Here is a 270,623-nt window from a genome sequence, read left to right on the forward strand (position 1 = left end):
AAACCTACAGATGCCTTTTCTGTTTATTACAGTAGTCATTATTTTAGGATAGGAGGTGTAATGCATAAGGAGAGCATTAAGAAAGGAAAAGACGGCTGAATAACTGAATTTTTAAACTTTTTTTTTTACCTTTGAAATATGATCCCAGTTACTGCACAGAATGGTGCACTGTCTCCTTTCTGTTACTCCATCTGGACTTCATTATTCTAAACAGGGTTGTAGAGTGTTGGTATTCACTATCTATGAAGTTACTACTGCAAGTGTCCTGCATCTTAAGATGACTTGAGAAATGTACTTGAGCTGTAAATACTTGAGCTGTAAGAAGAGGAAAAGACTTACAACTAAAACAAAGCGTTTGTGCGTTAAAGTGTTTGTGTCATAATAAAAGAAAGTGTCTGGATAACGTTTTTTTGTTGTGTTTTTATCTAGGGCAACATTCATACTAATAAGGTAATGGACGTGCTCTGTCTTACTGTTCATGGATTTCTCAGATTTTAGTTTCTTGTCCAGTGTGTGCTAGGTCGTTGCAAAATATGCATAATAAAAGTCACATAAGCTAATAAATCAGCTGAGCTGTGGATTGCTGGAAGTATCTATCAGGGAAGGACAGTTCTCTACATGACTAATTTCAAATACTCGGTAGCAGATAGTAATGAAAAACTGTTGGAAACTAGGTACTGGGCCAAATACAGTTTTACTGTGACTCAGTATAGAATTTCTAATGTATCAACAAACTCAATTCCAGATGACACATGCCCTAGCTTTGTAAGACCTCTACAGAAGAAATACTGCAGTTTTTGCTTACCATATTATATGGATAAGATTTCTCGATTTACCTCTACTATTAAAGATGTTACCACCTGTCTTTGGATAACTGGGCTGCTTTTTCCAGCAAATGACTCACCCCTGGTGAAACCCACTGAGTACACTGGAGTCAGAGGAGAAATTTGAATAGAATTGGAAAGGTATAACCACTGGTTAACTTATTTTTGGCCTGCATCAAAAATGAGAACATTCTGGGAGCATTACTAAGAAAGAGATGTGATCAAACATCATACTCAGCACTTGTCAAACTGTGTTTGTCACCACAATTTAAGAAAGACAGGGACAGACTGGAGTCTCATGGAGATGACAAGGGAGGCAATAGGTACAAGTTGCACTGGGAAAGGTTGCATCTTGACACAAGTTTTTTACCTAGGGAAGAACAGTCAGTCATGATCTCCTCAGTGATGTCTTGGAGTTTCCATCACAGGAGGTTTTCAAGACACAGGTAGACAGGGTACTATGAAGCTGCATCTGGGCTCTCTTTCCCATGAAAGGTGGGACCAGATGATATTTTGAGGTCTCTTCCCACCTGAGGGAGGCCTACAAGAGAGCTGTAGAGGGACTTTTTCTTTTTTTTTTTAGGGCTTGTAATGATAGGACTAGTGGTAGAGTCTTTATTTTGGAAGAGGGTAGATTTATATTAGCTACTGGGAAGAAATTCTTGACTGTGGGTGAGACACTAGAACTGGTTGCCCAGGGAAGTTGTGGATGCCTTATCCCTGGAAGTGGTTAAGGCTAGGCTGGATGGAGCTTTGAGCCACCTATCTCATGAGATATTTCTCTGCCCATTACAGGAGGACGATTGTGGTGTATCGATACACAGACTCAGTTACTTTTCCAAACTGAGACAAAAGTTTATTAAACTGAGGGTCCTATTTATAATCTAGACCTTTCCGGTGTCCTCCCCTCACCCCGCACTCCCCCATCTCTCTGTGTTTTTTCAGTGATTTTCCATTCTCTTTGTTAAGCAAATGGCTTCATTTGCACATTCGTTTCTTATCACTCGCATCTCTTTGCCAATTCCCACACTAATGATCCTAAAGTCTGTTCCAAACCACTCTATTATTCATCTCCCACATAACAAGATAAAGAAATGGCTGTTAAGTGGCTGTAATGAAATTGGCTTCACTGAGGGAAAATCCTCCCACATTAGCACAGTGGTTTTTAATGATAGTAACTGCATCAGTGGACAAGGGACAACTTATGGATGTGATTGATCTCGACTTCCACAAGGCCTTTAACATAATCCTCCTACTAAGATCCCTACTCACCAAGTTGGAGAAATACAGATTTGAGAGGTGGACTGTTCAGTGGATAAGGAACTGGCTAGATAGTCGTGTCCAGAGAATAGTGGCCAATGGCTCCAAATCCTGATGGAGATCAAGTGACAAGTGATACCACCCTGGGGGACCAAACAGCAGAATATAGGTATATAGACAGTGGGATCAAGGGCACCATCAGCAGAGCTGTGTTACTGTTGGATGGCAGGCAAGGGATGTACAGAAGGTTGCTTTCATTTTGAGGCTAAATATGAAGGCACAAATTAATTTGATATATTTGATATATAGATTCTGATTCCAGGCAAAGTGTGATGACTAAGTTAAGTCTTGTTCCAGTGCTCATCTCTGGCTTGGTACATAATGCTGGCAAATGCTGTGCAGTTTGCAGTACATGCATATTTGAGGTTGGAAGCTGTAGAAACATAATGACTCAAGTACCAATGACTGCCTCTAAGCACAGAAGGCCAACTTTTGCCATTTTAGTAACATTTTGCCATTAAGTGTGGGTATGATATGACAGCTGCAGGATCAGAAATACTTACTTAAGTTACAGGCTGATAAAAGGAAACATTTTCTGAATGTTATGAGAAAAAGACAGCAAGATAGTGATGTTTTTTTACAAAGGTGGGGTTTGGTACTATTTAAGGGCCCCTCAATCTGAACATAAAACATAAAGTTTAATTTAGTTAGGAGATTAGTGCTGGTTAAAAGAAGCAAGATGTTAAGAATGCAAAGTCCTGCAGTGGAGAAAATGGATAGCATCAATCCTACCTTTCATTAGTAATGATAGTAGGTTACAGGAGTTAATTTTCACCAGCATTGTTGCTCACCCGTTGTTGGTCCACCCAAGCCAAGGAAGTAATGATGCACATTGGAGAACAGTGAGTTTTGTTCTGAGTACTGGAAGTTGTTGCATATCAGAAAGTGTCTTGCAAAAAAGAAAGAATTGTAGTAACTCACCTAGCAGCAAAATTAGATGCAACTGCAAATCATGTAGAAACTGGCAAATGAGTAAAGTTTACATATACTCCTTGAAAGCTTGAGTGGAGTTGTGTGGTAACAAGGGAATTTATTATGTATGCACACAACCTTCTGTAAATGCATCTGATATGTTGGGCTAAGGAAAGAGTTGAAAACAGACAAGTGTGAAAAAACACAAACCTTTAAATGATTTTAAGCAGGGCTAAGAGATGATATCAAATAGCAAGGTTTGAACAAGTTTTGGCTACTTCAGCCCTTAAAATAGATTTAAACAATGCTGTGGTTACATTCTCTGCATTCAGTAAGGCCAAAGAAAGGCTTAGTAAGCTAACTCAGGTGACAGAGTTCTTGTTGTCACAGATGGAACAATGGTAGTATTTGCCTTTGGGGTGGTTAACTGCAGAACCATTAATGGTGCAGGAAGTGCAATCAAATTGCAATGCAGGAGGTCAATCAAATGGTTAATCTGCTTAGCATTTGAGTATCTTATTTGGTGACTGAAGGGACTGATACCGCCCTTCTGGAAAACTGGAGTAGCCTCAGAAGAGTCTTAGGCTGCTAATACACAGCTTTGGTTTGGTTTGGGTTTTCTTGTTTTGTTTTGGTTTGGGTTTTTTTGGTATTTTTTTTTTTTTCTTTTAAATTGTCTTTTAAGGTAGTATTGGTGGATTTGATGAAACAACTAGAGAAAGAGCATCTTGCTATGGAAGCAGACTCTGTTCTAGCTCCTTTATCTCCATTCAATAGAACATAGCGCAAAAGGCCACTGATTAGTCCTGATTTCTTACTCTTTACAAATCTCACAGTGTTGCTTTTGCCAGGCATTAATGGCAAAGGAAGAAGTTTTAGACTTGTGTGTTACACATGACATGAGAACGGCAACTTCTAGATCAATGGATAAATTAAAGTGTTCCTGTGTTTACCCAAAGAACGTGGAAGTGAAAGGGTGCTAATTTCAAGGTTTTCCTCGAAGGTCTGGGTTTGGGTCTTGTCTTCTCATTATCACTTTTCCTGTGAAATTATCCACTGCCTTAACATTATAAAATAATCTCTGTTTCTCAGATAGCACAGGAGCATCATGCCGTGTTTCACAACAATCTTAGCATGTATAACCTCCTTCTTACTTGCAGTTCTCTGTCTGTGTATTTTTGTAGTGTTTTCAAGTTGGATTTTTTCTGAGAACCACGTGAAACTATGGCAGAAATAATCAAGGTGTGATTATATTTTGTTGTTGTCAGCTAAAATGACACATTTTGATAAATTCTGCATCTCCCTGAAATGTCTCAACTTTTCAGAGGTTACTGGAATGGAAATATATGTTACATTTGTGTGGTGTTCGTTATCTTTCACATAGTACTGGTGATTAGGAAAAGTGCTCCACAACAGAGAGAATGTTTCCTGTCTTAAAGAAAAATATTTCACTGCTTCTGGTAAGCAAGAATAAATAGAAATGCATATATTTTGTGTAAATGTGAGAGAACATACACATACACCTTTCACTTGTAACTCAACTTTTTCTTATTCCATTGAACGCATACAATATGAATGACCCCTTATGCAAAAACATGTTAGCATTTTAGAAAGTGCAATTTAAACTTCACCTGCCATTAATAAGCAATTGCTTTCTGAAGACATAGGTATGTATATTCATGTAGATGTGGTGCTTAGCAACACTGTTTGGTGGTCAGTTTCACAGTGCTAGATTAACAGCTGGACTTGATAATCAAAAAGGTCTGCTCCAACCAATTGATTCTATGATTTTATGATTCTATATTATCAAGAGCTGAAACTTCTGATTTTGAAGCTCAGCCTCAGGCATGCAGGTTTTCCAGAAAAGTCTCCAAATGATTGCAGAGATGTTGATTCAGTCATACAGGTAATGAGGTCACATGTTGTTCTCCTCATATATATGCTAACTTAAAATTATAGAGTTTGTGTTTAAACTTTGAAAATAAACTAGTCTAGTTAACATTATTTCCCTTAAAATGTACTTTAAAGTCCTAATAAATACCAAGTTTTTCATTAGCATGAGAGAATCCTTAAAACACAATGTAAGGGAGCATTTTGATGTTCTGAAAGACTTATTGTTCTATTATGTACAAGCACATGCAATGAAATAATGGAAAGCATTTGACTCAGGTCACTGAACAGCTGTTTCTGTCTGACAAAGGAGTGCTGCTATAATTTGCTTGTGGTTTTTTTATTAGACAAACATGTTCCAAATTTTAGTCAGGTAAGCATTTTCCGTAAGTACTACAGGGAGCACTTAAATCATGAGGTATTACACTCAAGTGTGGTACACCATGTAATGATAATACCAAGGGTAAGTAGATTCCCTGTATCATGGAAGTGAGAATATTGCTTTCCACTGAAGTCATGGTTTCACTAACTTTGTGCATTCATTGCTGCTAATAATCACCCATAAGGGAAGGAAACTGTTGACATCATGTACATAAATTATTTTATTTGTTCTGTCTGTACACCCTCTCAGTAAAGTCAAACAAAATAAACTTAAATGGCAAAACTAATACTGCATTCTTGATCAAAAAATAACAAAAATAAACTTAAGCAGCACTGAGGAAAAGGATTTGGGGATGGTAGTAGATGAGAAGCTCTACATGAGCCACCAGTGTGCACTCACAGCCCAGAAAGGTCAACTACATCCTGGGGTGCATCAAAACAAGTATGGGCAGCTACCCAGGGTGAGGGAAGTGTTCCTGCCTTTCTACTCTGCTCCTGTAAGACTGCATCTGGAATATTGCCTACAGCTCTGGAGCCCCCAGCACAGCAAGGATATAGAACTATTGGAGAGGGCCCAAAGAAGGGCCACAAAGATGCTCCAAGGGCTGGAGCACCACTGCTATGAAGACAGAGTGAGAGAGCTGTGGCTATTCAGCCTGGAGAAGTGAAGGCTCTGGGAAGACCTTATAGTGACCTTCCAGTACATGAAGAGGACCCAAAAGAAAGCTTGGGAGGGGCTTTTCACCAGAGAGGGTAGTGACAGGATAAAGTGTAATGGTTTTAAACTGAAGCAGGGTAGAGTTAGGTTAAATGCCAGGAATAAATTCTTCACCATGAGGGTAGCAAGACAATGGAATAGGTTGCCTAGAGTGGTTTTGATGCCCCCGCCCTGGAAGTGTTTAGGTCCAGGCTGGATGAGGCATTGTGCAACCTGGTCGAGTGGGAGGTGTCCCTACCTATGCAGAGGGGTTGGATCTTGATGATCTTTAAGGTCTGTTCCAACCCTAACCATTCTATGATTCTAATAATGTATGATTAGAGTATTTTTGTTCTGATTTTAGTCCAGGCATTGTCACTAAGACAAACTGTTGGGTATTAATGCTGCTTTTTAGCATCAGAATGCAAGTGTGTCAAATTCTGATTGAGATCTTTGAGCCATCTGGACCAACTGACCAGTGCTGAATCTCTAAAGGTCTACCCTATGTACTTACTTTCTTTTCCTTGGGTTTTGGCCTATTGCAGTTTTTTAATCATAGAATCACATAACAGTTTGATTTGGAAGGCACCTTAAAGATCATCTACTTCCAACACCTCTGCTATGGCCAAGGACACCTACCACTAGACGAGGTTGCTCAAAGCCCCATCCAATCTGGCCTTGAATGCTTCCAGGGAGGGGACAGCCACAACTCTCCTGGGAAACCTGTTCTGCCATCTCATCGCACTCACACTAAAGAATTTCTTCCAAATATCCAATCTAAATCTACTGCCATCCATTTTAAAGCTGTTACCCCTTATCCTTTTGCTACATGCCTTTATAAATAGTCCATCTCCAACTTTAATGTAGGCCCCCTTCAGGTACTAGAAGGCTGCTGTAAGGTCTCTTCAGAGCCTCCTTTTCTCCAGGCTGAAAAACCCCAACCCTCTCCACCTATTTTCATAGGAGAGGTGCTCCACAATAGGATCACCTCTGTGGCCCTTCTCTGTGGCCCCATTCCAATAGCTTCATGGTCTTCTTATGCTGGGGACCCAGAACCCTGGAGACACTACTCCAGGTAGGGTCTCACGAGAGTGGATTAGAGGGGGGGCATAACCTCCCCTGACCTGTTGGTCATGCTTCTTTTGGTGCAGCCCAGTATACAGTTGTCTTTCTAGGACTCGAGTGCACAATGAATAGCTCATGTTGAGCTTTTCATCAAACAATACCCCCAAGTCCCTTGCTCAAGTAATCAAAACTAGACTTAACTTTTATGAGGCTCATAAAAAATTACTGAGAATCTTAAGGGATATGAGCAAATTGGTATCAAATACTTTGTTGAATCCTGTTGGTAATAACCACTGCACTGGCTGGTTTGAGAACTGTAGTATGGGAGGCAAATGTAATATAACAGCTAGATCAAGAAAGCAAAACTTGTGCCCTCAGGCAGGTGGTTGTGTTTTTGACCCAATGTAGCTTCTTTAATCATTTAGCTACACAACAGATCTGAGAACAGTCCAGATGGAGGCTGAACCTACAGCCCCCTGACATACAAACGTCTATGATACCAATTACACCATCTGTTGGTCATAAAACCACATTCTCTATCTTTTCTTGGCTCTTGTGTTATACAAAAGCAGAAGGGTGATACTTGGAGCTGTTCTAGTTTATCCATGCAATTTAATGCAGAACACATTTTCACAGTGAGGGAGAACAAAGCATGATAGTACCAAAGTTCAATTTACATTCACAGTCAGTGAAAACAAAAATTAAAATAAAAACCAGTTGTCCGAGTCATTATTTATATCCAAACTATGGCTTCAGTTTTAGTTTTTTCCTTCACTGCTTAAAAATCCTGGAGAAAAACTTACACCGCCACAACTCCAGCTTCTGAGGGCTCTGAACTGAAAGAAAATCTGTAATGGTAAAAATGAAATTATGGAAGCATTGAAGATACACAGATCACATTAGCAGACAATATGTGTCTAACACAAATTTTTACACTTCTTTAGGGATTTGTATTTGGTGGTGTTTGGGAATGTAGAGTACCTATCTGAGTGTATGCTATTGTTAGGCTGGAGATTCAACCAGTCTGCTCAGAATAGGTCTCTCCCTGCACAGGCTCATTAAATTGGCATTCTGAAATACTTCAAAGACTTTCAAATTGGTTCTCAGTTTTTTTCCTCCTGAGGTACAATAGTTATTCCTAGATGATGCTGTGGTCATCAGAAATGACAATGGAATGCTGAGGTCTAACATATAAGGAATGATGCAATGAAATATGTGATGTCGTTTTAGGGATAAAAGTGGTGGCATAGGTCCATCAAAGTAAGGAACTCAGAGAACATGTGTTACCTGTGTGGAATGGATAACTGAAATAAGGTATGTTTCACCTCTTTTAGGAATGTTCTGTTCATGTAATAATTTTTGGGGTTTTTTTTTTAGTATTTGACAGGACTGTAGTTCTAGCTAGGAATAGCTGCTTAGGGAGGCTAAGTCATTAAGTTCTCTTATAGCAAAAACGTATTGGACACCTTTCTTGCCTTATGGTGGTGGGTTGATTAGTAGTCATGAAGACAAGCAAGCTACTCCCAGAAACACAAGTGACCTGTTAATTCTGGTACCATGTCTGATGGATGGTTCTGTGCTTTGTGACCTCTAAGTCCCTACAGCACAGGCTTTTAAGAAACTTTGTGTTCTAGTACCACTATTTATCTGTCTAACACAAAAATAAATACCTGCTATACAACATAAGGAGTCTAGATATAAGCTAGGTGGAAATATTTCTTAGGAGAAGGTCCAATATCCTTACATCTCGATAGTTCTTTTGTGCTTTGGAAGCTGGCTTCCTAAGCTGAGAATGAAGCACAGAATCGAGAACTGTTGGGTTTGCCATTAATACATTGTTGTTTTCTTATTGTTGCTCTGTTGTTACTTTTTAATAAACCATCTTTTTTTCTTTCTTAAAAACAATAAATAATTCATTAAAATTAAGGGAAATAGTTGAAAACTGAAATTGCAAGGTTTCTGAAGAATCTTTGTCACTGGTTAAACTGAGTTTTCTATTTTAACATTTTCCTTTTGTTTGCTGTTTGTACTTATCCAGAGGGATATACCACAGGCTTGGCAAGTATATATGGCTAGGCTCAAGCCAAAAAGAAGGAATAAGTAGTACATGCCAATCAGTAGGACTGATAAAGCGACAAAAGCACAATTCAGATACATTTTTCTTCTGCCAGCAGAACAATTGAGTATACTGTAGCCAGAACCTTTATGCTTGGTTAATACTAACATCTACCTTAAAAAAAGTTATTTTCATAATTTATGATAGAATCTATGCTCTGAAAAATAATACTATAAGTTATAACAGAAAAAAAAAAAAAAAAAAAAGCATTTTCTAAGTCTTCAGTCATAACCTTTTTTATTCATCTTCATAAACAAATTTGGATGCGCCAGTTTATTCATGCCTGTGAACTTGTCTGTCATGGCAAAATTTACCATCCCATTGTGGTCACAGTTGTGGGTTTTTTTAATACTCCACGTGTTAAGCAGAATACTCATCTTGCTGGTTTTTTTTTTAAGAAAAATTATCATGTAAAGGATCTTGAAAGGCTCTGTAATCTGTTTTGAAGCAGAATCAAGTACAAATCAGGAGTCTGTGGTAGAGTCTCGTCTTGTTAATACTAGAAAACTTCCACTGAATACAGTTTATCAAAGACTAACCATACAGGATCAAGGTCTTTATGCTCAGAAACTTGTTATCAGATTGCTGTCTACAGAAGTCTTAGAGGACACCTGTAAGAAAGATGGCTTTACCTCAGTGGAGAATATCCTTTATGTTTTTAAAGATCTTGATGATCTTAGTGATGAAAAATAACTCAACACCAGACAACTTTATTAGTCAAATATTAAACTGCTAGTCTCATTTCTGTGACTTCATGTCATTACAAATAATGTAAACAATATATTTTACTATCTGAAATATCCTTCCTGCAGTTCTTACAATGTTGTGAGAACTTTGAAAATGTTGTAAATTAAAATGTTCTTTTTTGCTTCCACTTTACATTTTAGTGTTCAAGATATAAGAAGTAATGAAAGTAATGTTTTGCAGAGATGAATGCACTTCTTGAAGGATTAGTAGACAAGGCAGATTAAGTCCAGAGCCACAAACTGAAAGTCAAAGTGATATGAGTTTTTGTATCCTGGTCTGAGATGCAGATTTTATTCCTCATACTGCCAAAATTTCTATAAAATTTTGGTTTATTGACCCATAGTTTTATTTTTTGACATCTAAAAAGTTATTACATAGCTTCTTGAACTTTGCGTTGCATATATTCATGTTTCTATATGACTTTAAAAATCTCTGAACTGGTAAGTTGTGTAGTAGAATTCATGATGAGGCAAATTTGTCTTCAAGTCTCCTGTCTTCTGCTTCAATGCTGTGTAACTTACAGTGGATTTCCAGTGAATTTCTCTTTAGCAAACAACTGTTTCATCTGAACTCCTTTATAACTTCCGACAGGCCTATCTAAATGCCAAATTATAGCAGCATTAATAGTAAAACTTAAAAATAGTTTAAATATGGCAGGTTGTAACGATTATGGTTATCAGTGTTTGTACTTCAGACAGAGATCTCTCTCCTAGAATTTAATAAGACCAAGTGAAGCTGGAAGCACATTGTATAAATGTTAATGTAAATGTATGGTCTTTAGAGTGGAAAATAGTTACAGATGACCTCATAAATAACTATGTATTGGATATTATTTTGCTAATTGGCTACACATTTTTTCTAAGCTTAATGCCATTAGATTGCACAAAGTATTCCTATATATGGTAGTCCTAAAAATTATTAACTGGGATGTTTAATCCCTTTGTTGGAAGGTTTGCATGTTTTCTTTATGTAGAAGTTTGTTACATTACTTTTGTTAAGCATATCTGATTAAAATTTGCCAAGAACGTTATAGAATAGATCCCATGTGGAAACTTCCCTTTTATAACATTTCAAATTTTATTTTTTCCACCAGTGTTCAACTTAATTCAACTCTTTGTTTCAAGTCTTCCCAAAAAATTTACTTATGATTGTTCAAATCTTCTTTCTAATATATTGCATCTGATTTTAAAGTAAATGCTGACAGAAGTAGTATTACATGCTGGATACCAAGCAGATACCACATGGTTTGAATAACAGACGCCCCTGTTGAATGTGGATCAAATCAAAATACTTGCATAGGCATGTAAAATGCACTGATAGAAATCTGTCTTTAAATCTACTTTTTGATTTGAAAATGGATTCTTTTAAAGTTTTTCGTACTACTGATACATGTTTATGATTCCCACTAATGCTAATGAAAACTGAAAATCTATTGCTTCAAGTAGTGTTACAAGTCTCAACTTTTATACCACTAAATAAAATAAAACAAAACAAAACGTATCCTGTGGAGTTTACTGTGGATAGTAGGAAGGCTATGTTTAAGGTATTAAACATCATAGTCACCTGGCATTACTAGCGATACTAAAGACAATTTTTCTTTTTTTTTTTTATTAGGCTTTGGCCTGGAATTTATAGCAACAGTTACTTCTTTTCTTTTACTTAAAATGTTGAAGATGTAAACTAGTTGTTAACAGCAGAAGTTAAATTTCCAAGGATAGCATGTTGTATATGATTAATATGTGTATGTTTTTGGTGGAATTTTATTGCCTGATAATATAGTAACATAGTTTTCTGAAATTTCTAATTGAAACAGAAACTGAAAATAGAATTTATATATGTAGAACTCTGGTTTAAGTTATATTATCCTTATTGCACTGTAAATTCTTTCTTCTTCAGGTATAGAGAAAGTGGTCTGAAGTTGCAGCAGGGGAGGTTTACATGAGATTAGTAAGAATTTCTTTACTGAGAGAGTGGTCAGACACTGGAACAGCCTGTCCAGGCAGGTGGTTGAGTCACCATCCCTACAGTTATTTAAGAAACATATAGATGTGGCACTTCAGGGCATGCTCTAGTGACCAAGATTGTAGGGGTTTTGTTTCTGTTTGTTATGTGTATGGTTGAATTCTATCATCTCAGAGGTCCTTTCCAACCATGGCTATTCTGTGATTCAGTGATTCTGTAATTCTTTATTTTACTTTCATGGCATTTTTTCCAAAGAATTAAAAAAAAAAGGCAAAAAAAATATTGAGTTTGGGGTATTAGTAGTTTGCTGCGGAAGAAAATTTTGTAAGGTTCTTTATTTCAATAATATATACACGTCAGAATAAAACCATGAGTGTGGTACATCATTAATAAAATACAAATATATCTAGTATACAATCTCCATGTTCTAGGAACTCAGGCTCTTGTTCTCAAAGAAACTTCTTCAGTGAGCTTAGTATCCATGGAAAGATTTCACATGCAGCCCCATTGGCAACAGTTCTGCTAAGAAGTATTACAGTTTTTTCCCCCCATTTTACAGTGGAGAAAAAGGATTTCTCATGGTTCCTTCCAACCAGATGTATTTATTTATTTGTTATTTCTAGTGCCTTGTGTGGCTCAGAAGCAGTCTGCTCCACTCAGGTTAATTTCAGTGCAAGACCTGTACACTGTAAGTCATTATATAACAAAAGTTTCCAAATTCCTTTCCTACCCTTTTTAAAGTAAAATTATCTAGGCCATCTTTCCACTCTTCCTGTTAAACTAAAAGCTATGCAAGTGTAGAAATGCAAAGTTTAAATAGATCTCTTTCATATGTTTTCTGTTACAGACTAAACATCAGCTTTTCTGCCAGATCAGTCTATGCCTTCTTGTCTGACCTAACTGCTATTTAATATTGAGTACTTCAGAACTAGCCACACAGAGAAAATATATTATATTATATGATATAATGTTATATGATATGATATGATATATTTATTTTATTTGTTTATTGCATGTATTATATTTCATTGTCTTTGCTTTCCAAAGCTTACAGGCAAGAGAAGAAGTGCTGTTCCAATTTTTCACATTTGTCCTTGATGTTCCTAGAGGGCTTTAGCTTGGAGTTGGAAACAAGCTGTCCTGTTTTTCCACTTCCTACTTTTCTTAGCTGGGTTGATTCCCATGCTGCTGAGTAGTTTCTGAGAACCTGATAGAGTCCAGTTGTGCTTGGGGTCCGAGTTTCACTTGGCCAGCACTGCATAACATCAGCTGTTGCACAAGGCAATATCTAGCATATGTTGGTGCCTTTTAGATTAATTCCTCTACACACAAATAACACCAGTGTCTTAGAGATATCAGGAAGCCTCTGTAATAGCTCAGAGTATCTGAGTATAATTTCACTGCTATTTCATTTTATCAAGAGTTGTTTTAAGAAGTTGACTGCTGTTGCTAAGGTTGGTTGAGCAAGAAAGATACCAAGAGGTGTTAATTTAGGAGGGTTTAATGTAAGGCAGGTAGACACTTGTGTACAGCAGCAGACAATGTTATGTGAGGCAAACCTCCATCAAAACTTGCATCTCAGCAATTTCTGAGCAACATAGGAACAAAAATTAATTTTCTGTCCTGTTTGTGGCCAAATCACATCTGCTGGAGGGACAACAGCAGTGACTGATCTGATAATCCATCCTTGCCTTTTTTCTTCCAAGTGGGGAAATTATTCCAGATGAGGAGTACTGATCTCTCTATGCAAAACCTTTTATTATGCAGAAATTCTATTGCATAAGTGGGACTCAAAGCAGGAATAGTATTCTCATGTTTCCTGAAGTGAAACAGGGCATGACACTGTCTAAGTCCCATCTAAGTTACTCCTAAGGGCTTTTGGGAAAAGAGCTTCCTGTTTGTGGCCCTGAATCATTGAATCACTGTGTTGATGTTAGAGATTGCCTGCTCTTTAGCTAAGGTTAGCTGTAAAAAACAAAACAACAAAAAACCCATTGAAAAACACAGAAAAAAAGGAGTCCAAAACAAATCAAAAGACTGACCTCCTCAGCAGCCTTAGGGACCTGGAGCTCCTGAGGACATCCTCCAGCAGTGTACACAGAGGCAAAGAAGGTGTTTAGCAATTCTGCCTTCTTTGTATCCTCCGTCACCAGGGCACCCACCTCATTCAGCAGTGGGACTACATTGCCTCCAGTGTTAGTTTTATCTGCTGTATCTATCCTTTTTTGAGTTTGAAATCCATCAAATGTCTAAACGTAGCTTGACAGCTAGGACTTCTTTTTGAGTTTACGAAACTTAAATAGTTACAATTCTAATTGTTCACATGTTATTTACAAAACTGTAGTATTCCAGTGCCATGGTCGTGGCTGACATAATCAAGCAAAAAAAAATTATCATAGTACAAAGATAAATATATGTATTTTTGTACAAGTGGTGTTCCTCAAGGCTTGGTACATGGACCAGTGTTATTTAACATCTTTGCTGTTGACATGGACAGTGGAGGGAAAGGTTGCCATCCAGAAAAACCTTGTCAGACTTTAGAAGTGGGATGGTAAAAACTATGTGAAATTCAACAAGGCCAACTGCAAGGTTCTGCATCTGGGCTGAGACAATCCCATCCACAAATACAGGCTGGGAGGAGAAAAGATTATCTACAGCCCTGAGCAGAAGGACTTGAGGGTGATGGTGGACCAGAAGCTTATATGTATGCTTGCAGACCAAAAATCCAACCAGGTTTTAGGCTGCATCAAAAGAAGCATAGACAGCCAGTCAAGGGAGATGGTTCTCCCCCTCTATTCTTCTATTGTGAGACCCCACCTGGTGTCCAGTTCTGTAGTCCCCAGCAGAAGGACATAGAGCTCCTGGAGCATGTCCAGAGGAGAGCCCCTAAAATAGTCAGAGGGCTGGAGCACCTCTCCTATGAACACAGACTAAAGAATTTGGAGTTGTTCAGCCTGGAGAAGAGGAAGCTCCAAGGCTGACCTTATAGCAACCTTGCAAAATATGAAGGAGGCCTACAAGAAAGCTGGGGTAGGGCTTTTTACATAGGTGTGTAGAGAGAGGACAAGGGGCAATGTTTTAAAACTTGAAGAGGGGAGATTCAGGGTAGACATCAGAAAGAAATGCTTTAATTTGAGGGTGATGAGATGCTGAACAGGTTGCCCAAGGAATTTTTGGCTGCTCTCTCCCTGGAAGTGTTCAAGGCCAGGTTGGATGGGGCCTTGAGCAACCTGGTCTAGCGGAAGGTGTCCCTGACCATGCAGGGGTGTTGGAACTGGATGATCTTTAATGTCCCTTCCAGCCCTAGCCATTCTATAGTTCTATGATTCTATGATATTAATGTCACAAATCATAGAATGCCAGATTGGAAAGAACCACAAGGAACATCAAATCCAACTTTTCTAAGTAAAAATATAGTTTAAATGAGGTGTCCCAGCACCCTATCAAGCTGAGGTATATTTATGTCATGTATATTTAAAGCAGAATCAATAATAGCCTGAAAGTGTGAATCCTGATACTATTTTGCCTCTGGCAGAAAGAAGAGTTTTCTGATGAGTGTTTTTGTATAGACTTCCTACAACTTGCTCAGTGACTAGGACACATAGCTGGGCTTCCCCTTGTGCCTCCTCTCTTTAAATCCAAGACTCTCATGCATGTTTGCATAAAATGGCACAGCTTCAGTAAGTGGGGCAGACTGTGTTCCATTCTTCTTTGTATCATCTTTTGGCAAGACACTCCTTGAGGGTCTAAATGCTGAGAAAGGTTAGGGGTTCAGGTCTTCATAGGTTAGGCTGGCATTTGCCTGACCTGTCCATAACATTTAGTACCATCATCAGAATTTACTTCCAAGCCATGCTTTTCAGAAGACAGCAATTATAACTGGTTTGATGGTCAAAATCAGGCACTGGTTGTCAAGAACCTCAAGATTTGTGTCAGGAAAGTTTCTGGGCCTCAACAGAACTGGGCATTTTGTTGGTATGGCTGGGTCAGTTCTGGAGTTGTGTAAATGTCCAGGTGTGCAAGCAATGCTTACACCAAGCAAGAGGCAGCTACTGAGATGTTCAATATTAAGCAGGTACAGTTTAGGGCTACTAATTTAAACCTGTGTGTCTGATTCCTGTCTGAATACTATTTTAGATGCCTAAACTGTTTTATCAGCTTTGACCCATATCAGAATTCTGTGGATCATACTTAACTCTTGAAGAAGAAAGCCCAAGAGTTGATCCTGCAAATGTGAAGCATATAGATAGTGTGTTTGCAATAATGTTTTCTGCTCTGCTTTTATCACAGGAGTATAAAGATCAGGTGTGGGATGGATTTTTTAAATAAAGATAGCAATATAGGCAATTAAAACTTACCTAATCTTGTAGAAAGAGTATAAGGACGCTAAGACCTTGAAGTTTGAACTACATCTGATCTTATATTTTCTTTAAAGTTACTTTTATTATATCTGCTATGAAAGCAGACACACATGGCAAAGGGAATCCATCCAAATTCTGTCAGGGATTTCCAAGCAAGTTCAGGCTGCATTCCAGCTTTGTCCATTACAGCTCCAATCAGGCACGTACCATATGGTCATGCAAATAAATACATGCACAGCTTTTTCTTCGTCAAACAATGACAAAACATTCTGGGACCATATGCTACAGAACACAAGCTAGCACTCTTAACAGCTTACATGTGTAGGGTGGACCAATACAGAAGAAACGTGCAGTTGTCCATGCTTCTTTGCTTGCTGTACCTATTTTTCTAAAATACAGAACAAGAATTTGTTCTGTGGTTTCTTCACTGTAGCAAATTCACCTCAGTTCTGCCAAGTGATTCTCCCTGCAAATGCAAAGTATGAAATGGCTGATTCTGTGGTCAGTGACAGTCATTTGTGTTTATAAAGGAGACTTTAATTCTCAATAGCTAACTTTTTCTAGTAATTTAGTGTTCATAACTTACCAGGTTTCCCCTCATAAGTCAGAAGAATAACTTACAATTGAAGTTTCTATCAAATGCTAATTTATTCACAAATGAGAAAATTACTGGGATCCATTTCCTGCTTATTTAGAGAGATTATTTTAGAGCATCAGCGAAAAAAAAATAAAAAGGAACAAAACAAAATATTGTTTCTGGGGAAGATTATGCAAAATGTAGCTTATGCAATCATTAGCTCCAAATGAAAACTGACTCAGAGTTTGTACCACTACAGGTTTTAACCATTTAATCGTTGTTGTGATAGTCACAGCATTGTTTTTGCTTTAGCTTCTTAGGCAAGCTTCTTGGCACTCAGTTAATCCATTGCCCTGCACTGGAAAATTAATCCTGTCACCTACTAAGGTGTGCTTTTCATTACGAGTAAACAGCAGATATTTTCAGAATTATGAAATAAAATAAAATTGGAGAAAATTGAAGGAATAAAATCAACTGCTGGCCTTGTTATGCTTTTTCCTTTCCTTTCTCCCCCTCTCCTGTGCAATCTGCGGAAGGGGCTGCACTATTGTATAACTGGGAAGTAATAAGTCCACTATCTACTTATTGGTAGTGTCAAATAAGTTTTATTTTGGAGTAGAAGAGTATATTGTGTTTTGTTAATCTCAGCTCACAGGCTACATGTCCTTTCTGTATCACATTATGTGGCTTTGTGGCCTTGCTCATTTCCTCAGAGATAAAGGTTTTGTTCAGCTCTGTAGATGATATTTATGAAGAGAGAAAAAAGTCATCCAGGTACCTACAGATGTATTAGTTTGGCATCAGGAATTTACAACTCTATGGAACAGTTTGGAAGAAATAAAAAGTACTTCACGGAAATTAATAGAATAAAACTGATTTACCGAAGAGATATTATGCCAGCTGGGCTTAATAACTTCCTTTCAGTATTTTTCAAAACAAAGGACACACTGGATCTCATTCATCTCGGCTCAAATGATAATTTGATATACCTCTATCTGGGAAGTTATGGGTTAAGAGAGCATTTACAGGGATTCCTTGGTACCCTGGAAGGAAGACGATGAGCTGGCAGAAGAGAGGAAAATTACATGTTTTGAATTGCAAACTATTAGGTAGAAGAATGCTCTTTGCTATTGATCTCTGATATTTAATATAGATTTATTATATTTTTAAAAGCCTTAGGACATACTATCAATGTGCAGCCAAAATTAGATGCCAAAGAAAGGGGAACAAGGAAGCTATTTATATGAAAGGACAATATTGACACAAGGGATAAGGAGTTTAAACTGGTCATGAATACATATGGGCTGAAAATTAGAAGTAGTTTTCTAACCATCAGAGGCAACATCTGGAGCAACCTTTAACTGAAAAAATGGAGCTTATAAAAAAGATTCTCACTACTTTTACATTAGATTTCCTATGTTTATGAAAGGGATTATAAAATGTGTTGTTGTGATGGCAAGGGACTGAATTCAGTCAGTCCTACATTCCTGCCGAAAAGGGATCACAACCTTCCACAAATCATCCGTAGGTGGCAGAAGAATTTTCAACATGGAGCTGAACACCTGAGAAGACAGAAACAGGGTAAAAAAGGAGGAAGAAAGAATATGTTGGTGCTTTTGCTTTTCTTTCCAAGAAGAAGTAAATTTAATGGAAAATGTCACTGAAAAAAAAAAAAAAGTTAATTTAAGGCTTTATTCGGGGAAGAACTAAAGGGATGTTTTTTAAATTCAGCAGTACTCAGCATCAACTCTTTAGAAATTACAATAGGACTGTTGCATTTATAGAGAAGACACTAAATTTGCTGATACATAATAGCTTTAAAAATATGGCAAATATTCAGATGTTGCTCTGTTGCTTAACATATGTCTGTTCACAATTCTGCATTATCTTAAGCGTACTATTTTACTGCACTGAAAAAAATATTTTGAAAAGCATATTTAAATTGTGCTCAGAATGTCCTTATTTCTGGTAGCACATAACTTTGAAATGTTTTGAAGCTGTACTGGAAGCAGAGTAATTTTCTGTCTGTTGAAGGCATTAAGTAAAACTTGGTTTTGAAGCCCTAACAGAAGAGAACGGGTAGGGTGTGCAGAGAAGACTGCAGCCCGAGTAGTCCTTCCTCCTTGCAGAACGTCGTGCGGGGCTGACGCCCCTGGGCGTTTTTGGGGCAGGAGTGACGATTTCCAGTCAACGTTTTGTGGTTGCAAAAAGATGTCAATTGTGCGGCGAGAAGGAAGGAGGCAAAGGACAGAAGAAACAATAGTTTTGGGCTATGTCGTGGTCTTCCTCTCCCCTCCCCAGCTTTATGTTTATGGGGGATTTTTCTAAGGAATCACGAAGGCTCCTGAGGTTTCTGAGGGCAGGAATCGCCCTTCAGAAGGGCCTCAAACCCTTCAGACTGCTGGAGGTCGTCAGCCCACCCCGCCCCTGCGAGTGGGGAAAGGAGGGTACGGGCTCCCTCGCAGCTGGGTCGGAAGAAGGGGGTCTCCCTCCGGCAGAGGGTGCCGGCGTGCAGGGACTGTCCCTGTCCTGTCCACCCCTCCGCTCCTTTACCCTCCCCTGTGCCGGATTTGTGCCGGGTGACGTTGGGATGCTGGGGAAGGCGGAGGAGAAGGAGGGGAAAGGAGCACGGCTGCCTCCGCCCCCAGTCCGCTAGCGGACAGTCCGCTAGCGGGAGCGCAGGGCAAGGCGGTGGTGCCGAGAAGTGCGAGGCAGCACCGAGCGTCCGCGGCACCGGACCCTGCTCCGCCCGCAGGAGCTGCTGCGTCGTGGGCTCTGTGGCGGGTGGGCAGCATGGGCTCCGCGGCGGCGGCCGAGCGGCGAGGGACTGCGGGACGCTTTCTGGCCCTGCTGGTGTCCGCTTCCCTCCTCCGCCTGCGCGCAGCAGGTAAGAAGCAGGACACCCTGCTGGGGGGAAAGATGGTACTGCTTTCCCGAAAGGAGGATGCGGGGCGAGGGGAGGCAGGGAAAGCTGCTCGTGGTTCTAGGGAAGTTGAGCGTATGCGTTTGGGACCGGCGGAGCCGCCAGCATCCCGTTGATGTTGGCTACTTTTCGTTTCTTATTTCTGCTTTTGTTTGTTCGGTTGGTTGGTTTTTAATATATACTTTTTTTTTCTTTATTTCTTTTTAACACTTTTTCTTATTTGTTCCTCCTGACAAAATGGAAACCTGATGTTGCATTTTTTTACGAGGGGGCGGGTGTTGGCAGCAGACGAGGGTAGCGGTGGCAGCGTTGAGCAGGGCTCGCCGAAACTTTTTTTCCCAACCTCATCCTGGCGCCCACGTCTCGGTCGGACGACGGGTTTTTCGTGCCTATCCTTGTCCAGATCAGTGCACCGAAGCTGGTTGGTGGCGACTGGAGGGAGAGGGAAACATGAGGAAGACAAAGGAAAAGTTAGGGGTTCTGTTGTTGCCGAGGGTGTATAGCAATGAGTGGAGCCTCCTCCATTTCGCCCTCCCTCCATCCCTCTCCTCGGAGTGGTTATAGTGTGCTTTTATTTGGGATGTAGAATGTTGCGAGAATCTCAGCAGGAATGAAGAGGAAAGATAGGGGATTAAATTGAGTGAGTGAGGGGAAGTCACCACGGTTGCAGCTGATGGAGGCTCGGCGAAGTTTCTTTCTGTGTGTTTTTGAGCTTAGAGGGTCCCATTTCCTCTGAGTACTTGGCCGACCCTCAGGGGCTGAGGTCAGCCTTTGGGCTCAGGAAACACTAAGACTCGGTTCAGCGAGTTCTGCGATTACTTTCAGGGCTGAATAAACTGCCCTTATTAACATCTGACCTTGTGCCGTGGCAGCGGCAGGCGGCTGCTGAATAGTTGCCAGTTTGTCCGTCATCTCCGAGGGTAGCGCAGCCTTAGGGAGCATGTGGAGTTGGAGAGCCACGATGGTGTTAAGAGTTACAGTTCCTGTAAAAGAAGCCGCAGAAACTTCTCTCAGGTTTTTTTGTGGGTTTTTTTTTTTTTTTTTTTTTTTCGTTTTTCCCTCCACACACGCCTAAGATACGTGGTGTTTTCTGAGCACAAAGAGGGAGGTTTAACATTTTCATTCTCCCTGAGATGTGAAATGCACTGGGGAGGTAGGAGCTGACGGGTTCTCTTTGATCTTTCGTGAAACCATTCTCTGGAAAATTGCCCTTTCGCCCTTTGCAGTAGATAAACCTTGCCGGGGCGTTTTACCCAGGGACAGAGGGGAGAGATGGCAGGCAGCACCATTTCCATGCTGGGCTTGTAACCCTTCCCGTGCACTCCCCGCCGGGAGGTTCGGGAGCTCGGCGGGTAAGCAGAGCCTTTCTCCCTGAGCCTTTCCTCCTTTAATTTAATCGCACCGACATGCAGGAGACCGATGATGTCTTTAAGGAAAACTGTGATGCTGCAGATTAGAGGGGATTTGTTAATCAGTTGAACGTTTGAAAGGGCTTTTATTCCCTTTGTTGCTTTGGCTAATCCATTTACCTCTCCCCGGGAGGTGACAGATGCCTCTATTTCCTGTTATTCAGCTCCGGGGTCCTGGGTCTTGCCATTTGTTGTATTACCGTGAAGGGAAAGGGTCAGTAGAAAGCTAGAGGAGGTTTTCCGGGGGGAGAGCGAGAGGCGAGCGTGTTACAGCTCGCGGATTTCGGGTCAGTTCCCGTAGCGTTTATTTTTCCTAGAGCCTTTATTGCTCCCTTTGAAGGGGGTCCGCTAACAAATTGCGCTGCCTCCGACGCCGACCTCCTCCTCCTGCGGGGTCCCGGACTCCGGGGGTCTCTCGGCCCGCTGGGGCGGGACGGGGCAGACGGGGGCTGCTGTAGTCGAAGGCAAGTGTCTCCTCCTCCTGGAGCCGCATGGTGGAGGCGAGTCGTCCTCTAGAAATGTAGAGGGAGATGCCGGGATTTCTGGCCCTGTCCCTACTTACTTTCTTTCGTACCGAACAGCTGAATCTGGGTTTTTTGCGGATTCACCGGGACTATCGGCACCGCCCGGCCAAGCACGGAGCTGCCTACGGGGGCTGCTTAGCGGGAGAGGGGCAAAACTGGCCAAAAAATGTTCGGGCTGCGAGTGTGAGTGTGGCAATGTAACTCCCTCTCTTTTTTTTGTGGGCACTGGTTCCTCTCTCTCTGCTTGCATATTTCATAATTTCAAATTTGGAGGGATATTTAATCAGGAGATATTGCAAGTTTGGTGAGAGAGTTTCAGACTTCTCGTAAAAAGTATAAAATCACAAACTACCTATCAAAGCGCATTTTTAAAAGGAGATTTAAAAAAGTTATTATTTTTACTTTCTTTTTTTAATGCTACTCCATAAATGAGTTTGTGATAATCGTCTCAGCCACCTGTGGAAAAAGTGGATTCGCCATATTTCAATTGGCATGGAGTTCGAGGCTCCATTTTCTTCACAGCACAGTGGCTGAGAGCCCATCACCACAGCATCAAATACTTGCCTTGTTCTGTTGTTAAGCAGTATTTTTCTGCTTAATTAGATTTGCTGAATGGTAGAAAGTATTTTTCTAATCTACATTTCATTTAAATGTTTATTTTTGAAAATGTCTTTTCAACCTTTTCACTGTTCACTTTTCAATATGAGAGGCAATACTAGGATGGCCATTTGTTGAAACCTGTGATGCCGCATGTACATGGCTGACAGGCTTTTGCTCCCTTACCATTAAATAGGAAAGAATATTTAATGAATCCAAAATTAATACTCTCATGACCTGAGAAGTATGTGGAACATTGTGTTCAGAAAAAATTCTGTTAATGGAATGTCTGGGAATTAAAACATAATGGTAACTTGCTATGATTTTGCAAGCCTTGAAATTTGTAATAAAGTAAAAAACCCTCCTAATTTCGCAGAGTACAATGTTCGTGGAGAAAGTAATACAAGTACAAATGACTTCTGCGTGCCTTTAAGTGCCTAAATACATAAAGTTGTAAAATACTCCTTTAAAGTTGCATGAGACTTAGCTATAGCTCCCTCATGACTTTTATAAGTGAGATTCAGCTCTGGAAATTGTACACAGGTCACCTGGTAAAAGTCGATACAACTTTGAATACAATAGGTCTTCACATAGGTTTTAATAAATGACATGACTACATTAACTATTTTTAGGTCTAACCTTAATAAACCTTTTCTAGTGTTAATTAAATCGTTAGATGAAGTTTATCCTTGGCTCAAGGGCTGCCACTGAATGTTGGTTTTTTTTTCTTTTTCAGTGTCTGGATTATGTTAGGCATTTATAATGGAATTGCAGTTTTCTCCTTAATCTCTTTTCTGTTCTAAACAGCATAGAAATGCAAGATGCAGGAAGAAAAGAACTAGTTGACAGATGAAGTAAGTGAATCCTGTTTAGTGAGCTTCCAGCTGTTTGCAGGAAAGCTGATACTATTTTTGTAAACTCACTGTACTTTGTGTAAGGTGTGATTAGCTTTCAGAAATGTCACTGGTATTGAAATATATTTTCCCACTAATTTGAAAACTGACAGTCATGGCCTACTAGCCAATGAGAATGAAATGGAATAGGAAAAAACGGTAATAAATACTGAGTTCTGTTTTGAGCATTGCAGGAAAAGAAAAATTATTAAGCAAACTTCCTTTGTTTTTTTATACATGAATCTTCCTATAGATACTCTGTGTTGTGTTGTGCAGTTGCTCAGAGGGAAGAAATGCTACATACAGTATTTCATCTAATTTATAGCATCTGTCACTGTGTTCTCTGTGCAAAGGATGGCTTGCTATTTAAGTTTGTTTATTCAGTGTGAGGCTGCTGCTTTGTAAAGGAAGTTGTTAGACTCAGCATGTCTGGAAAGTATTCAAGTCTTCAAGTCCTCTAATCCAGAGACTACAGAGTAGTTGAAGCTTCAAAGAAAAGAAACAGCATTTTGCCAGTACTGAAAAAAGATGAGTTGTTAATACTTCTTTTAATTGTTACTCATACTGAAGATGCATTTCTAGTAACCATTTGGAAGAAACAACAATTTAACTTAAATTATTTTTCATTTTGGTTTTGTCTAAAAGTGTAAGTAGTTTGAAGTGAAATGTTCTTTGCCAAGTGTTTTAACTTTTTGAAGCCTTTGCCATGCACCAGTATTCATTTGCAAACATCCTTCTGGTTATTTCTTCTGATGTTCTACGCAGACTTAACTCACAACAACCAAAACCGGAATCCTCTTTGGGAAAGCTTTTTATTTTATTTTATTTTTCCAAGTGATGTCCACCGGTGATCTTTTTTGAAACTAGAAGCTCTGACTTTTCTGGTGGCAATGAGATACCTTTCAAAAAGAGTGGTATCTTAGCTATAGAGTATGACTTTGTCTTTTAACTACCAGTGGACAAAAGCTTTCATTTAAGAACACGAAGAAATTGCACTGTAATTTCAGTGAAAACAAATCATAAGAGTAATACATTTCACTAATGGTACACAGTTATTGTGATGGCAGTAATATTCCATCTACATTAGCTAGGTAGTCTTTGCTTAGGTATCTCTCAGGGTGGTAGCTCTGGTCTTGAGCAGTTTGCAAAGCCTGTTGAAGAAGTGTGGCTATCTTACAGACCTGTGCTTCTGAGCTCCTTTAAAATTAGTTTGTGTATGTCTGCATGAGTTCTTGTGCACATGTATTGTATCAACAGCGTGCCTTGCTTCATGAAACGAAGTACCTATACTGCTCTAATTGAATTATTCTTCATTTATATTGATGTTTTCCAATGCAGCCCTGTCTGTGATGGTGAAAAAGGGTGGCATACAATAGCTGATAGAAGAGAAAGAATATAACAATATTAGTTATTCAGCAGAAGGTATTTGAAAAATGAGCATGGTCTTATGTAACTGTTTCCTCTGAGTCCAGAGCAAAGCTGACTGGTATCTCCTGAAGATTATGCATTTGTAAGGATGCAGTTTCATGGGAACCTGAAGGTCTGTATTTTTTAAGTTAAATTGGCAAGTGTGCTGGAAAGTAATGATAGGGCAAAAGAATTCTGCAGGACTGAAAGACAACATGGGCATAGGTGAACACAGAATTAGCATGATGAAAAGAGGTAAGACCTTTTCTTTTTCTACTGTATTGGTTTTGCTGGAGCAACAGGAGTGTGTTTTGTGAGGGTACTGCTTGCAGAAGCAGCAAAGTGAAATCTATCCAGAACAGTTCTGGACCCCAGTTTGGGTAGCAGCTTCTAGTTCTAAAGTGTGTGAGTGGTTCAGTCAGGAAATTAGATTGAGTCCCTGTTAGGTATTTTGTCACTGAGCTCTCCATTGATTTCACATGGGAGACATGCATCTAAGTATATTTTACATTTGATACTTCTTTCACTTCAGGTGATGTGAACTTGTAAAGAGAAGCAACACACACATATCCTGTATTCTTTCTTGAAAGAAAAATTACCATGTGTATACTGTCACATCTATGAAGCCTCTAATGAACTTACTTCTGTCTTCTGATTGCTCTGTTTGGACACTTTCTTTTATATGAGCAGAATCTCTGTAACTCCAGGTTTATTGCCCTTTGTCCTCAACAACACTGTTCTAGGTTGTTCACTTAATATTATCTTAAGATTAAATGGCTTCTATAAGTGATTTTCATTACTTTTGGTAGTTTAATGCTTTAACATTTATCTAAGTAGAATGACTTGGCTAGTTGTATAAAGAGAGGATAAATTCTGTTAAGAGTTCTCCTAAAATTGTCTTACTTTTCAAAACAATGTACACAATGGTCTAATTGAATCAGAAACCAAACTATCAAAGGAACAATTTTTAATCATGGTAGTAATGCAGTTACATATCCAATTATTGTGTAAATAGAGGACAGATAACAGCAGAGGCAGAAAAAAATTTATGTAGTGTAACGAGGCAACCAGGTGCCACTAATTGCCAGGGAGTGAGCATGAGCTTGTGTCAAGCCCACCTGTGCCCAATTAGGGTGGGCCCCCACTGCGCATGAGCAGGACCAGGGGGCCAATAAAAGGTGAGTCCTGAGACACAGGCTCAGCTCAGTTCTGAGCACACTTTGCAGTGAGGTCAGTTGCACTCAGAGCACTGTATTACCTTCATTGCACCACTATTGCTCATCGACTACAGGGTGAGGCTCTGGTGGTGCAGCTGGCTAAGACCCAGTCCTGGAATGCCAAGGCCCCGGGTTCAGGACTCCTCAGAGCCTCACCCTGTGGGCGATGAGCGCTAGTGGCACAATGAAGGTAATACAGTGCTCCAAGAGCAACTGACCTCTCTGCGGGCGTGCTCAGAACTGAGCTGAGCCTGTGTCTCAGGACTCACCTTTTATTGGCCCCCTGGTCCTGCTCATGCGCAGTGGGGGCCCACCCTAATTGGGCACAGGTGGGCTTAACACAAGATCATGCTCACTCCCTGGCAATTGGTGGCACCTGGTTGCATCGTTACACTACAAATTTATCCTTGTTTCTTTGAGAAAAGTATAAAAACTGTCATTGTAAATAATAAATTTCAATTCTACTCAGCAGAAACACTCTCTTCTATATCATAAGAATGATAAACATAAATAAATTCATTGTATGTAAGTCTCAACAAGAGAACACTTACAGAACTCTTCCCAATGCAAACTAGTGAGATTGCATAGTCCTCCTGCACAAATGGAGGAGCTGTCACTCCTCCCTGCTTACAATAGAGTAAATAAATCTCATACCTCTAGCTTGGATTTAAAGGAGACACAAACTAATTTTTTTGGAATAAATACCAGGGTCAAAGATAACAAGCCAGAAAAATCGTAGGAGCAGATTAAGTCAGAGCACAGGTTTTTGAGCTGTGTTTCACAGCAAGATCTTATTTATGTACCGTTCCATTCGTAAGACATTAATCTTTAACTTCTAAGGCCTTTAACAATTTGCAACTGTTGTATTTTTTTTCTTGCACGTGGCAAGGCACCATCCCTATCTTAAGTACTGTTAAATGCAGTTACCTCCTTCCCCCTCCCACAGCTCTTCAATATTTCCATCCTGTGTGATATTGCCATGTTCCAACTTGTTTGTCAGGGCAGTGGGGGAACATTCAGCAATCTGTTTCAGCCAACATCAGCAAAATCCTGAAGTTCACTTGGTCTGAACTAGCTCAGTTGATTTTGAGCTCGATGGATAACAGGTCTTCTCACATGAGCTACTCTGCTTAGTAACTTCTACAGTGCTGTTAACAAGCTGAGATTTATCAGGGAGTCACCAGCTCACCAGCTTATTTAGAACTGAAGGAGGCCTTTGGAAAAGAGTTCGCTTTGAGCAGGTAGTAAGAGGATAGGAACAGCAGCAGTAGCAACATCTTCTAACAGCAGATTTAATGAAATGTCACATACTTTTTTGTCTCTGTCACGCACTTTTCCTACTTCATTCCTTCATGCATCATAGGATCTCCCCATAAATATCTGCAAAACTAATTATTATCCTTTGCTGTTGTGATGTCTTCTGCAAAACTCATATGGAAGTTTACAGAATGTGGAAAAAGGGATCTGCCACTTAGGAGAAATACAGGAATGTTAACAAACTTTGCAGCAATGCAACAGGGAAGACTAAGGTCCACTTGGAATTAAATCAGGCAAGGGCTGTCAAGTACAACAAGAAGGGTTTCTTTAAGTACATCAGTATCAAAAGGAAGAATAAAGAAAATGTGGACCCACAGCCGAATTAAGCAGGTGACCTGGTGATGGATGTTACAGAGAAGGTGGAGTTACTGAATGCCTTGTTTGCTTCAGTCTTTATGGCTGTTGTGGTTTGAGCCTGGCTGGTAACAAAGGACCATGTGGCCACTCACCCCTTCCCCCCTGCCCCCATTATGGGATGGCAAGGAGGAAATTCACCCAGAACCTTGTGGGTCAAGACAAGGTTTTCACTCACCAGTTATGCTCACATGCAAAACAGACTCAATTTGGGGAAAAAAAGTCAATTTGCTTTATCATTAATCAAATTAAAACAGGGCAAAGAGAAAACACAAACCAGAGCTTAAATACTTCACCCTGCCCCTCCCTTCTTCCTGAGTCCAACGCACTTTGTTATAGATATTTCTACCTTCCTCCCCCCGGTGGCACAGGGATGGGGTTTACAGTCCTGACATCACAGGCTGTTCTCCTTCCTCTTCAGGCAGAAGGATTCCTCATTGTCTTTCTCTACTCCAATGTGGGGTCCCTCCCATGTGAGAAAGTCCTTCATGAACCCTTCCAACATGAGTCCCTCCTGCCAGGCACAGTTCCACAGGAGCAAGTTGCTCCAGCACTGGCAGCACACAGAGCTATGGACTTCTTGGGGAACAGTCCCCTCCGTGGCTGCAGGTCCACAACATGAGCTCCGTGGTCCTCCCCAGGCTGCAGGTTTGCAGCTGCTCCACTGGGGTTCCACACGGGGTGCAGGTCAACAATACCTGCTCCACCGTGCTTCTCCATGGATGCAGGGGCCACGCTGCCATCTCACCACAGATGTAGAAAAAAATCTCTTCAGGCCCCTTCTCCCTCTCCATCCTCATTGGTCTTTGTCTCTCTGCTCCGGCCTTGTTCTCTCTCCTCTGGTGCTGTTCTCTCTTTTGTTGTTGTTCTCTCTCTCTAGTGCTGCTTTCTCTCACCCCCCCCTTGACTCTGCCCTGCTCTTAACTACCATGTATCCCTCCTTCTTGAATATATTAATCACAGAGGTGAAAATCTTTTTTGTTCAGTGATGGCCTAAGGCAGGGCCAGGCATCTTGGAGCAGGGAGAGCTATCTTAGCTACTCACATGAGCCATCCTTGGGGGATGGAACGCCTTCCCTGCTACCAGAAATGGCACCATATCAACACAGAACAACAGCTAAAGGCAGCTCTCAGGAATCCCAGACCTTGGAGGTAAGAAGGAAAGCCTGGAGAAATAAAGACTCCCCCTTGATCGAAGAGTGTTGTTAGAAATCATTCAAGCAAACTGAATACACACAGACCCATGGGTTGCAATAGGATGCACCCATAAGTGACGAGGGAGCTGGCGGATGTTGTAGCCGAGTTACTATCCATCATCTTTCAAAGGGCACAGAAAACAAGAGGCTCTGCCTTAAGTCTTCTGTCTTCAAAAAGAGTAAGAAGGAAGACCCAGGAAACTACAGGCCAGTCAGCCTCACCTCTGTCCTTGGAAGATGATGGAACAGCTCATTCTGAATGCCATCTCTTAGCATGTGTCCCAATATAATTTATTTACCTGTTGTGAGAAGTCCAGTCCACATGCCAAGACGAGTTCCCAGGTTTATTACAATGTTGTGCAAGTTTAAGCAGGTTATTGCCAAAAAACTAACACATTTTCCTTGTAATACAGTGCTCCTTTTATGTGTCAAAAATGCAGTTTTATCTTCTCTCTTGAGTACATTAATATTATAATCTAAATACTTGTTCCATGAGTTCTTTTGCCAAAATTGGGTTGTTCCCTAGTAAGTTTAACTGCTCATTGTGCTCAGGGTGCCTGTGACACTCAGCTCCTATGGCTACAGACAGGACTCTGAAGGTATTCCTGCTAAGCTTAACTGCTCAGTTGTTCTCACTGCCGATGGTACCTATCTCTTGTGGCTATACATACTCACAGCAAGCAGCCCCTCCTTCCCAAGCCTTGATGGCCTGTCCTTTCCATCATAATGTGGAGGAAAAGAAGGCTACCAGGAGTAGTCAGCATGGATTCACCAAGTGGAAATCATACATGACCAATCTGATAGCCTTCTCTGATGACATGACTGGTGGGGTAGCTGAGGGGAGAGCCATGGATGCTGCCTCTCTAGGCTTCAGCAAAACTTTTAGCACTGTTTCCCATCTTCCTGGGTAAGTGTAGGAAGTGGGGCTTAGATGGGTGAACAGTGTGGTGGATTGAGAACTGGCTGAATGACAGAGCTCAGAGGGTTGTGACCAGCAACCTGGTTGGAGGTCTGTGGTTAGTGGTGGTCCCCAGTGGTCAGTACTAGGTCCAGTATTGTTCAGCATTCATTGATGACCTGAATGAAAGGACAGAATGTAACCCTCAGCAAAGTTTGCTGGTGATACAAAAATAGGAGGAGGACCTGACACACCAGGAGGCTGTGCTGCCATTCATCATGACCGGGACAGGCTGGAGAGTTGGGCAGAGAGGAACCTAATGAAGTTCAGCAAAGGCAAGTGTAGGATCCTGAATCTAGGTAGATATCACTCCCTGCACCAGGACTGGTTACAGGTTGGAAATTGTCTTCAGAGAAGGACCTGGGGTTTCTGGTGGACAACAAGTTAACCATGAGCCAGTAATTGTGCCCTTGTAGCCAAGAAGGCCAATGGCTTCCTGGTGTGCATTAAGAACAGTGTGGCCAGCGGGTCAAAAGAGGTTTTCCTCCTCATCTACTTTGCCCTGGTGAGGCCACACTGGGAGTACTGTGTCCAGGTCTAAGCTCCCTGTTCAAGAAGGAACTTCTTGTAAAGAATTCAGCAGAGGGCTACGAGAATGATTAAGGGACTGCTACATCTTGTTTATAAGGGAAGTCTGACAGATCACAGGAACAAGCTGTCCAGAGAGGTTGTGAAGTATCATTTTCTGGAGACATTGAGAGTCCTCCTGGAAACGATGCTGTGCCACCTTCTCTGGGATGGTTGCACTAGATCATCTTCAGAAAGTCCTTTATGACCCCTACCATTCAGTGATTATATGATCGCTAGAAATCTCTCATTTGAAGGTTAGGCTGACTGGTATCATGCTGGTCACTGTTGTGTTTCTCTGTATACTCTGTCTTAAATTTGTCTCATATTGCAAGGTTTCTAGTACAGTTTAATACATCATTGACTAACCCTGGTGTATGCCTGGATTTCTGGTAAGGTACAGGTATATAAGAAATAATAATCTGTTACTTGTATAGTAATCCCATGTGAGAGCGCTATGATAATATGGGATCATGGGATATCCCAAAATCCCTATAATTATGGGATCACCAGTGCTGGCAAAATGGGCTGCATAATGAGGGAGAGGAGATCTGAGTCACAGCAGTGACACCTTAGATCAGATGGAGGTGTTGGAGGGCCTCACTGGTTCTTTCTTTCAGATGTAGATGTAGAACAAACAAAAGTTTAATAGCAGAAAGATAAGGCATCTCTGAAAGACAAAAAGCTAAGAAGGACAATTCTGGAAACACTGGTCATATTTGGGTTTGCATCAAAAATTACTTTTAATGCATGCATCAGAAGTTCTGCTGAATAGAGAACAATGAGAAAATGAAAGAAAAAAAAAACCAACAGAGAGAAAGAAAGAAAGAAAGAAAGAAAGAAAGAAAGAAAGAAAGAAAGAAAGAAAGAAAGAAAGAAAGAAAGAAAGAAAGAAAGAAAGAAAGAAAGAAAGAAAGAAAGAAAGAAAGAAAGAAAGAAAGAAAGAAAGAAAGAAAGAAAGAAAAGAAAGGAAGAAAGAAAGGAAGAAAGAAAGGAAGAAAGAAAGGAAGAAAGAAAGGAAGAAAGAAAGGAAGAAAGAAAGGAAGAAAGAAAGAAAGGAAGAAAGAAAGAAAGGAAGAAAGAAAGAAAGGAAGAAAGGAAGAAAGGAAGAAAGGAAGAAAGGAAGAAAGGAAGAAAGGAAGAAAGGAAGAAAGGAAGAAGGAAGAAAGGAAGAAAGAAAGGAAGAAAGAAAGGAAGAAAGAAAGGAAGAAAGAAAGGAAGAAAGAAAGGAAGAAAGGAAGAAAGGAAGAAAGGAAGAAAGGAAGAAAGGAAGAAAGGAAGAAAGGAAGAAAGGAAGAAAGGAAGAAAGGAAGAAAGGAAGAAAGAAAGGAAGAAAGGAAGAAAGGAAGAAAGAAAGAAAGAAAGAAAGAAAGAAAGAAAGAAAGAAAGAAAGAAAGAAAGAAAGAAAGAAAGAAGAAGAAAGAAAGAAAGAAAGAAAGAAAGAAAGAAAGAAAGAAGAAAGAAAGAAAGAAAGAAAGAAAGAAAGAAAGAAAGAAGAAAGAAAGAAAGAAAGAAAGAAGAAAGAAAGGAAGAAAGAAAGAAAGAAAGAAAGAAAGAAAGAAAGAAAGAAAGAAAGAAAGAAGAAAGAAAGAAAGAAAGAAAGAAAGAAAGAAAGAAAGAAAGAAAGAAAGAAAGAAAGAAAGAAAGAAAGAAAGAAAGAAAGAAAAGAAAGAAAGAAAAGAAAGAAAGAAAGAAAGAAAGAAAGAAAGAAAGAAAGAAAGAAAGAAAGAAAGAAAGAAAGAAAGAAGAAAGAAAGAAGAAAGAAAGAAAGAAAGAAAGAAAGAAAGAAAGAAAGAAGAAAGAAAGAAAGAAAGAAAAGAAAGAAAGAAAGAAAGAAAGAAAGAAAGAAAGAAAGAAAGAAAGAAAGAAAGAAAGAAAGAATAAATGTTGCTTGGCAGCCCAGGACAATAACAGCTGAATTACTTTAAAACAGGTTATGTGAATCTCTTGTATGAATCATTAATAAACAAAACTTTATTGAAAGCTTAAGAGGCCCAAGATTTCTTAGTGTTTGAGAGACTGTGTATTCTGGGAGATAAGTCAACATCTGGTTTTACTGTGGTTGTTCCTAGTTTAGAAAAGTGACATGGCAGATTTCTTTATAGGAAAAAACCCCTCAATATTACAGCTAACAATATGCTGGCAATGTTTCTGTATATAGCAAACTTTATCTCTTTTTAAAAAAACAAAAGCATAAAAAGGCAAATGAAGATTTTTAGCTAGATAAGCCAAATATAAGACTGTATGCTTATTTAAGTCTGTAACAAATCTGTTGTGATTCTGAATACATTTTGGTTTTCACATTTTGCTGATAAATTAGAGAAGCATTTTAATTTTTAAAAAGTCGTCTGAGGGATGCCTCCCCCCAGGGGTAATTGCCACAAGTAGTGCAAAACTACTCAAACTGTTCATCTGAGCGCTGACTGGACAAAAACTAAGCCTGCAAAATCCAACCCGTTTGTGCCTGGGCTGCCTGAATTATCTGACTTCCTGTCCCCAGGAGCTCCAGGGCTGCCCTGGGGAAGAGGTTTGAGTGCAGGGAGAGGGAACATGAGGCAGCCGGGGCACAGAGCATCTTACCCTGCCCCAGCACTGTGCCCACAGATTGCCCTGCAAAAATATTAACCCCATGGTGTGGGCTAGATATGTCAGTGTCCATTTCACGATACTGTTTTAGCTGATGACTGGCTAAGGTTTGTGTCCTACAGAGCTGGGAAGCTGTGCAGTTTAAATAAGAGAAATCTTGAAAGTCTGGTCTGCAAACAAGTGTTTAAGTAGAGTTCAGGTAGTTATTGTCACCACAAATAATCTGTGTTATTTCTCTCTGGTTTTGGGCAATTGTAGCAGTTGTTGCTAAGATGAATCTTAGTATTCTAGTAAGTTTTGTATTGTATTGCTAGGTGAGAATGAATGATCTTTTGAAATGAAATATGCTACTAAAACAAAGGAGATTTTTTTTTGGAGAGATTGTACAAAAAACAGGAAATGGACAAATGGAGTTTTGTTGATGGTCCTAAAAATCTACTGAGCTTTCAGTGAGCTATTTAAATATTTTAAGTAAAAAATAACTAGAATCTTGTTGCATCTAGCCATAATTACTCTTTTACATCTTACAACTTTATGCTGATATTTACTTATATGCTTCTTTAGAACAAACATGAAACATTTCTTTGCATAAAGCTGAAAAGAAAATAAGGGAGGATGTCTATGACAGACAAACAAGAAAATTTTGTTCATGTAAGAAATTACTGGGGAATGGGAAATAAAAATCATTATGGTATCTTAGGAATTCAATGGCTGAGGGGTGAGCTTAAACATTAAAATCTATTTTAAAAGTTGTAGTTATAGTCATGGTTAATGATTACATCTTTCATGATAGATCAGAATGCCTTACCAGGGGGAAAAGTGGTATAATTACAAGCTCCAGCAGGATCTGATCCAAACCTACATGAAAAAAATATATGTGCTGTTGTTTTTAATTTTTAAAATAACTGTGCTTCCTAGCTCTGCCTGGAAGCAATTTAATGCAGCAAATTGATGTAGGGGGTTTTTTTGTTGTTTTTTGTGTGTGTGTGCGTGTGTGCGTGTTGTTGTTTTGGGTTTTTTTTTATGGTTTTTGGTTGGTTGGTTTAATTTTTTTCTTTTTCTTTGTTGTTGTTGCTATTGTTTGGCTTTTTTTCGTATTTTCAGCTACATTGGAAGCAGTAGATAATAAATAATTTGAGAGGCTGCGTCTGTTTTTTATGCTTAGTTTTGCAAACTCAGTCGATGTGGTTATTATTATCAGAACTGTAGATAGTAATTCAATCTGTTTTTCTAAAGTTGATTTCACATTTATCTTGTTCTGTGTCAATACAGAAACAGGATTCAGAAATGTGCCCTAACAAGGGGTAATAGAGCACCAGCTACAGAGGTCATGGTACTATTGTTTTCAAAGCAGTAAGGACATAAACCACCACAACATTTATTTCAAATTTTATGTCTAGAGATATTTTGGATAATGTTCTCTTGGGAAAAATACTCATGTTTTTGTTAATGTATTAAGAACACCCCAGGTGTAGAAAATGCTTCAAAGATCAAGCCGGTGAAAGAGACAACATCATGAAGACTTAGGAAAGACAGATTTCAGAAGTTATAATTTTGTAATCCAAAGGCCAAATTTAAATCTAGGAGCAGTTTTGGTTCTGGAACTTGGTGAGGGTAGGTTTATACAGGGACAGCAAAAAGCAAAGGCGACAATTTACAGTGCATTTTCAAAATAAAGAAAAGTAGAAAATGTTACTTTGCATGTACTGAATTGTGCCCACAGAGGTGGCTATTAGAAAGTATTAGTTCAGTGTGAAACCACAGAGTAAATTAAAGTAGGAGCATCTCCCTGCAGACAAGTCTCTAGCAATACTTGAAATACAAAAAATACTTGAAATGTCACCTTTATTTGTGCTGGCCATCGGCACAGGTTTTATTGTTTCTAGAAATAAACAGACAAAAATCAAACCTCAGTACTGTGGAGTTAGACTGTAGAAAGTCTTCAAGTGTCTTTACATCTGTTATATTTTCTAGGAAGCTCAAGATTTTCTGTAACCTTAGTGTGATTGGGGAAAAAAGGATGGGACAGGACCTTGAGAGGGTGGATTATCTGTTCTGTACTGCAGAATCAACTGTAGCTGGCATATCTCTTCTCAGGAAGCAACAGCAACACTGGTTTAGTGACTTCACAGGCAAGCAAGCAGGCTTAGTGCTTGCTTATGCTGGAATGTAATTAAAGTGGATTATTTCCCTAAAGAGTTCGAACTTCTAGCCTTTGTAGTTGTACTTTGTGTGTGTGTGTGTGTGATATCTGAAACAGTTCCTCAAATCTGACACTTTTCAAAAGTTACCTTGTTTCCTTGTAGCTGTTTCTCTTCTGATATCACCCTGCCTCACCTGTTTTCTTAGTCTTCCCTCTTACACCATTTTTTCTGTTCCTCGGGATTGTGCTGATTCCTCCCCACTGGAGTTGCTCCAAAGTATCTTTCGTGAAGTGAACTAAGCAAACCCGATGTATTCCAGCTCAGGCTACAGCAGAACCAGCAAAAGGAAGACAATTATTTCCTCTATTTAACAGATGAAGTTGTTTTTATTTCCTGAAGTGATATCTGACAGCTTTGTGGAAGGATGATACTGCTGAAATTCTAATTTACTCCAGATTTTTCACACAGAATTGTAGCTAAGTCTCCATTTGATATCAGTGAAATAATTTAAGAACATAACCTTCTGCCTGTCTTCACTCAGTTGTGCGTATTTATTCTCACCTGTTTCATACCGATTTTTTTACTAACATTTTTTTCACTTATCAAGGCCTAAAGTATTGCCAACACTTCACATGTTGGTGTTTCCTGTGGAATTCAGTAAGGGAAGTATCCATAGCACTGAAACTTGTGAAGTTCAGTTAGTACCCATTAATTACTGAAAGTTAATTCTTCCTTTGTTTTCCCAATGAGCAGGGATTTGCCTTTGTGGTTTCTTTGTATTTCACCTATGAGAATGTTATGTGGAATAGTTTTCACACCAAAGATAATTATCATCTCTATTTCCTGCTGATGCCTCAACTTCATACCATAATTCAATACAGGATACGAGCTGTCATGCTGCATTCCTTGGGAGCTAAAATGTCCTCAGCAGAAACTCCTATGACCTATCAAAGTCTTCTGTGTTTTCTTTTGAGAACTACTTGCTTTTCTGTAACTTAACTGGTAAGGTATTTTGTCATATTGTACCAGAGAGTGATATTATCAATTTGAAAGATAGAGTCCAAACTTTTTGTTTGTTTGTTTTTCCAGAGGTCTTTTTTTTTTGTTGTTGTTGTTTTTGACTATTTTTATTTTTTCCCCTAATTGTTTTGCCCATTACCTACCACTTCAGATCACAAATATTCTGTGGTTTCCTACTTGTTGTAGGAATTACTTCAAATTGATCTGTTTATACTGATCTACAGAGGATATTTCTAGCTGTCTGGGGAAAAAATAGCTGAGCAGCATGTATGAAAAATGCCTCCAAATGGATAGTTTTCTGTGATCAAATGAGCTATTAGCATGCTCCTTCATAATTTATGTTGCCTGAGAAACTGCTGGTATCAGCAGCTGTACTTTTTTTGCATGAGATGAGAGAGTAAAGCCAGGAAATCTCAAATGAGGTGGCAGTGGGCTGGGGTGGATGGGCTTGACTGAACAGAGGATCTCAAATATGTATAGGGTGTGGAAAGGGGCTTAAGGTTGTGGGAATGTGTAATAGCGAGTGTAGGGGAAGCTAACATGCTTGTGAGCATGGACTGGCAGAGACTTAGAAACTTGTTCAAGTACTGTACAAAGCACCACTCTGTGCTTGGGAAAGTCCTGCCTGATACAGTGGTTACTTTTTTCTTTTTCAGGCAGTACTATGTGTAACACTTCAGGCCCAGCAGGTACCAACCAGGCCTCTGCCTGCTCACCCTCTGCCCGCCCACCCCCACTGTGGGACAGGGAGGGGGAAATCGACCTAAGGGCTCATTAACTGAGACAAGGATTGGAAGCTTTTCATTCCCAGTTCTAGTAATGGGCGAAAAACGGGCAGGTTCAACTTGGGAAGGAAGGAAAAAAAAAACCAAGAGAAAACACGGCCAGATCTTAATACCTTCCCCACCCCTCCCTTCTTCCCAGGCCCAGATTACTTCACTGCCGCCTCCTCAAAGGCACTGGGGATGAGGAGTGGGGGTTTAGAGTCAGTTCCCCACACGGTGTTTCTGCCCCTCTTTCCTCCTCAGGGGAGGACTCCTCACATTCTACCACCTCACCAATTCACGGTCCTTCTCATGGCAGAGAGTCCTTCAGGAACCCCTCTGACATGAGTCCCTCCCATAGGTGCAGTCCCTCAGGCACAGACTGCTCCAGCCCGGGCTGCTCATGGATTCATGGTCTCCTTTGGGAACAGTCACCTCCTCTGGCATGGGGTCCTCTGCAGATGCAGACCCACATCTGCCCATCTCCATGATTCCTAACAGGCTGTGGCTTCTCATCTGCCCACCTGTGACTCTTCAGGGGCTACAAATCCACATTTACCCCACTGTGGTTCTTCACAGACATCTTCACCATGCTCATGCAGGGGCACAGCTGCCGTCTCACCATGGGCTGCCATGGGAAAATCTCTGCTCTGGCTCCTTTCCTCCTCCTTCTTCAATGACCTTTTCTCTGGCATTGGTCCTCTCCTCTGCTCTGCAGGTCTTTTGTTGTATTTTTTCAGATTTTTTTTCCCTTTCTTGAATATCTTATTCAGAGTGGCACATCCAGCTTCCCACATCTGCTCAGCCTTGGTCAGAGGTGGGGCAGGGATTAGGCCTCTGGGAGCTTCCAGCAGCTTCTCACAGGAGCCACCCCTGTGTCCCCCCCACATACAAAACAGCACTGAATTAACACAAGACATAATGTAAGCAATGGCCTTGTCTTCCACCATGTGTCAAACGGCAAGGTTTAATAAAGAAAAAGCAGTAAGGCAAAGTTGAGTCTGATGCAGAGGTCGGGTATTTCAAATATCTTCTCCAATCTGAAACACTCAGAGTGGATAGAGAGACATGAAGGAAGTAATTGCGGATTTGCCATCTACAGGTCCTGTCACTTTGAGAGACATAATAATGTAGAACAGAAGTGGGCAATAGTTATTTTTGAAAATATATATGCTCATTTTTTTTTGTCAGGCCAAAACTAAAATTATGAAATTACTACTTCCTTATCTTTGTGTTTCTCTGATGTATGCAACCCTTTTGTGGGGTTAATTTGTTTTTTCTGTGCTTTTTTCTGGTGTGTTTGTTGTTGGTGTTTATTTTATTTTAAATTTCTTTCCTTGTTTTTTGTTTTTTTTACTTGGGTTTGCTTTTGCCTTTTCCCCCCTTTGAACAGATTAAACAACTATCGTTGATTATTCTGAGTCAGTTAGGTCAGTCCTGGACTTTTCTGTTCAGAGCTGCAAAGTTTTTCTAAAATACAGGTTTTTTAGTGATTAGAATGGATTTTCAAATAGAACCAACACTTGAGACCTCCAAATTTGGAAAGGATCCATCCTGAGTCACAAGAGAAAAAATGCCAACACATTTGTGTCTATTATTAGTCATCCTTCTCTCTACTATCAGGGTTCCCCTCCTTTCTGAAAAGGCTACAGTTTGTTTTGCTGCTTTAACAAAACCAAGTTTGGTTGATTTAATGTTCTGTTTTGTGATGAAGTGTCTTTCCTATGTCATAGTTTAGCTGGTAACAAGACATTTATGAAGTGGTAAGAATTCTCTGCTCTGTGGTGAATTTAATCTCTAGAGTGGAGCAAAATTCTATTTAATTAGCAAATAAAGTAGTTCAGCTGCAAATTATGTCAAAGTTAAATGTAAAAATTTCAATCTTCTGGTAACCTTCTAAATAATTAAGAGTATCTGCAACTGCTCAAACATATGTAATTTGACCTCTAGTACAGGAAAAGCATTTCACATAGATTACAATTACAAATAGCTATTAAAGGGAGGAAACTTCTGGGTTTAGAAACCAAGTAAAATTCATACTTTTGTTTTTAGACTGAAAATCTATTCCTGAGGTAATTTTTTTCATTAAGACTCATTGGACTGAATTATCAAATACTGTGCTAAATCTTTGTCAATGTTTGAAGTTGGTATTTGTGATTTTCACTTGGGAGTGTTTTGTCTGTCATGTAACAACAATATTATCAAACATTTCCCTCATATTTGCATAGTTTTTACTAGATCTCAACATGATGACAGACATAGTAGTTCAGATCCAAGCAGTGGAAACCTTCATTATATAGGTGTTCCCCAGACACGCAATAGAAATGCAGTTAGTTTGAAAGGAAATTCTGTATGAACCTCTGCTTCACCATTGAAAGTTCTGAAAATAGCATTGTTTGGGATATCAGTTGCATCTGTGAAGCACTAGTGGTTTGTCTGTGTGTCACACATATGTGCTAAAAAAATTTTACTGTAGCACTTTCTCTCCCCAGCTGTATGTCAGCAGACTTTAGCAGGCATAATTTTTGATGCATTGAATTTTGTGGTAGGTAGTAGACTAGCACTTACATGATTAGTAAGTAATTAGTGAACAATGTCACTAATTAATTTGCCATGCTTAATTAGCTCTAGAGTGCCAGATCAGCTTCACAGAACTAATTATTAATAGATTCTCAGAGGCTTTGTTTTACTTTAGGTTCAGTTACTTGAATACGCAGTGCTGTGAAGTCTATTTCTGTCTTAGTTTAGTCAGGCAGACCTTTGTGTAGTGTAGGTTTGTCCTCCATTCTTATTTTATGTTTTTCGCTGTGTTATTATAGTTGTGACTGAAAATAAATCTTCAGGAAGATTTTGATTCCTGGCTTCTATGTGCGTTTTTGCATTGAGATGGCGTCTTGACCGCTGTAGGTATTATTGATTTGGCAAACAATATGGGTGAACCCTAACCATCTAAAACCAAGCTTGCCTGTGTCTCTGTGAGACTGGACAATGTAGGAGGCAAACGAACCATGAGTTGTTCAGAATCAAGACCCTAAAAAACTATTTTTGTTAAAACTGTTCTATTTCTACCCTCGCAGTCATCTGCTGAAATGCACTTCAGAAGACCTGGTTTCATAAAAACATTCTGCATTCATAAAAACATTCTTTATTTTATTTTTCTTGTAAACAAGTTATCATATATGATTTACGGTCTCCTAAATGTACCTCTCATAATTAGTGCCACAAATAAAACTGTGTGCCAAAGACTTCCAAAGTTCATGCACACATACAAATTGTATGTGTGCATAAATTAGAGACCTCACTCTCTATAGGAGTCTAGCAATCAATAAAGCAATTCTGTTTGAGACCAGAATAGGTTAGGACAGACATTCATCTGTCGGTCTTGTAATGGCATTCTAAATTGCATGAGGAGCCATGGTGTTCTGGAGGCAGTCTGTACCTTTTGTGTAAGATAGACAGTAACATTTTAGTAAATAATTTAGTATTTATACCTCTTTGATGAATGTAATAATGAGGTTTTAATTTTGCAAGAAGTCAGCTTCTCTCAGTGAACATGGAATATTTTTTTACTTGAATAAAAGTTGTCCTAAGAAGAAAAAGAAGTCAGACCTATGTGATTATGGTATAACTTCATAAACTGGAACTGAAAGGCATTTCTCTTGCCAGATATGTGTGCCAGTCACTTATCCCATTTCTGTTGGCACTCTTCCTGTTGAAGGGAAGCAGTATCGGTACCAGGAGTTTAGAGAAGTAGTTTACATATATGTGTAGTGTGACTGTGAAGATACTGTCTTGCCTTGGAGGAACAGCTTACTCACAGTAATTACTACAAGAAGTGTAATGCCTGTCTAGCTGTTTTGAGTTGCCATGATTCCATTGTAGTCAATATACTCACACTGAGGTTGTTAATAAACAGTGAATCAAAGATTAAATTTAGGGTCTCTTAGACTTGACAGAGGATGTTTCTAGTTCCTGAAGACATTTTAGGTTAGAAGATCCGAGTTCAACATAACTGGCCTCCCCTGGAAGCAATGTAGATGTTGCAAATAACAACTTTAGTCTGACCACAGATCAAGATACAATAACCAATTTAATATTCATCTTTTGTACATCTTTGCATTGTTTATTATTTTATCCCAATAGACTTATTTTTTTTCCTTCATTAAAGTGGGTAAGAAGTGCCTGAATATTATTGTTTGGATTACTTGATTACAAGTAACCTTTATTATAACCTTTCATTGTTAGCTTTATTTCTTTCCTAAGTGTAAATCAGGAAGGTGGGGTATTTTAGATTACTAACAGCATAGAGATTCTTTGTGACACAAAAGGCAAATTTGTTAAAATTAAAGATGTTAAAAATTTGGCTTTGTGACTGATTTGTGCTATTCTGGTAGATACGCTAACAAATATATAGATGTTCAACACAGAATGATGAGCAGGCTGTTTTGAAATTTGAGAGTTTTCATTTGCCTAAGCAGCTGTTTTTCTGGTTTAGTTTAATACTGTAATGTCCTATACCTCATGCTTATCAGTATGAGGCTTGTGGAGACAGAATTTAAAGCAAAATTCTGGGACCTCATGGGATTCACACACGGTTCCTGAAAGAACTGTCCTGAACGTGGCTTTTGCAACTGTTCCTGTTGCAAACCCACTGTCCGTCATATATGAAAAGTCATGGTAAAACATAAGTCTGTGAAGTTCCTGCTGGCTGAAAAAGGGGAAACATCATCTCCATTTTCAGACATGAAAAAAGAGAACACTCAGGGAACTACAGGCCAGTCAGTCTCACCTCTGTGCCTAGCAAGAACACAGAACCTTCCTTAAGGTTTTGCTAAGGCATGTGGGTAACTAAGGGTTAACTGGTGACAGCCATTGGTGATGGATGGCTTTGCTAAAGGAAAGTTGTGCCTGACTAATTTAGGCCTTTCATGATGGGGTCACATCCTTGGTGGACAAAGACAGAGAAGCAGACATCATCTGTCTGGACCCATGCAAAGTATTCAACAGTGTTCTGCACGACATTCTAATCTCTAAACTGGAACAATATGGATTTGATAGATATCCAAATTGTTGGGTAAGAAACTGACTGGGTGGTCGCACCCAAGGAGTTATGATCAATGGCTCAGTGTCCAAATGGAGACGTGATGAGTGGTGTTCCTCAAGGGCTGGTAGCTGGACCAGCGCTGTTTAGCATCTTTGTCAGTGACATGGACAGTGGAATTGAATGCACCTTCAGCAAGTTTGCTGATGACACCAAACTGTGTGGTGAATTCAACACACTGGAGGGAAGGGATGCCATCCAGAGGGAACTTGACAGGCTTGAAAAGTGGGCTTGTGTAAACTGCATGAAGTTCAACACAGCCAAATGCAGGGTTCTGCACCTGGGCCAAGGCAATTTCATTCACCAGTACAAGCTGCGAGGAGAAGTGATTGAGGCAGCCCTAGGGAGAAGGAGTTGGGGGTGGTGCTGAACCAGAAGCTTCACGTAAGCTGTCAGTTTGCACTTGCAGCCCAGAAAGCCAGCTGTGTCCTGGGCTGCATCCAAAGCAAAGACAGTCAGTTGAGGAAGGTGATTCTCCTCTTCTGCTCTGCTCTTGTAAGACCCACTCTGGAGTACTGTGTCCAGTTCTGGAGTCCCCAACACAGGAAGGACACAGAGCTCCTGGAACATGTCCAGAGGAGAGCCATTAAAATAATCAGCAGGTTGGAGCATCTCCTCATATGAAGACAGGCTGAGGAAGTTTGGATCGTTCAGGCTGGAGGAGGCTCCAAGGTGACCTTATAACAACCTTGCAATATCTGTAAGGGGCCTATAGGAAAGCTGGGGTTGGGCTTTTTACACTGATGTGTAGTGAGAGGGCAAGGGGCAATGGTTTAAACCTTGAAGAGGACACTAGGATAAAGTTCTTCCCTGTGAAGGTGGTGAGACACTGGAGCAGGTTGCCCAGGGAAGTTGTGGCTGCCCCTGCCCTGGAAATGTTCAAGGCCAGGTTGGAAGGGGCCTTGAGCAGCCTGGTTCTAGTGGTAGCTGTCCATGGCCATGGCAGAGGGGTTGGATCTAGTTGATTTTTAAGGTCCCTTCCAACCCTAGCCATTTTATTATTCTATGATTCTAAGTCTTGTTTTTTTCTTTTGATCTTAGTGGAGCAAGCACACAGGAATTTTCCGTTTGAGTCTGTGGTAATTTACAGCAGATTGCATATATTCAGGTTTCTCTCTTTTTTACTGAAGAAAATCTTTCTGAGCATACTGGAGCACTCAAATGCAAAGCTTGGCCAGTGGCCATGTGTGGTGTGGCTTTTATTGGTCTGGTTTTACAGTGGTGGTAATACTGAAGAGGCAAATGTTCAATTACAAGATGAATTGATGACCAAATCTAATAGTGAAAGGAATGTTAGAAAGCTAAAGCAACTGTTAAAAATAAAACATTAGTTAGGTGAGGCACTGAACTGTCAAATGAAGTGGAAATATGTTCAATCTGGGGTAATTAGTGTTGTAAGGAACCGCCATCCCTCACAAGGTTTTGGTCCCTTTCAGAGCAGAGCTAACAATATTAAATATTTTTTTCATGCCTTATTTTAGAGATATCATTTCCTAGAAACCCTTTCTTACCAAGAAGTCCTGCACAATTATGACTGACAGTAGAAATTATTTCTGACTTTTGGAGGCTTAAAGAAAGAGAAAATTCTAAGATTTTCTCTTAAACTTGCCTTCCCCCACAGATTTTTGGATTGTCAGAATAACTGAAATGCTGAAAATACTCATCGTTTTTCACTTGTCTTTTGTTTACTGGGACCTGGTATTGCATCTTTCCTTTCAGCCTTGGAGACCTTCCTGTGACTACTCTGCTAAACACTCAAAGAAAAAATAGATTTCACTAAAGCATTTTTTAAATTATTTTGGAAGTTCTGCTTTACAGTATTTTTAATCCTTCAAAAAAGAAGGAAATTTCTGATTTGTTGTACTTCTGCCTAATAGTGCTTGGTTTCATGTGAGCTGACTTGACAGCCTGTGGTTGCCAACAATACTTTATTTCTCCCTGTGCATGATAGGAACAATACTCTTGTGTCAGTGGGGACTTGAATATTCTCTTTGTTTAATTCTTTGTAGATGAGGTGTAGTTACTGATAATACCCAACCTAATCCCTTTTTCTTTAACAAGGTAATTATTTCTTAATAATTTTATTTTATTTGCTCTGTATACTTTAACTGTGTCTTAGAAACAGCTGTCGAAGTGTTGCCCAGCCTTAAGAACTCGTTTCTTTAAACTGGTCTTCTTACTAATTGCCCTTGAGCTTCAGGAACTGAGCTGCCATTACATTTGACTAATATAATTTAGGTGGATGTGCTTCCTAGCCCATCTGTTTCTTTGTAATGCTGGCAAGTTTGATAATGTTTTCAGGTATATTAGACTAATCCTCAATGCTTTGTAAGAGACTTTTCTTCTCTTTTTCTGTTGTCAGAGGGTAGTGTTCAATGTTGCACAGTTCAGAGTATAAGAACAAAAGAAAACCTAATTCTTTGCATTCCAGTAAATCTGAGCTTTTTTAATTAATGCCTTATTTTGCAGATTTCGGAAACATTTATGCCTGTATGCTGTGTAGTTTGATCAGAATTTTCTAACTTGGATGTAAAAAAATTGCTTGTTAATTTTAGGTGTCACTATTTTCAGAATCAATGAGTATCTGCATTTTTTACTGGAAAAAAAACAGTGCTTTTGAAATTTTAAAGTATTCTTTATTAATCTTTCTTTTATTGTGGCACATCATGTAGAAGAAGACATGGTTGAGGAGTCTACTCTGTGTTCATACTCTTCCATTAAAAGATGCCTCAGTTCTAATATACTTTCTAACTATGGCAACTGAATAAATTTTGTTTGTTTGTTTGTTTTCCCCAGTATGTTTACAGTGTTACTCTTAATATTAATTTTGCAGCCCTTTTTATGCCCAGAATCTTAAATATTCGGGCTTGTTTGGATGTGATTCTTGGCCACTTAAGAGTTCCAAGTAGAAGCAATTTAATAACACTCGTGAAGTTTTGTTTTTTCTCCCACACCATCTGGTCTGTATTCCTCTCCTGTCTTCCTTTTTCTTTTTCATTTCTTTTTTCCTTTTTTTTTTCTTTTTCCTGAGGGATAGTATTTATTAAATAATTTAAACTTTCGAGCATGTAATCCGAAAATGTAGGTTGCTCTGAAATTTCCCTGTGCAATGTGTCATTCAAGAAAGAAGGCTTTCTCTATGCAGAGGAGAAAGAACATGAACAGGAACCTGTGGACGGGCTGGAATGGCAGGAATGTAGTGCACAAGAAAGATGTCTGTTTCTTCACAGTGAAATGTTATTTAAGCACATTAAAAAAGTAAAATTATTTAATGGCTCTAGGGTCTCCTGGATGGCTCTCTGTGTTTCTCTGCCTTCACAACACATTCTGTTGTTGGAGAGTGGCAGGAGATGTTTTAGAAGTCCAAAATTGCTCAGTCTTTGCAGAGATGGATGTTAAGTGCTGCGATGAAGCCTGTGGTCCATTGTTTTAAAATCTGGAGAACTGTTTGCCTGCATAACCTGAATACTTGTCCCTTAGTCTTTCTGTATGTTTTAAATACTTTGTTTTAGCTGGCATTCAGGTTATTTCTGGTTTATGCCTGTTTTTTTGCTAAACTGAAGTTTATGTTATGTAAACTAGAATGTTTGAAGAGGTAGGTCATGAGATGATCTTTCTGTGCATAATGCTGTGGGTGTTGCCCAGGGGAAGAATTGTGTGGATTACACCTATTGTAGCAATAGGTGACCCTTAGCAAGCTCTTATATGAAGAGAGGAGGGAGATCGGAAGGTGCCTATCCCAGTTTGGGCTGTATTTGATTTGATGTCCTCACAGCTATTCCTTGACACTTTCAGTCCAAATTGTACCCTTCCTTAAGAAGGTGACGACATTTTCTGGCTCCTGTGTAGTGCAGGCTGTGGGTGGTACGCACAGTCCCATTGCTGACTGTGCCTTCTTGTACTGCCTATATAGCAGCTAATTCCTCTGGTTGGGGAAGTGCTGGTGCAGGTAGCCTCTGAGGCACCGGCTCCTGCTGTCTCAAGATTGTAACCATCCTGTTGGCCTGGTCATCCCAGCAGATGCCTTCTGGACTCCTCTTTATCTTACCTTCAAGTCTGTGTTTCAACACCATGGCACAAACTCTTCTTTTGTGCTTGCAAGCATTGCTCCTCTTCAAGGAGGAGTTAGCTTCCCCTTTTCAGACATGATATTCATGAGCTAAATTTTCAAGCATGGCTTAGTATTTTCTTCCATGGTAACAATTCTTGTTGATGTACATCTTTTGGTTTTAGATAGGAAGTTGTATTTCCTTGCCTCACTGCTGTCCCTGTGATGACAGATAAGGGAAATTAATGTAGAAAGTCACTGTATATGTACTGTCTCCCTTCTGCCTAGCAGAGCTGGCCAGTCTGGTGACATTTTGATTAAAACTGTCTAATTTCCCTCTATCCTTCTTCTCCAGCAGCCTGGTTTCCCTCATCAAAACCCAACTTTTAAGTTTGCCAGACTAGAGCTGGTGTCTCGTCAATCAGTTTGTGCAGGATAAAGGCTTGTCTTTCTCTTCTTTTTCAGTGAAGCCAGTTTATTCCAAAACAGATCTGCAGATGCCAAAATCTACATCTTTAGCATGTGCCATTACTGTAAATTTCACTGGGACCTAGTACAAGTTATTTTGTCCTTTGAATTTTATTTAGTTTTTTGTGTAAGTCATGAGGTTTTGGCAAGTCAGTAAAATTAAAAAGAATTAACCATACATGTGTTCACATACATATCCTGTAATTTTCTGGGTTCCATTTTATGTGCTGTCCCTAGTAGTTAACATGCTTTTATCCAAAAGCAAAAAATACCCCAACATAACTAATGGAATTTTTAAAACGGCAGTTGTACTACACAGTATTTCCTATCATTTTTCTGCTGTACTGAGGGCGATAATTTCAGGTTGGTTGCAAAAAAAATTCCTGGTAAATCTTTCCAAAGAGAGGTTTTAAAGTTGATTAGTCCTGACAGAATTCAACAGCCAGTCATTCTCTAAGATTATTAGTAGATTTACATTTTGAAATCAGTTGGAAAGCAGTTTGAAATTCATTTGTTCTGTCTAATTTTGAAAACCAAGTGAGGATCTTGCTCTGTTCTCTTTTTTTCTTATGGTGATTTTTACATTGCTTTTCAGAACAGTGGTGTGATTGGCCTTTATTCCAAATATGTGATCTTTGTAAAGAACCTGAGAGATTAATTTCCCCTAGTTATATTAGTGTTTTGTTTCAAGTATCTAGTAAATGTTTAGCTTGAAATATATGGCACAATGTGCCTCTGTAAAATGGACTTTAGGGGAATCTCTATTCCAAAAAGCCTCACCTTGAATTAAATTTGACACCCCAGTTTCTGTAATGGACCACAATCTAGTTAAAGTTATCTGAATTTTCATCTGTGTCAGATACTTTGATGCATTTTTCCTTTGTATGGATATTTTGATGATGCCCTTCTGGAGACAGATGCATTTCAGGACCTGGTGTAGCAGGAGGATCTGCTCCAGTGGGCCTGTCTCCGTTTCCCTTTTGTGATTCAGTTGCTCTTTGTCTCTCAGCTTCACCATCCTTAGCCTAGATTTGGAGCATCACCATGGAAGGCAAAGGGCACAGCAAATTCTGAACTGGTAACAATCTTGAACGTACTGACAGGAGTTAGTACTGTGGTTGGTATCTGTGGTGCCAGCTGCTCTCCTGCAAAGAAAAACATGCAGCCCAGCTTGGGTCAGCTAGGACAAACAAAAACAGACAGATAAATGAAAGAATTTGCTTGAATTCTTAAGTACATGAATTCTTAAGTTTAAGATTTTAGGATCCTTTTAGAGACAGTCATTGTATTACTGTATTGTTTCTAGGTATTGTTTTAATAATTACTCTAGATCTAGTATAAGACCAGTTACTAATAAGTAAGTTGCTAGTGCTCAAACAATTAGCCTTGTGTAGCAGTGATCTGGATATTTGAATATTTGCATATTTTATTGTTAAGGTATTTTTCTTGTTATCGTAACGCTTTGTTTTGCTTCCCTAATATCCTAACATTGTGCGGGTGGTGAGATACTGGAGCAGGTTGCCCAAGGAAGCTGTTGCTGCCCCCTCCCCGGAAGTTTTCAAGGCCAGGTTGGATGGGGCCTTGAGCATCCTGGTCTACTGGAAGGTGTCCCTGACTATGGAGAAGGAACTATATGGTCTTTAATGTCCCTTCCAACCCAAACCGTTCTATGGTTCTGTGATGTCTCTGTGGTGAAGCATCTGTTGTACTCCCCAGAGTTTATCAGGCTCTCCTGTTAGTAGTGGTGGAAATGAAAGAGTGACCTTCTCTCTTATTTGGCAGGCCAAATAAGGTCTGGGGATGGAGATTTGCCAAATAGTGAGGTGGTATATCCAGTTTCTAATTTGGAGGAAATGTTGCTGACAAGTTGCTGCCCTGACAGCTTTGGCATTTCCTTGGGTTCTCGGGTTACTGTAGTACCATTTGATTTCAGTCTGAGTTTTTACTTGAACTAGTTGTATTGATTGCTCTGCCAAGACATAACCTATGATCTGGAAACTGATTTTTAAAATTTATTGCTACTGATCAATTGTTGAAATTTTGGCAACATGGTGTCCATGTGACAGCTCAATATCTTCTAGAGAAAGCCTCAGAGGAAAATAGAACTGCTTACCTTCTGGGAGGTCAGCCAGCAGGAGTCTGTCAGACTTAGCTTTTACCATTTCCCTGAATGTTATTTTGGTTTGAGCTAGATGCTAGATACTGAGCTAGATGTTTTTACAACATGAAATTCCTCCATCATCTCTTGGTTAGGCTGTTTAAGATATTGAGACAGGACATGTGCTGGTATAGCCATGATGGAATTAAATGAATTAGTCTTTCTGTAAGATTAGGTCTAAAAGAAGCCTTTATTCCCCCCCCCCCCCCCCCCAAGGATCTCTTGGAAATAGAAAAAAGAGAATTAAGATGCCCATTTGTCAAGTGAATTTCATGCATGGATGTGTCATGGGACTCTTTTAGCATCTTCTGAAAGTCTACCTAAACCTTGCTTTCAAAACCTTGGAGCACATGGGTTACTCCTGCAGTTGTGTATTGTGATGCAGCTGAGTACTGCCTTATGTACTTCTGTGCCTGAGTGTCTGAGCACAGTGTCTGTGCCCCATGAGGAGGGAAATCTCTTGCCCAAATCCCTGAGGATTTAATTTGTTACTAGATAACACTAGATCTAGTCAATGGTAACATGGCTCATGGGAACTACTGGGAAGGCACGTTCAGATTTCAGTATTCTGCAGTAGTATAAATGGGCTTAGGGCCTAAACAGAAAAACAGATTTTTCTTTTTGGTGACTAACATGTATTTGTGCAGATGATGCACTACTTGCAGTTTGTGAGCTTGCTAACCATTTCCATTTGCAAACACATCCAAATACATCTTGCTGACCTTTTAGTGATAATTTTGATGCTTTCTATTAAAAAAATTATTTTGCTTTTTTTTTTTTTTTTAAAAAAAAAACCAAACCCCACACTTTCCCACAGTGTTACTTGACAGTATTTGAAAATAATGCAATATAAATGTTTCTCCTTAAGAGGAAAAGAAGTCTTGAACCATGGAAGTTCTTTATGGCAGTGATTTCATCATTCCAACTAGAATATCTGCTGTTGTCATTAATTTAATAGGTGCATATTCATTTAAGCACATTATGAGCTTGTTTAATCTTACTTTTTATGTCAGCTTTTGATGTCTGCAAAAAAAGGAAAAACCTTGCTGTTAAAATATATAAGCAAAGTTTAATTTTAAGAGAGATACTTAGAATTGATGGCAATTCACAGTGACTGCCAGAGGGCAGACCCTCCTCCTGGGATTTAATATATTACAGGGAGGACCCACTTAGGTGCATTAACTTGCTTATTGCATTGCTTACTTAGTATAAGTGGTGTTTAACAGAACAGCAAAACTTGCTTTTACTTATTTTAGATAGCTTTCCTGTGCTATGGCAACAATCTACTACATGGTAAACTCATGTTTCTTTTATATTTTACTGTCTGATGCATCAAAAGTTTTCTTATTCTGCTTTGAGAATGTTTTAATCAGAATTTCTACTGAGTTTCATGTAGTTCAGAGCAAATATAACACAACTTTTATTCTTGCCTTCATTTACATTGTTTTCCATATAAACCATGTAACAGAAGTTAGCATAAATTTGCACCAAAAAATTACACATCTGAGTTCTTTGAGTAGCCCTGCTGATTAAAGTAAAACATCAGGCTTTGAATGTTGATGATTTATCAAGAACCATAAGGTTTACCTTGAACCTGAGTGAAAAAATATTATCTTTGACAGCAAAGGAAGCAAAAATACTGATTTTCCTAAACAAAAGTATTGAAGTTTGCATTGACCTGTTTATATAATTAAGTGGAAAAAAAGATTCCTCTTTTCTTAGGTTCCTAAGTATTTACAGTTATTTAACCATATTGAAAATGAAGTCGTTTTTGTTGACTTCTCAAGGGAAAACACACTTACCATTCTTTTCATTTTCTTAAAGGGAACACATGATGTGTCAGTTAGTGGTGGGAAGAGATTTCCATTAGGCAGCAGGCTGAAGTTTGGCTTGATAACTACCAGAGCTACTTTATCTCAGAAAATGTTATATGTAATGCCCTTTGTGAAGGATGGCGATCCTTGACTTCTATTCTTGTGCAAATCTTACTTGCTTAGAAAAACAGGCCCGAGGTAATGAGTATGTCCTAGTCTGACCAAGCTGTCTGACAGGCTGAGTCAACATTTCTTTGTTTGTTCATCTCGCTAGGGTGTCTAATGTGCAAATGAAGTCTCAGCTTTATTTATGAAGCGGGTATTGCTGCCAGCCCGTCTCCAGAATGAAGTCCTACAGGAAGGAAGCGCACAGCTGAAAAATACCAGTTTCTCGTTTCAGTCGCTGTTGCCTGGAGGGGGTTTCTGCCTCACCTGTCTACAGCTTGTGGTGTCAGTTTTACCTGACACAATTTTTTTTTTACCAGTTTTACCTGACACCATTTTTTTAACCAGTTTTACCTGGTTGTTGCGATATTCATAAGCGTGCATGCCCATTCCAGTGAATAATGCACATTACCTTTTGCTTCCGTAGCAACATACAGCCTTAAGCACATCAGCCATGTATGGCTATTTTAGAGACATCTAACATCTACAGATTTGTATCTACAAATTCTTAAAGGAATTACTAGATTTTTTTCCACAAGCAACATCTTGCAGGAAGAAAGTGGTGTGTTAGCATGGATAGAGTCTTTGATGCCACTTTTTTGGGGGGTAAACTTTAAATTACTTCTAGTAGTTTAAAATAATCTATTTCCAGGTGTATTAAGACCTTATGACTACTTCAAATATGCATATTTAAAAAATAAAATGAAAATAAATAAAATAAAAATGAAAATAAAATAAAATGAGATGCAAAAATACAAGTGTGGATACATTAGTTGTAAAAATCACAACTCTTCTGTAAATTTGACGCCCAGTATCACCATAAAGACATTCTGGTGTAGAGAAAGAGGGTCTTAATAACACTTCTTGTATTCATGTCTGGGAGCATCGTGCATTTTACAATGCTCTATAAAACTCACAAATAACCCAGCAACTGGCTCTTTTCTTCTTGCTCTGCCAGCATGTGACCTGCTGAAGGTATGGTTTGTTTCTGTGCTCTAAGCTGGAATGATTTTTTGGAATAACACACAGGATCACATTGTATTCTATTCCTATACAGGTTCATAAAGAAGTCATAAGCTTCATTCATTTGTGGTTGGTTTTCTTTGGCTGTTTTTTTTTCTTGCCACTCCTGCAAGAATTTGTCTCAGGCTGTTCTGACTTTGATCAGTTATTTTCAAAATCCCTCCCTTCAGATCTTCCTCCGAGTCTTGTAGATACTCTTATGTATGCTTACCAATATGATTGTGTCCAAACTGGGTGTGAAACAGCACAGTATGATTAAATTAGAACCAGCAGATAACATATTTCTTGCAGTGGAATAGCCTTCTAGAAAGAGAGGAGGAGATGGCTGAAAGAGACATTTCTGTTACTTATGAGAACTCTATGAAAAACAGATGTATAGTCAATATTCTGCTCAGGAAAGGAGAGCTGTAACATGAAGTTAAAGTTTCATCTTTAGGGTTTCAGCATGGTGGATGAAAAACAGAGTCTCAAAATAAAATGATTTATACTATGTTGCTAAGGCTGCTGGCAGTTCATCTAACATAAGAGGCAGAATAACTTTTTAATGGATTTTGGATCAAACCCATTGGCCTAGGAACGTTATATAAAATTTTAATTATTCTTTTTCTCTGAAATTAGTTTCTCTGGTTATTTTTTGTGGTTTGCTTGTTTATTTATTTTGTAGTGTTTTTTGTTGTTTGCTTGTCTTTTCTCTGTGGGTTTTTTTTGGTGGTTTTTGGTTTTTTGGGTTTTTTTGGGGCGGGGCATTGTTCTTTGGATTTTTCTGCATTGGTTTGGTGGTTTTTTTGGTAGCAGAAAGCTTGCTCTCTGAAAGAATGTATGTCCACACATTATTATTAGCTTTATTAGAAAAATATCTGTGTATCTTTTGCTTGGACAGTTACATGGTACTGGAAAATTATCTCTTCCCTGCCAACATACTGTTGGGCTGAGTTAATAAATGGTTAGTTTTACAGAAGTAGTATTTAGACTCAAATGTTTTACCTATTTATTTTTGTAATAATTATTTTTAAGTGTCACATAACAGTTGGTGAACCTGAACAATCATTGATCCTAGACCATTCTCTCCAGTGTCTTTTAAAAAACAAAGAAGATTTCAGGAACAGGCTATGGCAATTGATCTCAGATTAAAGCTTAGATTTGCAGCTGGTTTGGCCAAAATTCAGACTCATTGAGAGTAGTGTTCATGAACTGATCTAGAATTCTGCATGTGTGTCAATTATTCAACCTCTAATTTAACCCTTACAGAAGTTTGTAGCCTTGCTTTGTAATGGAAGGTATGTTTTGAAATGAAGTATGTTGCCCAAAGGAAAAGTTATGGAGAGAAATTATGTGTAGTAGAGCATGACTGTGTTTGCTGGGGCTGTGCCAAGTGAAAAGTAGATGCTTGTCAGGTCTGATTAAAGAATTCCATATTGTAAGAATTCAGTATTTCAGGATGATAATGGACGGATGGAAAAATCATGAAAAGAATGCAGGTTTGGACAGAATATTGTTTTGTTTTAATAAATTCTAAGTCTAAAGAAAAACAGAATTGCAGAGGGATTAAAGTAACATTTTTTTTAAAAAAACCCAAACCCCCAAACATTCATGCTTTAAAGTTAGAATAACCTAAACTCCAACTATCTTAAAATAATATGGTGTAGTATTTCTTTGCCTCTTACATGAAATTAAACATCATAGTGGAAATGACAGGGATGGGTGAGGGAAATCTGGGGACCATCTGAAAACAAGTGTTAAATTTTTTGTAATTACATGTTCTCAGTAATAATCACAGACTTTAATATTTCTGTACACAAAATGAAAGCAGCTGTCAGAAGTAAATCTCTCTATAAAAGAAGTCATGAGTAGCATTATTCAAAACATACTTTTCCTTGGAAAATTAGGAGAACTAGCACTGACCTGTGATTATAACAGTGGTGTTACCTCTGATTTGACATCTGCATTAAATTTCTTAGCCATCTTTGAGTATTTTTTCCAGAAAATTTGTCCTTTTTAATTTTTGTTCCTTAAATAGAAGTAACAGCTACCTTACAAAAATCTATAACCACAACACAAATAGTTAGAGTTTCTAGGCAAAGCCTTTATTTCTGATTAAATAAGAGTAATAATGGAAAACAGCAAAACCAAAAAAAGAAAAAAAAAAAAAAAAAAAAAAAAAGACAGTACCCTAAAATGCATAAATACATACTGACCATTATCTTGGTGGCTAAGAAGATAGCCAGTGTACTCAGTACTATTAAGTTAGTTGCTTGCAGAACTGGTCCTATGTTTGTGTCAGCCCATGTAATTTCTATTTCTATTTTTATTTACTTTGAAGACTGTTTGTTCTGTGTCTTTGCTTCTGTAGAATAGCTTAACTTGTTTGCTGAATACTGACTTTTCCTTCTGGAAAATTTCCTTCTGAATCTTTCCTTCTGGAAGTTACTTGGCAACTAAGATCCAGATACAACTATCTGCTCACAATCATTTGGAAAGCAAAGTTTTCCAAATACAACTAATTTATATTGCTTCTCCTTGCACATTTGGGCCAGCCAAATAATTCAATTTGAGAGGCTGCTGGATGCTGTACCTGGAGGAGGCCAGCTCAGTGCTCAGGTCAATAGCAAAGGTCCCTGTCGGCTCCACTGAGGATTGGGTCAGGTCCCAGTTTTCAGTCAGGAAACAAATTCTCTCTCAGAAGCCTGCAGTGAGTATTATTTCTAGGAGTTGTCTTCAAAATCTGTATACTCCAAGTACTACAGAGAGTAAAGCAATGGGAAGAGAAACAATTCCAGAAGCTTTGTCTTAATACAGCTTTATCTGTAAAATTTAAAGCTACTTGGCAGGGACTGCAACACTGTTAGCGTTGTTTCTTAGAGCCACTTGAAGAGAGCCACTCGTAGCCCGTATTTCTTCAGGAAACAATTTCACATCTCATTTTTAAATTAGTGTGTCTACTTCTGTGATTTTGGAAACCTTCAGTGAACTTTCCATCACTTACAGGCTGTGTTCTAGTTTGAAATGTGCTTCTGGAAGGATTAAAAATACAACAGGAAATGGACCTAGAAGGTGCATTCCTGGAAAACTCCATTACAGTTTGCAGGCTGTACCAGAAATTTAACTGAGGCTGGGAAAATTGATTTATAAATCTACTGCAGCTTTCATGCAAATACTGGCATCAACCAAAGTACTCTAAGGAATAGATACTGAAGTCTGATCTGAAGACTTGATAGTATACAAGTGTTTGTAATATTGTGTCTTTGTTTTAAATGCTCTCTGAGATGGAGATAAAATGTACTTATGATCTTCCATTTGTACAACATTTTAAAAGATGCTGAAAACATTTCTTCAGTCTGAGATTCTATGAACTTTCAAAAGTCATGATATAAAAATAATGTTATATTAAGATCTTTCCCAAAATAAAACTACCAACCTGGTCTTGAACACACTTCAGGAAAATCATGTGTGCTGGTGACCACACAAGAGAGACCAAAGTCTCTGCTTGCACCAAATTTTTTTCAGTGATATGAGACTAGTTAAATGTGTTGGGTTTAAGTACTTGAAAAAAGTTGATTATTTTAATGAAGTTCCAACTTTTTCATTATAAAGTATAAATTCTGCCACTGTAAAAGCTTCAGTAAGATATTTCACAGAGAATATTTACAATTTTGGAATATGTTAATTTTCCTTCATTTTTCAGGTTCTGTTTTTCAATATATCAAACTGTTCTAACCATGTGTACCTGTTATGTTTTTCCATGTGCACATGGAAGATGTTTAGATACCTTGTTTAGGCAGACATGCCACCATGATCAAAATACAGTGCAATATATGTTAAACTACTTCCAATCATACTGGATTGATTACAGAAAAATTGATTTGAAGAAAAAAGTTTCTAAAAGAGTACAAAACCAAAACAACACATGATAAAGACAGGTATTACGGTGCTTCTAGGAAAAGAAAATACACAGACAAGTGAAAAAAATTATAAAAAAACTATTGCACTATTATAGTAGAAAAGTACAATGCCATTAAAAAAAAAAGTTAAACTCCCTTAGTGTCACACCTACAGACAGAAAAACTCAGATTCTTCTGCTAGCCTTAATTCTGAGTATACACAGAGTCGTACTGACTGGTGAAGTCAGTCTCACAGCTGAAACTGGGAAGCCAAGCAGGAGCAGCACAGATGAAATCGACAGAAAAATGTTTTAGAAATAGTTGCATGCAGTTGGTTGAAGGAACAATGAGGCCCTTGTGATTCTGTTGCTTTTATGTAACACCTGGAACATACATTTAAAAGAGTTTGTTGTACCAAGCTTTTTCCTTTTTCTCCACTTCCCTATCCCTATGCCTATCCCTATCTGTATCCCTGTCCCTATTTCCCCTCCCCTTGCCTTGAAAGGGTAAGGTAAAATGGGGAGGAGCTGGAGATCCTACTCACTCCCACTCTGCAGTTTTTGTTTCTTCTGTAGTGTCTCTACTAAAACTTTTTCTACAACACCATAAAAGGCATAATCCTTTCATATGGATGCAATAGTTTCTGTAGTGGTAAGAGTGGGTAAGAGTGAGTTTTTCGTGCCTCTGCTGTGTCATTTAACAATACTTTTTTTTAGATTAGTGATTTTGCAAAGATTGTTCACTGGCATCGCCTCTAACCTAGCACTTTTGGACAGTGTGATATGACTTAAAGTACATAACATACTTTTTTTTTTTTTTTTTCTTTCTTTTTTTTTTTTTTTTTCCTTTTTTTCTTTTTTCTTTTTCTTTTTCTTTTTTTTCTTCTTCTCTTCTCTCCCTACTGACAAACTCTGAAATTGGGGAGAAATTAGAGAACAGGAGTTGTGTCTGAAAATCAGTAGTTTGGACCAGCTATGTCCTGAATACAGTGTGTTCTATTACATAATAAATGAAGAAAATGATCAAGGAATCCTGGTCAGCAGTAAAAAAACCAAAATCTGCATAATCTTGTATCTCATTATGTCAAAAATCAAGTGTGGGAACAACCACTGGTATTTCTTTTACTTATCAGATTTTACTTAATCTTCTATGATTGTGATCCAGTAACGCACATTCGATTAATGAAAATGTAAAAACCAATTTTGTTTGAAATGTGTAGCCCTGCTCTGTTTTCATCTTGAAAAACATGAATTGGGAAACATTGTCAAAAGTAATTTTAAGAAAATTCACTCAAGATCTAGTGTTCTTCATGTGGCTTAGTTTAGGCTTCTTAAAACAACTGTGGCTATATAGATAGATAAAATACTTGGACATACATTAATTTGAAATTATTTTTATGAATTTACTTGTGCTTCCACTTTTTTTTTTTTTTTTGTAAATTAGAACTGAAACTTGCAAGAAATGTGCTTGGTTATAATTTTATATTTTCATTATAGAGTGTAATTTCTGGAACTAAAGATGTGTTTCATTTAAGTGTTTAAGACTGTGAAAAGATTTTAGATAGTAAAATTATAAAGTTTTTTTATACCTAAAATTGCCTGCTCGGAAAGTAATATTCCCACTAAGATGATGTCAGAACAGATCTGCTTCTACATAAAGTTTCCACAGGATTAATAAGGATTTTTTATTTTCAACTTTTTCTTCTGCAACTATAGCGTGTTTTAGTGGACTTCTGTGATGGTTTTCACAGCACAGTAGTTTCCAGGTGGTGATTGCAATTTCCCTCTTCTGTAGCTTGGGTTACCTATGGATGTATCTCAGAATAGCAGGTCAGAGGAAGTAAAGGATGGCTTTTATCCTGAATTTGGCATAGTCCAGGCAATGTGGTCGCTGGGAGACAATTAAGTGGTGTCTCTAGTTGTCATATAAGAAGACAAAATGAAATTCAGTCTGTCATAGGTAATTTATAATCTCAGGCCTTTGAAAAAGCAGTGACTCCAGGGGCGTTGTGGCTAAAGAGCAGGGAAGCACTGATGATGTGCTGAGGATGCTTTTTGACTTGGCTGGAGGCAGCTGTGCTCCAGTGTGTAAACTGTGGTTCCATCAAAGATTTCACATTTACTCTTTTTGAGAAGGAATACCTTTAGTCAGGAAAAATATATGTTTATGTCAGTGGAAACTTCGTAGTTGCTACTCAAAATGTATAGAGCACTTATTCAATAAACTTTTCACTGATTTAGTGCCTTTCTACAATAGCAGATCCTAATTATTTTATGATTAGGAAGGTACACAAATGCATGTCGTAACAATCAGTCTTTACTAGTAGAGTTCTTTTACATAGATAGCTCTTTTAAGATATGTGGGGAAGGCTGAATGTGTTTAAAGTGTCTGTCATATTTTATTTTTTTTCCAGAAGAAAAATATACAGGAATCTATACTTGAAATTGTTCAGTTTTAGTTTCCAGTAAAACGTCTACAGTGTCTCAAGCAACATACTGCTTAGATGTTGGAGCACACTGATATGGACAGAGAGATGCTGGGACTGCATGGCAGTATAGGAAGGTATATTTATTTATATAGAATCATAGAATCATAGAATGGCTGAGGTTGGAATAGACCTTAAAGATCATCTTGTTCCAACCCCATTGCATGGGCAAGGACATCTCTCACCAGACCAGGTTGGTCAAGGCCCCATCCAACCTGGCCTTGAATATTTCCAGGGAGGGGTCAGCCAGAGCTTCCTTGAGCAACCTGATCCAGCATCTCACCAGCCTCACAGGGAAGAATTTTTTCCTAATGTCTAACCTAAATCTTCCCTCTTCAAATTTTAAACCATTGTCCCCTTGTCCTCTTACTACACGCCAATGTGTGCACTACTCCAGCTTTCCTCAGATATTGCAAGGTAGCTGTAAGGTGACCTCAGAGCCTTCTCTCCTCTAGGCTGAACAGTCCCAACTTGCTCAGCCTGTCTTCAGATGAGGAGGTGCTCCAGCCCTCTGATCATCCTTGTGGCCCTTCTCTGGACATGTTCAAAGAGCTCCATGTCCTTCTTATGTTGGTGACTCCATAAATGGACACAGTACTCCAGATAGGGTCTCACAAAAGCATAGGGGGAGAATCGCCTCTCTCGACTGACGGTATGTGTGTATTAAGTTTCCATATGAAGGGAGAATGTTGGTACTTCAAAATGTCTTCTTTCTTGATAATGCATCACATACCTTAAAAGTCCATCATTTGGATGTTGAATTACTGCAAAGCTGCTTGTTCTGTAAAGGACACTACTGTGTATGAGTAAGTCTGCACACTGCTTTTTAAAAGGGTAGGTTTATGTTAAAGATATTAAAACTCTTATGTATGTTTACATTTTAAAGTTATTAAATGCTTGATAGGGGAAAGTAATTACAAGTATGATGTATGTAAACCTAAATTGTCATTGTTAAAATCACACTGAAAATTCATACTACGGGCGTAGCTGTGTAGCGAATTTAACCATGTAATGTGAATAACCTAGGTGATAATCCAATGTATTTCTTTTTTTTTTTGTTTTATGTTCATAGATTTTAAAGATAAGAAACCAGTTGAAATACCATAAATCATCTGGTACTTTCAAAAGTTCCACCGAGAACGTGTGTCCTCAATATGGTTGGTGGCCACAGATCCGGCTGTTGTTTGAGTAAATATTTTCCCCAGGTGCTCAAGATATTATCTAGCTCAACACCAGTTTTCATTTAAATTCTATTCTGCAACTGTAGCCAGAGGCAGTTTCACACTGCCTGAAATAATGCACACTAAACTGGCCCCCAAGCCCCCAAAACAAATCCCCAAAAATCTCCAAGGGAATTCTCTTTGTTTTGATATGCATTTTCAACATTCAGCATTTTATTCAGTTAAAAGCAGTATATTTAACTTAAGCAATGAAAGAAATGTCTCCATCCCAAAGATATCTTAACTCCCTGGTCTGTCATACTGGGATCTCTCCATGTCTTTCTCATAACTTTTGCTTACTTGTCACTAATTCTCTGCTCCCTTGCATGCAAATAGGCAGGTGCATCCTCTCACTTCTCTGGGATGAGTCCATGTTGTCCCTCTTCTCTCATAATTTCCACTTTTTGAAGAGGTAAATCATTTGGGATATTGGCATATTCAGTTCCCTGAGAACATGAATGGAGGCAGGGACCTGCTTAAACATGCTTTATTGCAGAGGATTAAAATATGGGTAGCCTATTCACTGCTTAAGAAGTAACAGATGTTTGTTTCTGTGTGAATAGCAACCAGTTCTGCTGCTTAGAGCTAGGTCAAGGTGAGTTTTGGTTCCAAAAACTAAACAGTTAAAACTGCAATTTGCTGTGCCAGTTCTTAGACCAGGCAGTGAGTGAGAATACTGATTGTATTCTGCAGATGCTGATCCCAGGTTTCATCTAAGTGTTGCTTGTTTTGCATGTGTCAGCTATCCTAACTGTGAAAGTAGTATCTTTCTTTCCTGGTATCAGTCCCAATCTCTTAATTATTTCCTAGCTTACTTGGCAGATAGAGGTGCTGGTCTTTAGAGTACTGAAATAAATGGCATAAAAATGTTGTGGCCAAGAAATTGTCGTGGCTTTTTTTTTTTTTGTCCTTTGTAGGGTCTTTTTTGTTTGTTTGGGGTTTTTTTGGTTTTGTTTTATGGGAGGAGATATGCATATGAGTATGCTATTGGAATACAAGTTAAGACCATTTATTCTAGGCAAATCATGTTAGTAAAAAACATGTGTATGAGACTGTTTGATTAATTTTTCTAGTGATATTAGTGCAAATGTGAGGAATGAACAATTTTTCATTTGTCAGTGGTTTAGTGATATATTATCTAGAGTTATAATTGAGAGGTTACATGTCTAACTTTTTGCCTCCAAAGTTAACCTCTTTATTTTCTTATTTTTGCTTGAACAGGATTTATGCCTGATTAAGTTACTGTCTTTTATCATAATTAAAGAAAAATGTTGTAGGGGGAAAACTAAAAACTCTGTTCAATGAAAAACAGATTCTTGTGCCTGTAATGAAACAAAAGTCAACCTCTATAACACACAGTGCCTCCCACGCCACCCCCTCCCCCCAACCCTATTACCACCCCATCAGAATAATCAGCAGTCAGAAAAATTTATCTGCTGTCAGAATGATTCGACTGTCCTGAGCTAAGGGTCTGTGGTGGGAGGCCACATATTTTATCTTTTCAGAAAGAAAATAACGTGCTTCACATGTTGCCTGAGATCACAGGAAGGGCAGCTCCAGCAACAGTGCTTATAACCTGTATTTGTAAACTCTCTTGCCTGCTTACAGTTCATGCCAGAAATGGATTAGCAGACTTTAACACTAACTCTCTTCCATACAGCCAGGAGAATTACTGTATACTGTGATTTATAAAGGGTTGCTTTTTGTGGTGCCTTAGAGTCTCCTTTTAAATGAGTGTGCTTGGATTTTTTTTTTTTTTTAATATGTGCTTCTGGCAAAAGAAACTCCAGTGTTGCTGTCAGTTTTCACCTAGTTGAAGTTACTTTCAGGCAGTAACACATGGGATAGAAAAGCGGCTTCTAAGTATCAAATCAGAGAACTGAATAGATTACAGATTCTAAAGCCTTTGTGTGCAGCTTCCACTACATTCTATGCAATTATAGTACATGGAACTTGAAATACAAATCAATACAACTGCTGCACATTTTCTCTCCTTACAACCTTATATATTCACATACGGTGTTATAGTAACATTTTAGCCCAGGCCACAGAGTTAATCTGTTTTAGGGTTTTATCACCTTCTAATGTTGTGGTGACAATTGCATAAGGTTTCTCATCATAACATAAGCTGATTTATAATCAGGAATTACCAATTGAGTTAAAGAGCATATTGGGAATATAACCTTAAAATTATATTAAGAAATAATAAGCTGTGCTTCTATTTGTGAATGTGCCAGTCTGGATTATGATGTGGGATTTCATTTCCACGTGTTTGAAACACAAGTAGTGCAAGTCCAGTGGTGAGGATCATAAGTGTTGATGCTTTTCCCCAGTTGTTCCCTTTGTACTCAGTCACAGGTCTTTGGCATACCTATGACAGAGGGCCATTCCAGTTCATAATTCATGACCAGATCAGAAAAATCTGTCCAAAAAGCAGAAGACACATTATATAATATTTTCCTCAGCGTTTTTGAAGCTGTATCTCCTGTTTCAGAAGAAAGACTCTTGATACACCTAGACTTTTGTTCATGTAACAACAGTGTCAAATTATTACTAATTTAATTTCAAACTGTTCCTGAGAAGTTAGGTGGCTGAGTCTAGTTTGGAGGTAAGATGGACTGATCTGGCTGCACATGCAAGGATTTCACTGCTGTTGTTAAGCTGCCATCTCATCCTTCAAAAATCTAACATCAGAGATGCTTGAGGGAGAGGTATAAATGTCTTCTGCCTGTGGAAGGGGACAGTCTCACCTTCTTGTTTTTCATGGGTTAAAAAAGCTCTTTACCGTGTTTCTGCTTAGACAGAGAACTCTCTGTTTAGCTAGGTAACCAAAGAAAAAAGCTGGAAAATTGATCAGTGCTAGCATCCTGGTTTTAGACTGAGAAAAATCTGCTGGCTAATAGTAATAATAAAAAGTGATATATTTTATTTAGTATTTCTTCATGTTCTCACTAATCCAGAAGTGTTATTGGGGCAGGAAAATGGTAACTGGAAACCAGCAATTTTGTGGTTTTTTTTTTGATTAGTTGGCTCGGTTATTTGGAGTTTATACTGGTAGCCAAGAGGTGTTGCATATCAGTTTCAAAGTCATCAATCTGAAACAGTATAAAATGCAGAAATTTCAAAGGTATCAAAACCTTTTGGGTTTTTTTTTTTAGTTGTAAATGGCAGCAATGGAGATGGAAGTTTTTTTTTTTTTAATAAGCATAGTGTTTGCTATACATTTCATATTAAGAAAGAATTTATGTATCTGTACCATATACTGTGTCTGTGCCATATACCATATATTCTGTCAGGGAAGTTCGGGGAACTAAACACTTCAGTATTGCCAATCAGTTTTGTCTGAAGTCAGAAGGTTTATGATGTATTGCTAGTGAGATCACTTTGAGCAAACCTGCCCGACTCCTCTCAGTGTCCTGCAAGAGATCTGTGATCTTCCCAGTGGCTCCAGTTGAGCTATGAAATACGAGACTTAACTGGGGAGCTGCAGAGAAGAGCTGGATGGAGACAGTGATACTTCAGCTAAAGCCAAAGTATGTCTACCCCACTAAAGCATACACAGCCATGGAGATAGCACACTAAACTTGTAATTCTGTCACTCATATGAGGTGATTTTTATCTTTCTACTGGCTCATCTTTCACCTGTCTTACTGACAAGGCAGAAATGCAATCTCTGCTATGCTGATGATGACAATATGTTTTCTGAAGTCCTACATATGGCAGAATTTTGCTTTGTTTATTCCTGATTTCTCTATAAAGAGGAAGTATCTCAGCTTCATGATTGGATTCCAGGTCAAGTGTGCAGGGAGGGAATGTAAACTGAGCATAAGGCTTTGAAAAACCTTGAGGCAATAACCCTGAAATACAGTAATGCCTATTAAGAAGCCACTCAGAGTGGACCCATAATTAGCATAAGAAATGAAAAGACTTAGGGGAGCCTATTGGGTTCTAAATTTTTTTTTTTTTTTTTAATTTGGACTATTGAATTTTTTTCTCATTATCTTGCTCTTTCATGATTTACAAATCAGAAGTGAGAAGTGTAATTAGATTTTTTTTTTTTAAAGTTCTGTAATTAAAGTATACTTGGTTTTTTGCTACTGTTTTGGGGTTTTGGAATGGTTGTTTTTTCTGTTTATAAGGATGTTTTGTCTTTTTTTTTTTTTTCCTCTCAGCATATGCACAATTTAAATATCAATGTTCAAGCATCATTAGTAGAAAGTAACAAATAATAAATTAATGTCAGTTCCCAGCTGATCTGCTCTGTATTAACACAGAGTCTTTATACTGTTTTGAGATTTAGTTTGGGAGTTGCAATGAAAATATATGGACATCCCTTTGTATGTATTAATTGCAAAGCAAGGGCCATCAATGTCAAAGTTGATGGACCACTTGCTGGATAAAGAACTGGCTGGATGGTCATACCCTAAGAGTTGTGATCAATGGCTCAGTGTCCAAATGGAGCTGTGTGATGAGTGGTGTTCCTCCAGGGTCAGTACTTGGACTTGTGCTGTTTAACATCTTTGTTGGTGACGTGGACAGTGGAATAGAATGAATGCTCTGCGAACACCTTGTAACTGTGAGCACACTGACCATCCAGAGCACAGAACTTGATGTACATACTAATTTCTTGCTTGCCTGAGAGCCTAAGTATCCTTCAAAAGGAAAAAAAGTATGTAGGACCAGTGCACACACAGTCCTACCCTGACATGGAATCAAAACGCTCTGGGATGCATATGAGAAGATGAGAATGAGCAGGGCAAGATAGCAGACCAAGTGTGTATATACAGAGCAGGATTTATTGAAAATAGCAAAGGATCTTAAAAATTAGACATTAGGAAACTGTTCTTTCCTGTGAGGGTGGCGAGATAATGGAACAGGCTGCCCAAAGAAGTTGTGGCTACCCCCTTTCTGCAGGTATTCAAGGCCAGCTTAGATGGGGCCTTGAGCAACCTGATCTAGTGGAAGGTGTCCATGGTCATGGAGGGTGTTTGGAACTGGATGATCTTCAAAGTCCATTCTAACTCTGGCCTTTCTATGATTCTATGGTTCTATGAAAGGAACTCATAAACGTAGGGGGCTGCACTGTTTATATTGGGACATAATTCTTGTAGTTACTTAGCAGTGAAAGAAAATGTCCTGCTGCTGCTGTTTATTTTTACATAGTTGAATTAAGGGTTTGGGATTTATTTTTGAATGTTTTTTCTCAGCCACTGTCATGATCAGATACAATAAAATGTCAATTTGTGGAGAAAATAATCTCTTTGTGTTAAAATGGAAATATCTTAAAAAAAAAAAAGATTGAGCTATGTTTTGCATAGGAAGGTAACTGACCTCTTTCCCCTGCAATTCAGGAGTTTGTGACATAGAAATGAAGGAAAAATTAGTAATTGGGAGCACTATTTTGACTTTTCATAATATGCATGAAAAAAATTGCTATCCATTTGGCCAGAAGTGAAAGAATTTCTGGGAGGAGTGGGATAGGAAAGTAAGTCTTACTCCCTCTTTTTCTCCCCCTGTTTCCCTTGCTCACTGTCTTCTATTCCAAAGTAGACTGTTTCCCTTGTAAACAAAAGGAAAGAGTTGTGTTCTTCTGCTAGAAGTTCCACTAGGGTCTTTGGGATGTGCTTTATGTCCCATAGGCTATGGGATTACATAATTCAGCATAAACTCACTTTTCAGCTGGTCACTGACTGGAGCAGAAATCCTGTCCAAAGTCTTCTTTGCCTCTCTGGCTCTTTCCTGTAGGGAAGGTGAGATATAGATGGCTTCAGCCCCTTACCCATCTTTGGGGGGGCTATAAAACTCAAGTCAAGACAAGCCTGCATGGGTGAGGTGAGGCATAGCTTAAACACTGATGACAGTAAACAGCAGCACTACTGCCTGACAGTACTAGCAATGTGACTTTACACATTTTTAGGATTAGAGTTTGGCTGAAGGAGGTGGGTTTTAAAAGCTGGATTTCTTCTTATGTTCATGTATTGGCACAATTCTTTCATAGCATAACTAGTGTAGTTGAAAAGCTTAGTAAATTTTTCATCTTCACAACAAAAGATGAGAAAACAAAAAATGCACAAGCAGTAAATGTAGACACAGCTTTACAAAACAACCTTGTTCTGCTTTTTTTTTGCAATTCACAAGGAGTCTGCAATGTTAATTTATTAAGAAAGGCTTTACACACTGTCTAGCATGGACTCTGGTTTTGAATTGGAACTAAATGACACTATCAGCTGTAAGCAGACAAAATGATCAGGTAACTAATGAATTCACCCTCCAGGACAGAAAAGAGTGTGTCTTCATTTCAGGGTTATCCACACTGCAGAAAGTAATTTTTTTACTGTTTGTTAAATGAAATAGTTACCCACTTTTACAAATAAGGAGGGCAGAAAATTTGGGGTAAAAGCCAGTAACCTTAAAAAAAATGCATATATGCAACCCCCCTCAGGTGCCCTCCCATCAACCCCTGTGAGTAATATAATTTTTGCATTTAACTTTTTCTTCATGATAAATGAGAAGATAAATTCAGAAAAAAGGGGCTGGTAATAGGATGAGGGGAATGGACATAAACTGGAACACAGAAGCTTATTGGGGTCCATTCCAACCCCAACCATTCTATGATTCTATGACTCTATACTGAAATTTTTGTATGAGTATTGAATTTAAAGTGAAGGGTAGGTAGCTCATTATATGAAAATAATCAAAGGTATTTGGGAGGAGGGGCAAAGTTTTCTGTCCTCAGGTTCATGCAAGGTTTGCTTCAAACTGCATTTCTTAGAAATATTTTTCTATGGAGTGTTTTGAGATTGAGATCTATGCTCTCTCTAGACCTGTCAATTTTTTTCCAAAATAAAAACCAAAAGATGTGTTAGTAGCTGAGAGAAATAAATTGCATTAAAAATAGTGACTGGTAGAGATCAATTATTATGCTTGCTATTATGGCTGTCCACCTTCCATTGTTGCTGTATGTTGTAGAATATGTTATCATACAGCTGTACCACCCAGCAATCAGTTAGATGTGAAGAAAGTGTGCTGTGGAAGTACAAAAAGTGTATGGATATCTTTATGTTTGGATCACTTTGAAGAATCTTCCTATGTACAGCAGAACCTACAGTGGAGGTTTAAGTGCAATTAATAATTTTAGCTGAAAACCACTTAGATCTAGTTTCAGTGCAGAAACACTGGAATTAATTTTTTAACATACTGGGGCTTTTCTTTCCCCCTTGCAATTGGTTGTATGTCTTTTTGTGTACTATGGAAAATACGAAGCAGATACTTTTGATAGAGTAGTAGTGGCAAAAGAGCACTTCTGTTTACAAAATGATAGAACAGAATTGAAACAGACTGGGGTCTTACTTTTTTTTGGAGGATAATGCCTGTGTAATGACCACAGTATTTTTGCTATAGTTGGAGTTAATTTATTAAAGTTATTTAACATTTTCTGTAGAGGGGACCCAAACACTAGCATGATTTTAATGAATGTAAATGCATCTTAAGTATCGCTAGAAGTTAAGATTTGGCTAACTATAGAATTTAATTTTTCAAATTGATAATTGCTTATGTGAAAGAAAATAATGTTTATTACAGTTCTAGTTTTGTACTGTTACTTGCATTATGTTGGTGAATCACTTGTATTTTTTTGTGAAAAAATACTTCTGTGAAATATTAGGGACACTGATATTCCACCTTTACATTCTCTAATAAGAAGAGACATAGTGATCTTTTCACTTTTTTCCAGTGTATGCAAGCTCACAGTTTAAGACTCCATGCTTTTTCTGAAAGTTCGTTCATGTGTTTAAATGTGAATGGAAAAATCTAAGTTCAGGAGTTAACAAAACCACTTATCTCCTCTGCCTTCTCCCAGATAAAATCAGCCTCTGGACTGTGATGAAAATTTACTTACATCTTTTGCCAGTATGACTTCATGCCTGCTCTAGGCTCAGTGAGTGTCTAGAGGTGACAATTGCATATTAGATTTGCTCTTTTACATAGTAGAGGGAGTAGAAGAAACAACAAAGTATTACTTATGGGAAAAGGCACCTCTAAACAGCACCTATTTAACAACTATTACAACCAAATTCAAGCATATTGAATTAGGAAGGCCTTTAGGGGAGGTTATTGGCTTCAGACATGTGAAGGATAAATTCCAGGTTCTTCTTACTCTTTTTTATAGTGCTTCATGTCTGCTTAGGCTGCACATAAAAGCTTTTATTTATTGCTTTGCTGTGTACTTATAATGAAAGATTAATCTGTGTTAGTTCTTTCCTCCATGACTTGGGGAGTGGTATTTCAAACCTGACAGTACCACAGGAACCTTTAATTAGTAATAACTCACCCTTCCTCTGCCTGTTACTTTTGGTTTTCCTTTTCCTTTCCCATAGGATGGATATTTTGTGTACAGCAAGATTTACCTATGTCTTTCCTTATTTCTGTTCCACCAATTTCAAAGCAAATGTTGGTAGCTATTTCATTTCTACCAAGATTGTGCCTGGGAAGAGAAGGTTGGTCTAATAATTATCTAGGAATTTTCTATGAAGGAACTGTTACAATATTAAGAGCTTAAAAAGCTTCTTTTAAGCGGAAGAATATATTGGTTCCTTGTAGATATTTCAGCTGTAGGATGAATCCTGCAGTGGAGTTATTAAATATTTAGGACAGATTTTAGTTTAAAACAAACAAGAGGTGATGCTCTTAACTTGCTGAGGGTACCCTCAATGCCATCCCTTTGTTTAACAAAGATGTTAAACAGGACTGGTACAAATACTGATCCTTGAGGGACTCCATTTGTCCCTGGCCTCCACTTGGACACAGACCCACTGACAGCCAATCTTTGGGTGCAGCCATCAAGCCAGTTCTTAATCCACTGAGCAATCCATCCATCAAACCCATGTTTTACCAGCTTGGAGACCAGGATGTCATGCAGGACAGTGTCAAAGGCTTTGCTCAGGTCCAGGTAAATGATGTTGGTTGCTCTTCCCTTGTCTGTCGATGTTGTGACATTTTCATAGGATGCCACAAGGTTTGTCAGGCATGATTTGCCCTGGGTGAAGCCATGCTGAGTATACCCAGTCACCTCTTCATTATTCTGCTGCTCCAGCAGTGCCTCCAGGAGGATCTGCTCTATGATCTTACTGGGCACAGAGGTGAGATAAGAAACACCTCCCTGGTTTCTAAGACAAACTGTCTTGGCTGCAAACTAAGGTGATATCTCTTTCTTCTTCATGTACTAGAAATTAAAACAGATGCTATCTGTTTTCTTTATAACAATTTCTTATACAATGGGCACATGCTTGCCTATGTCTTTCTATGCTTAAACCTGATTGTGCAATTTTTTTTTAATTACTCGTATTTCCTATGGCTTTTGCACCTTCTATTGATCTTAGTTTTTAGTGGTGCCCAGAGCTGCACAAGGACTTTGTCACTTAATCAGTGGAATAATTATTTTCAGTGCTCATCAACATCTAGTAGAAGAAAATAATCCTCTCTGGTATCTTACTATGATAGCTCCAGTAATATTCCCAGGGGTTCTAAGTCTTAAGTATAGTCTGCTTTTTTATTGTCTGCAGCAGCCAGAAGTTTTTCTGCAGTATTGAAATCTGAGTAGGTTCTTTTTGTAATTTTGTGCTGTTGTGGTTTTTCAGTGTTACTAAATTTTGCACGTCAGATATTTTTAAAGTTCATCTTTTTTTGATGTTAGACTCTTATTTGTGTTTGTGAGTATAATTTTGGATTCTGAGTCTGTTTCTAAGGATGCTTATAGTTCCTGCATGGGAATTACTTAAAGTTTGATACTCAGACTCCAGTCTGCCATTCAGGTCACTAATGAAACTATTTTACAGAATAAAATCCAAGGCAGCAGATCTGTTGAATCCTACTGGAGCAGTGGAGAATTACTCTGCAGACAGTTTTTTGGTCAGCTGTGGGTCCTCCTAGCTGATCTTTCTGCCTGTGTCCAGTTCCCTATTTGAAGAAGTGAGAAGCTGTAGGCAGTAAAGATACTGCAAGGCTGCCATTCAGACATTCCTCCTCAGTTCTGACAGTTCCATCATCCTGCAGACACACAGCTACAGGTCATCTAATCTTGCATGCATACATGTGGTTTTGCCTCGAGGTGACATAACCATTGTATGAGGTAGGAGCTTGCAGATGCTGCACATACCTGATGTGCCTTTGAGAAGAAGTACGGTGGGAGGAATTTGATGGGACAGAGTATGACAGATCAGGTCCTGATGATGACCAGAATAACAACTCCAGTTTATATAGCACTTGCTTGTTCTACCTCTGCTCAAGCTTAAGTTCATATTCCTTTGTTAAAAAAACAAGTCACAATTGAGTATTTAAAAACAAGTTTGAGAAAACAACTTCTATCCCCTCTTTAGTTTGTTTGCTCTCCCATTTAATTTTGGACCCTAATTCTTATATTTTCTTTAAACATATATCTTATAGAGAACATGATTTTACTGTCTTCTTTATCTGTGCTGACTATACTCATTGCGTACTTTGGCCTTTGTGGTTTTACACATACTTGTTTCTTTTAATTCCTGCATACTATAACTATTCATTCATCACAGGTCTCTTACACTGCTGTTGATCCCTTACTGTGCTTCTTGTTTTTTCACTTCTTTTTAGTCAGCTTTTCATGCCTAGGCACTCTGCTTACTGGTACCCATAGCATGTTATTGTGCCCCTTTGTGAATACAGCATTCCTTACTGTACCAGGTTGTTTGGTATGTTGTTTTGTTTTGGTTTTTTTCACCTGTTAATCTGGTTTCTTTTTTTCCACAGAGTAAAGAATTTATCATTTTGTGACCATTAATTTGACTGCTGTTTCTTGAATTGCCTCTTTTTTACTTGCAGTTAAATAGAAATAAATATCACTTAAGAAATCTCAAAAATCCTGTTGGACTTTCCATATATTTCTTTTTCCCTTTTCTTCTCCTGCCCATGTCTTTCTTGGTGAGGTCCCCACTATTATCAGCTCTTTTATTCTAGATACCTCTAGTAGTTACTTAATGCAAAAGCATCAGTCATTTCTCCCTGACTGAGCAATGTATAGCACATCTGGAACAAGACATGACTGTAATCACTCTTTTCACTTTTTCTATTTGCTCAGAGATATTTAGAAGTCCGCTTCTCAACTTTCCTGAATTTCAGAGCAAGTGTATGCATTCTTGATTTGCAGTGTAAGACCTTTTTTCTTTTTTTCTCCTGCTATATTTCATCAGGAGGTTCTTTGCACCCCTCCACACCAATTCCAGCTCTGTGATTTATTCCCAGTCTTTGCGATGTAGATTCCGCAGTAATTTAGTTGAATTTAAAGACTTGAAAGTTCTTCCTGTTTGTTGTTCTTGCTTCTGTCATTTCTGTATAGCCATCTCAGATGCTTGGCATGTTGCCTTGTTATTCCCACTGTTTTCTTTCCTATGACCCTCAGAAAGAATTTTGACTGAAAAAATCTGGTTACTTGCAATACTCAGCTAGAGGCACTTCAAAGGAAGTTGCTGAGTGCTGTCTGCCAATACACAAGCCTTCTCAGAATGTGTGCCATTGATTATTCAGAAGTGGAGGTGTGCAACATCATCAGTTTTGAAATTTCCAGCTACAAATCTAGAGTGTACTCCAGTAAATTTTTTTAATGTTATCTTAGTTTCCTGCAAAACAATGACAGCAGTGTTGTTCAGTGTGAGTCAGTATGGAGGAAAAAGCTAGAGCTTGTTTATTTTGATAATTGTTAGCTTTTGAATACCTGCTGTGGTTCAGATTGAATGATTGGTATTCTATTATATGTTTTCAGTGACCACATTCTGATTATCAGCTTTCTGGTGTATGATTTTAAGTGTTCCCATCAAATTCATGTGTTGACTTGCCAGCCAAGGAGAATAGGTGAAGCCAGAGTAGGTGGAATCCCAGTGGGTGTCCTAGGTTCTCTTGTGGGCAGAAGAGGGAACATTTCTAGGGCATAAACAGTAATTCACCTGATGTTTTCTGTTGACTCAAAGCCCTGCATTGGCTTGTTTGTTACATGATATTAGGGACCAAAAGTTGTTTTCTTTCTCACTGGGCATTTTCTGTCCCCTGATGTACTCTTTGGAGAGAGGTTGCTTGGCAGTGCAAGTTAAATGTCCAGTATGTATACAAGCAGAGATGGGTGGGTGGAGGAATGGAAGCCAACAAAGTGATAGAAGTCTGAAAGTCTAACTATACAAAATAATACTTCTGACAAAAGGAGATTTTATCCTTTCTGCTTGTAATAGCTGATTCTAGGTCTTACTGATGGGAGTGGGTCTGTATGGAACCTGGAAGTAATTACATAAATGGGAACATAAAAGAAGCATATTTGTGCTATTTTTAAAGAGAAAGAAATGGAAACTTTCAAATATTTACAGTAGATCATGACAAACGGGCTTGTCAGCAACCTAAACTTCCCCTATATTAAAAAAAAAAAGGAAAAAATGTTAATATTATGAAAAGATTACAAAAATGGGGATTTAAGGATAAATCTCTATGCAACCTCTGTTTGATGGCAATAATCTCTGTTGCCTGTACATTCCTTTATGATAAATAAAAGTTTTAAGATTTTTCCTCTTGATTTTTAGAAAGCCACAGTTATTTTTCAACATGCTTTTGTTTTATACCTTACCTCATTCTTCATGTGAGTGGTTCTGTCTTTTTGTCAGATTGTATAGGGATTCTTTTTTATAGCTACTACAGCAAATGAGGATGCCTGACCTGATTTTCAAACCTCTGAGGTTTATTGAAATTTGCTTGTATATATTTTCTTGATACCTGCAAAACTTTCAAGAGGATTGTGCATACTGTATTTCTGTACTCAGAAACTGCCTTGTCTCAAACACCACTCTACACCATTTCTGGGACAAATCCTGCAGTGCAAGGTGCAGAATTGTATTTGCTGCAGGCCTTTTACAGCAATCAGTGAGACACCTCTAGTGAAAATAGGCCCGTTCTCTTCCTTGATCTCCAAGCTGGACCATTTTACTTCTTTTTAAGGAACTTTTATGAGCACTTTAAGGGATTTTATAAAGAGGAAATTGATGCAGAGTAATATAAACAATGTAATAAGAAAAAAATGTGAATGTGAAATTTTATTAAATGCACACAGATGCAACGTGAAGTGTGTGGGGTCGATTGAGACCTCAGTTTACAGAAAAGGTTCTTGGGTCTTGTGAAACAATCTGGAAAGCTTGATGTAAACACGTTGTGCTTGCTTTGAATCATTATTGGCCTTGAGGTATGTCTTTATCTTGAGAAGTATGGGTATCATCAGGATCCTGTGCAGTGAGTGGTTTCTGCAACTGTATTTAAATGTATTTTTTTACTCTACTCATGATTTAATTATAACCTTTTCCTCTGCTGAAACAGAAGGTAATCCAGTTTTCACTTCAGAGCACAGAAAGACACCTTAACTTCTCACTACCATTAGTGAAGTGCCATTGGAGAACATAGAGAAAAAGTGGCATGGTCTTATTTTTTTTATACAGTACTTTTGTTTGAGAATATCATATTTGTGAATATTTTGTTTGCAAAAACACCTTACACATACGTTTGCTGTAATTAAAATACCAAAACAGTATAGGCCACATATCCACTTAATTAATTTTCTTTTTTCTGCCTGAAAGATATTCTATTCTTGGTGTTCACATTTCCCTTTTGAAAGAAACATATGGAGTAGTATAGTTCATTGCAGGCTCAGAATATCTAAGAGATATCAAATAAAGCTGTAAGGAACCAGCTCATACCAGGTGGAAAATAACTCTTCATGCATCTGGCAACAGAGATACAGAACCAGTAGGTAAAGTATTTTTGGGATGCTGCTTGTCAAGATGTCATTTCAATGAGGTATTTGGTCCAGGTCATGCAAGAGTAATCTAGTGAAGGATGCTAAGCATACATCCACCTCAGAAACTTCCTAAGCCTGGAAAGAGTTTGAAGCAGGATGACTATTAACAGGAAGAATCAGATATGAATCTAGACTTGGCTGTTCTTAGGGCCTATATTGTACTTTGATCTTATGCAATGTGACCAGTTGTACATACTACAATGTATGTACCATTTCTTACCAATTTTCTCTCAGCGTCGTTAAGTGGGGTAAGTTTTACAACTTGTTCCAGGTTTGCACTTTAAGGGATCACTAGAACTTGCAGAAGCTGTTAAACACCGAGAAACCACCTTTTAGTTCTGGAAGCCCTTCAGCTGCAGGCAGTTAATAAGTGTGAGATTATTCTGGAGATACCATTTTAAATGCACGTTGTTTTTTTTTTTTAATAGGCTTTTCAAGACAACTGCCACACAAAATGCTATGGGAGAGCTGGTACTTGAGGAGGTAGATTGCTGGCTTGACACAGGCTAGCCTTTCATATTAGAAAGTACCTGAACAGGGTGACAGTGATTATAATTGCATGGGTTTCAGATAGTTTTGGCACTAAAAATTAGTAGTAATCCTCAGTGTAAGAATCTGTAGTTTACCTTTGTGACTTAAAAGCATATAATGTATTTTAGGTTCCACAGCAAAAATAATGTGCATGGTGCATACCAGAGAGGTGAGAAAAAAAAAAAGAATTATTCTCTACAATGTATGGTTGTAAAAAATAATGGAAGTAGTTCTTTCAGAAAGAGAATAGTTTATGTTATTGTTTAAAAAATACATGTTTATGTATAATTTGACTTTCTGATGACAAAAATCTGCATGTTTTCAATAACTACCTCCTTTCATATGAATAAAGAGGCAGCATTATCTGGTGGTATTCTTTTTGGAGTGGTGAATCTATTACTCTAATTGCAAATAATCCACCTATTAAAATGGATTAAAATCATAACTGTTCTTTCGTGAGTTGAGAGAGAAGAGCATTCTGGCAAGAATAAAGGTGTTTTTTTGTATTCTTGTTGAAATTATCACTTCTTTCCCCTCCAGCTTGGGGACCCACCTCACAAACAATGTCCAGGAAAACGGCATTTGTGAAAGGCAAAATTATGTTTGTTTGACCTTTCCTTCTTATTAATTAAGAAGGCCTGAAATGTTCTTATCTTCTACCTTTTACTCACCAAAATAGCATTACTGCTATTTCATTGCTTTGTTTCCTTGTTCTTTGTTAAACAAATACTTACGAAGGTTGAGTGCCAATGAAGAAAAATAAACTTGAGTAAGCAGCAGATCGATCATCAGATCCATGACCCTCAGTAAAAGGCAAAGTATGACATGTGAACAGTATTTATTTTGCAATACTTGCCACTGCTTCATAGTGAGAAAATCAACAGCATGGGAAGAGAAGATGGGCTTGTTAGTATTTCTTGGGTCTAGCTGGGATGCATACAAAAGAATGTCCCATTCCTGTGTCTTTGTAAGAGAGCTATTAGAACTTGTCAAGTGTGGGGGTTTCAGAGCACTGTACTTCTGGCAGAGCATGTCTTCTTGCACCTGGAGCTTTCTGAGGTAACACTATGAAGCAGTCCTAGTTGAAGTGGCTACAGATTCTCTGTGGTAAACATCTTGTCTTTGACCTTATTACTTAGCATGAACTTCCTGACAACTAACTGAAAGCTTTTAGAAGGTAGAGGCAAGAAAGGGTAAATTTTCTGTCTTGTCATAATAATTCCTTATGCTAATTTTTTAAGATGTATATAGGTTTTGATAGCTCTCAGAACTATGTAAATAGAACTAAAGTTACAGCATGGTTCCTATGCTTACCTCTTGTAGCATGCTGAGGGTCTTACATCTCTATTTTGACAAATGCGTATCCCATTTCAGATGCTATGATTTTCTTTCTGTTGAAAAATACTGTGCTGCGGAGCAGTGTTTCCTCTAATGTTATATTTATCTGTTGTTTGTTTTTGTTTGTTTGTTTGTTTCCTTGAGAACACAGAAAACCCCTTCTGCTACAAGTCCTGCTTCCTTACTTGTTCCCCTTCTGTACTGAAATACTGCAGCTTCTTCCTGAACAGGTCTTGGATGGGTGACTTTTTTTTTCAGTATGACAAGTTTAAAGACTAGAAATGAAGTTTACTTCTAGCATCCGAAGAATTAAAACGCAGATAATTCTTTTATTGTATAGAAAGCAGAATACTTACGAAAACTGCGGCTTAGTTTACTGAATTTTATAGTAAAGTCTCTGTTACATGATAGATGGCAGTCTAATAAATCAAGCCAGAAGACACAACATAATAACTGCTCAGAGGGCATTACCATTACATGGTAATGTAAAATGCTGAATTATAAAATTATACCAGTTCTATAAATCCAAGGTTAGTGCAAGATACTAAACAAGGCACCCAGGGCTATGAAGTCTCTCAAAGACATTGGCTGCACACACTTTCCTTGTGAAGTTAAAGAAATCAGTGTAAAAATAGATAATCTGCGAGTTCTAAGCCTACACGCCCATTGCTTCTCTGAATACATATTTAGTTCTCCAGATTTTGGTAAAGTTACATAGGACTGGATTGTGTTGGGTGCACGTGCACACCCACTTCTGCACTCCTGCCTACTGACAGCCTCCAGCACAAACCCACGCACATGCACCTCTATACTTTGCCACCTGCATAAACATCTTTACGCCTCTCTATGACACCCCACACCTATATACACACACAATTATAACCACACATATTCTGTGCACTGCACTACAGAACCCTAGTCAGGTAGGGAAACGCAGACCTCTACACATATGCCCCTGCATTCTCCACACACATACTCCTACATGTGTACATGCATATACTCCTTTGCACATGTGCACAACTGCACACAAAAACCATCATGTGTGCAAAGTCACATCTACTTACACATACACACCCCCCATGCATGCAACTGCACATAGAGATAAGATGTGTGTCCCTGTACCCACACATGCACACACATATCTGCCGTTGCTCATTTATATCCAAGTGCACATACCCTCCTAAAAAGAACCCCACCCTACATGAACACCTACACCCATTCAGAAAGATACAAACACAGACACAAATATACACACCCCACCATACATGGATGTGCATATGCACACACAGAAATACCTACCAGCCTGGGTTTAAATTTAAGAATAGGGACACACTTCTTACAGGTACATTTCACCTACTATTGAGAATAGGGTATTATGTTACAGCTACATCTCCATACATTTCCTTTAATGTATGACCCAGCTTTTACTTATTACCAGGTAGTCCATAAATGTTTGGTGGGCATTAAAGAACAAAAACTTCGTTGGCTGGCCTTTTGGGGATAGCTTGAGCTCAGAAAAAGGCTTTTTCTGTTCTTCATCAATGTGAGAGACAAAGCTGTGATTACATGCCTTCAAAGCACAATCTTACAAAGTGCCATACAGAAACACTCCAGGCAGCTCTGATGGCTGTGGGCAATGGAAGTATTCCAACTGCTTTCTTCCAGCACCAGCATGAGCTATGCCATTCTGTCTTGTGTGTTTCTTATACTGGTCACTGTACTTTATCGTTTTAAATGCCTGTCTTTGATCACTCTAAGAACAAAAATACTGAATTAAAATGTGTCCTGAGCTGTTGGGTGTCACGGTTTAACACTGGGTCAGCAATTAACCATATGACAGATGTTCTCTATTAATGCCTCTCCCCTCCCTGATAAGGAAAGGAGAGAGAACCAGAGATTGAGTGAGGAACTTGCTGTTAATTTCAGCATTTACAGCTACTTAGGAGAGACTCGGATGAAGGCAAAATTACAAGACAGAAAATTAGTTTTATCCTGGCCAAAACCAGGACATTCCACCACTTACTCCATACCATGTATGTCACGCTCCAATCATTACTGTTTCTTGTCCCTGAGTACACCTATGCACAAATTATTAATACCTGTCTACACAAAAAACCACTAAGCTAATTTACTCTATGACTGCAGATGTTCATCTATTGAAGCAGACTCTTAAGGCAATGATTGTCACAGTTCATGTCCATCATCCACAGGTTGCAGCTGACAGATTATCAACTTTAAGGAAGTCATTAGATGTGAGTTATGATTTAGTTCTGGTTTCGTAATCATGACATTATCCTGAAAAACACTCACAGAATGCTGTTAGTTTCTGCAATAATTCACATAATAGCAATTAACATGGATCATGAGTCCACAGCCCCCCAAATTCTATGCTGTTCCGATTGAGTTAGTCAAGCAAAAATTAGATATTCTCACCCAGTGTTAGATTCCCTTGAGGTACACATTGTACCCTCCATCATCCTCCTCCATCATCACCCAAGTATGTCCAGGCCCTTGAGCAAAAGCAAGCCCATGAATGGGTTTGCCTTTGCCTGAGGCAGGAAAAGCCAAACTTGTTTCCCTAGCAGATTCCTTCCATGCACACAGGCACTTTGTCCTCATCTACTGTGTGTAGAAGATCTGACTGAACAGGAACAGCTCAATTGCTGAAACCCCTGGTGTTAACTAACCAGATGTCTTGTGCCAAATGTTTGTCTGATTTTTTAAAGGTTCCGCCACCCGTTGCCCTTAAGGTAGTTTTTAACAGTCCATTGTACCTTACCATTTTCCCTGAGGCTGGTGCATGAATGGGGATCACAGCATCTCTGCTGACACAATGTTGTCATCGATGCACATTGGTGCTACATTGAGGTAGCAACTGGCACCTGCTGGTTTTCAGCTTTCAATAACCCCACTAAAGAATATTCAACTAAAAGGTCAAGCAAAGTATGCAGCCATTCTATATTTTCAGTCTTTACAGCTGTTATGCCAAAGGACTACTGGTACTCTTTTGGGTCCTTTAAGTCACCTCCCTTGAGGTAGTCTATGCCAAGGGTGCACGGAGTATCAGGGCCAGTCACTATAGGGTACATATGCCACCTTATGCCAGTGAAGCTCACATCAGCCTTCATGACACTTAGTTCTTTAGATCAGTCACTCCTGATATGCTGGCAGTGCTCACCAGCTGTGTCTGAGTTGTGGCCTTCCATGAGGGGGCCAGGCAGTGGCTGCAGAGGCAGAAATGACTGTGCTGTATTTACAAGGTGTACTCATTGTTGTAATTGTGGTAGTTGTCTTACTCCTCACCAATACATGAGAATATATTAGAATACGTATCAATATATGAGAAATGTTAATAATGACAGTCAGGAGAATCATAACTATCATAAGTGTAATGCTATTTTGAGTAACATGTGGTCAGCTCAAATTAAAACTGAAAATGTAATCGCCAACAAAGCTTTTTATCTGTGTATGAAACACCAATGCACCATGTACCACACTGTATATTAGTATTGCAGACCATATAATGACTACTGTTCTTAAGAAGTGCTTATTAAAGATAAATGACATATTAACACTAATCGCAGCTGCAAAGCAGCATATTTCATACCCTGAATACCAAAGATACAGTATCAGTGGTTTAATTACCTGTGAAATTTCCAAAGGAAAAGGTTTGATTCCCACTCAGTGGAGCCATCTGGGTATCCTCCCACTGGAGTTGGAATTCAAACTATTCAGGCAAATTAGTCGAAATTTGAACCTGGGCTCGAGCTAATTAGCTTAAGTGACGTAGGGCACCATAAATCTGTCACAGTTTAACGCTGGATTGGCAATTAACCACATGACAGATGCTCTCTATTAATCCCTCTTCCCTGTCTGATAAAGAAAGGAGAGACAATAAGGGAGAGAGACTTATGGGTTGGAAACTAAACTACACAGCTTTAATGAAACTGTCATGATAAAAAAGGAAAAATAATTAAATATATAAAAATATACAGAAAAATGACACCGTGTTTCCCCCCAGTAACTCTCAAGTCACCACCGAGGCTGCAGGGCAGCCCTGGGAAAGTCCAGGCTGGACTTCTGGAGTCAGCAGCAGTTGGGAGCTGGAGGCAGGAACACACAGGCTCAGTCTCGCATGGATCAGGACCATGGGCAGATGAATGGATGGAATCCTCCCAGGATGCTGAAGCAAACAGGGACAGGTGAAGAAGGGCCAAATGCAAGAGTGAAGGGTGAAGATGAAGGAGAAGTGGGTTTGACCCTCATGATCTCTCATATTTATACTGAGTATGATGCATATGGGATGGAATACTCTGTCTGGTCAGTTTTAGTCATTTGTCTTGTCCTCCCTAAAAAAGGGTTGCAGGTGTGACCCCTTTACTCCCTTTCTCTTTCCAGAGCATAAGATGTTCCTCACAACTGAGCAGAGGCCTTGTCTCTGCACACCATTCTCTAACCATAACTATAAATATCGAGTCTTATCAATCATAGAAACAGACACTGGCTGAGAAACTTGCTGTTAATTCCAGCAAGTCCAGCCACTTATGAGAGACTTATCTGCAGGCAAAATTACAAGATAGAAAATCAGCTTTATCCCAGCCCAAACCAGGACATTGGGAAAATAAAAACCAGTTTTCCTTTAAGATTTAGAGACATGCTTAAATCCTTGCTGATGACAGACTGTTTAGAGTGTTTATTACCATAAAGAAAGATACTGACAACAGTTTTACAGTTTACATTGAAAAAAAATAGACAATAAGTACAGTGAAATTATGGCAGCCAAGGGATTCCCTTTTAAAATTTTAACATTTATATTAAATAATTTAATGATCATTGTATTATAAATATATATTCCTCCTTTAATGTGGAGGACTGTGCAATTTAAAAGTTAAATGTTTATATATTGAATGCAAGTCCAAAAATGTTTCCTGCTGTTTCACAGATACAAAAGAAGGGTGGAGGGCGGTGAGATTTACCTTTTCTTGCCTTCTTTTCAGGCTAAGCAGAAGAATAAGTCCCTGTATGCTGAAGATGCTGAGTGTTGTTCCTGAAGTTCTGAGTAGTGCAGAAATCTATTTTAGGTGAGAAAGAGTAATTAGAATGTTTTAAAAGTTCTTTGTGGTGGTTTTCAGACAATAGTTGCCTCTCAAAGGAGAACAACCTGTAGTTCACTGTAGGCTGTGTGTCAAGTATGGTCTATTCCTGTGGCAGGAATGCCACAACACCTGGCAAGTCTCCTCTTCATACTGTACAGTTCTGTACCATTGCTGAACCTGTGCAAAACCTGTGAGTCACTGACTAACGACGAGAAGACAACAGCAATGAGATGGCAGCTATCCCATTCCAGTTTTAGGTATTGTGTTTGTCTACTTTAGTTAGTGAGAAGAGTTAGAATGAAGAGGTGCTTTTAAGAGTATCTTAGGTGTGGTCACATAATGAGCATCCATGAGAGGAGCATAAAGGGGATTTTCTATTAAAAATTCTACATTTTTCTTCCAGAAAATCTGTTTTGTAAAAAATAGATTGAATTCATAAGGCATCCATTGTTGAATACTTTCTGCCCTGCTATATGTGGCTTACACACTTTTGGCAGAGACCCAGGTACTTTGTTCTGGTTTTCTTGTGGTTTTAATTTTCACTTGTACAGATGGAAGTTATTAATATACAGTTATATTTAGAAGCTATTGTTATGCTTAAATGCCAATTTTATGTATGCTCTTTCTCTTTTGCTATTGTTTTTTCCTTACTACTAGGTTCTGGACACCTATATGATACAAGGTTGTAAACATGAATGTAATTAGCACTACAAAAATGTTTGGAATAACTTAGGTCCCAATCCTGCAAAAAATTGCTTTTTGTAGCATTGCATTTTGAACAGCTACTGCAGGAGAAAGGTCTCATTTTGTAGGATGCGCTGAAAGTTACAATAAGCTGTTAATAGTAAGTCAGGTTTTAAAAATTATTCTCATCTTTAGTTCCTGTCATGTTACCACAATAAAAAGCCTTATGAAATATGATGTTTTTTTCTGAAACTATAGTGCCACTGAAATTTTTATCTGAGTCCCATGTTTTTCCTTCAAAAACTATCGGTCCCCCATATTGATAGTTCTGATGTAGGAGAATAGGAAAAAGTAGCTGCATTCTTTTCCACGCCAGTTTATTTGAAACTAAGAATATAGATTTTCAAGGATTTCTTGCTAAATTTTGTGTTTGTTCTTTGGAATATTGCTATATTTATAGAACATCTGTCTTGAGGACCAGGAAACACAGGAAAACAGACACTGGGGAAAACTAAACTAAAAAAAAAAAAAAATGTTGGCCTTAGTTTCTTCCTTTGATATAATGTATCTTGAAATAGTTAAAATGTTTTTTAAAGATACATAACTTCACTGTTGTTCAAATGATTTAACAATGTTACGAATTATTCTTGCTCTTGTTCTCAGTTTTAATCTGGGAAATCATATCCTATACAGACATCTGCCCTATAGAGCGTTTTACATTTACTTCCTAGACATCAACATGCAAAAAGCTGGCATTACTGCAAAACTCTGCAGAAAGAATTCAGCTGCTGTAGTACAGACAATACTCTGAAGAAAGACATTCTACAGAGAGCTTGGTGGGATGGGTATCTGTGTCTGTCTTTTTCCTGGGCTCTTTTACATGAAGAAACTGCTCATCTGTTACCAAGATTTAAGAAATCTGGTTTGGTAAGGAAAAAAAAAAAAAGGCCATCTTTTCTTTCAGTGGTTCTTTATGGTGTATTTTCAGAACCTTAATATGTGATTCTGTCTGCTAGGAACTTGTTTTGGAGATCTTCTGGTGTCAGAGCTTAACAGTGAGACTCCATGACTGGAGAGATTACTGGGGAGGTACGACTTTGGCGTAAAGCCTTGCTGAAAGCAGTAGGCATGTGACAATACACACTAAGTGGAAGCATGAAACACATCTCTGTATCCTGCACTTCTCATACAAGTTCACTGACACAAATGCACTTCGCCCTACAAAAGAGACAACTGACATCATCAGTGCATTATATTCTCAAAAGGTGCCCAGCATCTTTGTATCTAACAGTAGTCTCACAGGTGAAGCTGCTATGAAGCATGTCAGGTGGTGTGTATGGTCCTTCCTTCCTGTTTATTCACTCTCTCCTTCCTCCTTTCTATTTCTGCTTGACTTTCTGGCATATGGTAAGATGCCATTATAAAGGAAGGTTTAATCAAAGAGATGACTCTTGCATTTAGATCTGAATAAGACATAACTGCATGATATTCTGTGACACAGAGTTTTAAGAGTATTATTTAATGTTTGATAAATGGCCTTCTGTTTTTCTGTGCTTTAAACTCTTAACTATTGAAAACATTGTAAGTCAGAAATTTAAATTAATCTTGAAATGAATAAGCAAATGCATCTCTTGCAATATGGGTTTTATGTGTTCATAACCATCCTTGTTAGTTTGTAAATGTGGTTCAGGTGTTTCAGATCCCTCGTGGATCTGTGATTTATCCTCACGTAATCAGAAATAAATAATCTGTTCTAGTAAAGAAAAAATACATTGATTTCGGGGCAGTTCCTTCACTGCAGAACAAAGGACACTTTTCATTTGCTAGCAGAAAAGGAATAGTAAATGTACCTTTGTCCTTTGTGAATTCTGTGTGTGTTTTACAGCAAGATTTAGCAAGAGCTTAATCGTTACAGGTTTGAAAAGACCCTTAAGATTATTGAGACCCACCATAAACCTAATGCTACCAACTCCACTACAAAATCATGTCTCTAAGTGTTGTGTCTGCATGTCCTTTAAGTACCTTTAAGGAACTGTGCTCAACCACTTCCCTAGGCAGCCAGTTCCAGCGCTTGGCAAGCTTTTCAGTGAAGAAATTTACCATTTCGTCCAATCTAAACTTTCCCTGGCACAACTTGAGTATGTTTGCTCCCATCCTATCACTCATTACATGGAAGAAGAGACTGACCCTTTCCTCTCTACAGCCTCCTCTCTGGTGGTTGTAGGGAGTGATAAGGCCTTCCCTGAACCTCCTTTTCTCTCAGCTAAACAATCCCTGTTCCACTGGAGTCTCGTCATAGGGCTTGTTCTCTAGACTCTTCATCAGCTTTGTGTCCAAATGTGTCCAAATGTGCCTGAGATAAGTCAAGGCCTCCAAGTATCAGTCTAAGAAGGCTGGTGTTCATTGGAGTTGAGTGTTAGACATTCATCTCCCAGTTGTCTGTTACATTGTTACCATTCATACTTCAGGAATCTAGTTTGTTTGGTTTTCTTTGTGTTTTTTTTTTTTTTTTTTTCTTTTCCTTTTTTTCTCCCTGGTGCTGTATCAGTATAAACAGGTGTTATATCAGGTTGATTCTGTAACTTGATGCAGGTTTGGCATGATGATATTCTGGTCCTTTTCTATTTAATACAGCTCTGGACTCCTTACAATCGTGTTCTCAGTTCTGGATAAAATGTTAATGATCCATGGTTTCATATGTCTTTCTGTAGCTGTATGACAGACTTGCACATCTACTTCATCTGTGAGTAGTCAAAAGTGTGACCTGAAGAGCTGTGGGGATGGAAAGATCACTTTGTTCTGTTTTCCCTGATGTAGCTATTGGAAACTGTCGAAAAGCCTGTAATTACGTTTGGGTTTTATGCTCAGATTGTGAAGGCAAGCCATCCTATTATGCAATTATTTTACCAACTAAGCCTCGGTGATAAAGTTGTTTTTTCTGGTAGCTTGGTAATAGTGACATCTCTATTGAGATGTTCACATCTTGTTTTTCTCTTCATAGTTCCATTTAATCTGTTTTCCATTTCCTCTGCCTGTCTCATTTTCACATATCCATCTAAATTTTTCACAATTGCATTGTTGATTAATATTTTTTTCATTCATGTCTGTTCTGGCAACTGTTCTAGCATTTCTTCCTGATATGATTCTGCTCTGAAAGATATGTCCATACTGTTAAAATTTTGACTCCTGTAACCTGCTGATCAAGATGTGCTTCCCAGGGGTGGGGGGTAGGAAGCTGAACAAAGGTATGTTATAGGCTATATGTAGGAAGGGGCAGCAGGGGTTTAGGACTACTCCTGGCTGGCCCTTGGGCAGGCCACACCAGAGCAGGACACCCCAAAAAGGTTCCAGCCTATAGGGAACTCAGATCAGACCAGGAACACACCTGAGTGACTGCACCCTGCAGGTAGCCCATGATGGGGCAGAAACAGGGAACAGGAGGGCAGAAATCATGTGAAGCTACAACAGACTGTTAAGCACAGAGTGTCAGACAAAATCCACTAAGTGTACACATTCATCCTCCTGTCTTGGCTGTTGCTTTGCCAGGGCCGTGTGGATGCAGTGAGCTTAACCTGTGGTGAAAATTAGGAAGCCGAGCCTAGGGAAGAAAGTGGATATTTCTTTATGTAAGTGTTTCATTAATGGTTTGTCTTTTTTTCCTGATGTTCCAATTGGTGATCAGAAGTTTGAGTTAAATGGCAATAAACTAAATGAAATCAAATTCCCCAGCTCCCAACAGTTTTGCCTGCAGCAGGATTTTACTCTGAAAAATCAATATAGTCAATATAGATGTAGAAGAATAAATGCAGTATAACTGCATAGCAGAATTCACTTTGTATTCTAGGCTGTTTGATGAATACATTAAGTTTCACTCAGTGAAGTGTGACTTTTTAACACTCTAACCTCTACTTGATTTTATTCAAAATACCCAAAGCCTGGGAAATTACCATGAATACATTTACAGTGTATAGCTTAATGTTTAGGCACTTTGGTTTTGGGTACTTTGGTTTTTGGGTAATAGGAATAGTTTAATTTTAGTTTTCACTCTCATATACCAGTGGCAAATTCCACCACAATTTCCCCTGGTGAGGGCACTGCATGGCTTCCTGCAGTAACACCTTTTAAGTAACTTGAATGTCTTTTTTTTTTTGGGGAGGAACCAGTTTCCTTCTCTTCATTAAAGGGTAGTGCTGTGGTACATTGTAATACATTTACCAACTACAGTGCTGTTTTTTCATTGTTTTGATCAGGAAGAATCTTCTTTAGTGAGGTTTTGTTCTTAAAAGAAATTTCTGAGGATACAGTGACTTTGCCAGGAGGGTATGTATTAGTGGCGACAGTGTTAACATGCTATATGAAGTTAAATAAATCATACCTGTTTGTGGCTTTATTGTTGTAGACCTGATCTTGATTTGACTGAAGATGTAGAGAGTTAAATGTAAGGGGAAGAAAAGCAGAAAATTACACAGCATGTACCGTCCTTTTTTGTTTGCTCATTGTCACAAACTAGTGTGATAGGTGTGGTGAAAGCTAGGACAAAATATTAATCCTAACACAGTTATCTGAGGCCTAAACTTAGCCTTTGAATCCTCCTTTTCCAGCCCAACCATAAACTGAGAAGTTGTTGCAGGCAGACATAAGGCAGAGCAACATTCTTGGGCTGAACTGGAAAAGCAATCATTTCCTGGCAGAGAACACACTTGGTCAAGTTATAAAGTAGTTTCAGAACAGAGCCTATGCTATCAACTTTTATTAGTGCACTGTTTATCTTGGGCCTTGTGGGACTAGAAAGAAATGGAAGTTTTAGGTAAAACCTTCTGTTGCATCTAAAGGTTCATGCCTTTATGAAGTATGGGACTGGGGAGAAATGTTTTATTTAATTTTTAATTGCTTTCTTTTCCATTCAGAAATTGCCTTTTTGTCAAAACAGTAAGTTTAAAGTAAGTGGAAAAAAAGAAGAGTAATTCCATTTCAGAAGTCCATTGTTTCTTTAGTAGATGGGCTTAAGAACTACATGATACATGTATCTGAAAAGCAAGCTCTGTGCTTTTAGAAAGAAAAAGGTGCTGTAAGCACTATTATTGCAATACTAAAAGTTATGATCTTTGTTCTCTAGAGCAGTGGTTTTATGTTGCTATGGCCTAGCTAGCAGTACTTGAGTTTCAGAATCTAGCTCTTCATCTTTAGCCTCTTCACCCCCATGTCCAAAAGTTGTCACACCCAGCCATGGATTTTAATTTTCTGGTGTGTCTTTACTGCATCTAGATCTGCACCAGGAGTGCTGAGATCAGCCAATAAACTCAGCTGAACTGAGCTGTGACTTTTCAGTGCAGTGTTTGGAACTTCCCAGATAATATTCCCTAGAGTTCCAGTAGCTGCTCTCACAGTGAATTAGGCCACACTCAACACATATTTGGATTTGATGTTGCAGTTAAGGTGATGTAACATTGCTACTGCTAAAAGGGGCAATCATTTTCCTCTGTCCCCAGCTGTTTCCCTCCAGTGCTGCTTTCGGATCAGCATTTATTCCAGAGTTTCATGTGAAACTTAAGTCATGTGAGACAGTCTGTGGCTGGGGTGACATGTCTGCCACCTTCTCAGTCAGGAAAGACCCATCTGAGGTATATCCTGCTGGAGCCAGTCCACATCTGCAAGGCTGAAGTGCTAAGCATATTGCTGGCTTCTTATTTCCTCCTCTTTCTGGTGTTAATCACTATGGCTCTTGGTGGTCATATTCTGCACTGTCTCAGGGACTCCTTTTTCACAGCCAATAAGTTGTAACAGGGACCAGTTGGAAGGAAAAGTGTGGAAGTCCAAGTTCTTTATGAGCTGTTGAATCCAAGTGGAAAAAAAGCAGGTTTCCTAGGACTATAAGGAACCTCCTGCATCATGGAGTAGTTTTCTGCTGTTGGAGATACTGTGCCGTATAGACCCTTTATAGCTTATCTGTATAACTTATCAAAACCTGTATCAAAAACATCTGATGTTTTCTTGCCTCTGCTGCTTCCATCGGAAAGGCTTTTCAAGAACTTGATTGCTTTAACAGATAGGATTTTTTCAGTTTTAAGCAAAAGCTTATCCACTCCTCCTTTATATCTGTTTATTTTTGTGTAAGCAGTTACTTTTTATCCTGAACTTACTTATCTTGAACATTCCGTGGAGAGCAGGTAGGGGCTATCTTTTATTTATTTTTGTTATGGAAAACAAGCAAAACTAGTTTCTATATTTTCTGTAAATACTGTCTCTCAATTTCTTATTCTGCATCGATCTATTCTATTTTCTGTTTCATTCTTTAATGAATGTGATATCAATTAAAGGTACCATATAAGATATATCACAGTGGTATTTATAAAGCAACATTGCAGTGTTGCAATGTCTCACACCATACATTTAAGGATATTATTTCCCTGTATCACATCTGTAATGTACTAGTGCATTCAGACCCATCTTCACCTCAATTATATGATGAGCTCCCAGTATATAATGGAATTTTATTTTAGTCCCTAACTCCATGATTGTGGTATTGGTTTATTCGATTTTTGTGATCTGTCCCTCAAGGTCATTATTTTCAGGCATTTTATAGTGCCATCAGTGTACATTCTGATTAAGTGATTTCACCATCAAACTTCTGGTATTTGTTCCAGCATTATCAGTAAAAATAGTAAGCATACAACTGTGAAGAACCTCCCTAACGATCTCCTACTCGTTTTAAACTGGTAGTTGGTATTTCTCATCAGGAATTGTTATGGTATCTTTTTTAACTTGCTCTTATTGTACCTGATCATTTATCTGATGCTGTGTATAACTTTCCACATATCAGATGCTGTATATAAGCTAGAAGACACTGTCTATAAAATCAGTGCTGTTATTAAGACAGGCATATTGGGTAAAACCAGTAGATTTATTATAGATACTGTATTATATATTTCTTTTTTTTCTGTTTGCAATTTATCTGCATATTAATTATTCTTTCCTCAAAAAATATGTTCTGAAGCCTTGGCCATTAGTGACATCCTGGCCTGGAAATGCCTGGATCACATTTTGGTTACATCTGATTGTTTACATTGTATATCCTAGCTGTATAAGGCACGGTCCTTTCATTTACTTTTTTTACATTGCTGATTGCTTTTCTCATTCATATTAGTACTTTCCCCTTGCTTTCCTTCCAGTGCTCACTGCTTTTTTTCTTTACTGCTATAGTGTCTGGTTTACCTTCTCTTGTGCATCTGATATAGAAATTACAGATGCATCTAAAACTTTCCCCCATTGCTCAGTGTAAGACTCCTCTAGTCAGTCACACCAGCCTTACTCAGAGAACATTTCTTCAGATTTTCAGCTGGAGCTGAACTTCATTGCACCTAGCTTTTTATGGCTGGCTTCCTGTAAACACAATAGTAAATCCAAATCATAGAAGAAATGCAACTTCCTTTCCTATACTATCACTTCTAGATAGTGAGTTTAATCACAAGGCCTTTCTGTCATTCCTTCCATTCAGAAAAGGAAGAGAAGCAGTAGTGATTGCCAAAATAAATTTGATCATAGTGTTTTGTTTCCTTGTGGAATTGCTTTTGTTTTGTCTCCTGAGATAGTGCTTTGCTGACTTAGTCTGCTGTTTCTTGAATTGTGTTTTCCTCTCTCCCTGCCCTTTTAGAGAAAAAACAGAAGTTACCTGAAGTGCAGGTAACCCTGCCAAAACTGCAAAGTGAATTTTCAGTTACTCTGCTAATACAAATGTTATCCTAGAGGAGGCATAAATGTGATGCATGGGGAAGAAGCAACATACAATGAGATCTTTAAGGTTCTCTTAAGTGCATTTTCAAAACATGGAATAAGGAAAAAACAGAAAATGGAGAAGCTGCCTCTGCAGGACCACCAATGAAACTTTTGCAGCCTTTTTTACCTATAATTGTCAGCAGTATGATATACTAGATGTTTTCTGGGTTATTTATTTGCACAGCATTGAGTTAATTGTGTTTGCTTTCTATTTCATGCAAAAAAAGGTTTTGTAACAAGCAGATGCATATTTTTATGACATAGTCTACCAGGTAATGAATAATCACAAAGCCCTTTCTACAATATTCTTTCATCTTTGAGTAGCTGAGCATATATTTCATGCCTTTACTAGCTGGAGAGTAAGCTACTGCTATGTTCTGTGCTTGGATCAAAACCAAAGATTGTCTCAGTTGGTGCAAACTGTAGTTTTTTGCTTCATGGACTTTTCATCAATGCTTTTGTATGCATTTCATCAAACTGAAGATCTCTTTACCTACAGGCATTCAGTTCTCAAAGTGTTGTCACTGATCTTTGAACATTTATTGTGTCTCTGCTTTTGATATTGCTTGGCTAGATGTCTGACCAAAGCAAGGTTTTTGATTCCACTGCAAAATTTAAAATCAGTATTTGTTCAAATTTGCTTTTAAACAGCTACTTTGGAATTTCTTGAAATTCTTTTCCTAGTAGTACATATTTTCAAAAATGCTGCTAAGGAAGTTAGGTCTTCTCATGTGAGTATACCATAAAACTCCCTGAATCACAGTGGAAGTTTGATAGTGTTGTCATCTGCAGTGAAATGATGTGTTGCAGCAATGCAATTAACATAAATACTCATGGTAGCAGAAGTAAAAATTGGTAGTTACCTTTTAAGGATCTGAAGTGGAGATAGGAAATTCTCACTGTCTCAGTGAAACAATGCTCAGCAATAAAATTTTCTTCCCAATAAAATTGCTAACTTGTATATTATGGAATTAAAAAAACCCAAACAAACATGCAACATTTTACATAAAGGTGATACTTAATATTTTGGTTGTTTTTTGGGGGGCAGAAACATGAAGGACAGTATGAGTCTGTGTTCAGTTACCATGTGAAATAGTATGGTTAAGTAGCCTCTGAACACTGTCCTTTGGAAGGCTGTGGAGAAAGGGCAACAGACTTAATGGAAGGAATTCCCATTAGGGCAGTGTAGCTGAGAGTTCATGACAATCCAGAAAAATATATTTCAAAGAGTGATAGCAAAGCAGAAAGAGAATATTGTGCCAATGGAGAATATTGTGGCTAGAGACCTGTGAAAGGGGAGGGACAAGTCCAGGCAGCTGCTTTTCCATTGGAGGAGGGCAGGGGGAAGAGAAGGTAATTACAATGACCCACATCCAAAAGGAGGACTTCTGACAATAAATTTCCATTTTGTTTTTCTTCAGGTTACATTTTAACCCTACAGTAATCAAAGAAAAATGAAGGCCTGTAGGTTCTTAGGCCTTTGTCAACCCAGGTTCTGTTTTTAATAAAGAAGTTAATTAAACCAGTGGGATTTATTATAGTTTGGTGGCTTGTCACTAGAAAAGATCATCTCTGTCAGAGGTTTGCTGTATCCAACACAATTCATAGGCACCTGGATCCTAATGAAGATCCTATATACCTGCGTTATATATGGTATATATATATATGCTATATACCTATATATCTATATACCTATGTTAATGAATCCATGGGGAAATATTTTCTTATTTTCCGTCAAGGTATTTCTTCTATTTTGAAGTTTATTGTTCTTATAAGATGAACTTTTAAATGAAGAACCTCTTTTCTAAGGTCTGGGACATTTCTAAGCAATTGTATCAGGGATTCTGCTTGCATGAATATAGCTGAAGTGACAAAAATGTTCAGTGTAGAAGGCTAGAATCCCTATCCTGACTTCACTGGTGATGAAAAGATACTGTGTTGTTCTAGATTTAAATACAGACATTTACATTTAAGTATATGCATCTGAATATATGGAAAATATTCCATTATTTGGATTACGGAATAAAAACAGGTCCTCTTACCTGATTTTGCCTATATCTCATTTACAACAATGATTGTTTCTTTGCAGTTCATCTCAGCACAGGGCTCTCCAGGCAGGCAGTGAAGTGCTGTTCCAGGCACTCTTTCACAAGATGTTCTTCATAAGAAGATGCTTGATTTTCGTGGCCACAGTGCTGTTCTGCATTACAGCCACTGCTTTCTGCTGCACACTCCAATTTCCCGAGTTCACATTAATTGATTGGTATAACAGGATGCACCAGTGTAGTGGACTGTAAAACTGGTTTGCATTAGAAATAGCCTTTTCTATATCTGTTTTGGCAGGTTATTTTTAGCCTGTTTAGTTACTTGAATAGGTACACAGCTACCATAGTCCTACAGATAAAATAAGTTCAGGGAGGTAAAGACTGTAAGGCAGCATGGCTTCTGAAGGAAGGTCTCTGAATGTTCTTGAGAAGGGCTGGCAAGTAGGCTCAAAGAAACACTTTTGTGTAAAACAATATATTCTGTGTGGTGGGAAGGTATTGTGCGCAGCTGTTGCAGGTGTAAATTTGCCTTTAATAGAGAGATATAAATAAATTGAAAGGAGCTTGGAGAAAAGCAACAAAAATAATTGGATGCCCTGTATATGTGTGCAGGTCCATGAAGTGGCGTGGCCAGATGTGAGTGGCTTGAGGAGCTGATGATGGTATAGGAAGGGACAAGCACAGAAATACTTGGTGTATGAATCATCGATAATGAGGGCCATGGAAAAATAATGAAGAACAATAAACTCATGAAAGTTTATATTATTTGTTTACTGTCAGTATAATGTGCTGTATCATCAGAAGGCGTTTGTCACTGTCAGGAATAGTTTTTCAAGAGACATTCCAGTTCCATTTCTCGGAAATCATAAAACCAAACTGGATAAATGCTAGAAAACATACTGTATGCAGTTATTCTCTGTTGGCAAAGAGATGAGTGACTGATGTTAGATGTTTGTATCTCTTAGCAACTGGGAATTGTAGGTGGTAAATGCTGTTAAAGACCACAATGGAATTTTGTGTGGTAAGTTCAAAATAAATGCAAAGTATGCTGTGCAATCATATTACTGGCTATGCCTGCTACTCTTATCTGCCTACCTGCTCTTTCATACTGAATTTGAAGTGCAAATCTGAATGAATTTTAACCTATAATTTTCAGCCCAAATCCTGGTTCTGATTGTGCTTGGCTTTAGTTATGCTGAATTCCTGGAAGCTGCTATCAGACCATTTCATTCCCACATGTAAAATTATCATGAAATAAACTATTCTGTAAGGTTAAGTCACTATTTGACTCTGTACTGGAAAAAGCAGATTGCATTTGGTTTTTGGATCAGACTCTTCAATGCCTACCAGGCACTGAAGAAGACTAGATGTTGGGCTGGCTTTTTAACCCATCTGTATTAAATATGTAATATGCAGATATGGACTGAATGTAATTGGTTGTGTTTTTTGTATAAGTATGGAATTTGAGAGTAAGCTAATAATTTTTACTTTAAAAGGACTTTAAAAAGTACCACCATGATATGCTGCCTTCCTTGAAGACTGCATAATTTGAAATTCCACTCTCATTTAGCATTTTACGCATCCTTCTTGTATGTTAGGTAGTCCTGACATTTTCCTAGTTTAAATACTAATTCATAATATGGCTTGCATTTAGTTACATGAATAATCCTAATTATTGTAGCTCAATGTGAAAGCCCTTATAATAGTCATCATTTTTACTGTCTTCTTTAAAATGCATATATACTAATGGTACTGTACAAGAATAACTAGTTTAATCCTTCTTATGATTACTTCCTTCAGGTCTAGCTTATGTGCAGATTGATGAAAACTGAAATGTTTTCAACTAATCTTAGCTTGGATAGTTCCACAAACACATGTTCTGATATATATTAAGTTTCTACATATCTGTCTCTCATATTTTAAGTTCCTTCAATTTCCATAACAAATAAAAATGGCAGGTTTTGTTGTGTATTTAAATTGTTCTTATGAAAAAAGAAAATTGCATGAGTTAACGACTACTATTGACTGTGCACCTGATGTGTAGTATTAACTCAGCTGCTTTTCTCTTCAATGCAATGAACAGGCAGACAGTAACAATAGGGTGATGTGGGCAAGAAACAGTGGCTATTATTAGCAGTGAAAGTGTGGTTTATTCTTTTCTTTGGATGATCATGGCCACCACAGGACAGCTCTATGAGGCCAGCAGAGTAATTTGATCTGAGGTTGCACCTCAGAGTGCAACCCATATTTTTTTGCTACAACTTCAAAGCTTACTATAAGATCATGAGCCACATAGAGTGATTTGATTAGTAAATTAGTAATCCCTTAGACTTTCTCTTAGACTCTAGATTCTTAAGCTACATTTTTTTTATTATTTACCTTGTAGATCCAAGGATTTTAAGGTAAGCATTAAATTTTTAATTTCACTGAGCAATAGGGACAGATGACTGAAATGCAAGCATTATTTACAAAGTCATTTCATCATGTTGTATTTCTTCATTCAGTGCTTATCCTGAATACAGCATACTCCCTAGTGTTGCAGCAGTATATCCTAAGTAGTGTGTAATGCTCTATCTAGTAGAGGATATTTGCTAAGTATGATTACTCCACTGTTGTTCTTGAAACTGGCTACTTGTAATTATGAGATGTAGAAAGAAAATAAGAGAGGCAAAAGAACAATTTGAACTCAATCTTACCACTTCCATTAAGGATAACAAAAAGTCCTTCTCCAGATACATTAATATCAAAAGCAGGGGCAGGGAAAACCTCCATTCTTTGTTGGAGGTGGGTGGAAACACAGTTACCAAAGATGAGGAAAAGGCTGGGGTGTTTAACACTTCCTTTACCTCAGTTTTCAAGAGTGAGACATTTTTCCTGAGGACAGCTGCTTCTGGGGCTTGTAGAGAGAAATAAGAAGCTGAGTAGCTCTCCTGTAATCCAGGAGGGAACAGTTAGAGACCTGCTGAGCCACTTGGATCCTCACAAGTCTATGGGACCAGCTGGGATCCACTCCAGGGTAATGAGGGAGATGGTGGAAGAGCTCACCAAGCCTCTCTCCATCATTTACCAGCAGTCGTGGCTCACTGGGGAGGTCCCAGATGATTGGAAGTTGGGGAATGTCACAGCAATCCACAAAAAGGGGCAAAAGGAGGACTCAGGAAGCTCCAGGCCTGTCAGCCTGACCTCAGTGCCTGGCAGGGTTATGGAGCAGAACATCCTGGGGACAATCACACAGCACCTACAGGATGGACAGGGGATCAGACCCAGCCAGCATGGGGTTAGGAAGGGCAGGTCCTGTCTGACCAACCTGATCTGCAGAGGGACCTGGACAGACTGGAAAGTTGGGCTGATGCCAGTGGGATGAGGTTCAACACAGCCAAGTGCCGGGTCCTGCACTTTGGCCACAACAACCCCATGGGGAGCTCCAGGCTGGGGACAGAGTGGCTGAGAGCAGCCAGGCAGAAAGGGACCTGGGAGTCTGGAGTGACAGGAAGCTGAACAAGAGCCAGCAGTGTGCCCAGGTGGCCAAGAAGGCCAATGGCATCCTGGCCTGTATCAGGAACAGTGTGGCCAGCAGGTCCAGGGAAGGGATTCTGCCCCTGTACTCAGCCCTGGTGAGGCCACAGCTTGAATCCTGTGTCCAGTTCTGGGCCCCTCAGTTCAGAAAGGAGATTGAGGTGCTGGAGCAAGTCCAAAGAAGAGCAACTAGGCTGGTGAAGGGACTCCAGCACAAGTCCTGTGAGGAAGGGCTGAGGGAGATGGGTGTGTTCAGTCTGGAGAAGAGGAGGCTCAGGGGAGACCTCATCACTCTCCCTGACACTATCTCCACTCATCACAACTTCCTGAAAGGAGGTGGGAGCCAGAGGGGGGCCGATCTCTTCTCCCAGGCAACTCTCAGTAAGACAAGGGGGCAGGGACTTAAGCTCTGTCAAGGGAGGTTTAGGTTAGATATTAGGGAGAAATTCTTTACAGAGAGGGTGATCAGACACTGGAATGGGCTGCCTAGGGAGGTGGCGGATTCTCCATCCCTGGAGGTTTTTAAGAAGAGACTGAAAGTGGCACTTGGTGCTATGGTCTGGTAACCACAGTGGTAGTGGGTTAAGGGTTGGACTTGATGATCTCAGAGGTCCTTTCCAGCCTGGCTGATTCTGTGATTCTGTGAGATATGGGTAATTAGGCTGATACCTAAGTTACAGTCAGATGTAAAAGAACACACAGAAGTGTGGTATTTTGATGTATGTGTGGTATGTCACACCACATATTCCTGAAGGTCGTGATTTACTCTGGTGTGTAGTTTGCACCTTTGCCCTGCACAACTGAATATATTGCTTGAGATGCAACTAATAGCGCATTAATTGGGCAAATACAGATCTTGGAGGGGACTACTTAACTAAGTAAATTTCTAATTAAACAAATAGCACAGTGATGTTTCAAATTAGCAGGTGTCAAATCCTCCCCCATATTAAGTGTATTCTTTAAACTACAGCAGCTAACCCCTTAAGAAATGTTCTGTGCTTTGCAAGGCTTCTGTTGTTTGTTATAGGTTGCTAAAATCTACATGATTGCATTCTGCCCTCTAGATCTAAAACTCATCCAATTTTTTTCTATGGAAGGCAGATAAACTCTTCCATTTTAGGTGGTTTTTGATATATATACATATATATGTATTGGAGCCTACTGCTTGGCTGTGTTATTAAACATGCTAATACTGAGTCTTAACTGTGGAGTGGGAAAAAAACAAACAACAACCCACATCTGGAAAACAGCCTTCTATAACCTTTGCTGCTATCGAAGAGTTAGCTCACTAACTAATTGCAAACACATGGGGAATATTTGTAAAGAGCAGGCTTTGGGCTCAGAAAGTGAATGATCTCCCTGCTCTGGTTCAGCATATATGAATGACAGCCATTAGTAGCACTGTACCCTGTCAGAGCAGGTCTGCTTCATCAAACTGTGACCAAGTACAGCTGCTCTGCAGGCAGTAAGCACCCCGAACTATTTTAATGAAAATAGCATATGCTAAAGTAAACAAATTCTGAAAGGAAAAAAAAAAAAAGTTACCTTGATTAGAATTCAAAAGGACTATTTGCTTTTAGTTTTTATCAACTATCATTGTACTGCATTTGGAAATGTGAAGAGAGCTGGAAAATCTTCTGTATTTCTGTTATCTTTCCAGTGTTACTTGATGCTTAGCAAGAATAAGTAATGGTAGTTATACAAAAGCTGGCCTCTGCACAGCAGGGCTGTGACATCATAGCCTTTAAGCATTGAACACATAGTTAATTTTCTCTTCCCCTGTGAAGCATTCTTCTCCAGAAATGCCGATTTTATTTCAAACAGGATATGGAATGAAGGACAACAATTTAAAAAGACTGAAGTTTCTAGTTATTTTCATAATAGTTTCCTCACTGTGCAAGGGCTGGGTTTTTGTGGGTTTGTTTTGTTTTGTTTTGCTTTGTTTTATTTTTGGTTGGATTTTTTTTAATGTAAAGTGGTGAGTACACTGAAGATGTTATAATTAAGTTTCCTTTGCAACATCACTGTTGAAAAGTGAATGCACTCCTATTTTTAGTGAAGTTCAATACATTCTGAGGATGATTTTCATTTATTATTGGGAAAATATGACAGATTTTATTACAAAAAAAGTTCTTTTAACCAAGTGGCTAGAATGTGAGCTGCTGTCTGGCTCCATAAAGTATTTTGGTGCCTACAGAACTACTTCTGAACTCTCAGGAGGACTGGGGATTTTGAAACCACTCTTAATGGTATTTGGCATTTGTTCAACTACCTCTGTCATCACCAGAAAGTACAAAGTTACTTTCATATGCTTAGCAGCAAGAAGGGTTTTGAGAGAGAGATTTAAGCTGTTGTTTTCGTGGGGGCCATTTTATTTTTCCCTGCTGAGAAATCTGGGCTATTTGGTCTATTACTGAATTTCCTTCCAGTTAAAAGTCACATAGTATGTATCCCGCTCTGCTGAAGATTTGAGTGTTTGCTCTCAGTCAGAAATATGAGTGGTCTATATACCAGCTTGTGTATTGCTTCTTCCTTTCCTTCTTGCTGCTATTTTTCATCATGTGTGATGCGCACAATGAGGCTGAAGCTGAGGCCACATTTCATGCAGTTCTGAGGTACTAAAAGAAAACTGCATGCAAGAGCTTGAAAAGAACACAACTGTCTATGTAGCTTTTACAGTAGTTGCCAGAAGTTCTGGCCCTATATTGCCAGCTTTCCTAAGAGCTGGCTGTGTATATGGATCTAGTTCTGTCACCATTTCAGACTTGGTACCTAGGCAAATGGTGCAGAGTATACTCTGAATTACTGCTTGCATTTCAAAAGTTCTGTGAAGTAAATATTTTAAGTTTAAGAATTTATTCATGATATGTGTAACTTGTTCTACTGATTTTTCTTGTAGTATTTGAGGTGGTGCCATAGTATTAGGAACTCTACTGTCCTGTACATTGTCAAGTTGATAGTGGCTATTATAATTTCATTTAATTTGTTATTGGTTTTGTTAATTATTAACACTATTTAATATTATAATTACTATCAATGCCTTTGTTTCTGATCAAATCTTGCATTGAAAGAGTGTTGGAAGTTGTGGTGGTGTGGCAGACCTCAAGATCTTTTATTATGTACTCTGTTATGTACTCTATTATGTACTATGTACTCTAAACATAGGGACAATCTTATAAATGTTGTTTTTGTTTACTTTGGCTTTTGCTATTAGATATACACAAGCAGGCATATAACAAAGAAACGGTGTTTCTCGGAGTGTTTGACTGATTTAGCTGTTTTTTTCTACATAGCAATCCAGTTGACTACAGATGGTCTACTGAGTGTCATTTCAACAGTGAACACTCAACATGCATATGAAGGTTGAGCCCTACCCAGCAAGAATTTTTATCACATCATCCATAATTTATCAATATTCTTTTCTTTACCTGTTTTTTCTTTACTGTTTCCCACTTGGTTTCTGTTATAACTGTTAAAATTGGCTAATGTTTTCAAGATCCTTTTTATTAATTGTAAGGGGCATGAAGAGAGGGAAAAGTGCTATCAATGTGTCATGTACTCACACAGAATACAGAAGAATCAGAAACAGGTTATTGAAGACTTACTTTTCCTTGTATGTCTGTAGTTCATGAAGTTCATCAGATGTAAAACTATTGCAATGGGTGAGAATTTTCTCTCTCTGTTATAGCACAGCGTTCTGAGCTACACTGTCATTTGGGAAGTAAAAATGTCCTGATTTCTTAACATCCTAAAAAATATTTAACACATTTTGATTTTTTTAAAAAAGAATTTGCAGCCCTTCAGGAGTGAAAGAAGGATTTCACTTGTGAGTTCATGTTCCTGAAGTGTTTATTCTTCCATTCAGGACCTAACATAAAGGAAAAGTAAGTTATATCAAACATCTGTTCAGTCAGAATAAAACTGGAACATTCTTTGGAAACATGTTTGACTTTAAATTATTCATCAGGAAAAGCATTCCTGAATGCAGTTTTAGAAAGTAGTTGATAAAATTGGAAAGTATTATTCTATACTGCTAGGTAGTATTTGAATTTCAGGGTCAACAGCTGTATTAGCATTACCTGATGTTATCTTTGGCAAATAAAACCAAATAAACAAACAAACAAAAACTAGCAACAAGCCCAAGCAAGCAAACAAGCAAACAAAGACACCATTCCAGAAAAAAAAAAAAAAAAAAAAAAGAAAGATGCACTTTTTTCATATTTATAGGGTAAAATTAATTTATTTTGGTCTGAAAGGTTAAGATCTGAAACACTAACTTACTGTTGTGGAACATATCTGAAGAGTTAAGAGGAATACATTGTAAAGGCAGAAATTCATATACATTTTTGTCGACATTTTTGGAAAACAGTCAGGCTTCTAGTATGACTGGGAAAATTATGATTTTTTTTTTTTAAAAAAGAGGTTTTCAAAGACTAGATTCATTTAGTTTGGCAAAAGCTGCAAAATTCATATGTATTTAAAAAAGCAAAGACTTAAGTGATCACAGCTTTTGGCTCTCAGGGAGAAGGAAATGCCTTTCAAAATTCCATATTACACCAAAGTTCATTCTCTGCCTTCTCCCTCTTTCTAGCCCCTATTTAATGTTGTGTGGAACATCTGTTTTGTGAAAAGTAATGCTAAAACTGAATTTGTTAACCCTTCAGCTGGTGTATGTCCAGGTTCATTGTGAGATGGTTGTTTCCTCAGAGGACTAATGTGTTTAGGGTATCTTCTACTACTTTTACATTTTTCTGCCTTTCTCTTACAACCTGTATGTGGGGTTTGTTTTTGTTTCATACAGGAAATAAGAGAAATAAGAGAAGAAAGGCACACATTGTTTTTCACTGCTTTATTAAAGACAGTGCAGACCATAAAGCAGAGAGAAACAGATGCATTTGATTGCTATGCTCTCTCTTGCTGTGTTCATGTGAGGAGTAAAGATCTAAAAGAACTTTTCTACATCTCCAAATGAAATTCTATAAAGAAGTGCCTTATGCCTCTTGTAACAAAGGTATTCTGGACTTCAGAAAGTATAAGGGCCAAGACACTTCACAGAGAACTGGATTAGTTAAATTAGGCTATAATTTATATGTATGTGTGTATATATACATATATATATATATATATATATATGTACCTAGCTATAAGAGCAGAGGATATGTTGGGGATAAGCATAAGGCACCTCTGTTAGCTACCAGCTGCTGACTCTCAAATAAGAGGAGTGATGATCTGGATCTGCAGTCTCTACCTGTTTCCCTGGGCCCAGTGTCTTCACAGCCCTTGCTCAAGTATTTCCAGTTGCAGAATGGTCTTTAGAAACGCCCCTTTGTCCCAGACCTGGCTCCATTTTCTCTTATTTTTGGATTACTGGGACCGGATTACATTTTGCCAGGACTCCGTCCTACATCTGCTGCTGCTGCTAATACAGACATAAACCTGAGCTGGCCAAGGCCTCACATATTGAATCCAGAAGGATTTCTTTTTGGCCCTTACAAATGCTAGCAACTGAATGCTGCTCTTCTCTCCACGGCAGAAACTGAGCTCCTCTTATGAAATATTCCCCATCTGAGTGCAGGAGAACAGTAGTTGTCTTTGTGGTGCCTGGGTCTCCAGCTGAGCTAAAAGCTCCTCTTTCCCAGAAAGTTTTTCTTAAAGCACTGTCTCTTTATTCACTTGACTCAACTAAAGTCATCACCTACTTGCTGTGCAGTGCCTTATGTTTTGTTTGTTTCAGGTAACATTGCTAACAGAACTGAAAGTCCTCTGTATGAAGACACATGCTTTTCATTATTTTTTCTTTAAGTCAAGGTCTCTTTTTCACCCAAGTCCGTAACTATTGTTGATGAACACAGCAAATTTAATTAAATTACTATTTCTGAAACATAACTAATGAGGTAAGGAGAAAGAGCTGGATTAATGGCATGACAAGCCTGTGTTTCCTTATGTGTCTCTAGGGACTCCCTTTGGCTTCTGAAGAGCATTTCTAATACATGTTTGAGAGGGATTCTCTGGAAATGTTTCAGCAGGAGCATGACAGCTGATTTGTCTGCCTTCAGCTCACAGAGATAGTGCACAAGATTCATAATGCCTTTAGAAAAGAGAGTCTTTAGAAAACAAGTGAGCAAAGATGTGCCGAAAATTAATTAAAATTTAAAAATAACAATATTATAATGTTCTTGTTTAGCTAGATTGATAGTTTCTAGAATGTATTTATCTTCTAAACCAAGAGATCTGTTCAAAACATCTCTTATCAGTCTTCTAAATTGTTGAATATCAGTGAAAACATACTTTAACCACCCTATATTTCCTCTATTGATGGAGATTTTTTTTGAGGTGATGTGTTAAGGTTACAAGGGTGGTAACTACTAGTATCTGAGTTCAAGAGAGAGTGTTCAATAATTTGGGCAAAACTTTGTTCAAGTTACAGAAACACAAATCAAGAATGTAAATGAGAGAGAGACCAGTGGCACTGCTGACTATAAAACCTCTAAGAAATTTGGTCTAGCATAGGTCTGACCTGATGCTTCATTATTTCACACCATGATTAGATCCTCCAGCCCTCATCTATGAATGCAGGAGCAGAGGCAGTTCATTTTTAACCTGGACTGTCTAACCTACTTCTCTCCAGCCAAGTTCAGACACAGGCAGTATAAAATTTTTATTTGTTTTAGAAAATCAATCATTTCATAGTAGGGTTATTACATGTGGGCACTATGAATTTCAGTTTTCTCCTTAGTAAACAGTCTGTTTCAAAAATTAGATAAAACTCATTCCATCAAATTTGTGTGTTGCTTTTATAATTGTTGCATTTTACTGACACCTATAAATAGAATTATACATCAGGAAATAAAGGCCTTATGGTTAGATTCACATGCACCCAATGCCCAGCAGCCATGGAAAGAATGTTCTGTGAAAGAAAGTTTAGGGGTGCTGATTTCTTTTGAAAATCCAGCCTGTAGCTTTTGTGGTATTTATCAAGGGTCAAGTTTTCATCTCTTTTTAAGTCTCTTAGGATTATTTAAGATTTTTCATTTTTATATATATAGAAAGAAGATATTGACCAGATACTCTGAAATACATATTAAATATACTGAACAGAGGCTGTTAAAAATCAATTCTTATGAGGTCTTCTGGATTACTATTTCATGTTCTGTTTGAATGACAGGAGGTAGATACTCTGTTGAAGTTAAGTTACTGAATCCCGTACTTACTATTTTGTTACTTACTGATGTTTCCTTGCCATTCTGTTTCACAGAACTGACCCTGTCTGGTCAGTACAATTAACCTCACCTTGCTGCTACTGCATAATTACAATTCTGCCTATGATATGCCTAGTACTTACATGCTTGGGAAAACACTGGAAATGGAAGTGTAATGTTTCACTGACTGTTAGACCAGTGTGATACCAGCTGTGGGCACAACTATGAATTTAAGCCATGTGTCGTGATGGCTGTGCAAGAAAGTAGCGTATTTTTAAAAAAAGGTGTGATAAAACACCTGAACTGGTAGAATATGTCACAGATGTTTTTATTTCACTTCAAGACTGGCCTGATTTGTTTTATCTGAGGAAGGTGCAAGAATGCTTATTGCTGCAAAGGCAGACCATGTAACCACTATAATCTGGCTTTGGCTTCTATATCTGAGCTACATAGGTTCTGGGATCCAGCCAATATTGCTATTACTTCTGGTTTGTGTTTAGCAAACACTTAGCTCTATTTCTGATCTGAGTGTGTGGGGTTCATTTCATTCACAGCCAGCTGGAGGTGACTTTGCCCTTCTTATCTGCTGTCAGATGTTGCAGGATCCATTTTCCCAGGTACTTCTGCTCCTTGTCTCCCTTTATGGTCTAACGGAAAACCATTTCTATTGTTTTGTGCTGGATGCTGAGAAAAAGAATTTCCCTCTGGATATCAGGAAAGAAAAAATGTTTGTTCATTCGCACAAGCCAGGACTTCTACCAGTTGTAGCAATATTTGTTTTAGGTCAGATGATACTTCACCTACCGCTTACTCCTCAGTGCTCTGACCATTGAGGTGTTCCCAGAAAAGCCAGGACAACCTACTTCTTCAACAAGAAGCTGGCTAGTTTTCCAACTCACTTTAATAAATTCCTGTGAAACCCAACCCTGAAACTCAACAGAGCAGATAGCCACCTTGCAAGATGAATGGGAGAGTGAGCCTCTTACACTGCTGGAAGTTCTTCCTGTATGAACTCTAGTTAGCCACAATTTTCTGTCATAAATATTCCATCTCTTCTATCCTTGAGCCTGGATAGACCATTCGATTTCTAGTGGAAGATGAAGGGAGAAATGCTTCTCAGTCAAAAGGAAGCTCAGGGGGAGAAGATGATCAGGCAGAATCTGCAGAGACCATCACTCAGGTCCTTGCTATTTTCTTCTCTTCCTGCATCCTGTGCCCCAAGTTCTCAGATCTGCTCTGAGTGTGTCCTTGAGCCTCATGGTGGTGCTGGAGATTATGGCTTGGAAAACTGAAATTCTGTTTAAAAGCTTGATTGTATGCTGTCATACTGCATATGTCTTTGATACAGTCTCCTATGTCCTCTGATTCTATGAGCAAATAGCTGGAAGACAGGAGTGACTGCCCACTGAAAACCAGGATGTTTGTGGGGCCACCAATACCTGAGAAGGTCATGGATGCAAACATTTTTATATAGAGTATTACCCATTTTGTAACATTTTTACTGCCTAAATTAGTGCCAGAGCTCAGGCAAATTAAGATTTCTATCAGCATAGCCAAGTATCACACCTTCAGTTTGTCTAAGTCATCCTGGTGGTGGCTCCGCCTTCTGGGTGTCAATCTCTCCACACATCTTGTTTTCATCAGCAAACATCATTAGGCTGCTTTTGATCCCAACATCCAGGTTGTTTATGAAGGTATTAAACAGCATCAAGCCCAATATCAATCCCTCAGGGACTCCACTTGTGACCTGTTTCTATTTGATATTGCCCTCTGATTATGGTCTATCAGATTGGTCCCCACCCACTGCACAGACCACTTGTCCAGGCCATGCCAGGTCAGTTTCTTCAGTGGAAGGCTGTGGGGTGCAGTATCAAAACCCTTGGAAAAGAACAAGTAGCTGATGTCCACCACTAGTCCTGCACTAAGTGAGTGGGTTACTTTGTCATAGAAGGCAATTAGGTTTGTCAGACATGATTTGCCCCTGTAAATCCATGTTGGCTTTTCCAGAGTATATGTTTCAACTGACTTGTGATCATCCCCAAGTGGGTTTGCTCCATTACTTTCTCAGGGACTGAAGTAAGGCTAGTGGGTCTATAATTGCCTGCGTCCTCCTTGGAATCCTTCTTAAAGATGGAGGTGATATTTGCCTTCTTCCAGTCTTCAGGGACTTCTCCTTATCTCTCTTATCTCCATGACTTTCCAAAGATTATGGAGAGTGGCTTTGCAATGACATCAGCCAGCTCTCTCAGCACCCTAGGGTGGATGGCATCTGAACCCACTGATTTGTATGGGTCAAGTTATGGAACTGCCTGGTTAAATACAGACCTTTGGCTGGGACCAGGGATGCATCAAATTGACTGCGCTAGTGGTATGAATTTTTAGATAATTACAAAGTTGGCTAAGCTATTTGGTCTTCTATTGGTAAACATAGCTGTAGCAGTTTGCTAGATGTTCAAATGGAAAACAAAATAAAAAACATTAGTTTACGACTTATTTTTCATGAAAGTGTCCTCAACATGTTTATTAACATTGTTTGGTATCAACCTGTTTGAATCCAAGTGCCAGCCCTGCTAAGCACCAAGCTCATAATAGGGATTTGAAGTGGTCTGACTTCATCTGTGCAACTTGACTACCACAGAAAACACCTCCTTATAGCCTAAATGGGCCCTTTCAACTCCCTGCTTTTTTCTTACTGACAGTACTCTGAAAATAAATTGGTAGCATCAAATTACTTAATGGAAAGCAACTTGATGATGTCTTTTTACTGTATAATCTCAGTAATTATGGAGGTGTTGTTACATACCACAGAGTTTATTAAGCTCCCACCTTTGAAGCAATGGCAGACTGTGGCCTCAGATGGGGTAGGCTTTTACCTTCCTTGTCCTCTTCACTCAAGTATTTTAATTTTGGGGGGAGTTCTTTCTATCCTTTCTGTTTAAAGACAAAGGGAAAATACTGCCATAAGAAGGGGAGGAAACCTGTCATATAAAAGAGCTTTTTTTTTTTCTTTTAAATAATAGAATAATAATAATTGGAAGGGATGGTGCCAACTAGAAAATCCCAGTCAGTTCCATACCTGCATATTTTAGAGGTTTTTTCCCAGCACTTTAATTTCATTAAAAGAAGAAAACTAATTTCTGCTTTTTCTCAAAAAAAGTAGTCTTAGCTCTGGAACTTCCATCTCTGGAAGTTTTTAGGGCCAGGCTGGACAGGGCAACTGATCTAGTGGGAGGTGTCCCTGCCCATGGCAGGAGGCTTGGAACTTGATAATCTTAAAGGTCTCTTCCTACCCAAACCATTCTGTGATTCTGTGATAAGAAGTATTTTCTGCTATTGTGAAAGAAACCTGAAACACACTTAGCAGTGGGGCTGAGTTGTTTCCAAGGACTGCAACCAATTCACTTTTTCTCCTGATTCTAGGGAAAGAAGAGCAGAATAGAAAAATCTGAAGTGCATCAGACTCTAATTTAAATTGGAAAATAGGAAAACTTGCTTTCAGTCTTATTTCAATTTTTGTGCTTAGATTTTGGGGTTTTTGATAGCGAAAGGTTGATTGTCTTTGATTAAAACAGTTTAAAGGTTGGTAAGTATATTACTGTTACCCATCTTATACTTGGGGCACTGTACTTTAGCAGTAGTGTACTTTAATATGCATATATTATCTTTCCTCATTTTCATAGCATTTAAAGAAAGAACGTTATTGTAAGGATTTATTGCCCGTGTTTGTGCTGTTTGTGTATATAACAAGCCTTGGAAAAAAATAGCAAAATAAAATCTTTTTGACATAAGTTTTTGAGAGAAAATGACTTTAAAAAAATATGGTTTTAATTGAAACATCATCGTCATGGCTTGGCTTCATGAACTAAGCTTTAAGAAGGGCTCACCCTAAGCTTTAAGAAGGGCTGATGAGGCCAATGTGGGACAGGCAGTGTGGTTGCAAAACACAGAGCAGAAAGTCTCCTGTGAGGGGACAGCCAAGGTCTCCCAATTGAAGCCATACTGATTTAGTAAATATAGTTTCATCTTTAGTACTGAATTGAACCGTTTCTGTCTCTTCACCATGGGCTTCAAGATTTTAAAAATAAATCTCAAACTCTCACCTCATTTTATTCATGGATTGTAAGAAAAAAATAAGGCTTCCTGGCTTTTAAAATCCCAATTCGCTTCTCAGTTTTGAATGAAGTGGTTGAAATTGAATGAAATTGAACCATTCAGATGAATGAGCAAATATTAATTATGCACCTGCAGAATAGTTTGTTTCTGTTAAAAGCTGGTTTAACATTTCAGCATATTCTAGCTCCATTTTCTTTGGCTTTGGCTTCTATTTCTTTAGAGATTTTATTTTTCTTAAATAGTCTATATACTACGGAATATTTTTATAGCTCAAATTGTGTTTACTAGATTACTACTTTGCACAGGATATAATGATTTCATATTTATATATAAAATGGGGAATCTGAAAAGAAAAATCTCTTTAAATCAAGCAAGATCTGAAAGCCAGTTATAATAAAATTTCTTTCAGTTTTACTCACCATGCCTAGGTCACAGTGAAGATCTGAGAAGCTGGCTCCCTGAAGAAAGGAAATTTGATAGAAAGCATTAATAAGTTTTTCCACTTCACTAAACTTAGTTTTACGTGTCACTTCAAAAGGAGACGGATGGGTGTGTGAGATTAATTTCATTCTGCCATTTATATAAGTTGATTGTTTTGTCCAAGAGTTAGAACAAAAGTTTTAGTTGAAATTATTTTCTGAATAATTTCTGCCTTGGCAAACTTTCACTTTAAATTACAGAGCTGTATATTCTCTGCATTTCTGACCCATAGGTTTGCTTGAAACAGACATGTTTCATTAAGGAGTATGTGATCTTGGCCTTTTACACCAATAAAAAGTTCTGCCACATAGTGCAGGTGGTACTGTCTCCAAGTCAAGCAGATAGAGAGCTTCCTGCTGTAAGGCAGGTCTTCTTCCACCTACCATGCAGAACTCTGCCTCTTACAGGTGACAAACTAATTTTAATGTCAGGCATCTTTACAGCCTGTTGGAGAAGGATGACAGGCTTAATTTTCTTTTGCAGAATAAGTTTAGCTTCATGTGATCCTTCTTCATTCCTTCACAGTATATTTTTGAAAGTATTTTTCTTGGTTGATCCAGAGCATAGAAAACTCTTTCAAAATCTGCTCTGCTAGGTAGGATTTTTGTATGTTTATGACTTCTATCACATAATTTTTCTTTTAAAATGTGTGCTTACATAGGGACAAGCAGGAAAGTTGAGTGTTTCTTTAAGGCTGTCTTGACAATCAAGGCAATGTCATATTTTCCATCAAGAATACCAAATCTATGTCGTGTGTGATTTAACCAGCAGTTTCTGCATGAAGAACAGTGTTCACTTTGTTTACTGGAGGATTACTGAAAATCCTATAATTCATCACTGGTCTGTTAGAAGCAAGTTTTGGCTGATTTAGTGCCTCATTCAGAATTGAAATGTACATATTTTGCCTTAAATGTTGAGTATTCTGTTTCAAGTCCTACATTCTTTCTTTGTGTAGAATACAAATAGCCTTACTATATATTTTTGTAAAATGACAAACCATCTTAATGAAAGAAGATACTTTGAGGCATGTTGCTACGAGATTTAAAAAGTGTAAGAAAGCTGTTTTTCAAAAGGAAATAACTATTTCAACTGTATGGCTATTATAATGAATTATGAGGATCTGCAGTACTTTTTCACACATGAACTAGTATGTGTAGCATTAGAGATCCGGATGGGTTGATTTAAGGAGAATAAATGCCTGTATTTAATATCCTGTTTCTTACATCAGTCACAACTCATGCATTTACTTAATACCTTAGCATGTTAAGCATTAAGTATGGGCTGCTAAGAATCAAAGACATTTAAAATTTCTGCTTCCTTAAAATCCTTTTCACTTTCCTTGCTCTCTGATGGTATTTTGCTCACATGATATAAACCAAATGATAAGCAATCATGGTTAACCCTATCTCTGTTTTATCCAAAGTTATGTTTTCTTTTTCTGTAATAGTAGAAGCTCCATCACTTTCATTGTGGAACGACTGGGTTGTGTTGGTCTTATGGATGTACAGATTACAACTAAAGCACTGCTTGAAGCTGAGGCAGATGTCTATGCAAGCATTTTGACCAAAGCTTTAGGATGGCTCATGTTTCCTCACATGTGCTTCCAGGAGGCTGAATGACTTTATAGAACTAGATAGTTAGCTGTTCTTTCAAAAAAAGTAGTTAAAGATATAACTCATTCTGACACTTTACAGCACTTCACAGCTTCAACAAATGAGCTGTAGATAATAGCTTTTCCCAGATAATAAGAAATTTGCAGATAATAGTTTTTCCCAGATATCAATTAAGAAATTGAAACAAGAAGAGGATTAGCATCCAACATTTAATTTTCTTTCAGTTAAGAAGTATTTTACTCAAACATCTCGTTTTAAATTAAGCTATTATGGTATTATTCTAAAAATCAACTCAGTTGAGCATTCAGACTTAATACTCTCAGCCTGGGATTAAAAATAAAACTTGCACTACTTTAGATCATTCATATCCTTGAGGAAAATAATTGTGCACTTGATGCTGTATTTTTCGACAAGTGAGTAGGAGTTCTGTTGAGAACTTAAATTTACCAGCTGGCTTCCTGTTTTTCCCCAGTGGGATCTCTTTCCCCTCTACTTATACCTCTACATCCAAGCTTTTCTCCTAGAGTTCTGAAGTTCCTCCATATTCAGGCTCTCCACTACCTTCTAAAGACTTACCCAGACTTTCCTAGGTGCCCTGCTTCCGCTTTGCCTTCCTGCCTTTCTTTTTAATAATTTGTATATGGAAGTTCTTCCCTGCTTTGGGTTACCAAAGTTGCAGCACACACTACTTGGCAAGACCTGAGGCCAGACATGCACCTTACAGCTGGCATTACACCTTTCTTCACCCAGCAATCTCCATTCTCTTTGCATGCTTGGAGAGCCTTGGGCAGAACACCACTGCCCACCTCTCAGTCGCAATACTGAGAATACAGAATTTCAGCTTTGTGGCCCACACATGTTGTAGATCTGTGTCCACTTACTCAATGAAGAAACAGTGACTTACAGGAGTAAACAAGGTGCCTTTAAATACTGTGTATAGTTCCTTGTGTAGCTGTCAATTTGGTTTTCCTGTCTTTGGCAGAATTAAATGTTACAACAGGAAAGCCAGGGTACCATGTTTCTCCCATCTCTTCAAAATCAAAATAGGTCTGAAAAACCCCCACTGTGCTCTGTAAACAAAAGCCATTGCTCTGGGGAAAGGAAATGACAAATCACTATTTTTGAGTGACCAGGGCTCTGCTAAAAAAAATGCACACAGTGGTACCCATTACTGGTGAATACAGGAGTCACTAGTGAAGCCCAGTGCAAAACTTCACATTTGTGCTTTTCTTCCTCTCCTTTCTGGCCCAAACATCAGCCACACCAGTTACCACCATTGTCTAGGTCTTCTTATAGAGTTCTTTCTCCAAGTACCTATCCCCACCTTTGTCCATACCTACTTTCCTTTCCTTCCACAGAAACAGATGTGTTGTCCCAGTGGTGGCTTCTGTGCATTAGTTAAGAGTGCAGGCCTGATGTCTGGGATTAAAGAAATGGAAATCCCTTTTCACTAAGCTGGTAAACAATCACCTCTGTGCTGGGTAACTGGTCACTACTAGTGTTTTAGCATGAAACCCTTAACTTCTTCAAGTGGTTTTCGTGGTCTGAAATGTGGTATTCAGAATACTGTTTTACTAGCTTCTTAAATTAATTTTCAGAAAATTATTCGAATTTCTACATTTTTAAATGCTTAAAATTTTTAAATTTTTAAAATTTTAATTTTTAAATGCTTAAAAATTACTGGAGGAATGGGACTAAAGAGATAAAAACCCCAAATATTTACTAAATGCATATTTATGCACATACAACATAGTCCTACCTATGTTAACACTCTCTTTGCAGTATGATACAGAGTATCTGTCCTACATGTACAGATAAGATTTCAGATTAACTGCAAGTAATCTATTCTGTATATGCAGTCAGTTTTGAAAGGCATTTAAAATGCAGGAGATAAGAGATGAAAGAGTTTCTGCTAGTTCTGTGGGCACTGTGGATCTCCAAGATCAAAAGGCTCCCTATTTGAAAACCCATTTCTATTTTTGAAGATCTACAGAGCACTACTCTTGGTTTCTGGTTCAGTTATGAGATTGTTTTAACATGTCTTACATAACACTTGTCTCCAGAGCTGTTGTGTATACATGAGCAAAGTGATATATTTTTAAAAATGAGACCTGAAAATGTAGCAATGTTTGTTTATCGATTTAACAGTGTAAAATCTTAACAGTCAAGCACTGTGAGTCAGAGATACAAGAAATAACTCGATCTACATTGTTTGTTTGCAAAAACTGTTGCAAAAGATTTTAGGGAAAAATATTTTAGTCTTATGAGCGTACAAATTTTAACGCAGCTTTGGTTGATTAATGTTAATTTTCTTCATATATATAATGCACAGCTTACAATTGTACAAATTTAAGTCAACTTACTATGGTTGATGAATCTTAATTTTCTTCATATATTTAAAATGCACAGCCTATCTCTGCACAAATGCACAGTTCCTAAAACAAACCAGTCACTGTTTAAACATCTAGTATAAATAATGAACCACTCCATTACCAAGAATATAAATAAATGGAGACAAGTAAGGGTTCTCTAGAGCTGAAAGTTTAGATTATGCAAAAACTTCGACAGCTGTAATTTGTAGGTCCTTGTAGACTGAGGGGTGTGAGTGATGTAAGCTCTGGAACACAGGCATTTAATGTATGTCTGTTTTGTCATTTTGCCAAAAAGCAGGACTTCACCGTTATGCCTGTATACAAATTGTGACAACATCTGGCAGGAAAAAAATCCACATAACACATTAAGCTTTGCAGTACGGAGCACAGTGCTCTACTCCATGGTGAGGAAGAACTCAACATTTTAGAGAAGTCTGATCATAAACATCTTTTCTCTGGATAAAACTGAGAAAGAAGAATAGGAGAGAAAAAGATACTAATTTATTTGCATGTTAAAATTTAAAGTTAATTTAAAACTAAAAGCTAGTTGAGTCAGAAATGTGCTTCTGATTACTTTGTAATCTAAAAGGTTTGTTCGTTCTTACGATTAGCTAGTTGAAGAGGTGTAAGATCTTCTGATTTGAGCATGTAAATCCTCGTGCCTAAGAACGTAAATAGAAGCAACTCAGTTTTCCCTCAACCCAAAAGTAACGACACACCTCTAACTTCAGTGTACCACAGTGGAAAACACCTTTACCAACACCTGGGCAGTTTTGGTAAGAAATAACTTCTAAAGACCCAGTATCAAGCCTGTAAATTTTAAGTATTTTCATTAGGGTTAGTGCAAGTCCTTTGGCTTAAATGGATAATCTCAAAATATAAATAAAGCAAGTTCTTCCCTTGGGGTGGGGGAGAAGGAGAGAGAGAGAGGGAGGGAGAGTGAAGGAAAAGTAAAGATAGATGGAGAGTGCAGACTGACCATGAGCACACCAAGATGAAATGTATCCTTGGTCCAGGGAATTTTTTAAATAAACAGAGTATGGTTCATATTTTATGGCTCTTGTCCAGAATATTTACAGAAACATTGTAGCCTATTCTGTCAGTTAAGTCTGTATGACAACACAAGCAATCATGAACTACCCAGGTTCCATTTTAAGTAAGGTGCTCTTCTTAGCTCTCAATTTTGAAGCACTCACAGTTATCTCTTTCAGTTCATAAGGCTGTTTGGGGTTTTTTTCTCCATAAAAATGCTCATTTTTTTTTCCAACTATGATTAAACTGCTCTTAGCTGCTTACTGCAATACAATAGTGACACTCCTCACAGCAATCAACTCTGCTGTTTCTTACTACCCTGGGGTAAGGATTGCCACCTAAGGATTGCCACTTCATTCCTCTAGGAAAAGAAGAGATAAGTGGGGAAATGGAAGTGGGAAGAGAAAAATAAACAAATTAATGGATTTATTAATTCTAGTGGTATTAGGGATTTTTGTAATTTTTCTGAATGGTATGCAGCAACTTCCGATATTGTTTGCACAAGCTGTGGTCAGTGTGGTAGTGGTACCCCTTCGATTCTTCATTTCCATCAGCAGCAAGCCTTACAGTACACATAGAAAAGACAAAGCTTGCTAATAACAATTTGTCTCATGCCTGCCATTGGGAAGCTTTCTGCAGCCTACCTGGGGGAACTGCAGCTCCAGGCAGGAGGGCTGGAAAATGCCAAGAAGTATGTTGGCAGTGTTGCTGCCCTGCTGCAGCACATGCAGGGAAGGGAAACAACTCTGTCACTTCTGTGGTTAACTCAGGCTGCAAAGACTGCAGGGGTGTGTATTACAAATTGTGTTTATTCATACACTCTCCCAACTTAACAAAAAAAGCTACCCAGTGTTACCCAGTGTGTTTTTTCTAAGAAGCTGGTCTGGAAAATTGTTTTGATTATCAGAATTCCTTAATTATATTTATTATATTAATGATATATTTATATCATTAAAAAATAATGCTTAGTGACTTCAACCATGGCTAAGGAATCAGAAGTACAAACAGAAGAGTTTTTTTGCCTGGCTTGCCTGCAGCTTGGTTTTGCAGAACTTTTACTTTTGAAAAGATTTCCCACAATTAAAGTATCAGAACCCCTCATAAAATTGCAGTCTAGTACTGTGAAATACTGTGAGTAAATACAGCTGAGCTAACACTGAATAATTTCATTCCTATTGCTACTGAATTATAATTTAGTCTCCAAGTCTTAAATTTTGATTATCCTTTTTTATATTCTAGTTGACTGAAGTGTGATCAGTATTAACTACATCTGATCCTGTTGCTCTTTGCCTAGCTGTGCCCAGTGTCCCCAAGATCTCTCTTACAAACAGTAGGGGAGGAAAATAGCAATATTAAGGCTTCACATTACTTTTTTTGTATCATGTTAACCATTACAGCACCTAAGCAACTTCTTTTGAATGTCTTATCACTAGAATGTGAAAAAACTACAGCAATTTTATCATATTTGTATTCTGTAATAAAATATTATGCTCAATATAGTTTATCAAACATACTTTTGTATGACATAACTACATTTTTTGTTAACCTTACTAATGTCATACTTGCATGATATGCTAGCACTAACAGTGATGTTGAGTGTTATATTCTTTAACTGAGAAGAAAAATGCATTAAAAATGCCTCTAGTTGCACTAGGGGAGAATTAGACTGGATATTAGGAACATTTTCCTTTGGCACTGGCACAGGATTCTCAGAGAGCGGTGGAGTCACCGTCCCTGGAGGTGTTTGGAATACCTGTAAGATGCAACGCTTCAGGACAGGTTTTTTTGGGCACGGTGGTGTTAACAGTTGAACTTTATGATCTTTGATCTTTTCCAACCTACTAAATCTATGATTCTGTGAAAGTGTGATGCAGTCTTTTATATTAGCTAAAGCACCAAGAGGATCTTGCTCAAGTCAAACTACACAATAAAGTCCACTAAGAATTACCAATTTATGACTCAGGCCATTTGAAGGTCAGTTCCAATCTGCTTAAAAACCTTGTTACAGTATCATTATACAGTATATATGTTCATTTTTTTTTCTTGGTAGTTCCACAAAATCCTGCCAAACGAAGTGACTGAAATTTTGCAGTATCCTTTCTCTCATGAAAGGTGATAGATAGAAGGTAGGTGGTAGAATTATGGTAAGGGAATTCAGTCTTTCTGTGACTACTGTAAGTTGAGTTGCTGTGCTGTAGAAATAGATGTGTATTCCTTAAATCTGACTGTTGCAGTCTATGAATCTCCTTCTTTGTCATTATCACTTAATTTTTCTTTTTGCCATTTTGTAGAACAGAAAAGGGATGTGTGCCAATTAAGGAATTTATCTGTTATTGTTCATTTTTGAAAATCCTATTGACAGCTGTTAACCATGGAAGAATTGCAGTACTAGATATTAAATTGATCTACCCTTTAATTTCTGAGTGAGATGTGAAATTTGGAACTAATCAAATGGATGAAGTTAAGTATTTCAGATACAAGACATCATTGAGTAACAGAGCAGAGAAAAACAATCCAGACAAGAATAACAAGGTTGGGGGCAATACATCAGTTGGTTGGCTTTCTGGGTCATAGTTATAAATATCTGAGAAGCCATTTCCAGAGTAAAACAAGAGTTGTTTTGTTTTAGATCTTAGACCAGATCTTATCTGCACTGACAGAACAGGACTGTAAATCATCCAGTCTTTTTCATGTTATCTCCTTTGTAGAAAACCTAAGATGCTGTAAGTAGTAGTTGCAGCAGAAGATCCAGAGCAGCTTTTTCTTGGTGTATTCTGAATTTCGTATCTAGTGATAGTGCAGCACATGCAAGTAACAACTCTGCTCTTTTCAAAGATGGATTTTCCTCAGTGCTACAGAGAGGTAATGGTGAGGTTGTGGATAGCATCCTACCTGGTGCTTTGAACAGAATTCCTTAAGTCACTTTTCAAAGCACTATAAAATGCATACGGAGCAGGAAAACTAAACTGTACCTTCAGTAACACAGTAACTGCTACCCAATGCAGGTATTCTGCAAAGATGTGGCAGGAAAGAGGTAGATTCTCACATACCTCCTAAGGGTAAGGATGAAGAGCTGGATGCTCACAAAGAAAGTAATGTTGTAAATAACAAGAATTTAAAAAGATAAGTGCAGAGAAATTATCTCTTGATTCCAGAGAAAAAAAAGCTCTGCTTTCATGAAACTGGTGGCAGATGGAATAAACTCTCCTAATCTTTGGTACCATGATAGATTACATCTTTCCACTTTAATGATGGCATGTCTGAGACTGCTAGGAAAGGTATCTAGTGGTTGCTAATTTTATGGTAATCTTTTGTCATGTAAATGTCACTTACTATAAATGAGGCTGAGCCCCCAGGCAGCTGTCACATAATTATTTCTATTGCTGTGGAGTTCTGTCAAGTTGAACTCAACCAACTGGGCTTATTTCATAAGAGAAATCTATGCTTTTAATGGGAAAAAAACTGTTGGTGTCATATTAACGTTGAATTGTGGCACTGAATTCAGACTCACAAGTGACCCTTCCTAAGACAAACTTCATTCATCTGAGGGTCCTTTTTATACTCTGAATCACTCCCCAGGGTCCACCTGCAAGACCCTCCCAGATTCCTCCCACCAAGGTCCAGTACTTTTCTGGTGTTTTTCCTGTGCTTTGTCACCCTTCCTTCTAGTAAACAAGGTGACTTCATCAGCACATTTCTTTCTAATCACCCACATTAACTTTGCCACCCGCCACATTTTCGCCTTTCTTGTTTTAGCAAGCTTATTAATAGCACAAGCTAATACAAACTAACGGTAAACAAATATCAATAGAATGAAACCTCCCAACATAGAAACTCCCCTTAACAATTTTACAAAAAAGTTTCCACCCCTTTTCAAATTCAAATTTTTAGGTTCAACAACAGAAGCCAGCAGAATGATGATAATAAACAAAAGCAAAACAGGTGTTCCTTCAATAACACAATGGGCCTGCTGAGTAGAAACTGCTGCTGGAGGTCTTATTTAAAGCTTGTTGCATTTCACGGGTCAATGATCGGGGTGATGCTAAATCTGGATTGCCTTTTATTAATGAAAACACAGAGGATGGGTATCTTCTGTGGTGATCCCTAAAGGAGGCCTGATGCAATTAATAGTTTCCAGCAGTCTTTGAAGGTCACTGAGTCTACACACTTGCTGTAAGTTTCACACTTGCTTTAATTTTCATTTTCTGTGGAGTGATGGTTTGATTTTGTATCCTTCAACCAAGATACTGCCATGGAGCCACATTTTTCAGGTGCCACAGGCAGCCCTACTGCTTGCACACTGGCAGTAATTGCAAGAACATCATCTACTTGTTTTTGTTGTTTTGCTGCTATCAAGGTTATCATCCATATAATGATATATTATAAGTGTTATAATGATAAATTATAACAAGCACTTGGCACTTGTTACAAACGTATGGGAGCAAGTATTTTGGCAACAAGCCACAGACAGATAGGGCTATTACGCATTCCTTGAGGCAGGACCCATCAGGAGGAGCCAAGGCATTTATGGAGGGAACTGGAAAGGCAAAACATGGAGCATCCTGAGTACAAGGGAATTGTAAAGGAGCACTCTTCCAGATCAATGATTACTGGAGACCACTCCGGCGGTACCACTGTGGGAGGGCAAGCCAGGTTGCTACGCCCCAGTGGGTTCTATTACCGCACTCACACGGGGTAGGTCCTGTAACAGCCTCCACTTCCCAATCTTCCTTTGAATCACACAGACCAGAGTATTCCAGGGGCTCACAGAAAGCAACAATGTGCCCTGCATGCAGCTGCTCAGAAACTAAGGATCAGGGACGATGCAGCTTCTCCTTTAGTAGGGGCCACTGATTCACCCGAACCGGGCTGCGGTGCACTGTGCACGAACAGCCCCTATTAAAAAACCCGTATTGATGTAAGGCGGCGGCGATGTTACAGGGCATCCCAGGCCTCTGGATGTTACAGAAGGCCTTCAGGGCCAGTCCAGCGAGCCGAACAAGCCTCTCAGGTGGAATGGCAGCTTGCGCCGAGGATGCTGAGAGCATCCCTCCCTCATTAAAGTTTGGGCAACTCCCGAGTCCTCGCCTCTGCTGTCTCCGCTCTGGCCGTCGCCGCCGCAACGCCGCTCCGCTGATACCCGGTGGGGCTGGCGCTGCACAGTGCCGGGGCGCCTGGGCCGCAGGATGCGAACGCCTCGGGCTCTCCGCCTGTGTTCGGCTCCTCCTGCTCCGCCCCGCTCGGAGAGGACCTGCTGGAGGGCTGGGGTTCACTCATCGTCTCCCCACTCCTACCCGGGTCCCTCCGCCTCCGCCGGACGGCGGCACCTCTCGCCCCTCCGGCTCCGCTCTGCGCTGCAAGCAGCAGAGGAAACCTCTGACGTCACAGCACTGCCGCACACCGCCTGCAGCGCGAGCTACCGCGGCACGTGAGTTCCTCATCTGCTCCAGGCTGAGGGCGCCACGTGCGAGAGCGCCGCCATTTTGCGAGGCGTCCCAGCGCTCGTCTCCCGGGGACGCGCCCTCCCTTCCCGCCGGGATCCCTCCCGGATCAGAAGGAAAAAACTCCGACGGCGTCTCCGGTGAGGCCGACGCCACGATGGGGACAGACCGATGCCGTGTCTGAATAGGGTCGGTGTCACATTTCGAAACTGCAGCCTCGTCAGGCTGTAGCAAGTTAACTCTTTACGACTCCACGGAGCAGACAGTTAGAAGGCTTGGAGCCCACGCAGATCTTTTAGGCTTCGGAAAGCCGCGGTCCCAGCAATGTAGTGGCGCTCTTATCATGGCGCGTTGCTAAGCCCCATAATCGGCTCCGATTCTGTCCCATACTTCAGAATCATGTACCTTCTGCGAGTTTAAAGAGGGCTCCTGCTCCTTGGCCCATAGAAGCAACTGCCTCAGGACTGTAGTGTCGTAAGCCCCGACCTTGTTTTTCCAATGTGTGTCTAAGCACTATCAGAACACCTTCCTGTTTTGCCGTAAGAGAATTCCCCATCTCTAGTTTGGTTGCTCACCTTCTGCCCAGCAGAGGTAATCCAACGGTGCACCGATTATTTTCCATTCCTTTTTAGTTCAACCACCGGTGCAGACTGCCATCTGCTTTTAATCTAGCGCCATTTGTGCCGCTAACGCACCGACTCACAACTTACTCGTCTGACAAGCTTCAGTTCTCTGAAAAGTCCTATTTATACTCTTATTTATTTCTCACCTCCCCCCCTCCTCCCCCCCCCCCCCCCCCCCCCCCCCCCGCCCTCCCAGGGTCCGCCCGCAAGACCCTCCTAGGTTCCTCACACCAAGGTCCAGTATTCTTCCGTGGTGTTGTTCCAGTGCTTTTCCATCCTTCCCTGTAGTAAACAAGGTAACTTCATTAGCACATTCTTTTCTAATCACCCACATTAGCTTTGGCACCTCTCACACTGAATAGTGTGTACAGCAAAATAGTCGGATGAGTGAGAAGACGGGAACTCTGCTTAAAGTCATCTTTCCATCCAAGTGTCTTGAACTGTAGTGAACTCCCCTCTTCCACATTGGTCTGCTGTTGACACTCCTACTGCCTGACTCCTTTCAGTCTTGACTGAACCTCTGATCTGCGTATATTGAGCTAAGACTGCTGTTTTCCTCATGTCTGTCAGTTTCCTTTCTGAATTAGCTGATACGCAAAATATCACAGATTACGGCGCAGTAGTGCAGAACAGGATGGTAATTGTCTTCTCAGCTCTGCACCATCCAGACCTGGGAAATTCATATAATGCAGGGAAAGTAGTTTAACTACATGTGCAAGCAAGGATGGAAAGCATAAATTGAAATTATGTTTTAGTACCACAGAAATTAAAGGGGAAACACAGTATTTTAGAATACACCCAGTATTGAGAAGAAACAAGAAGGGCTGGAAGGAGGATCTGTGGAACTATAGACTTGTCAGCCTGACCTTGGTGCATGGCAAGGTTTTGGAGCAGATCATCCTGAATGACATCAAGCAGCATGTAGAAGACAACCAGGGGATCAGCCCCAGCCAACATGAGCTAGGAAAGAAAGGTCCTGCCTGACCAATCTCATCTCCTGACCAGTCTCATCTCCTTCTACGACTGGGTGATCCACCTAGTGGATGAAGGGGAGGCTGTGGCGTACCTAGATTTCAGCAAAGCCTTTGACATGGTGTCTGTGAAGAGACTTAGGGGAAAGTCTTAAGAGGAGAAGCTGAGGGCATTGGGGTTGTTTAGCCTGGAGGAGACTCAGGGTGGATGTTTTCACTCTACAACTACTTGAAGGGAGGTTGTAGGTGTGGGTCAGGGTCTTCTGCCAGGCAACTGGTAACAGGACAAGGGGGCATAGCCTGAAGGGAGGTTTAGGTTGGGTATCAGAGAGCACTCCTCATGGAGAGGGTCATCAGGCATTGGAATGGACTGCCCAGGGAAGTAGTGGAGTCAATATCCCAGGAGGTGTTTAAGGAAGGGCTCGCTGTGGCACTTAGTGCCATGGTCTACCAGTGTGGTAGTATTAGATCATAGGCTGGACTAGATGATCTGAGAGGTCTTTTCAAGCCTCAGTAATTCTGTGATTCTGTGAATTTGCATTTTAAAAGTTGCCTGTTAACCTCAGGAGTTTCCTGTCTTTCTGTTGTTCAGTGAGCATCAACAATGTACACATCACTTCCATGCCCATCACACAGCATGGGAAAGTTCAAATGAAGCATCAAAATTTTAAATACCTACAAGTATCTAAAGTGTAATTTCTTTATATTATTCTCTGCTGTAATGTCTGCTTTGGCTGCTGTGTTGTATACTGATGTATTCTGGTTCTAGCATCCTCTCCTGCTTCTTAGAGTTAGCAGTCTTTTTCTATACTTCAGTTTTAATGCTGTCTGTGACTAACATGAAGGCAACTGCTTATACCTTTAGAACAATTTACTTAACAATTGCTTACACTCATTACAAAAAGTTCGTAAGTGAGGACATTTAGATTGGCATGGTTGGCTTTTGCTTGCAAAACTTTATGGTAATGTATAACACAAGTAATACCTGTGCAAATATTTGCTTAAGGCTAATGAAAACCACAGTTTGTCCACTCTGAGTAAGTAAACAGTGGTTACAAGGGAATATAAATATATAATCTAATACAAGAGTAACATCTGGATAGGAGCAGAATACCTGCTATGTATATTTTGAAATGTTGAAACCTCATAAAATTTATGAAAACAGAATACAAATATGTCTCAAATTTAATGCTCACTGTGAAGAACGTTCTCTTCCTGAAAACATAATCTTTTTCCATCCCAAAGCTGAAGGATCAGTATTATGTTTTAGAAGTGTTAAGAATTAAGACCAGCATGTTTAGTAGTTGCAGCTACAAAAGGCTGTTGCCTTTTGCACTCTCTGCACCTCAGAGGTGGAATCAACCAGTTTTCCAGCAATAAATGCTGCTACTTCCACACAGCTTGTTCCACTATGATGTATGATTATGACTGCACAAATTTACTCACAGACATGAGCTTTTTTGTTGCATATGTTAAAAGAAAAAGATTTGCTTCAGGTGGGTATTTTTCTCTTGACACATCTATGAAGTGTCAGCTGTGGTTGTATGTGACATTCAGACAAGATTTTTTCAATACATAAGAGGCTGAGGTCATGGCTCAGTGCCATGAGTTAGCCTTGCTTTCTAAAATTATGTTTTGTGTGTTGTTTCTCCCATGTAATGAAAACAGTGGTTTATATCCACAGTATTTTTTGATGATGCAGATCCAGATCTGTTCCATGTGTTGAACAAAAAGTTGAGTTCTGCTATTACAGTCAAAAAAAGGTGAGAAATTTTGTTGTTCGCAAGATATGATTTTAAAAATGCAAGATTCAGAGCTCTTCAGTGGGAAGATACAACTTTAAAGATGTACTGCCAAGAGGCAGTATTGCATGTCACTTTCAAAACTCATTAAAATGGCAATGTAGAAGCCTTGAGGGTTGCTGCTGAAGCAAAGTTGTAATATAATGGGTAAGGGTGATCTTCTAGTTAGCATGTTACAATCATTAAACTGAAGAATGAGAAATTATAGCAGAAGCTCCAGAAATCCCTATCAAGTGCCAAGTGCTTTGAGCCTGCCTGCTAGTGAGAGCATTCCCTGCCATCCTCTGCACCAGCGGGTGAGGGAAGGTGGTCCTTGCTTTGCATGCACTTAGGTATGGCAGACAAAGTGTCTTATACATCACTGTTTCATTTGGCAACAGCCTTGTTGGCTAATGCCAGTGGCACTGTGACCAGGTTTTCATTTTGTTCTTTCACTGTTCAGACACTGAAGATGTCATGTACCCACATCTGGAAGCACTCTGCATGCTCATTTTTCCACCTCAGGAACTCTACTCTTTTTTTATTACTGTTTTTGAGAGGAGTATAAGCAAATAATTTCCCACTCTCTTTTAATGCAGAAAAATGTTTCTTGGCTCTGTTAATTACAGACAAATAACAAAAAGCAACTGTATCAAAGTCCATTTTTACATCTGAGTTGTTTGTTTGTTTGCTTGTTTATTTTTTAAAACCTGTAGCAGCAATGGCAATTTAAACAACAGGACAAACAGAATTTCTTTCCAAGAAAGCAACTCATTACAGCACCACTAGATGCATTCATTTGCAATCCAAGAAGTAAAACAGGTGTTAGAGAAGGAAGAAAAAAATTTTCTTATCTAAACTGGACAAATTGCTCATTAGCAGAAATATTGTGTGGTTTAGATATTTTCTTTCAAGTGAGAAAATATAAATATTTATTATTAATGCTATTTAAATAAATAAATAAATAAATCCATATAGCTAACAGTGAATTTTAGAAAAACTGCTAAAACAAAGCTATAACAAAGCTTATAAACTTTCAGTTAGAATAACTGCTTTGCATTTTCAATGGCTAAAATATAGATCCGGTGTTAGTTTCCTTTGCATCCTGGCATAATTTCCTGTATTTGTCCTCCATTTTCTACAGACCTAGGCAAATGTGCATGTGCACAGATGCACTCACACAGCGATGTTCAGCAACCAACAGCGTTTGATTCAGGAGTGCAAGGAATGCTGGAGACCTGCCTGGCCACTCTGCCTGCACACTGACTTACTTGCTCCATACGTACTCCACAGTTATCAGTACAAGCTGAACTGTTAGTGGAAGAAAGGAATTAGACTTTTATTTCTGTGTATACCAACCATAGTTGGTATAGTTAATTATTTATTATGAAGAGGAGTTTCAGTAGAAAATTGAGAATTTTAAGTATTTGATCTAGAGACAAGACACTTTGCACTGAAAAAAACTTCACTCTCTCTTAGAATTGAATCTATTGCTTTTGACTTTATTCCAATTGGTCATGAGTAAAGCCTGTGGTAAGAAATAATTTTGACTAATGAGCAGCTGCTTCTCTTTGGACGTAGTATTAGGTGTTAACATATTAGCAGCATAAGTTTTTAAAATCATATTTTAATAGGACTTACAGGAGGCAAATCGCAGGTGGGAGGTGGAGCTCCAAATAGCCAGAAGCATAGTTTTGCATCTACTTGGATCTTTTAAAAAATTGTGACGTTTGGAGATAGGAAAGTACCTGGGCATCAATTTAATGATTTTATTTAAAGGTGATTGTTACCCTATCATCCCTTTCAGCAGTCTTGGTTTCTTACAATATCAGTAACCCAGATCTCTTGCCTGGGTGCCCAGGTTTCTCAAATTGGTGTTTAGTATCAGGTACTAGGATCTGAGAATCAATTATTCATTGGTCTCCACTGTATCCTTTCTGTCATGATGATATAAAAAACATTCCTATAAGAAATTTTAACCATTCCAAAAATGCTCTGATTAACACAAGCATGGTGTTTACTCTCACTGGATGTAACTGTAATCTTCGAAGACTGTTGCTACAATTCCTGCTTTTGAAAAAGAGAGGGAAACCTACAATCTGTAGGAAGATTTGTTTACACTTAAAATAGTTCCACTGCCTGTAGTTGTTCAGTGTCCGTAGCGATTCCACTGCCAGTAGTTGTCAATCCTGCCAGAATAATCATTAGAGTATGTTATGGCAGCTTGTACTGTATTCTTTTACACTCACATCTGATCTATGTTCATTTTATATTACCACCTGAGGGAGATTAACATTGTTTTTAGTTACAAATATAGGAAAGCATTTAACAGTGTGCTAAGAAATAAGCCCATTTTCAGGTATCTGTCTGAGTAAGAGTGTTTTTCTGAATTGGAGTGTTAGATTTCAGCCTAAGGCTGCAAACAAGACTGGAATTTTTGGATTCTAAGTTATTTTCCAGAAAAGAAAAAAGAGCACTGTGCAAATCATTGTTTAACTCGGTTGATGGAGTGTTACACTCATAAATCATGATTATTTTCAACTTTTTGCTTGAGTCTATTTTGTTTTCTCAGCCAGAAGCAATAAAATAATCAATCATGTAATAATGCCATGGATAATTATCATGTTGCTTGGTGTTCTCTAGGTTACTACAGGTCTGTTTGGAGCCTCTATGGGTTGTATTTAAACTGAGATTTTAGAGCTGAGGTGATGAAGAGCTTTGGAATATATCCAGAATTGTTTTACTTTTTTTTTTTTTTTTCGTGCATAGTGCATTAACAAGGATTATTTGTTATGAAAAGCAGAATGACTTAGTTTTTTCCACGGTCCAAGGCCTGTTTAATATCCTTTCTATTTTGTCTTAACTGTTGAATATACAGTTGTACAGAAAAGCTATGTTTATGATAGCTTAGTTCCATTGTTGCTAAATTAGAAATTACCTTGAAATGTATTTGTAGGTTAAAAAACCTAAAGTATTTTTCTGCTCTGAATAATGTGGAGTTCATTCTTACTTATTAAACATTCAGAACTGTTTTATTGGCATAATTAATGTCTTAATTTGTTTCCAAAAAGTACTTTGATTTCTGCCTTGTTTTACTAGGAGCAAAGCTAGCTGTCTGTAGTGACTCTAAGGTGTCCAGGATTAAATTTTAAGTCTGTAATTCTGTGACAAATTGGAAATGGCATAAATCACCACAGTCATCAAAAACCTTCCTCATGCCCTTTCCTGCCCCAGTTTCTTTCTCCAAATGCTTCTCCCATCCTTGTGCTGACTCAAACACTCATGCAGCTGCACCAAGAAGCACATCAGTGTGCTAACCTTTCCTCCTCTCAGCCTCTGGGCAACTGAGGGACAAAGGAGTAAGAGATATGTAGGTGATTTAGGAGATTTTTAGGTGCCCACATGCTTTTGTACATCCTGGTAGACATCTGTCTGCATTTTGTGGTATCAAATGTTTTTAGCAATCTGGCCCAAGTTTACTTGGCCAGGACTTTTCTGAAAGTCCTAAGAACAGAAAATGGGATTTGGGTATTCCTTTGCGCATGGTCAATTCCTGTTTAATGACCTCTATGCTGTGTTGTAAAATAAAAGGAGACAAACTTTATTGTAATTTTTACAAAAGAGGGATTTTTTTCCTGTAAATTAATAGAATAGTTTGTAATTCAGAGGTTATAATCTTCAGAATTTTGTTGTGTACTGAAAACGGTGACTGAAAATTAGTGGCTTCTTTTGCATGAGTGCTGCTTGTTTTATAATAATGTTGCAACAGCTCTTAATGAAGGTTCCTCTAGGAATACAATATGAATTAATTTTAATCTTTCGTTTGTCTCGCAACATTTCTGAGCTTTCTTTTTAAGAGGCAAATATAAAATGCAGGAGGAAGGATTTAAGTTATTTGACTGATAAACTCAATGATGAGGGCTTTATAATGAAAGAGTGAAGGCTAACAGTGCAATTGAAAATTCAACTCATTAATGTAAAATATGAGTTAGCAGGATAAGGCATTACAATAAATCAACGTAGTCATTCAAGTATGTTTTGAACCCAGGAAATACTATTTTAATACATTATCTGATTTTGTTCTTTCTACCCTGACTTCACAGTACTTGGCGAGGCACCAGGCTGATGGCTAAGATAAATTTAATTTTGTGTAGTTTTTCTGTTTTGGAGGTTCATTGCAGCTCTGTGTGGAAACCAAGAAACATTCCTTCCCAGTGGTTTTGTGCTGGTGGCCAGCTGATTTCTGTTGTTGTTGTTTTAGAGTGGTTTGATGGTAGGTTAGTAGGGATTGTTTTAATAAAGGATGAAGTCCCTGCAGGAACCTTGTGAAATTTGTGAAGCAAACTTTTCATCATGCAGTTCACTAGTTTTTCAAAACAGACAACTAGTCTTATCTCGTACCAGTCTGTGAGCAGAAACATTCACAATAACAGATTAATGCAATGTGCATTCACAGTAACAGAGAAAAATGCAATGGGAATACTCTGTTATGCATTTAATTGACAAAAGGATGACAAAATACAGAATTCTGAATATCTGTTAAGACGTGTTTGAGAAATGAGGTGTCACTGTGATGAATAAAACTTGTTTAGCATTTATGTATGTTTGGATTTTATTTTAAATCAATGATAAATTTTCTGTCCAAAGCAAACAGTGAAGCATTTCTACACACTATGAACATCAGATCTGCCTTCTGTGCCCTAGTGTAGTTCAACAATTTGCAACAGACTGTTATTCCTGATATTTACTAAAATAAAACCATTTAAATATAGCTATTACTATAGGCAAAATAAAAAAAATCAAAAGAGAGAAAAAATTTACACTAGTGGAACAAGACGTGTTTCAATAAGGCATACTTATCAACTGTGGGAATTTATTCTGTATAACTCAACCCCCCTTCTTGTAAAGGATTTCTTGCTTATGTTTTCCAGTAGCTTTCTGAAGACTCTGTGTCTTGCAGCCTGGTATTGGTATTGGTTTTGTTTTAGATATACTTACTTAATGTTATTTTGACATTATAGCAGAGCAGGGATAGAAAAACACTTTATAATGGTCTCATAGTGAGAGCTTTTTATTACTATGAATTCAGCTAAAAGTAATATAAAAGAATTTTTGATGGGTAAAGAATACATTTAAATCAAGTAGTTAACATACTATCCTGTGAACAGTATGCTTTGCAAGCTGAAAGCAAGCTGATAACAAATTTCTGTTTTTTAGAGTTGACAGTTTTCACAGTGACTGCAACAAAAAGTGCAGGTTATTTCCCCCACCTTCAGCTATTTTTATATGAAGCTGAAGCAATTAAGAAACGTGTACTGTGGAGATTCTTATCTTCCGTAAGTACGAAGGGGACACGCTGATTTTATGCTACAAACTGCATCTTTTGTAAACTATTCACTACCCTTTACAGGTCTGCAAGCTCACTCTGCAATTGGTTGCCAGGGGCTGCAGGTGTTGGAAAAGAGACATTTCAATGAAAGGCCCTAATTCAGCAACCCAAGCAGCCTACCTCCCCCAGCCAAAGCAATCAGATTGGCAGCTGAATCAAAGGGCACAGTGGGGCCTTTGTTTGGGAGCTCCAGAGGTTAGTAATTGACAGAAGGTCAACAAAGTTTTATGAAGAAAAGAACAGAATATTGAGGGTATTAGACTGAAGAGAGGGAGTTTAGGAGTTTTATGTTATTAGAAGAAAGTCAGAACATGAGTAAAAGGTTACAGCCATAGGAAGCATACTGCTGTTTAATCTGAAAATAGCTTCAGCTCCAGGAACAAGCTTATTGCTAAATGGTAGGAGTGTCTGAAAAAAATCTGCAGATTACCTCACTGTATCTATGTGCAATTGTTTGTGTTGGAGAATTCATTTGTAAGCTTTGGGATTTAAGATACAATGTAGAGGGATGGTTTTACGAAAGATCTTAGGAGTTCCTGTTTCAGCAGGGGAAAAGAAGCACTGGTTGTATCTGTGCAGTGTCACATGGAATAGATGGTTATCTTATCTACCACCCTGGAAAGTTTTAATTTTCTGAGACCTGCATGTTTCAAGAATGCCAGTTCGCAGTGCATGCCTGGTCTCCTTCAGACTAAGCAGGTATAACAGTCATTAATTTTTTTTTTTTTTTTTTTTGTTGCTCATGTTTGGTAGACCATCCTCATGGCACTAGTTGTGTCTCCGTTTGACCCACAAGTATCTTGACATGGAATACAAAAGAAAGTACTCAAGGACCCTCCTAGCATGGAGTAGACTAGAAGAATTCCTACTACTACTTTTGTGTCCCGGTATGATGTTTGCCCTGTTTGCAATAGCTTGAGATTGTTGACTTATGTTCAGTTATGATTCATGTAAGCAATTTCAATGTTGGCTTCTGTACTGGTTATTACACATTTCCCTGCTGTATTGTAAATACTGCAAAAAAACCTCTTTGTTCCTCTGTTTTTCCAGGAATTGATGTTAAACTGATGGGTCTATAATTCTTTGGCACTCCTTTTTCCCTTTTTTTACCCTTTTTAATAAATAATGGGAACTATCTGTGCAATTTCCCATCTTTTAAGATCTCATCTGTGCTATCCGAGAACTGAAAGACAGTTATTAACTTTGCATGGCATTTTATCAGCCAGCCCTTAACTACTCTAAATTAATCAGGCCCACTCCGGCTGAAAATATTTGACTTTGTTACTCTCTTCCTGTGTGAGGCTGAGGCCTTGGCTTGTCCCTGTTGTCAATTATGAAAACTGCCTCCTTATGACTGGCTTTTTAATGAAGATTAATGTGTTGGTTTGATGTTTGCTTATGGCCATGAGCATTTTGAAATCTGTTTATTGCAATTAAGTCTCAAGTAATGAATGATCTGTGAAACCTAAGCATTTTACTGTAGTAAGTCAGAGGAACATTTTGAACAGCAGAAATATGGAATTTTAAAAAAAATATTATTTCTTTTTTGGACTTGAGATTTTTCTTAAATTGAAATAGCTTGCTTTATTGCCCTGAAAAGTTAAGAAATTATCTGTTGTGGAGGTGAGCAGTTTAAAAGAGGTACTATTTACAGCATTAGCGTTTTACTTCACTGTGTCATCCCCGATAAGAGGGATATTCCTAGGAATCTGACATGTAGCACATCAGGCACATGCAGTGTCCCACACTGGCTATTGGTATTCAGGCAGAGTTGCTGGTTAGTCCTGTCTGGTCATGCAATATGCACAAAGGGCAGACACTGGTGATCTTTTCTCCCTCACACTATCACTGCAAACATAAATTTAAGAGGTAGGTGTTTAGAAATAAGCAACACATTGAATGTCTGAGCAGAGAATATATGGAAGTGAAAAATGTAGGTTACAGGAGCAGACGAGAGATACATGTAAGCTTTGGCTCTTGGGGCTTGAGAAAAAGGAGATGCTGAAATAAAAGTGTAGGAATACACTTAATATCACTGAGTGCCATACTCAGTATACTTTATGCTGGGTACTTCCCTAGCCGCCAGCCATTCTGAGCTCAGGAGTTCCTTACTCACATAGGATTTCTATGAATTAATTAGGTCTGAACAGATTTCCTTGTGTCTCCATTATTCTCATACAGCTCTGCCTTTACTCTCCTCCCCTGTCTGCTTCACTTTTGTTAGTAGCCTTGAGTTTAATAGCCTGTATACCCTTTAACCCTTTCTTTTTTGTATTTGCCATGCCAGGAACATCTGGGCCACCCAAAGCCCTCTGCTAGGAACTCTTTCAGGCTTGACTGTGCATGCTTGAGCAGACATTTTCTGTACATACCTGCACAGCTGCCTAGCCTGCTGTGGGGTTCCTTATACACCAGGGTGGATATGTTCACAGAGACACTTTCCAGATGCCATGGTGATTGATTTGTCTTCAATTAGCTATGTATTTATGTAGTAGCATGCTAGTTAGCATATTACTTACCAGTGTGAGTTGATAATATCACATGTAATGTTAAAATGAGCATTTCTCTCCTTATCAGTTTTTAATAACAACAATTCCGTGGGTTGCTGTTTTTCTGCCAGATTTCTGTTTCACAAGTCTATCTTTTCTCTTAGCATTGTTTGACAATGCTCTAATTGCATTAGATATGAAAAAATAGGCGACTATCCAGTTGCATCTAAAATCAGTTTAATGAACAGTTGCATTTTTTCTAGAGATACCTGTGTAGTGATCAAGACTAACACTGAAAGCTGGGCAACTAAAGTTACCTTAAGAATTTCTCTCCCCTTCAGACAGTAAAAAATATACAAAAGTGTTTCCAGAAGAAAGTGGAGTAGGAAGAAGAAAAGTAAAAAGTAGGATACCCTTACTGAAATTTTGAATAAACAAAGGAGGAAATGTGACATGAATTAAAAATCAGAGGCTGACAGGAATAGAGTTGTCTTCAAACAAGATTGATACTTCAGTCTTTTAGACCTAGCATGAAATCTGTACTAAGTTATTAATGCAAAATCAGAATACACTGAGAATAATATTCAACAGGGATACACAGCTTCTCCTTGAAGCTCCTAACAGCAGGATTTCTAAATTCTGTTTTACTCCAGAGGAAAATGTTTTATTTGGTTATCTGATCCAGAATAATTGATTATGTAAAAAACTTAATGCTTCATATTGGTTCCCATGCTTCCAGTTTCTGGTTTTAAGTTCTTTTGTACAGAGATTCTAGAGTTCAAGGTTGGAATTCCTACTAAATGTGTGTCATGGTTTAACACTGGCCCAGCAATTAAACCAAATAGTAGATGCTCTTTATTAATCCCCCTCGCTTCCCCCCTCCCCCCACACCCCTCAAGTCCCTCTCCTTAGGGCTGTCCTCAATCCTTTCTCCTCCCAACCTGTATTCATGCATGGGATTGCCTCCACTCAGGTTCAGAACCTTGCACTTAGTCTTGTTGAACTTAATGCAGTTTGCACAAGCCCACTTCTCAAGGCTGTTTAGGGCTCTCTGGATGGCATCCCTTCCCTCTAGCATGTTGATTTCACCATGCAGTTTGGCATCATCATCAAAACTCATCAAACGCATTAAAATGTCATACATAAAAAATATCTTTGTTTTGAAAAGCTTTAAAGTGGGTGAAGAGTCTAGAGAATAAGTCTTATGATAAGCATCTGAGGGAACATGAGTTATACAGTCTGGAGAAAAGAAGGCCGAGGGGAGACTTCACCTCTCTTTACAACTACCTGAAGGGATGTCGTAGCAGGGGAATTGGTCTTTTCTCCCAATTAGCAAGTGACAGGACAAGAGAAATTGGACCAGAGGAGGTTTAGATTGGGTATTAGGAAAAATGTCTCCATTGAAAGGTTGCTAAGCATTGGAACAAGTTGCCCAGGGGAATGATTGAGTCACCATCCTGGGAGATATTTAAAAGACATGAAGATATTGTACTTAGAGACATGGTTTAGTAGCATGCAAGGTAATGGTTGGACTTTTTATCAAAGAATCATAGAATGATTTGAGTTCAAAGGGACCTTAAAGATCATCTAGTTCCAACTACCCTGATATGGGCAGGCACACCTCTAGTAGAACCTCTGGAACAGCTAGACCAGGTTGCTCAAAGCCCCATCCAACCTGGCCTTGAACACTTCCAGGGAGGGTGCATCCACAACTCCTCTGGGAAATCTGTTCCAGTGTCTCATCACACTTGCACTAGAGAATTTCTTCCTAATGTTTAACCTAAATCTACGCTCTTCCAGTTTAAAACTATTTATTGTCCTATCATGACCTAAAAAGCTCTTCTCCAGCTTTCTTATAGGCCCTCTTCAGGTACTAGAAGGCCACTATAAGGTCTGGAGTGTCCTTTTCTCCAGGCTGAGCACCCCAGTTCTCTCAGCCTGACTTCATAGGAGAGGTGCTCCAGCCCTCTGATCATCTTTGTGGGTCACCTCCAGTCTTCTTCTAACAGCTTCTTGTCCTTTCTGGGCTTTTCTTTGGCCATCCATCCCCAATTATTCAGTCTTCAGATGAAGAATATCTGTAATTTCTATTGGCCAATGCTGGGAATGGTGGAAGATGACATCTATTCGAGCCTTAGTTGTTCAAATTTGAAAGACTGTGTCTTACCAGCAGTACAGCAGTGTCTTCAGCCATCACTCTAGTTTGTGTGTCTGAGAATGAGACACAACTGAAGTAGAATCAGTATTGCTGCCAGCCTAGGAACCTCAAGCAGTGAGAGATCAAGGGCAAGATGTAGTGACAAAGTGACAATATTGGGACAAAATAAATTCTTTCATACCTAAGGTAGAGGATGTCTGTGATTTCTGTGTCTAATGTTTTCTGTTCTCAAATAATGAGTAAAAGGAAAAATAAAATATAGTTATTTTTTTCCTTTTTCTTCTTTCATAATGTAGTGGAAAATAAGGGTGGGGTTACTTATGTTTCATCAGTGTGGCTTCCAATCAGAGTAGGGTTTAGTCTGAAGGAAAGGGAGTGGGGACAAAGGAAAGAGGGAGAGCTTTTCCCCTAGCTTCATTTTACCCAAAACATCATTATGTACACCCCTGACAAAAACCTACAGCAAAACCCCAGTCTTTCGTTGTGAATTCTGATGAACTTAGATTTGTATGCTCACTTCGTGATATGCCGAGGTCACAAGGAATTTAAATAACTGAACGTAAATTAGGCAAGACAAAAATATGGGGGATATCATTTGAGAATCTGTTTTAATAAAAACATCCCTAGTGCTTGATCTGTTTCATGAGCATAGCTCTGTTCTTCACAGCATCATAATTTCAAAAGGGAAAGTGGATTGACTAAACTCCTGTGTTCTAATGGTCAGACTTTTTTAAGGTCTGCAAAAGCAGAGGAACATGGGAGTACGGTCTGCTCACAGCAACTGCTGGCTAAATTCTGCTTCTAGCTTGCTCTATTTTGTTAAACACAAACAAGGAAGGCATGCAGATTGTATGTATTTGGAACAGTTGTCTAATGGTTATTATGTTTTCATTTGTGGGGCATATTTTCAGGGATGTATCTGAGAACGGGGTAAGAAAGTCAGCAGAGGCAATGCGTTTGACATCCAGAAAGAGAATCTGAAGAACTGTAATGTAACTTCAACAGCAAATTTATGCCATGTTTTAACAGATGTCGATAAACCTATTATTTTTTTCCTGGGCAATGTTTCTGTTCTTTGTAAAACTGAATGAATTTTATTCTGGTAAGAGCAGGAAAGTAGTTTTTAAAGCTGTTCATATTTGCCAAGCAGAAGGCAAGTTCACAAGGTAAACTGTTACACAATGGATACATCCTGACCTTACTAGTAGGTGTCTCTTGTGTGATGCATTGGAGTTACGATCTGGACTGAATGAGTTTGCTGAATTCATGGTTGTAACCGTATTAAAGAGACATAGTGACTCAGAACCTCAATTCAACAATTTATTTATTTTTCCTTAGGTGAAATGGAAATTCCAGATCCAAATGACCCCATAGGTCATGCAGATGGACTCGAGAGACCAATTCCAACACCTAAAGGTAAAATTTATTGTAATTACTGCCCAAATATAAGTGTATTTTAGAAAGGACCAGAAAAATCCTGTTATTATCTGTTCACTTGGTTTACCTATGAATGTAAGTCTGTTAGACAGGCATCCTTGTGTGAGTTAATACTTCGGATTCTGGGAAGGGATAGCAAGGTTACAGGACTACATAAAAAATAATTTTAAAGCTTATTCAATCCATATGCCCATCTCATCCTCCCCTCAAGAGATTAAACGTTTGACTGAAATGCAGAGGGCTATTGTTATCTTTGGAGAATGTTTTCTGTCATGTTGGTGCTATGGAAATGATTTAATGGAAATGATTTACAATCCCAGATTGTAATGGCAGAATTTCTAGCAACTTGTTAGCTCACGTTTTTATCATACTTTGTCACTTAAACTATAGGCCCAAACACCGTTCTGGGATCTGAAAATGCATATATTGATTGTAATTCCAATGGCAATGTGGTGCATCTTCTTCAAACGGTACCTTTTCAGTGTTCTACCTGAAGAAACATGTTTTCTTACTTGTAATACCATTTTTTTTCATTGTATTGATGCAGGGCTGTAGTGAAGTCAACCCTGTATTTAGAGAAAAATCAGATAATCCTGTTAGCATAAAGAGCTCAGCCTGTTTTCTGCCTTATTATTACCATTCTCAGCAGGATGAGCACATGAAGCCTGTGGCACTGTAAGGTCAGATACTCTTCTTGGAGCTTCTCTTCCAGAAGAACAGAAATTTTGCCGGTACCTTTTCATACAGCTGGTTCTCACAGGTAGCCAAAGTAAAGTAATCCTTATTGTGCTTCACCTGAACACTAGTTAGATTTCTTACCTGCACTATGTTTATAAGAAGCTTTTTTTTTTTTATTTTTTTTTCCCCAGAAACTTCCACCAATTCTTGACCTTAAGAGGACAGAAATAAGACATAGTATTTCCATAAATAAAAGAAAATGTGTTTATCTTTGCCTAATAATGCACTTACTGATCATGCTGTGGGACTTTGTCCCTCTCATTTGGAAGGAAGCTTTGGTGTATTCCTCTTCTCAATCCTTTTCTACTTCCTGAGGCTCCCAAATTATTTTAGAGAATTAAACTTTGTTGTCCATTTAGCACTGTATACCGCAGTTGTTTTATCCACACCACACTCATATACTCACTACTTATGACGAGAAAATGTCCATGTTTTCTTTTAACTGCATCTTACAGTCTTATTTACTTGGAAATTTTGGTTCCACTTCCACTCTCTTGTTGAGTCTGAACTTTTAAGGGCATAGACATAAAATATTTTCTTCATGTGAGACTACTTGGTTAAATTTTTTCTGAGAAAGGAGTTGCAGTTATTTCCTTTTTATGCAGGGCTACAAGCAATACCTGTCTGAGGAAGTAATTAATCACATCACAAACGTTTCTACATCATAAGGAATTTGTATTTCCTTCAGAAAGGAAAAAAGAGACCCTTGTTCTTACATGACTCATTGATACAGGATCAGTTGTTAGCTTCCAGGATGCCTGGTCTGGAAATGGCTTCGTTTTATTCCCCTTTTATTTTTATCTTTAAATAAATTAAAAGTCTCTAAATAAGCAAAAATACCTTCCTTAATTTTTTTGTGTTTTTTGTTGGTTGAAATTTTACTCCATGTGTTTCTGTATGATAGTGAAGTAGCAATTTTTGTTTGAAAAAAGCATTGGGCAGTTCTACTTCTGAGTTTGTGCATGCCATTGAGACCATCACACTGACCTGCTTTCCTTCCTTGAGATATGTTCAATAAGTTTGATTTGGTTTTGACCTCTATTTTTTCCTCATTGTAGAATAGATTCAAGCACATTAAATAAATAGTAAAGAGGCTTTAATAATGCCCCAAATCAAAGCCATGTTAGAATTACCATGTGTCACCATCATCTGTAAAACCTCCAAAAGCCTGAAACATGGTCTGTCTCCAAAAAACTAACCAGGCTAAGCAATGTATTATTAATATTGTGCACTTTCATAAAGTTGGAAGTCTCTTCCTACAAGAGAATCTAGATTTCACATAGCTGATCACATGGGACCGTGAATCAGATAGGGCTTTAGGTATTTGTCTTTTGCTGTTTCTTTTAGGTGAGCATCTGAACCACCAGAAAAGCACTGCCTCTGAGCAATCTTTCACTGAAAACCAGAGCAGAACAGTGAGCATTTGCAGTAGAAGAATTTGTCTTCTTTGGATTAAAAAAAAGGACTGATTACAGATCATCTTCCAGTCCAATGAATCTTTGCAAAGATGTTCTTTTCCCCAATCTTGATTTCAGTCAAGCAACTCTTGGTGGCTTTCTGTTCTGCAACAAGCACTCTAGCAAATTGTCTCTGGTTCCTAAAAACTCTTCCTTGCTCATTTTGTAGAACTGTGACAGCTCTGTGCTCCTCTCTGGAAACACCCAGCCTTGCTGCCTGCTGAGTCTTGCATTGCTTTCTGCCCACTTTCATACAGTCATCCAACCCTTCCTGCCTGGGATGCTGGGGAAGGAGGGAAGTTCCCTCTCTCTCTCTCTCACTGCGGAAGAGCATAAACCACGATAAGGCCAACAGGGAGCTTTCCTTTCTGAAGAGCAGAAAAATGTATCTCTTAATGGTAAATAAATGTGAGAGCTATAGCAAAGTTTTTCTTTGGTGGTGAGCACTGCTGGTACTCATCACAAAGAGTCTTGCTGCTCACAATCTCATAGTCTTAAAATAAGTCTGAAGAAGGTGTTAAACAGTAAAATACGAATTCTTCTTGCATAGATAAGATGCCAGAAAAATCTGACATCATAAATAATGTCTGTTGGTGGGATTGTTAGAGCAATACACTCCAATAGCTAAAGAAATACACGAGTAAGGCTAGCTTACAGTAGCAGAGACACTGAGAGAGCTAGGTTGCTCCAGGAGACATGATGCCTCGAGCTTCTGACCTTTAACAGTGGCTTCTGCACAAGCTTGTCTAGGAACTTATCCTGGTTCAAGAGGTAGATACCAAGATACCTTGATTGATACCAAGCTGTGGCTGGACTATCCTCATTGATTTGACTTGACATAAGGTAACCCTTCAGGAATCATTTGTATGTATTCTAAAAGTGATGGCTTTTTGTCTAAGTTAGTGGTGACCCAAAGAACAGTCTGCATCCTAAGTGCACTGTCGTGACCCCCAAGATCTGCTCCTAAATGTGCAGTAACCTAGGGCAGTAAACTAGTACCTACCCCTTCACAATCTTATCTGAGTGTTCAGAAAACAAGAAAACCATTCTGCCTCACAGAACTGAATTCTTGGGTGAGGTAGGCTCTTCAGTCCTTCCAAGTATGAGAAAATACTGCTCAGAAATTAATTTCCTGATGCTATTAAAGGGCCTTAAGCCCACTAATTTCACTGTGGGGTACAATGTACACACTGTGGCAGCATTTCAGTGCTAACTGTGTTTCATTACTGAATTGACTACAGTTTGTTTCAAAGTACATTTGAAGATCAAGTGCAGGGTCCTGCACCTGGGTCGGAACAATCCGCATTATCAGTGCGGGCTTGGGAATGCCACTGTAGAAAGCAGCCCTGCCGAAAAGGGCTTGGAGGTGCTGATGGATGAGAGCTGGATGTGAGCCAACAGTGCGCACTTGTGGCCCAAAAGGCCAATTGCGTTCTGGGCTACATCAAAGGGGCATGGCCAGCAGATCAAGAGAGGTGATTCTGCCACTTTGCTCTGGTAAGACCTCACCTGGAGTATTGCATCCAGCTCTGAAGCCCTCAATACAGGAAAGACATGGATCCGATGGAGCAGGTACAGAGAAGGGCTACAAAAATGATCAGGGGGCTGGAACACCTCTCCTACAAAGACAAGCTGAGGGAGCTGAGGTTGTTCAGCCTGGAGAAAAGAAGGCTCTGGGGAGACCTAATAGCAGCTGTACTTGAAGGGGGCCTACAGGAAGGCTGGAGATGGACTGTTTGCAAGGGCCTGTAGTGATAGGATGAGGGGCAATGGTTTTAAATTAGATTTAGATTGGATGTTAGGAAAAAGTTCTTTACCATAAGGGGACTGGAAAAATGGAACAGGTTGCCCAGGGAGGTAATTGAGGCCTCCTCTGTGGAGATACTCAAGGTGAGGCTTGACAAGACTCTGAGCAACCTGACCTAGTTGAGGGTGTCCATGATTACTGTAAGGGAGTTGGACTATATGATCTCTTAGAGGTCCTTTCCAACCCAAATTATTCTATAATTCTACAATTCTAATTCACATGCTTCTAGCTGCATTTTTTTGTACACTGAGAACACAGATAGTATGGAAGTGGGGGTGCAAGTGGTGGGACTGATTTAGGCTGTGAAGATATCAATTTATCTGGAAACAATATATAACAGTGTAGTTTCCTTAACTGCTCATGAGTTCTGGGACAGGTGCCACCATCTCTTCCATTTACTAACCTGGATTCAGTACATTGGTGGTGGCTGATCTTCGTATTCTGATTAAATAAAGCAAAGAGGTGGAGAACTGGGAAGACTGCTTTGTATTTAGGAACGTGGTCTGTGCAAGAAATCACAAGCCTTACACTTCTCTTTCCCATCCATATTAGGATGGGGGTTTCTCAGTGTATTTCCAGTCCTGATTTACTTGTCAAAAGAGTAATTTTGCTGGACTCCCACCAGCTGCTAAGTTGTCATGGTGTGATCCATGTCCCATTTGGGAACAGTGATGTCTTTCTCAAGTCACTCCATGTTAATAGTAAGTCATTCCACAAGCTAAAGTACGGTCCCTAGGCAAATAAATGTGTCTTACAAGAAATGCTGAATCTGCTTCTAATGGAGAAGTAATTGGATTAATTTCTTAAAATGTTTTCACAAAGTTTCTTTTGACTGTATGTAAGAGTATATTAGAGTTTAAAATGCCATCACAGAAGGTTGTAATTTGAAAGAATTGTGGTGAGAGATACGATGTTATTTCATTTATATCTAACAAAATGAGCAAAGAGTACTTTGAAGACAAATATGAGAAAGGGTGAGGAGATAAAAAAAGAAAAAGCAGAGGGCCGAGGGGAAAAAAGTCCCACATTGCTTTTTAAACAAAGCATAATATGTATATATTTCAGTGGGTTTTAACACTGGAAAGCTTTATGCCATGAATATGAAAGTGCTCCAAATTGTATGCAGTTATGCTGACAAAAAAGATTTGGATTTTTGTTTTGTTTTTAAAAAAAACCCCGTTTTTAAATTTTGACTATCTAAACCAATACTGCTGTAAGTTGTAATGTGGTCTGAAATACAGAACTGATGGCTTTATGGGTTTTTCCTTTCTTTTACTTAGAAATTGGACATTCAGTGCTTGTTTCCCTTGTGCAATGCAGAAATAAGAGGGAATGAACTGTTCCACAAACAAGGGATGATCAGCTCATCACATACCCTCATTATCTCAAGAACACAGAAAAATGTGGAATTCATTATGGTATTATACATGTCCACTTAGTCAATTTATGAATTTGGAAATCCACTTAAGCTCCTCTTGCTTTTATTTCTGCATTTGGAAAACAAGATCAATGATATGTTCCCATCTAATGAGACTTCAATATTAATACAAGATTTAGAAGTTCTAACACAGAAAGAGTTGCAAATTTGTAATAATTGGTAAAAATGGAGACAATAATGAAGCTGGTTTGAAAATTATTAATGCATAATTATTTTTTAAATAATGGGGGGCGGAAGGAGGAAAAACAAAATATTAATAGAAACCAAAAGTCAAACTGAAAAAGCTGAGCCATAATTAACATAAAGACGTTTGAAGTATTTTTTAGAATTAACTTCAAAATCAGAGTTTAAATCTTAAAATAACAGGAGGAGAGCGATAAATTTTGCATAGTGTTTATGCCAGGCATAGGATAATGTATGCTTTGAGCCAATAACTTGGATATCTAAGTGCAAGACTAATTACAAATACAGCTTTAAAAAATAGTAACCATATTAACTCTTGGTGATAGTTGCATCTTTTATATTTTTAGCTTAGTATTTATTCTTGTGCTTATCTTGACAATGATTTGACACATGCAGGAAAAAAATATTTTAATATTCTTGCCAAAATATGCAAAATAGACTTGTCATCCTAATTTTGACTTGCTGTGGGACTCTGTGAAAGTTTATATAAAATTTATTTCATTTTAAAAATGTGAAGTACTAGCAACTTAACCAAGGCTTTTCAAAATATGAAAGTTTTGCCAGATTCACATCAGTCATTTCTCTAAGCTGCTTTGTTCGTAGGGTATATTGAGTAGGATAGTACAACATAACATAAAGATTTAATATTGTCCTCTTGTAGCTAATTGACAGAACAGTTCTTACACTGTTCAAACAAAGTAAATATTAGTACTGGTTGCACACTGTGTAAAAAAAAAATAATTAAAGAGAAAATTATTTTAAAGCGTCTTTGCTTTACAGCAAATGCAGAAACATCTACCACATAACTTTCCTTTTGAAGTACTTTAAGCCAAGCCATAGACCACTAAAGGCAAAGGAAATATTCTCCTTCGTGTCAGTGAAATAAAATTGTTTATAGTTGTTTATAGTAAGACATTTACAAGTTTAGTAGGGATGTTCATACATAGCAAGTCCAAAATATTTTATATGGAGTTTTTATTCCTTTTTCAAATGTATGTCAGTATTAAAACAGTAACAAATCAGCTAAGAGTTTTAAAAAATTCTAGTTGTGTAATGCATAACAGAAAACATAGGACATGAGTGAAATACATGTTACAGTGGCCTCACATTCATTTTTCCTCTATACTCGTCCCAATGAGTATTTATTGAGGGAGTGAATTAAGTTGGAAAAAGTTTGCTTTGCTCACTATTGAGGTCCCAATTTATCTTGGGAAATGGCTTGTTTTTTTCCCCAAACCATTGCATCCACAAGCATCCAAACAGTACTTATGGTGTGATGTACATCAGAAAAAGTAACTCCAGATTATCACCACATAAGTTAAGTAAGGAAAATATTGTTTAAAATATTGTTGGTTAAGTTCCACTTCTTTGAGAGATTTGCAATTATCTGTTATCCAAATTGGGCAATAAATAACAGAGCAGCACAACAAATGGCTGCTTGCTCTGCTATGCTGTTACTTCGCACTCAGTAAGTGTAAATACCAGACTTGAACATAATTTCTCCAAAAAGAGATGAAACAATCCAAGAGTTTGCCCTTCAGTGTGTGGGCAGAGATTGTGGATACGCACTGAGCTGCACGATTGCTCCTAAGCTGCTCTGCAGAATGCTAAAGAAAACGTTTCAAAATTCAGTAGGTTAAAATATTAGTAATAACTGGGTAATACAAAGAACTGCAAAAAATACCGTAGAATTGGCAGGAGAAATAATGAACTAAAATTAAATTCTGACCTGCAGAAAATGTCTTGGTACTCTGACTTCAGAGGAAGTGTATCTAATCACACTGGGACTGAATTAATTCATGAATGTTTTCTTCAAACTGCTTTTGGTTTTATTATAGTTATTAATAGGATATGATTCATAAAATCATATGAATCCTATTTTTTATTAATGTGGTAGTTTGAGCCTGGCTGATAACAAAGTTTGAGCTGCTCACTCCTCCCCCTCCTCCATTCACCTACAAGACAAGAGGTATGAGAGCTCCACTCACCACAGTTATGGCTATGGGCAAAACAGACTCAACTTAGGGAACAATATCTATTTAATTTATAATTAATCAAATCAAAACAGGGCAAAGAGAAAACAAAAAAACAAAACTTAATTACTTTACCCCACCTCTTCCTTTTTCTGGAAAGCAATCACTGCTCCCCATCTCTCTATGTCCTCTCCCCAGTAGCACAGGGAAACAGGGAGTGGGATTTTACAGTCTATATATCACAGGTTTCCTGCCTCTCCTTCCTCCTTAGGGGCAAGGATTCCTCACAGACTTCCCCTACTCCAATGTGGGGTCCCTTACACTTGAGAAAGTCCTTCAAGAACTCCTCTGGTCTGAGTCCCTCCCGCAAAAGGCACAATCACTTAGGAGCAAACCACTCCAGTGCGGGCAGCCCACAGAGCCACTGACTGCTTCAGGAACAGTCCCCTTCCCTGGCACAGGGTCTTCCACAACTGCAGGTCCACAACATCTGCTCCGTGATTCTCTACAGGCTGCAGGTCCACAACTGCTCCAACGGGATCCTTCACGGACTTTTTCAAAACTGCTGCACCGCGATTCCTCAGGGTCTGCTCCACCCTGATCCTCCATGGCTTACAGGGGGCAAGCTGCCATCTCACCACAGGATGCAGGGAAAAATCTCTGTTTAGGGCACCTTGTCTCTCTTTTTCCTCGCTGACCTTGGTGCCTCTGCTCTGGCATTGCTCATCTCTGGTGTTTCTCTCTTTCTTTCCCCCCCTGTCCTCTGCCCTAAGCTTACCCAGGCGTTTCCTCTTCTTGAATATATTAATCACAGAGGGGCACGTCTGTTGCCCCTGATGGCCTCAACATTAGCCAAAGGTGGACCTGGGGAGTTTAAGGGCAGAAGAGCCTGCAGAGGCTACTTAGAGGGGCCCATGCCTGGAACCCCATCCCCTGCTACCAAAACTGGCACATCAACCCAGAACTGTCACTTAAAAACTATGGAACAAATTACTTCCTACAGTAATTATGGTTTAATTGGCATAACAGAAGGGTCTAATATGGATTTAATCTTGAGTTAGTAATATATGTTGGTCCTAATAAGTAAATTTAGTATCTGTTTTCATCAACATTGATTTGAAGATAATATCAGTGGCTAATTTGAAATGAAGATTCAACCCAGCCCATTTTAAATAAGGAAAAATCAAGTAGTGGTATCTGAACAAACTGTATGCTGACTAGTCACACATATGCTGATGAATGGCATACGAGCAATGTAGATCTTTCATAAACCTCTATTTTTAGAATAAAAACTGTGTCAAAAAGGTAGAAGAACTACATGCCCTGGCTGTCAACTTAGAGCACTTGAATTGTACTCGCCTGTACAGAAAGCATCGTCTCTGCCTTTTTCTCTTTTAGGAATCAAGATCATCCCTAAGCCAGCTGGTTATACTTTCAAGCTTGTTCCATGGTGGAAGTAGCTCACCTTCCTCTCAACCACAACCATTCCTTTTGTGAGCATATTCAGGTTTGCTTCCATGGCTGCTGGATCATGGTCCTATAAAACAACATAACAGTCCAGGTTGAGAAGGACCTCAAAATATCATCTGATCCAGCCTTTTTTGGGAAAGGGAGCCTAGACAAGATATCTACCACCTTGTCCAGACAGGTGGTGAGGAAACTGCATCCCATAGTCTAAGAGGAACAAAGACTTCAAGGCCTTGGGACAGCTGGTGAAAGACTCTGGGGCACAAGTTGTTTTCTCTTTCCTCCTTCCAGTTGTAGGTGATTACATGGGATGCAATAAAGGATCCAGTATGTAAATACCTGCTTCAGAGACTGGAGCTATAGGCAGGGCTTTGAGTTCTTTGATCATGACTGTGTTTACAAGACACCATATCTGCCAGTAACACATTGGGAAAGATTATCTTCCAGAGGGAAGAGGGTTCTAGGACAAGAATTGGCAGGGCTCATTCACAGAGCTTTAAAACTAGATTATAAGGGATGTGGGGTTGTAGCTGGGTTTGAACCAGTGGAACAGTGTTTTTGCATTAATGAAGACCAGAAGGCCTCCCAACCCCCAGGGTAGAATTAGTGTGCTCAGCTCACTCCCTGAAATGTCTGTACACCAATGCACACAGCATAGGAAATAAAAAGGAGTTAGAAATCTGTGTGCAGTTGAGGGATTATGATACACTGGCAATTTTGGAGACATGGGGCAACTCACACGACTGGAATGTGGTTACGGGTGGCAATGTCCTTTTTAGTAAAGACAGATCAACAAGATGAGGTAATGGAAGTTGCTTTTTCACATGAGAGACCAACTAGAATGTGTTGAGTTCTGTCCAGGGGTGGATGAGGAGCAAATTGAGAGTTTGTGGGTGTGAATTAAGTGGCAGGCTAGCGTGGATGATACTGCTGTGGGTGCCTATTAGAGGACACCTGATCAGGAAAAGGAGTTTGATGAGGCCTTCTACAGGCAGCTGAAAGCAGCCTTGCAATTGCAGACCCTGATTCTCATGGGGGAATTAAACTAACTGTTTGCTGAATGTGAGACATTCACATTCCAGGAGGTTCCTCCAGGGCATTGATGATAACTTCTTGATGCAAATGGTGGATGAGACAACTAGGAGAGGATCACTGCTTCATCATACACTCACTAACAAGGAGGGTCTGGTTGAAGCAGGAAAGGTTGAGGGCAGCCTTGGCTGCAGCAGCTATGAGGAGGGGCTGGCCACGTGGGAGGAATATAAGACTGTTGTCAAGGGATGTAGGGAGGAAACTAGGAAAGCCAAGGATTCCTTGAAATTAAGCCTTGTGAGAGAGGCCAAAGACAACAGGAAGGCCTTCTTCAACTACATTGCAAATAAAACTAGCACTAGAGACAGTATAGGCCCCCACTACTGAATGAGGTGGGTGACAGGGGGTATGAAGAAGGCAGAGTCTGAATGCCTTCTTTTGTCACTTTCACTTTATACTGCTGGAGACTGTCCTGAGGAGCCCCAGACCCCTGAGGCCTCAGAGGAACTCAGGATAGGTTTATAAGGACTGGGCTAGGGAACAGTTAAGCAATTTGGACATCCAGATATCCATGGATCCTGATGGGATGCACCTGCGAGTGCTGAGGGAGCTGGCTGAAGTCATTGCTACACCACTATCCATCATCTTTGGTAAGTTGTGGGCAACAGGAGAGGTACTTGAGGACTGGAGAAAAGAACTGTCACTCCAGTCTTCAAAAAGGATAAGAAGGAGGACCCCGGTAACTCACCTCCCTCCCTGGAAAGATGATGGAACAACTTATCCTGGACTCTGTCTCTAGGGATATCAAGGATAAGAGGGTAATTAGGATCCAGTCAACATGGTTTTACCAAATCAGGTTTAACCAACCTGACAGCTTTTTATGAGGACATTACCAGGTGGATGGATGATGTTCGTGCAGTGGTTGTGCTTTGTCTAGATTTCAGTAAGGCATTTGATAGCATCCTCACAGCTAAACTGGGGAAGCGTGGTCTGGATGATCAGGTAGTGAGGTGGATTGTGAACTATTTAAAGGAAAGAAATCAGAGAGTTGTGGCCAGTGGGAAAGAATCTACTTGGAGGCCTTTATCTAGTGGAGTTCTTCATATTATACTGCTCCTTTTGCTTCCCACTCCATTGCTATACCTAGCCAGTAGAGAGGAACTGTTTGATGTGGTCATATTAAACATAAATCAGAGTATTAAATTTCCTTAAGTTATTTCAGCAATTAGACTACAAATGTTGACCACTGCATTACTGGTGTTAGATTCCTGCACAGCGATGTGCTATTTTCTAATTAAACAACTGCACAATAATTTAACTGGGAGGAGGCACTTGTGGAAATCCATCAATGTTATTTGATATTTGGGTCCATAAATATGTAGTGTATAAATTCATTGAAACAAACATACTAACATCATAGCTCAGTTGTTCTCATTTGTTCTGCCAATCACATCATTATTTCAGTGGAATTACAGGCTTTTAAGGTTTGAATGTGGGATGTATGTCAGTTGCAGCACTCAACACCAAATTATATTTAAAACCAACAAGATACAGATCTTTTTATTGTCAAGTTTCTACAGTGTTCCATTTTCTGGTGTTTTTTTCAGTCTGTACAGTTCTACCATCAATTATTTGCTTCTTTTTATTATTATTTGAGGTCACCAATAAGGCATACGTGCCTCTTGACAAGGCTTTTACTTTCAACAGACCACAAATTGATGCTTTTAGTTTCCATTTATAAAACTAAACCCATGCAACCAAATTATTCAATATCCGTAAAGACCTGTAATTGTCCAATTTAGCACTATTTTAGGACTTGATATAAAAAAATGGAAGTTTATCAATTTAAAAGGGCCCTCTGTATGACAAACGACTTCCACAGCTGAAATATAGTTTCTTTAAATTGAATGTGAGACTCACAATCTTTAAAATTTGATTGTAAGAGAGATCTATCCTAATGAGGCTCATTTTAAGATTTTCTTGTCATATGAGTACCTGACAAGTTGTCAAGGTTTAACACTGGCCCTGCAATTAAACCGAGTAACAGACGCTCTCTATTAATTTATCTCTCCTCCTTGATAAAGAAAGGAGAGAGAATAAGGGAGAGAGACTTATGGGTTGGAAACTAAACTACACAACTTTAATGAAACAGTAATGATAAATAGGAAAAATTACTAAATATATACAAATATACAGGAAAATGGAAACCACATTCCTCCCTTCTCTCCCCCCAGTAACTCTCACGTCACCACCGAGGCTGCAGGGCAGCCCTGGGAAAGTCCAGGCTGGACTCCTGGAGTCGGCAGCAGTCAGAAACTGAAGGCAGGAACACACAGATATGGGCTGGCATGGATCAGGACCACAGGCAGATGAATGGATGGAATCCTTCCAGGATGCTGGGTGAAGGAAGGGAAGCAGGAAAGGCAGGAAGGGCAGGCAGTTGGAAGCTGGAAGCAGGAAATCTGTCTTGGCCCTCGTGATCCCTCAAATTTATACTGAGTATGATGTATATGGGATGGAATACTCTGTTTGGTCAATTCTGGCATCTATCTTGTCTGTTCCTCCCCAAAGCAGGGCTGCAGGTGGGACCTCTTTACTCCTTCTGGAGCGTAAAAGTTTTCCTCAGAGCTGAGCAGTGTCCTTGGCTCTGCATACCAGTCTCTAGCAGTAACTACAAACATCAAGTGTTATCAGTCCTAGAAGCAGACACTGTCTGAGAAATTTGCTGTTAATTTCAGCAAGTGCAACTACTTACAAGAGACTTAGCTAAAAGCAAAAGTACAAGACAGAAAATCACCTTTATCTTGGCCCAAACCAGGACACAAGTCAAATTAATATCTAAAAGTAACTTTTCCAACTTTGCTACAAGCTGCATTTTAATACAAATAAATAACCATGTAAGAAGATAAATTGCAAATATGGTATGTTAGAGCTGATATGGTTGCAAATTATTCTTTTATAGAATAAGGCTGTATTTCTTGTGATAACACTAACCTTTTCCCAAGAGATGTGGAAACTAACCAGAAAAAGTTATTATTACTCCAGGACAGCTGCCCACAAAGGGATTTAGGATTGTAATGGTATTAATTCATGCTTACTCTCCTAATCTGCATACCTACCTGCAGTCAGCCATGAAGTCAATCATGAAAGAAAATTGCAGTGTAATGTGCAGTTTCCCTGAATTGCACATCTTTTGGAGTATATGCTTAAAAGAGAACTGAAAACTTCTGAAAAGAAAACTTTTCAAGATCCTCCCTTTAAAAAATGTGCCATTGGATGGTCTTTTATTGCAACTCAAATTAATTTTTATCTCTCTAACCTTTTACTCTCTTAGGTTACTTCCTGACCTTTTTGGAGCCAGTAAATAATATCACTGTAGTCCAGGGTCAAACAGCAATCCTCCACTGCAAGGTAGCAGGAAATCCATCTCCAAATGTCAGATGGCTAAAAAACGATGCTCCAGTGGTTCAGGAGCCAAGACGGATCATCATCAGAAAAACAGATTATGGTTCACGTCTGAGAATCCAGGATCTGGATACTACAGACACGGGATACTACCAGTGCGTGGCTTCGAACGGAATGAAGACGATAACTGCAACAGGAGTGTTGTTTGTAAGGCTTGGTGAGTTCCTGGCTTTTATAATTACTCAGACTGCTTTATAGACTAGCTATTAGTTTTCACAATAGCATAAGAAAAAGTGAATTTGATGTTTTAAGAAGTCTCCATGTGAAAGTAAATAAATAAAGCCATGGTCTTGAGCCTCTCCGCCAATGTAGAACTTGCCAATTGAAGTTGATACAAGTTTACTGGCAGTAAAAGAAAGTAATATAGATGGAAAGGTCTGTAAATACATAGTGAAGAAAAAAAATTAAAGAAGTGCCAGTATAAAGTAGCAGAAGGTAATGTTTCATTGCCTGGAGCTTTCACTGTACTGCTAAAGTCTGTAAAACAAAACTGGTGAGAATAAGAAGCAGTTTTCTATGTTCATAGTGCTGGGCCCATCCTTGTGAAATGTCATGTCTGTACCACTGCATAAAAGCCTGCCCTCAAATTCTGACTGTTGACCGGTGGCCAAACCTTTCAAAAAGTGCCTATGTTGCATTTTTGGAAATTAGTCATCCAGCCCAGAAAACAACCTTTGATTGAGTTTGCTTCTGAAGCAATGGGAAAAAACTTCCAAGAGACTTCTTCTGAAAATTTCTTCTAATTTTGTGATGAAAATTATTAATGCTACAGTTTAGTTTGTAGTGATTCATTAAGTGATTCGTGGTTCATTCATTGGCACCTTTTTCCTGCTATGACAAAGGTTGAGAGCATCTCCTTGCCATACCATAAGCACTGGTAACAAGGCTCGGGTAAGGCTTATTGAGAGGTAAATTATGTGCCCAGACAACGCACCCTATTTTTTAAAAGATTTTTGTAAAGTAAAGACCATGTTATTATGGTTGGAGATGCTTTCTAAAAAAAATCAGATACACTCAAGTTGCTTCCTGAGCAGACAGAAGATTAATGGCTTTGAAAATAACAATATATAAACATATGCAGGAACGCAGAGGATTTCACAGAGGATCTTGAGACAAAACTTTCATAAAGAGACATTTTCCTTTAGATTACAATTGACCTTTTTTATGCTGTTGTCCTTTAGTCAAACTTGTCAGCAATGTTTTCTTTCTTTTATGTTTTCAGGTCCAACAAACAGCCCAAATCACAATCTTCAGTAAGTACTTTTTGGAAAATTACTTAATGCACCCTGACCTATTTTGTTCTGTAAAGAATTTAGTTCATAATCTCAGTAAACACTGCCTGCAACGACAGAGTGCTTGCGAAAAATATCCAATTTAATACAAAACTCACAGAATGGATGAACTTTTTTTCAGACAGAAGTAGTATTCAGCTTGCTTATGTCTTATTTTAGACAAGCAAAATACCACAAAGTCATGATTATTGAATAGCAATTATTTACAAAGGGAGTATGGGCTGTATGAGTGGCTAAAAATGAGGGGGCAGAGTGCTTAGGTTACCATGGCTGCAAATTTATTATTGTTTTATTATTATAACTTAAAAGTCAGATAAAACAAGAGTAGATTCCTGTCTTTGGGTAGCTAGGTAAAGCCTCTGTTCATTAGTGTCATTTTGATTTTGGTGATTTTTGTTAGCTGCCTGGGCTAACTTGCTAGTCCATTCATTAGGATGAAAAATCACTTCTTTTTCATCATCATTGATTTATGTGTTAGTTTTTATGTAATTGTAATGCTACAATTGTAGCATTGTAGAATGTCTTGAAATAGATTCTGCAGCTGATCAATTAATGGAATGAGAAATGAAGTCTGAGGCCTTTTTATGTGTTAGTAGCACAAGATGAGTGTTAGTGATTGGGTAATAAGAATAAGAGTACGAGCAAATTTATAAAAGGATATTGATGCTTTTCTGAAGTACATTACTGATTAGTGTTTGAGATTTCTGAAAGCCCAACAGCTTGGCTGAGAACATTTTAAATAACAACAGTGGGCTGAACACTAATCCATCCATCTTGCATGTACCTCACTCATTCATCTTACATGTATAAAAATAATACCACATTGTACACATTCCTGTATTTTATATGAACAAAAAAATATAACTTAATTTAAATTATTTCAACATTACCTGTATTTAACAAGTTTTCATATTTTTCTTAAAATTGATAGCTAACTATTGAAGATTAAAACTAGCTATTCATCTCAGTGTACAAAAGTTTTATTTATAACAATTGAAATTCTACTTACAATCTTGCAGCACTTAATAACACTGTTACACAGTGATTCTACAAAGGGCAAAAATAGTGAAATACTAGGAAGCTGATCTTTCATGGAGTCTGATACAAGAGGCAACAAATTGAAATATGCACAGTGAAGCATTGAACGGTCCAAAGAACAGTTCTCAAATGCAATTGAAGTGTACTAAGCTCCAAGCACAAGGTGGAAAGCTGACAAACAAGTTTTAGATTGATCCACTTTTTGTTATTAGGCAAATAATTAATCTGATATTTTTTTGGTTTCCCTAGTATTTCCCAAATTCTCCCCCTGTACCGAGAATCAACTTAGCAATATTTTTAAAATATCACCACCACCACCTCCAGCCAAGTGCAAGTGAATAAGGTTCCTTAGCCATCTTGTATGCATTCTGGCTTTTCCTAGGTTTTGAATGGTTGGCTCTTCAACCTTTGCTGGTTTTGAACTAAAGAAATAAATAAAAAATAATAAAAAACAGGAGTTCAATCATTTGGATTATGACTCCTTATTATAACACCTCTAAATTGGTCTTGTAGCAATGGTATTGGTGGTTGACCTGGAAGCAGTAGTGTGCCATCATTGTTTTGAACCTGCTGTTAAAATGTAAGGTGAATCATATACTGCTACTACATTTTTATTATTATTGTTGTTATTGTTATATCCACTAGACTGAACAGAATGCTGAAACTTGAGTAAAACAAGCTCAGGCCAAAGGGTTAGTGAGAATTTGTGGAGGATTTACCATGAAAGTTCAAGGAGCTCTCAGGACTTAAAGATTTTTGCTTCATCTCATGCCTGCTTCTGTTACAATTTTTTTCTCTTTCCTTCTTAATTAGATTTTTCCCACCTTTCCCAAATTCTTATCCAGCCTCTGGATAATTTTTTCTTTTTATGCCTCACAATAGTTCCCATGTTCTTCTGCTCTATGCCTCTGAGCTAGTCCTTCAGACAAAATGATGTAATTTAGCAGTGTTATTTTTTCTTTCCAGAAACTGATTATGATGTCTCTACTGAATATTTTGTATAAAGTAATGCAGGTCGATTTGTATGCTGGAAAAGAGAAAAGGGGAAAAAGGTGAAAGTAACTGACTGCTTGGAGGAAGCCCACATAAGACAAAATTGCAGGAAAGACAACTGGCCTGGCTGAGCAGGGAGCTTTTACTGTGACCTGGGAAAAAAACAGAGGGGAAACATTGCAACCAAGGATAAGGAAAAGGCTGAAATACTTATTGCCTTCTTTGCCTCCATCTTCATTAATTAGACCAGCCATCCCTAGGGTATTCAGCTCCCTGAGCTGGAAGACGAGGATGGAGAGCAGCACAACTCTCCTGTAATCGAGGAGGAAGCAGGAATGACCTGCTGTGGCACCTGGAAACCCACAACTGAGGGGCTGGAGGACCTGGCAGAGGAGCTCACCAAGCCTCTGTCCATTGTCTACCAAGTTTCTTGGTTAAGAGGGGAGGTCTCCGTTGACTGCATGTTTGCTAATGTGATGCCTATCTACAGGAAGGGCCAGAAGGATCCAGGGAGCTATAGACATGCCAGCCTGACCTCAGTGCCTGGAAAAAGTTCATGTTGAGTGCACCCACCTGGCAAGTGCAGGACATCCAAGGGATCAAGCCCAGCCAGCATGGGTTCAGGAAAGGCATGTTGTTGTATAGCTGGACTTCAGTAAAGACTCTGACACCATCCCACACAACATTCTCCTTGAGAAGCTGGTGGCTCGTTCATAGCCTCATATACTGGTCATATACTTAAAAATTGGCTCCATGGCAGGACCTGGGGAGCTGTAGTCAACAGAGTTTAATTCAGTTGTCTCCCTGTCACCAGTGGTGTTTCCTCATGCTACGTTTTGGGCCCGGGTTCTTGAGTCAGTTTGCAGATGACACAAAGTTGGGTGGGAGTGTTGATCTGTTTGAAGGTGGAGAGGCTCTGCAAGGGGACCTGGACAGGCTGGACCAGTGGGCCAAGGTCAGTAAAATGGGGTTTAACAAGACCAAGTGTCAGGTCCTGCCCTTTGGTGACAACAACCCCATGAAGCGTTACAGGCCTGGGGAAGAGTGGCTGGGAGGCTGCCAGGCAGAAAAGGATCTGGGGGATGCTGGTAAACAGCAGGCTGAATATGAGCCAGCAGTGTGCCCAGGTGGCCAAGAAGGCCACCAGCACCCTGGCCTGGATCAGGAATAGTGTGGCCAGCAGGAGAGGGGAAGTGATTGTACCTCTGTATTCAGCATTGGTGAGACAACACCTTGAGTGCTGTGTTCTGGGCCCCTTGCAACCATAAAGACATTGAGTTTCTGGAGTGAGTTCAGAAAAGAGCAGCCAAGCTGGTGAAGGGTCATAGACGTACTATAAGGAGAGGCTGAGGGAATTGGGAATGTGGAATCACCAGCCCTGAAAGTATTTAAAAACCATGCAATTGAGGCACTTCAGGGCACGCAGTAGTGGGTGATACAGATACTGATAAATATATATATAATTTTATTTGGGGGCAAGGAGGGCAGGGGATATGTTGACAGGTGGATGCAGTGATCTTAGAGGTTTTTTCCCAACTGAAACAATTCTGTGATTCTGTGAACAAGGGGCTCTTTCTGTTTTCTTGCTGCACAATAGTCTTATGTTGAACCACCCAAGAACTACTCCTCCTGGCACTAATTCTTCCAAAACTGTACGCTTCAGTGGAAGCACTGAAACCTAAAACCATTGTAACTTCATTTTAAACTATACCTAATGAATTGTTAAAGGATTAAATTTTTACTTAAGTAGATACCATATCTTAGTAGATACCAAAGTATTTTTATGCAGTCCATGTGTTCTGCTGTGGATTTCTAGAAATTATATACAATTAAAGATTGCCAGAGATCAAATGTGCCCGAGGCAGTTGGACTTGCCAGTGCAAAAAAGGGTAGTGAAGTTGAGTAATTTCAAATTCAACCAAAGACATAATCTTAAAATGTTGTGTGTGGATATTTTTGAGAGCTTGGAGTGGTCTTTAGTTTCTTGGAAGGTCTGTATCTGTAAAATTTTCTAGAGTTTTTCCTATTGAGAAATATAATCAAAATTACTTATTTACAAAAGTATTTAAATTATTGCAACTATTAATAGCCACTAAAAATTAATTTACAAAGGAAATAAAATCAAAACACAATCTGAAAATTAGTCCCTGTCCAAAGGACTCTGTTGCTAGAGATAGAGGACAAGCAAGTTGAATCCTTTATTTCACTACATAATGCTATTATCTTTTGTATCATTAAGATTATTATCTTTTCACCTTCTAAAGAGAAATATCCTCTCCGTTCAGAAAAGTGCAAGTGTGTGGAAATAACATAAATGCATAGTAAATACCAAAGAATACTTTTTCAGCATAGTTTAAAATTAAGCAATGGATGTTAATCTCTTGGAATTTAAGAGTAGGAGGAGAAAAACTGTTGCTTTCCCTTCTAGAGGTGTTGCTCTTACAAATTAACATCATTCCAAAAGAGTATATGTTCTCTAGTCTAATATATTTTTCTCTTGAATTGAACAGTTATATTGAATTTTACCCATTGGGCAATTTCCTCTTTTGAAGCTGTTTAGATATCTCATTAGCCTGTGCCACTTTGAAGAAAACTTAAAATGGAAGATATCTGGAAATTTGTTGGCTCAAAGGGCTTCTGGAAAACCTGATGAGGCTTTAGTAGATGTGTGAAAGCACAACAGAATAGAGCCAGAAAGAAATAGGTATAAACCTAAGTGTTTGTGAACAGAACTGTCTCTCTTACCATTGCTTCACTTTTCCCACATGAACCTCATGCAGTCTGCTCAGAATGCCAGAAGGTGAACATCTCCTTCCATAGCCTTGCACAGGAGCTTTCCAAGAAACTTGGAGAAGTCCCTGCTTTCTCACCCTATGACTTAGATCAGTTCTGTGTTTGCAGTTGCTGATGCCTTTATGCTAGACCCTTGAAGAAACACGTGGGAAGAAATACTGTCATCAAGTAGAAATTGTTGTTACTTTGGGGAGATGTTTTTGTTGTGTTAATCATTCAGAATAAATATACATGCTGTCATGCCTTATTTTCTTGAAGATTTTGGGACAACAGTAACAATTTTTAGGTTCAGTCCATTGGAGAAATATGATGAAGCAACTGTAGCTGAAAAAAAGTTGTTCTAAACAATAGAAAACAGAATGCCTTTAAAACTTAATAACATGTCTGAGTTAAAACTCTAGTGAGGAACACTTGCTGTGGTGGGCAATTTATTCTGTGTTTCTGCATATATCATGGCTTTTAACATATAGCCAAAGCATACCTCCCCAAAAGGGACTTTCTGTATGATGTGACAGGCATTTGTACAGCTTTATGGTGGGGACAAGTATGTTTTTATGATGTGACAAATCTCCACATAAGGTGGAAAATGGAATATGGGTCCTTGGGAAAAGAAGATGGAAAGGAGTGAGTCATCAGACCACTTCACCCTGAGGCCACTTCCCTGCAGTTTCCTTTTTTTCTTTTCAGGATTGGTGGGGAGGTTGTATTCACACTGGTGTGGGGTTAGGGGTCCTTTCAGGGAATTTGACCCATGATCACAGATCTGCTTCTGGGATCATTGCTTTAAATGTCCTTTCATAGTTGCTCAGGCCCAGAGTAGGAAATTTATTGAGGAAGGAGTGAACTGAAACCAAGGCTGCACTAAACTGTTTCATGTACTCTTTTCTCTGTTATATTTTAGAGTATAGGTTTCTTGTACAGTGAGTATTTTTACTCTGCCTGTGTAGGATACAGCCTGTAAGGGCTCATAATTACACTGCTTTACAAATAATATATAACAAAATGTTAAGCTCTGGTCTCTCCAGATCTGTAAAGTACACTCAGAAGATGCTGACCACTTTGTCTGGTAATGAAACTGTGAACATTTTATCCTAGTCTTACTTTTGTGTTTCAAAAAAAATGTATTTTATTCACATGAGAAACCCAGAATATGCTTAATTCAAGGCAGAGGTAAAGAGCAGTGAAAGTACTGGTCTGAATTGCTTTGCAATGCACCAGATCCCAGCTCCTCAGCTTTAAGCTTCCACTTAAACATTTTCTAATCAGTAGTAAATAAATGATGAATGTTCTAATGCCTGTTGTATTATTCAGTGATAGAAGTAGAATTCAGTATGTGCATACAAAATTGACTAATTTAAAAGAACTAAACATTAAAAAGAGACTGGATGTGGCACTCAGTGCCATGGGCTGGGAACTGCAGCGGGAGTGGATCAAGGGTTGGACTTGATGATCTCTGAGGTCCCTTCCAACCCAGCCAATTCTATGATTCCATGATTCTATGATTAAAACTACTAGGCATGTCATCATGGAGGAGTGTCTTTATTCCTGCAACTTATTATCTGGGCAAACTATTGCAAGTAGTAATTTTTCCTTTCCTACAAAGGAAAGGAAGAACAAAGGAGAGAAGCTGACAGGGCATATAGAAAAAAATTGTAATCGTTTCTTTCCATCTGCTCTTTTCACCAGTCTGTCTTGTTCAGAAATCCCCCAGAACAAAAGGAAAGGCAAGCATATGCACAGGTGATTAAAAATAGCCCTTCAGGAAAGCTTTACCATTTTTGTACTACCATATAAATCAAATGCCCCTGAGACTTACTGTGTAATGCAGATACTTTGAACTGTTTTCCTGAGAGCCTGGTTGCAAAGACAAGAAAGCAGCCCTATGGGACTTGCCTGCTGTTGGGCAAGGTTTCCAGATACCTTAAAAAGAAGAAGGGATTAGCTGCACTTCTGACCATTTTTACAGTTAAGCTAAGCTAGGAGGGTTAAGTGTGAGCAAGTGCCTTCCCACTTGTGATTACCATTACTGTCAAGATACTTTTAAATTGGTTAGGTCACGCAGAGTAATAAATGTAATACTTACCTGTTTTGCATATACATTGGGTGCTACAGCATGCAGGACACCAAAGCAATTGAACACTTTTTTTTCCCTAAGAATTCTGATTTCCAGAATTCAGAAATTTAGCTCATAGGTTAATATTGAAAGAAGCTGATAGTTTCTGTAAGGGACTGTGTGCTGGGACAGCTTCCATACTCTTCAGGATGATGGTTATCTTTTGGTAGCCAGCAGGCTATCATATCAGGCAAACTGTAAGATGCAGTTCTATAATGTGCAGTATATGGCAAAAATACAACTACCACTCTGACTTTGTGAATATGTGACCCAAACACGCTCTCTTCCAGCAAATTCCAGCTCAGCATCAGGTGCTTAGGCTTGGACAGCTCAGAGAATTTTTATCAAACTAAGGAAGTTGCAGTCGAAAGAAGATGTGTTAATCTGCTTAAGGATATGTAAATTTATATACAAAGCAGTAATGGCCTTTGTGCTTTTGGCAAATAGCTACAGCAGCTGTTGGACATCCCTGATATAACCAGCAATCTTTAGTTTGTTCTGATTTTACTTCCTCTCTCTCTCCATCCCTTCTATCCTTCAGTAGCTTAACTGGCTTTCAAAGTATTTATTGTATGTCCTACAAAAGGACAATTATAGGTCCCTGAGACTTCCTGTCAGCATTTGATGCCACATTGAGTTTAATTAGAGTTTCTTAGGATGCTGAATAGCCTCTAAGTACATGCAAGGAAAGGGAGAAGGTTGTAGTTAGGCACAAAGATAAAGGAACACTATTCCAATGAAAAGAAGGCAGTTCAACACAATGAGATGTTTTAACACCATATCTCAAATCATCCTTTCAATTTTTAATGCTTTATGGTTAATCTTTCTCTACTTTTTTCATTATTTTGTTTGCCATTTCAGTTTGAAAGAGCCAAGCTATAGATTCTACTGATTTAGTGTACTTGGGAAGGGAAACAGATGGTACAAACTGATAAATCTTGAACATTTCCATTAAAAATTAATAAATATTGAGTGATAGAAGACATATTTTTAAAAAAAGGAGAACGAGTAAGTACTAAGGAAGTCTAAAACTTTTAAACTGTACTCTTCTGTTAATCTAAAATCTGATGTAAAACTACCTAAAAATATAGTTGCAAGAAACATGTCTCATCAGCAGTCCCTCTCATGCTCTTCAAAAAGTTCAATAACGTGTCCCGTTTCTCACCTTTTTTTTTTTTTTTATCTGATAATAACATAGAAGATGCAATTAATTGCTTTAGGTGGCACACAAACAATAGCTGTTATATCACAGCAACTTTTTTTTTTTACATATTTATGTGTGCATACTTGTACACATAATTCCATCCTGCTACCCACCCACCGCCTCCCCTGCCCAGGGGGTTTCTAACAGTTCATTTTCCAGGCCAGAGAGTGCACTAAGCCCTGCTTCACCAGGCTTTCCTTCAATTTGGAAAATCAGTTTCTTTACTTCAGAGAGACACTCCCGGAAGGCTGACCTGCATGTGGAAATCCTGATACTTTCATCTGACTCAGTTTTTCAAATTAAATTGAAAAAACTCGACTTTTGTCACCTATCTAATGCCAGCAAAGTAGTTTCAGACTGCAAAACAGTGAGTAGAGGGGTGAAGGAACGGAACAGAACAGAACAAAATAGAATTAAATTGTTCCAGTTGTCAGGGACTTACATGCTAGTCCAAATGCCTCTCCACTCCAGGGCTAAGCAAAAGTTAAAGCATACGATGAAGGGAATTGCCCAATTTCCTCTTTTTAAGGCACTGACAGGCATGGAGCATCAACCACCTCTCTAGGGAGCCTGTTAGAGCATCTGACCACCATGTCAGTAAAGAAATGTTTCCAAATAATATCAGCTCTGAACTTCTTGCAACCGTTCCCACATACTGTCACTGGATGCTCAGTAGAGGAGATCAGCACCTCCCTCTCAACTTCACCTCCTCAGGAAGCTACAGAGATCAATGAGCCTCCTTTTTTCCAAACTAGACAAACCCAGTGTCCTCAGCCACCTGGCATCCATCTGCTGAGCATCTGACAGAGATGGTTCCTCTCCAAGCAGAGAAGAGCCCCTTGGTAAGCTTCTCAGGGCTCTTGCCTTGGCAGGGAGCAAGCCCAGGTTGATGCAGAGAGCAGCACCAAGTCATGACTCTGCACGAGAGGAGAGATTTGGGTGCTGATGTAGCAAGGCTGCACCCAGCAGTACAGGCTGGTAGGAGAGCAGAACCCTGGGACATGAGGGCAGAGGGTGCTGGGAGTACAAAGCCAGACCTGGGGTGATGACTGGTGAAGCATGAGCTGTCTTTGGAGCCCACCTGCCTGGAAACATTTGCCCTGGGACCAGCTGCAGAGAGGCAGGCCTGAAGATGGGTAACACTTGCTTTTGGCAGGGAAAAACAAAATAGTACATGGCATGCATAGAAGGACCCGTCAGCATTAACATCCTACTTCTCCTGTCAAAAAAGGGGTAAAATAGCACTGCCACCTGCACTGTTAGTAAGACTGAGGCGTATTGCATGGTTTTCATGTACTTATTTTATTTGCATAATTACATCTGAGGGGCTGGGAGCATGAGGGCTGGCATGTGCCCCAGCTGATGGCCCAGTCCTGGTCTGGCCATCCCCTGAGGTATCCTCCAGAGTCCCTGATGTGGTGCTGGCCTCTTGTTGGCTGGAGAGTCCTCAGAGCTGCTGGTCCTCCTCTTTGGGGGTTGTCGTGGCCCCCCAGAGGACCATTCACTGCCTTGGCTAGAAGTGGCAGGCCTGGGCACCCACTCCTGTGGCTTCTCCTATGTCTTGTCTTACTTCACAGGGATGGCAATGGGAGCAGAGGGGTGGCTGCTGGGACCCCCACCACTGGCAGTGGATGAGGTGCTGGGGAGCCCATCTGTGGTGGGTCCCTCAGAGCTGTCAATGGGCACTGGGCTGGGAGAGAGAGAAAGAGAGAGACCTTCCTTGGGAGGTAGTGGGACCAAGAGCACCTATGGAGCTACCCTCCCATCCCCCAACAGCATGGGTGTCCTATCAGCCCAGAAGATGACAGGCCTCCATGCTGCACCATTGCACAGTGACATGGGTAAGCTGTTGTACAAATGTCACTGCGTGGTCGTGGAGGGAGATCCTCAGTACCTGGAGCAGAAGCTCCGTATCCATCCTGTGACTGGTTAGGATGGCTGTGAATGTTGTCCTCCACCATGGTTGCCTCTGACTCATTGCCAAAAATCTGCCAGTGACAGGCATGGGGCACTGTCTACTTCTTTAGGGAGCCTGTTCACCATATCAATAAACAGGTGATTCCTAATATTTAGTCTGAACCTCCCATGATGTAGCTTTAAGCCATTTCCATGTGTTCTACCACTGGATCCCTGGAAGAAGAGACCTCCCTCTCCACTTCCCCTCCTTAGGAATCTATGGAGATCCATGAGGCCACCTCTCAGCCTTGTTCTCCCTACCAGCTTTGTTGCCCTCCTCTGGGTGCATTCAGGTTCCTTAACATAACTCTTGAACTGTGGGGCCCAGAACCACACACTGTGCTTGAGTTTAGTCTGTTCTAACACTGAATACAGTGGGATAATTTCCCACTGGTCATGCTGTGTTGGATGCAGTTTCCCCTTGTGGCTGCCAGGGCACATGGCTGACTCACGCTGAATCTGCTGCTGACCAGTACCCCCACATTCCTTCCTCTCCCAGTTTATATCGTGTATCATTGTTCTGTTCCAGGTGCGAAAGCCTCATTTGTCTTTGTTGTTTTCCATGCCACTGATGATTGCTCAATGCTCCAATATATCTAGATCTCTCTGCAAGATCTATTGTCCCTTTAGAGACTCAATGGCATCTCAAAGATTACTATTATTAGCAAAATTAACAACTACATTCAACATCTGCCTCCAGACCATTGATAAAAGCGTTGACCCTGGAATTATGCCCTGAGGAGGACTGCTGAATGGCCACTAGCCAGGTGTGGTCCCATTAACTACAACCCATTGAACTCTGGTGTTCAGCCAGTTCTTCACCCAGCACACTGTATACATCCCCAAGAAACATGTGCAATGTTACCTCAGTTCCCAAAACAGAAAGAGTCTGTATTTCCTCCAGAGTAAGAAGGGTCTGTCTCAGCAGCATGCATTATAAGAAAATACTGTTTCACACAGGAATAAATATTCTATGATTTCAACAAGAGGAGTGCAGGCTACCTTTTTACTTTCTTCTGTAAGAAAATTACAGTTTATTACATAAAATTGTAGAATTATCTAGGTAGGAAAAGGCCCTTGAGACCATCAATTCCAGCTATATAATGTTACATACAAATGTGTTCGTAACTGTAAGAGCTGCTAAATTACACAGGAATCTTAAAATTTGAAGAAAGGCATGGTTGTGAACATGCTGTGTTATTAAGTTAAAATCTCTAGCTAGTTTTTGACTCTGAGCTGCTGTGGTGGTATCCCCCATTTATTCTTAGTAGCTGCAAGGTAGCATGCTTATCCTGTTTTTGTTAATTAATGTGGAAAAGACAACCTCAGTGAGTAATGGTAGTCTAGCTGCATATTTTTTACTTCACCATTGGACTAGAAAGAAGAGAGAAAAGCAAAAATGTGTTACAAAATCAGTAGTTACAAGATGCGGGCACGTTAGCGATGTGTGAATTGTCATTCAGACTGACAGCTAAATAAGTATCTTCAGATTGTAGTTTTCTTATGTTAAGAACTCAGTGCTGAAATGCTAAACTTGGAGAAGAGTTTGATTTCCTAACGGAGTTTCCTACATGTTTTGACTTATGGAGTTTATTAATGTTAAGCCTGATTAGATTGATTTACAGAGCCACTTACAGCCTATCAAGGTAATGTTTCGTGTGTAGCATCATTTGTGAGGCATCTGAAAATAAATTATTACTCTGACTTTGGAATGTGAGCTGTTTTGCTTTGCCTGAGATACAGTGCAGTAGTATGTGAAGATTAAAATGAACAAATAATGACATTCAGTCATTAACTTGATATACATAGGAGGAAAAAAAGAAAAGTCTTTGGAAATAATGTGTGATAAACATTCAGTTAATGTTTTTAAGTCCAAAGGAAGAAAAGTAAGGGGAAATTATTTTCTGGTATTACATGAGGGCTGGATGCCTAGACTTCCCAGCAGTTTTGGGTGATTCAGGGTGCTGTGCCCTCAGCGCCCACGAAGGGTAGCTACTGAGTCAGAGGTTATACCTTCCTACCTCCTTGCAGTGGCTGAATTATCAGAGCGTCTGCTTATTTTTAATTCTTGAGAACTTTGATTTTAATTGAAACTGGCATAAAATTTCCTCTGCACAAGAAAAAAGATCAACAAACCTATTATGAGGAATGATGGTGACACACCAGAATTATTTCATGACTTATGGATTCCCCAGGTATACCACCCAGTCCTCTGCCACTGTAACATGTAGATCGTGCTAATAATAGACTGCTGTCTTTAGTACAGATTAGCCCAGAAGAGGACATACACACAAACTCATCTACAGAAAGAAATTGCAAAACACAAAATATATTAGGTTTTGCTCTGGTTTTTGGAGGATCATGTGTTTACCCGGTAGTAGCCCTTTTATTCATCCCTGTCCTGCCTCTTCCTCCCACTTCCATAGCCTCTTTCTTCCTGGGCTCCCATCAAATTCCATACACCATTGCCTCAATTAACTGTAGACACCAGCCCTGACAGGTGTGCCAGGCAGCTTTATTTTCTCATACACATCTCCAAACTTGCCGTAGATAGAATATTTGGAGAGTATTTGGAGAATGTATCAGCTACAGTCCTGTAGGCTGGGCCGAACACATGAAGATGGAAATGACATAAAGGATGGAAAAACTTGAGTAGTGTTTCATGGGAACAGCAAAATATACATTCCAGCAAGTTTGAGATGTCTGCTTAATGGCAAGGGGACACCAGCACCACAACCAAATGTTTGCTCCTTTTCCTGGGTTCTAATTTTCTTTTGTTTTATTGCTTGAGTGTTGATGATTTTTTTTTCCCTAAAGAAAAAATGGTAATTTTTTCTGACATCATTTTTAAAAACACATGAACCATATCTTTTGAAGTCAAACAAACAGTCGAATACTTCACTTTGGACCTTGGAAAATTCCAGCTCAGTTAAGTGCTACAATGTTTAGAGCAGCTGTGAAAAAACCTCTAACATTGAAAAGTATTCATGAACTTTACCTTTCTGCAACATTACTTAGAGGAAGTAGCTCATATTGCATGCATAAAAAGTATTAGAGAAGTTAACAAGTATTTCATATTGATGCTTAGATGTTTTTGAAGAAATAATTTAGTCTATACTGGACTTTTCTGATAAATGGAATATGGCAATTTCTCCTTAAAACTGGAAAAACTACTGTGAAACCGACACTACGGTATTATATGCTTAAAATATTTGTTTGTGTAATTTTAATAAAATAAAATATGCTGTGAAAGGCTGAATATGAACACTTGCATATACAAATAATTATGTAACCAACTTATTGCTGATGCTATGATAATTTCTGGCTGTCTTATAAAGCTCTTTCAGATGTATAATCACTGTGTAAACTGAAATAGCAAAGCCACCTTTGTTATGCTGAAAAAAAAAATTACACCAGCAAAGCTCTTTTTTTAAATCACAATTTTAATGGCATGGTCAGTTGTAAGACTTTTAATTATGAAAGGATTTTTTAGTTAATTATGGTTTTAACAATTTTTAAAAATAAAAATATATTCATTCTGTAATTTAATTTTACCTAACAAAGAGCTGGGAAACACTATGTGGGAAAACTGACATTACCCCTCATTCAAGAAAAAAAAACAAAATGGAAAGCCTGAAGCATTTCTACAGGATTCCGTTTTTTTGTTTTAAATTATTCCTTTACTTTTCTGGAAAATCTTTGGGTTTACATAGTGGGTTATTTTTGATCATGCTTTCTAAGTCTTCTTTTCTATCAAAACTTTCTATCTGCTACTTGTATTCCTGGCATACATATAAGATTCCACCAATAGATTTTAATGAACTTTAAAAGAATATAAACATTCATTTTGTATGGAAAATCTGTTTGTGTGGCTAAATCATAATGCAATATTATCTCCCTAAAAACTACAGGGATTTTTTTAAAAGAAAGACATTATATCATGCTTATACCTGGTGACTTCTATGGAGGAGGGTGAGGGTTGTTTTCGATGGTGCTGGAGCAGCCTGGCAGGAGGTGGGCTGCCTCTCTCACCACTCCCAGATGTACACAGGGAGCCCTGTCTCCTCTTGTTGGGGCCTGATGTACTTCCCTCCCTCCCTCCCTCCTGTGGCATCACATCCATGAACCTACCTTTCACTCCTTCTTCCTCCCCTTGGCAGCTTTCCTGTTCCCCTGGGCAGCCAACATGGGCTTTTGCTCTGCCCTCTCTCTCCAATCCCTCCTTCAGCCTCAGTAGCACAGCAGCCCAGGTGACCCTCCCAGGTATCTTCACCTGCCAGTCTGAATGCTGAAGCCTTCCCTGGGTTCCCTGGGATGGCCTCTACCAGTTTTAGTACTTTGTGTATGTGACAGCAAGTATAATGACTTTTTTGGCTGGCAGATTCTTCCAAGAACTTTTTGGAGCTGACCTGTATGTACTCATGCAGGATGGTGTGGCAGGAGGGGGAACAGTAAATGCAAAAAAGAATTTGGCTTTCCTCTGGCAGTGAGAGTAATAGGGAGCTGCTTATCAGAAGATCGTTATGGGGGTCATTGACCTTTCTGTTTTTCCTTGGGATCTTCTGTTCAACAGCTGTAACACATTGAGAAGGGTAACTTCCCTGGAAAAAAAAAAAAAAAAAAAAAGCAGTGAAAAGAAAGAATCATAATGATTTATTTTGGTAGGTGAGAAGCTGGAATGCTGCATGGCTAGCTACTCCATGTTCCTGTATGTTGAAATAAGCTTTGTGGAGTTTTTTTCCAATTCTTACTAACAGAGATGTTTCTCTTAAAAATATCTGATGCTCAACAATAGATCTGCAACCTTCCTTGGATTTCAAGATTTCATAGAACATAGAATGGTCTGAGTTGGAAGGGACCTTAAAGATCATCTAGTTCCAACCTCCCTGCCATGGGCAGGGACGCCTTCCACCAGACTAGGTTGCTTCAAGCCCCATCCGACCTGGCCGTGAACACTTTAAGGGATGAGGATGTTTGCTTTCATCCCAACATGCAGACAGCAAGGAAAGCAGAGGGAGAACTTGATGAAGAGCAGGTTTGAAAGGTGAACAAGTACATGGGACCTGATGGGATTTACCTGTGTCTCCTGAAAGGACTGGCAGGTGAAGATGCAAAGACACTGTCCATTATATTTGAAAAGTCATGGCAGTCTGGTGAAGTTTCTGCTGCCTGGAAAACGAGCAATGTAACCACAATTTTCAAAAATGGAAAAAAAAAAGACACAGGGAACTCCAGGCCAGTCTCACCTATGTGCCTGGCAAGATCATGGAGCAGATCCTCATAAAGGCTCTGCTGAGGCATGTGGGTAAGAGAGGGGGCATTGGTGACAGCCAGAATGTCTTTCCTAAAGGCAAGTCCTGTCTGACTGACTTGGTGGCCTTTTATGATGGGGGTCACAGCCTTGGTGGACAAAGGCAGAGATCTGTGCAAAGGTTTTGACAGTGTCCCATGCGACATTCTGGTCTCTAAACTTGAGATTCAATGGATGGGCCACTCATGGGATAAGAATCTGACTGGGCGATTGCCCCTAAAGATTTACGATCAATAGGTCAGTGTCCAAATAGAAATGTGTGTGAGCTGTGTTCATCAAGGGTAGTATTGAGACCCATGCTGTTTATTATCTTTGTTGGCAACATGGACAGCGAAATTGAATGCACCCTCATTTGTATTTTTTTAGGAACTAGCAAATAAACATTCAAAACAAAGCAGAGTTGCTCTGTTGTAAATGTGATTTTAAGTACTCTTTTAAGGGTTCTGTTGTGTTACTTTTCAGATAAGAAGCACATTTCCAAATCCTATTTGTAAATATTTATCAAAATTGTATGCTAGATGTAAGGGAATCTTGCTTTTGGGGCCTGTTGTTACATTCAGTGAACATTTGGTAACAAAATTCATGAGCTTCATGAGTGTAAGTTGTGATAGGTCTGTTGACTTCAACTCAGCTATGACTATTTATACAAATTACCCTGCCTAGTATTTAGATAGTATTTAGCTTTTTAACACTAAGCTTCACTCTTTCACTGATATATTTATTACATTCTGTTAGTGCATGATAAAAGTTTTTATAACCCTCTTGTGTTTTTGTGAAGTCTCTCTTTGAGGTGCTAACGACTTTCATGGGCATTTTCTGATATACTGCGAGCACTGATTTTTAGATGCAGGTCAAGATGTGCAAACAAATGATTTTTTGTTGATGGAAAGGTAGGTTATTTGCAGATAAATCTTTGATCAGAGAATGAAATTGTTCATAGCATGGAAAGGGCAGAGAGTCTGTGCCCTTCTCCCATGATGTGGCTGCACGGTGCCTTGATCCAGGCAAGGGCCTGATGCAGCAGCAAAATTGTCCCTGTCATTCTTGAGCTTCTTGGCTTCATCAGACAGGACACAGATGTGCAGGTATGGAGATTTTGGTGAATTATGGTTTGTGAGGTTTGTTTGATATTTTCCTGCACAGCTAGGTTTTGAAATCATTGCTTATACCTCATATCAATTTGTGTATGTCACTGAATTTCTTCCCTGTATAGGCAGAAGTTATGGGTGATGTTAGATGGACCTGGCATTAGCCCAGCTCTCTGAATGGTAATAGCTCAAGCAACACTGGTTTTAAAAAATCCCATTATTTACCTTCATCAAATGTTTATACCCCAGCCTTGTTGCTTTGAATATCAGCAGTAGAACTTCAGTTGATCTCCTGTGCACAACAGGAGGCCTGTGAGAGGGAGCAAAGAGGGTGCTTAATATAAATATCAATTTAGAAGTCAATACCCTTGACAGATTTCAATTCAAGGTTAAACAAGAAACTGAGTGCTGCATTTGATATTTCCATTTATCTAAAAGGTAAATGCACAAGCCTTAATGGAAAATACTAAGCATATTTCTGTGGTAACATTGTTATAAATTCACTGTATTTTTGACAGCAGGCAAGTTTTCTAGATACAATACAGCATATAACAAGGGTAGTATGTTACTCTTTTCTCAGGTCTTCTCTGTGAGAGAGAATGTTTTAGCCATTGAGAAGTGATACCCCTGTGAGCTGAATTCACTCCTCTGCACTATGGCATGATTCCTGTCAAGAGTAACAATAAAAAAGTACAAGGTCTATAATGTCACATTATAAGAGGTTCCGATTTTTAGATACAGTATAAACAAACCATCAATAAATATGTATATGCTTTCCTTTGTCTGTTACTATCTAATTGGTTTTCTATGCATTTTTCTTTGCTTTTCAACTTTACTTGTAATGGGATATAAGAGGGAGTCCTAATATCCTCTCTTAGGGTTTCACAATTTTAATTAAATGCATTTTGATTTCTGGAAAATACAAAAACCTCAACAAACCTCAGGTTTGTTGTTTGTTATGGGAAATTTTATACGAAAATTTAACTCCACTTAGTTTACTTATGAAACTGCTGTAATGGATTTTCTACCATCTTTTAAAAAATTCCATTTATGAACCCTTGCTAAATCTTATTAAGCCTTCATATGTTTTCTCTTCACCAAATCACTAGGTCTGCACTTACTCTGTTTTCAGGGGCATCAAATACATACTGGAAGCTCTCATCAGAATTATGTGCTTTGCAAGTTAACATTATTATTGAACAGTTGCCTTTTTTTTTTTTCTGGTACTTTTTTGTTTCATATGCCATCTGGACTGTTCACCTGTGACAGCTGCATACAATATATTATGTTACGTATGTATCATATGGTGTATTGTGCCAAATGTATTCTTTCAGCATTTCAGATTTTCCATGAAGAAATGCCTGTTAGGTATTTTCTTTTGTAATCTTTTGTTTGGTGTTCTTTATTTGTCACATATGAAATTAAAGTAATGCTTTATGCAGGGGGAAGGGTGGTGATGTTCAGTATATTTTTGCAGCACATCCAGTACTCCTAGAAATCTCTTTATGTACTTCTAGGGGAAATGCCTACCTTATGGAAGTCTTGCATGACTTCCATCTTGAGAGATTCCTGCTCATGCATGCTGAATTTTATTGCTCCTCAGAGGCACCTGGTTCTTCCAGTACTTGTTTTATAAGCCCAGATATCCCTGGAAGTTACAGTTTCTGTTAGTGTGAGGAGATTCAATTAGCACTGTACCACTGATTCTGAGTCTTTCTTCTACTTCACTTGTTTGGTTAATTCTCTATTTCATACAGACAACTTCTGGCCACAAACCTAAAGGTAGACTGTGTTGGATCAGGCAGTGCAGTGCATGTGTAATAAGGAACCTGTAATTGTCTTATCAGTGCTTGGTTTTTCAAAATGTTTCATGTCCTGGTAAGCCCAGTCAATCTTTGAGACACCCCATATTTATCATAAAAGCAGCATCACTATTTTCATTTTATTTGTAGTTGTCCAAAATAAAAGGTTCTCCTGCTTTAACTTTGTATTAGAAGGGTTAGTTCTTAACTTTACAGTTCTGTCAGAAGATCACCCTATGGCCCTGGAAAACTAATGGCATTCATCTGTAGAAAAAGGAGTAGGGGTTTTAGGAATAGAGAGTCTATATAGTCAGATCCTTTATGATTTTATTTTTAAATCTCTAGTCAATATTTGAAAATATTTTTAAAACTCTAGTCAAACATCTGACAGGTAGTTGGGGGGGAAGTTCTCTCAGCAGGAGAACATACCCTCCCTCCCCTGAGTGCTGAGAAAATTTGTGTTTTGGATGCACTCTCTTTGGGACTGTTCTCCAGTGAAAGTGAAAAAGAAAAAGGTAAACACGTCTGTCTCTATTTAGTAAAAAAATTTAGTTATATAAAAATGGAAGAAAATCAGTAGTGAGAAAAGGTATACCATTTTAAAACATTCAGAAAAACAATAAAGAAAAAAGGTAGATAAGTTCTTATGATGGTGCACTTTAAAGATTTGAGCAAGTGGAACGAATGGAGCTCTCCTGGTTTCCTCTTCTGGAGTCTGATTTCTGTGTTTACCACGGTTCTTGATCAGAGCAGACTTTACAGGTCAAGCAGCAGGAAATTGAAGAATCAGTATTTCTCCTAATTTCAGCAAGTTCTGACTGTTCCTCTGATCAGCAACTGAAATGCTGGCATATGGTTTGGAGAGCAAATTAAGGCCACAGATTGTTGTAAAGTCTCCTGTTTAAATTGAGCATTGTGCCACTCCTGTGCTATGTTACCAGATTCCCCCAGCTTGCTTCCTGCTGTGAACATTTTGACATGTTTGAGTGTAGCCAAGGGGAAGAGTAATCTGTAAGGAGACGTAAGCATTGCTGCTTCTACAGATTTGTTGAAATCAACTATCTACATAAGAAGAATGGTGTAATATATTCCTGTTCACATGTATTAGTCATCCTGTATTCACTGACTTGCCTGAGCTGACAAAGACGTCAGAGTATGACATCAGGTTACTGTTTACTTTTTCTTGCATCCATGGTAATAGTCTTATCCAGTTTATTTTAATCATCAGCTGACTATAACGTGGGAGAGAGGAGCATATGTGTGTATATATAGTATCTAAGCTGTATTCAGAAGTTCTTGACAGAAATAAACTGAGCTAAGAAAGATCACACTGCTTCTGTCACCAAATCCATGCAGTTTGGAGTGCTATTTTTAATAGGGTTTTTTGTGTGAGTATATGTGCTGGCAAGAGAGAGCTGTGCTGGAAGTAGAAGTGTGAAGTACATTTTCAGTTAGATATATTGCAGACTTCGTTCTGCAGGATAGGTTATGAATTTACTCTTGAGAAAGAGGTCAAATAGGGGTTTCATATTCATTCAGCTTCTTAAGGAAACTGCTGACTTCCTATGGAGGTGGTTAAGGATCATAAAACAAGCACAGACAAAATTATTTCATACTATTATCCTTTCAGGCATTACGCAATTATTGCAAAATTATAGAGTTTGTTATGAGAGTGAAGGAATTTCACTGCAGGAATTAATTTATCTTGAAAGATTCTTCCCTTACTTTATCCACCATACTGAAAAATCTATGTATCTTTGGGGAAGCAGAACTTGTTTCGGAGTTTGAAGACAAAATGTTACTTTCTGACTATTTAAAAATTATACTGTGACAGGAAATAAAAGTCAGATATGGACAACAACTACATGAAACACTTGATATCACTATGGTTTATCTAGCAGCTGTGTAATGGACCAGGTCCTGTTAAGTTATTGTCTGGGAGAAAGGGAAAGATGCTTCTCAAGTGGTGATTGATGGTTCCAGCCTTTGACTGCACTGTATAGCCAGTTGCACCCAATTTTCCACTGCCAAAAAGTTAATACTTAAAGAAATATTGGTAACCTTTCCCGGAAGAGGTGAACTCTATCAAGGGAGGCACAGCAGAGGAAAAGTGAAAAGATGTTCCTAAAGCAGAATAACATACCAGAAATACCGGGCTGCTCTCAGCACTGTGTAGGTGTTGGCTGATGTGCTCATCATGTCTAGCTGTTGTCAGGTGCAGTTTTTCATGCTGATTTGTCCCAGCTGAAGTTATGTGGTTTTATAAATATACACTGACATTCCTGTTCATATGACATGCTATGGGAGGGTGAACGTATTTGTAAGAGAAGTGGAAACATGAGTGACCAAAGCCAGGTGTTGATATCCAAAGGCAATAAAGTACAAAGTGCAGAAGAGTATTGAAGTAACACTTCAAAAATTACTGGTATAGTAGAAGTACCTCAAACTTTTGAACTGACTTTTGAACACAAGCTGATTAAGCTCTTGGGTGTCCTAGGATTACCCCAAACTCATGGTATTCTATATTACATTTTATGCCTTTTTTTGGACCATCATGCACTGAATTAGGTAGTGTGAATCAACCAGACTAGTGTAAAGCAGGGCAGAAGCTGTGCCATGCCAGAGGAAACACACAGCTTACGGGATATTAACTGCGAGCATGTTCTCACTCTGAAGCTCCTTTTCAGTGCTCAGGCAGTTATGATCTACAGATCAGATCTATATTATTTACTGGGACTTCGGGGATGATGTGTTAGAATATTGAGTCTTTAGACTTGGTGCTTTTATGGCAAAACATGTTGATGGAAGGGAGTAAAACTTGCCCCAAAACCTCACTGAATCAAAAAATTTATTTAAGAACTTGTTGGAAGAGGAATTTGGCAATAACTCTCGACTAGAGAGAAGAGGAAAAGAGATTAAATCTTGATTACTTTTTATTCTGTTTGCCTATTTCAGAGTTCAAAATTGTTCGGTGTTTTAGTTAAATTTTGTCAAGTTCCCTTGTGCTGTTCACTACAGGAAATTAAGTAACGGAGAGAAAGGTGGGAGAGGAGGACCAACCATTTGCCTAATCATACTGGGTGCTGCTGGATGCCAAAAATGTATGGGATCATGTAACAAAATCTATGTTGAGGTTTCAGTCTAACAGCTTTTTAATAGATTCATCTGTCAAATGCTATTACTGTTAACATGGCATTTTAAAATTAATCCTGGGTTTTGCTTTACTGCTTTCCCTAATAAGATATCTATAGGGTGCCTCGCTAATACTCTAAGGCAGTTTAGAGAGAATTGGAGGAGAAAGTTGCAGCTGGAACCTGCAAAGGGGCATTTTCAGATTTACAGTCTTCAGGATTTTTCTCCTGTTTTTCTCCCCCTTTATTTTTTTGGAAAAAAGACAGCTAGAATTCTGCTTATAAAATCCTACCATGTCTTTTGCAGAGAAGATTACCATGAAGATGGGTTCTGTCAACCATACAGGGGAATTGCATGTGCACGAATCATTGGAAATAGGACCATTTATGTGGACTCCCTCCAGATGCAAGGGGAAATTGAAAACCGAATTACTGGTAAGATTATATGTCTGTAATGGGGCAAAAAACGTACATGAAAGTATCCAGTTCAGGTATAAATAATACTATCATACTTTTCAGTTTTATCAGTCAATGTCTAAGGCATCATTACATATGACCTTAGAAGAGGTGAACCAGTTTTCCACTTGTGCTGGTAGCAAAATTTGAAACAAAAAAGATGAGTGTCTGCTGTCATGGATAGGAGCTTTTTCTTTAAGAAGATGTCCCTAAGTAAAATGTCAAAACATTGACGTCTTATAAGCTTGTAGTTTGTACTGCAGCTTTTTGTATAATGCATTCAAACAGAAGATTTTTTTTTCCAAATCAATTTGTTTTGTGATAAAAATCACATTTTAATTTTTCTTGAAAAATGTAGTGAAATGAAGCAACCAGGTGCCACTAATTGTCAGGCACAGGTGGGCTTGACACAAGCTCACGCCCACTACCTGGCAATAAGTGGCATCTGGTTGCCCCATTTCACTACAGAAAAAGATGTGGTGGCTTTTACCTTGGGTTTCCTTTCTATTGCAAAAACTTGGCAGAGTCTAAATTTCATGTTGATTTATATAAAGCAAGAGTTGACATTCCTGTGCTCTGCTCCTGCTGATTATTTCTCTGTGCATCATTTTGGTACAGAGTCACAAACATGCATCCAAAACCTCAGCGACTTTTAATGGATCGTACATCCACCTGTTAGCTGAGCTTAGTAGCTGTGACTCTGATGTACACAAGTGACATCTACTGCTGACACTGAGAGCATTCAGCAACGTTACAGGCAACATCTATGGGGAATTTTTATTCTTGATTTTCATTTTCCCATGGTACTGAAGTGTGAAATAGATTCCCCATGTCTCTATGGCCCCTGGTGCTGTTCGGTCCTGGCGATGTGGTTTGGTTAGAATTGTAGCCTTCTGTAAGAAAAGAAAAATGTCTCTGGAGAAAAATTTGAGACATGACTTGAACGACTGAAGTCCAGCAATAAAAACCCAACCCCTGATCTGTGAATATGTGTGGCTAGTAATGTCTTTGCTGTGCTGTTTAACAGCTGTCAAATAACAAAAATTCTGCTTAGATGCCACCACACAGATCTGCTGGCTTTTGTGCCTCCCAACAAAACAAGGACATGATTCTGAACTGTGCCACTCATGCAGATCTAAATTCTGTAACAACTTAAGAAAGATAAGTGGTATATTTCAAGTAGCCAACAGTGATTACTTCAGGTTTATCTGTGGTCCTAGGGACCAGCATGTGTTACTGCTGTCATTTGAGACCTGACATTGTGCTTGCATGTAGTGTTCCCTTCATGTCTGATGAACAGTTACATTCCTGTATTAAAATACACAAAGTTGTAAACAATAAAAGAGGCTGCAGCTGCAGATGCTTGCTTCATGTCTGGTGTTTAGGAAGACAGAATACTCTCTGATAGCAGGCGGCAGGAAGAAATAGATAGTTGAAAGGAGACAGCTGGATAAGAGGGAGAGAATTGTTTTGTAAGTTGCAGACTGCTGTGTGACTTGAACTGCTTTTTTCCTCTCCTTTTACAGTGTGTGTTGGTGACACATGCAGCATAGGAAGCCTCACTCATAAATTATACTTTCCAGTCTGGGAATGAATGTTCCTGCATTTAACTTTTGATTCATCCGTAGATACATGATGCACATGCATATTTGTCATTGCAATATACAAGAAAACTTCCAGATAAATTTTAGCACATAGATGTGGAGAGTTAAAATGGAGGATTAGGTTCCTAATTTATTATGACTTTCATCTTAATGGGATCAGTATATAGAGATTGGTTACATTTGTTTTTCCTCAAACCACTGCTGCTTTGGCTTCTCAGTTCTATTGATAGCAGTATCTTCTCCAATACCAATGGTATGCTTCCTTTTCCCTGTCAAGACTTGAGATCAACACTTGTCTTGTTTATTGATCAAAATGTCTACAGGTGGAAGAAACTTGGTGATCCTAATTCAGATTTTATCTGCTTAGGAACATTGGAAATCCATGTCAGTGTTCTGGCAGGTGTATCTTGCCTTCACTCTTTATCCTTTTGAGATAAAATTAGTCAAGCACCAACAGTTTGCTTAATACTAGTCACTTTGGCACTGACGTCTTACAAGTTCTGTGCAAATGTCAGGGGGACAGTAGGATGCTGGGTTTGCTCTCTGCATTTGTCAGCTCGCCTTTACAGGAGAAATTACCTCATTTCCCTGCTGCTCAGCAAATCTTTTAGGCCCTTAAGAAAAAAATGGAAGATGTAAAAGGCAAATGGCAGAAAAATTATGTTGCTTCTCATTCTTTTAATAAATTAAAACTTAAGCTGTATTTTTGTTCCTTTCCAGCTGCATTTACCATGATTGGCACCTCCACACATTTGTCTGACCAGTGCTCACAGTTTGCTATACCATCCTTCTGCCACTTTGTGTTTCCCCTGTGTGATGAGCGCTCCCGGACCCCTAAGCCACGAGAGCTGTGCCGGGATGAATGTGAAGTTCTGGAGAATGATCTCTGTCGACAGGAGTATAACATTGCTAGGTCAAACCCCCTCATCCTGATGCAGCTACAGTTGCCTAAGTGTGAGGATCTCCCACGCCCAGACACCTTGGAAGCTGCCAACTGCATAAGGATTGGGATCCCTGTAGAGAGACTGAGCCAGTGTAAGTTCAGGTGTTTCGTCACTGGTAAAAAGTGGGGTTTGTTGTTTCCTCAGGTTGGGTCTGAGATAAAATTTTATCTATTATTCCTTTTGTAAAGAAAGTACTGCTATACTGGATGCTACTACTTTTTATCATGTTTATACTGACCATAATCTTGCACTTTTGTAATGAACAGTTAGGATAGTGAGAAAGTTTAAGGGATGCTGCTTAATTCACAGAAGGGTTAGATCCACCACAGCTGTAAAACTTTATTTTTCACAGCAGATTTGACTCAGATTTCTAAGGGGCAGCAGTGCATTGCAGGCTTCCTATATGCCTGTCCCTACATCTGGCTCAGTCTTTGCCTTTCTGGATGCTGGATTCTGGACCCCATACAGATACTTAAGAGTTGTGTTTGCTTATCAATAAACCTCCAATAGGTTGTAGAAGCTTCACTGAAAAACTGTTAAGAAATTAAACATTTAATATTCATTCTTTCTATATGAAATCTACCATAATATTAGTTCTGTAAATTGAGTAAGGAGCGTAATATTTTTTCTTCACCAGCACAGAGTGGATGAAAACATTGATCCTACTTCTTTAAATTCATATTTGCATCCAGGAATAGACAGTCTGTTTCATGGTTGGTAATTATGTGCTGACAATTTTTCTGCCTACTCCATTTCCTAGCAATTAATCACCATACCCTGCAATGTTAAACAGAGAAGCTCCAAGACACTAAAGATACTTGAAGTTCTAAGTGTAATAAGACTATTCTGAATGTCCATTGTCTGAACCCACAGTTATGTGCACAGGGATCATGTCATAAGTGTGGGCATGGAAGACTAGATATGTGCTAATAAGACAATAATGTTAATGAGAAGCAGAAATAACTGAGAAACTGATGACAGAGACCAGTCAGTCAGAGAAGTGGGATCAATAGAGAATAACATTAACAAAACATCTGGTAAAAGTTGTCAGACATCCTCAGAGCCGGTAGTGCCAGCTCCGGTGGAACAGTTACAGCGCTAATACTCCAGGTGTTCCAAGGAAAGGCTTTGACAGATTCCTGAGGAATCTAGATTCCTGAGGGCTGGGGAGGGGGACTTGGAAAAATGAAGGAGGTTATATTGCAAACAGAGAGAAAAAAATGCATGATTCAGGTCAGGTGATACATATGGGAAACAAATACTCAAAAAGTATGAAGAAAGGATAGCTGCAAAAGAGACAGAGAATAAAGATAGGAGTTCAGCAGATATGAAAGTGATCTACCCAGAGAGAAGAAAAGCCTGAATTCCATCATCCTAAAGAAGATAAGAAGGAAGCATTGGCAAGAGGTGTTAGAAAATGCAGCATTAATTTCTCTAGGAAGCAAGGAGTGTGAGGAAGACAGGAAGGTTATGACATACAAAAGTGGTAGGAAGTTTAAACTGTTGACATCTGAGGACTTTACCTGAAGTGAAACTCCTTCTAGTAGACAATTTAGTTTAACTTGTACTGTATGAAGAGGTCCATACAAGCCTCTCAGTATCATCTTGCATTCACAGTTACCAAATACTGGCATGAATAGCCAAAGAGCTGAGATGCTTCAGTGCAGAATCCAGAAATAACTGGGTATAAGAGTACAGTCACTTGAAGAACTGAATCCCTTTAATCCTGAAGCACCTGAATTCAATTGCATACATGGTCTGTGCTTCAAGCCTCTTGGTAGCCCTTGATTGTGCTGTTATTTGCAATGTTTTGTCAAACTCTGTGTTACAGATCATCAGTGCTACAATGGTTCTGGAGCAGACTACAGAGGGACAGTCAGCATCACCAAATCTGGCCACAGTTGCCAACTCTGGGACTCCCAGAGTCCCCACAGCCATGATTTAACAAGCATACAGTTCCCAGAGCTAGGTGGAGGACATGCATATTGCCGCAATCCTGGAGGTCAGATGGATGGGCCCTGGTGTTTTACAAAGAATAAAAACGTACGCATGGAACTGTGTGACATTCCTTCTTGTAGTATGTATTCGCTTTCTTTTTTTCCCCTACTACTGACCTGAACCCTTTGCATTTTTGAATGTTCCCTATTTTTACGAGTACAATTTGCTTGAAAGGGTTGTACTTTCAAGTGTTTCTCTTGCTATACTGTGACAACCTTGTTTTGTGTTGTAGGCATTTAATATTTTCTGGAGATCGGAGCTTTTAACTGTGATATTGCGACACTTTATTATGTGTGGAATGCTTAAGCTGAAACAATAATTAATGGTACTGCTTCAGCTTGTATTCTAACTTGCCAGATGACAGATTTGACATACTTACCAGCTGTATGTGTTTGATTGGCTCACAGTACTCCATGGTATATTGCTGTTGCTCTTCGTGGTATCTTGGAAGCTACAAGGATTTTCAGATCCTGTAGAGGGGGATATAGCACTATGCTTTGCTGGAAGGAAACCTTGAAAAATGCAGCAGAGACTTTTAAAACAGATTATTTTATCAGAAAGGCTCTACACTATCTGCTGTGATGCTCAACTGATAGTAAAAAGTAAAAATCACATCTCTCACAGCTTAATACTGTCCCACCCATTTCCCTCTATTGGTATAGCCCTCACCCTAAAGCTGTTGAAGTGGTAATAGTTGTTGGACGTAAAAAAGCCCCTTAATACTGTGCTTCATCAGGAAGAAAAGCATGTTTCCTGCAGCAACAGATGCATCATAGAAGCCATGAAAGTGGTTTCATTACAAATTAGCTGGTTATTTAAGAGTGGTCAAAACTGATCTGACATTTCATAATTTACTTCACCTTTTCACAGTGACATGATTTAACATAATAAACTTCTATATTGCACTGCAAAGATAACACAGTGATGTGGTTGTGGTGAAAACAGTAGCTAGAAATAGCAGTTCCAATGAATATTTTGGATGTCACTGTGCTTTCCTAGAGTCTCTGAGTACCAAGAAAAAGCATTTTAGGAATGTTTTTTTATGTCTGTCTCACTGTAACATAAAAGCACTTCAATTCTATTAAGTATAGGACAAATAATATCTTTGCTAGTGATACAAGAGGTTTCTTTTTTTAGGGCAGAAGCAGTGCCAGTGGAGTCAAAAAGTGGGGAAAATGCTGATGAAATGGTTGCAGTTGGGCAAGGAGGCCAGATTGCTATGTTGTCCTGCAGTTTATCACATGCACTGCTTTTAATACTGTGATGAAGACTACTTACCTGTTTTTTAAACCCTGAACAAGACAATGCAATAATACTCTGGTCTATGTTCTGCAGTTTCCACAACTAGAAACCTCAAAACTAAAGTGAAATAAGCCACTGTTACTTTAAACACATTAGAAGTGGGGGTCCTAGTTTATCTTTATATTGTTAGTTGCTATGTCTATTCAAATTTCTTTGAAAAATTTAATGGAAAATTCTAAATTCTGGACAGAAGAGAGAGAGGGTAACTGTAACTTCTGTTTTCAAGCTATAGGAGTTTACTTTTTCTTTAAAATAAATATAGTATTAATAATAATCCCATACTATTTTCATTATTTTTTTTACTAATGAATGCATGAAAAATATTTATTGTAAACAATGACTGATTCTGTGCCTGACAGGTCCACGTGACAACAGTAAAATGGGAATCCTCTACATCCTGGTTCCCAGCATAGCCATACCTTTGGTTATTGCCTGCCTTTTCTTTCTGGTCTGTATGTGCAGAAACAAGCAGAAAGCATCTGCTGCTACACCACAGCGCCGCCAGCTAACATCATCTCCTAGCCAGGACATGGAAATGCCACTTATTAATCAACACAAACAGGTATTTTTTCCAGAATCTTCTTAGGCCACATGCTTCCAAAATGTTGTCATTGTCAGTGTAATAAGTTGTCAGTGTTCAAATTGAGCCATGTTGTAAGGGACCTAATTTTCATACTCTGCTGGCCATCTGCTTCAGTGAAAACCAGTTCTTGCACTGTTTTTTTGTACTGCTAATTGTATCTAGAAATCCTGGTCTCAGACAATTGTTTTCAGGGCAAAGAATTTTATGACATTTGCCCTCCATAGGGCAAATCATAGAATGGTTTGTGTTAGAAGGGACCTTAAAGATCATCTAGTTCCAACCCCCCTGTCATAGTCAGAGATGCTTCACACTAGACCAGGTGCTCAAAGCCCCATTAAACCTGACCATGAACACTTCCAGGGAGGAGGCATCCACAACTCCTCTGGGAAACCTGTGCCAGTGCCTCATCACTCACTACAGAATTTCTTCTGAATGATTAATCTAAATCTACACTCCTCCAGTTTAAAACTAACTTGTGCTGTCATGGCATACCCTTATCAAAAGTTTCTCCACAGCTTTCTTAAAGGCCCCCTTCAGGTCTGGAAGGCCACTATAAGGTCTCCCTGGAGCTGTCTCTTCTTTAGGCTAACTCCAACTCTCTCAGACTTACTTCTGGACTTGCTCCAATAGCTTCATGTCCTTTCTGTATTATAGGCACCAGAACTGGACACAGGACTCTGGGTGGCGTTTCAAAAGAAGGGGGTAGATAGGGAAAGGCACCTCCCCTGGCCTGCTGGCCACACTTAAGATACATCCCAATGTTGGCTTTCTGGGCTGCAAGTACACATTGCTGTCTCAGTCAAAACCCCAAGTTCTTTCCCTCAGAGCTGTTCTCAGTCTATTTTCTGCCCAATCTGTAGTGGTACTTGAGGTGGCCCCAACCCAGGTGCAGGACCTTGTACTTGACCTTATTGAACTTCTTGATCGGCATGGGCCAGGCACTGAAGTCAGCCTGACAGGCCTGGAGTTCCCTGGGTCCTCCTTTCGTCCCTTTTTGTGGATTGGTGTGACAATCCACAACTTCCAGTCATGTGGGACCTCCCCAGTGAGCCAGGACTGTTGGTAAGTGATGGTGAGCATCCTGGCAAGCTCTTCCACCAGCTCCCTCATCACACTGGGGTGGATCCCAGCTGGTCCCATAGACTTGTGAGGATCCAAGTGGCTCAGCACGTCACAAACTATTCCCTCCAGGATTACAGGGAAGCTACTCAGCTTCTTGTTTCTCTCTCCAAGCCCCATAAGCAGCTCTCCTCAGGACAAGCTGTCTCACTGTTGAAAGCTGACATAAAGAAAGGGCTATATACCACAGCCTTTTCCTCATCTTTGGTAACTGTGTTGCCCCCCATGTGCAACAAAGAATGGAGGTTTTCCCTGCCCCTCCTTCTGATCTTGATGTATCTGTAGAAGGACTTTTTGTTGTCCTTAACAGAAGTGGCAAGACTAAGTTCAAATTGTGCCTTTGTCTCTCTAATTTTCTTTCTACATGACCTAACTGTATTCCTAAACTCTCCCTGAGTAGCCAGACCTTTTTTCCATAGCTTGGAACCTCTCTTTTTTAACCCTTATTTCCTCCAAAATCTCCCTGTGCAGCCAGACCGATTGTCTCTCCCTCCGCCTTGCCTTTTGGCACGCAGGGACAGACTGCTCCTGTGCATTCAAGACTTGCTCCTTGAAGTACGCCCGCTTCATATCTGGATAATACACATTTGATTGAGGAGAGGGTAATGTGAGATGTACAGTATTTGGCAGTCTTTCACTGACATCCTTGATTTGAGCCCCTGGTGAGCAGCAGACCTGTATAGATAGTGAGTCAGTCGGCCATTTGTCTGTACCTGTCAATGCCCTTTTTGCTTGTTATTTCAGTGACTGGAAATGTTATTTCTGATTAACTTATCAGCATAGAGCTCATCTTCACTGCTAGTAATGACACAGACAGTTTGTTTGTTTAAAGGAGGATGCATGGTGGGGTTTGTTGTCTCATCCAATGGCTCAATCCACTGGTATACTGAACCATCACCAAGTGGGGACCTGAGCCAGTGGCCAACATGTTTCTAAGGCTGTGTATCACAGTGAGCAGTGAAACAGAAATGGCTTTGAAATTCTGTCTACAGATTTCAGCTCATGCATACTATTTTCTGGGTCAAGTAACTGATCTCCATGATAAAATCCTGTTCAGTGCTAACATTGAAGTTTTAGCCACAGCATTTACAAGATATAAGATTTAAAATGAACAACTGTCAACATCTGTTAAGGAAACCGTGAGATATTACCAATTGTAACAAATTGCATTGATTTTGTGTGATAAGTGGGAGGCTTAATTGCTGAGTCGGTGTGGTGGTGGAAACTGATCCAGTACAGTCTGTTGGCTGCTAAAATTAGAGCTTTTTCTCTTATTATTAGAGCTTATTCTGGCTCACTCAGGAACTCTCTTAGCCCCTGCTTGTCAGGATGGACCTATTATATCACCATCACAAACTCTCTTGTTTTCTCTGCCAGCTGCAGGAGGGAAGCTCTTGGGATTTCTTAGTTTTGTCTTTTTCATCTTTCCCTTCATGTACCAGAGAGAAATTCCTTCTTCCTTCTGCTCCTCTTCTACTCACGTCTTCATCAGAGCTTACATGATGTTTCTCAGCGGAACTGTGTACTGATATGCATGGGAGGGGCCTGTTAGAACAAAAAGAGAGAGGTTTTGTCCCTCCTTCTGCTAGCGGGTGTGTTTCAGTTCATCCTGAGTCTTCAAGCTCTTCAGCCAGTTACCTACAGCTTTTCTGACACCTTTAGCAGGAATCTCTGGGCAGATCTGTAGGACAAGTGCAGCTGCCATTATTAGACATTATCATCTGCCAGATGTACTCTGAACCCAATTATTCATTTAGCTTGCAGGAAATGTGGTTGCTCCTTTGTAAAAATAATTATACTCATCATCCTCCAGCGCAATTCAATTTACATTTCACATAGTAGTATAGCTCATTTCAAGGTTAACTGTAAAATCAATATACTGATGTGAATATACAAAGATCTGAAAAGTCTTTTTGGCCCAATTTATTTTCCATTTGGAGCATATAACCACTATGAACCTTTCTTTAGTAGGAGATTCCATTGTTTAGAAAACATTGTGATTTCTACTGACTTACTTTCTTTACTTCATTTCAGGCTAAACTTAAAGAAATCAATCTCTCCACTGTGCGGTTTATGGAGGAACTAGGAGAGGAGAGATTTGGGAAAGTCTACAAAGGTCATCTTTTTGGTACAGCACCAGGTGAACAGACACAAGCTGTTGCTATCAAGACACTAAAAGACAAAGCAGAACTATCTCTTCGGGAAGAATTCAAGCATGAGGCAATGATGAGATCACGATTACAGCACCCAAATATTGTTTGTTTGCTGGGGATTGTGACGAAGGAGCAACCGATAAGCATGATTTTTAGTTATTGTTCCCACAGTGACCTCCATGAGTTCTTGGTGATGAGATCTCCCCACTCAGATGTTGGCAGCACTGACGATGACAAAACAGTAAAATCCACCCTGGAACCAGCAGACTTTTTCCACATTATGACTCAAATAGCTTCAGGAATGGAATATCTTTCAAGCCACCATGTTGTCCACAAGGACTTGGCCACTAGAAATATACTGGTGTTTGATAAACTGAATGTGAAAATATCTGATTTAGGCCTTTTCAGGGAAGTTTATGCTGCAGATTACTACAAACTGATGGGAAATTCCCTCCTTCCTATTCGGTGGATGTCCCCTGAAGCTATTATGTATGGAAAGTTTTCTATTGATTCTGATATATGGTCATACGGAGTTGTGCTGTGGGAAGTTTTCAGCTATGGCTTGCAACCTTACTGTGGTTATTCTAACCAGGATGTTATCGAAATGATTAGGAGTCGACAGGTTTTGCCATGTCCTGATGACTGCCCAACATGGATATATACTTTGATGTTGGAGTGTTGGAATGAATTTCCCAACAGAAGACCAAGATTTAAAGATATACACAACAGACTAAGAACATGGGGAAACCTTTCTAATTACAACAGCTCAGCACAAACCTCTGGGGCAAGCAACACCACTCAAACAAGTTCTCTCAGCACAAGCCCTGTTAGCAATGTCAGCAATGCTAGGTACATTGGACCAAAGCAGAAAACACCAGCTTTCCCACAGCCACAGTTCATACAAATGAAAGGGCAGATTAGACCAATGGTCCCACCTCCTCAGCTTTACATTCCAGTCAATGGTTACCAGCCAATGCCTGCCTATGGTGCTTACTTGCCAAATTTTTACCCTGTCCAAATTCCAATGCAAATGGCTCCTCAACAAATGCCTCCCCAGATCATTCCCAAACCAGGCTCCCACCACAGTGGGAGTGGATCTACCAGCACGGGCTATGTAACAACAGCACCTTCCAACACATCAGTGGCTGACAGGGCTGCTCTGCTCTCAGAGGGCACGGATGACACACACAATGGAATGGAAGAAATTGTGCAGAATCCCGTCCAGGAGGAGGAGGAAGAAGCAGGCTCTGTGCCTGAAACAGAGTTGCTTGGTGATAATGACACACTTCAGATGGATGAAGCAGAAATTCAATCAGAAGCCTAAGGAATCTGGCCTCATTACGAAGAATTTCACATCACTACCATGCATGGAGACTGTAGTTCCTTAAGCTTAATAGCAGTGTTTTTAATCTTAGTAAAAGAAACAAAACAAAAAAACCTACATCCACATGAAGTGCAGCAGAAATCATATACTGGGTTTATTGACCATTTCCACCATCAGATTTTGCACATGATGGTATAGAATTGCTACATTTAATCTTTTTTACTGTCCTACAGTTATTGAGGGAAGCTGCTTTCCAGTTATGTACTGTTGCTGTGCAACATGTTGCTGAGTAGCATTGCACATCATGTATATCATGATATGTGAGTGTAATGTTAGGGAATTATGCTTAAACGAATAACGCAAAAAGGAATCCATATATGGTTGCACAATTGCTCTGAGCATAAAAAAGTGCCCTGGATGTGATGGACAGATTAGTTTATAGTATTTATCTCTTTGGTAGAATGGCCATGAGATTGTTGTTAGTTTTTTGAGTCTGAAAAAAGAACAATTTGAGAATCCTGGTCTGTTTTTTTATCTTATGACAACCAGAAAAGAAGGGAAACCGAAGATAAAATTGGCTGTGCTGCATCAGACCATGGGTCAGCTCAGCCCAGTATCCTGTCTTGAAAGGCCATCAATAATGTCTGCCCAGGGAAGATTGCAAGGTTGATTTACCTTGTGGAAAATCTCCAGGGTATTTTCCCAGCCTCCAGCGATTTGTGGCATAGGGACTTCCCAAACCAGAAGTGGACTTTTTATTTTTTTCTATTCAATCAACCTTGATGGAATTTTCTGCTATGAATTTATCCAAATTATTTTCAATCCACATAAGCCTATAGCATCCACAACATCCTGTGGAATAACATGAGAGGAGAGAGATTGGCTTTCTTTCATCATTCCCAAAGAATAACTGACAGAAGCTTCCAAAGGAGATCGTCTGACTGCATTTGTGGATGGAAGTATCCCTTCTTTGCTGTATATTTTCAGCAGCAAGCAGCCTTAATACACTGTTGACCAAAAATGGGGATATTGTAGGGGATATTGTAGGTGTGCACTAACTTAAGAATCCAACTTTAATTGCGTATTGGTTATCAAGTATAGAAAAGGGCTCCATATATATGTTCCTACATTGTAAAGGTGTTGGGTTTGTGCGGGGTTATAGACTTACTTGATTTTCCACAATTACTGCTGGATTGCATGTGAAACGGTGTTTTTTCCTGCCTTTTTACTGAAAATGAATCTCTGAACTTCAGAAGACCAAAATGAGCTATACTGTACAAAGTGCTTGTTTTGAGATTCTATTTGCAGGATGAATCATGTACAGACCTTTAATTGTAATTTATGTTTTACTATATTTTATATACTTTTTTCATTGAAATATTTGGATTTTTGACTTAATGACTTAATAACTTAACCATTTACAATATTCACACGTGGTGCGGCTTTACTATATTGCTTTTTCATTTTGTTAAATATACAGACAGGTCCATACATTTCATGACCCTTTCTGTAATGCAAGCAATAGAAATTCTCATTTTAGCATTGTGGCCAGCACACACTATAGCTGTAAGTTGTACATCCAACATGGAGTATTCAATAAAGTGGTGCAAAAAAGTATGTTTAAATATGTTATCTTTATAGCTCCTACAGCTGCTGTATTGTTTGGTACTTTGTGGAAACAGAAATGGTCACAGTCCCTTAGATTACAGGTTTACTACAACTTTCTATTTTCTTACATTGGGATTCACTTGTAAGTCATTTATCATTGTGATCTACACCTTGTGTTCATTGTATGGCAGAATTACTTGTTTCCAGTATTACACCTGACTTTGGAAATGCACTGGTAGGAATAAAATATGAAAGCTTTATTACTTGTGTTCATATAATGCAGCTCTTGTTGCTATTACTAAATAAAGGATAAAAGAAAAAAAAAACATGGTTTACTTAATTTGTTCTTTTTTTCTGGTAGGAATTTCCTATTCTCAGATTAATGAACTTTATTAATTGACTACATTGTCTTCCTTTGCTAACTTACTGCCTGAAAATGGAGAGTAAGAAGTTCATTCTACACAACAGATATGTCAGTGAGAGCAGAGATACAATAACCAAACAAGTGGCAGTCAATGGAAGCTTCCATGCAGCACCATCGGAAGTTCAGCCATTTCTGACTGTCAAAGAGCATCACAACTTTGGATGCTTTGGTACAATTTGGAAAACTCCTAATTCCCTTATTTAGGCCTCATAAATTCAAGCCCATAAATCACTACAGACAGAAAATATAGGATAGGCTTGTATACTGATTTTCCTATCCCCATTGCAGTGTGGATGTGTTCTTAAAGTGACAGTGGAGGAGTGATACCCAACTCTCTGGGCCAGCCTTGGTGACACACGCAGTACTGTGGCAGGGTTTTCTCCCTGCTGTTGATGGGTATGCACTTCCCTCAGCTGCCATGATTTGAGCCATGATGGCATTCAGACACCTTGTCTGCAGCTCAGGTGAGCACCTGTCCACAGGTTACCAACACTTTAAGGTTTACTGTAAATCACATGGATTGTCAGTAACTTGTTGCAGTAAGATACTTTCCTTTGTTGTCTGCTGCTATGTCCCAGCCAGAGTCAGAATCTGTCTTTCCTTCTCACTATTTGGAAGCAAGACCAAGAAGAAGAGTGGGGAAGGGATGCGGCAGTAAGTGGATGGAGCAAGGTGAGAATAGGGGAGGGAATCACTGTAACAGTACCTTAAAGTTTTATTAGAGAAATCAGAGAATTTGAATGTTTTTCCCACTTTTTTATGGAGTTAATTAGATGTTGGTTTTTGAAAAAAAGAGGTATAATGCTTTCTGGCAGAGAGCTCAGAGACATCTGTTGAGTTGGAGCACTCTCAAAACATATTAGATGTTTACCAAAGCAAAAGTAAGGATAAAACATCCAGCTACAAGCACTGTTGGTTTTATCTTCAATTAAAACCAGACTTTACTTTTTTTAAGTCATGGTTTGGCCCTGCCTACACAGTAATTGTTTCTAGGAGAGCAAACTCTACCATGAACTGCAAAAAAAAGCATTTCAGCTATCCAATTTTATAAAGAAAAAAATCCACCACCAGGCAACCTGTGTATACCTATAGGTATACCTATGTGTAAAATGCCTTTTTTGGAAGAAAAAATATCCTGGAATATGAAGCAATAGCTCTGTGTTCAGGGTCAAATGTGTGTGTCTGTACATGTGCATACTGATGTACATGCACACATACACATCATACACATCCCCACACAACACCAAGCAGCAAGAGGCAGCACACATTCAAATAGTGACAAATCCATTTGGGGGTGTTTTTCCCTTTGTGCTCTCTGTGTTGTGCAGGTGCCCCAGATGTGTGTGAGTTGTTCTGCAACTTTGAATCCAAAGTCGGTTCCTCTGAGTACAAAGTGAAGTCCTTCCATGGCACTGCTTACAGTCAGTCACAGTGCTTGACGCTGTGCCAGGAGAATTCTCATGGGGCAAGCTTGGCACAAGAAACCCTCCAACAGCACCCATGGGTGCTGCTCCCATGTAGGACTTCTAGAAGGGGTTGTCACCATCACAGTTATGCTTCTTGCTCTTGCTCTGGCACCTGTGTTGAGGGGCTCAGAGCTTTCCATGACTCAGGCTGCATCCAGTTGTTTTAAATGAAATAACATGGCTCTAAACCTCAGCTGAATACTGCAAGATTGCACAAGCAGAGGGAAAGAATATAACTGAGGTCATGGCTGTAGCTAGAAATAGTATGGGGTTCACAGGGTTGTAAATCTCCAGAAGAGTCAGAATTTGAAATAATACTGAGGAAAGAGAATCTGATGTAGCTACTTCTCATTTCTATTGATCTGAAGGAAGAATTTTATCTGAATTACACTATACCTGATGGTTTAACTGTCCTTTTTAAGACATGTATCTAAAACTGAAAATAACCCATCTGTTCAGTATGTTCTTTGGTAGGTTAAAAGTGGTGAAATTAGAGGGAAAAAAATTAGATTAAAATTACTGCATTCATTTAATTGGATGTCTGCTTCCATACACCAAGCAATAAATAATAATGGAGATTTACTGAAAATAATTTTTTTCTTTTTTCTTGCCACATATTTTATATTTGTTTTTATTTGAAGAAGGAACAACCCTCCACATATATGTCTTGCAAGTTTATTTTCAAACTACAGAAGTAGTGGCTAGATATGTTACGAGCTGTTGTAATTTTTGTTCAAAACCATTAGTTCTAACAATCTTATTAAGAAATTCAACTGTAAATCTTAGCCTACTTGAGAGATAACTGTTGGATACATACCACCACTAACAAATGAAAGGAATTTTAGAACTAGGAAAGACATCGTAGTTAATGATGGGGATGGTAGGAAGCAAGATAGGTGGCAAACTGAAGAAGTAATTGACCACACAGGGCCTGTGTCAAAGCCATTTTAAAACAAACATTTCAAGTGTATAGCATTAATTTATTTTAGCTGTATTATGATTTCATCTGAGGTGGATTAGTCCCATATGTAGTCTGAGGTTTTACAGCTATGGTAAAGATCTTTGCCTTGCTCTGCTGTTAATCCTACAAATAAGTTTTCCCATAACTTGATGTGATTTGCCACTTAATCACCTTCATACCAGATTTAAAGAAAATATGTATCAGAGATGTTACTTGCAATGTTGGGAAAAACATCTTGTAAAAGAGCTAATAGCCATGTATTTTTCATACCAAGGATTGGATGTTGTGTTCCCACTTTCTTGTTTCCACACCAAATCACAGATTCATTTAATACAGTCATGGAACGTCTAGAGTTGGAAGTGACTTTGAAGATCATCTAATTCCAGCCCCCTTGCATGGGCAGGCAGGGACACCTCCCAATAGATCAAGTTGCTCTGAGCCCCAGCCAACCTGGCCTTGAGCACTCCTAGGTATGGAGCTTCCACAACTTCCCTGGACAGCCTGTTACAGTGAATTCATATCTCCTCTGTATATCTTTCTGTTCCCAGCTCACAGAGGTGATCATTTTTGTACAAATTACCAAGGAAGTGTTTCAGATTATATACTGTCAACACTAAGAGAGGTAGGAATAATTAATTTGTGTCTTTATGACTATTGGCTTACTCTGTTCCTTGTTTCTTTAATATATTACTTGTCTTTTTCCTCCTCTACTTAAAATAGTGTTCTATAAAGCCAAATTTAAAGAGACAGTTTCATATCTACATATAGATAAATTTACAAACTGACTCAGTCTTGATACATCAAACAGCATGCAGTGGTAGAGTGTCAGGATTTTATCACTCACTAGCTTGCAAAACCAAACATTCCCAAATGAAAGGTGTATGGAAGCCAGGTCTGTTTTTCAGCACAAGTTCACTGCTGACTTGGCTGTGGCCTGCACTTTTGCATCCTATAAAATGTAACTACTGGCTTTTCATCAACATTTTGCAATGCCTTTCTTTTTAATTAGCTAATATTTTGTAATTTCTTTATTCATTCTGTATTCAGGTATCTGATAGAAACAGTTCAACTCTTAATAGTCCTCTGCTGTTGGTGTCTTTTAAGGCTCCTTCTTCCCTTCCCTTCCCTTCCCTTCCCTTCCCTTCCCTTCCCTTCCCTTCCCTTCCCTTCCCTTCCCTTCCCTTCCCTTCCCTTCCCTTCCCTTCCCTTCCCTTCCCTTCCCTTCCCTTCCCTTCCCTTCCCTTCCCTTCCCTTCCCTTCCCTTCCCTTCCCTTCCCTTCCCTTCCCTTCCCTTCCCTTCCCTTCCCTTCCCTTCCCTTCCCACCTTTCCCTTAACAGCAGTGTGACATTATAACACCTTAAAGTGTTCTCAGCATACTAAAATGTATTCACAGAACATACTGTAATTTCTTGTAATTGTTTTGTTTCCTAGCCTATGCCCTTGGGAAAAATATTTGCCAAAACAACATGCATGAAAATATCTCTTTTTTTATTTTGTGCCTTTGCTTGGAAATCAGCATACGTATTTGCAATAATCTCCCTTAATAAGTGGGAGTTAATACACCAATTTTGTTCATGCATTTTTAAGTATGCCAACGTAAGCATACTTTTTGGAGGAAGGGGACTGGAGTGCTGCAATCTTGCCACTTTGGGAAGTGGATTTTGGGTCCACCTCCAGCCTTTCGACAGCCTTTCAGGCAGGGTTTTTAGTGCTTTTCACTGTTTCTTTCTGACCCCTGAAAATCGGGAGATTTGCCATACTGAGAGGAGATGAAGCTTATGGAGTCCCAGAAAGCAGTCTGTGCACATCCAGTGCATGTTTTAAATTAATTTATTTTTTATATAATCAATTTGAATGTTTTTATGTGGGCTTAATACGCCATATTTATTATAGTATTCCTTAATTGAGCAATTTGGTACCAATGTAACTTCCACATTTATCCAGTTTGTTTGCTTTCACTTGCAGTTTTTCAAGACGTTGTTATAAATGCATGTCATTGTGTACATACTTTCACCTAGCATTTCTCCCTGAGTGATTTTTTCTGTGAATTCTACATTGCATGTCAACTAATTCTTCAAGTTTTTCACTGAAATTTCACTAAAGCCAGAATAATTTAAAATTTTACCTGAAAGTGCATTGTGCATGCTTTACATCCTTCTTTATTTAGATACCTGCTGTACACATATGCATGTCCATACCTTTTTACTCTCACAGATGTTGTGCAGACTGTTGAACAAATACATCATTGCAAATCTGCATGGTATTTCCCAGTGTTTTGGAGACTATATTAAACAGACTGAACCTCCTTCAGACATTTACTAATTCGTTTTGTTTGGAAAAGGCCTTTTAAGATCATTTGAGTACAACAGTAACCTAACTCTAACAACTATAACTATTAGTTCTACCAAGTCCAGTGCTTAAATCATGTTCCTGAATATCACATCAACACATATTTTAAACACCTCCAGAGATGGAGATCAGCCACCTCCCTGGGCAGCCTATTTCTGTGTTTAATTACCCTTTCTATGAAGATATTTCTTTTAGTATCTCATATAAACTTTGTCTGGTGCAATTTGAGTCCTCTTCCTCTTGTGCTGTTGCTTGTTGCTTTGGAGATCAATCCCCACACTGACTACAGAATCCTTTCAGGTTGTTGTAAAGGGCAATAAGGTCTCCCCTCAGCCTCCTCTTCTCCAGACTGAACAACCCCAGTTCTCTCAGGTGCTCCTTATAAGATTTGTGCTCCAGGCTCCACACCCGCTTTGTTGCCCTTCTCTGGACTTGTTCCAGCAACTTTGTCTCTGCCATAGTGAAGGACTCAAAGCCAAACAGTATTTGAGGTGCAGCCTCACCAGTGGCAAGTATGAGGGGATAATCACTTCCCCAGTCCTGCTGGTCGAACTGTTTCTAATGCAGCCCAGGGTGCTGTTGACCTTCTTGGCCACCTGGCCACACTGTTGATTCATATTCAGCCAGCTGCTGATCAGCAAACTTTTTCCTTTGGGCAGCTTTCCAGTTGCATGGGGTTGTTCTGGCCCAAATGCAGGACCTGACACTTGGCCTCATTAAATGTCATACAATTGGCCTTGACCCATTGATCCAGCCCATCCAGATCCCTCTGTAGCACCTTTGTATCCTCAGCCAGATCAACACTCTCCACTCAGCTTGATGTAACTTACTGAGAGTGCACTCAATCCCCATATCCAAATCATTGGTAAACATATTAAACAGAATTAACCCCAACACTGTGTCCTGGGGAACACTACGTGTGTGACTGGCTGCCAGCTGGATTTAACTCCATTCACCACATTAACTCCATTAACTCTTTGGACCTGGCCATCCAGCCATTTTTTTTACCCATCATAGTGTACACTAGTCTAGGATCCAAAAGCTCCAAGACAATTCTGTGGAAAACAGTGCCAAGGGCTTTGTTATGGTCCAGGTCAATGACATCCACAGACTCTCCCTCATACACCAAGTGGGTCCTCTTGTCATAGAAGGAGATCAGGTTTGTTAAGCAGGACCTGCCTTTCATAAACCCATGCTGACTGGACTTGATCACCTGGTTGTCCTGCATATGTTGCTTAATAGAACAAGGGATAGATGTGCTCCTTAGACCTCCTCCTTTTGTTGTTTCTATATTTATAGAAGCATTTCTTATTAGATCTAACATCTGCAGCCAGATTAATTTTAAACTAGGCCTTGGCCCTTTTGATTTTGTCCCTGCATAATCTCAAATCTTTTTCATCCTCCTAAGTAGTTTGCCCCTTCTTTGAAAGGCCAAAAATTCTCCTTTTTTTCCCCAAGTTGCAGCCAGATGTCTCTATTCATCCAGGAAAGTGTTATTCCCCATCAGCTCATCATTCAGTATAGGGGGACAGCCTGCTCCTACACCTTTAAGACTTCCTTCTTGAAGAAGGTCTGGGGTTCCTGGACTCCTTTGCCCTTCAGGACTGCCTACCAAGGGACTGTGTAGACCTGTCTCCAAAACTGCTGGAAGCCCAAGGTGGCAGTTCTTCTGACCCTTCTCCTTACTTCTGCAGAACTTTATCATTTCATAGTCACTTTGCCCAAGATGACCTCCAACAGTCACATTCTCCACAAACCCATCTCTGTTAAAAAATAGCAGATTCAGCAGGGTACCTTTCCTAGTTGGCTCCCTTACCAGATGTGTCATGAAGCTACCTGCCACACATTTGAGGAAGCTCCAGGACTGTTCCCTCTCTGCTGTATTAAGTTTCCAGCAGACCTCTGGGAAGTTGAATTCCCCAAAGAGGACAAAGGCAAGTGATCCAGGCACTTCTCTCAGATGCCTATAGAATATTTTGTCTGTCTCTTCATCCTTGTTGGGTGGTCTATAATAGACTCCCACCAAGATGTTTGTTTTGTTGTCCTCCTCCCTGGTTCTTACCCATAAACATTCAACACCATTGTTGCCATCATTAACTTCCAGGAATCCATGGCCCTCCCTAACACAGAACACAAACCCACCCACGTCTCCTTCCTTGCCTATCATAGAATCATAAAATCACAGAATTTTCAGGGTTGGCAGGGTCGTTTAAGATCACTTAGTTCCAACCCCCCTGCCATGGGCAGGGACATCTCCCACCAGATCAGGTTGCTCAGAGCCCTGTCCAGCCCTGGCCTTAAAAAATTCCAGGGATGGGTTTTCCACCACCTCTCTGGGCAACCTCTTCCAGTGTCTCACCACCCTCATGGTGAAGAACTTCTTCCTAACTCTCAATCTAAATTTACCCTCCTCTAATTTGAGTCCATTCCCCCTAGTCCTATGACTACCTGGCATCCTAAGAAATCCCTGATGGACTTTCCTGTAGGCCCTCTTCAGATACTGGAAGGCTATAGTAAGGCCTTCTCAGAGCCTTCTCCTCCATTCTGAATAACCCCAACTCTATCCGGCTGTCTTCATAGGGAAGGTGCTCCATCCCTCTGATCTGATCATCCTCATGCCCTTCCCTGAACACACTCCAGCACGTCCATGTCTCTCTTGTAATAGGGACTCCAGAACTAGATGCAGTACTCCAGATGGGGTCTCACAAGAGCACAGTAGAGGGGCAGAATCACCTCTCTCGACCTGCTGGCCATGTTTCTCTTGATGCAGCCAAGGATCTGGTTGTTTTTTCTGGGCTGCAAGTGTACACTGATGGCTCATGTTGAACTTTTCATCCACCAGCACCCCCAAGTCCTTTTCCTCAGGGCTGCTCTCAAGCAGTCACTGCTCAGCCTGTATCAGTGCTTGGGATTGCCTCGACCCAGATGCAGGACCTTGCACTTGGTTTTGTTGAACTTCATGAGGTTGGCGTGGGCCCACCTCTCCAGCCTGTCAAGGACCCTCTGGATGGCATCACTTCCCTCCACTGTGTCAGCTGCACCACACAGCTTGGGGTCAACAGTGAACTTGCTGAGGGTGGACTCAATGCCATCATCCACGTTACTGACAAAGATGTTAAACAGGACTGGTCCAAATACTGATCCTTGAGGGACTCCATTTGTCCCTGGCCTCCACTTGGACATGGACCCATTGACAGCCACTCTCTGGGTGCAGCCATCAAGCCAGTTCTTAATCTACTGAGTGATCCATCTATCAGACCCATGTTTTACCAGCTTGGAGACCAGGATGTCATGCAGGACAGTGTCAAAGGCTTTGCTCAGGTCCAGGAAAATGATGTTGGTTGCTCTTCCCTTGTCTATTGATGTTGTGACCTTTCCATGGAAGGCAACAAGGTTTGTCAGGCATGATTTGCCCTTGGTGAATCCATGTTGATTATACCAAATCACCTCTTCATTATTCTGCTGCTTCAGCAGTGCCTCCAGGAGGATCTGCTCCATGATCTTACCAGGCACAGAGATGAGATCGACCGGCCTTTAGTTCCCCGGATCTACCTTCTTTCCCTTTTTGAAAATGGGGGTTATCTTTCCCCTTTTCCAGTCAGTGGGTCTTCATTGGACTGCCATCCAGTTTAGCAATCCTTTCTGAAGAGTTTCTGTAGTCATTGATTACAGCACTCCAGCCATGAAAGTCATCCCACCCAAGTTTCTGTGATAGTGATAAGATCATAGTTGTCCTGCTGAACAATGGCTTCCAGCTACTCTTGTTTGTTGCCTATGCTGCTTGCTTTCTTGTAGATGCACTTCAGTTGGGCTGATAGTCCCACCATCTTTTTGTGAGAAGAAGTCCTAATTCCAAGGTAGGTGTTCTCAGGAACATCCATGGTCACTCACTGACCAGTGTCCATTGCATCTTTTTGCTGCATGTATCTCCATTCTCTGCATCCACTGAACAGGTAGAATGAAAGACTGCTAGCATCCCTCAAATACTTGTGCTCTGGCCATGGAATTATTTCTAGCTAGCCTTGTTTTCTGCCCTTCTCTGAACTTGCTCCAGCAAACCTTCCAATTCTAGTTTAAAGTCCTCTGCTAGCTTTTGCACCAGGATTCTCTTCCCCCTTTGAGACAAGTGTACCCCATCTGTTGTCAGCAGGCCTGGCCTCACATAAATCAATCTGTGGTCAAAGAATGTGAAGTCCTGCCAATAACACAATTCTTGGAGCCAGGTATTGATCTGCTGACTCTTCCTGTTTTTCCCCTCATCAGTCACTACAGTGAGCACCATCTGTGCTTGTGATCCTTTAAACAGTAGTTCTAATGCCCTTTTAAAGTGTCTCTTAATTTCCTTTGGACTTCTTGTTACTGCTTCATCACTACATAAACAAAAGATTAACAGTGCATTGTAATCCAAGGAGGAAAGTTGACTTTCTCTGAACATCTTTAAGCTGCACCCAGGAAGGCAGCAAATGTCCCTATGAAGTGGGTCTGCTCTGTATATTGGTCCTTCTGCTCCTGTAAGAAGTGAGTTGCATAAGACAATTAATCCCCTTTTAGCTTTTCTGGAGCAGTTTTTATAGGAGCAGTTTAATGATTCAGCCTTGGTGACACTTCCAACTTAGATGAACCATCATCCATGTCACTATTCAGTTGGCTTTGCAGAGCATTGTACCCATTGTGCAAGGGCAGCTGAGGAGCAGTGGTAGTTGCTGGAGAGGATCACCTGCAGCACATTGACTGCAGCATCTTCTGCACTGGGCAGGAATTTGCTGCCATTTACCCTTTATCCTCTAAGTCAACACATTAAACCAGGCAAAGAGAGGGTAGGGACTTGTCAGCCTGCTGGGCTTGTCTCAGTGGAGGTAGGTTGTGGCTTCAGTGGCCTCTTTCTTTCTCTCATTCCCTGATGTTTCTTAACCTACTTACCTCCTCCCTGAGCTGGGCACACCTCCCATAGATGTGCTCACTGCTACCCTGCAGGATGGCACCTGGAGGACAGCATTTTCCCAGGAGAACTCAGTCCCAGAGTGTGCAGAGCTGAGGGATGCTGCAGTTTTCTGACAGGTGGATACCCCCATTCCCAGCTGAACTTCGTTGTTCTCTGTGTGTGTGACATCCCTGTGCAAATTTCTGTGCCGTGCCCTGACTGGCACAACCCACTCTGTTTGCCTGCTATGGTTACAGCTCTCCAGGAAGCACTGCACTGGTAAGACCCAGATTTTGCCAGGGGTTCTCATGAGACCTTTTGGTTCCTGGGGTGTCACCCTGGTCCTCTGCCATTTCACCACAGGTTACTCCTCAAGATAGTGCAATCAAAAACAATGCTGTTTCAGCACTTAAAAAAAGAGATTTCAAAAATAATGCTTCTTAAAATATATTTTAAATGAAGTAATCCAGCTCATTTAAGAACCTACCTCAGGAATATTTTTCTTTTCTTGTTTTGCTTATGCCATGGTCACATCCCTACAAGGAGATCCCAGGCTCATTTGAAAAAGTAAGGGAAAGTGAACTTAGTTGATAAGTTTTGCCATAGCTGTGCTAGTTTTGCTGTACTTAGGGAGAGATGCCAAATCACCAGCTCTCTGGAGTGAGTCTGACTGTCACAAGGTTTGGCATTTCTGATTGATCTAGACATAATCTGAAAATCTTCCATTTTTGAAAGACGAATTTCCTCTACTATAGAACATAGGAAGAAATTAGGCTGATTCGGTTTAGTGAAATACAACTTCCAGCTAGCAATGAAAACTCAATTAAAAGATGAGTGTAAAATTATCTGTCTCTTGGTCTCTGACCTTGATCTCTACTTTGTCTTGAATTTCACTAATCATGGTTAAAAAAAAAGTGTGGGAGCTAGGAGTGGATTTGAAGATTTGAACAGCAGTACTTCAAAGTATGTCTTAATTAATAAGGCACCTTACATTTCGGGGCTGCAGATGTTCAGGTTATATGAAAGTCTGTTACCTAACAGGAGTGGCTTTTTTCAGTTTAAGCTAAACAATTTTAAAAATTATATAATGCTAAAGGATTGGATAGAAGATTCTTTCAAGAGAGTGGGCTTTTCTGTTTGATGATATAATCTTTCTGCACCACCAAACCCATATTTAGGTCTCACTTTACAAGAAAAGGGATGTGAAAGAAGGAGGTTCCTTTTTATGTTTGACATTTACTCTGTGATTATTTCTGCATAAGCCCAGATCTGGTAAGACTTGTAGGCATAAGTTTAATGTAAGGCACAAAAGTATTTCTTGGGGCTACCATGACTAATGCTGAGCTAACCTGTAATGAGAGAGTGCAATGTCCTAAGAGTCATGTTAAAAAAAAAGTAATTTTCTCCTTTACCAGTAATTTTCTCCTTTCTCCAGTCCTGTCTCTAATATTAAAGGTAATAGCATGGACTTCCCTGCTTAGTGTGCCATAGGTGGCAGCACAGAGATTGGTGACATAAGAGGACTGGGGTAAATAGAGGTGTGCAGTTAGAGACAGGCAGTCTCTCTTCAACTACACTTTTTTTTTTTTTTTCTCTCACTTTTTGTGGATTCACTAGAGGATGTGACCAAGACATATTTCAATCACAAGTTTAGCTTTGACCTGTGATTTCTAGGTTGAGAGGGGTAGGCCTTTTGCCTAACAAATGAATTAAGTGTTTGTGTCTTTAGGTAGTTACATCTGGAAGGTGGAGAAGCAGCTGGGGAAACAAGGGAAAAGTTTCACTGAAGCTGTGTTCTGTGGAAATACAGATTTTTTTCTGCATGTCTTATATCTGCAATAGGTAGATTTTTGCAAGTGTACTTGTGATAGGGCAGCATTAGGTAACATAATAAGTGAAATAATATTCATAAAGTGAAAACAGCAATAAACTGATTATAGAAGTAATATGCAGCTCTTTTTGGGACAGAACACATATAATGATATATTTCATTGTTGTACTTTTGAAATTCAGTTTGCACTTGTGCTTTCATGTAATTGAGAACTTATTAACTTGTACCATATTAAGTAACAGGATAAAACCACTAATAAAATTGTCCATCAGAATGCTTTGATTTACTAGTAGGACCTCAATAAATTTTCTAATAGGCTGAATTTTGTGGGTTTTTCTCAGAGGCATGATTCTATTACCAGTAATCCTGAAATTAGGCAGAATTTTTAAAATTCAACAAAAAGAAATACTTATATGTTGTCAGTTAATTTTACGGTATTAAAAAAGGCTACTTGAAATCTCTATGGTTTAATAAAATGAAGGACATTGAATGCGGCAGATGCTTTTTTGAATATCCTAGAGTGTTGTGATAGTCAGACAGAGTTGCCCATATGCTTCATTTCACACTTTCTCTAAGGTTTTTATTGATTTGATTAAAATGTTGTATGACTGGAGTGTTGCCAATAGCAGATTATTAAGATATGTTGCCCATGATGGCAATGTTGCCATGAGTTTATTTAGAATCCTTTGCTACACAGCAAAGCATCTTGTGTTGACAACATTATGGCAAACTAGGTAACTGACTTCATTGTTCACTGCCTAGTGCATCCCCTGTAAAATGCAACTCAGTACTTGGGTAAAACATTTTTTTTGATCAGTAATTGTGACTTACCAAGACACCAGTCTTCTAAGCTTCCGCTTTTGCACCTTGTCTCTCACACTGGGACAGCGTTAGTGCAGATGACACTTCGGCATGTTTGGCTGTATTCCTACTCCCATAAATTTCATATGCATCTATGCATATATTTTAATCTGCATACAACCCATTACATTTCATATTCCTTCTGCAGTTTTATTTATATCTCCAGTAGATTTACTTGCAAGACAATTTTTTAATCATTTACCTATGTTTAGCTAAAGAATTTGTGCTTCTGCATATTCATTATATATTTTTCCCTTAGTTACGAAGGACAGTTTTGTTGAGCAGTTTCAGTATAGATGGCAAATATAGCTAGAAGTTGATGAAAATAATCCAAAAGAGTACACAGAGAAAGAAAATAGCTACATGCCTAGACAGCTTATTTACGTGACATTATATATAAATTGTAGTCCACTTAAAGCGCTGCCAGTTTCACTTGTACATCTTGGTTTAAGTCTGGCATGTTGCTGAAATACCATGGAATAAGTGGAATATGCTGCTCCTTCTTATGTATTCACATCCATTTTAGTTTTAGAAAAGGTCACTCATAACTCCATGTTACTGAAGTACATTTACATCAGAGGTAAGCGGTGATTCATTTTCCCAGCATAATAATTACCACGGTCACCTTAGTGACACTTAACTTGCAAAGAAATGTTCCTCTTTACAGTTATCACAGACAGAAACAGTGAAGGTGTGGTGCTTTTTAACTTGCAGAGATTCAGGCTTTAATAAGTACCTATGTTTATATATTACACCAAACCAGTCTTTCAAATACATAGATATTGACTCATCACTGTTTACCACAGGTATTTTTCATGGCTACATTCACAAAGCTTTTATTTTTCCCTTTTTCTGGGACTGAGTCTTGTATTTAACCAGGATAATTCTCTAGGGAAGGAAAAATGTAGGAATTTAACAAAATTTTTCTTATGCTCCAGTAAGTCAGTGTTCTTTGGTCCTCCCACTCTCCTTTGAAAAAGTAAGTAAATATTTATTTTGGAGAAAAATAAAGGCAGCTTTTCTACCACACTTTTTTTTTTTTTTTTTTTTTTTTTTTTCCTTGCTGTGTAGGTTTAGGGGCAGCTATTCGCCTTTTTTGTTTGTTTGTTTTCAGTATGGGGTCGTAAAATACTCTACAAAATACTTCTGTAGAACTTTGCCTGGTCAAGTTGTTTCAAAGTTACAACTTGAAAACTGTAACTTTTTCAAGTTTACAGTTACTTGAAAAATCATTTAAGAATGTGCTGTTTGTACTCTGTGCATTAATATTTCATGCTCTGAGTTGTTGACCACGAAGGTCTTTTTTAAAATCTTATGGAAGTCTAAGAATTAGCTAGCATATTAAGTTTAAACCCAATTAGTGTAGCTCTGGGTAGTTTTTATTTTTCAGTCTCTTCCCTGTGTCAGTAGATGGGCAGCAAATAGCATTCCCTTCCACATGGCTAACCTTAGCAAACATTTTTATTAAAAAAACACTGAAGCTCCATGAAAAAATTCTCTAATACTAGATTTGCAATTACAGCTTTAAATCTGCATATGGCGTGGCTGTTTCTTTATAATATTTCCAATGGGATTAGTGATATATAAAACTTAAATTGTGTCAGTTTCCAACAGTCCACTGAAGCATTTCATTCTCAGCGCATACTTGTGGTTTTGACAAATTTTTGAGAAGTTTTGACAAATGTTTTCTTTCAGAATTATATTTTCCATTTTATTTTGTTCTATGAAAAAATTAGCAGGTACTATTAAAAAACAGATGAGTAGAGCAGCAACAAGTTCCTAAATAATAATAATAATAATAATTTAAAAAAAAAAAAAAAAAAAAAAGGTGCTCTCCACAGTATAATGTAGGTCACTCTGGTGAATGGGTAGTACTTCTTAATGGTTAAGCATTTAACAGTAAAACTAACACAACTACTAGCATTTAAACTGTCTGTACTTTGTTGTGAAATAATTTAAAATGGTATTAAAACACCAGTCTAAAAAGTTAAGTTTTCTTAATTTGTACTTTTCTGTTTCAGTAGAAATATTCTCCATGACTGTCCCAGCTGAATAGACTGGATATTGGCTTTGCTTACTGTCATTGCACTAGAGGCTTGCAAATATCCGTGTGTTTATAGAGACTTGGCAGCTTCTGATTAGTTCAGAGCTACTTTATTTCTTTCCTTTCTCATTCCAAAGGATTACATTTTGCCAGGAGATTAAGTTATGGTTTTAAATGCAGCTTCCAATATGTGCTTTATATTTTACCTGAAATTTTGTACCTTTTTCCCCCAAGAAGTACAGTTAAATGACCATTTGAAATTAAGTTTGATGTTTATGTTTAGTGTGTTGGGTGGTGCTCTTTTCTGTATGAATATGCTCGGTTTTATGTAGAAAGTGTGATCCAAGGTTTGTCTTTTTTCCTGCATCCTTTTCTTATTCTTAAGTATAATTAGTGGAGGTTCATTTGTGGTATTAGACTGTAGGGCACTGCTCAGATTTAAACCCTATTTTGAATTTTTTAACAACATAAAGGTGAAACTAATGCATAAATGTAAATTCTCACAGCGCTTACAAATTTGAATGCTCCAACTAGGTGTGATGTTGGGTTTTTGTAGCTCTGGTATTGCAGTGCCTCAGAAACAATTTCAACACTCACATAGTCCTAGTGTATTCTCATTCTAATGTATTCTGAAATGCATTTTCTGTTTAAATAAAACACTGAGAATCCTGCTTTGATGCATTAATTTCTTCCAATGCACTTCTGAGTGTCATGTAAAGATAATAATCCATAGTGAAGTTCATTTATTTTGATTAATTTCTTAGTAGTCTCAGCGCACTTTGTAGTTGGAGAATCATACTTCAAATTAATTTACAAATTAAACAGCAGTGACAATAATCTGCTGTTCATCAAGTGTAAAAAGCTCTTATCCAAGATATAATTTATAGCTATCTGAGAAAGAATCATCAAAACACTTCTAAATGTTCATTACTGTTCTGCCATTGTAAAGACTTACAACAACAAGAATCTTTAATATTGAAGCTGACACTGTTTCCACCCTAACAGAGGTGTTTTGGCCAATGACATATCCACGGGCTCATAGATGGTAATATCCTCTGCTCTATGCACAGTTTGGATACAAAATACCGAAGTGAGTTGTGTTTTCTTGTCAGAAGATTAGAGAAACTAAAGCCACCCCAGGGTCTCTGAAGCAGGTAATTACACTTTGCACACCACTGCTACTTTACGTACAAGGGGATTAAAAAGGAGAAACAAATCAGCCAAGAAGCAGTGAAGGAGTGTATTGGAGAAAAGAAAAAAAAAGACAGTGAAACAGTAGAGAAGAAAAGTTAATCATTAACTAGTCTGTGAAAAGTGAATGTGGAAAAATGTCTGGTTCTCCAATGGCAAAATTAATTTCTTAGTATGTTCCACTCCTATTAATCTTTCAAAGCTAACAAAACCGGGGTGCTGTGACCCAACTCCTCTTACTTTAGTTTGGCAATTTACATGGATCTTTATGTGCATTCCCTTTGGAAATATTGGAGTTGCATGGCTATTACTAATGACGTAATCTGAAAACAGTGGGTCTTTCTAATTTGTCTTGTAGAATTGTTATTACTGCTGATTATATACTTTTTTCTTGAATACAGGTTATTAAAACATCTACCAAATTGTCCTATGAGTCAGGTTGGCCTCAGACATCTTTATTGACTTCTCTGTGACAAGGCTACTTAGATTTAATTTCTAATAAGATTCAAGAGCTATGGCGTTGCCAGATCTCACACATAGTGTCTGGCAGATTCCTGAAACACCAAACTTGGAAGCCGGAGATTGTGTCAGGAATTTATCCTTCAAAGACAAGAGGAAAACAGGATTCAACAGGACTTTGAAGTCTCAAAACCAGGGTAAAAGCTCCTTTGACTCAACTTCATGCTTTCAAATATTGCAAATTTCAGTGATCAGTGTTTCTGAACACCAACACTAAACAGTGCCAAAAGAGCAGAAAGGGGCAAGTCCAGGTGCTGCACCCTTTGCTGGGTTAAAAACTGGTGGAATGACCAGGCCCAGAGAGTGGTGGTGAATGGTGCTGCATCCATTTGGTGTCTCGTGACCAGTGGTGTCCCCAGGGATCAGTACTTGGCCAAGTCCTATTCTGTATCTTTATTGACAGCCTGGATGAGGGGATAGAGTCTACCCCTGAAAAAATGCATGGATGACACTGAACTGGGGGGTAGTGTTGATCTGCTGTAGGGTAGGAAGATGCTGCAGAGGGACCTGGGGGGCTGGGTCAGTGGGCTGAGGCCGATATGTGAAGTTCAACAGGACCAAGTGCAGGGTCCTACACTTTGGCCACAATAATGATCTTGCCAGGCACAAAGGGAAGTCTGATAGGCCTGTAGATCCCTGGGTCCTTAGCTGGCTTAATCAATCTATAAACTGTCCAAGACCACAGGGTCAAGAAAATGGATCTGGGGTCTGGAAGAAATGCTGGAGCAGAAGAGGTGCCATAGGGATCCTCAGCGTGTACAAATTTGGTAACTAAGTCTGACCCAAGGCAAGAAAGTTACTTGAGGATATATTAGGGATGACATTTTGACATCAGTTTGTTCTACTGTAATTCAGTGCTGAGTGGAATTCCGATTTTGACCAGAAAACAGGACACAAACAGTAGCAGCAAAAAGCAATTGGGAAAGGCACTTACATGAATTCTCATTACAAAAGAATGTACATTACACATTCTGAAAGGAAGAGAGTCTAACAATTTGCACTTTGTCAGCACTTTATTTTATAATCTTGTTAATCTGGATGTGACTGAATGTCAATTCCATTCTGCTCCTACTGAAGCACTGTCAACAATAACCACCTATAAGAACCTGATTTTGGTAATTACACCAAAGATGGTACTGAAGCAAATCTTTCCACAGGCTTACATTATGGAAAAAGTATATAAGCGTGTCCCACATCAAGAAGCAATGTATTTGTGTTGGGTAAAAACTGGCTCATGGCAGCTCTCATGTCAGTGTGACATGGGCTAGGCCTGTACAGAGAGACTGCAGTTCAATACCTGATGTTTGCAACCTTGATACTGAGTTTGCAAAGCCTCTCCAAACAAGGGCATACAGCACAGGTGGTGTGGGGAGCTAGCCAGGAGCTTAGGCCTGTATACAGTGTCCTGTTGTACCACATCCTGTAGACCAGGGTAATACACGGGATGGGACTTCATCTTGTTTTTGTGAGTCCGCTCATGGCAGTGGATTAAGAAAAGTGGCCAAGAAGAAGGGCTGGCAAGGGCTGTATGCCACTAACTCCAGGCCTTACAGCTGTAGGAAAAGAGACCTGCAGAGCTATAGTTTTTCCACAAACAGGAGATGTTTCTTTATTTCTTTGTGTTGCCACTGACCCACACTTCATGAGATCTTGACATAGCTCAAAGATCAACCAATGTCTTCCACAAGCACTGGTATTCCCCTGACAGGTTCACCACACTTTGTAGCTACAAAGGTATTGCAGCTACAGTGAAGCAGGAAGGGCATTTAACATGTCTGAGGAATCTGAACAGTACAATCTGTATGATGTTGCATACTGCTGTCGGGAAGAGTGCAGTAGACAACACTGCGCTGTGTTGTAATGTTGTAATCAAGTATTGACATTTATTGAGAGTAGCAGTAGCCCTTTTATGCACAGTCAGGCTGATAACATAATATAAACATATTGCTGATTGGTACAACACATTCTTCATATGCCACAGGGCGCTATCTAACTGGTTAAATACAACTGTTTGTGTGCTGTCTGTGTGATGCTTTCCCATCCTGTTATTCTTCTTTTCTGCTAACAACTCCCTTATCTTTTGCCCATAGCTGATCTTCTGGTAACATTGCATCTGGGCCTCAAGGCCCTCAGCTCACTCTGGCTAAAGCAAAAGAGTCAGGATTGCTCACATGTCTGTTTTCTTCCAAAAGCTCTCCAACAGCTTGCCATGCCAAGTAGCTTTTATTTAAACAGTTACTCAATTTGTTGGTCTTGACGTTGTTGTTGGAGAATTCTTGACCAATTGAAATGTCATATACCAGTGCAAGAGAGCAACCTCTGCTTTTAGCAAGAAGCAGAAATGTGGCATAAGGATATGTTACTTCTGAGGTGAGTGGTGGGGAGGAGAAAATGGAGCAGTCCCTGAAATGTTTGCTGGATTAGACTGCACCTAGGCAATTTTCATTCGTTTTACAGTGCGCACATGGTGCGTATCTCCACTGTCATCTTATTTGATATACTGAAACATAATCAAAGGATAACCATAAATATAAGGAAAGAATTCAAACACTCACACATATAGTTTCAGAGTGGAATATAGAGACTGACTATTGATTCACATTATTGCTGAAAAGAGCTGCATAGTTAAATCCTCAAGCATTACTGTTATTCCACCACGCTCTTGCTGGGGTTTCCTGGATTTTATAATTGATGTTCTTCTGTGAATGTAATCTAGCAAGTGTCTATGGATTAAAAATAAGATTTAAATGAGTGTTTAGATTTCCGACAGACAGAATATCATATGGATGGAGGAGAGGAAAGAAAGATTTATCTTGTTTCAATCTCTGATGGACTGAAAGTGGACTTCGAACACAAAGGTGACCTAAACCTTTTTTGCAAAATAGTACTCTCTAGTCTTCTGAGAACTGTATGAGATAACACACTCCTGTTTAAGTTACTATAGCAAAAGTTGTTTCCAGATTTTTTGTGTGTTTTCTCATTTTCCAATTACACCCAAGTGACATTATACTGGATAACAGAAAAATTAAATTTGATATTTCATCATTTTGGTAATTTTTTCTTTTTTAAAAAAATATTGTAATTTATTTGGTTTTTAATTTGCATTTTTATAAGTACAATTAAGTTAACAGTGAATATTTATTTTTAGAACAATTATTTTGTGATTTTTGAAAAGTATTGAAAATAAATTCTAAGCCAGCAGTCAAGTTGAGAATACTCCTGTTGTGTAAAAAATTTTAAAAGAAGTATATTATCTTTCAAAAAAATCTGAACATGAAGGAAGATCTAAAAATCATCTATAGCAAGGGAAATAAATTAGGGCTTCATGGTGGAGACCACACAATCCACAAGGCATACAGAAAGATAAATCACTGAATTTAGACAGACTGACCAAAAATACTTGATTTTAAGATGCTGGCAAACCAGGCTAGTCCTTCACAGACAACAGGTTTTTCATGTAGGAAGAAAAGCTGGCTTGAACCATGCTCATGACATTTCTGCTATCTCAAAACCATGCAAAAGAGGTTGAGACTGTCATGCAATTAATAATTTTTCCACGAGATGGCATAAGAAATCAATCATTGTCTTCCCATAGCAACTCTGTTCTGTTTCTGACAGAAAAGTATACCCTAAATAGGTACTAAGCAATTACGATGTCATGTACGCAGCTGACAGAGAAATCTGCTATTATGCATCAATAACTGATAGATAAGCATGTGTTGAGGGGACCATTTCATATTTGTTGGCTAGAGGACACAGAAAAGTATTACTGTAGATGGATTGTTTGTTACTAATAACATAAGTATTTATGAAACTCACATGAATTAAATTACAAAGGCATCTCTTAAGCAATGAGACACTTCGTGCTCAATGGACACTTAATTGGACACAGATGGAAAACCATATCTAAAAACCCTCTCAACCCAATCCCTTTTCATGTGGCTAAGGTACTACAGCTTATAATACAAGCCTACTGAAACACTGAGCATAATTATTTTTTGTATTTAAAATAGCCATGCTAGCAATGGAGGAAATCAACCTCTTGTCCTATGCCTAGACGAGATTCAATAGTGAATTATTTCCTTCTTTGCCAGTCCGTCTGCTGTTGTTGGTCTAATTGCAGAGCCTGAATAGCAGATGAGCACTTAAGATGTTGTTCACAATCTGCGATTTGAAGTTCTTGTTCTTTATGGTGGTTTGTTTTGTTCCACGCCAGAGCAATTGTAGCAACATTGAGCAACACACCACAGCTTGCTTTGCAGGCCTAAATATGGGGCAAGCAGGAGAACACAGGTGAGATGGGAGGAACAATATATTTTGTTTTTCCAGAAGCCAGTTATTCCGGTTTTAAAAGTGTTTTTCATTGTGAGCAATGTAAATGTCACTGACATCATTGATACTACTAGGACAGACAAAGGTTCAGAAGTCAGCTTGTGGGAAAAAGTGTGTCTGTCTTTCTAGGAATTAATTTGGTCATGGCTAGTGTTTGATGCCTATCATGTCATGTTGTGAGGTAGATGAGTATGATATAATGACTTGACGTGCCATTTATTGTGGGTTTTTGGCATACAAAAAAAATAGGTTATATGCCACTGTTTCAGTGAGACACATTATCACATGCATCATTAGAAATACACTTAAATATGGTTGTTTTACGTAAATTGTCTATCTGAAGCAGATTACTGTGAAAGTAAATTCAGGACATGCCTGAACCAAAACAAGTGCAGTGAAGTGTTTCAGTTTATTGAAATCTCTAGATCTTTTTGATTCCTGAGTTACAACACATTAATTACAAGGTCAAGATTTGGTTTATTATAAGACCTGATATTCTTTGAATTCTTTAAGCATAGTCCTTTTATTATTATAAATATACTATCAAGTTCACTTTAGCTCTGGACAGGAAGCCAAGAACAAAACCTTGCTGCGAGAATGGTAGTCCTTGCTCACAGAAATTGTGGATGCATCCTCCCAGGAAATGTTCAAGTCCAGGTTAGACAGGACTTTGAGCAACCTGGTTTAGTGGGAATTGTCCTTGCTTATGGCAGAGGATAGAAAGTTGATGATCTTTAAGGTCCCTTCCAACCCAAACCATTATATGATTCTATTCTATGATTGTTCCCCACTACTCTTGCTTTCTTGAGAGCCCAGCTGGAGTACTGTGTCCAGCTCTGGAATTGTCACTACAGGGAAGACATAGACCTCTTGGAGCAGGTCCAGAGGAAGGCCACAAAAATGATCAAAAATTACCACAGGCTGGAACATCTTTCCAGTGAAGAAAGGCTGAGAGTTGGAGTTGTTCAGCCTGGATAAGAGAAGGTTCTGGGGAGACATTATGGTGTTATCTCATTATATAAAAGGGGTTATGACAAAGATGAGCAGTCATTGAACCATTGCTTGTAGTGACAGGACAAGCCGATGAAGTTTTATATTGCAGGAGTTTACGCAGGTAAGTTTAGACTGGACATAAGGAAGACATTTTTTACTGTGAAAGGGGTGAGACACTGACACAGGCTGCCCAGGTGGATGTGGATGTCCCCTCCCTGAAAGTGTGCAAGGTAATATTGGACTTTGAGCAACCTGATCTGGGTGAAGATGTCTGCACTCACTTCAGGGGTGCTGGGCTAGATAACGTTAAAGTTCCCTTCCTACCCAAATAATTCTATCATTTTATGATTGCTATTTAAATTATAATTGAGGTAGATTTCATTCTCAGTGCAGTGTTATGATATTGTAGTACATTGTACTTGGATGCCTTAATCCTACCTTCTGGGGTCTCAAATAACTTCATAAATAATCTCTGGGACCAGGAACAGGAAGAGAAGTGACTGTGGTCACCATAAGTAAAGATGGATAAATTTGTCTTGCTATAAATAAAAACAAACCTGCCTTCCCACAATATTCACTGTCTCCTCTTGTGAAGGTGATGACCTGAAAAAACCCTCAAATTTTTTTAGCCATACTCTACAGTCATAGCCAAGCTGCTTTATTAGTATAGGATGCTGTCTTGATCTGTAGTTCAGTATGGTGAAGGCTTCATTTTCCTAACCCAATTTATAACCTTTTAAATCAGGATTTTCTATCCTTTATAATAGATAAAATTTGTTACAGACTACAATGACTGATGCAGTTTTCTAGCATTTCAGTGCTTCTAAATATCCAGATAATACAGTATAGTAATCCATAATTTTTCTCAGCATATACTATGTTTAAAATATGGATTGCTTAAGTGAGTGTTTGAATACAAATCAATCCCACCATGAATTTCATTCTTTCACCAAATAAGTTCTTTGTTGTGCTACATCAGTTCATTTAGATTTTCCTGCCTCTTAGCACCTCTCCTCTTTAAGGAAGATGTGTTGCTGCCCCTCACACTCTTCCTGATACATTTATTACACTGAAAGCCACCAGCCACCAGCTTCTGACTCTTTTCATTCAAATTTTTAGTAGCTGTTTGTTCTTCCCTTCTTTGTTTATTTTAATAGGTAGTCACTGGAGTGGCTGAGCTTTGGTGCATTCATCCTAAACTCCAGCTGTAAATGGTTTAAAAGGTGGTGTAGTTAAGATTTGAGGTGTGAGAGGTTTTAATGGTGAAGACTGGCCCAGGTTTACAGACAGATTTTATGACATTCAGAATACTTTTTCTTATTGGAGCCTAACCATATTTTGCCCAAATTCTCCCTTCCCCAGATTTTCCCTCTGATGATAATAATGAGATACAAAACTTGACTGTTTGTTTTGACTGTTTCAGTTTTCTTCTTCATTAAAGAGAAATGGGCAATAGAGAGGAATTAATTTTGAGGAAATTTTCTGAAGTGAAAGCAGCAGCTTTAGTATGGTTAGTCTAGGAACTGTGGCTGTCAGGCAAAAAGCAAGAAAGGGGAACTCAGCAAGTCCAAGCAAGCCTTCTGGAGTTGCAAGATACACTTTCTGAGAATAACAATATCCTCAAATAAACTGGTTTGGTTTACAGTGACAGGGGGGTGTGGGAGTGTGTGGGTGTGTAAACCTATGTGCATTTCTTCGCCTCTGTATTTGGAACGCGTAATCAAATACACTTTCTCAGTGTGTTCCAGAGATAAGGAGGTTTTTTGGGAACCACTTCCAAGGGCACAATATATTGTTATGGTGCTTCAGAAGTCTCCAGACATTTGAAGACTTTAACCAAGCTTGAACCAGACTGTCTGGAATATGTCCATCACCAGCTAAAGCTGTAATGAAAGAGATTTGAAAAGATATATTTTCTTTCTTTGTGTTTTCAAATGAAAATACTCCCCAGCTTTCCTTTGTGCAGTAGTGTTTTGCCAGAATCCTTAGGGGAAAAATGAGCAGCCAAACCGCATGCTAGTTTACTGAGATACTACTACGTGAATGAATAAATAATGGGTAGATAAATAATTGAGTCTCAGGTTTTTTTCATGTTGTAAACAAAGACTGAAAGTAGTCTTTAGGGACATCTTATTCACCTGATCTAGTACTCAGAATTCATTCCACTAGAAGTATTTTCTTCTGAAGTGATGATGTGAATAAGAGCATACTAGCTGTATTAATCCAACTTGTATTTCACAACTGCAGATAGTGTAAGCTGGGTGTTGTTTTGGCCAGGTACAGTATATCTTGGGTTCAGGGTGGTTCTGAACATTAACCTGGCATCCAGTTTGTCTACCTGCCCCTATCTGACCTTGATAAGAGTTTATAAAATTAAACAAAACTGGTATTCTACTGTGCCTGATACCTATTAATAAGAAGTTGGCTATAGCTATTATATTCCAAGGACTGAGAGCAGAGCTGACAGAAAGGAAGCAGTGAGTGGTTGTGCTTGAACTCACTACAATGTCCTTGGTAGGAGGAACCTTGGTAGGTCCCCAGACCTTTCCCCTCTGCATTATGACAGAGATGAACTCTTTTTTCTCTTTCACTTTCCACTATAAAAGACAGCAGTACTGAGACCTGCTCTACTTGGGAGTTCCTCCCCTGCCTATTGTGACCCAGAGACTGACATCTGTCTTCTTCAGACCAGTGGGGGCCTCTAACCTAAGCTCCATTCTGAAATGAATTTTTCTCCATCAGCTGCAGAATAAGTACAGATCAGTAGTTAAATATTCATGAACTCTGTGTTAAAGCACATTTGAGATCTGTTAGGCAAGTCACTTAAACACTTCTCTTTAGTTTTATCAGCTGGTAAAATAAAGATCAGCTCTCTGGGAAGAGCTCCAGTTTGAGTGTTGGCCCATCCTATGAGAAGGGAACCAACTAAGGTGGTGGTGGCAATTTGCGGTCTGACCTAATATCTGCCCAGATGACTCTCTGACACCCTCTATCTTTAATCTCTATGTCACATCACAAGATGAAGGCGAACACATAGCCCCAGGTACTGTGTGGGAAGAGGTTTTACAGGCACATTGCCTCATAATCTCTGGCAACACTGCCACAGCTTTGGTATCCCAAGCACTTGTCTGCACTGCAGCTTCTCTGCCGCTCCCCAGGCCCTCCAAAGTCTCACAGCTTCAGGTGAGGAGGAGACAAAAGAAAGATAATGCCTCTCCCTCTCATGCCCCATCTCTTGCATTTACACATGGTCTTCCCTTAGTGAGACACCACATACTTCTTTACATAAATTTTTTACATACATAAATTACATACATTTCCAACCTGCAGTTCCCCTTTACAGGAAAAGGAGGGCATTTGAAGGTGGAGAAACAAACTCTTATCTAGGCACTGTGTAGTTAGTAAATAGTGCCATAATTCCCAGTCTCTTTGACTGATGAAAGGTCTTTTAATGAAGAAAAGGGAAAAAAAACTCTTGAGTTTCAGAGCCTGCATGTTTCTTAAATGATGTGAAGTAAGAATAAAAATAAAAATTTTTGAAAGAGTAAACTACATTCACTGTGTAGCAGATATATATGTACAGTAATAAACTGTATATATACATACTGCGTGCATGTGTTTATGCGTATATATGTTTTCATATATATATACATATGTATGTATTTCTGTAGTGTGTGTTTCAGGCAGATAACTGCACATCTAGAAAGGTTGAATCCTTTTTAGGCAAAGCATATTGAAGCAGTACATTTCTCTTGTTAGCTAGAAAGAAAACCAAATTCTACTTTGGAACAAATTTGGCTTATTTTCTCTCTTCCTGCACATGGTTGTCTTTCCTGTGTATTATTTGATATTCCCATTTTCATCAAGTATTCCTCATCTCTTCAGAAAGCAATTTGGAACAACTTGGATGAAAGCCAACAAATTTAAGTATACATGAAGGAAAAAAGAACATTAAAAGTGATGTTGGTAGTTCCATTCTCTTAGAGCAAAGTGCTTATAACAATGTGTTTCGAAAATGTATTTGGCTTATGGCATTTACTTTCAGGTAAGAAAGATAATGTCTTTTATGTTACATTTATCTGCCAAGACTCTCATGGAAAAAAGAAACAAGAGGAGACTTTTCTTTAAAGACTGTAGATTATACAAACAGATTGCTTTTTATAAGCTTGGGGGTGCACTAAATGCGAGTTCAAGTTGCTGAGTGTTTCTGAAAAACACACCAATTTTACGTACGTACTTCACTTGTATTTTCTCACACAAACAAAACTTCAGTGTTAATCTTTTAAATATCCTGTGAGCACAGCTACAAATTTGAATCTGTCTCTGAATATTATTTCTGGAGTTTTTTTCAGCTGCAAATCTTGGGATATTTAGTTATTTTAGCATTTCAGAGGAAATCAAGCAGTAACAGCAGGTAACATGTCGATTGTAGGATGCTGCTGGTTTTACATTTGTCTTCTAAGCAAGTAGGGCTGTGCACATAGTGGATATAATGAGATGAGGTGAGCTTTAACAACTACAAAAAGCATTCTTTTCTCCTTGTATTCTTCTTCCTTAGTATGCAGGTCATGTACAATACATGGTGCAGTCATTGCTGTAATTGCCAAGTTTCCAGAATCACGTTATGATTCATCTATAAAGAGTCAGTTATTAGAAAACCTACCAAATAACAGCCCTATTTTACACCAGTCTGACAGACTAAAGTTGCACCTATGGGACAACAATTCTCTATGGTCCTGGCTTCTCTGAAAGCTAATATCTTCTTTTCCAGAGAGAAAAGGCTTATCTCATAAGACTTTACGGTATCCCAAGGGATGTTTTCATTTGTTTTGGTTTTTAGATAGATCGATTTACATCAACAACCAGGTAATCTTGATATAAATGTTTCTTGGTGGTTTTTGGTGGTGGGGTTTTTTTTTGTTTTTTTGTGTTTTTTTTGAGTTTTTTTTTTTGTGTGTGTGTTTTGTTTTTAATAGTAATTTTAATTTTTTAAATAACATTAGATTGTTCTTGCTTGGTAACAACCAAAACATTTTGATTAGCAAATTAATGAACTATTAATGAACTTAGTGTTCACATTTATATGTAAGGCTAACAAAAAGCCTATGGTATACCTGTGCATGTTTATTTAAGAAGTTTGTAACTTATTATGATTAAACTATTGAATGGTGCAATTCTTATTCTGCGATTATTCTTTTTTTTTTTTTACAGTTGATACCAAATTGGTTTTGAATAGAGCTGGAATTCAATTAAAATGAACACAAACGGTATTTAAAAGTACTTCCATAAGCCAGTAGCACTATCATGAGTGTGTTGGATAGATTATCCATTTTTTAAAATTAAATATTGTTTAGACACTAAATTAATGTATCTAGTCAAGCAAGAAAACATTATCTACAGAAACAGAAATTAGAGGATTGTTTCTGACAGTTTGTAGACGTCAAATTCTTCATTCTAGTTTCACAGGAACAGAAAAAGTTCTGGGTTTTGGTCTTGCTATTTTTAATGCCTCATTCAAAATATCAGTAGTTTTGTGCATTAGTCTGAATTAGTTAAAAAACTGAAGGAAGCATTTTCTCTAAGTGTGCAACAGAGTTTCTCACCATCCCAATCTTACTGTGGTTCTGGTTCACACAATTTGGTCATTACAACTTTGGCAGCAAACAAATATGATTTCTTTCTTGAAAAGAGTATTTAGTGAGATTAAAGACTGTGTATTTTAACTTGTAATTCTCTGTGTGGTTCTGATAGTCTATTGATACTGGTTTGATTTCACAATGCAAAAAATCTGCCTGCTGTACACCTGAGAGTAATTTTTTTAAGAAAAAGTTTAGAATTATTTTACATGCTCTGCATTTCATGCATGTGAATTAGAGGGACTCCTGGAAATCATCGAGTTACAAGTAATTCTTATGTCTAAGTTTAAGGACTGAAATAAGTTCTGAAGAAAAAATACTTTTGATGACGTCTGACCATTGTATGTTTGGCTCTTATAAAACATGCTAATTTTTAAAAGGAAGTATACATTATCCCTAATGAGGCAAGACAACTGAAGAACAACAGAACTTACACCAAATCAATTAGCATGGAATTAAATAACAAGATAAAGTACTCCTTTCTTATAAAATAGCTAAGTAAAAGTAATGTTGAAATACATTGAAGTTTATTCTCAGTATTTTATGCACCAGGTCTCAGTATAGCATGAAGACTGGGGCTCCTCTTTCATAGGTGCAGAACTCAGTTTGAGAGAATGTAAGAATTGTTTTGAGACCAAGTCCCTTCCCCCCCCAAGACTCCTTGCTTGCTTGCTAAAATTTGCCATTTGGACATTCAGACAATGGTCTAAATGCTTTTCGTGGTGTAGTAATGAATAAATGCATGGGTGCGATCTCCTGATTCTCAACCCTAGGATGTGAAATCAGAGAGCAGAGTTTGCTGTGCTGTGTGCAGGGGCTCAGGATTCTTGACAGATATATCTAGATACTTGCCTGAATACATGTTTCTCCACACAACAAAGAAACAGAACAGTGGTCAGCAGCAGATGCCCAAGATAGAAACACTTTTCCAAAATAATCCTTTGGCTTCCAGTGAGTTATGGTTTACTTTGCTGTTTTGTGTCACTTTTTCAGTTTGTCTGACAGCATCTTCAACCTCCCCCTGGCAAGAAATTCAACAACTGAACTCATTCACATTGTACGAAGAAGTATCTTCTCCTCTTTGCTTTGAAATTGCCACCTACTATCTTTAAACATTCTTAAACAGCTAATTAACAAGGAATAATTACACATTCCACTGCTTGTGATAATATAAAAGTTATGATGTGCCCTGTCTGATCTGTTACTTGCTCCCTCATAAGCAGGTAGTACAGTTATTTAAACTTGAATAAATATAAGACCCTCAAGCTGAGAATCTGTTCAGGAAGAAGAGCCAATATGGATGCCATTTAAACATTCTTGTGTAGTAAGGAGACCAAGACCATATCAAGCTTTTGAAATTTCTGGCAAAATAGTTGGCTGTGTTACAAACATCATCTAGCACTTTGGTTCAACACCTAAATATAGTCTAAGCTACCTAGCTTAGGCATTCATATTTGAAAACTAGGTCTCCATGAGTCATTTACTTTAATGATGCTTAATTGCCTCAAATTTAATCCTTTTTTAAATTACACAAAAAGGGTGTTATCCACTTTAAATTCCTAAGGTTATCTGTATTCAGTGAGTTAATGCTCATGGTAATGTATATTATGTGGTAATGGCTGTAATTATTACATCTAAGGAATCTGTTTTTAATACGGTTTCCTGAGGAAATTATGATTATGCAATTTCTACTTGTCTGTCTTACTTTTTTTGCTTAAGAACTTTTAATCTATTGGCCAATAGGAATAGAAGGAATAGAGGAATAGAAGACTCAAAAATATATTCTTATAATGTCTGTTGAAATCATTGTCTAAACAGGAGAGAGGGTAGGAAGAGAGACTTGAGTCATTAATAAATGAGAGTTGTCTGCAAAGATACTGGGTGTTTGGCAGAAGTGATCCAGTCAGTTTACATCATGTTTAGACTAGCTGGTACTGCAAACCTACACTTAGCTCCAGATGAGCAGTTATGATATGCCCTGTCTAAGGCTTGTTACAAGAGGCTCAGGAGAGTGGTGTGGAAGAAGTCTACAATAGGTATGAAGTTTAGCTGGTCATGAAAAGCTGAACTTTGTTTCTTCCACTGCTTAAAGAACTTATAGACTAAATTGCTTTGCTTGGTGGTCTAAAAATCATGGTGAGACATCGAAAGAAGAAATGTGAAGAAAAATAAAAACCAAACCAAACAACATAACAAAGAAAAAAAATATCCAAAGTCAACATAGAAGTGGACTTTCAAATTGCCTCCTAAAATAATTAATCTAGCATCCTTTTAATATAGGGATATTCACAGCAGCTTAATTTCTGCATGGTTGAGAAAATACTTTGTTTATAAATTAACTGCTTTCAGTCTATATAATGGTTTGGAGTAGGTACTTTCTACTTCATATACTTATTTTTTAAGGTTTTGGTAGCATTTCTCCATACTTATATATCTATCTGAAAAGGAACTGGAACCTCAAAGTCACAGGCTGGTCATCCAGATGGTCTAGTAAATCTTGGTTTAGTCAGAATTGACTTGGAGAGGGCAGATATAGGTGTATGAGATGTAACTTTTTTCCATAGTGCAAAAAAATTAAAAAAAAAAAATTTAAATACCCACGATTTGAAAACATGCCATGTTTTAACAGTTTGTTTACAAGTTGTTCATGGATAGGATCCCATGACTAAAGCAACAAAGTAAAAAGCAATGGTAGATGAAAGATGATAATCCTCTTATCAATTATCAAAGCTTAAAGCAGAAGAGACAATACTACACTGCTACATACAAGACAGTTCATTATGCAAATCTTCTACTACAATTAAAATCATCTCTTTCTTAAGGGATACCAAAAGCCAAGAAGAAGCCAAAAAGAAGCTTGAAAGATGTGTAGAAAAGCCTAAAGGAGGGTTCTGGTGGAGCATCTCAACAGAAACATTTGTTTTAGAGAACCTAACAGTGGTTTGGGTTTCATATGCAAAGTATTGGCCAGAACACATTTGCTAACAAAAGATCTGTTTTAATGTAGATACACCATCCAGAGCATGAGTACAAATACTCTCTCCTTTCCTTGGAGAAGGGACTAATGCTGTATGAAAGACAGGCAGTCTCCAAGACAAAGTGTGCATACAGCTCACCATGACTTTAGTGGTTCTTTAAGAATAAAGACAGCCATGTAATAAATTTACACTGCTTAGAATTAGAGTTTAGTTTTCAATGTAAAAGAAGTTGGAAATGCTTAGCTTTCACTTCCTTAATAAATCAACATGATGAAGAAATCTGTCAAATTGGTCATTGTCTTAACTGGTGAGAGGTGTGCATACATGCTAGAAGGTAATTTGATGAGCCAGTGACATGACGGGCATGTCTTTGGTCCTTTGTCTGGTGATCTCAGGTATGGACTCTAGAGTAGACATAACACAGCTATATAGCAATAGGGCTATTTCTCATCACAGTATAAAAACTCCCTTCTTTTAGTGACCATGCTCTGGGGCTGGCTAACTCTGTGTTTTAGTACATTCTTTGGGGAGTATAACCACTGCTACTTAAATCTCTGAGAAAATTCAGTCTTGGTCTCCATTCTGGAGAGGCCTGGTTCAAGCCCAGAGCAGGGCTGTGCAGCCTGGTGGTGCAACAAGTGTCAGAAAATTATCCACTGCTGGGAGAGCAGCTACCAAGCATGGTGCTACCCTGGGTAAGGATTCTGCTTCACTGGCCACCTTACATTCTGCATAAGGGCACTGTCACTCACTGAAATAACAACCTCAGTGATTTTCAGATGTTCCCTTAAAGTCATTAAGGAAGACCAAATGGGGCTGGACAGCAAAGGCTCTCAGAATTACAACTTAGATGCCTAATTTCTTCTGAAGTTCCATTGTAGCAAGTCTCTACAGGAAGAAACCTATAACCTCAAAAAGCTATTTTGGAACCTCTTTCAGTACAGTGAGGACAAAGATGATAATATTTTTCTACTTTCCATCTTTTCCCTCCCTTTTAGATGTTTTCAAGATTTTCTTGAAAAGCTTTTCAAAGGCAAGTGAAAGTAGAATAAAATCGTACTGTGAATAGAACAGCATGAATCACACACAAAACTATTCAAATGAAATTTTAGTTGTATAAGCAGTTTTTTTCATTCATATCATCTTCAGCTCAGGAGTCAAATGAAAAAATATTTGTGCATCCCCTTCTCAATATATAGAGCAATGTCACTGCTGGTGTAAAATGGGATTAAAATAGAGCTTCAATTTACTTTGGGTGTTTTGCTTTCTTTACAATGTGTTTATCTTTCCCAGATACTACTGGGTGCATTATGGAAAGTGAAGGCAAAAATCTATGATCTATTTCTTCACAGAAATAATAATTCTTTTGGCTTTCTTCCTCAGATGTTTTGACAAAGTGCTGTGAAGTACTTTGTTTCTGTCTCCCTCTAAATGGGTTGTTTCCCTGGTGGTCGGCAGCATCTCTCTTGGGCAGTGCAGCTGGGCAGATATCCCCCTCTGCAGTTGTGCAATACACACACAAAAATTCCTGGTCAAACTGCATCTGCATTGGAGATAGATAATGAATGGTATCAATTAACAGCTGTGAAATCAAATGAATGCAGAAAGGAAGTGAAATACTTTTCTATGGAAGTATTTAAATAGGATGTGCATAAACATATGCACACCTCCTGCGCATATGGTGAATTTATTTTTTACATTCAGGAGTCAAGCTTTCCTTTCAGCTTTGCTGCCTAAGCAGGATGCAGGGCTGCAGCTGCTGCTTCTGTAGTGCATATGTGAGTATTGCTTCTGATACAGGTATAGGCAGCCATACAGGTATCTCTCCCCCAGCAGTGTTGTAAAAAAGGATGGAGGCTCTTTCTTGCCCCCAGCAAGAGAGTTGCTTTGATGCTAAGAATGTGACCACAGTGCTTTTCCATGAGTCTTAGTACTGGTTTTTAAGCACTGGAGTCACTCTGGGCTCTATGTCCAGTGCCAGGGGGTGAAAGGGTAGTGAGGGCTGTCTGGAGGAAGGGCAGAGGAGAAGTGTGAGTCTGGAGCCAGGAGGGACTGGGGACATTTTTTGCTCCAGGGAGCCTGTGTGAGTATATAAAAGTTGATATATAGAGCTAAGCAGATATTATATGTGTAAAAGAGTAAGTAAATTATTGTTGGTTTGCTGGCAGACAGTACTCCTCCAGCAACTGGAAATAGCACTTGAAGCAGACAAATGCACTCTCTGTTTTGTACATCTAGCAACCACAATTCCCCTGTCAGCCAGCTGAATTCCACATTCTTTTGGTCCTCCTGTAACCAGAAGCAACCAGTCAACCAGTTGCTCTCTCTCTTCTCTTCTGGTCCTTCAGCAACATGATAAGGTGGGAGTTAATGGATAAGGCTAGCGGGGACATTCTGATTGGACTCAAGAGATAAATTTTTCACCATGTGGACAGTCAAATATCAGAATGGTCTCCCAGGGGAAGTGGTAGATTCCCCTATTTTAGAAATTGTTAAGCCTCAGCTCGACAGCATGCTGAGATACCTCATGTAAATCAAAGTATTACCTAGAAGGGTTGGATCAGATGATCCTTGACTGTCCCATCCAACCTGGCTGATTCTATGGTTCCATGATTCTACAGATCCTACCCTCTTCAGAAAATATATCAGCAATCTACATGCAGCAAGTGCTGCAGAAGCACAGCCACATAGGATTGATAGCAGCTGAAACTGGTTCCACATACCATCTTACCATTCTAGATTTAATGTGTCAATTATCTGTTACAGATTTGAATTTCAAGGGGTTTATTATTATTTCATGATAGGAATATTTCTGGACATGATTATGGAACATAAAATTCAGCTCAGGATTGCCTTGATATATAGTGTGTATTCAAAAGTAAATCTAATCAAGTCGATAATTTCTTTTCAACGTGAATTGTTTAGAAAAGGAAAGAAATGTTTTGTTGAGTAAGGCAGAACAGACCACATTTTAAAAGAGATTTTTCTGGCTTTCATTCTTCTATGTGGAATGTTAAAAAAATCAAATTTCATTTCAAAAGGGAAAGGTTAATATGTGTTACATTCACTGCTTTTGGAAATGCTCAGGTAGTCCAATGAACTCCAAGCCTATGCATCCCAGCTCTACGTCAGCATATCCAGCTACATTTTATAGTGAGAATTAGCTTGTCTCATTTTCATCCATGGTCTCAATTGTAGTCTGTAGACTGAAAGTAGTATACTAACATTTATTTTGAAAATTAAATTCACACATTAAAACCTAAAGGATGAAAAGCTACACTACAAAATATTGAAACAGCTAGGAAGAATGAGAAACACCTCAGACAAGAGAGGATTGTTCCTAGCTATGTGCCTAGATAGATACAGGCATTTTAGTAAATGCAATCCACACTGCACTTTAATATATATGACCTGCTTTGCCACATCTTAGTTATACCTGCATTTTAAAAAATGTGTACAGACCTTAGACTGTGTATGAAATATGAATGCTAGCAGGAATGCAAAGCCTTTTCTTATTCAAATTTCCTTTGACAAGCAGCAAGGTCATTGAGGTAAACTTTAATATAAAGGAAGGGACAATTAACATTGAGCTATGAAATGCTCTTTGTCTGTAAAGGTATGCTGATTGAGACACTGTAAAGATGTTTTTTTTTCCCATTTGGCACCCTTACTGCCTAGACTCCTGATGCTTGGATGTTGTTTTCCCAGGGACAGATTTCACTTCTAAGAACTAATCAAAGTCATGAATTTTGTTTTGTATTAAAAGTGTTTCATGCTTCCACAATATAATTCCTTGAATAAAATTTTTATTATGGCACATATTATAGTTATAGATTGTATGTGATGTTTTCGCTCATTCATCTCTGCAGAAGAACTGTGCAAATACCATGCATAGAACACATTGTATGGTATGTAGCATGCCAATAGTGACTTCCATAAGTTCTCTCTCATGGCCTTGTAATGTCACCAGCTTTAAAAGCAGCTATATTTGATGCTTAAAAGTTATTAAGACTGAAGGAAATAAAAACTTAGAAATTAAAAAAGTCAGATATGAGCTCCATGGATTGATGCTACTCCCTGCTCTTGGGTCTGTGGTAGTACAGTAATACTAATATTGTGGGTCCCAAGGGGCTGGGGACAACCACCATACAAAAGTCCATGCACCAACACAACACAGAGGTGATTCTTCAGGGTGTTGCATGACAAGCACTAAATCTTTCTTGAAAGTCAGCATCTTCTGGACCAGAAAGTATCAATAAAATAATGCTGACCAGAACGGCAGGGACACAGTGACTGTGAATGGTTCCCTAAGCACCCTCACAAATGGGGGGGCTGCTTCCCCTTCTCTGGGCATTCCCTCCATATCGCAGCACAGTTCCTAGAAAAGTAGGATGGTGCTGGCTGGAATGGTTGGTGTAGCTAATTGCATAGAGGCTGGAGTTAGCCCCAGGAATGGATGGGCACTAGATGGAGAGAGGGAAACAAGCACAATTTGGGCTAATGAATGAGAGGGAGCAAAGCTACAGCAGATGAGTTTAAAACTAAGTTATAGTCAGTGAGAGAAATGTAAGACCACACTGTAGATCTAATAAATTCACACCAATTTTTTTTTGCAGGTCAGCTTACTTTGCAATACATATGCGAAAATTACTCCACATGAAGCTGGCTGATTTTGTGTGTGTTTCTGCATTGAAATTAAATGGAACAATTATTAGGAAAATGAAAGGTGTCTAGTATTAGTACATACATAGTATTAATACTATGTTTGTAGTATTCTTGCTGACAAAGCCCTTGGAGCTCTTAAAATTTTATTAAGAGTACATATGTGCATTTCAGTGTTATTTGCCATTTGTACCCATTATGACAGATGCATTCTAAAAAACATGCGAAATTATTTCTAATGATGATCTAAGGTCATCTGATCATTTAGAGCAAAAGATCTAAAACCCAATCTCTTGCAGTATGGGATGTGCTCCTCTTAATTCTCTGTCCATCACTCCATTTAGGAGGTATTTAACACCTGTGTAGAGGCAACATGTTTTAGAAAAAAATTACTTTTGTTTTTCTCTTTTGGAGCACAAGAGGAATAATTTCTACTGGAACCTTTGAGGAACTGATGACATGGATTATTTGTTGTAGCCAGTAATCTAGTATACAGCAGTAATTAACTTTTTTTTCCTCTATCACTTAGCAGCCTTTGTTTGGTTATGAATCCCAGTGATTTTTTAAAAGGTATAGATTTGTTATAGAGCTCTAAGATTGACTTATGCCATGTAGTTCTGATTATGTATTCCCAGAAATGCTTTAAAATGGTGTTATGGTATTGTGTTTGTTGTGCTTCTGGGTTTGGCAGACAATGTTCTGTTGCCTTTGATTACAAAGAAGATAAAAATATCTTTTGGAAATTATATATTTTATCAAAACTACTGTAAAATACAAGGAGAGTACTTGAGAATTGCCTAATGCTTTGGGATCCCACAAAATCTGAGTCTTCACCATCATTATCAGACTTAAATATTGCAGTTCTGGCTTTACCTGTGAATATCCAAGGCAGTTTGTAGCTCCAGTGACATTTTAATTCAGACAGTCTATAGAAAGCTTGAGGGAAAAATCCTCCACTTTTTGCCCAGCCCTTTTTCTTTTGAGGCAAATCCCCAAAACAGCTAATGGTGCACTCCCTTCCTAAAAAGTGTTACAGACTTTCTGTATGTGAAGTTCTATATACAGGTATGGAGAATATCAGTCTGTCATTTTTTCTTTCATGCTGTTCCCTTTTCATCTGGGACTCATTGTGACGGGGAAAAAGTGACCGAAGATTCCTTTGATTGAGCGTGGCTTTCAGAAGTACAGAGTATAAATCTTCTAAAAAGGGAAGTACTTTTCCTGGTGTCTCTGTTCTACAAGCGTCTGTACCATAAAACAATGTCCACAGAGTGGCTGAACAGACAGTTCAGTATCTAATATATAGATGGGTGATGGTTATATGGTCTTCACATTTCCTAGTTCAGGAATTTCTGATATTCTTTCCTTATTAAGAGAAAAAAAAAAAAACTATAGGGTCATAACTTAGGAGACAAATGTATTTGAGAAAAAAACAGTCCTTAAAAAAAATCTCAGTAATGGATGTAACAAAGAAAAAAAATAAATTGGCAATAAAGTCATATTATACAGGCCAGTAAAGCTAAGGTCACTATTTTGTTGCTTTTATCGATTTAAACAAGTTCTCCTTATTATATTTATTAAGAAAGAGAATACCTGAAAAGATTAATATTGATTGACACAATATTTAAATGAAGGATCATATAATTTTTTGTATTTTAATTGTTCTAGTCAAGCAGAGGAAGGTATGTCTATTTATGCTGGTTGAACATTTGAGCACTAGCTCAAATAGTCCTGCTCCCTCCTGGTTCAAGGTCCTGAAAGAATCATGCACATCCAAAGCAGGAATAACGCTAATCAAGTTACAACTGGAGATGGGCCCATACAGGATTCCTCTCAATGCCAGAGATCAGATTTAAATTATGAAAAATTCTTCTTGCAAGAAACTGCTCTTGATTGTCTCATCAGTAAAACTGGATGATAACAAGAGTGCAATTCCCCAGTACCTAAGAGGATGATTTTAAGATTATTTGTTTCTGGTGGCTAAAAATATAAATCACTGTATTTTTATTAAGATATAGATCACTTGACTAAACACATTTTTTTTCTTCTAATAAAGAAGAAATATTCTATTCCGTAAGAATAGAATAATGGGCAGCTAATAGTCTGAATTCACATCCTTTGTAATAATATTCATGTTCCCTTTTACCTGCAATATTTAGAATTGCTATGTTTATATGTATGAAAGGCAAAATAATGACATGCAGTTCTCAGAGACCTGCTTATTTAAAAAGAAAGAAACCTGAACATTTCACCTAGATCAGCAGCTGCTTCTTTAATGCCCTATGCAGGAAGTCATAATTCTGGGAGCAGAAAATTAAACTGCTGCCATACGTGCCTGGCAAAATGCTTGCTGACACTCCAGGAGCAGGTTCAACATGCAGAGGCAGGGCTTCTTGCTTCTATTAAGCATTTAGAACATTTGTCCCCCGTGTTGAAAGCCCTGTGCTGGCATCTGTTGAATAGCAGATCATTTGCAGGTTTGTACGTCATGGGTTTAGCTCATCCCAGTTTTGATAATCTCTTTATTCTCTGCATGCCTGCCATGATATGAGATCTGCTGACACAGAATTTCTGTGATTCATAACTTCCATCTCAAGACACAGAATATGGCTTTAGGGCTTGTACTGCTTTGTACTGCTCTGTGCTTTCCTGTTTTGAAATTCATTCTCACTTGATGAGGTTAAAGCTCAACAATTGTTTTGGTATTCAAGCATTTATTTCTGGCGAAGGCTTATTATCACTGTTTACTCTGTGGTGAGTGGAAACACATTTCCAGATCTTGCTGTGGGACAGGGACTCAGGAATACCTTTAATCTCAGGTGCCATAATTGCTATCCATAGCTTGGGCATGGAAGGTCATGTCATTACATAAATTCTACACCCTGTTTTCTTCCAAGCAAAATAGGCGTTGCATCTCATGAGCATTTCAATTAACTGATTTGCCATTTTGGATATAAAGTTTTTAGTTTATCTAAAATGTCAATAAATGTCAGTTTTATGTTAAGATAGCACCAGATGTCTGAGGGAGTACCTGAGCTCCCAATTCACACATTTGTGAAATGTTTTAATTGTTCTCCTTGGATAAGGTACACTTAGATGCATGAGGACATGTTTTAAATAAACACTACTATCTTTACAACCCTATTTAAAGACTTTGTATGGTATTACCTGGTTTCTTAATCTTTATTGCATTCCTAAGCAGGCCTTTTGTCAGGATATTGGTAATCCTGAGCAAAAGGCCCACATATAAATGGAATCTCTCTTAATTGTTCCCTGGACCAGGCTTCAGACTTCCCATGTGGCTCAGCTGTGTGATTTCCACATGTGGGTTAGGTGGCCCATTTAGGGTGGAGATCTCGTTACCTAATCAGTATTCTTGTTGGCAGGTGAGGCATTGCTGTACACACTCCTGTACAACAAAATATTCATTGGCAGGATGTGGTAGAAACACCTTTTCTTAAACTGGCTTTACAGAGATACTGATTGCTGTTCTCCAACAGGGTGCTTCCCAAGTCTGCATGTAGAGGACCCAAATCCATAACTGTTGACCCCCAAGTATCAGGATAATGCAAAAAGTAGTAAGAATTATGAATGGGGGAAAATGTGGCTATAATCTACAGTATGAACACTGCAAATTAAAAAAACTCAAGCTTATTCTTTGTATGTCCTGAAGTAGTGCCAAGGTTGTGGACTGTCTGAAAAACTGGTGCACTACAATGTGTTTAAAGACTCACCATTGTAATCCTACAAAGATCTTCACATTTGTCGGTTACCTTATAATCGCTCTAACACTAAGTTAAAAGACTACTTAAATCTGGCCAAGGTAGGTGACAAGATGCCAATGGTGACAGAAGCGAGTAGAAATAAAAAGAGAAAAAAAAATCTACTTACTTACAGATTAGATCCGTAAATGCCTTGTTGCCCAGCCATTGCCCAGCCTATTGCTGGTTATGAAGCCTCACACCTGCATCACTTGCTCTGCGGCTCTGGGGTCAGACCTGTCTTTTTTCCATTTACAGGTAGTAGAATGGGTTTGTGAGATCAAGTTTATTTGGTAATCATCCAAATGCATACTATGTGTCTGTAGCAATGTCCTATCCCCAACCCAGGTAAAAGTTTGAGACTTCCAACGATTTTATGCCCCTTCCAGTGTAATGTTAATGACTCTCCTCATGAATAGGTGTGGCTATCACCAGCCCAGACAGTAAACAGAGTCAGCTAACAGTCAGCTAACAGTTACTCTAGTCCTGAGCTAATGGTTAACATAGTGTGAGGCAGAAATTTTTTTTCTTTGGGTGTGGCAGTGTTTAAAGGCCAGAATACAGCATTTCATATATCACACAGTTTTTCAAAATGTGCTTTATACCAGAAACTGATCTCATTAACTGGAGTATGTTAAATATATCATATACTCTCACACAGTAGTAACCAGCTTTTAGGAGTGAACTGAATTTGTCCTACCTACTTGCAGACTTTTTTGGAAGGATAGCATGAAGATACTTGACTCATCTGAGAGTTTTCCATTCTATGATTAACACAGGAATTGTTGTGCCATTTCGTTTCTGCTCACCTGCTTAACCTTACAGAAGTGCCATCTTTCCAGCAGGAAGAACTGCAAAAGGGAGTCTGAATGAGGGACTCTTTCACCCTAAGTTTTTCCAGAAGAAGAGGCAGGGACATGGCAGCACATTGAGGAGTTGTTCGTGCTGAGAAAGAGATGATGCGGAGGATGTCATTTTCCTGCAGACATCCTCAGACACATGTGCACAAGAAGACTAGACATTAAACTGGGAACCTCAAAGGCCTTGCTAATTAGGTTCTACTAAAGATAAATCATATTCTGGGTTTGAATAGCCATGCAAAGTAATTCAAGTAAACACAAAACAAAATTAACTTAAATCTGCCCTGCAATTGTCTGAGGGCTGAAGTGTGTCGAATTATCCTTGACCTGAGCAGCCCAGAAAGCCAGTCATATCCTGGGCTGCACCAAAAGAAGCATGGCCAGCAGATAAAGGGAGGTGATTCCAAGGGAGATGATTCTCTGCCTCTGCTCTTGTGAGACCCCACCTAGAGTCCCATGCCCAGTTTTGGAGCCCCAGTACAAGAAGGACATGGAGCTGTGGAGCAAGTCCAAAGGTGGGCCATAAATATGATGGGGCTGAAGCATCTCTCCTATGAAGACAGGTTGTTTAGCCTGGAGAAGAGAAGGCTCCAGGCAGACCTTTTATCAGATTTCCAGCACCTGAAGGGGCCTACAAGAAAGCTGAAGATGTACTTTTTACAGGGGCATGTAGAGATAGGATATGGGGGAATGGTTTTAATGTTGAGGAGGGGAGATATAGGTTAGACATAAAGAAAAACTTCTTTAGTGAGAGGGGTTAGACACAGGAACAGCTTGCCCTGAGAGGCTGTGAATATCCCCTCCCTACAAGTGTTCAAGGCCAGGTTGGATGGGATCTTGAGCAACCAGATCTAGTGGAAAGTGGCCCTGACCATGCAGGGAGTTGGAACTAGATGATCTGTAAGGTCCCTTCCAACAAAACCACTCTATGAGTCTATGATTCCACGAATCAACCCCACAAACCGTTAAGCAACAAAAGGTGAAAATTACATTGGAAATGGAGATCCAAATCTGGTAATATTGAGGTTTATGAGAAAAAGAAGCAGAGATGGTTTTATACAAACCAGCTTCCCCTCCTGAACATAGCTTTATTATTGGATGAGGCCTTGAGAAACCTGAACTAGTGGTGGGTGTCACTGCCCATGGATGATCTTTAAGGTCCCTTCAACTCTAGTCAATCTGTGATTCTGTGATTATATTACCACTCATGCATTTGTATTGTTTTCTATTATTTTACTGACTTATTGTCATGGTTTAACACTGGCCTGGCAATTAAACTGAGTAACAGATGCTGTCCATTAATTCCCCTCTCCTCCCAGATAAAGAAAGGAGAGAGAGTAAGGGAGAGAGACTTATGGGTTGGAAGCAAAACTACACAACTTTAATGAAACAGTAATGATAAAAAGGAAAAATTACTAAATAAATACAAATATGCAGGAAAATTGATACCATGTTCCTCCCCCCTTTCCTCCAGTAACTCTCACGTCACCACCGAGGCTGCAGGGCAGCCTTGAGAAAGTCCAGGCTGGACTCTTGGAGTCAGCAGCATAGAGATCTGGAGGCAGGAACACACAGATATGGGCTGGCACAGATCAGGACAACAGGCAGACAAACAGATGTAATCCTCCCAGGATGCTGAAACAAACAGGGACAAGTGAAGAAGGGGAAGCAGGAAGGGAAGGAAGGGTTTGATCCTCACGATCCCTCAAATTTATACTGAGTATGATGTGTATGGGATGGAATGCTCTGTTTGGGCAATTTTGGCCATCTATCTTGTCCATTCCTCCCCAAAGGAGGGTTGCAGGTGTGACCTCTTTACTCCTTCTCTCCTTCTGGAGGGCAAAATGTTCCTCAGAACTGAGCAGTGCCCTTGGTTCTGCATACCAGTCTCTAGCTGTAATTATAAACATCGAGTGTTATCAGTCCTAGAAGGAGACACTGTCTGAGAAACTTGCTGATAATTTCAGCAAGTGCAGCCACTTACAAGAGACTTAGCTGAAAGCAAAAGTACAAGACAGAAAATTACCTTTATCCTGGCCCAAACCAGGACATTTATCTAAATCACTTTGAAAGCTAAGGCTGCCTCCTTTTGAGACAAATCCAGACCTCATTAAAATACATAAACTGGCAATCAAAAGCTTTGAGCACTTTTTCCACTGGTGTTGAAAATGCCCTTTTTTATCCTGGTAGCGTATTATTTCAAAGGGTGTCCACATCCATAGACAACTGGGTTTTGATTGATAATATTTTCAACTCTCTATGAAAGAAACTGATTTTCATTACAGAGTTCTGTAACACAAACTGATCAGGTGCTCAAATCAGCACCATTTCAGCACCTTTTCACCATATTGATAAACAGTCTTTGAAAGAGAAAGCAGAAGTAAGAACAGGAATGAGCCTGTTAGTACCTCAGTACTTCTGTTTCCATTCAATTAAAAAAAACCAACAAAAACAAACAACCCCCCCCCCAACCAACCAAACAAAAACAACAACAAAAAACCCCACAAGACATTGCTGTGAGCCTGCCTGGCTGGTGTTTAATACTGCTACTCCACCAGGATTGTAGGGAGACCTATTGTGAATGGCAACTGTTTGCACTGTGATCTCTCTCCAGCTGTACCTGAAATTTTTACAACAAAAATGTAATTATATATATTTAAATTTAGTTTGACAGCATCATTCCAAAAACACAATCGCAAATGTTACCTCTACGCTGGTTCTTCAGGAAGCTTTGTGGAGCCTGTCCTGGACTTCTGTGATGTGTTGTACATAAACAAACTATTCCTTGGACATCTTCACTTCCATGAATTATAGGAGGTAATGAAGTGTTAAATTTATAATCAAAGCAGGTAAAACCAGCATTGTTGATCTTCATAGAAACTATGTTGTTTACTACCACTCAGAAAATACACAGTATAAATGGGAAATACTAGATTTGTTATTAAGAAGTTATACATATGATTAAGATACTTTTTTGAGTCTCATCTTTTATAACAAGGCCCATTTATAGCATAAATGGGCATTTATAACATAAATTAACAAGGCCCATTTATTTATAGCATAAATTGCCCAGTAGATTTGATGGTGGCTTGTTCCTGTGAAAGGCATAGCAAACACATGCAACCTATAACTTTTATTAAATGTGTCTTCAAAATAGCAGTAAATAAATAGCAGTAAATAGCAAGTACATTGTATTTGAAACCTGTATGCCTTCTAGGTTTGATGCATGAATTCAAACCACCCAACAGAATTTTTGTAACCTTGTGTTTGGCAAATCAAAGTAATGATGGGGAGTTTGTAGTAAATGGGTTTCCAGCCAGTTTGTAAAACAGGAATGTTTCTACTTATCATAGTTGGTAGGCAGATTTATTCTGGTTCTCAGTCGAAAAGTTGTGATTTCCCAAGGAGGGCAAAATAGAGGCACTCAGCAGAGAAATTTATGACTGTGAAACACACTCATTATTCTTAAAAATACACACTGTGGTAAGGAATGCCCTTTCACAAAGTTTTTCACCCTGACTGCCTCCAAATACTTGGATATGTTTTTCCTTGATATCTGGAATGAATAATACCCAGCTTTGAATCAACAAAGTTGCTCTTTTTCTGTGTAATACAGTCTTGTAAACATGTTATTTTAAGTCAATTGTGTATTAGCTCTGTGAAGTCAGTGAATACTTGATGAAATGCTTTTTCCATACTGAAATATTCATGAAGCTAATTTTCAACAATCAAAAAAAATCAACTAATGTTTTTAAAAAAGAAAACAACATCTTTCCTTATCTGCATGTTGAATACAAATTTTAAAATCCTCAAAACCCTAAAATAGAACTGATCAGATTAATTTTTTTTTTCCTCCTGATTTGATGAGAATTTGGAGCCCCAATCAGCCAGCAAGTGAATAGCTCCTTTATTATTACTTTGATTTCAGTTATGAGACATCCTCTTTTGGGAACGCGTATACAGTACTGAATTTCATACTGCATCTGAAACACTACCCTGACCATAGCAGGAACTAATATTTCTATGAGGGAATTAATTTTATCTAATTTTCCAATATCTCAAAATTTATTAATGTTTCCTGTTTTGTGCATATTCACAAAAAGTTTAGGTGGTTTTCAACAAAGTGATCTGACTAGTATTTTCATGCTTTCTAGAAGAAAACCTGAAGCAGTATTTACCAGTATTAAGTCTTCTGAAGTCCACTAAATCACTGCAATTTGGCCTAATCACTGTTTTGGGGGTGGTACTTTTAGTTGCATGCTGTATCAAATTGAGGCTGAGAATTAATTTAATTTGTAAAAGATTCTTTCTGTGTCTTTTTCTACCTTTGAGCTCAGGAACACATTGTGAACTTTCCCAATCATGAGATCCAAGAAAAGACTGCAAATGCACTAAGGATAGCTCCTACAGCACTTCTCACTTTAGCTGAGCAACCTAGAGATTAACACAGTCTCAGTTCTAATTGAGGAGAATGTACAATGACAACTGCATGGGATGGCTTGGAAAAATGTATAGCAGCAGCCAGACAAATGGGTGGAGAGGGACAAGACATGGGGTGGTGACTCCCTTATCCATGTGGCAGTGGAGCTTGGGTGGCCTGGGTAAAATAACCCATGACTTTAGATAATGCATGTTAGCTCTCTATGTGGTGCACACAGAGAAGCAGGCATTTGGAAAAGCCACGTGGAGAAAATCACAGCCATACTTATGAGCAACTTGCTTTCTAGAAATATGAGGGAAGTTTGCAAAGTGCAAGATACTGGAAATCCTGCCCATGCAGGGAGCCAAGGTATGCTACTCAACCACTTAGTTCTTCTGTTTGAGGCTGTCTGTGGCTGTCCGACCATTCAGAAAGAACACAGACTGGGCTGGAGGAGGATGGTGGGTGGGTTTGCCTTAAGAAAATAATTGAGTAGTTGGAGTATTCACCCAAGAAAGAAAAGATAGGAGTTACTTGCCCTTCTCTGAGAGTATCAAAAACTTTTTACTTCTGTCTCTCTTCTAGAAAAGTGCTGTGAAGCTGGCTGGAAACAATCCTCACCCTTCCTGTGTAAGCTTTTGTCCTACAAAATAAGAAATATAAGAATCATTAGGAACAACAGAAATACTGTAAGAGAAATACTGTAATGTGACTTGTTTCCAAAGGTTAGGTGAGGTCTAAGAGTGCCCGCAGTAATGTTCATTTCCCAGAGGAGTCAATCAGAAACAGCTTATTCTTGACTCCTTGTTATGTTGTTCAGCAAAAAAAATGGTTCTGGCCATCCACAGAGTTGCTTCTGTAGGTACCTGGGAATGTGAGAATCAGACAAGGTGCAGGGCAGCTCCAGGCTTTGCTGGCATCTGAGCCTGGGTCAGAGCTGAGCGCCCAAACCCAAATGGTGTCTCAGGTTTTCAGCCCAAATGCTCATGTAAGAATGTGAGTTGTCCATCAGATCTAGCTGTAACTCCTCTTAAGAAGTGAGATTATAGATTCGTTCAAGTAAACACATTTTTTTAATGAAAGGGCATGTCAAGCCTGTCATAGTTTAACACTGGGCTGGCAATTAACTGAATGATGGATGCTCTCACCTCCCTGATAAAGAAAGGAGAAAGAGTAAGGGAGAGAGACTTCAGAGTGGAAACTAAACTACACAGCTTTAATGAAACAGTAATGATAAAATAGCAATAATTATGAAATTTAAATTTAAAGAAAAACGATACTGTGTTCTTCCCCTTTTCCCCCCAGTAATGCTTGTGTCACCACCAAGGCCACAGAGCAGCCCTGGGAAAATCCAGGCTGGAATCCTGGAGTCAGCAGCAGTTGGGAGCTGGAGGCAGGAACACACAGATTCAAGCTGGTATGGACCAGAACCACAGGCAGACGAACAGACTGAACCCTCTCAGGATGCCAAAGAGTGAAAAGGGCAAAGAGTGAAAATGGGCTTGACCCATGTGATGTCGTAAATGGGGCATAGATTTTATGGGATAGATTACTCTGTTTGGTCAATTTTGGTCTGTTTTATCTTCTCCACCCGAAAGGAGGGTTGCAGGTGTGACTCCCTTTTGCTTTCTGAAGCACAAGCTGTTCCTCAGAACTGAGCAGTGTCCTTGGCTCTGCATACCATTCTCCAGCCATAACTATAAACATCAAGTGTTATCAGTCCTAGAAGCAGATACTGGCTGAGAAACTTGCTGTTAGTTTCAGCAAGTACAGCTACTTACGAGAGATTTAGATACAGGACAACCCCCGTAGATTTAAACCATTTTTCTTGCAGAAAAAGCTAAATTAGAATATGAAATATCTTGGCAAATAAGAACGTGTCAACCATTCAAAGAGTCCTCATTAACAAACAAAACAAGACTCACAAAAAAACCCCAAAAAACCCAAAAACCAACAACCAAACAAAAAGACCCCAAACCCTTCAAAAAAACGATCAGAAGAAGACAGCTGTGAAACTACCAGGTTAAACAAAGCAAGAGTCATGTTAGTTTGTCTGTCTTCAGGTTCACAGTTTGCACATGATATATCTGAACAGGGTTCAGAGGGTTGTGGGGGGAAGGTGATGCCAGTTAACTTCACTGCTTGCTGAAATAGCTCACCTTTTCTCAGCTGGCAGGATTTCTAGGTATGACTTCTTTATGTAGATAACCCCAATTTTAAAAAATTATTTTAAAAAGACCCAGGGAACTACAGGCCAGTCAGTCTCTTCTCTATGCCTGGCAAGACCATGGAGTAGATCCTTCTGTAGTCTCTGCTAAGGCATATGTATAACAAAGGAGTAGTCGGTGACAGCCAACAGAATCACAGAATGTCAGGGCCTGTAAGGGACCTCTGAAGATCATAGAGTGCAACTCCCCTGCCAGGGCAGAACCAAAACTTGGCCAGGGCACTCGGAAATACATGTGCAACACAGCTTCACTAAGGGCAAGTCCTGCCTGCCTGATTTTGTGGCCTTTTACAATGGGGTCACAGCCTCAGTGGACAAAAGCAGAGCAACTGACATCATCTATCTGGACCTGTGCAAAGCATTCAACAATGTCCCACACAATATTTGGATCTTTAAACAGGAACAATAAGGATTTGGTGGATTAACCATGTATTTGATAAGGAGCTGGTTGGATGACTGGACTCAAAGAGTTGTGTCCTAATGGAGTTGTGTGATGAGTGGTGTTCCTCAAGGGCTGATACTCAGAGCTGTGCTGTTTAACATCTTTGCTGGCAACACAGACAGTGCACCCTCAGCAAGTTTGCTGACAACACCAAACTGTGTGGAGAAGTCAACACACTGGGGGGAAGGGATGCCATCCAGAGGGACCTTGGCAGACCTGAGAAGTGGACTAGGTCTAACTGCATGAAGTTTAACAAGGCCAAGAGCAAGGTTTTGCATTTAGGTCAAGGAAATCCCTTGCACAAATACAGGCTGAGAGGAGAAATGATTGAGAACAGCCCTGAGGAGAAGGACTTGGGAGTGGTAGACCAGAAGCTTAACATGAGCCATCAATGTCTGCATGCAGCCCAGAAAGCTGTGGTGTCCTGGGTGGCATTAAACAAAACATAGACAGCCAGTTGAGGGAGGTGATTCCCGCCGCCCCTCCCCGCTCTTGTGAGACCCCACTTGAAGTACTGTGTCCAGTTCTAAAGTCCACAACATAAGAAGGACATAGAGTTCCTTGAATGTGTCCAGAGTATACAAAAAATGACCACAAAAATGATCAGAGGGCTGGAGCACCTCCCATATGAAGACAGGCTGAGGAAGCTGGGGCTCCAAGGGGACCTTATAGCAGCTTTCCAATACCTGAAGGGGACCAACAAGAAAGCTGGGGTAGGCTTTTTTTCATGGGTGTGTAGTGAGATGCCACAGGGCATGGTTTACAACCTGAAGAGGGGAAATTGAGGTTTGACATTAGGAAAAAAAATATTTCCTCTAAGGGTTGTGAGACTCTAGAACAGGTTTCCCAGGAAAGCTGTGGATTCTCCCTCCCTGGATATTTTTAAGGCCAGGCTGGATGGAGCCTTGAGAAATCTGATCTGGTGGGAGGTGCCCCTGCCTGTAATTTAGAAAAAGTTGCTCCTGGCCAGGCTGAGTTAGCTGCATTTTAGCTGGTTTACAATGCTAGTTCTGGTGAAAATAAACAGAAACCACTGTCAGATTAGCAGAGAGTGATGAGAACGATCTGGGCCTTCCAGAGGGATTGAAAGTGCAGTAAAGACAAAAGGTTTTAAATACATTCATACAAGACAACCGTCTTCAACTGGGAAGACTGGGGCCTGTGGTGTACCCTTTGTTCATTATGGATCAACAACTGTTCTCTAATTATCCAGGTGTCTTTTACTGACCCCATACCTGCAGAGCAAGATGTAACAGGTGTTCCATGGCCAAACAAACATGCTTTTGTTCACTAACAAAGTAGTGAGTGGCTTCCCTGATTCCTTCTTTTGAATATATTTTGGGTTTCGTTTGATCCTGTGCTTTGTTACTGTACTTTTATGACACTGTTATTATAAATGAGTACGAATGCCATTCTTTACAGAACTAATGTTGGTAGCATTGTCAGTTTCAGGACACTAAAGCCTTGTTTACATGAGGAAATTAAGAATTATATTACTGATTGTATATTGTCTTCTACCTATATCATATATATCTATATAGAGATATTTATCCTCCATGAAAAGTGGGCTTTTAATTTCAATACCCTTTGGAAGTAGGTTACACTAGAAAGTAAATATACAACATTCCTGTCAACACTGAAAGTTAACTAGGATTCAAGTAAAATGTTAATTTAAAATAAATATCTTCTAAGCATTTATTCATGAGTGTACTAAGAATGATTCATTCATATTTAATTTAATTGCCTTTAAAAGTGGATTTTAAAAAATATCTTCTTTCACTGGTAAGTGTTCCACATTAAGTTATTCAAAAATAGATCTGGAGTACTTATTCCCAAAGTAAAGATATTTGCATAGTTTCAAATGTGATAATTTTGGTGTAGAATAAAATATCCTATTTTATACATTTTAATCTGGACTTCTCACATAAAAAGGATTTGATTATTTCACCCAGTTTTGCTCAATCTGCGTACAAAAACAGCATCAGGAAGACAGATAAACGGTGTAATCCTGACAGATGATGTAAAGTGTTGACCAAGGGGCTTCTGCACGGAATGACTAATCCAGTTCTTGTCATCCTCATTCTGGCAAAATCTCTGTATAATCCAGGGTAATTTTGCCTGTGTGAGATGTCTGGATTAGGTGCAGAGATTAAGTGCATCTCTGGGCTGCCTGTCAGAATCCAGTTTATACTCCATTGATGGCTTGATGCTGCAGTATACAGAACAATGCACACGGTTTCAGTGTTTAGTTGATTATTCTTTGAACCATTGTTAAAAATCAGACATCTACGCCCTGATTTAGAGTCTAGTCCATATTCTGCTTATTTTCTGCATAACACATGCAGAGGATGTTGTGTATCACTGCAAAGACTGACTAATTCTTTCCCTATTATGATGACTCACTATTTGCTGTTCTAAGAAACAGCCTTCTCAAATCATGGCTCTCCCTTAAGTTTTTTCCCCTTCTTCTATTCTTCCGTACCCCACCCTTTTCATATTTACTATTTACTCATGTAGACAGAAAAGTCACTTTTAAGTTTTTCTAAAAATTTTCCTCCAATATTTTAAGTAGTGTCTGTAGGGTTTTTACCTGCATCATGAAAATGTAAGGAAAGATCATTCAAGTATCTAACACAATGAATAATTTAGCATTTTAAAGACATACTCTCTCAACACTACAATTAAAGCAGAGTTGCTCTGTACAATTACATATAAATAAATTTTCCATCACATCTGACTGATTAAACATGTATTTATTTTTTGCACTAACTAGCTGTCTAAAATTACAAGCTTTTTGTAATTATTCCAAGCACATACCTCCAAACTTCTGCTGTTCTAGCTCTCAATAGCTAATTAATTGCAGAAACAAACAGCTAGGTGTTGGGCATTTGGTAACATTTGGATGATTTATTTCTACATTTAATATGTCCTTTGGACTGATTCATAGACAAAGCATGCAGCTGAGATGTTTCAGTTTACAGATTTTGCTTCTTTCCAAAATTGTGCTTTTTTTCTACATTTTATGGTACACATAGAAATTTAACGTGCATTAAGCCAATGTAATAATATTATTGTATCTTTTGGCAATGTCAGCTAGTTTTAGTAATAGAATTGTTTCAAAAACACCATCCAGCAATAAATTTTTGTGGCACACACTTTGGTTTTGTGAAATAATTGTTTTTGTTTGCTTTGGATCAGTGTTCGTAAGCACATTTTTTAAATTGCCATGCCATAACTGATTTTCTTTAAATAATTATATTTTTAATGTTTGTATGCCTTGCAATGCCCAACATTGGCTGCATCATTAATTCTTGGTGAAAAGAACTACAGATCTAAGATGTACTCTATCTTTCTGTTAGATGGATGTTGCCATGCAAATTTGAAATTATACCCCCTTGGTAACTATGACAACTAGTGATAGATTCTGGGGTATTACCAACAAATACAAAAGTTGCTGGATAGCACAGAGGCTAAAAAGTATGTTCAAGCTTAGTTACTCTTAGTTCCTCCACTGCATTTCTTTGCAGCCTTGATAGTGAGGGCATGCTGCAAGTACCCCAAATTTATGTCCAAGCTTTTTCACATTCCAGGTGATCCGTGTTTATGTGCAAGAGGCTATAAAGGAACAAAATAAGTTGAAAAGAAAAAAAGCATCATGTAAAATGAGGTTTCTTTTTAGGGTCCCTGTTTTGCTTTGTTGATTTTTTTTTTTTTTTTTTATGCATCTCCATCTTTTTTTTGTGTGAGGCTTTCTTTTTAGTAAAGAACCCAAATGCAGATTGTGAACTATGGAGAATCCATCATCCATCTGGACAGGTATCTCCTCCCTCCTCAGCTGACATTAGGATTCAGGAACTGGGAATGGAAGGGATAATCTTTGCAGCATGCTGTGGCTGTCAGCATCCTTCGTGTGCTGGAAAGGGCAGAAAAGGTGTGTTAACCTTGAGCATGTGAGCGAAGGTCCTTCTGGCATTTATCATGCAGAGAAACTGTACAGCTAAAAGCACCTGCTAGAAACTCCACTCCATGAGTCAGATCTGCCTTGAGATGTTTCTGGCCTAGAAGAAACAAAAACAACAGATCCCCTGCTGTCTGCACCCTTTGTCAACTCTATGTCAATACTGATTTAAGCTACCTGGAAAGAGACAAGAAGAACCCTGGAGAACAGATCAGCTTGGCCTTCAGACCCCTTCAGGGCAAACAGCTTGATTTTTGCTATTTAGAGTCTTACTTGTCAGGCAGTTGTCTTAGAGGCAGGAGAAGTACCTTACCCTCAGAATACTAAAACATTGTTTTAAGTGTTTCTGCTGGACTTACAGAAAGCAAGTAGTCAGCATCCACTAGAATGGAATCCACTACAGAAATCAGAGGCAGAAAGAGAGGGAGAGGGGTAGACAGAGAGGACTACTTTCCTGAAATAACTTGATAGCAGTATTTATCAACTGGAAAAAAACCATCATGTGCTAGCTTTCTTGGTAAGAGCACTATCAAACATGCCGACACCTATGGGAGCTTCTAAGACAAACTGGCAGCAAGCCAGAAAAACTAAGCCAGACAAAATAGCCTCAGTCTGTGGAAGCAGCCACAAGCTGAAGGAGCCATCCTAACCACTAGGAATCTGCTGGTAAAACCAAACTAGAAATCCCAGGAGAGGGTGGGGAATGCCTGTGAGTGCAGTGGATTGGACCTAGGAGGTGCAAGTAGCATCCAGCAGCAGGATACAGAATATTTCTTATTACAAGCTGAGAAGTGTTACCTTTGAGGAGAGGGCTGAATTTGGACAATTTGGACAATGTTTCAGTGATTAATTCCAGGGCCTCTCCTTGTGCTCCAAGGGCTCCAGTGACAAAGCATCACAGTGCTTATTTAAAAGGTCTGAAGATTAGCTGGTGGGGTTCGTATTGTGGCCTGCAAGTTTTATGACTGGCCATGAGCATTTCTGGCATACATTTAGCAAACCTGCATGGCTGAAGCATTTGCTGCCTATATGCAGTCATGCTTGTTATGCTCCTTTCATTATAATCACTAGTCCTAATGGAGTCCACCAGTGGGTAAAAAAAAGCTACAAAAACTCTTGTACATCACTCTGAGTGTGATCTGTTCAAAAGGAGGCTTGTGAATACTGGTATGATCAAAAGATGAATGAAAATTTTCATCTGTGAATCAGAGGTATGTTGATTAGTAATTCACTATATTCTGAACTTCCCCTGTTAATACACTGGGCTGTACAGATGACAGAATTTCTGACTTTGTCAGAAAAATTCCTTCTGATCTGCTTCCTCTTTTCATGTTGTTTCTGACCACATTGTAAAATATTTTTTGGAGTGGAAGAGGGTGAAAACATTTAATAAGTCCAGGGTTATGGACACTTCGAAATATTTTGATGGAAAAAGTGCAGGCTATAGAGAAGCCCAAAATAAGCTTTATGCCTGGTGAATGTGATGACATTCTCTGAGTACACTTTAAATTGCCAGGCAGAAATTAAACGAATTCAAGTAATCTTACTTGGAAGACAAAGCTGTGTATCAGAAGAAAAAGCAGGAACTGTCTTACAAGATCAATGATTTTTTAAATGGATGTCTGTTCAGTATTTGACCTATTTTTTCTGCATCTTTCTTATATATTCATCTGTCTTTAATAAAATCAAAAGACAGAAGCAAAAGAACAAAGTATTACTGCTTGTGCTATTAACAATAATTAGTATTTGCAACATGTGACGTATCCTAAGATTTTTCTTGGTTGGTATCTCCTTGGCAGCCATTTCCAATCTGGTTTTGGATACTCTATTGCTTTCCAGATACCTCAGCCTATGTCTTAGTACTTGCCTAAAGGTTTGGGTGATGTGCATGCATGTTATCATGATTTTCCGTGAGTTTACGTGCTCTGTTTTTCCAGAGGCAGGATAAGTTGCTTCTGAGCATACAGCAGATATTTTCTCAGTTCATAGAATCATAAAATCACAGAATTTTCAGGGCTGGCAGAGACGTTTAAGATCATCTACTTCCAACCCCGCCTCCATGGCCAGGGACAGCTCTCACTAGATCAGGTTGCTCAGAGCCCTGTCCAGCCTCTCCTTGAAAACCTTCTACCTTCTAGTGGTGGGGTTTCCACCACCTCTCTGGGCAACCTCTTCCAGTGTCTCACCACCCTCATGGTGAAGAACTTCTTCCCAACTTCCAATCTCACTCTACCCTCCTCTAGTTTGTAACAATTTTCCCTAGTCCTATTACTCACTACCTGACATCCTAAAAAGTCCCTCACCAGCTTTCTTTTAGACCCCCTTCAGATACTGGAAGGCTACAATAAGGTCTCCTCTGAGCCTTCTCCTCTTCAGACTTAATAACCCAGCTCTCTCCGGCTGTCTTCATAGGGAGGATGCTTCAGCCCTCTGATCATCTTCATGCCCTTTGCTGGACACACTCCAGAACATCCATGTCTCTCCTGTAATAGGGACTCCAGAACTGGATGCAGTACTCCAGATGGGGTCTCACAAGAGCAGAGTAGAAGGGCAGAATCTCCTCTCTCAGCCTGCTGGCCACGCTTCTCTTGATGCAGCCAAGGATCTGGTTGGTTTTTCTGGGCTGCAAGTGTACACTGATGGCTCATGTTGAACTTTTCATCCACCAGCACCCCTTTTCCTAAAGGCTGTTCTCAAACCAGCCACTGCTCAGCCTGTATCAGTGCTTGGGATTGCCTCGACCCAGATGCAGGACCTTGACTTGGCCTTGTTGAACTTCATGAGTTTGGCATGGGCCCACCTCTCCAGCCTGTCAAGGACCCTCTGGATGGCATCCCTTCCCTCCAGTGTGTCAGCTGCACCACACAGGTTGGGGTCATCAGTGAACTTGCTGAGAGTGGACTCAATGCCATCATCCATGTCACCAACAAACATATTAAGCAAGACCGGTCCCAGTACTGATCCTTGAGGGACTGCAACTCAAGTTGCTATTGTTCCATAAAATATTGGAGGAAGTCTATTGTCTCCCATAGAGAAAGGAAGTCTGTTTTATAGGAAGTCATACAGGAAGTCTGTTTTCTCCTTTCTCCAATTGAAGTTGCCATCTGTGTATTCAGATTTTAAACATGCACAATAACTGATGAGAATTAATAATATGAGGTTTATTACTCACATTTTGGTGAGTAATATTTCTTTTTATGGCATATACACGTGAGTCTTGTTATAGTACTAATGCAGGAAGTGATAATTTCACTTCTTACCCAATATTACATAATTTTAAATACACAAATAATGTACATATGGTCTAGTTAAGTCTACCATATCTGCATGAAATTACCTTACCATCTTCAGCAGCCAGTGATACATCTCTGTATATTATCTTGAAAGAAGAAATAGTTATGGTACTTCTGTACTAATATTTTTTATTATTTTCTTTTACAATTAGGAAAAAATCTTGAAGAGAAAGCCACCTGTGACATCTTAGGCCCAGCTAGTATCAACCAGGCCTTAACTCCCTCATTCACTGACTCCCCAGCCTCACTGAGGGGCAGTGAGCAGAAAATCTACCTAAAGGCTCATTAATCAAAACAACGATAGGGAGGTTTTCATTCCCCAGTTATGGCAATAGGCAAAAACCAGACAGGCTCAACTTGGGAAGGAAAAAAACCTAGTTTAGTCTACAAGGAGGAAGACAAAACATGGCCAGATCTCAATACCTTCCCACACACACTAACCCCTCCCTTCTTCCTGGGGCCAAATCGCTTCACTGCCACCTCCCCCTCAGAGGTACCGGGGATGAGGAGTTGGGGTTTAGGGTCAGTTCCCCACACGGTGTTTCTGCTGCTCCTTCGTCCTCAGGGGGAGAACTCCTCACATTCTTGCCCCCCTCCAAAGCGGGGTTCCTCTCATGGCAGAGAGTCCTTCAGGAACCCCTCCAACACGAGTCCCTCCCACAGGTGCAGTCCCTCAGGAACTGCTCCAGCCCGGGCTGCACACAGAGTCATGGCTGCTGTGGGAACAGCCACCTCCCCTGCCAGGGGGTCTTCCTTTTTTTTTTTTTTTTTTTTTTAATATTTCTGCAGTTTTCTTGGATATGGTACTCACACAGCCATATCCAACTTCCTGTATCTGTTCAGTCTTGAGCAGGGCCAGAACTGGAACAAGTGGAGCTTCCAGAAGCTTCTCACAAGAGTCACCCCTGTGCCTCTCCCTCCTAAACTTCCAAAACATCACTGCACTAACCCAAGATCCCACCCTACTTTAGTTTAGAGATCCAGAACACAATGTGTTTCAAATGCAACTTCATTTTAAATGCAGCTGGAAAAACAAAGGAAATTTCATCTATTTGTAAAAATTACTTTAGAGCTTGTTGGGGTTAGACACAAAAGTTCAAGGGATCTGGCTGCTTAACTCTACACAGGGCTCCTCTGAAAGCATCAGTTAATACTGTCTGTTCTACATAAAATATGTTTGGACTTTCTGTACCAGAGTAGCAGAATTGCTCTGTTTGGCCTGGTAGCAGTTCCGAACGGAAACTGGGGTCTTTACAATGGTATGTGTTGCTTAATCTTAGTGGTGAACTGTATCACTCATGTTGCCTGCAAAGATGTGTCTGAGGCAAGTAGGAGTTGGTATCTCAGTTGGTACCTTACTGCCCATCTGGCTCCCTCTGACAGATCCTAGGGATGTCTTGAAAATCCCACAGATGGATTCCCTCACTTGTTAAAGCAAGGTAATCAGAGAGCCCTAGGTATTATAGCAAAAGTTTGGTGTTTTCTTTCACCAATTCTGTGCTTCAAAAATTATTTTTGTCTCTTAAAAATATTTAGAAATATGAGCAGGCAAAAGATTTGATCATGGAGACAATACTGGCTGCACACAGCCAAGATCTATTTGACAGCTATTCAGTAAGTTTTCCACCAATGCAGTGTGGTGTCTTGGATAAGATCAGCGTAAAACAATTTGGAGCTGTGTAACCATGTCAATTGTTGGGACATACTGATATCCTTCGCTAGTTCACTAAAAAAGGCAGCGTGCTTGTTCTTCAGTGTTAACCCTTCTGTCAGCTATCAGTAAATCTCTGTCAGTAGATTTTTGAAAACTTCAGTTTAACCTACCTTTTAGATCTGCACTGGTGCAGCTAGCCATTCCTGTGGCTTAGATAATTATTTGTCACTATCTGGATCTGTTTTGCTTGTTTCCAAACAGGCTAAAAAGCAGAGGTGGAAGGGAAAGGTCACTGTTGTCTACACATTCCTTCCAAAGTGTAAAAATTCTTCTTTCATGCAAAATGGCTGGCTTGATCTCACTGCTCTAGCTATTCAGATTTACCACACCTCTATTATCTGTCTATCTATACTAATCATCCGCACTGACTGTAACAAGAACTTTTATGGCATTTGGTGATGTCACTTTCATTCCTCTACTGACCCAATCCAGAAACTGCCAGATGTTATCCACCTGCCAGTATTGAAACCAATCTGACCACTGCTAATTGAGAGCTTTATGTGGTTTTCCAATCTGTTTGCCAAGTTATTTGAAGGTATTTTTGATATTGAAATGGTATGGCAAATAGCAACATATTTACTGAGTTGTCTTCACTAAAGGTGATAATATTTCCAACAGATTCATTCAGTTTTAACAGCTATTCACTACAAACATCATTAATCATTCTAAACAGCTTAGAAGATACTACTTCCAAAGGCTTAAAAATCTCAGTTGGGGATCCCTCTGTGCCTGCAGCTTTTTTTCTTCATGTTGACATATACTTAATTATCTGGCTAATTTCCAGGTGAGAATTTCTGTCTCTTGTCTAAGCCGCTGCATCTAACTTGAGAGGGATTTTCTTCATGAAAAGTATAGCAGAGAGTTATTCCTCTTGGTGGGAAAATACAAACTTTGTGTGAGATCAGTCTGATGGTCTCAGTATTAGCTAACTTGGTTCTTGTGCTGTTTTGCTGTAGTTGTATTTCAGAATACTTAACTGGAATGGTTTCTTTCTATATTGTCAAGTCTTCAAGTCTGCTTTTCTGTATTTTCAAATAAATCTCTGTAATAAGAGACTTGTTATTTTTTAATGTTGCTGAATAATACCTAGTTCTATAGCTCTGTATTTTAGAAAGTGTATGCAAGTGATAATTATCAGAAATAAGTTTAAAATAATTTATGGACAAGTCAGCAGGACTTATAGTATCCAGAGCATAGGGCTCTATTGCCATTTTAGGAAACATTTCTTCAGACATATCTGTGAATAGTGTTCACAGACAACATTCCACTATCCTGGGCTTCAAATTACTTACAACTTCTTCACAATGAAGGAATGGATCAGAAAAAGTAAGAGTGAATCCCATTTAGCTCAGAGGAGTCTTGTGACTCTTGATTATTTTATTAGTGTTTTACAATGTGGATTGAAATCTTTGACTGGAAGGTGCTACTAGAATGAAATCTATTCAGATTGAGTCTTGGTTCTAATGTTTGCACAGCTGAGAGAACAATTGTGTTTGTTGTCCCCATCAACACCTAGTGATCCTATTGAAAACAAAATCAAAACTGAATGCTTTCATTTTAAAACAAATTAACCAAAGGAAACATCAGAAGTAGACCACACACAAAATTAACGCAGCCCTGAAACAAGTGCAGCCTTTAGATTGCACAAAAGCTTTGGGAATTTTGATTGCGCAAACCATCTGGCTGACACCAATCTTATCAATGCAGCTACCATCTCTGCCAAGAGGACAGAAACTGGTGAACATCTTCAAGTAATCACATTTTTCTTAATTTCTTCCATATCTAAGAACTGTTCCGTCCTACAAGGGTCAGATGAAGATATGAAGTCCCTGACTCAGAGCTGATGGCAGGCTGCACACTAGAGGATACGGGAGTCTTGCATTCTCATGCTATTTCAAGAGGAACTGTAGACACAATTAAGATAATTACATTCAAGGAAACTGTATACTGGAGCTGAGTGAGTTTACTATATACTTCACATATCATGTAATCCTTCTTTAAATGCTGATTTCAGTTAGCTCTTTACATCTAGGTGCAGTGTGCTTTTTCTTCCAAATATAAATGTTTTCTAGAGGACTGAAACAACACTTTCCTTTTTTAATATTTCCAGCACTGCTTTCCAGGCCTGTGGCTTGGCTACAGCATTGAGAAAGAGCCCCTAGGCAGAAAGGCTGCAGAGTTAGGTCATGCTAGGAGAAGTCACCAGGCAACCCTAGCCCTGTAAGAGAGTGTGCACTTATTGCAACACCAAATCTCTTTCCCTCTCTGCACAGATCGGACCCTGGGTGCTGTACCTGGGATGCTGCAGTTGTAGGGAAATAGTGTAAAACAGTGTGTACGTGCATGCAGGTCCACACAGAATCACAGAACTGTCAGAGTTGGAAGATACCTCTAGAGATCATCTTGACCAACTCTCCCACTAAAGCAGGGATCACCTGGAGCACATTACACAGGCTGCATCCAGGTGGGCTTTAGATATATCAAGAGAAGGGGACTCCACAGCCTCCCTGAGCAGCCTGTTCTAGTGCTTTGCCAACCTCAGAATAAAAAAGTTTTTTCTTATGTTTAAGCCACCGCTTTCCAAACAATTCTAAACCAAACAAAACAAAACTAGACTTGGATTAGACATTTTACTTTGATCCAAACCTGCAAACTGGAAAACTTTTATCTAGAGATGAGTGCAAACCTCTGGCTTTTTAAGTTGGTCTGAACATACTGATGCTGCCCTTGCTTTCCAGGAAAATGTTAAAGGAGAAAAAGAAAGATATTTCCCAAGAAATTTATAAACACTCAGAGTTCTGCTAAGCAGAAATATGCTGTGGCCTCTTTCTGAAGGGAAGGCAGAGAATATTGGCATTTCACCCTTCTGACCTCTTTCAGGAAAACTGTCCAAGCCATGTAGGTACATTTTGGTGTCAACAGTGTTCTGAATGAAGAATGAAGGCTCTCTTTCCCTTTTCTCCTGAGTAACAAGTTTCAGTTCAGGACAAGAAAAAAACTGGTGTTATAATGTCATCATTTTATGAGAGAGAACTATATTTAATTTTTTAATTTCCTTCTTGGAAGCATGCAAGTACAAGAGCCTCTTTAAAAAGCCCAGCATGGCATTTTTTGAATCCATGCACCACAGTCAGTTTACAGGAAAAAACAAATTTCTGTGACCATTGCTGTATCTTAAAATCTGGATTCTAAGCAGATGCGTGTGTTCACCCAGACATCTTGTCCATCCTTTTTGCTTTTAAGGTACCGTCCAAATCACAACTCTGAGATTCCAGTCCCAGATGAGCAGCTGGCGTCTTCCAAAACCAAAACATGTTGTTAATTTCCTTCTGTGACAACACTTACACACCATCATCCCACTTCACATCTGATTATATCTGGGTAGACTTAATGCTTGAAAGTACTAGACAGCAATGAAAACAAAGACAGGGGTGGCAGTGGGGGTTGTTTCACAACAGGATGGCAACACTCCAAGTTCTTGAGGATAGTCTCTGACAAACAGTGAGAAATTTTGTTATATAAACAGTGAACAGAATAGCCTTGGGTATGCATTTATCATTTATCCCAAGTCATTGCAGCAAAGTGGTTCTGGTGCTGCTTGGGCTGGGAGGGCAAGACCTCAAATTCCCTGTGTTATTAAGGAGCAGGGCAGTGCAGGGGCCAGCACTGCAAGGTAGAGGGGCAAGGGGCAAGGTAGAGGAATGAGAATGGGACTAGGAGAAATTTCATGTGGTGCAGGTGCTGCTGTGGCTTATGGTTATCCCAAAAGTGGTCACTGGACTTGCCAGCAAGCTGTATACTCAAGTAAATAAGATCAGACTTAGAGAGATCAATCAGCCTGATGTGGCTAAATTGTCCATTCTATATTTAGTAATATACATCCATGGGTGCTTTAAAAGTATATGAGAATTATGCATGTGTTCCTGGGTTTACTTTCCATTATTAAAGATGTCATTTGCTTCCATCCTTACGCTTAAACTTCAAGATCACCTGTAAAGGCTGTGGAAAAGACATGGAACTGAAACAGAAACCATATGCTTTTACCAGATAAAGATGTCTTTAAAAAGCCAGTGGCAAAGATTTCAACTGAATATTGGTGTCACAAGTGCAATGATACCTCGAACCATGACTAATAATCCTGGAGAATAAGGGAGGATAATAATCTTCTCTGTGCATTTCTTTCTGCGTTCCCTTTGTAGCCTCATGTTATCAGCATGAATTATCAGTTCCTGGGATCACAGCTATCATTGCAGTGGTTTTGTTAAAAAGATAATAAGTGTAGCGGAAGAAGCTAATTTTTATTTGGATTTGTCCTTTTTTGTAGAATTTCATAAAAAATTTTCTAACTGAATTTGAACCTGAGAAACTTGGGTTCGTCCCCTGGTGCTGCTAGCTTTATTCCTAGGTTAAACAACCCATGTAATAAAAGTCCCTTCTTCCAGAATTATCTAAGGGGCACTAAGAAAAGTGCTGTTAAGAAAAGCACTGTAAAATAGAGAACTAGAAGTACAGTAATGGCAACCTTAGGTTTCAGAAATGCTTTCACTATATTATCATCACCTTTTCCAAAAGCCACTATGGCCTCTGATGACCTCTCTGAAAACACTTCTATTGTGAAGAATAATAGATGAGGCTGTTTGTCAGTTCTCTTTCAACATGTGCTTAGGAAAATAGCAGACTGCCCCACCAGGCAAAATAAAAGCAAGGAGAAATATAAAGAAATGCTACCAACAGACACCAGTGTAACTTTGGGATGATGATACTGCTTATAATTCTGATTTTCCTGGAGTTGTCTTCAATCCCAGCTGCCTCATTTTCAGCAGGATCCAAACCTAGTGTTATTCAACAGTTTTCCCTTTAGTATATGAGGTAATTTGGCCTTCCAGTGACTAAAATATTTAGGGGATTTGTATATTGACAGATACAGAAAAGTTGTTTGAGGCAAAAGGCTTAGCTCTGTTTAGGAAATTCTCCATGGAACTGAAGAGGATGCACTGATGTAATACATTTGGTGGGTTTATTAAAATTCTTTCTGAAAAATATCTATGGTAAAAGTCTATTCCCATTACAAAGTCCTCTCCATTGTCTAACTCCTTCCTGAATGAGTTAGAAACCTATGTAAATAACACATCAAAAATAATGAATACAGAAATATTTTTGAAACCTGTTGTCTTCATATGCCTGTTTATACCTGTGAAAATCATCAACAGATCTTCCAGCATAAGCTAAAGCTTGAGACAGTTTCATGTCACTGTTAAAAAATAACAGAAGTCAGACGTAGCAGATTATCTTCTTTTTTATGTACCAGCTTGCTTAATCATGGTACTTGGATGTAAGAAAACTACTAGCCTATGTAATACAGTGACCAATACAGTGACCCTCTCTATGCAAATATAAATACACACCTGTATTTACTGATATGGAACTAGATTGCATACACACATTGGTAAAAGAATATTATTAAGAATGCACTCTAAAGCTCTCAAAAATCTAAGAAGTAAAAAAAAAATTAACATTGATGGAGTAACTTTGATTCAGTTTCCTGGTGTGTCTTTGCTGCAACTTAAGGTGTTTGGAAACTTTTCTATACAAAGTTTTTGTCACAATATGCCAGTTTATCAAAATCAAGGCACTCGTGTAAACATTTCAGTTTTGTCAACACTTTTCTGAAGCCTAGACTGGAATCTTTATGATAAGAGATCCAATTTAGGGTTGTTTCAGACCAGGTTTGTAAACCTTCTTTTTTTCAGGAGGTAGCCCTAATTAAGCCATTTCCAGGTGACTTCCCAGATCTCACCTTTTGTCTTATGTCCCCCGATTTCCTCATTACTGACTCGAGGCCATAGGACCATTTTGCAGAAATGCTAGATATTCACAGATGCAGCTGTAGCTAGCGGAAGCTGAGCATTGAAACTACAATGATAAATAATCACAAGAAACAGTTTGAAGACATTTGAAATGTCAAATTACCAACTTACTGACTCTGAATATCTCTGCCTCTCTTCTCATCTGTGAATTCATTAATGTTTGTGTATCACTCCAGTGCTGTTATAGTAAGCACCAGAGAAAAGCCCTTCAGGAAATTTTGTATCTTTTTTTCAGAGCAGGCTTGAACAGTATTCAATGAATAACACATGAGGCAACAGTATATTGAACCCAGAAATGCATACCTACGACAAAGGTTGAATCAAGATTGTGCAGGAAGTCTTAATGTTGGGATTTCCTAAATCCTGAATGCTTAACTTTGTCACATTTTCAAAGAACAGTATTAAAATGGCTTTCTGCGGGTTTAACATGTATTATGCACAGAGAAAATATATGTCAGAGATTTGACAGAAAGATTTTGTTGGAATGAGTTTAGTTGACCTTGTTATTTAGTTACAGTTATTAGCTGGAATTATATTTAATGAATATATGTATTAAAGTTAAGTACATGGATATGTGCAGGAGCAGAGAAGGAATAATTTTGCCATTAATATGTTTCTGAAGTCTCAAATCGAAGCTATGTTCTTTCTTGTAAACAATCATAGCCCATACTTACCTCCAACCCCCATTACACACTTGCTGTAAATTTGCAGCATCTGTGGTCTCCTTTGAACCTACTGAACTGCAATGGAGGGAGAGGCAGATGAAAAAGAGGTGAGGGTAGTTCAGGGAGTGAGGTTATGTTTTAAATTCAGGTGTCAGTGGCTCAGTCTCTAGGCATGTGTGTAGCACTGCTGGGATCTTTTGGATCTGCAACCTTATTTTTTGATGTCTTGCGAATATGCGCATTCTCTCTTTTTTTCTGATTAAAATGGACAGGCCATACTGCTAAATATTCTGTGGTATGCCCAGGGTCACCTCATCCAAAGGATGAAAAACCTAACAAATTATTTTCTCAGAGCTTTAAACCAGCAGACCCCAGAGTACTATGTTTTCTTTCTTCAATTTACTTAGAAGAAACATCACCAAAATACAGGGAATCAGTGTTTAGACACTTAGGCAGAATGGAAACAGAGAGAGAGAAAAAAAAGCTTTACAAGCAGCATAATTTCCAGTATTGCAGGGAAAGCCATGCTGTGCAAACAAGTATTTGTATGAAACTGCCCTTATGGGCTATGAATTACCCCAGTCACCTCAAAGTATATGCATTTAAGAATAAATTGCCTTTAATCAGTAGAGATACGATAGAGGTGGTAAGCAGGCATTTCTTTGCCTTATTTCTTTGCCTTCTGTGAAAGCATAGGTTATACGTTACCCTCTCTGGAATGTCCATGAGAAAGTTATTTAATATTCTGAACAATACTTACAAAGAAAGGGAAGGCAACTCCTATCACTTGGAATGCCCTTGGGGGATGCTGTGATGATAGCTTTCTTGTTTAAATTTGTGAAATACATAACTCACAAATGAATGAACATCATTGTCTTTGAAGTTTCCTACATGAGTCATGATGAAGATTCCATATAATTGTATTAAATTTACAGGGACAGGAATCAGCATGCAAACAGGCCATGGGCAAACATATAGTTATGTGATATTATAATCTATAGAAAGAAAAACTTGCTCTCTTTCTAAGCTACTTGCCATGCTCTCTGTGAGTGTTACATAAGTTAGTGATAATATCTAAATTCCTTATCAGAACATAGACAAATCTTGCCAGTAAAATAAATCAGTGTAAAAGCTTTACAGGAAATTTGCTGAAAGCCAGTATTAATAATTCATTTACCACCAAACCTGTCAAACATTACTATTTTAGGGGCCCAAATACAGAAGGTTAAGCCAAGTACTCAAGTAAGCACTTCTGCACCTCTATTCAGACAACTTGCACTGCTCTCAATCTCAATTTCACATTTCTAGAGTGGCATGGAGGCACATTAAAATGATGATATAGCCCACAGGGTGGATGGGAAGTAAAGTGATTTTTAGAAAAGGCTTGCTAAAAGAACAGAGGTACAAATAACTCTAATAGAGATATTCTCCCTTCAGAGGTTGTCTAACACACACCACCATTATAAAGAACCCAAGCAAATTCAGGTTGCATACACTTTTACTCCTGGAAATTACTTAGTTGTTATTGATGGCAAGCAAGAGCTTTCTTCAGATCAGATGAAATTTGAAGTGGAATGCAAATTTTTTTGTGACTCTGAGAATGCTTCTGAAGCCTCTTCCTCCCTGGTACATTAAGCAATTTCACGGAGGGCCAAGGAAGAGAGGGCAGAGGGAAGAAAGTCTTGCAGAACAACCTGGGAACAGCTTTTGACACTGACCACTGCCTGCTAGATATTTTATTTTTAAGTGTTTTCTCTTCTTTGTTATGAAAGAAGGTCCCAAGTTTTTCCCTGTGACAAAATCCAGTGTGCTATGTGATGTGCAACCAGAGCATATACTAAATGGACAGTTTTTCAGAATCAGTTTCTAGTGTCCTTTTGCTTCTCTCCAGGTTCAAACAGAACAGCAAATACCAAAGGATGAAGTACATATGCACTCTGCTTTCATCTTATAGATTATCATCAATACATTAATTTCTATTTAATTCCCTGATAATGTCAGCAGACTGGACAGATTTTCAAAGTGCACCCAGATTCCTTTTCTAATAGTTCTAGTTCTGCTTACTTTAATTTTGGGTTGTGCCTGCTGCAGAAACAAGCTGACCCCCCACTGTTGAAGGACAGGTTCATGACCCTCTAAAGAATATGAAGGTGCAGAAGTCTACAGGACCTGATGGTGTCCATCCATAGGTTCTAAGAGAGCTTGTACAAGCAATTGCTAAGCTTCTGTCCATCATATTTGAGAGGTCATGGCAGTCTGGTGAGCTTGCCGCTGCCTGGAAAAGAAGCTAACATAGCCCTTATTTTTTAAAAGGGGGAAAAGGAAGCCTGAAGAACTACAGGATGGTCAGTTGCACCTTTGTGCCTGGTAAGATCATGGAACAGATGCTCCTGGAAAATCTGCTGGGGCACATGGAAAATAAGGAGGTGATTTGTGACAACCAACATGGCTTTACCAAGGGCAAGTCATGCCTGATCAGTCTGGTGGCCCAACAAGACTACAGAGATGGTGGATAGTGGCAGTACGAGTGACATCTTCTACTTAGATTTCTTCAAGGCATTTGACAGTGTCCCATATGATATCCTGGTCTCCAAACTGACAAGATATGGATTTGACAGATGGGCCACTCTCTGGATAAGGAATTGGCTGGTTGGCTGCACCCAGAGAATTGTGGTCAATGGTTCCGTGTCCAAGTGAAGGCAAGTGATGAGTGGTGTTCCTCATGGGTCACTATTGGGACCAGTGCTGTTTAACATCTTTGTTGGAGACATGGACAGTGGAATCAAGTGTATCCTCAGCAAGTTTGCTGACAATACCCAATACCAAGCTCTGTGGTGTGATTGACACCTTAGAGGGAAGGCAGTCCATCCAGAGGGACCTTTGCAGGAGAGGGGGGTGTACCCATGCTGACTTCATGAAGTTCAAAATGGCCAAGTGCAAGGTCCTGCACATGGTTCAGTGCAACCCCAGGCATAAATACAGGCTGGAGGGCAAATAGATAGAGAGCACGCCTGAGAAAAAGGATTTGGGGGTGTTGGTTGATGAGAAGTCACCAGTGTACACCTGCAGCCCAGAAGGCCAAGTGCATGCTGGGGTGCATCAAAAGAAGTATGGCCAGCAGGGCTAGGGAGGTGACTCTGTCCTTCTGCTCTTGTGAGTACACACCTGGAATACTGCACACAGTTCTGGAGGCCCCAGAACAAGAAAGATTGACCTGTTCGAGATGGTCCAGAAAGGGCCATTAAGATGATCAAAATGGCTGGAGCACTTCTGCTATGAAGACAGGTTGAAAGAATTTGGGGTATTCATCCTGAAGAAAAGAAGGCTCTTGGGAGACCTTATAGTGATCTTCCAGTACATGGCCTGTAGAAAAGCTGGGGAGGGGCTTTTCACCAGAGACGGTAGTGGTAGGACAAGGGGCAATGGTTTTAAACTGGAAAAGGGTAGGTTTGAGCTAGGTATTAGGAAAAAAAATTGTTACCATGAGGGTAAAAAGATACTTGGATAGGTTTCCTAGGGAGGTTGTTGATGGTCCTTCCCTGGAAATGTTTAAGGCCAGGCTGGATGAGGCCTTGTGTAACCTGGTCCTGTGGGAGGTGTCCCTGTCCATGCATGGGGGTTTGGATCTTGATGATCTTAAAGGTCCCTTCCAGCCCTAACCCTTCTGTGATTCTATGACTGTGTCCTGGGAAACTCTCTCTGGCAGGCTAAGGGATCACATCACCTGCCTTTTTAAGAGTCTTCGGCAAAGTACCCACACACCAGGGCCGTGGGTGTGCAACTGCTCTCTGCTATCTGGAGGCAGTCACCTCGACAACCTGCAGTGACTGAACTGAGAGTCACCCACTCCCAGCTCACTTATCTGGAGACCACTGGACCCAGGACCACTGGACACCACCCCTGGAGACCCTCTGAGCCTCTGACATAAGAGATGGGTACTTCAAAATGGTTGCCTGATTTCAACAGTATTTCTGGACATTCTGGGGCTTTATTATGTTCCCTCTAGAAAATAAATTTTTACAAAAATAATAATCCTGTGGAAAGAGACCCTGTTCGTGGCTTGAAGAGTGTCCCCTTTCTGCCAGCAGGAATCAGACTTCAGCCCTGTATGGCATGCCATTTGCTAAAGCCTGTGAAGTAATTACAGGACAAACAGTGCTAAAATGAACTTTGTGTAGTAAACATGCAAGGCTTAAGTTCATTCAGTACTTAAGAGGGTAAGTTTGCAGAAGTTCTTGTAAATCCCTATTGCACAACAGGCTTAGTGCAACTGTCACCCTTAAGTAATAGATATTCTTCAACATTGTGAAATAGAAATAGGTTTCTTATTCTGACTTCCCACATCAGCAACCATCAGTGCAGAATGTTTTCTTCTTTGTTCTTATATTTAAAACAGTACACAGCAAAAGTATGCAAGTTTCTTAACTCTTGGTATGGTCTTGTTTCCCAAGTCCTGGGTACAGGGCCAAGCTCTAATCTCAGTCACACAGTATGCATAATCATGTATCTCCACAGACATTTCCAGGTACCCAGTGCAGTTTACAGTTCACTCGAGTTTACAATCTGACCTGCAAGAGCATTCTGGGCATTGAGGATACAGGACAAAGAAGACATGAGAAGGAGCAGGAGCAGAAGCAGCAGCAACATTCCTCTGTCTGCAAGCCCCAAGTGCTGCTCACAGTGACAAGCCCCTAGTGATGATAGGCACTTTTCAGAACAGTGCCTTTATGAAGATGTGCTAGTATTAAATATTTGGATCCCTTTCATTACAGCATACTTGGAAAGCCGGGCAGACTGATGGTCAGCATTCAAAAAAAACACTGCAAGGGGTGTAACATTGTCAAAATTTTGACCCAGCTGGTATCAACCAGTCCTCCTCTTGCTCACCCCCACTATGGGACAGGGAAGAAAAAATCCACCCAAATCCTCACTTATCAAAACAAGGATAGGGAGTTTTAATTTCCCAATTATGGTAACAGGCAAAACCAGACAGGTTCATGGTGAGGAAAGAAAAACCCAGTTTAATCCACATGGAGAAAGAGAAGACATGACCAGATCTTAATACCTTCTCCACAAACACCCCTCCCTTCTTCCCAGGCCTGGATTACTTCACTCCTACTTCCGTCCCAGGTGGCATAGGGGATGAGGAGCAGGGGTTTAGGATCACTTCCCCACATGGTGTTTCTGCTGCTCTTTCCTCCTCAGGAGGAGGACTCCTCGCATTCTTCCTCCACTCCAGTGTGGGACCATTGGAAGAGAGTCCTTCATGAACCTCTCCAACATGAATCCCTCCCTCAAGCACAGACTGCTCCAGCCTAGGCTGCTCATGGATTCATGGTCTCCTTTGGGAACAGTCACCTCCTCTGGCATGGGGTCCTCTGCAGATGCAGATCCACATCTGCCCATGTCCATGATTCCAACAGGCTGTAGCTTCACATCTGCCCACTTGTGACACTTCAGGGGCTACAAATCCACATTTACCTCACTGTGGTTCTTCAGAGACTGCTCCACTGTGCTTCTCCGCAAGTTGCAGGGGAACAGCTGCCATCTCACCAGGGCTGTGGGGAAATCCCTGACTGGGCACCTTCTCCTTGTCCTTCACTGACCTTCGTGTGGAATTGTTCTCTCATGTTCTCCTGTGCTCTGCAGGTCTTTTTTATATACATGTATTTCTGCACTTCATTTCATTTTCTCTTTCTTATACATAGTACTAGCAGTGGTGCATCCATCTTCTCATATCTGCTTGGCCCAAGGCAGAGATGGGGCCAGAACTGGAACTGGGAAGCTTCCAGAAACTTCTCACAGGAGCCATCAATTTTGCCCCCCCCTGCTTCCAAAACACCACTGCACGAACCCAAGACAAACATCAACACTGTTGCTTTAAATTACAAAATTAACTTTGTTTCTATAACTTCATTTATCAGGGACTGGGAATACTTGCTTGTCATCCCTTTGGCTGCAGGTGAAGTTTGGGATGGCTATAATTCCTCAAGCATTCTCTGACACTGCCTTTCAGCCTGAGCTTGGCACTGCCCTCCTTCAGCATCTACGTGGTGAGCAAACCTATGCCCTTTGCACTGCTTCAGAGACAGTGAAAGTTAGATATGATACTCACAACACTTAGGATTATTTCTGTTGCTTCACATATCTTCAAAGCACTTTGTAAGGAGTCAGCTGACCTGTATGTCTGCCTGAGGTGGAACAGGATTGCAAGGTGCTTCAAATATCAGGTCCCTTAGATGGAGTCAGAGATGGCTGCTGCTCTGGCACACAGCAGACACAAGAAGTAAATCAGATCCAGTGATACTTATGCAAAAGGGTGCACTGGATCCATTCACTGGATCCATTCATATCAACACCTGTCCTATCTGCTCACTGGACAGCCCTGCATCTCCTGACAGCTCTGAGAACAGATGGATCATAAGCAGGACCAAACAAAAAAATTGAGGAGGAAGGATGAGGAGGAGCCAGCACTCCTTTTAACAGATATCCCAGTTGCATTCATCTGGCTGTGGTGCGGAACTGCATGCTGAACAAGGCACGTGTACATGTACATGTGGAGCCAAACATCCTCTCCGTTTCTCCTGCACCAATCTCTTCCTGTTGATGAGGCATACATTTCTCCTAAGATGGGAAACGCTGCACCTTTCTCATTTACGTCCCATGTTTTGATTAGAATGTTATTTCTACTATTAGGCACTCGAGGCACTGTACTCGCAGTATTGTATTGTAAATGAGTAGGCTAATGCGTCAGCATAGAGAAGAAGGGAACCAATAAATTATGTAGGATTTTTACAGTCAGTCCTACAGACTGAATCACATTTGTTGATCTTCTGTTAGAAAATACCTTCCAGTTAACAAGCTGCAGTTAAAGTACAAGTTGGTTCCTGTGGCTTATGGGTAGTTGTCAGTATAAAACTATCCTCCTTTAATAATCTTAAAATATTTAAGATGTAGGAGGTAAAGTTTGTTATTTCATCATGGTTTTCTTTTGCTTTTCCCATCCTAAAAAACAACTTTTCCCAACTAATTTCATAAACAGTTTTTACAGTGTCGCAGTCTGTTCTTTTCCAGGGAGCTTTGTATGCATTTTGTTCACAGGAATGATGAGAAATGCGTGCTTGTGTTTTCTGCTAAATACAGACGTAAGCCTACTCCTTCTTCCTTTTCATCCTCATGGCACACACTATCACTGTGAGATGACGCAGAAGTGTATCACCACAAAGTATCATGACTTGTCAGGACAGGCATTGCTTCTAGCTTTTTTTTAATAGCTGGCCTATGACTGAAATGAAACTTAAAAGCTGTCATACTAATGGCAGCCAGTAAATATTACTGGGATTCAAAGTTACAGATAGAAAGCTGGCAAGAAAAATCACTCACCTACTCAATATCAAAAATTGGTATCTGTTCCAAAAGCAGCCAGAGCCAGAGAAAATGTGTTGCAGTAACATTACACATTGCCTTTCTGTGCAAAAATACTGGACCAAATTCAGCCATTGGTGTAAGCAAAGGGAGTTCTGTGAATGCTTCTGGTGCTGTAGTTATGTGTGGCCCAGAACTATGTGTTTAAGGTATATTACGTGATTAAGAGGAATTTGCTTAAACCAGTGCAAACAGAGAAAATTCAGTTCTAGGGTCGATGGCATAACTTCAGCTCACACTGCTGGGCCTTGGGTGCTAAGGGATAAAAAATCACCAGTCTGAACTCTGAGAAGGGGCAGGGTAACATGCATAGGAACTCTTTTCCTGTGAAGAGCTTGCTGGAGTACAAGGTCATGGGAAAATCTTCTGGTACCTTTCAGCTGATGTTTCCATTCCAAACAGGACCCAGAAAGGAGATCATATACAACTTTTCAAAGCATGTTGCCAGGTGTGCCTGCCTAGTCCCCTCCTTCCCAGGCAGGGGCTCTCCCCCTTTCTGCCTGCAGCCTCATGGGCTACAGAATTTCCCTCCTAGCTGCTGCACAAGGCTCCTTCATGCAGTGCTCCTTCATGTTGCAAGACTGGATTTTGCCCTCAGTGTTGTTTATTTCCAGCTTTATTTTGTGCCATAATGTTTTTGCCTTAAAATGCAATTTTCTTTAACCAGATAAAAGCTTTATTATGGAAAACAATGTGGCAAGGCAGTGCGGTCACAGACTAGTTAAACATGAATGTAAACTGTTCTGTAATGAACACTGCTGGTATGTGGGCGACAACCCTGAATAATTTATTAATTAGCTATATGCCAGTAACTGTTTATAAAGGGCACAATATTAACTCTGTAGGCAGTTGAACATGTAGTTACATGTTAAGAATGCATGTGATTTTATTGTCAAGTTATACAAGTGGGTAATCTGATTTATATCATAGCCAGGCTAAACTTTTCTTGGAGTCTCTTAGCATTAAGAGTTACATTTTTTGTCCAAAGCTGTTTTATGTCCAACAAAACAAACATTTTTCCCTTATTTTCCAATCTGTTTTACAAGAAAGCCATACCACATACTATGCTAAACAAAACTAGGTGTATTTACTGTTCATATACAAGTTCTTTCTAAAAGAACATATAGGGTAGAAATAAATACTTTAAGCCTGTAGAAATACCACATGCTACTGCAGCTGCTTGCTACAAGGCTAACTGCTTGTTTGTTGCAGACTGTCACTACCTGTTGTTCTGGTGGCCTTACTGTGAATTTCTGCTAGTATAGATTGCACTTTACATCCTAAGGGTTTCTAATATTTGCGATGGGGGATAACTGCAATGTTCTTGTAATACTAATTTTGTCTACATTTTCAATCTATGCTCTCTGTTTTACCTGTAGTGTTAATATAGCATTGGTGTGGGAATACCATACAGTAAGTATATTGAAGTAACCAGGTGACAGCTTTACATTAAGATTATGCACTGCAATTTGATAGCTGCACTGAGAGAGCTAGTGCCAGCACTGGAGCTGGAATTGCTAATACCATGATGAGCACTCCTTGGGCACACATTTGCACAGCAAGTGCCAAAATATGTTGATACTGGCCTTTTGAATGAAGATCCAGAAGAAGGGACACAGTGAAAAATTAACTCAGCAAAGGAAAAAGGATTAAATGAGATGACAAGGAGCAACACTGAATCAGAGTTAGGATACTTCTAGAGAGCTCCAGCGAGAAAAACTGAGGCTGCAGATTGTCTCAGCATCAGATGAAGAAAATAATCTGTTTTCATCTTGGTTTAGTTTGTTATTCCAGAGAGTGTGATGTATGACATTCAGTTCACACTGCCTCTAACCATTTGTAGGGGGATGTCACCACCCCGGTATCCTCCCAGACAAGCTTCCCATTCCATGATGCCCTTGCTCTCTGAGAAGTACATCAAAGCCTGGTCCCTCAGCAAACCTGATAAAGGTTGTAGGTATCATGTGATCTTCATGTTTTACTAGTGTGTCTTAGCTCTCCTGCAAGCAGGTCTCAGCCACTCACTTTTTGCTGGCGAAGAATTCTTTCCATACTTTCTGTAATATAAGGAGAAAGTGTAATGAGACACAAGCCAGGGAGCTACAGATTTTAACAACAACCTCTTGTGCTCCTGGGCACTCTATGATCTTGCTCATCAATGGATCCTGCTCCAAATCAGGAAGCCAGTTTATTTTATGTTTATTTTATGCTTATTTTATGATCAAATTACAGAGTTATTTGTCTAGCATTGTAGGCTTTATTTTCCCCTACTTCACCATGCTGATTGTCAGCATAAGCAGCCCATCTTACAAGTCAGGATAGGTCTTTGTTGTTGCATTGGTTAGACAACTCATAGTGGTTTATAACTCTCATTTTAATGTGCATGATCTTGTATCTCAAGTGATAAGATCTATGGATTAAAAAGAATTCTCCTGAATTTGGTTTCCTTTAGTTAACCCAAACCCAAGCCCATCTCTAAAAGCTAAATTATAATCTATTCCCAAAGCAAAGAAAGAACCCAGGAAATCCTGAAACCCATTTGCACTCTCAAAGTGTGCTGTACTCAGAGCAATGCTCTCTAGTAGATAATAACATGACTTTCCTCACCACTTCCTCTGCTGGCAGAATACAGAAGAACTGTGCAACACCTTCTGGGGTTGTCCTTCCAAAGTTACATCAAAGAAATAAAAATGTGCAAATGTCATCCTCCTAACATATACTCCTGTCATGTAAATATTGCACGAAAGAGGTGAATTTGCTTAGTCTACTGATGTTGATATCTGGGTTGATGACACTTGACTCTTGGAACTAAGTAGGGGAGAGTCACTGATATAAGATGTCCCTGCAGAGTGGTGGTCCCAAATCCTAGACATCACTTGCATGGAGGACCCTTCCCTAGAACTCTTGATAGCATTTTCATGCACTATTAGCACTCTGTTAGAAGATTAAATGCTTGAATCATTTTTTGTTATAATCTTTTGGCTGTAATTTCCCAGCATAAATCTCACCTTGAGTTACGGATTTAAACCTGCTCACACGTATTTGATGTTTTTTCTCTCAGTCACTGGGAATGGCTATAGAAAAGTGAGTGTCTGTGAAAACCTCCACTGGTGACTGCTCCGTATTTCAGCTGAGGTTTTTTTTTAGCTGGGTTGCTTTCTACCCTTGCAACAGTAGTGCAGGCTTTCAAAAAGGAATTTGGTTATATGCAGACGAGATGCAAATACCTAATAAGCTTGTTAAATAACTGGCATAGAATATTACGCATGGTGCAGTATCAAACTTGGCAGCTACAATTGACCCTACTGTACTGCTAGTACTTCACTACTACTAAACTGTTTTTTCATACCAGCTGAGGATCTGGCCCATGTAGCATATGGAATTTCTTGGATAAGATACTACTACCTGTCATACTTAATCACTGACAAATACATGGCAGTTTTATATGGTATGTATATGCTGAATTTGTTGGATGATTTTTCTCATTCTGCCATCACTTCAAGCAGTCCATTAAAACAGTCATTGCAAATGCAGTGTGCTGTAGTCAGAGATGATCACATGCTGGCATTTAGTTTTCTTCGTAAAGAATAGAGGAAATAGCACAAACAAGTATGCTTGATTACTTTCCCACCCCCGTTCATCCATTTGTGAATCATGTTGGATTAACAACACTTTTGAGACAAAGATATTGAATTTTATTAGCATTGCTTGCTCACTGGCGTAATTATTAAATGCTACATTATTAGCTATTGGGATAAAGCATTCATTCTTCTTGTACCATTCATTCCTCAGAAAACAAGCTAAAGGCAAATTGTTTTGTGGCATACTGAAACCAGTGCTGACTTTATGCAGCAGATGTTCATCTAGCCACGCATGTAGATGATTTCATAGATGGGGTGAGTGTGCTCACCAGTTAACACATATTCCTTTTTTTCCTCAGCCTGCCTGAATCATCATCTCTCCTTAATGATATTTTTTTAATGGAGAAAGTAGAGCACTGTGCAAACAGTCATGACCTTTCCTGTCTTTAACGAACATTTTTAAATGCCCCAATTCCAGGCTGACCTCCTTTTTCAGAGCTATCTTTGGAAGTCAGATAATAGTGTGAAAATACATTTTTCATCTTCCATGATGAGTGATTTAATGGTGATTTTCTATCAGTGTTTTCTCCCTGCTGTTTGTATTATGGCAATTTCATTTTTATGGACATAGAAAATGGTAAAGGGAAATAGAGTTTATTTCTTTAAAATTAACTCTAGTCTGAAGACATTTCTGAGGGCTGCACTTCATACGACATTCAAGATTAGAGAACCTGCAAGACTCCTTGAAGCTTTTGTTTCATCTAAAGAGAGTAGGAGTTACTTGCTTTGCTGTTACTGTCTTAAATGCACATGCTTAAATGCAAAATGCTTAAATGCAAATGCACAGCTCTGTGCATCAAATCTAGCTGCAGTACTAACACTAACACACAGTTCTCAAGAAATTACTATCAGCAATATGGCTATGTTTAAGAAACAGACAACTAGAAATATAAAACAGATCATGGTACAAAGTTCAAAATTACTAATGTGAGCCTTGTCGTGTAGATGAGAGAACACACAGTGTCTGTAATGCTGCAATAGTGTGCTATCACAAAACTAAACTTTCTACAACTCTTTTTTTAAATTTTAAATTTCTACAACTCACCTCTGTCATCTCATGGTGCTTTCCTCTGCTACTGTTGTCACAGCAGAGTATAAAAATGGCATTTTTCCTTGCAGAGGGCTCCTGAATCACACATGCCATTACGTCACTGTCTTCCAACTGAAACTAGCTTTAGAATATTGCTCACCAGACTAGTGGTTAGGTTTGTAGAAAATACACCCAACTTAAGCATGCTGTATACATTCAGAACTCCTCTGTATCAATGTCAACTACTTTGGAAGTTTTCTGCAGGCCAAATGGTGAATAGAACTAGTGAATTCTATATATATAAAAGTGTATATATGTTCTAAGAAAGGTGTGCCTGTACATGTAAAGATCACATGTAAAGATCTCTTTCCATCATCCCATCTGTTTCTTGACTCCACTTTCTTCCTTCTTTTTCTCTTATCATGTTTACTGCTCCTGAGTTTTTCACCAGTCTACCCTCTTTATTTCTATTTCTACCAAACCCAGAACTATTGCAATGTGTAATAAAGTTTATAACATTCATACCTGCTCTGTAACAGCAGCAACAGCAGCTTGAAAACAAATCCTGTATGATTTTAGGAAACATATGCCAGTCCTTGATAAAAAGAAATCTGTGCTTTGATGCTTTGATGTTCAGCAGCATCCAGTTGTATATAGCACATTACTGCAGCTTTATCAACATACACTGCGTGTAGATAGTGCACAGATTTTTTTGAGCATTTTGCAAAAGCAAATGGAAACTGCTGGCATTGGTGCATGAGTGCTGATCAGATACTTAAATCAAGCCCAGAAATCAAAATATCCACCTGTAATTACTCTAGTGCTATTAGTGTGAATTTTTAAACGCTGATGCCTAAGGACATGTTTTTCAGAGTTATACGTATATTGTACAAAGGGACAGGATGTAGTAATGTGTTCCACTGTGAAGCTTCCAGAAAACTCATGTTGCTGGCCTCAGGTACTATGAAGGTCTTTATAGATGTGTATTGGAGGCTAATCTGCTACAGTCCTGAAACCAAGGAGTGATTTGTGGCTTCCAGCTGTTGCAAGCTTCCTGTGAACCTCCTAGGAAGCTGGATACCAACTCCCTCCAATCTGGAGTAGCATACAGATACTTATGTGACAATGGGACAAGTTTCATGTCTCTTACAGCCCCTTTTCTGGAAAGCCCTACTCATTAGGCATTACAATAATCATAGACAAATCACCTTCAGACACATCAAAAAGATGAGTAGGTGTTCATGAGTAAGTGAGAAGTATAAGACCCAGATGGAAACTTGCTTCTTAAGAAGGTATAAATACCAAATAGACTCTGCTCCAGAGTTCAGCCTGAAGTAAGAACACCAACAACTTAACCAGAAGTGAGGTAAAAGCAAACAAGAATTAGTTTATGGCAGCCTAACCCACAGAGCATCTGCTCTAATGAGCTTGAAATATGGCACCTTGGTGCCATGTAATGGGAAAGTGGAGCTTGGTCTGCCTGGATGTGAAGCATCTAACAGTTAAATTCACAGACAGCACTGAACACACATTTTCAGCTGGGTGAGGTCCAGTCCTGCACTCAGAGCATGACCATTTTGAACAATAACATAGACCACTGCAGCTTGCATCTAGCATAGTTCAGAGGAGTAAAGAACAAACTGTGCTGATGCAATGTTCACTGCATAAATGCCTGTTAGCTGTCGAACTATGAAAACTGGCAGAGTTATGTGGTCACAGGTAGCCACACAGAGGGCAGCTAAAACCCCATCTCATCCACATTAAGTTAGATTTCATGAGGTTTATTCAACCATAACCTAGAGGGAGGTGTTTAAATATCAAAAAACTCTTTAGCATGACATGTCCTTGCACTTAAGCCTTGGCATATGGGGCAATCTCATTTCTTTTACCAAGGAGCTGTGGACATTGATCTGTTAAGGCCAGGAATTAAACAAAAACACTGACAAGTATGAGAACTGCTCTGCTGCACTCAGAGCATTTGCACATTGAAGAGCAGCAGAGCATGTTCCTGGCTTACAAGGTGGCACGTTAATCACTGGGGTACCAAGGCATACCCTTGTCAAAAGATTTGCACCTGCAGTAATAATGAAGTTTTCTCCCATGTGTAGTCCTAAGACTGAGAATTCTGCAAACAGGAACATAAAACTCAGTTTCTTCCTTGTTGCTACACCCTGTAGAACATAAAGCTCATAAAAGACTCTGTACGTACAGTCAGTTAAATATTGGCTAGCTCAGTAGAGTCAGTGGGGGCACAAGTGTTAACACTGATGGTTTGTTTATTTTGTCGCAGAAAGCTGTTGTGTGACAAACATTTGGTTTTTATTGTTTAGAATATACTTACTTTTATTTGTGACAAATAGAGAAAGAATGAGATGGAACAGAATGGGAGGAAAAATGCTTTTTATGGAGATGTTAATTTGTACGTTGAAGTAAAATAATACAATAAATGATATTTCTATAGCCACTGATATGGTTTATTACTACGGCAGACTTTTGATTTTTTCAGAATGTCCATGGCCAGTTCTTTTTGAATCACAAAAAGATACGGGCAAGATTTATGACTGAAATAAACAGAGTGTTCCTCATCTCTCTAGCCACCTTACTGATGCTACATCTAGACAATAAAAAATAGGTGGTAGTTCTCTATTAATGCTAAATGGCAAAGATAACATGGTCTTTAGCCCTTTCCTAAACTAGGCTTGAGTTAACACAATCAGATACTGTTTGGATTTTAACATCCAAGGTGTGTATCAAGATACTGATAGCTCCATTTCTTCCAATTTAAACTTCCAGTTATCACTATTTCCCTTCTTATACACTAGGGCCAAGCTTTATGTTGCCATAAAATATTTTTCCACTAACTTGTGCAAAAAACAAATGTGCCTGAAGAAATGCAGTACATACTTCAAAAGCATATATGGACATGTCTTGGTTTTGAGAGAGAGAATTGCAGAGTGTAGAAACATGCAGAAAATGAAATTAAGAGTGAAGAGCTAGCAGCACTTGCACATTATATGGTGATTTAGGATTCTGATCTCTTGCTGCAGAAAACAACAAAAACCAGAGAGAACAAAAACAGAATTAGCCCTTCACAAAAAAATCAGTCTTTGATGAAGCTGAAACCTGATCCACAAATTAACCAAATGCTTAAATTGGCATTGAAAGCTGAGTGGAAACAACAGAAAGATCTCGAGTGCTATATTAATTTGATTATGCCAGCCTGAGTCAGAGAGAGGGCGGGCGGCCATGACAAGTTTTAGAGCCCAAACACTTCATTTCATTACAGTCATCCATCCTAGAAACGACCACAGTATGAATCTCTTGGTGGACAGGTTCCTCACAAGCAGAGATGGATGACTTTTTTAGCCTGTTGAACTTAAAAACGGGCATTTGGGAGTCCTTGCGTGGTACAAAAATGTCAGGGTATCTTGCTATTTTGATTAAGAGACCTGTGTGTCTTTCAGATGAACTTTGTTTCAGAGTAGCTCTCCTGCCTTATCTCAGTTCACACCAGCTGATCTTTATCCAAGCCCTGATTTCCTGTAATGCTCTACATATGTTCATGTTAAATTAGTCAAAGATCTGTAGGTGGGTATTAAGTCCATAGTACTCACATGGATATTGTGAGATCATGTATTCATAGGATGGTTTGGGTTGGAAGGGACCTTAAAAATCATTTAGTTCCAAACCCCTGCAGTTTTCCAGAACTTACAGCATCCTTCAAGTATTACCAAAGAAGCCTCTGCTAGCCATTGTGTGCTGCAGAAGGTTAATCTACAGTACCAAAAGAGTATATTTATCTGCCTGTGCTGTTATGGCAGGCATGCAAAAACCCTAACCACGATGTTTGCTCTTCAACAGAAAAAGAATTTTTATGTCTGCTTTAGTAGTGGGATACAGAAAAGGACAAATATATTCCTGTTCGAGATTTCCTGATCAAAGCTGCCGGCATTCATTTGACATTTACTTGCACAGCAAATTCACCTACTAGTAGGACATGCCAGAATTACTTTGCACACATAGCTCTTTTACTCAACACTTTCCAGAATGCCTGTGACAGTGAGCCTGCACAGGGTTTCTGGAAGTGAAATCTCAGATCAGAGCTGTTGGGTACTTACAGCAACATCCAGTTCAGGAATTTCATATAGTTGCTGGTATAGACACATTACAGTACTGATCTCTGTAGAACTTCAAAATAAAGGGTGATTCAAGAGGGAAATGTTACACTTGCTGCCCTCCCAGATTTTTTGACAGAAAGGATTGGGGCAATTCTGGTGCAGGGCTATCTGCTTCCAGTGCGTCTCACAGTAATATCAAAATTAGCCCATGTGCAAAATCAGCTGTGCAGCTGAAATACTGATCTGAAAGTCGAAGATAAGTACTTGAGGACTAGGAACAAAAATAGCCTCTGTTAAGTTACCTCAGTAGAGAAGATAAGAAAGCCTTGAGATGGACAGTCTTCAGAAACAAGAACAACTCTCTGCCTTGCAACATCCTTTTTTGTTATAAATGTCTCCTTTCAGATACGTCTTTTCATTACCAAACTCTTAATAGCTTCCTCACTCTCCAAGAAAAGAGGCATCTGACCTGAAAAAGAAGAGGCTGAAAATCCTTGGTCCTGTAGTCCATAAGGGGTATTGCCACTGATGTGAGGCACTCAGATACTATTGATAAGGCAGCTGAATCAGCCACAGATGACTGCTAGTGTGAGGAACATTATCATAAAGTGTAAGATTTCTGTTCCTTCTCCCTTCAACCCTCTCAGCAGAAAGACAATGTAATAGCGATAATATTTTCATTAATTTTCCAGTCACAGCTAACATAATCAAGTGAAATAAAATCCAAAGTGGTAAGAGTGGAAGAGAAGGGAGAGATAAATGCATCAAACTACTTAGCTAGAAATTGAATCTTTATACATTCCTGAGGTGGTCCAAATCCAAAACCTCAAACCTGAACTTCCTAAGACTTTAGAAAAAGAATCTGTATATGAACTCTGTGGCTTGGCCCTCTCTTAGACCCAGTCTACTTCATGAGTCACAGATGCAAAAAGAGCAGGAGAAACATTAACTGTCCCACAGTATCTTAATAAACGTTTAACAAAAAGTTTAACAAAAAATAAAAACAAGTGTGACAGGCTTAGTCTGTTCTAGGGTTCCTGTTTGTGAAATGCTGCTCTGAGATATAGTGCCTGAGAATAAGTTCAGTTTATCAGAGCACACAGAATCTTCTTGTTATCCTCAGAAAGACAAGGATGAAAACAGGTAATGCTGGCTTTTAATATTTATACCAGACATATCGTAGGGGGGGAATAATGAGAAGTAAGAGCACAGAAAGAAAAGCAGAGAATTATAGGAGTTTCTTTTCTGTAACCTACATGATTTCCATGTTTTACATTCCTAATTTTGCAGTTACAATGCTCTACTAATATTGAATTGCAAACTGAAAGCAGGTTTCTGTTCATCTGTGAGATGAACTAATTTGAGCAACAAATCTCATAATTATCAATATTTGAAGGTACTTTAATTGATGGGAAGGGCTTTTTCTCTCTGCCTGCCTGTAAAAGTATTCCTCTAATGTCAAATGGCAATAAATGTCTAATGACAACAGCCCAGACTGTTTGTCTTTGCCAGTGTCATACCTTGCCCTTACTCATGACAGGCATGGTGGAGCTTAGCATTCCTGCAGAGTAGCACTCAATCTCTTGAAGAGTCAGCATGAGCATTTTGAGTGGGAAGCACTGAAGGATCATTGCAGTGAGGTGTGCTGTAAGTGTGCAACTTATCTTAAGTGAAGATTGCCAAAAATGTTGCAGAGGAACAGGATACCTAGCTTGAAACACTGATTAATCAAAATCAGAATATTCTGTGAGAATGCCTGCTTTAACAAATCTTCTGACAAAACACAGGCACATTTTTAACCTCTCCTGCCAGGTAGGTTTCAGGCAAAAGCCTGCCTGGTTCCATGACAGCTTGCCAACACAGCAGTCTGCTGGAGAGAAAAAATGCCAGGCTTTAAGTCTTCTCAGTGATAGCACAGCCTGTTGAATAAAGTGTCTCAGCCCTGGGCTTGCAAACTGTCCATCACAAACCTATAGAGATTGTTAGCTTTAAAGACAGGCAAGATGACAGCTGTCTGTCCCACAAAGGGGAAGGAAGATGTTTGCCTGGTACCTCTGAAACAGGAGTGGTAAATGAGGGATGAAGAGGAGTGAGGGTGCAAGACAGCAAAATATCATTTGATTTTTCCCTGGTTACTCCTGCAACAGACCCTGCTTTGGAGGATTTCCACTTCTGGTTCCAAATCCTGTTGAGAATGGGAGCACCACATTGGCTCAATTACCTGAAAACTCCTATCAGTCAAAGTGTCTGTATGCAAAGAAATGTTTCAACCTTTTTTTCCCCTGGGCTTATTTTAACTTCTTTCTGTGCTGGGCAAGACAGAGTAGCAGAGTCTCACTGTCATACAGCGTACCAAGCTCAGATTACTGATGTGTACTTCAGACTGGCTGCATTGCATTTACATAGTAGATCAAGTTCTTACAAGCAGCAGAGGACTTGCCATGTGCCTGCTGTGCTGCATAGATTTGAAATTGCCCAACAAACATCCCAAGTATTAGTGGCAATTCAACTAACCTGTCCCTGTCAGCATGGACTTTTTCTTAAAGATCAACTCAGGAACATAAAAGGGAGTAGGACACAGATATAGTGAGACATTCTGGAGGTGATGGTCTTCATTTGCAACTTTGGAGGCTCTTACTGTCTTCTTCATCCTTTAAAAGATGTGCTCTTTTCATGTAAAGGAAGAGAACGTGAAGATCTCCACAAAAGCCAGTGGGTAGCAGTAGGCTTTTGTCAGCTCTCAAAATACTCAGCTCCCCATGACCTGCTTCCTGATTGATCCCAAGACTTCACTGGAAAACTAGTTCACAGATTGTATGAGCAGGTCATTTGTGGCCAGAGATAGGAATGAGGGCTGAGAAAATGTCTAGCTAAAACACTTCTTCAAGTATCTTTTTTAGTGGTTTTATTTGTTTTGAGGGGGTTTGTTTGTTTTGTTTTTTGTTTGTTTTCTTGTTTTTGTTAACCTGTTTTATTCTGTGATGGAACAGATTTTAAACCAAGAACAGTATCTACAGAACAATAAACAGAAATGGCAAATTGGGGATTTGGATGAAAAGCATTCTTAACTTCTCTATTGCATTCCCATTGCTGGCCAGTGGCACTAACACAAGTTCATATCCATGTGAATTGTTGACAGAAAACTAAACCAGATTTTTGTTAGAGAAGAATATGTCAGTCTGAAAGGAATTGTCCGTCTTATTCTTCTGCAACTTGATGACTGTCTTGGTTTTGTGGCCAGGGTGAACCAAAAGCAGAGAACAGAATTGCTCTCTGTTACCTCCCTCAACCCTCCCAAAGGAAGATAAAAGGGGAATAAGGAACAGAGACTTAGGTTGGAAATTAAAACCGAAACAGGTTTACTGGGGCAGGAAAGGCATAGTAACACATGGGATGAGGAAAAAAAACCCCATACAAATGGACAAACACCAATCTCAGTGATCACAGGAATAAGTGTCCAAGGGTCCCTTGAAGCACAGCCAACTTGTGAGAAGGATGCAGGGCTCCTCTCAGCACCTGATGAATTCAGGTGCTGCAGAGCATGTGTTGAGCTGACTGAAAAGTAGGATCCTCTCTCCAAGACCTCTGAGGGCACCAAAGCAGCAAGAAAGAAGAGAGCAGGAAAGGGAGTTGAGCTTGTAGTCCTCATGGCTTTTATAGAGGATGGCAGGAAATGGGAGGGAGTACTGACCTTCTCTGTCCTACCCCTCCCAGATCCCTCAGGCTTCTAACAATCTCTCTTTAGGTCCTCATATTGGTACCATAAAAATACCCTAGCCCATTCAAACCATAACAATGACATTCATTTACAGCTAATTAACCCAAGCAGAATTTAGCTTAGGTACACTAGGAAGCTGCATCAACCATCACTTAGCTGACTTTTGTATCAAAACTGTCTTCCTAAGCTCATGTAGCTCAAGGGGGTATATTTTGTGCATTCTAGATATATTATCAGTTTAAAAGGGGAAAGGCTTAAGTTTGAGAGGACTATTTGTGCCAAAGAAATAAAATTTTTCTACTCACTCCCTTGTTTTGAGTCAAACACAAATCATGTTAAACTAAAAACATGGTCTTTTCCTTGTAACTTACAGTGATTATTGAAAGAAATTCTAGGCTTGTTTTTATCAGTTGCATGAATAACATTTGGGATTTGATCTAGAAAAGGAAGCAATCTCTTATTCTTTCCATGTTTACTCACTGTTAAATACCACCAGGAAGTCTTGCTTCCTTGATTTTCCTCAGATTTTTTTCTGGGAACTGTTGAAACAGTATTTAGTGTCTTGATCGTTTTGTACTCCTCATCACCAGCAGTGGAAGCCTGGTCTCCTTGGCCTAATTCTGGACAATGATTCTCTCACTGCTCAGAAAAAAGTTCATGGTCTGTGCTTCACACCTCAAATCTATGGAGCTACATTAGGTTTTGTCACTGCAGAAGCATCAGCTCTCCTCAGCTCTGTGCTTCTCCCTCTCTGGTGTCTCCCCCTCTGTTTGAATGTGAAGAAAGACACCACAACAGCTGACTTAACAAAACTTAATAAAATTTTCCTATAGGATGCATCATCACTAGCAAACACAAAGGAAAGATTCCACTATATTTTGAAGCGAGGTTTGGTGGCTTGGAAAGATGTGTGCCATACCCAGGTAATTGTAACTGGATGGTAGAACAAACTGTTGCCTCATTCCTTCTTGAACTGCCACAGCTCAGCTTTTAGACTTAATTCAAATAATTTCTCTAGCTGGTTTGACATTAAAACATTTCACCAGGATACTGGATGGCTACCTATACTAACACTGCAGGCTTTTAAAGCCATTTATTGATTTGCTCCATTATTTCAAAATTTTGCCTTGTGTTTCAGACAGCCCAATGCAATAGCAAGACTACAGTCAATGTTTCCCTGTGTTGCTATGACTAGTGTTAGCAGCATCTCTGAAGTCATGTATGAATTAATTTTTCTGAAGATAAGATATGTGTAACTCTTTTAGTGTTACAACCACAAAGGTATATGGAACACTAAGCAGGATTTCATCTTCTCTAGTTCGAGTTTAACTTCACTCTATTTTTTTAATGTCTACCTGTTCTAACAGAAAAGATTTGTACTGAATATTGTTGAGAAGTTTATGCATGAAGAGCAAGAGTACATTAGCTAAAATAGATTAACACACTAGACTTCCATCTCCTATCTAACAAATAAGATACCTCAGAAATAGCATTGTTTACAGACTGCTGAGTCTGCCTGGTTTCATTGGACTACATATTCTCCAACTTCACTCTCTAAGATCTGTGTTCAGATAATTTTTGCACTCACCATCTGTTTCTTGCATGAAACATAATGAAGAAAATATGTATACATTATTGTATAAATCTCCATCATACTTATTTTTAGAGCTAGTTAATAAGTAGTTTTTTGCATGTGGTGCTCCATGAGGGAATCGGGGAATCTCAGGACATAATCAACAAGGATGTTCAGGGCTGGGTCCAGCCTGCTCACTGCATAAGCTGTCTTTGAAGTAAGCAGAGAAAAACAGATATCCTTCTCCTATGGTAAATATCCTGAAGGCTAACCTGCAAAAGGCAATCTCAAAGCAATCTCAATTTTCCTCTTTATGTTTCCTCTGGTGACTTTTAAACTCCTTTTCTGTATACTAGGTCACTTTCTACCTACCATCCTGTCCAAGAGTTAGGAAGCCACCAGCACAACAAGGGGTTATATCAGCAGCAGTTGGCAGAGATTTTTAAATATGTCTATCAAAGCCCTGCTCTAGTCTTAAGTAAAAGACATTCCGTTTTTCCACATCTCTAGGTCCCAGTTGGACTTACTTGCAACAAGGCCACCACCCTGCTGCATGTGCATGCAGAAGGAAGAATTTCAGTCATCTGAGCATTTTAAGGGTAAGAAGGAATGACGGCAATGTTATTTCTAGTACTTGGAGGTTACTGTGCAGCTAAGCAGGGAGCTTCAGAAGCAAAAGCCTGAATAAACCCATCTGCCTGTCTTTAGACTATGAAGTCAATGCAACAATGGCTATTGAACAGGCATAAGCATGCTTTTCAGTGATCCCTGCTAAGGGTGTTTTCAATACTCTCTGTTGTCCTTGAGTGCAAGGGTCTAAGATTCCATTCCCCTTTCTCTCACAAGGCTAGAATTAGCCTGCCCACTGCTTGCATGGCTTTAATGTACAAAGAACATAAAACAGCAGCACAGGCATCCCCTGCACAGAACAAAGGCTTCTTGTCTTTCTGCTAGTCATTTCTGTGTGACAAACTTTTTATAGCTCTTGATGTTATTAAGTTTACTACGCAATTTTCACTTCAATAGAACACATTTCCAACTATTTTGCAAAGCATAGTGGCTTCAACAAATGACTCACTGATATTTACTGTCATAAGAAAGCCAACTGCTCAGTATTTTAACACACATTCTACTATTATCAATTGTTTTAGTTGCTGTGAAAATCCATCATTCAGTGTTTGTTCTCAGCACTATCTGTCAAAGTACGTCATAGAAAAACGTCTGTGAGTGCCTGTGCACCTTCAGGGGCCAAACATACCAGACTTTAAAACATTTTGCTGAAAATCGAGTGAGATACATGCTTCCACTTAAGTAAGGATTACTCACAGATGTAAATCATCAAAGTCAGTGGGCTGACTAATGTGAACAAAGATTAAATGGCAAGACCAAGTCTCAAATGTATATAAGAAATTACTCCAAAAAACCCCAAACCAAAACAAAAAACCCCAATACACCCTCCCACTGGTTTCTTTACATATCTCTCCCCTTGGAACATGACAAATGAAGCAGAAAAGTAGGTAACTGGAAAAGTAGTGATGAGTAGATATAGATCATATAAAAAAACTCCGCCTAAACTTTTTCACTTTCCCTAGTCCTAGTTCTGCTGAAGACCAAGCAATGAAGTTTTTTACTTATATCATAATTTTTGAGTAATCTCATTTGGATGACTAACTGAATCAGGCTTGAGTTAACTCCCTAATTTGGGTAACTTTTATGCAAGACATTTTTTATTTTGTTTTGGAGATGAGATATATTGCCATGGACAGAAAATTATCTTAAATGGAAAATATGAAAATGTGGTGGGGTTTGTGTTTGTTTGCTTTTATGGTAGTTTTTTGGGGGGCGGGACAGGGTTGGGTTTTTTTGTTTTGTTTTGGTTTTGCTACTGTCAGAAAGCGTCAGTTGCTGGGGCTTTAGACTAAAACCTTTAGAATACAACCTACAGCAATTGCTTCAGTTGCTGTAGACAAAGAGGAAGAAGAAATCGTGTTACTTCTCAAGAAATCATTGTTTCACATCCTGCAAATTAATGACCTGTGTCATTTAACTGGAATGATTCAAATGTCAGCAGCAAGGCAGCTCTGACTAACTAAACAGTTCAAACCTCCTTGGTCCTTGACAACCTTTGAGCAAGGTGCCATAAAGCTGGAACTTAATGTGCTGCCTGGTGAGCTTGTTTCACCACAGCCTGCAAACAGCTGTTCCCAGTGGCACTGCAATCCCACTTGTCTCCCTCCTGCACCATGGGCCATGAGAAGCCACTCAGCTCCCTGCCTGTGTGTAATTTCTGACTCCCTTTCACATGTTTATGGATGTGTGAGGTGTACCTTTCCTTCCCATGGGATGCTCCCCAGATTTCCTACTTGTCGTGTCTTCTGCTCAGTCACATGTAGAGGGAGGATAGGAGTCATTCTTTGTTGGTTTTTAAATTTGTTTTGTTTTGTTTTGTTTGGGAGGTTTTGAGGTTTTGTTTGTTTATGGGGGGGGGGAGAGGTTGGGTTTCTTCTTGTTTGTGTTTTTTTTCCAAGGATATCCATAGTATTTCTCCTTTTACATATCCATACTACATACTTCATAAAATGGAACATTTTCACATTCGAGAGGGCTTTCCAGTGATATTTTTTCAATCTTATGTTGAAAATGAATGCAAATACATGTTTCTACTTCCCACAGCACTAGTAGCATTACCTGATAGTTTCAGTAACAGCAGTTTTATATGCAGTAGAGGCATAACTGTTCATTAATTAAAAGAATGTTTTCAAACTCACTTCTTCACTTTGTGTTTAAAATATTCAGGTGAAATCAGGTATTTCCTTCAGTTCTAAAGACATTGCTGTTCTCTAGATTGTACCTGAAAAGTACAGTTGCATGCTAGCAGATCTGCAGGCTGAGTTGTTATCTGCATCCTAAAAACCAGGATTTTTTTGTTTGCTTTTAGACTCCTTTAAAATATTTGACAATCACAGAATGTTCTTACTTTTGTGTTCTACATTGTAGCTCTGCTTGAGAACATGAAAGCCACTCATAGTCATTGAATTTGCTTTTGCACTATTGTGTCATGTGAAAGTTATGAATGACCCATTAATCTTAAATTGGCTCTTGCAGTGCAGAAGTATCATGTGAATTTTCTTTGTTTAGTCCGTGCACTTATTGTGCAATTTCTAGTGTTTCCTCACATTTTACAGCTCCAGTAAAAATTGCCTCACTTATGTCTGTCTAAGTTACATGTGAAGATCTTTGTCTTTTGGGTTTCCTTTTAGCAAGAGTGTATTACAGCACAAATATTTTTCCAGTACAGTTTCCACAAATGTTTCCAGACGCGTGGAAATGTTTTGATTAATATTTTGAACTATAGTCAAATTACTTGCCTTTTTCTTTAATGTACTTCTCATTGCTCTGATCTTTATAAAATAGCAGTATTATCTATTTTATGGAACTTCCACTACTACTCACTTTGAGCAGGAAGCCCTGGAGGACTTGGCTACTTTTAAGCATTTTTGAGCACTGAATATATGAAGTATATAAAAAGATTGTGATTTCTGTGATTGCTTTGTTATGGAGTAAACCTCCCACAGATATAAAGCACGTAAGGCTAAAAAAGCAAGGATTATATCAGAAGTCACTATATCTTTGTTAATTCCAGTGTGCACATGTGTGCACACATATATAAAATATATATATATATACATAAAATCATTAAAATATGTCTAACGGATCATTTTATTTAAAAGCATTTTATCCTTGCTTTGCTCCAAATTACGTGTTTTTTAAATTATGATGCATTGTGTGTGGACTATTGTAAAGATGAGGAATTAAAGCCTTTCCTCACTGGAGGTACTGGGACTTTTACTGTTGACTTCATCTGATTCTGAATTTCAGGCTAGGTCATACTTGAAAATTTTATTACAGAAAGCCCAAGTGGTGTGGACACAAGTGAATGGAAAGGAGTAAATTAATGTTAGAGATTACAGACATTACTTTTTGTTATGTTTTGTTAATGACTTCTCAAATGCCCCTTTTCCATATCCTCCATGTAGTACTATGACTCAGTATGCACTCAGTAATACTCATTAAGACAATATCAGAGGTACCATTAAGAGGGTTTAAGTCGTGTAGTAATAAACATGGAAAAATCTAAAGAAGCTGAAGCTTCTGCTGAAGCTGCAAAGCTGAGGCTGTGAAATCCAAGAGCAAGTCAGCTGAGAATTTAGCTAAAGATCTTTGTGATCTACCTCATCCCTCCAGCAGGAAAAACAGTAGACATGTATAATCAGAAAGAGTCTCTTCTTATATTTTCCCTGAAAGCTTTAGACTCCCTTTGTGCAGAATGCTAGCAGTGTTTTATTCGTGTTTTGTTTTTTTTTTCCCCCCACACCTCAGGAGAAGAGGATAAATTATGAATATGTTTCTTCAGCCATCTATCTCCTGTTGGATTTAATGAGCACCCATCATGAAGTATGAAGAGTAGAACAGCTCTTGTTGTAGAAGGTTTTTTACTCTCCTGACTCACAGAGTAGAAGTAATGTAAAATATAAGAAGTATCTTTGCTACAAATCTGGGAGAAAGATCAGCTCTGGTTTTATGGTTGATTATAATTAGTGACAAACATACAAGAAAACAGGTGACCAAACTTCATCTGGAATATTATTTCCAGTACTGCCCACCCACATAAGAAGGACTTTTTTGCCTTGGTGACTTCCTTCTACAGTTCAAGAATCCAGGTTATGAAGGCAGTTTTGAGCTACTCAGTTAGGTTTTTCCAGATTTAAAGAGATTTAAAATTGTTAAAAATACATGTGAAGGATTCATCACAGATATTTTCTATGGTGAAAATGTTTCAGGATTTAATTTTGGTTTTGAGACTCCTGATGGCTCTCAGTGTATCTTATTAGTACAATACACATTGTACATGACATAGTATCCACTGATAATTATCTGGTCTAAGTTCTCTAGCATGCCTAAGACCTTAAGTAGACCACCAATATTTATGTGTAAGTGGGTCTTCAAGCTCATTGCTAAAACTCCCACCCGACATTTCCACGCCGGCATACTGTCTCTGTATGTGTGTGCATCCACTGGCAAGCAGAAGCATAGCAAAAAAAATCCCCCAGACTGTACAGTCCCCATATGGAGGCAATGGCCGATCTCTTGGGCCTGGGATTCATGTTCTAGATATTAGAAACAAGGAGAAAAGAGGGGGATGCGATGCAAGTAACTGTTTTATTATATTTACATAATAACTAATATCAGGAGATACACAGAAATTAATTCAAAGCACCTAGATGTATTGTGGAAGGATTGCATGCATAGGTGTGATAGGAGATCGAGGGCTGAGATAAACAAAAAACACATTCAATGGATTCTTCTTGTGTCTGAATTGCTTTCTGTTAGGTTTGCTTTGCTCCAGAGGTTTCTCTGTTGACATATACATATGGAATGACAGAGTAGTGTAACAGGGCTATGTTCGTGAGGTCTAGGATATTCTGCAAGATTGACTGAGAGTAAGGAATTGTATCTGTACTGGAATTAGGAGATAATAAATAAAATTTTCTGTTGCCTTCATAGGTTTTATTTGTGAAGGAGGAAAGAGTGAGAAAATTGCAGAGAAAAAAATGAGAATACCTATCGCACAATTAAACGTGCTCATTCCAATACGTTCTGAAGGGAGAACTGGATTTCTTGCTGGCCATTTGCGATTTTCTACAAAGGAACTTCAAACAAGGATCAAATCAGCAGCACACTTTAATGGAATCTCCGCTTTATAACGCCTTGCGGAGAGTAGTAGGGCTTGAAGGTGCGGGAGGGTTGGGACTGCAGGTTGTGCCGGGAATGATTGCTCCGGGAGCAGCATGGGCGTTTCTCCAAAACGTGTCTCTGCTTTGGAGCAATATTTCAGCTCTGCCGCCTCCGGCACGAGGACAGAGATGAAGCCAGTGGAAAAAAATACCGTCAAAATCCCTCACCCTCGACGATCGGTGAAGGCAAGCCGGGGCCACGCCGCGCATGAAAGCTTTGCAGCCTACCGTACGAAATGCCGAACGTCGTACCGCTGGGAAGCACGCCCAGCGCGGAGCTCGGCCGCCGTGAGGAGGTTCCTTACACCCCTCTTTTTAATCCTGCCTTTTACGGGTATCATTATTACCATTTTCCGAGACTCAAAACCGAAGTGTGATCCACCGGCGGGTTACCCGTGTGCGTGGCTAGGTGGCAGCTATGTGCCTCACGAGCACAGCTCCCGGGTCTTGTGCAATTGCTCTGAGACGAAGCGATCCCGCCGGGGCGGGGGGTTTGATTTTTACACGCCTTACAGATACCCCTCGATGTCGCCACGCGGTAAGGCAGGCAGCGA

The 270,623-nt window shown here is 39.1% G+C and overlaps 1 protein-coding gene and 1 long non-coding RNA gene across 2 annotated transcripts; both read left to right on the top strand.

The window, feature by feature from the left end:
• Nucleotides 1–19,587: 19,587 nt before the first annotated feature.
• ROR2 (receptor tyrosine kinase like orphan receptor 2) lies at nucleotides 19,588–179,142 on the top strand. Its single transcript, XM_030467332.1, has 9 exons — nucleotides 19,588–19,739; nucleotides 130,923–131,000; nucleotides 144,451–144,738; nucleotides 145,804–145,834; nucleotides 167,610–167,737; nucleotides 170,083–170,397; nucleotides 172,138–172,383; nucleotides 173,966–174,168; nucleotides 177,343–179,142. The coding sequence occupies exons 1-9, from the start codon at nucleotides 19,646–19,648 to the stop codon at nucleotides 178,783–178,785; spliced, it is 2,826 nt and encodes a 941-aa protein (XP_030323192.1). The 5' UTR covers nucleotides 19,588–19,645; the 3' UTR covers nucleotides 178,786–179,142.
• A 20,132-nt stretch (nucleotides 179,143–199,274) lies between these two features.
• On the top strand, nucleotides 199,275–209,448 carry LOC115599950. The gene is made up of 3 exons (XR_003988721.1): nucleotides 199,275–199,331; nucleotides 207,498–207,553; nucleotides 208,916–209,448. It is a non-coding gene; the product is annotated as an uncharacterized LOC115599950 (long non-coding RNA).
• Nucleotides 209,449–270,623: the final 61,175 nt, after the last annotated feature.

The sequence above is a fragment of the Calypte anna genome, chromosome Z (assembly GCF_003957555.1).
Source record: "Calypte anna isolate BGI_N300 chromosome Z, bCalAnn1_v1.p, whole genome shotgun sequence".
Lineage (NCBI taxonomy): Eukaryota > Metazoa > Chordata > Aves > Apodiformes > Trochilidae > Calypte > Calypte anna.

Coding starts and splice junctions, on each gene's coding strand:
- ROR2 (XM_030467332.1), top strand. CDS start 19,646: ATGGGCTCCGCGGCGGCGGCCGAGCGGCGAGGGACTGCGGGACGCTTT. Junction 131,001..144,450: donor ACCAATTCCAACACCTAAAG/GTAAAATTTATT, acceptor TTACTCTCTTAG/GTTACTTCCTGACCTTTTTG. Junction 167,738..170,082: donor AATTGAAAACCGAATTACTG/GTAAGATTATAT, acceptor GTTCCTTTCCAG/CTGCATTTACCATGATTGGC.